The following is a 254,897-nucleotide window of genomic DNA, read 5'->3' as shown; positions in this document are numbered from 1 at the left end:
TTTATATGAAATATGTTTCATGTAAAAAAGGGATAGTTCACCCAAAGATTTTTTTGGGGGGGTAAACTGTCCCTTAAGTAGGATACACATAATTAGGTTAATCAGCTGTGCCATATCCCACTCTGAAATGTTTAACCCATAATTAGGGATAACAGTGTAAATTTAGTGCAGCATCTGTGTGCTCCTCATTTCTCATTATGGCTTTGATTATAAAAGGCATCCACAAAGTGCGATAAAGAACGCGAACGCGATCTCTTCCATTGCCGACGTTTGCAGTCCAACGACACAACGAGATTCAGGAAGTGTCCGGCTTGCCTGCACTTTTTTCACTCCTCCCCTCACTGCAGCCGCCTACTCTCGACTAAATTACAGGCGAGGCAAGGTGCATCTCAAACAAGCCTATTGTTACGAGTCTGTCTGTCCTTCCCCCTCTCCTATCACAATACACACCCTCACCTGGAATCTCCTGTGTATTAATTCAAGCCACCTGCACCTCATCAGCACCTAATCAGCCCAGCACTACTTAAGCGCACACACCCCACTCCAGTCAGTGGTTGGATCTCACTTATATGAAGTAGACTCTCCTAACTCGTCACTGCTTCTTACCAAAGACTTACCTGAAAGACTACTTACCTCCTACTCCTCTCCATCGTTGGTTCTCTGTGTCTCCAATGTCTGTCTTCCTCCATCCGTCATCGTCCTTAATCTCCACCATCATCCTGGGGTGTGTGCTTCTTCCACAAGTTCCTGGCAAGATACAACATCTCTCAGTATATCCTTTCTTCATCTCATTCAAGATTCAAGTCTCAACTCACCTTCATCTGCCTTTACTCTGCTAATTCAATAAACATCCTGCATTTTTCACTAATCCTGTGTCCCGACTACTAACATAACATCTATTAGTTAATGGGGAATTTATGAACCCATGAATGTTTTTAGCTTTGTGGCGTTAACGCTTTTATTTTGAAGTAAAAAGAAAATTAGACACTTATGGTAAGATAACCCCCAAGAATTGTCACAGATACTGTAGCATGAGAGTCACATCTCTTTGCACTGGTTAGCTATTGCGGCTTGCATCAAGTTCAATACACTGATGCCTGCTTGCTTATAGATGCACAATTTCCTCTTGCTCTTATCTGTCCACATCCTCTCCAGAAGCCTGAGATCGGTAAGTGAGCAACATCTCGTGGTATCATCACAGAGGCACAAAATCACTTTCCAGAACATTTGCGTTCACTGTTCCTTGCTGGTGGAATGATCTTTCTAACTGCATCCAGAATGCTGAATCCCTGCATAACATTTGAGACAGCTGTGAGCACTAACTGCGTTCTACTAAGAAAAAAAGTTCACTTTTCCTTAATCCTTCCCTGTTCTGGTTTGTTGTATTGCTCATTTGTAAGTCATGTAAGGTCCACCCATTTGGCCCAAAGAAGGTATCCAAATAGTGGATGAAGGGTTCCTGCGTGTTCGGTCTTTTCAATGTGCAAAGTTCTTCAATTTAAGTTAAACTCTAACAGTGTCCATTTTATTATTTAATCTGACTCCATTTTATTATGACCTCGTATTTAGCTTGAAATACAAATTGATTGCTTGTCTATTTCTAATTAGTATTCTTCTGATATTTGATTATTCTATTTAACTCTTGACTTTATATTTACTCGTTCAATCGGTTGCTCATGTCTTTAACAAGGATGCAACGTAATCTACTAGAGTCAATAATTACAGAGTAAAACAGAATGTCAAATGTAACAATTTATTATCAGTCAGGTAAATACTGTATGTATTATGTCAATTACACAGCAATTCAAAGAGATCAAATCCTATCAATACAAAACATCGAATTCTCAAAGATAAATCTACGAGTAAAGAATGCATACCTGACTTTATAGAAATACATAGTGTGAGTATTGAGACACCACACTACGGGCTTCTGGCTACAGAATTCGCGCCGATCCTTTTGCAACATTTCCTTAAGTACTCTGACCAAGATAAACATCTCCCGAAATGGAGACAGGAACTAACAATTGGAATTTGCTTTAATCAAGTCGAGTTAACACCTTTAGGGACAGAAGGTAATTTGCATGAAAGGTACTGGTAACTGACCCACCCTCTACAGTGTGCAATACATCTCTAAACTCTTAGGATCTGTATTATCTTTTAGTTTACTTGTAAGAATGAGACCATTGTACCAGACGCCCTGAGACAATTCAATTGATACCAAACATGACTGTAAATATCACTTGCATTAATGTAGAACATTACATTCTACTATTGACCATTCTGAGTGAGTTGAGTGAAGGGAAGGATGGGTGAGGGGAAGAGGAGATGGTAAGGAACTGATGCATATGTCAGAGAGGCGTTTCCCCGCATTTTCTCTCAGTGGGATGTGGAGACAGATGTCTGTATGTTAATGCACTGTGTGTGTGTGTGTTGTCCATTTCAGAAGTTCAAAGTGTCTGAGGTTCTGTAATTCTTACAGTCACTTTGGATAAAAGCGGTCTTGGGATTTCTATCTTGTGAATATAGCCAAAATGCCATGACGCACAGTAGGATTTTTTGTTTTAGAAATAAAGAGGGAAAAAATTATGGCATTGTCTTTGCCTTAAATTGTGTATGTATAGGCCTATATATAATTCTATATCAGTGCACAGACAGGGGCAGGGGAGAAATTGCAACAATCACCTTTTGATTTGTTGATATTTGTTCATTTCAACACTGAATCAACAGCAGTGACAGAATCAACATTACAGTGTATTGTTGATTCAATATTAATTTTTTTTTTTAATTCTGAAGTTGATTTACCCATGCAGAATCAACAGTGTACAGATGTACTTTTACCATAGTGTTTGTTGAAATTTCAAATTTGAACTTTAAGGATGCAAAAATGCTGTTGAATAAATCGCTTGAAGCTGCAAGCAGTGTTGTTAGTTAGCTCTAAAAGATTTTCGGCCTCAGCTGGAACAGCGGCATGTACTGATTCGCACCGACAACACGTCTGTGGTCTCGTACATAAATCACCAAGGAGGCGTATGGGCTTCTGTGTTTCTCATCACCCCGAACTGGCCGAACCAGCCTTGGTTCCCGGACCTGACAGAGCTTTTGGTGGCACCGCCCTGGCCAATCCCCATCAGGAAGGATCTGCTATCTCAGGTGAACGGCTCGGTGTGGCACCAAACCTGGAGTTGTGGAGCCTTCAGGTGTGGCTGCTTCGGGGATATAGGAGGAGCTGAGCGCTCTGCATTCTCGTGTGCTCGACACGCTTTCGGAGGCGTGGGCACCCTCTACGAGGCGTTTGTATGCTCTAAAATGGTGAGTGTTTGTGAAATGGTGCTGTGATGTTCATATCGACACGGCTACTGGCACCGTGTCGGATATTCTGCGTTTTCTACAGTACAGACTGGATAGTGGATCTCTACCATCAACACTGAAAGTCTATGTGGCAGCTATTGCATCGTTTCGTTTCCCGCTGAACGGGCAATCGATCGGTAGGCACGCACGCGCTGGTGGTGAGTTTTCTTAAGGAGGAGATTGCATCCCCCGCGTCCGCCTTCAGTCCCGCCCTGGGACCTAGAGGTGGTGTTAAGAGCTCTTTCACAGCCACCATTCGAACCTTTAACATTCGTTGATTTGAAGGACCTATCTCTCAAAACTTCACTTCTTCTTGCCCTCGCTTCAGAACACAAACTATTTCGTTGTCTACCCTGTCTTCTGAGTCATCGTCCTCGCGTGATGCGGACGCTCAGACTTCGGTGTGCCCCGTTAGGGCTTTGAGGACCGTTCGGCCAGCTTTCGGCAATCTGACCAGCTTTTCGTGTGCTATGGTGGTTGTGCGAAGGGCCGGGCCGTGTCAAAACAGAGACTTTCCCACTGGATTGTGGACGCTATCATGGCTGCTTAGATTGAGATTGTTGTTGTCTGCCCTGTACTCAGCGCAGCTTCTTGTTATTCATGTCTGACTCACTACGTGCTACCATTATCATGTTATGTTTTATGCTGCTTAAACACAGTTTTCTCTGTGCAGCCCCTTACAATACTGTTATTGCTTCTGTTCTGCCCTGCTCTCAGCTCAGCCCACGTTACTACTGACCAGATATGCAAATTTCATATATTATTCCCCTATGAAATTAGTTCCTCATGAAGCCAAAACTCAGGACCTCTCGCAACACATTCCATGCAACCAAACTATAAACTTTCTAATCTGATGGGAAGATCTAGAAGAAACAACTGTCCTTTCACCCACCCTTAAGCTCCCCTCCTTCCTTCCTGGGCAGATGGCACATAAATTTTGCATAGAAACCATCCTAAATTTAATCTTACGATCATATCTCGAATATGTGTAAGTTTGATTCACAGAATGAACGTACGAACAGAAAACGCTCATAAGTGTCTCTTTCAGGTGTGAAATCTGTGAATCACAAATGATCATGAACTTGCATGCAATTGAATGGTTTCAGCTCTCTGCTTGTAAACGACTCCTAATTAATGTCATTAACATATAAAATATCACCAATCATTATAATTTAGAATAGCGAGCTGCAAGAACAGCTTACATTTTAAAAATGCAGCGGTAGAGGCTATTTACACTGAGGGCAAATAGCAATGGATTCTATTTACACAGTGGAAATAGCAACATTTTTTTTTAATTTCAGTAATTTTAGTTCTTTTTATGGCCTGCGATCAAACTTAACACCTGTGTCCCAACCAGACGCGATACAATAGATATTTTACCTCAGATCTTGAAAATAAATTAAAGCAAACTTAGGTTTAGTCTCAGCCTCAGACTGAACGTTGGCTAAAGGTCTGGCTACGCAAGACTAACTTACATTAAAACTGAGCCTGGTTTCTCCCAAGGTTTTTTTCTCTATTTTGTCACAGAGGGAGTTTTGGTTCCTTGCCGCTGTCGCCTCTGGCTTGTTCAGTTGGGGACACTTAATTTCTAGCAATTATCGTCAATTTGATTTAGCAGATACTATTTAAACTAAACTGAGCTAGACAATGACATCTCTGAATTCAATAATGAAATGCCTTTAACTGAAAATTTAATGTTTAATCTTATTATTATACATTACTGACACTGTATCCTCCAATTTGATACTGTTAAGTGCTTTGACACAATCTGTATTGTTAAAAGCACTATATAAATAAAGGTGACTTGACTTAAAACTGTGAACTCACTGCGAACCAACATCCATAACAAAGATTGTATCACTCACTCAAAACTGTTCAGTCCATTCACATTTGAATCTGTTGTGTCCACTTTTCTTTACTTCACACTTGTCATGTTTATGCTGTCACACAGTATCTACACAGGACGCGACAAAGCATTTGAACTTTGTGTCAGTACGTTATAAATAGAACGAGCAAGCAAGTGGTGTAGATACTATGATGCTGCATTTGAATTTTCATGCCACATTATTTGAAATTAGTGCAGGCTAAACATTTTTTTTCTCTTGGGTGGCCTATTGAGGAACCCTGGCCCTCGGGCTTTAAGGAGGGGTCTCCATAACTGTAACATCTGCCAGTCCACCAGTCAAGACAGGCAGCAAAATACTAGCTTCATTGTTCAATTCGAATTGTCACTCACCTGAAATTAAACCAATTAATGTTGCAGTTTCAAAGCGAAGTGCATTTAAAATCCTTTAATGCGCAGCAAGCCATTGATGATCCTGTTTATTCCATGGTTATTATATCAATTAAAACTAGTAGGCCTATTGCTCTTTGCAGCGCAATATAATAAACTCCAAGAGGTGAGATCTTGCATGGAGCCCCAGTTCGAGGGAGATTGACAGTTATTTTGTGTTTCTTCCATTTGCGAATAATCGCACCAACTGTTGTCATCTTCTCACCAAGCTGTTTGCCGATGGTCTTGTAGCTCATTCCAGCCTTGTGTAGGTCTACAATCCTGTCCCTGACATCCTTGGACAGCTCTTTGGTCTTGGCCATGGTGGAGAGTTTGGAATCTGATTGATTGATTGCTTTTGTGGACAGGTTGTCTTTTATACAGGTAACAAGCTAAGATTAGGAGCACTCCCTTTAAGAGAGTGCTCCTAATCTCAGATCCTTACCTGTATAAAAGACACCTGGGATCCAGAAATCTTGCTGACTGAAAGGGAATCAAATACTTATTTCACAAATCAATTTGTAACTTTTTTGAGATGTTTTTCTGGATTTTTAGTTGTTGTTCTGTCTCTCACAGTTCAAATAAACCTACCATTAAAATTATAGACTGATCATTTCTTTGTCAGTGGGCAAACGTACAAAATCAGCAGGGGGATCAAATATTTTTTTCCTCACTGTATGTACGATACTTGCATTGCCTTGGCTGTTGAACATCTAGATGCAGTCTCAAATGAAAGTCTTAATGGTTCAGTAGTTTTTTAGTGGTGAAGTTACAACAGTTTCTTCCGGGTTGAAGACAGACAAACTTCAGACGATGTTAGCCTGACTCAGTTGTGGTAAGGAGAGCTCTTTCTCAAGTAGAAGTTGCAACATAGCTTGTTGTAACTTTGAGGTCCTTGGTCAAACTAGATATCTCCCATCTTCTGCACACAAACAGCAACCAGAAGAAGGGACCAGGAGCGCAAACGAGGGAGGTCACTGAGTAGTGGCCTTTTAACTTCTGGCAAGGTGACACCTCCTGAGTTTGGCTTGACCAGTGAAAAAGGTGTAATTTTTAGAGAAAGCTTCTTTGTTTGGAAGCTGGCTCATTTGCATGATTCGAGTGGGTTAGCAGATTGGGGTCCCTTTATTCTCTCATTAATATATATCAAGAGTCCCGTTGAAGCAACCTGTCCTCCAACCAATACGCCCATACAGGTCGTTTGTCCAAATCCCTGAAATATGACCCATCAGAGCGTATACTACAATTACGCCCCTATCGGCAACAGGACATTTTCATATTAATGCTTGTACTCTTTTATCTGCATTATTATTCTGATTCCGTATAGCTCAGTTGGTAGAGCATTGTTATTAGGGCTGGGTAAAAAATATCGATTCTCCGATTTTAATCGATCTTCAGTTTAACGCAACGATATCGATTCGGGAAATCCCCGAATCGATTCTTAATGCGCGTGCTTCACGTAAGAGGATATGAATATTCACCTCTTGTCCTGAAGGTGTCACCATCTTTAGATATACTTACCTGGCATGGGAGACACCATGATCAAGAAGGCGGTTCACCCAGAGCGAGGCTTGGCCATTGCACTCCGGTTGTGCTGAGCCACCGAACCCCCAACTGCTCCCCTGGCGCTGCAGCATAAAATGGCTGCCCACTGCTCCGTGTGTGTGTGTGTGTGTGTGTGTGTGTGTGTGTGTGTTCACTGCTGTGTGTGTGTGTTCACTGCTGTGTGTGTGTGTGTTCACTGCTGTGTGTGTGCACGTTGGATGGGTTAAATGCAGAGCACGAATTCCGAGTATGGGCCACCATACTTGGCTGAATGTCACTTCACTTATCTTTCGAATTGCTCCACTAAAAAAAACAACTGTGTGCACCCTATTATTAATGTAGGTGTATTTCAGTAATAAACTTAAGTAGGAGAGTTTCAGTTACCAGCATTTATATCATAATATGGATCCCATGTCTGCAAAACTAACATTTTAAATGAAATATTGATAGCTAATCGATATCGAATCGAAATCGAATTGAATCGAAACCATAAAAATAAGAATCGAATCGCAGAATTGGTCACAATACCCAGCCCTAATTGTTATACGATGATATGTAATCATGCGATCATGGGTTTGAACCTGGAGAACGCACGTGCTCATAAAATGTGCACTAAAAATCATGATTTTGCATGACCCCTGTAAGGGGTAGGTTAGGGGTAGGGTTGGATGTGGTCATTCGTACGAATTAGCCACCTAGTAAAATATGTACGAATTACTGTGAGATCGGTGTAAAAAGTCCACACATTGCTTTTAAATAAACACGCATTTTGATTGGTAATGACAGTCATACGTCATTTCATGAGGACAGAGGCAACACGACACTGTCATTATTTTTATGAGCGCTAGAGGGCACTTAACTTTAAAATGAAAATATAGGTCGTAATAAGACGCTTGCACAAACAACCTATAGGGTCTTTTTTTATGAGGCGCCTAGTAGGATTTAAATCAAACTTCGCTTATCAATACATACATAAAACGTGCATATACACCTATAAATTACTCGCATATGTATACTATTGGATGTTCAATATATATATATATATATATAGACACTCCCTTATACATATGAACACGATCCATGCATATACACCCACAATGTGTGGGTGTATAAAGATGATGTGTGCCAGGTCTTCAGGAAGAACAAAAGAAGGAAAGCACCTGGTCCAGATGGTGTGTCACCAGCCTGCCTAAAAATCTGTGCTGAGCAGCTGGCCCCCATCTTCACACAGATCTTCAATAGATCACTGGAGCTGTGTGAAGTCCCCTCATGCTTCAAACGCTCCACCATCATCCCCGTCCCAAAGAAACACAAAATTACTGGACTTAATGATTACAGACCTGTGGCCCTAACGTCTGTGGCCATGAAATCATTCGAAAGACTGGTTCTGGCTCATCTGAAGGACATCACTGGACCCTTACTGGACCCCCTGCAGTTTGCCTACAGAGCAAACAGGTCTGTGGATGATGCAGTCAACATGGGACTGCACTTCATCCTGCAGCATCTGGACAGACCAGGGACTTATGTGAGGATCCTGTTTGTGGACTTCAGCTCTGCTTTTAACACCATTACCCTGGAAACCCTTCAAAATAAACTAACTCAGCTCTCCGTCCCCACTTCCGTCTGCCAGTGGATCAACAGCTTCCTGACAGACAGACAGCAGTTAGTAAAGCTTGGCAAATTCACATCCAGCACTCGAACCATCAGCACTGGAGCTCCTCAGGGCTGCGTTCTCTCCCCACTGCTCTTCTCCCTCTACATCAACGACTGCACATCTAAAGACCCCTCTGTCAAGCTCCTGAAGTTCGCAGACGACACCACACTGATCGGCCTCATCCAGGACGGTGACGAGTCTGCTTACAGACAGGAGGTTAAGGAGCTGGCTGTCTGGTGCAGTCTCAACAACCTGGAACTTAACACGCTCAAAACTGTGGAGATGATCGTGAACTTCAGGAGAAACCCCCCTGCTCTCCCCCCACTCACCATCATGAACAGCACTGTGACTGCAATGGAGTCATTCAGATTCCTGGGCACCACCATCTCTCAGGACCTGAAGTGGGATATTCACATTAACTCCATTGTCAGGAAGGCCCAGCAGAGGCTGTACTTTCTTCGCCAGCTGAGGAAGTTCAACCTGCCACAGGACTTACTGAAACAGTTCTACTCTGCCATCATTGAATCCATCCTCTGCACCTCAATAACTGTCTGGTTCAGCTCAGCTACCAAATCTGACCTCAGAAGATTACGGAGGGTAGTCCGGACTGCTGAGCGAATCATTGGTACAACCCTCCCCACTCTCCAAGAACTGTACTTATGCAGAGTGAGCAAAAGGGCTGGCAAAATCACTCTGGACCCCTCACATCCAGCACACAACCTCTTTGAACTGTTACCGTCTGGTCGACGCTACAGAGCTCTGAGCACCAGAACGACCAGACACAGGAACAGTTTCTTCCCTCAGTCAATACATCTCATGAACACTCAATAAATAAACGTGGAACACACAACTAATTCATTATCCATTCACCACACTCACTTATTTTATTTTTATTTTTCTCATTTCTAATTTGCACATACTTGACCTGTACATACATAGTCGCCTATATTATATATTGTGTATTTTACATTTTTTTGCTGCTTTGTACATTGGTTATTGGCTATTTCTTGTTATTTTGTTTTATTACCTGTGTCCTGTCCTGTTACTGTCTTTCTGTTGCACTGTGGAGCTTCTGTCACTACAACAAATTCCTTGTATGTGTAAACATACTTGGCCAATAAAGCTCATTCTGATTCTGATTCTGATAAGTTAGCCCTTATCAGTGTCTGCATGAAATACCGCTTTTGATTAACGCTGTTGATACAGTAAGCGTTAATCATTCAACACGATCTTAAGCTGAATCACATAAGCATAAAATAATAGCCTATAAAATGTCTACATTCACTACTGAACTCGGATGAAAGTTAAACTGAAACTAGATAACTCAAATAAGATATGGCTTAATAATTGATCTCTGTAGATTTAATATACAGTGATTTACATTAAACTGTAAGCCCTCACACTACAAATAAAAGAAAATCATATATGGGGTGGTGATGGCGCAACCTGGATAAAGTGGATAAAACGCATGCCTTTGGTGTGAGAGACCCGGGTTCGAATCCACTGTGAGACACCAATGTGTCCCTGAGCAAGACACTTAACCCCTAGTTGCTCCAGAGGCGTGCGACCTCTGACATATATAGCAATTGTAAGTCGCTTTGGATAAAAGCGTCAGCTAAATGAATAAATGTAAATGTAAATGTAAATATGGAAATATTATCTGTGGCAGCTCTTTGATCCCAGGACACTTGTTTGTAAGGATTAAGTTTCATTCATTAATTTATTTGATCGTTTATCATTGTTCGGCCTCTCTAATAATAAGGAATCTTCAACTTGGTTCATTATTTGCACAGCATCCACAATAAACATTGATTCAAAGCAGCTTACAGTAAGTTCTGTTACCTCTATAATGGCTTAATTCTTTACACTGAGCAGATTTACTGGGCAATATTGTGATATATAACAATGCTTTTTTTTTTTTTTTTTTTTTTTGGCTCTCTGCGAAGGCGGACGCTTTTTCTCTCCTCTCCTCCCCTTATCTTCCCTGCTTGCTCTCTCGTCTTGTCTATTGTCTAACACTTGAGAGACTCTTTCTGCACTGCTCTCCAAACCGAAAAATCATGGATTTGATCAACTGGTCTCTCAATGCAATTGACACCATATTCTCTACAAGAGCCCTGGGCTCGGGGGAGCCCAATTGTCCGGACGGGACGTTCGCTACTGGCTACATGATGGACTCATGGGAGAGATGGCGGGTCGTGTGTCTGGCGGCTCTTTCCGTGGAGGACATTGAAGACATCTACCTATTCGGAACCATGATAACGGGTTTTCTGCTGATTGGATTAGGCTTTGTCCTGGGTTATCAGAGAATTCAGAAGACGGGAACAGCTGTCCAAAGCCTCACAAGGCTGCCCGTCATGATTGAAGCAGTGGGCAGAGTGGTCAGCATTGAGACTGAAACCATCAACCGCAATATGGATTCTATCATGGAGAAGCTCACAGCTGTGCTGAGAAAAATTTATGGACTTGGAGACCAGAATGGACAAAGAGAGCTGTGAAATTGGTATGCAGCCGCTCGCACCAAGACCAAACAATGTTATCTTTCGGCTTCCCAAAACAACAGAACTGCCTCGGACAAGGTCGTTCTGGAAACAACCCCCCCGGAAGGGCACTGCAGTGAGACGCTCTTGCTTCCTGACCCCTCCCACAGACACCTGGTGACTGTCGACTCCGTCTGGGTCCCGATCAAGGCCGTTTCCATGGCAATGCAATTGCTGTGTTGCTATCACAATCTGCGGACTGAGACAACTTGTTTTGGATACCAGCGCGGCGGATTTCCAGGCCTACAAATACACGAACTCACATCGCACACATACCCATATATACAGACATTCCATTCACCCCCCCACCCCCGATCCCTCGCCTTCGTCGCTTTGTTCCGCCAGCCCGACAGGCGGGTCTGCGATCGGCGCTGATAATAGCTGCTGGACCGGATGGCTGTTTGTAGGAGCTGGATTACCCCCCACCTGTTGCAAGTCGTGTGTCTATGGTGTATTGATTATGTGCTTTTGTTGCTGGGGTGTTTTTTCTGTTCTCACACTGTACTCCCATTGGAGCATAGTCTGGGGGTTATTTTTTTTCTCCTCTCCTTCCTCATGTTTAAGCTGTATTTCTTCCTCAATTCCCTGTCTTCCTGTCCTGTCCACCCCCTTGTCATATTGTATTGTATGTATGTTTGTGTATGTATGGACAGGTTGATGGCTAATTTCGCTGGTACTTGTGACTAGTGACAATAAAGGGCTACTACTACTACTACTACTACTACTACTACTACTAAACGATCCACTGTTTAAGCTCTAGCTATATATTATCCCCTTTAAAAAAATAGGCATGGTTTTGCTGCTCTAATCAAAGTGTTTTAGCAGTTAGCCTGTATCAGTACCACTGTAGTGAAGGAGACTGAATAATGAATATATGCAGCCTCTCAGACAAACCACAGAGCCATTTTTTTTTATTTAAAGAGATTTACTTATTAGTCCGTTTTATTCTAAGAGTATGTAAGATGGTTTTCAAAAAATAATAATAGTAAACGGTCGGCTTTTTTCTGTGGTGATTTGCATGTGTTTACACTGTGTGCTCCTGAGCGTTACATAAACATGGCGGAATCTGACGCAGCGTGACGTAGTTTGCCAAGCTCTATTGCACTTTGCTTATTCAGAGTCCATATAAATGAAACTCCATTCTGTGAAAAGGGGGAAGAATGATTTCAGCCAAAGGCGGACGCGCACTCGGGTCTCTCGTGTCAAAAACACTGTGGTACACGCTTTACACCTTACACTATTGGAATCGCATAGAAATAATCATTTTTTGTAATGTTGTGACGTTAATGGGCAGAGGTAAATAACCCATGCCAACAAGGAGGCCTGTTTGCACTTTGTGTAAATAGACAATCCGTTAATTACAATGCACCAGACTACAGAAAATATGCTCCAGTTATTTTTTTTCTGGGGGAGGACCCACCCACATTTATTTTGTTTCGAACGCCCATAAACTCATGCATTAAGCCAGGATAAGCATTTTCAAATGTACCGCCAGAAGTGCCGCTGCTTCCTTTTACACTGAAATGCCTTCCGTTTGCACTAAAAAGTTCACGCACATCCACATATGAAATCACTTGCATGTACACAACTAAAGCATGCGTCTCTCATCAGATTTGTATATGTTTGTGAATTTTATTTTGTATGTTTGCGCGAGTGTTTTATGGGTGTGTGCGCGCATCTAGTTTATATGTATGTGCGAGTGTTTCTAGGTGTATATGCATGGATCAAGTTTATATGTATATGCGAGTATGTATAGGTGTGCCTGCATGCAGCAAGTTTATATGTATGTGCGTGTCTTGTTGTGGGTGTATATGCATGGATTGTGTCTATATGTATATGCTAGTTATTCACAAGTGTATATGCATTCATTACTAACATAATATGTATTGGTATGGATTTCATATTAGTGTGCACGTGTATTTCATATATATATATATATATATATATATATATGAACATCCAATAGTATACATGTATATATGAGTATTTTATAGGTGCATATGCACGTGTTTTATGTATGTATTGATAAGCAAAGTTCGATTTAAATCCTATGTGGCGCCTCATAACCCTGAGGTAGTGAATGATAATGCTAGAAAGAGCTTTAAAAGTTGTCAATGGATTTTCTGACTGAAAGCAGATGTTGACAGGTAACCAGGGAAACTGGCAGAGTTTGGGTGTGATGTGCTGCAGACATTTCACTTAAAGTCAGTTAAGTTAAGAAAGATCCATGTTCAGCCCACAATAAGACACACCATCCACAGATGTTGGAAAAGTAGGCAGGAGGTCAAAACAGTTTAGAATAATGACAAATCGCAAGATGAATGCAATGCATCACAACTGATTATTTTACACTGTTATTATTTTATTGTACAGGCTTTTATACAAACAGCCCAGTGTAGTTGGGTAAGAACATACACTTATTTAACCTTTTTGTATTATTTATTAATGATGTTTTAATGCTACTTTGTATTTAATGCACATGTATGTTTATTTGCTCATTTAAAACAGTCTCGATGGCAAAGTTATTGCCGTGATGCCATGGTTAGCCCCAGTTGTATGGGAAGGAACTTTTGATTCATTCCTGATTGATTCAATCTACAAACAACAAAACATCACCATTGCAACAGTCTTCGTTCTTGGAAAGTGAATTGTTTTCTATCTCTTCCTCTGATCTTCATCGGCTTTGAATTTAATTTTAGCATTTATTTGTAAGAGTCAGACAATTAACAAACATGACTGACATAGAACACATTTTCTGTTTATTTTAGTGTTGTTTAATTTTCCGTGACATACAGTGAGAGAAAAATGAATCTATTTTTTTCTGGCCATCTCCTTGGTTTTACCAGTTTCTCCACTAAGCCTGCTTAAAATTTTAATTTAGAACAGTCTTAAGCCCTATTCGCACGGGATTAGTATTACCTGAGGTAATTTCTCCGGGCCTTTTTACAGAAGTTAAAAGTTGCCGTAATCTTTACTAACATTGTCTGTAATGATTACTGAGATGGCACATTCTGACAGGACTAAAATAACTGAGAAGCTCTGGTAATAATTACTTTACCCCACCTCTCCATGTAAAACGAATCCCGTCCGAATAGGGCTTTAGTGTTCTGAGAGTTTCTTAGTTTTGTTAGTCAGACTTCTAATTTGTGTATGTTATGTTTCCTGTTGTTCCCTCGTCTGGGTGCGGTTTCCTGTGTTGTTTCCTGTGTTGTTTTGACAGTATTGTTAATAAATAAATGCTTAGCTGCAATAGGATCCTAGGCTGGGGAGGTTTGGGGGTTTCCAGAAAGCAGGGTATGTTGCATAAGTAAACAAATACCCAGAAAGACTGAAGTAACTTTGAAGGTAATAGCCTTAGCGACTTACTCTCTGAACAAACCTACTTTTAAATATTTAGCATTAAAAAATTTTAATTATTGCTCACAATAATAAAAGCATTTTAAAGATTAAAAAAGATTGCACAACCCCCCAGTATGCCTGATATGATGATAATCATTAAAAAAAGTGGTGATGTTTTGGGAACTGATGACCATGAGCAAGAATTGATGATAACTAATGATAAGTTAACCTTGCTTTCATGAATATCCTGCTTTTCCTCATGTCTCATGTTCCCCATCCTGATATTACAAAAGGTAGGTGTGTTCGACTTAAACTCTGCAAGAAAGTGGCCCTTCAGGAGCAGAATTTGACACAGCTGATGTAATGGTCTCAAATGTACAGCATACTGAAGTTTGCCTTACAGCCTCCTTATGGTGAATACATTACCAAAAGGGGAAAAAAAGAATTTCCGTTTAATTCATTACTTTACATTTCAGCCCCTCTTTTTTCACCAGATACGCGCAGTTTCTTAAAGATTTCCTGGAGTCTGCAGAGAAGAATTACTTTGTTGGATTTTGACCGCATTATTTATTAAGAAAATTATCAAATCGCCGTTACACACAGTGCTCTAGCCAGAAAAGAAAATCTCTGCCAGCCAATATGTTTTTGTGTAATATGAAATTGACCTGCGATTCAATAATTTCACATATCATGGATTCAAAATGTTTGCAACCAGCGACGTGCATACATCTGTTACACACGTACACAGACAGAGAACCTCGTGAATTCCCATCTGATCCCTACGTTCAATCATCACATCCAGAATTTCTCTTGTAGTTACAGAGACAGGCTCTTTGCTGTAAATAAACATGCTAGACAAATCAGTCCATGGGTTATTTTTCAGGCTTGTTACAAAGTCAATTTCATTCTTGAGATTTTTTACACGCTTGGTTTCCCCCGTACAATCATGATTTGGATCGCAAGCATGCTCGATGACCATTTGCATCAGTTTGATCATCGGTCCTCGATAATGCGGTTTGAAAGTAGTGTCTATGAAGTCAATTACATGACATGTTTTCCCCGCGGGGCAGCCGCACTTCAGCTGATCATCCGTAGCTGCTCCAGAACTCCAGTCGCGCAGCATCAGCTTTTGCGCAGCGTCAGACATCCTTTTCAGAATTCAATTCTCTCCAAGAGATAAACTTTGTCCCCTAATCGATATAGAATGTTGTCGCCGTTTCCTAGAATCTGGACTGACTGTTTTAATCCACGACGGTCCAGGCCTTGTGCAATTTCAATTTCAGCTTCAATTTCCGGTTTATGGTTCAGATCCGTCGAAGCCTTATTAATTGAAAAATTGCAGAGTGCTTCAGGCTCGGACAAATTGGATTGTTGAAGCTGATTCTGTTGGTCCATATACTGCAGATAATGTTTTGATCAACAAGATGTTGCAGTAGCTCCGTTGACCGTGCTATCAAGATCTAGGAAAGCCTGCGATAACTGCAGAGTTTATGAGGACAGCCGCTCTTTGCTCACAGGGGATGTAGCATAGCTATAGTCACAAGGAAGTAGTGGCGGATCTTCTGTACATTCGAGCGAAATAAATTGTTGGGGGGAAAGGTCTTGTTTCTGCGTTTCGGATGTTGGTTGGTTGTTGAGATGTGGGTGTTGCACTCAATAGTGGAAGAAGGTGAAGGGGCCTGGTTAGGGATTTGCGTTGAGCGGCGAAGCCTCGCATGTCACCAAAGACAATTCTGTAATTTTCGCTGAAAGATATTTTGATTAAAGATTATGAGATTTTTGTTAAGACGCTGACAATTTGTTTCAAGTAACGGTAATGTATTGTGGCTTGGGAAAACTTAATCCAATAGCCAATTATTAAACAATTAAACATACAGCAAGGGACACATAGATGGGTGAGTAAACGCTCAGGTTTGTTATACCGAATATGCGATTATACTGAATACACATACTGATTATTTGGTTTAAAATAAATTTAATTTGACTGAAACAGGTCGTTATCATTGAAAAAATGGTGTTTAACACAGGTACATCGCTTTGCTCGAAATATAGATTCTTTTTACAGCATTCAAAAGGGTTGACCTCAGGAAGAGGCCAGTCTCGATCATACTCAGAGTCAGACTCATCGCTACTTTGAGACAAAAAGTTTGTTTCAGAGTCCTCCCAACGTTTATTTACCAGCATGAGATAATTTTGGTCATGAAGCGTTTTGTTCCAACAGGATGATATGGATATGTAGTCTGGTGGCTTGCTCACATTATACTTCATGCCAGGCATTGTACCATCCCACTGGAAATTGTACCAAATTTTTTCATCCATAATAAAGTTTCTCCAAATTTGATTGTAGAAGTATGTCCAGTCTATGGCAGACAAAAGCAGGTAGGAGCATTCGGGTGTATATTCATCGTTAGATTCCAAAACACAGAGTTTCACAATCTGCAACTCTGTCAAACACAAATCTCCCCACACGATCACAAAACACAGTGAAATCTTGTTTCACAATATCTTCATCTTCAATGAGAACCTTTCTTAGGCTCTTTCCTTGATTTTTCCTTGGTGCTAAAGTCAGCTCCTCTTTCATTTCAATAGAACTTCTTGGCGGTGTCACACACATCATTCTTCTAGATATTTCAGGACTGTTTGGAGCAGCAGCAGCCATTGTAACAGGAGACTGCAATGTCTTCTCCGGTTAACTATGTGGCCACTAAACCGTCTTTAAATACCAAATTTTGAATGTAGGTAGGGGCTGTAGGTGTGAAACAGCCAAGGATGTGGCGCCTTCAGTAGTCATAAACATCGGATGCTTTGATACATTCAGTGAGATTATTATCACTTAAACAATCTTGTGTTTTTCTTGCGAACAAGGCATTAAAAGTATCTTGCTGGTAAATGCACAGTGTTTAATAGAATTATTTTAATTTAATAATGTACAAATCAACCAAGAACTCACATTCACATCTCCTGTAAAATGTTAATGTGTTAATTTAATTATTGCTTCATGGATATTTCAAGATAAAATATTTTCAAAGATCCTTGTGCTGCATTCTATATTCACACAGATTACCCAAAAATGTTGTTAAATACTTCATTTAATCAAACAAATTTACATAAATATTGATGAATATGAACAAAGAGAAGCCAAGTACACAAAGAGCTCGCTAACGTTACAGCAGTACTGTTTGCAAAAAAAAAAAACCCAAAAAAACCAAACACTCACACACAACATTTACAATCACACGACAATACAATATGAATTGTGATGATAAAAATGAAACACAAACAAAACATAGAAAGATAAAAACACAACAATTTTCATACTGCTACAAGTCTCCAGCTAATTTTTTTTGGTCTGGTTTCAGATTCGGCCTACTACAGTGAAAAACTTTGATTTATACAGTATGTGTCTTCAAGTAATGAGGTGTTAAACATGCGGAACAGTAACAAACAATATTCAACATAAACTAGAATCCAAAACTCTAATGTAACTGTGAGCTTGTTTCACATTCTGTAGATTATCTCAGTAATGAAATCTCAGTTCACTTGCATTTTCAGGCTAACAGCTGAAATGTGGACTTATGCTAAACCTAATTTTCAGTCCTTTAGGTTTGGTGAAATACATGTTATAAAATTCAACAACAGGCATGACACCTTTGTAAACACTTAACAATATTTAAGCTAAATACATGTTTAGATATTTAGAAGGGAAAAAAAGATATAATACAATATTTCAAGGGACCGTGCTGTTGAATACAGTAACTTCATGCCGCATTGTTTTAATAAAAGTGGATAAATTCTGAATACAATCATGACAACACACAGCTGCTGTTGTTCGTGTTTCCCCAAGATCAAACCTTTTAGCCAGATGAATACCTAAAACCTGTGTCTGTGTGCCAGTGCAGACCATCTAAAATGGTCAAAAACATGCATCTTTCAATTAATTAACTACATGACATCTGTGATTTATTTATTAAAGTCATGTTTAGAGACGTGCGCAAAGAAAATAGTGTTTCCACACTATCTTCAACTTGTAATGTGCAACTTTATTGCTCTAAATGATATAGATGTACATGTAACAGAGAAACAGTACGGGGCTTGTGTCTCGTGGCCGCTTTGTAGACAGACCAGAAACAGCTCTACAGTGCATCACAATCTCAGTTTAAATAATCTCTTGTAGAAGGACTTTCCTTTTATTATCTTATAATGTTTTCCTGCAAACACTCGCGACGTGATTGACCAGATTCTGAGAATAGTCTTCATCTAAACAAAACAATGAAAAAGTATAGAGTGGTATCAGCTAGTGGGGGGGTAGGCCATCAATTAAATCTTGTGTACATATTTCTTTGATACATATTTCTGTTGTGCAAACATATTTTCTGTATAAACGACTATGTCTATAACCTTTTCAAAGGGAATGTAGTATAATGTTATGGTTTTCTGTATTCGTATGATAATTTTCTTAGTGACTTGGACTCTTGAGTTACATAGGGAGCACAAAAAAATTCCTTGATATTTTGTCTGTAGCCTTTTAAAGACTGTGTACAACCTCAAACTTTACTGAATGTGTAGCTTTGAGCACAATGGTTAGATGTGTTTCAGTTGTAAGTGTAAAACAGCACGCCTTAATTTTTGTGTCGATACTTAATGGGGGTCTCACATCAAACAGATGGTAATTGTCCTAAAAAAGAAATACAGACTTTGTCAAACAAATTTTTCTTAATTTTCATTTATTCCTATTATGATGATAGCTCACAAAGAGGTGTCTTCACCTAAAACATACACAGTCCAACAAACAAAATGTGAGCCACGTCATCCATAACCCTGATCGTCTGACTTAGTAAAATGTCAGTCACAATAGATCAAGAGGATGATTTCTGTATCCTGTATGCATTATAGCAATTTTTCTTAAATGATGTGTGCACTTTTGCATTTCGTAATTCAATGATTTTTAGCCAATTCGTTTTGTGCAAAGATAATTCCTATGTAAAGATTATTTTTGAATAACCTTTACAAAAGCGTGGGACATCATAGTTCTCAAAATATGTTTGCATTACATCAAATAAATATGACAGAAGTGGAGAAACAAGATGTTTAGCACATGCACACAATGTAGATGCTTACGTGCACCAGAGATGTTGCTTTGAGTCAAAGAAGATGGCGATAGTGACTGATGACATTCTTTAATGTCTAATGTTGTTGTGTTGAAAAAGATTCTGTGGACAAACACCTCAAAGGAAATAATTTGAAATGGAGGTTTGTCAAAATAATAAAAAGTTTAGTCAAGTGTTCAATAATTTTGAAAATAAATTTATAAGTATGTGCACGTCATGCTCTCTTCCCCATGCAAAGACTTGCATGAACTTGCGGAGGAATTTGAAAACAAATACAGCCAAACAAACTAAATGTGAATTGTGTCATCTGCTATCTGAGCAAGATGACTAAATGCAGTGGAGTAATAAAAATATAAATTTACAAAACTACGTTTAATAAACTCACAATTGTTTATGAAACATTTCTATAATTCTATATGCATTAAACATTTTCTTGTCTTGCTATACTCTCTTTCTTAGTGATTTGGTCTCTTGAATGTACGAAAGGTTATGGATTAAATTTATCAATGCTCTTTATATAATGGTTACGCTCCACAAAAGAATGCAGGAACCAGCAGGTAGGTCGAACGACAGAGCTTTAATTGCACAAAAGAATCATACTACAAGAAAACAAACTCTAAACGACGTATCCATAACTTTAAGACGAGACAAAGACATGAGGAGAACTGAGGACTTATAAAGGGACCAACCAAAACAAGGAAACAAGATAATTAATTACACACAGGTGAAAAGACTAAACGATGATTAACTAATAACAGGAAACAAGAACAGGAAGAACCAAATAAGGGCAAAAGAGGACTAAAGAGAAACTAAACCGTGACACTTTACATGAGTGTAGAAATTTTAACGTTCAAACTTAAATGAGTGTGCAGCTTTCAGTGCAATAGTTTGATTTGTTTCAGTTGTAATAGTTTTAAGGGTTAAACAGCAAGACTTAATTTTCATGTTGATGCTTCATGTGTTTGCACATTGTGGACAGACACAAAGTTGCACTAAAATAAATAATAAAATAAAAAACACTGTTACCTAATTTTACTTAATTTTGAAAAACGCAGGTCTGTCAAATGAGAAAAGTTCAGTCATACATAAAAAAAAAAAAAAAAAAGTTTTCTGAAGTAAAAAAAAATATGTGTTTGTCTCAAAAACATCCATAGAGTTTTCTACTCGTGAGAAAAGCACTTGGGTGCATTATCATCAGGCTATTTTAAAGATATTAAAGAATACAACTAAAGTTTAATTTAAAGACAACAGACAGCATGACTTGCTTTAGTGACACACAATGTGTATAAAAATTGTAAACGTTTAAAACTATAGCTGTAATTATTTTACTGAGAAGTTTAAAGTGAAATGTGTATTTGTTCTTTTACAGTACACATACTATCTACAGGCTAGATTAAAATTAAAACATTTCTTAAATATCAACAAAAAGTAAAAAACAACATATACGATTTTGCTCATATTTAAAATTTAGCATACTCGGATTTGTATGTGTGTGTGTGTGTGTGTGTGTGGCTCAGGTATACCCTACGTTATGGGGACAAAGATGGCAATATTCAAAATCCTTGTCCTTGTGGGGACATTTTTTTTTTGTCCCCATGAGGAAAACAAGCTTATAAATCATACAGAATGAAGTTTTTGAAAATCTTAAAATGCACAAAGTTTTCTGTAAGGGGTAGTTTATGTGTAAGGTTGGTGTAGGGTGATGGAAAATACAATTTGTACAGTATAAAAAAACATTATGTGTGTGTGTGTGTGTGTGTGCATGCTTATGTGGTTTATGAGGACACAAATTTGTATAATGACATGGGTATGACAGAGGTATTACAATATGAAAGTGGTTTATGAGGACACTGCCTATGTCCCCGTAATTCAAAAGGCTTAAAAACATACCAAATGGTGTTTTTTTGAAAATCTAAAAATGCACAAAGTCTCCTGTGAGGGCTAAGTTTAGGTGTAGGGTTGGTGTAGGGCAATAGCACACACAGTTTGTTCAGTATAAAAACCATTACGCCTATGGAGAGTCCCCATAAACCACAAAAACCAATGTGTGTGTGTGTGTGTGTGTGTGTGTGTGTGTGTGTGTGTGTGAGCCCAAATAATCAGCCAAAGTGTTGATTATTTGACTAAAGCAGGGCTTATTTAAAATATTTATTTGTTTGTCTTGTCATATCCTGTAATGTACTTTGATTTATTTTAAACGATATTGTTCAGCACAATGGTCAACCATTGTTGTTTTATTGTGCTTTATAAATAAATTGAACTGAACTGAACTAAAGCATGATTCTGTGCACATCTATATGAGGTGGATGCTGTAAATCCATTAACACAAGCACATAAAGGATATCCGCTGTCAGTTAGACACCTTCACTCTTAGAAGGAAATGGTTAGGTTGGGGTGGTCTGAGAAGTTGGTGGTTTGAATAATTTTTAACTTAAGATTGCTTCTCATAAGTTTATTTATTCAACCTACAGATTAGGTTGTTCTGATCCTACAGAGGTGTTAGCATACACACATAGAGATGATAAAGAAAAACATGCCCGGACATAGCATTTTTTTTCAGAGGTGGATGTAGTTGGGCCGGTAGGAACAAATTGGTGACTAGGCATTAACATATAAAATACAGATCAAACAAACATTGATCCTGTTAAAGTGTCAATATGCACCTCTTTGCTCAGCTATTTTTCCACAGTCAGGAAGAACCCCTGTCTAGACATTAACATATACCAATCAGATAAAAAACAACATTGATCCTCTTAAGGTGTCAATACGCACCCCTTTGCCCCCCACTATTTTACCACAATGAGGAAGAACCCGACACTTCCAGATGGGAAGCTAGCTATAGCTCAGGAAGGAACACCATAAAAATGCCATGGCACAGGTGAGAGATAAAAACATCATAAATCCACTCATAAATCCATCAAAAGTAAAATCTAACATCTGTTTTGATCTTTGATTTAAGCCGGGCTCACACTGTGCGATTTTTAATAGTCTTTTGCGATTGCTGCTTGTCACACTGTATGAACATGATCCCCATGTCAGACTGTAGGATCTCAGTTGTCTTAAATGTCAGACTGTACGACAGTCAAGACGCGACAAAAACGGACGTACTCAAGAAGACTTGTCCTGAGTTTTACGTCATCAATACGTGACCCGCGTTCTCTCGCTATAATGGTAGCTAGCAAACAACAGCAACATGTAGCGTTAGTTTTATTAATTACATGCCTTGATGTTAAAAAAAAAAAAGAAAAGAAAAATACGACGTGTGTGGAGCAAGTCATGGCTGGGCAAAAGAGGACTTTATGGACCAGTTCTACAGAGCGAACTTGAGGTAATTTTGTTATTCGAGTTTAAACATCCTGCCCCTTAATAAATAAACTTTAAGTAAACTTTACTTTGTACATATATTGTTTTTACAAATAACGAAGTTGAAGTTTGAAGTTGTCGCACTAATTGCGTCATCAAGTTCAGTGCTCCTATTGGTTCTTGGCTTGACGGTCGTCGTAGGAGATGTCACACTGCAGGAAAGTGTCTGAAATCTTCTGACACTGCCAGAATTTAATCGGAGGAAAAAATTGATCGCAACGGCCATTAATCGGCTGTCGGTGAACATGTCAAACCAGCGATCTAGACAACCGATTTTAGCCTAGGATTATAGGAATCTTTTAGGATTTTAGGATTTTCAAAATTTGTCTCAGACGACCAAATCGTGGCCAAAATCGCACAGTATGAGCCGAGCTTTACACACCCTACTCTCACGTCAGTCAGGGGTGACAGGACCCTGTGACGTGACAGTCAGGGTGACAGAGAGGGTCACATAGCTATAAATCAAGTCATAAAATCTACCCATGTACACATCTGACATATGATAACCTGTCAATCAACGCTGATAGGGGTCATAACCAAAATGACACAAAGTATAGGATAGAACTACTCCCAGCGTTAGGAATATGTGGCTAAAACTGATTTTTAACAATGTGCTGTGATCAATGATTGTTATGTAACTGTTGTGGAGTGAAGGGTTGCACAGTGTATTTTATGTAGATGTGTATGCATGATCACTTAATTGCGGTGTTTTCTTTTGTGTGAGTTGCTGTGTTTTTTTGCAGGCAGTATTCCTATAGCCACACCTCTATTTTTAATAATTCAATGAACTAATCAGTGATGGATTTTGGGGTGGAGCGGTGAATATGTTCCCCTATAAAAACGTAACTGTGATTGAGACCGGTGGTGGCAGTATTGTACATCCGTTACTGAAGTCAACCCAGTGAGAGAAGGAGAAACCACGTTGTGCTTTGCATCCGAGAGTGAGTGTTCACTTGCATTGAGACGGCTTATGGCTGTTCGAGATTGCAGCATATTGTAGACGAGCGATCATAAAGTCGATGATTTGCGGAGCACTGTTGGAGTAGTAGCGCCTGAGACGGGTTGATGATCGTACGCGAGAGACTACCGCGAGTGCTGAGGAGACGAGTGAATGACTGACGCGGTTCTTCTGCCGTGAATACATTGGACTGGATAGCAGGCTTGCTGTCCAGTCATATTGTGAGTACATTCTGACTTCTACTTGCGGTGTACCTATGGAAATCCAGACTATTGCCTTGTAACGGACGAGGACGAGCCCTTTGCATAATTTTACTTGAGTGACTTTTGAATCGGCCGATATTTTAAGGAAGTTATATTGTCATTTAATAACCTCATAAATTGTATAGATATGAAGTGATGTGAGTTGGGCGTCGTATGCTGGCAGTTTTTTTCTCTTTTATGTTCCAGCATCGGGCTGATACTGGCCTCTATGAGGGTCTGAGCATAAATGGACGTCAGCTGTAATACAGAGGTCTAGTAAAGACTGAGTTGAACTTTGACGGTCCCCTGGGCTGGAGGTCTGGACTTGGGTTGGAGATCTGGATTTGGACTTACTGCCCTCTTTTGATTTATTTAACTCATCTTTCTTGCAGACAATTTTATTGTAATAAAATAGTTTTCTACCGCCAATTCTGGGTGTTGTTTTCCACTGTTCCTTTCTCCGTTAAAGAACCTGTTTTTGATATTGAGTTCCTGGGGTCCCAGTTTTAACTCTAGGTGGCGTAGTCGGCTACAAAGTTAAAATATATATATATATATATATTAGCGTTATTTGGCCACTGACATAATTTGGCGTAGTCGGCAGGGTCGGACACGGGAACGGTGGAACAGCACTTGATAGAATATTTTCAAAAGCTTAAAAAATGATGATGCCAGTGTTTCCTGGTGCCCCTTGGGTGCCTAAGTTTATGGGTACTGATTGTGATTTGAAGTATGGAGATTGGAAAGAACAAATGCAAGGGCTTTTAGAAGCCCAAGAAGTACCTGAAGCGAAGAAAGTTAAGATTGTAATGGGTGCCCTGGGTGGTGATGCAAAGCGGGAAATAAGTGTTTTGGCTGATGGAGATAGGGATAAGGCCAATAAGATTGAGCATTTAGACACCTTGTATGCTGGAGAAGGACCCCTTCCTGTCCTTCGGTCACATTTTTTCAGTTGTAGACAGAGGCAAGATGAATCTTTTAAGACATTTGTGTTGCGATTACGAGAGCTTTATTGCAGGTTGCGGCGACGTAGTCCAGAAGGGGCCGTTGTTGAAGATCAACTGAAGGAGCAGTTGTTGCTGGGGTTGGAGGATGGACCTTTTCTGAGAGCCTTGAGAACATATGCACGGCGAAACCCAGAAGGAACATTTGCAGATCTGCATCAAGAGGCTTTACTGCTGGAAGCAGAATACAGTTTACCAAGGTATGAACTGGCTTGTGCTGTTGTTAGTGGGCCTGGTAGGATTGATTCTCGCTCGCAAGGGACTGACTGGAAAGCTGAATTAAAGCGGGAAATTCTGGAGGAAGTTAAAGGACAGATGCGAGAACTGACACAGGAGGTGATGAAGGAGCTGAAGTCGTCTGGCCCAGTGGCACAATTAAATCATGCTCAACCTAATTATGTACATTTTCAGCCACAAAATGTTTCTTCTGGGCGACGAAGGGGGCAGTCTTCCTCGAATATGTGGGATGCAGAGGGGAGGCCGATCTGCCGGCGCTGTCAACAGTCAGGACATATAGCAAGGTATTGCAAGGAAAGTGTGCTGCCTAATGGAGATTTAAACTAATTTGCCCTGCTGCAGAGGTCCAGGCGGTGGGGCCAGTAAGACCATTAGAAAATTCAAGGACCATTTCTTCTTTTATTGGTGGCTGTCCAATGGTGAGTGTCAGGATTCAGGACATTGAGTGTACAGGACTGTTGGACACTGGCTCTCAAGTCACTCTGATGCAACGGAGTATGTTTGAGGAGAAGTTCCCTCAGTATAAGTTGGGTCAAGCCCTGTTTTGACGTTAAGAGCTGCAAATGGCCTCGAAATCCCTTATATTGGATATGCTGTGTTTGATTTTAATGTTGCTGGAGTTCAAGTTCCAGAGCGGGGTGTTGTCATTGTAAAAGATGAATTTTCTATGAACCCTCTAATAATTGGTATGAACGTGATTTCACAATGTTGGAGTGCTCTCTTTCAGAATGAGGGGCATTCTTCATCGTTGTTTCAGAGTACCAGAGAGCGACAAGCATGGCAGCAAGCTACGGCGGTTTGTCAACATGTTGCGGCACGCATTCATGAAGATGGCTCACTGGGAAATGTGTGGCTGGCTAACAGACGAGGTGTACGTGTTCCACCAAGGAGTGAAATCATAGTCTGGGGACGTGCTCGAATGGGTCTGCGACAGCGTGATTACTGTGGACTTGTGGAGCCTGTGTCTGAACAACCTGTGGCTGCTGCACGAACAATTGCCCTGGTAAGAGGTGGTAAAATGCCTGTGAGACTCTGTAATATACATCCATACAGTGTTTTCGTAGGAAAGTATCAGAAACTTGGACGGCTGTATGAAGTCAATAGTCCTGATATTTATGGATGCAGAGACCTTGGATTAACGTTGGATACTGAAGGCATTGTGGAGGTGAGTCTTACTGAAGCTAGCCCCCTTGCAGAAGATGCATTTTCCCCTGGTATATGCCAATTTTCTCAAAGGTCTGATTTGACCACACAGCAGTGCCAAGACCTTGATGCACTCTTGAGAAAATGGTCTAAGGTCTTTTCTGAGGGTGAGGAGGATGTGGGGTACACAGATGTGGTACAGCATAGAATTCACACTGGAAATGTGCCTCCCATTCGGGAGAGGTTTCGACCATTGCCTCCTATGATGTATCAAGAAATGAAGGCCTTGTTGGCGGACATGTTGAATAAGGGGGTCATCTCGGAGAGTGCTAGTCCATGGGCAGCCCCAGTGGTGATGGTGAAGAAAAAGGATGGGAGTTGGCGATTCTGTGTGGACTATAGGAAATTGAACGCCGTCACCCATAAAGATGCTTTTCCTCTTCCCAGAATTGAGGAGACTCTGACCACTTTGAAGAGGGCTGAGTGGTTCAGCACTCTGGATTTGGCAAGTGGGTACTGGCAGGTGGGTGTAGACCCAGAGGATCGTCCCAAGACTGCCTTCGCCACCCCTTTGGGGCTATACGAGTTTCAGCGTATGCCTTTTGGTCTGTGCAATGGACCTGCCACATTTCAGCGGTTAATGTAGCGTTGCCTAAGTGGCTATTTAATAGACTTTTCCTTGGTGTACCTGGATGATATTATCGTGTACTCATTTGATTTTCCTACCCATCTTAGCCACCTTGAACAGATATTTCAGCGGCTGTCCCATTATGGGTTAAAATTAAGACCTGACAAGTGCCGGCTCTTCCAACAGCAGGTGAAGTTTCTTGGCCATGTGGTGGACAAGGCTGGCGTACACCCTGACCCTGAAAAGACCGCAGCAGTTCAAGGTTGGCCAACTCCTACAACAGTCCGGGAGGTAAGGGCCTTTTTGGGCCTTGCAGGCTATTACAGGCGCTTTATTGCTAATTTTTCCAAAATCGCTCAACCTCTAAATACTCTCTTGGTTGGCATCCCTGTAGATAAAAGGTCTGGGACACGTCAGATTGAGTGGACTACTATATACCAGGCTGCATTTGAGACCTTGAAGTCTTGCCTAATAAAAGCCCCTGTATTAGCTTATGCAGATTTCGCTTTACCGTTTGTCTTGTATACAGTAGTGATGGGAAGTTCGGATCATTTTACCGACTCGGACCTTTGAGTCTCGTTCAGCAAAATGAACGAATCTTTTTTCGAGTCATTTCGTTCATTTCGTTCATTTTAGCAAAATATAATTCAAATGTTATGTGTTACTTTCCAAACACATCTACTACTTATGCAAACGTTTATCACACTACAAACAATACAAAACTATGCTATAAGAAACAGAAAATATTACTTAATTGTTTACCTGGGTCTTTAGTCTATGATTAGCGCACCACCTCTTATCTGAAAAGTGTTCGGGTTTGAGTCGTTCGTTCATCACGTGACAGCCCCATACGCTTAACCAATGCAGCGTGAGCCGGAAAGAGAATTGATTAGTTCTTGATCGAGTCTCGGGTTTGAGTCGTTCGTTCATCACGTGACAGCCCCATACGCTTAACCAATGCAGCCTGAGCCGGAAAGAGAATTGATTAGTTCTTCTATATCGAGTCTCGGGTTTGAGTCGTTCGTTCTTTTGTCACGTGACCACTTGCCGGATCAGTACATATCAAATAGGCTACCATAAAGTAAAACTGTATTTTTTGTATGTTGGATCATATTTAAGAATTATCATAAAATTATCAAAATATGTGTAATAAGCATTTTCCTAGAAATAAAAATGGTCTGTTCATTTTATTTATTTTAAAGCTTATTTATTTTATTATAAAAAAAAGCCTAGCTTGTTGTGCAGTATTTTGTTTTAGTTTTTTAAGGCTCTGTGTCTTTAGTATATTTTAATTTTCTTGTATTTTTTATTTAAATAGTTTAAATTCATTTTGGAATAGTTATCCTCTTTGCTATAGCTTTTTCTGGCACAAAAATAAACAATATTCAGGAGTGTGTACAGAGTGTTAATGTCTAAAGTGTCATATGTTACAAAAGTATAGTAAGTAACACTATAGTCCAATCTAAAGGGTTAACTCAAAAGACATAAATACAACAAGGTATTGTATTTTATGAAGATTAGACTAAAAAAAATAAATAAAAACAAAGCATAACAAGTCAAGTCTGCTTTATTGTCAATTCTTCCACATGTACAGTACATACATACAGAGAACTGAAATTGCGTTACTCTCAGACCCTTGGTGCATACAGTTAACATTTAAGACACTGACAGTAGACGTTCAAATACAGATAAATACAGTTTAAACATATGTACATACAACTATACAGATATACAAATGAGGACGTTTGTAGAAAAATAAAAAAGAGATAAAGTGGCATAAGGCACATGGCAGAATAGATAAGAGTGCAAACCAGTTAAAAAAACAAAACTGTGCAGATATGTGTGTAGTGCAAGAAGAGCTTAACCAACTCGTTATTATCTTTTTTTACCACATGGTGTTATGGAAAAGAACCATGTGACAGAAATTAAAAGCAATAATTTGAGACCAGAAAAGCATCACATAACTGTAAGAGTAAATGATAATACTAATAATTTTAATAATAATAATACTAATAATAATGACTATGCACCAGTTTGTAAGGAAGGTTGTAAATTAACTAATTTCTCTGTCCAAAACTGTCACGTCACGTGACAAAAGAACGAACGACTCAAACCCGAGACTCAATATAGAAGACCTAATCAATTCTCTTTCCGGCTCACGCTGCATTGGTTAAGCGTATGGGGCTGTCACGTGATGAACGAACGACTCAAACCCGAGACTCGATCAAGAACTAATCAATTCTCTTTCCGGCTCAGGCTGCATTGGTTAAGCGTATGGGGCTGTCACGTGATGAACGAACGACTCAAACCCGAGACTCGATATAGAAGAACTAATCAATTCTCTTTCCGGCTCAGGCTGCATTGGTTAAGCGTATGGGGCTGTCACGTGATGAACGAACGACTCAAACCCGAGACTCGATAGAAGACCTAATCAATTCTCTTTCCGGCTCACGCTGCATTGGTTAAGCGTATGGGGCTGTCACGTGATGAACGAACGACTCAAACCCGAGAATGCTGTATAATGCGCATGCGCGACTGAACGAATCACTCCCCGAGACGACTCGTTCTTCCCGAGTCACATTAAAGATTCGTTCAAAATGAACGAATCGTTCAAGAACGACCCATCACTAGTATACAGATGCTAGCCATCAAGGGTTGGGTGCTGTCTTGTCACAAGTGCATGATGGAAGGGAGCATGTGATTGCTTATGCTAGCCGAAGTCTTCACCCTGCAGAGAGAAATGATGCAAATTATAGTTCCTTTAAACTAGAGTTATTAGCATTGAAGTGGGCTGTAACAGAAAAATGTAAAGATTATCTGACTGGATCCAAGTTTACAGTGGTTACAGATAACAACCCTGTGGCCCACTTACAAACAGCTAAGCTCGGGGCTGTGGAACAACGCTGGGTGGCCCAACTAGCCAGTTATGACTTTATAGTGAAATATCGGGCGGGGAGGGAAAATGACAATGCAGACAGCTTGTCCCGATTACCTGTGCCCCCAACAGAGCAGAATCAGGTTGCAGAGGTTCAGCAGATTGATGCCAGGGGAGGTGCCACCGCTCTTGGTGCTTTGGGGATGGATGAGTGGCGAGAGGCACAACGAGGGGATGAGGATCTTCAAGTGGTTATGCGGTATGTAAGGTCTGCCAGTGTACCAACCACCCTTGAGAGAAGAGCATTACCCCTGATTGCACAACAGTTGCTTCGCCATGTGTCACGACTTGTAATCCATGATGGAGTGTTGTACAAAAAGATGATTGATCCAAAGACCCATGAGTGTCAATTGCAGATCGTTTGTCCAGCTGCCCAATAAGAGGAGGTGTGGAGGCGATATCATGAAGCATTAGCCCATGCAGGTGTTGAACGTACGCTGACCAGAGTGCGGTTCCACTTCTATTGGTCCAAGATGGAGGAGATGATGCGAGGGTTCCATTCTGGGTGCGTCGCCTGCAGCCTGCAGAAGGGGAGGGACAGTCATAAAGCGCCCCTTAATCCCATCTCAGTGTCTTGTCCATTAGAAGTGGTGGCTTTAGACTTTTTGTCTTTAGGACGGCCTAATGATAGCTACCAAAACATATTAGTTATGGTAGATATGTTTACACGCTATGCCTGGGCAGTTCCAACAAAAGATCAGACTGCTCAGACCACAGTGAGGGCCCTTTGGACTCATGTGGTGCAGACCTTTGGTTGCCCCTTGCGTTTCCATTCGGATAGAGGACCAAATTTCGAGTCAGAGTTGGTTCAGGAGTTTTGCCTGTTATATGGAGCAGTCAAAAGTCGAACTACTTCCTACCACCCTGCAGGAAATGGTAGGGAAGAACGAGTTAACCAGACTTTGTTAAATATGCTCCGTACATTGGAACAAGAGAAGCAGGATAGGTGGCCTGACTTTCTCCCTGAGCTGATGCAAGCCTACAACAACACTGTACACAGTGCCACAGGTTTTTCTCCATCGTATCTGATGTTTGGGCGTACAGTGAGGATCCCTGTAGATTTGGGGCTGGGTGTAGTGGTTGATCAGCCAAAGTGGGACCATAGAGGGTGGGTCCAAGATCATTACAAAAAGTTAAAGTGGGCCTACGCTGCTGCTAAGAGTAAGATGGATCATGTTGCAGAGAAAATGAAACAGACTTATGATCGTGGGGCTAAGGATGTACCCTTGTTAGATGGTCAGCGAGTCTGGGTTAGGGACCGAAACAGGCAAGGTCGTGGAAAGCTGTGTGGCTGGTGGGGTCCAGTGCCCCATGTTGTAATAGGAACATTGGGAGAGACGGGGTTGGTGTATCGGGTAAGAGCTGAAAAAGGAGGAAAGGAAAGGGTTCTGCACCGTAATGCGCTTAAATTGTGTGCTGCCTCTGAAGTGGAAGTTTTAGCACCCCCTAGTACTTCGAATACCGCGCCTAGAGTTATGGCTCGGGACCCTGTACCATATAGTGTTTGGGTTGCTCCGGCTTCTGAACCTGTAAATATGGGAAATGAGACTGTTAGACGATCTACACGTATAAATGTTGGACAGCGACCCATGAGATATAGAGAGTGAATTGAAGAACTTCTGGCAGGGACTGCTTATATTTTACTGTAGGGGGGTGTTGTGGAGTGAAGGGTTGCACAGTGTATTTTATGTAGATGTGTATGCATGATCACTTAATTGCGGTGTTTTCTTTTGTGTGAGTTGCTGTGTTTTTTTGCAGGCAGTATTTCTATAGCCACACCTCTATTTTTAATAATTCAATGAACTAATCAGTGATGGATTTTGGGGTGGAGCGGTGAATATGTTCCCCTATAAAAACGTAACTGTGATTGAGACCGGTGGTGGCAGTATCGTACATCCGTTACTGAAGTCAACCCAGTGAGAGAAGGCGAAACCACGTTGTGCTTTGCATTCGAGAGTGAGTGTTCACTTGCATTGAGACGGCTTATGGCTGTTCGAGATTGCAGCATATTGTAGATGAGCGATCATAAAGTCGACGATTTGCGGAGCACTGTTGGAGTAGTAGCACCTGAGATGGGTTGATGATCGTACGCGAGAGACTACCGCGAGTACTGAGGAGACGAGTGAATGACTGACGCGGTTCTTCTGCCGTGAATACATTGGACTGGATAGCAGGCTTGCTGTCCAGTCATATTGTGAGTACATTCTGACTTCTACTTGCGGTGTACCTATGGAAATCCAGACTATTGCCTCGTAACGGACGAGGACGAGCCCTTTGCATAATTTTACTTGAGTGACTTTTGAATCGGCCGATATTTTAAGGAAGTTATATTGTCATTTAATAACCTCATAAATTGTATAGATATGAAGTGATGTGAGTTGGGCGTCGTATGCTGGCAGTTTTTTTTCTCTTTTATGTTCCAGCATCGGGCTGATACTGGCCTCTATGAGGGTCTGAGCATAAATGGACGTCAGCTGTAACACAGAGGTCTAGTAAAGACTGAGTTGAACTTTGACGGTCCCCTGGGCTGGAGGTCTGGACTTGGGTTGGAGATCTGGATTTGGACTTACTGCCCTCTTTTGATTTATTTAACTCATCTTTCTTGCAGACAATTTTATTGTAATAAAATAGTTTTCTACCGCCAATTCTGGGTGTTGTTTTCCACTGTTCCTTTCTCCTTTAAAGAACCTGTTTTTGATATTGAGTTCCTGGGGTCCCAGTTTTAACTCTAGGTGGCGTAGTCGGCTACAAAGTTAAAATATATATATATATATATATATATATATTAGCGTTATTTGGCCACTGACATAACCTACAAGGATGCATATACATTAACATCCATTCTTTGTCGCCAGACAGTGACTGAATGGTGATCTTTACAAATACACCTTTTACTCAAAGTATAATTAAATAACTCCACACACAAAATCGACTTAAAACGTGCTCAAAGAAAATGAAATTGTGACTTACATGGGATTGTTTTTTTAGCAACAGATACAACTCACCTAGTCATGCTTGGCTGTAGGAAGTTATCTAAAATTATTGCAAACTGAACAATCTTTATCATCTGCTACTAGTAATAAAGCTCATTTCATGAAGTACACTTTTGCTGATATTCACAGTTTACTGAGATCTCCAGTATTTTTAGAATTAATTAGATTTTCATTGATGTTGACATGTTTGTGACTGAACATGAAGGTGGGTTCGTCAAACAAGGTGTTTCAAAACAGAATGATATGTCAGCACCTGCTCCATACTCCTCTTAAAGCCGGTTAGACTTGTGTGCTGAAAGATACAGATCTGTCATTGGCTGTTGGTTTGTTGTGGTTGTAACGGTTGTGTCAAGCTTCACCCTTGCCAGGATGTGTTTGACTTTAAAATCTCTTCCACAGCATGATACACTGTTTCCTGCCAAACATTTTCACTTTCTTTTTCCAGTTCAGTCTACCGGACACAAGTGAGTACAGACACAAGACCAAGTTTATATGACAATAATGAGACTCCGTCATATTTTTAATTTCTTCCTTGGAATGTTTGTTGGCTTTTCACTGAGTGGGTATGTATACACTTTTTAAAAATATGTAGCTGATTTACTCACATTAGAATATCAGTTGTGAGTCTGATTTTGTAGGCCTATGCTGCCAAGGTCACTTTATGTAAACACCTAATCACATGGTAGCGACTTTATGTAGGTATGTAAACAGGGTTAGGAAGGTTACATATTGTAACACATCTCATTAAATTACTCAAGTAGGTTAATCTAAGTCAGGGGTGTCCAATCCTGCTGTTCAGCTCCAACTCTCATGGCCAAGTCTGAGATTTTCCTTGTGTCCCTCGATCATCCCCAAGATACTTAATTTTTGTGATTATTTTTTATTTTAATTATATTTTTGTGATTAATAATGTTTTTTGATTTATTATTTATTAAACTGACCAGAAATGCATAGCCTAGTCTAGTGCATCTGTATTTTTCTTGCACGCCCTACATCTCCTCTTCACACTGACAGAATTTCATTTGAAAGAATCACGCGATGTTACCTAATTTTACATTCAGACTTGTAAAAACCATTCACATCCTCGTGCTTTTTATGAGCCGTTTTCCGAAGCTTCCTCGCTTCTCAAAATGGCCACCGAAATTCACATAAGCACAGCTCTTTAATTGTGCTCTAGTCTCTGTTCAAACGCGTTCAAACCACTGTAGCTTCATGTAATTTATTAACTACGCACATCATAACGTTTTCGGCAAGTAGGCTATCCATATAACAAAATATTTTAATAAGACTGAATTTGTATTTATCCTGATCATGTTTAATAAAACAAAATATTTTGTTTAATTATAACGCTGCATGTCCACTATTATTCAAATAACGAACAAGTTATACAGTGAGCAAAGAACATTTACATTATCAAAGAATATAACTGAATTCAGTCTAGCGTGAATGTAAGAAAAATTATAAGCTAATCAGTGTTGTCGGAAGTGTACGATTAATTGATCTCTTACATCGCATGTACTGCACTTTGCTGTTTCTGATGAGAGAATTTGAGAGTGCACTGACCAAAACATGTATCAGAGATGTTAATATTTAGTAAAATCCCCTTAAATAATAGAAATATTAAGGAAAACATTATTGAACTAAAATCACAAAAGAACAAATATATATATTGGTTCGCATATAACTCTGTATTCATTTGTATGATAATCTATAAGAGTTTGGGCTGTTTAATATTAGGATTTCTGCCCGCTTGCAGTCAGGGGTGGAGTTGAAAACGGATATGTCAAGCCAGACACTTTCTGCTCCCGTTAGTGACACTCACGCGGTGTTTGCATACTCTATCATAGATGAAGTGAATAAAATGCAATATTTGTCAAATACACAGACGTTTCAGAAACGTTCTCATGAGCAGAAACGCTTTTTACGACTTTGCGTGTTGCCAGTCTCAAAGTGAATGTCCCAAATGTGTCTTAAAGTACTTGTATCTGGAAAGGTAGTCAGAATAAAACTCCACAGTCCAGAATGGGTGGTCACCGGTGCGTTTGTAAATGAGAGAGATTGTTCACTTGCCATGCTGCCTCCTTTATGGGGTCCATTTCCTGTATCCTGTCATGTGATGTCATAATATATAGGTTAAAACTGTTCTGTGTGACAGTCTCACAACTGTATGGAATGGAAGGATGCCAGATTGAAGGGTAGTTTGATATCTATGCTGTAAGCATCACAGCTGTAAAATTTAGTTTGTCATCTTTATTTCCTACAAATACAAAAGCAACAGTTATACTTTTTCCTGTTGGATTTCAATATTCTTCCAATACTTGGTATTATGCCCATCCTCTTCATCTGTTCTTCATTATTTTGCAAGCCTTCTTGCTGCAGGCTGAGTAGAACTCAAATGTTAATTTCATTACTCTAATTAAGAAATGCAACTGTTTACATTAGAGAACATTTAATTATGTAAAAAGAGCATTAGACTAGCTGCTGCACATTGAAATAGACAATGATGATATGAATTATGTTTTCTAATATGTCAAATGTAAAGTCGTGTAGCCTACACTCATGAACCTTTTATGCTTAAAGCTTTACCTGACTGAATTTTTATAGTTCATGTTTAGCTGCTTTTTCTTGCCTGTGGGATACGATGAAATTTGAAATATTACGATACGATGACAATTAATATTAGTTCAATATTAGTTTCCATTCTTACATAACTTCTTGTTTCTGAACTGTATAAAATCAACGTCAAATTTACAATCTGATATTTGGAAAAACAGCGCTCTTCTTCCTCTGATACTGCTTGAGCCTCTTAGCAGCTCAAAAAACAAAACCTTTATTCAAATTCTGAATGGATTATATTTAGACTAAAGTGCACAAAGACAGAGATTGAATTTCTGTGCAATAATATGTTGATGGTAGCCAAGATTTATATACAAAAATGTAGATTTGTTAAAGTTTCTCCTTGTTTTGAGGCATTTAAAAATGATTTTAGAATTTTATTTCAATCCATAAAACAATAAAAAACAAAGAGTGCTTTAAAACTCTCTAAACTTCAGGTAACACACTTGTAATTTAATTTGCCTTATAATAGGGCTGCAACTAACGATTCTTTCGATTAATCGGATTAAAAAAATATTGACCAAAAAAAACACTTCCACATTCTGCCCAATGTCCTTCAAACAAACGTGACAACTGAATGCTATGAAAACATACAGTGCTTAATTTATTAGACCACTTAGCATAATAAAGAGAAAACATATTTTAGAAATTTGTCAAAAATTTGTTTAAATTTAAAAATGTTATTGTCATTTATTAGACATAATAATAAAAAATGGCCTCATAACAGCTTGCATTCTTGCTGGTATTGTTTATGTACTTTTTGACTGCAATTGGGTATCGCGAAAAAAAAAATACTCAAATAAAAAATACAAGAAAAAATAAGTGCTCTGGTTTTCTTTCATAGATAACAGCAATAATGATATTATAGCATTAAAAATAGCCTACTACTGTTACTAAAGAGCTTACACATATTGGAGTACTAACCAGTACAGAAAGCCGAAAAATGATTTTGGTTATCACCAATACTGTTACTTTAGAGCAGCAGTGGCACAAACCTTACATAAACACATTGTTAAAAAACTTACATAAATTTGTTAAGCATTGTAAAAATTGAATATAGTTTAAACCTCTATTAAAAATTAAAATAATAAAGATAATAATAAAGACGAATAAAAACACAAACTCAGTGTTAACCAACAGGTAAGAGTAATGTTCTGCAGGAACTACTTTGATCACAGTCACCTCGTCATTTCTTTATCCTGTAAAAGGCCGTTAAAGCGTCTCATGTTTATATTCAGACAGACAATTACACGCTGTTATCCCTTTAAAGTTCCTACTCTCATAAAATATTTTAATTTATTTTAAACCTTAAATTAACTTTCAACAACAGATAATTCAGCACAATGGATAGGTTTGCGCTGAAAAGCCAATTAATTGTCTCCCTCTCTACTGTGTTCTGTCCGTCTGACGCGCCGGCGCTCATTCGGTATTTTAAACTTAACACAGACTGTCAGGACGGACCTTTATGCAAAAATGGATATGCTCGCGTGAATTTGTGGCATTTATAGATAAGGATATGACCGTAAACTGAACGTTTTTGCGCTGAGGACGCACACGCATCTGTCAAAGCGCCTGACAGGGCAAGCCATTACTCTTATGCATTAACTTAAAGCTTAAAATAAAGAATTATCATGTTTTGGGCAGCTTGGATCACGTGCTTCTCCGGCAGAAGCTCATTCTGTTTCCTCCACTATTTTTAGATGCATTTTGTCCATAGAAATGCATTATTCAGTGCCGTAATTTGACTAACCAGGGGTGCTTCTCAATTCTTATTTGTGCATCCTCGTTTCCTTTCCTTGCGTCCTTTCCTCGCATCTTAGCTCCACCCCTTCAGGATACGAGGGAAGGATGCACATAAAAGACGCGAGGATGGAGGAATTGAATCAAGTGAAATGATATATCCTCGCTCCCTTTAGCATCACTTTAGAGCGTCATCAGCTGCGCAAAATGGATCTGCCCTTATGTTGTTAAAGCTTTTTTTTTAAGACTTTCAAAATAAACATTAATAAAGCAAGATGCCCTGTTGAAATATATGACATGTATGGTTTATTTAAATTGCAAAGGTAAAGTATAAATTCAAAATTATTACAACAGATGAGAAGGGGGAGGAGAATTTACACGTGCGTCAGGTTTTTCGATGAAAAAGACTTCCGCATAGGATACACCTGTGTATCCTCGCTCATAGCTCCTTTGGAAGGCTCCTCACTCCTCGTTCCTCGCCTCCTCACGGTGCAATTAGAGAATTGAGATGTCCTTCAAGATGGCTAAGCTCGATCGGTTTCCGGGTCATAGGATGGAGGACGGAGGAGTGAGGAAGCGAGGAGGGATATTGAGAAGCACCCCAGCTGAAGTTGGACGTGCACTGTGGGCAGACCCGATTAATCGATAATGAGAATCGTTGTCGATGATTTTCATAATCGATAATAATCGATTTTATCGATTAGTTGTTGCAGCCCTACCTTATAATTTGGTTTACATGTTTTTGGTATTATTTTAATTTTTTTATTTATTATTTTATTATTATTATTATTATTATTGTATTTATGATTTGCTGTTTGGATTTATTGTTATTGTGTTTAACAGTGGAATGATGACAATGCCTGTTTGTTATTTGAAGGTTTAATAAAGTTACAAAAAAGAAAAGTGGGAAAATGGACGTGTGTGTTCTGGACATTATGAATTCATTAAGTTTACTTTTAAATAAAATATGTAGACCGGAGGCCTAAATACAGATGTTTGTGAAGGATCCTCCTGCTATTGCGCAAATAACTATCAAATCAAAGCAGCGGCACTTTTACCTCCACGTTCATAGACTAAATATTTATTTGTGCAGGGATTTCAGTCTGCCTAAAATAAAATCAAAATCAATAAGCACATTATATAGCCTATAGTATTTCCCAATCATAACATCAGTTGCATCAGTGCAATAATAATTCACCACATTTATTACTGTTACATCAGTTATGGAGGAGACAGGCTCAGTATGTAGCAGCAGACGCACAATACATTTTAATCCATGACTTCACTGCTCGTTCCTTTCACAGATGTGTGCTATGCCACTGCTACCATCTAAAAACATTAATAAATGTATTAAATGAATATGATAATAAAAGAACATAACTTTTGAAGTTTATTTTGTCAACAGTACAATGAGATATGGTCAGCTTTACATTATCATTTACAACCTGTTATTCTATTTCTTCACAGACTTGTTTATCTGGGCTTTATATCCCGCTGGAGCAAGTGAGTGTAACTAAACACATCCATCAAAACACACAGTGTGAATGTCGATCAAAAGAATATTCAGTTGAATTAATGACAGTTTACTGAGATGTACTTAATCCATGACATGTAATGCAAAGTAACATTTAATTTTATGAAAGCAGTAACAGGACTACTGAAAAATAAACGGCAATCTATCCTTACTATCAAGTATTCTGATTATAGACCGTTACACCCAACACCAAGTATGGAGCGATTCTGCATTATAACCTTCAGGTATTTTTCAGATATAAAGAGCAAAGAAGGTGCTTCATGTAAATAAAGTTAAAAATAAACACAAATATGGGCTATATACACAAAATATTTAGCAGTAGTCTGCTATTAAAAAAAAACGTATGTAAAAATATGTCTTTTATTAGGAGTACAAGGGAACCTCTAGTATGACTATCAAGACCTTGATTAGCTGGTTCAGGTGGGTTTTTCAGGGGCGTAGCCATCATTTCAGAAGTGAGGGGGGCAGAAATGTTATATATATATATATGCGTTGTTTTTTAAATAAGTCTCCTCTGCTAACCAAGCCTGCGTTTATTTAATCCAAAATACAGTTTTACTATGTACAACTTCTTTCTATTTTAATATATTGGAAAATGTCATTTATTTCTGTGATCAAAGCTGAATTTAACACAAATATGGGCTATATAAACATATAAACACAACTATGGGCTATATACACAAAATATTTATCAGTAGTCTGCTATTAAAAAAACATATGTAAAAATATGTCTTATTAGGAGTACAAGGGAGCGCGCAACTTGCCTCAACATGCCTGCCTGGAAGTTTCTAGTATGACTATCAAGACCTTGATTAGCTGGTTCAGGTGGGTTTTCAGGGGCGTAGCCATCATTTCAGAAGTGAGGGGGACAGACATGTATATATATATATATATATATAACACCAAGATGGCACCGCTGATGGCAGCTATTGTGCCTTGCTCTACAGTGTTTGTACTGTTTTTGTTTGTTTTTCCTGTTTTTTGTTTTTCAAATACGATCAGTTTTACCAGGGATGACCTGCTGAACATTCGGCAGAACACACCACAAAATCTTTTACCGAATTTAGATTTTTCGGACGTTTTTCTGGACATTGTAGTTGGCAGAGCCGTAGCTCTGGTCAAAAGCTACAGGAGGCGCAGGTGGGGGGGGAGCGAGCCGGTGCGCTCGTCAAACTTCGTCAGTGCGGATTTAGAACGGCGTTGCTGCTCTCTACCCAACAAAACGGACGAACTCCTGCTCTCCCGGACAAACAAGGATTTTTCTAACTCTGCTGCTCTGTGTTTTATGGAAACCTGGCTAAATGGCGATATACCGGACAGTGTGATTCATCTGCCTAATTTCCAGCTGATCAGAGCAGATCGGGACGCAGAATCAACGGGGAAATCGCGCGGCGGCGGGACATGCTTTTACATCAATGAGAGGTGGTGTACAGATGTAACTGTGTTAAAGAAGATGTGCTGTTCAGATCTAGAAACGCTCTTCATTAACTGCAAGCCGTTCTACTCTGTTTTAATCATTCTCGGGGACTTTAATAAAGCAAATCTCTTCCCGCGAACTGCCAAAATACAGACAGCACATCACATGTCCCACCAGAGATAGTAATATACTGGATCACTGTTACACAACAATAAAGGAGACATATCATTCTGTTCCACGAGCAGCTTTAGGACTCTCTGATCACTGTTTGGTTCATCTTATTCCGTCCTACAGGCAGAAACTTAAGTCTGCAAAGCCTGTATTAAGATCTGTTAAAAGATGGACTAATGAAACAGAGCAGGACTTACAAGCCTGTTTTGACCTTACTGATTGGACTGTTTTTGAAGCTGCTGCAAATGATCTGGACGAGCTCACAGAGACTGTAAGATTCATATCAGTTTCTGTGAGGATATGTGCATTCCTAACAGGACTCGTCTAATCTACAACAATGACAAACCATGGTTCACTGCAAAACTCAGACAGCTCCGTCAGGCCAAAGAAGATGCTTACAGAAAAGGGGATAAAGTCTTGTACAAACAGGCCAAATACACACTGGAAAAGGAGATCAGAGTGGCAAAGAGGAATTATTCTGACAAGCTAAGGAACAAATTCTCTTCCAGTGATCCTGCTTCAGTGTGGAGAGGATTGAAGGATATCACCAGTTACAAGACACCACCCCCCAGCACTCTGGAGAATCAACACCTGGCAGACGACTTAAACGAGTTCTTTTGTCGTTTTGAACGATCACCCCACACCCGTCCTGAACACCTCTTCACACAACCATTAACACCTCCAGCAACCCTCCTCTCCCCCACACCCGCAATTCAAATCAGCGAAGAACATGTGTGCCAGGTCTTCAGGAAGAACAAAAGAAGGAAAGCACCAGGCCCAGATGGTGTGTCACCAGCCTGTCTGAAATCCTGTGCTGATCAGCTGGCCCCCATCTTCACACAGATCTTCAACAGATCACTTGAGCTGTGTGAAGTCCCCTCATGCTTCAAATGCTCCACCATCATCCCCGTCCCAAAGAAACCCAAAATTACTGGACTTAATGACTACAGACCTGTGGCTCTAATGTCTGTAGCCATGAAATCATTTGAAAGACTGGTTTTGGCTTATCTGAAGGACATCACTGCACCCTCACTGGACCCCCTGCAGTTTGCCTACAGAGCAAACAGGTCTGTGGATGATGCAGTCAACATGGGACTGCACTTCATCCTGCAGCATCTGGACAGACCAGGGACTTATGTGAGGATCCTGTTTGTGGACTTCAGCTCCGCTTTTAACACCATCCCAGACACCCTTCAGAATAAACTAACCCAGCTCTCCGTCCCCACCTCCGTCTGTCAGTGGATCAACAGCTTCCTGAACAGACAGACAGCAGTTAGTAAAGCTTCGTAAATTCACATCCAGCACTCAAACTATCAGCACTGGAGCTCCTCAGGGCTGCGTACTCTCCCCACTGCTCTTCTCCCTCTACATCAACGACTGCACATCTAAAGACCCCTCTGTCAAGCTCCTGAAGTTTGCAGACGACACCACACTGATCGGCTTCATCCAGGATGGTGACGAGTCTGCTTACAGACAGGAGGTTAAGGAGCTGGCTGTATGGTGCAGTCTTAACAACCTGGAGCTTAACACGCTCAAAACTGTGGAGCTGATTGTTGACTTCAGGAAAAACCCCCCTGCTCTCTCCCCACTGACCATTATGAACAGCACTATGACTGCAGTGGAGTCATTCAGATTCCTGGGCACCACCATCTCCCAGGACCTGAAAGTGGGATATTCACATAGACACATAGACGTTGTCAGAAAGGCCCAGCAGAGGTTGTATTTCTTCGCCAGCTGAGGAAGTTCAACCTGCCACAGGACTTACTGAAACAGTTCTACTCCGCCATCATTGAATCCATCCTCTGCACCTCAATAACTGTCTGGTTCAGCTCAGCTACCAAATCTGACCTCAGAAGACTACGGAGGGTAGTCCGGACTGCGGAGCGAATCATTGGTACAACCCTCCCCTCTCTCCAAGAACTGTACTCATCCAGAGTGAGCAAAAGGGCTGGTAAAATCACTCTGGACCCCTCACATCCAGCACACTCCCTCTTTGAACTGTCACCGTCTGGTCGACGTTACAGAGCTCTGAGCATATATATATATATATATATATATATATATATATATATATGTGTGTGTGTGTGTGTGTGTGTGTGTGTGTGTGTGTGTGTGTGTGTGTGTATAGGAGCAAATTCAATTTTGAAATGTGCAGCGCTCATATTTATTCAATGGCATCATTGCCTTTTGAAATTTAATCCAGCTGTATCGCAATTCTTGTCTTTCCATCACCAACTGTAAGAACTCTTGAAATTGGAATTAAGACTTTTCTTATACCATTTAACGTATTTAAAGTTTTTTAATTTGAGTAATTTTAGTTATTTTTATGGCCTGCGATCAAACTTAACACCTGTGTCCCTACCAGATGCGATACAATAGATATTTTACCTCAGATCTTGAAAATAAATTAAAGCAAACTTACGTTTAGTCTCAGCCTCAGACTAACTTGCATTAAAACTGAGCCTGGTTTCTCCCAAGGTTACTGTCACGAGTCCGGGTCCGGCACTTCTCCCTGTCGCCACAGGAGGCCGCCATCTCCCGTCCTCCCGGACTCATTTCCCATAACCAAATACACCTGCCACATCATTCACACCTGCCGCATCATTATTACACTCACGACACCCACAGCTGTTCCCCATTGCCACAGACTATTTAGTCTCCCCTCTCCCACCACTCTGCCTGGTTGCGTTATTTGAGATTTGGGATTTGGTAGTTGATGTGTTTTTGGTTTCTAGTGTCTGTTCAGGTCTGGGATACATGCACTGTGTTGCCGTTTTGTATCCCAGTCCTTTTCTGTTTTGTTTTTTTTGTGCCATGTTGGCCTTCTTGTTTGTATTAAAAGCACCTTACCTGCACTTGGACCCTGACCTCGTCTTTTCGCGGCGCTTCCTTCGACGTTGCGTGGCAGAACGCAACCAGCAATCATGGGTCCAGCAGGGAGGTTGCTCAAAATCCGCCAGGGAGACCGGAGCGTCCTGGGCTGATGCGCAGCGTGCGGGAACCCCCGCTGATGTCGGTGCGAGCGGCGTTGACCGCTCCCGTTCCTCCCGAGAGAGCGGTGTTCACTCACGAAGCTCCCAAGACAGCGGTGCCCGCCCACGTTCCTCCCGAGACAGCTGTGCTCGCTCACGAAGCTCCCGAGACAGCTGTGCTCGCTCACGTTCCTCCCGAGACAGCGGTGCCTTCTCACGAAGCTCCCGAGAGTGCGGTGTTCGCTCACATTTCTCCCGAGAGCGTGGTGTTCACTCACGAAGCTCCCGAGACAGCGGTGCCCACTCACGTTCCTCCCGAGAGAGCGATGTTCGCTCACGAAGCTCCCGAGACAGCGGTGCCTGCCCACGAAGCTCCCGAGAGAGCGGTGTTTGCTCACATTCCTCCCGAGACAGCGGTGCTCGCCCACGTTCCTCCCGAGAGAGCGGTGACCGCTCACGAAGCTCCCGAGACAGCTGTGCTCGCTCACGAAGCTCCCGAGGCGATGGTGACCGCTCACGTTCCTCCCGAGACAGCTGTGCTCGCTCATGAAGCTCCCGAGGCGATGGTGACCGCTCACGTTCCTCCCGAGACAGCTGTGCTCGCTCACATTCCTCCCGAGACAGCTGTGCTCGCTCACGAAGCTCCCGAGGCGATGGTGACCGCTCACGTTCCTCCCGAGACAGCTGTGCTCGCTCACGAAGCTCCCGAGACAGCTGTGCTCGCTCACGTTCCTCCCGAGACAGCTGTGCTTGCTCACGAAGTTCCCGAGATGGCGGTGCCCGCCCACGTTCCTCTCAAGAAAGCTGTGCTCGCTCACGAAGCTCCCGAGACAGCTGTGCTCGCTCACGTTCCTCCCGAAACAGCGGTGCCTGCTCACGAAGCTCCCGAGAGTGCGGTGTTCACTCACATTTCTCCCGAGAGCGTGGTGTTCGCTCACGAAGCTCCCGAGACAGCGGTGCCCACTCACGTTCCTCCCGAGAGAGCGATGTTCGCTCACGAAGCTCCCGAGACAGCGGTGCCTGCCCACGAAGTTCCAGAGAGAGCGGTGTTTGCTCACATTCCTCCCGAGACAGCGGTGCTCGCCCACGTTCCTCCCGAGAGAGCGGTGACGGCTCACGAAGCTCCCGAGACAGCTGTGCTCGCTCACGAAGCTCCCGAGGCGATGGTGACCGCTCACGTTCCTCCCGAGACAGCTGTGCTCGCTCATGAATCTCCCGAGGCGATGGTGACTGCTCACGTTCCTCCCGAGACAGCTGTGCTCGCTCACGTTCCTCCCGAGACAGCTGTGCTCGCTCACGAAGCGATGGTGACCGCTCACGTTCCTCCCGAGACAGCTGTGCTCGCTCACGTTCCTCCCGAGACAGCTGTGCTCGCTCACGAAGCTCCCGAGGCGATGGGGACCGCTCACGTTCCTCCCGAGACAGCTGTGCTCGCTCACGTTCCTCCCGAGACAGCTGTGCTCGCTCACGTTCCTCCCGAGACAGCTGTGCTCGCTCACGAAGCTCCCGAGACAGCTGTGCTCGCTCACGTTCCTCCCGAGACAGCTGTGTTCGCTCACGTTCCTCCCGAGACAGCTGTGCTTGCTCACGAAGCTCCCGAGACAGCGGTGCCCGCCCACGTTCCTCCCGAGACAGCGGTGCCCGCCCACGTTCCTCCCGAGACAGCTGTGCTCGCTCACGAAGCTCCCGAGACAGCTGTGCTCGCTCACGTTCCTCCCGAGACAGCGGTGCCTGCTCACGAAGCTCCCGAGAGTGCGGTGTTCGCTCACATTTCTCCCGAGAGCGTGGTGTTCACTCACGAAGCTCCCGAGACAGCGGTGCCCACTCACGTTCCTCCCGAGAGAGCGATGTTCGCTCACGAAGCTCCCGAGACAGCGGTGCCTGCCCACGAAGCTCCCGAGAGAGCGGTGTTTGCTCACATTCCTCCCGAGACAGCGGTGCTCGCCCACGTTCCTCCCGAGAGAGCGGTGACCGCTCACGAAGCTCCCGAGACAGCTGTGCTCGCTCACGAAGCTCCCGAGGCGATGGTGACCGCTCACGTTCCTCCCGAGACAGCTGTGCTCGCTCATGAAGCTCCCGAGGCGATGGTGACCGCTCACGTTCCTCCCGAGACAGCTGTGCTCGCTCACGTTCCTCCCGAGACAGCTGTGCTCGCTCACGAAGCTCCCGAGGCGATGGTGACCGCTCACGTTCCTCCCGAGACAGCTGTGCTCGCTCACGAAGCTCCCGAGACAGCTGTGCTCGCTCACGTTCCTCCCGAGACAGCTGTGTTCGCTCACGAAGTTCCCGAGATGGCGGTGCCCGCCCACGTTCCTCTCAAGAAAGCTGTGCTCGCTCACGAAGCTCCCGAGACAGCTGTGCTCGCTCACGTTCCTCCCGAAACAGCGGTGCCTGCTCACGAAGCTCCCGAGAGTGTGGTGTTCACTCACATTTCTCCCGAGAGCGTGGTGTTCGCTCACGAAGCTCCCGAGACAGCGGTGCCCACTCAAGTTCCTCCCGAGAGAGCGATGTTCGCTCACGAAGCTCCCGAGACAGCGGTGCCCGCCCACGAAGTTCCAGAGAGAGCGGTGTTTGCTCACATTCCTCCCAAGACAGCGGTGCTCGCCCACGTTCCTCCCGAGAGAGCGGTGACGGCTCACGAAGCTCCCGAGACAGCTGTGCTCGCTCACGAAGCTCCCGAGGCGATGGTGACCGCTCACGTTCCTCCCGAGACAGCTGTGCTCGCTCATGAAGCTCCCGAGGCGATGGTGACTGCTCACGTTCCTCCCGAGACAGCTGTGCTCGCTCACGTTCCTCCCGAGACAGCTGTGCTCGCTCACGAAGCGATGGTGACCGCTCACGTTCCTCCCGAGACAGCTGTGCTCGCTCACGTTCCTCCCGAGACAGCTGTGCTCGCTCACGAAGCTCCCGAGGCGATGGGGACCGCTCCCGTTCCTCCCGAGACAGCTGTGCTCGCTCACGTTCCTCCCGAGACAGCTGTGCTCGCTCACGAAGCTCCCGAGACAGCTGTGCTCGCTCACGTTCCTCCCGAGACAGCTGTGTTCGCTCACGTTCCTCCCGAGACAGCTGTGCTCGCTCACGAAGTTCCCGAGATGGCGGTGCCCGCCCACGTTCCTCTCAAGAAAGCTGTGCTCACTCACGAAGTTCCAGAGAGAGCGGTGTTTGCTCACATTCCTCACGAGACAGCGGTGCTCGCCCACGTTCCTCCCGAGAGAGCGGTGACGGCTCACGAAGCTCCCGAGACAGCTGTGCTCGCTCACGAAGCTCCCGAGGCGATGGTGACCGCTCACGTTCCTCCCGAGACAGCTGTGCTCGCTCATGAAGCTCCCGAGGCGATGGTGACTGCTCACGTTCCTCCCGAGACAGCTGTGCTCGCTCACGTTCCTCCCGAGACAGCTGTGCTCGCTCACGAAGCGATGGTGACCGCTCACGTTCCTCCCGAGACAGCTGTGCTCGCTCACGTTCCTCCCGAGACAGCTGTGCTCGCTCACGAAGCTCCCGAGGCGATGGGGACCGCTCACGTTCCTCCCGAGACAGCTGTGCTCGCTCACGTTCCTCCCGAGACAGCTGTGCTCGCTCACGAAGCTCCCGAGACAGCTGTGCTCGCTCACGAAGCTCCCGAGACAGCTGTGTTCGCTCACGTTCCTCCCGAGACAGCTGTGCTCGCTCACGAAGCTCCCGAGACAGCTGTGCTCGCTCACGTTCCTCCCGAGACAGCTGTGCTCGCTCACGTTCCTCCCGAGACAGCGGTGCCTGCTCACGAAGCTCCCGAGAGTGCGGTGTTCGCTCACAATTCTCCCGAGAACGCGGTGTTCGCTCACGAAGCTCCCGAGACAGCGGTGCCCACTCACGTTCCTCCCGAGAAAGCAATGTTCGCTCACGAAGCTCCCGAGACAGCGGTGCCCGCCCACGAAGCTCCCGAGAGAGCGGTGACCGCTCACGAAGCTCCCGAGACAGCTGTGCTCGCTCACGAAGCTCCCGAGGCGATGGTGACCGCTCAAGTTCCTCCCGAGACAGCTGTGCTCGCTCACTTTCCTCCCGAGACAGCCGTGCTCACTCACGAAGCTCCCGAGGCGATGGTGACCGCTCACGTTCCTCCCGAGACAGCTGTGCTCGCTCACGAAGCTCCCGAGACAGCTGTGTTTGTTCACATTCCTCCCGAGACAGCGGTGCCCGCCCACGTTCCTCCCGAGAGAGCGGTGACCGCTCACGAAGCTCCCGAGACAGCTGTGCTCGCTCACGAAGCTCCCGAGGCGATGGTGACCGCTCAAGTTCCTCCCGAGACAGCTGTGCTCGCTCACTTTCCTCCCGAGACAGCCGTGCTCGCTCACGAAGCTCCCGAGGCGATGGTGACCGCTCACGTTCCTCCCGAGACAGCTGTGCTCGCTCACGAAGCTCCCGAGACAGCTGTGTTCGCTCACGTTCCTCCCGAGACAGCTGTGCTCGCTCACGAAGCTCCCGAGACAGCTGTGCTCGCTCACGTTCCTCCCGAGACAGCTGTGCTCGCTCACGAAGTTCCCGAGATGGCGGCGGTGTCCGCGGATGTTCACCACCCTGATGTGCCCCCCGAAGCAGTGGAGCCCACCATTGCCCGCTGCAGGGTGGCAGCTCCACACACACCGCTGTGGTGGCCGCTGGTTCTGCCCTGGGTCTCCATCCCGCCGGCGCTGCCTCAGGCCCCAGGTCCCCCTCCGCTACACGGGCCTGGCCCGCCATCCCTCCCCCTGTTCCACCTCCCTCCGGACTTTTGGGGTTTTTGGTGGAACGTCTGTAAGCCGTTCCTTAAGGGAGGGGTCATGTCATGAGTCCGGGTCCGGCACTTCTCCCTGTCGCCACAGGAGGCCGCCATCTCCCGTCCTCATTTCCCATAACCAAATACACCTGCCACATCACTCACACCTGCCGCATCATTATTACACTCACGACACCCGCAGCTTTTCCCCATTGCCACAGACTATTTAGGCTACGTCCACACGAAGACGGATTTCTCCGTATCCGGTCTTTTTTTTTGCCACAAATTCCGTAAACACGGAGTCGTCTCAGGAAATATCTGCGTCCACACGGAATCACTGAAAACGACTGAAAACGACGTAGTACACATGCCAGACCAATATGTGGCGCTGTAATTCTGCCACAGAAATACACAAAAAAACAGAGAAGAAGACTTGGACCATGTGCGTAAACCTTGCGCGCTGAATATAAACTAACACACAAAGCAGAAGATTTTGCTTTAATAAAACTAATGAGCTCTGCAGCACGAACACAGGCACGTAGTCTGACATTGTTGTTGTTGTTGTCGCTGTTATGTGACGTAGCGGTGTCTGATTAGGGGCGAGACGTGGGCTGATGACGTCATCGTTTCAGAAAATATACGGATTCGCCGTCCACACGAAAACATGAAACCGGCTTTTTCAAATTTATCCACCCTTCGAAAACGCCGGTTTCGTGTGGACGAAACGCCTATACGGTAAAAAATGTATGCGTATACAGAGAAACCCGTCTTCGTGTGGCCACTCCTGCCACTCGTCTGCCACCACTCTGCCTGGTTGACCATTTGAGATTTGGGATTTGGTAGTTGATGTGTTTTTGGTTTCTAGTGTCTGCTCGGGTCTGGGATACATGCACTGTGTTGGCGTTTTGTATCCCAGTCCTTTTCTGTTTTGTTTGTTTTTGCCGTGTTGGCCTTTTTGTTTGTATTAAAAGCACCTTACCTGCACCTGGACCCTGACCTCGTCTTTTCGCGGCGCTTCCTTCGCCGTTGCGTGACAGTTACACCTCGCCGCTCTGGTCCGGTGTAGATACTATGATGCTGCGTTTGAATTTTCATGCCACATTATTTGAAATTAGTGTAGGCTAAACATTTTTTTCTCTTGGGTGGCCTATTGAGGAACCCTGGCCCTCGGGCTTTAAGGAGGGGTCTCCATAACCGTAACATCTGCCAGTCCACCAGTCAAGACAGGCAGCAAAATACTAGCTTCATTGTTCAATTCGAATTGTCACTCACCTGAAATTAAACCAATTAATGTTGCAGTTTCAAAGTGAAGTGCATTTAAAATCCTTTAATGCCATTGATTATCCTGTTTATTCCATGGTTATTATATCAGTTAAAACTAGTAGGCCTATTGCTCTTTGCAGCGCAATATAATAAATTCCACAAGGTGAGATCTTGCATGGAGCCCCAGTTCGAGGGAGATTGACAGTTATTTTGTGTTTCTTCCATTTGAGAATAATCGCACCAACTGTTGTCATCTTCTCACCAAGCTGTTTGGCGATGGTCTTGTAGCTCATTCCAGCCTTGTATAGGTCTACAATCCTGTCCCTGACATCCTTGGACAGCTCTTTGGTCTTGGCCATGGTGGAGAGTTTGGAATCTGATTGATTGCTTTTGTGGACAGGTTGTCTTTTATACAGGTAACAAGCTAAGATTAGGAGCACTCCCTTTAAGAGAGTGCTCCTAATCTCAGATCCTTACCTGTATAAAAGACACCTGTGATCCAGAAATCTTGCTTACTGATAGGGAATCAAATACTTATTTCACAAATCAATTTGTAACTTTTTTGAGATGTGTTTTTCTGGATTTTTTGTTGTTGTTATTCTGTCTCTCACAGTTCAAATAAACCTACCATTAAAATTATAGACTGATAATTTCTTTGTCAGTGGGCAAACGTACAAAATCAGCAGGGGATCAAATATTTTTTTCCCCACTGTATGTACGATACTTGCATTGCCTTGGCTGTTGAACGAACATCTAGATGCAGTCTCAAATGAAAGTCTTAATGGTTCAGTAGTTTTTTGGTGGTGAAGTTACAACAGTTTCTTCCGGGTTGAAGACAGACAAACTTCAGACGATGTTAGCCTGACTCAGTTGTGGTAAGGAGAGCTCTTTCTCAAGTAGAAGTAGCAACATAGCTTGTTGTAACTTTGAGGTCCTTGGTCAAACTAGATATCTCCCATCTTCTGCACACAAACAGCAACCAGAAGAAGGGACCAGGAGCGCAAACGAGGGAGGTCACTGAGTAGTGGCCTTTTAACTTCTAGCAAGGTGACACCTCCTGAGTTTGGCTTGACCAGTGAAAAAGGTGTAATTTTTAGAGAAAGTTTCTTTGTTTGGAAGCTGGCTCATTTTCATGATTTGAGTGGGTTAGCAGATTGGGGTCCCTTTATTCTCTCATTAATATATATCAAGAGTCCCGTTGAAGCAACCTGTCCTCCAGCCAATACGCCCATACAGGTCATTTGTCCAAATCCCTGAAATATGACCCATCAGAGCGTATACTTCAATTGCGCCCCTACCCCTATCGGCAACAGGACATTTTCATATTAAAGCTTGTACTCTTTTATCTGCATTATTATTCTGATTCCGTGTAGCTCAGTTGATAGAGTATTGCGTTATACGATGATATGTAATCATGCGATCATGGGTTTGATCCCGGAGAACGCACGTGCTCATAAAATGTGCACTAAAAATCATGATTTTGCATGACCCCTCTAAGGGGTAGGTTAGGGGTAGGGTTAGATGTGGTCATTCGTACAAATTAGCCACCTAGTAAAATATGTACGAATTACCGTGAGATTGGTGTAAAAAGTCCACACATTGCTTTTAAATAAACACGCATTTTGATTGGTAATGACAGTCATACGTCATTTCATGAGGACAGAGGCAACACGACACTGTCATTATTTTTATGAGCGCTAGAGGGCACTTAACTTTAAAACGAAAATATAGGTCGTAATAAGACGCTTGCACAAACAACCTATAGGTTCGTTTTTTGTTGGAGGACAGGTTCCCAGCAATGTTACATATTATGAGCTAATGATCTGATCATAAAGCATGCATAAAAGATGTTCATGTTCATATGCATGTTCATGCATGTTCTGCCTTTTTGGGGTTGTTTGCAGTTCAGGGAACTTGCTTGTTGGATGTGGAGTGATGTGTATTATTTGTTAAATATAGAATACTAACAAGATGGTAGTATGCTATTTCAGATTGATCAATCATCTAACAAAAGCAGGTGGAGGATTAAAAATCTAGAGTACTGAGGAATAACAAGCTTCTTTGTTTATTGCACAGGCTTTTATACACACCACCCAATGTGTTTGAGTAAGTACAAACAACTTCAAGTATGCTAATAATGCTTAAAATATCGGTTTTCAGTGCATTTGGATGTGCGTTTCCTGCAACTGTTTGTGATTTTTATTTTATTTTTTTCAGCTCAGAAGGCAACTTTCTTCTCGTGGCACCATGGTTAGCCCCAATTGTACGGGAAGGAACTTTTGATCCCACACTGATTGATGCAATTTATAAGAAGCAAAACATCACCATAGCAACTGCAATTTTCGCTCTTGGAAAGTGAGTTCCTTTTTTCAGCAATCTTTATTTGCAATGTATAGTATATTTAAAACATAGTTCACCCAAAATGCTATGGTCACAGTTATGTACCTGCTTTATTTATTTTTTCAATATTTGTTTTGCTCATGCCTATGATTTTATGCTCTAGTTGTCTGCACCTAAAATAAAATACCTGTTTTATCTCTAGATATTGTTAAATTTTGTTATTTGTTAAAAATTGGAGTTTGCTATAGGTTTGGGTTTTTTCAGATAATAAATTAAACTTTCTTTATGGCACTTTGACTGGGCTATCATCCCACCGACACCTTTCTATTTTTTATGGGGAAAAATTTAATTGGCATTTAATATATTATTATTCTAGCTCTCTCCTTCTCTGTTTTTCAGGTACACACAGTTTCTTAAAGATTTCCTGGAATCCGCAGAGCAAAATTATTTTGTTGGATTTCGTGTGCATTATTACCTGTTCACCGATCTTCCGGAACAGGTTCCTGCAGTGAAACTTGGTGAAGACCATCATCTGACGGTGTTGACCGTGGCTAGTTCTAACAGATGGCAGGAGATCAGTTTGCGCAGGATGGAAAGGCTGGAGAAACTGATTGAGAGTCGACTGTTGAATGAAGCCGACTACGTTTTCAGCCTTGATGTGGATTCAAAGTTCTATGGGCGATGGGGGGCAGAGACTTTGGGTCGTCTTGTAGGTGCCATACATCCATGGTATTATAAAACCCATCATGAATGGTTCCCATATGAGCGCAGGCCCGAGTCTCAAGCGTACATTCCTTATTCTGAGGGTGATTATTATTATGGAGGAGCTGTGATCGGTGGCATAGCGAAAGATGTATATCAGCTTGCTAAAACTTGTAGGGAACATCTGGACATTGATGCCGCTAAATCCATTGAGGCGGCATGGCAGGAGGAGTCCCATTTGAACAAATACTTGCTGTATAACAAACCCAGTAAACTGCTTGCACCCGAGTATCTGTGGGATGACAGAAAATATAAGCCACAAGAGATAAAAATAATCCGTTTCTCTCAAGTTGATAAAAACTACAATGAAATTCGTCCAAACCCATAGCAGCTGTTAAAGGGATAGTTCACCCCAAAATGAAAAAGACCCCATGATTTACTCACCCTCAAGCCATCCTACAGTATGTGTGTATATGACTTTCTTCTTTCAGACAAATACAATCAGAGTTATGATGAATGGCGTTCCAGCAGATGATGTAGGACATAGGCGTAGAGTAAGCTCCGGTCTTGTGAGAAGCAAGTTTTGTTTACAGCAAAAGGACAATAAATCTTCAGACATTTTTCTTTACAAATCCTTGTTTTCTACCTCTAATTTGTGAACGTTGTTTTGTTTTGCTCAACTGAGGCAGTATTTAAAGGAAATGTTCCCCCCAAAAAAGTCTGGCTACGCGAGACTACTTTGAGAGCCAAAAAAAGAAAAACAAACCAGATACAAAAACAAAAAATGAATCCCTGCGACTCCTGACAATATATTGAGGTATTATGAAGTGAAATGATCATTCTGTGTAAGAAACTGAACATTATTTCATTTGTACCTGTAATCCATAACCTCAGACAAATGGTCCTGCGCACTCATGGCCGTAACATTAACGTGGCCGTTTACAACATAAAGGGAGGACATTTGTGCATTCTTATAGTTAAGAAGTGTGTGGGAATTATTTTAGTGACTGTTTAAAGTTGTTTGCAAAATAATCCCTGACCCAGTTACATACATATCGGATCTCACTTATATGAAGTAGACTCTCCTAACTCGTCACTGCTTCTTACCAAAGACTTACCTGAAAGGCTACTTACCTCCTACTCCTCTCCATCATTGGTTCTCCGTGTCTCCGATGTCTGTCTTCCTCCATCCACCATCGTCCTTCATCTCCACCATCATCCTGGGGTGTGTGCTGCTTCCACAAGTTCCTGGCAAGATACAACATCTCTCAGTATATCCTTTCTGCATCTCATTCAAGATTCAAGTCTCAACTCGCCTTCATCTGCCTTTACTCTGCTAATTCAATAAACATCCTGCATTTTTCACTAATCCTGTGTCCCGTCTACTACGTAACACCTATTTGTTAATGGGGAATTTATGGACCCATGAATGTTTTTAGATTTGTGGCGTTAACGCTTTTATTTTGAAGTAAAAAGAAAATTAGACACTTGTGGTAGGATAACCCCCAAGAATTGTCACAGATGCTGTAGCGTGAGAGTCACATCTCTTTGCACTGGCTAGCTGTTGCGGCTTGCATCAAGTTCAATACACTGCTTGCTTATAGTTTTATAGCACATTTTACACTTGCTCTTACCTGTCCACATCCTCTCCAGAAGCCTGAGATCGGTAAGTGAGAAACATCTCGTGGTACCATCACAGAGGCACAAAATCACTTTCCAGAACATTTGCGTTCACTGTTCCTTGCTGGTGGAATGATCTTTCTAACTGCATCCAGAATGCTGAATCCCTGCATAACATTCAAGAGACAGCTGTGAGCACTAACTGCGTTCTAGAAAAAAAGTTCACTTTCCTTAATCCTTCCCTGTTCTGTTTTGTTGTATTGCTCATCTGTAAGTCACTTTGGATAAAAGCGGTCATGGTCTTGGGATTTCTATATTGGGAATATAGCCAAAATGCCATGACGCACAGTAGGATTTTTTTTGTTTTAGAAATAAAAATGTAAAAGGAAAAAAAGAATTATGGCATTGTCTTTGTCACGGATCTGCCTGCTTTTCACCAGTCACGTCACTCACGCACCTGTTTCTACCTGCCACTGATCACGCTCACCTGCTCCTCATCATGTCCCTCGTTACCTCCTCCTATAAAGACACACACCGCCAAGCACTTGATGTCCGGCATCGTTAATCCGAAGAGGACTGCTAGCGCTACCCCAAGCCTAGTTCTACTACCATTCTGACTAACTTACCTGATAACTCCTGTTAACTTAGGAGTGTCAAGATTTACCAATTCGAGGAAATTGTTTTCGTGACAGAAGCTTCCACAGTGCAACAGAATGACAGTGACAGAACAAAAGACACGGGTAATAAAAAGAGGAATTAAAAATAGAACAAGTAAAAAAGGAATAACAATATACAAATTGACAATTGTATGTACAGGTATATAACAACAGACGGTTTTGTATGTACAGGTATATTATGTGCAAATTGAAATGTATATGTGTGTTAGATAAATAAGTGTATAAGTGTATAAATAGTGTGTGTTCCACAAATATTGTCAAGTGTTCATGAGATGGATTGCCTGAGGGAAGAAACTGTTCCTGAGGATGGATTCAATGATGGCGGAGTAGAACTGTTTTAGCAGCTTCTGTGGCAGGTTGAACTGCTGGCGAAGGAAGTACAGCCTCTGATGGACCTTTTTGACAATGGAGTCTATGTGAATGTCCCACTTCAGCTCCTGAGAGATGGTGGTGTCCAGGAACCTGAATGACTCCACAGTCGTTACAGTGTGGTTCATGAGGGTGAGTGGGGGGAGAGCAGGGGGTTTCTCCTGAAGTCCACGTCATCTCCACTGTTTTGAGCATGTTGTGCTCCAGGTTGTTAAGACATACCAGACAGCCAGCTCCTTAACCTTATTTATATAGCCTAAACTTACTTATATCATGCTTTTATTGTATCTTCAGAATTCATAATCATAACTCTTTCATGTTTGGTATCGTTCTAAATGTCTCTGTGCGATTGGTAAACTGGTCTCAATTTCACAGTAGTCACTTATATTATGCAAAAGATTGAAAACTTTTGTAGAATTGTGTTCTGCTGCTGAGGGGTGTGTCCCGCTTTAGGGGTCTGTGAGAATGTTTATCTATCTCCAGCCAGGAGCATGAGAACCTAAAAAACCAAAAGGTTTATTTTTTACAACTGATTTGTTGTTTGGTCTGAGTATAAAGGAATTTGATGGAGATGGCTTCCTGTCATGGAGATTGCCTCCTGTTCCTGACTATTGTGCTACTGTTTGTAGCTCTGTGTAGCATTTTTTTTATCTGAGGAAATCTCTATCTTACTCTAGCTGTTGTTTAAATCGCTAAAGTATAATTTAATTCTTACCATGTTTCTGATTTAAGACTAATTTGACATCATCCACCTTTAATCTCTTCATCTGAACCGCAAGTGCTTCGTGTAGCAGCGCGTTAGCATTCCGATAGCCTATTAGCTTGTCAATTGCATCTCCATTCACGTTTTCTACCGCTTCTAATCTCTTTCCCTTTTTTTTTTTTTTTGAGTCCATCAAACAACTGTGGTAAGTCGGAATCTACAATCACGGTGAAAATACTTCTGGCATCGTCACCTGCACCGCTTGCCACATGTACAGTTTATTTGTCTCTGTCAGCAGCAAGGGATTCACATGTGATAAATGCAGGGAAATAGTTAAACTGACAGACAAAGATTTCAGAATTAGAGACACGCATCCAAACTTTAGTTGAGGACAGAATGTGAAGGCTGTACTGCTTTGGATGCAACTAGCGCAGGGATTCTTGTACATTGTTCGGTTTCAGTGCCTCTGCAGCAGGGCAACTGGGTAACTGTGAGGCGGCATAGTCACGGGTCAAAACACCGCTCTTCTGTTCCGATCAAAACATCAAACAGGTTCTCCCCACTCAGTGACGCACCCACTCAGAAACCTGATGAAAGTGCTCTAGTTATTGGTGACTCTATTGTACGGAACATGAAAATAGAGACACCAGCCACTATAATCCAATGTTTACCGGGAGCCAGAGCCCCTGACATCTTGGCAAATTTAAAAGTGCTGGCTAATGCTAGACATAAATTCAGTAAGCTTATTATCCACGTAAGCGCTAATGATGTTTGACTTCGCCAGTCGGAGATCACTAAAAATAATGTTAAAGAGGTGTGTGAACTTGCAAATACGATGTCAGACACTGTAATATGCTCTGGTCCACTCCCTGCTTACTGGGGTGATGAGATTCATAGCAGACTGTCGTCACTCAATGGCTAACGGGTGCCTGCAGAATAACATGGGTTACTCATTGTCGAAATTGTACTCTAGATTTAATAATTGATGTCAGTGGCATTGAACTTTTGCAGCAGAGCGATGATATCTCAGATCATTATCTAGTTTTGTGTATATTCCATATAGCTAAAGCTGTACAGCCAACTGCTTGTTACAAATATGTTAGAACCATCACCTCGACCACAAAAGTCTGCTTTATAAATAATCTTCCTGACTTATCTCAGTTCCTCAGCATATCCAATAGCTCAGAATAACTTGATGTAACAGAAACTATGGACTCTCTCTTTTCTTTTGGTTGCTCCTTTACGCTTAAGGAAAAGAGTACAACACTGTGGTATAATGAGCACACTCGTGCCCTAAAGAGAGCAGCCCGGAAAAAGGAGCGCAGCTGGAGATAAACAAAATTAGAGGTATTTCGTATTGCTTGGGGGGGGGGGGGGAGATACTCTCTCCTACAAGAAAGTCTTAAAAACTGCTAGATCTGCTTACTTTTAGTGCTGTCAAATGATTAATCGCATCCAAAATAAAGGTTTTTGTTCGCATAATATGTGTTCTGTGTATATTTATTATGTATATATAAATACACACAATACAGTATATATTTTTGAAAATATTTACATATTTATATTATAAATAAATGTATTTAATATCTAACAAAAACACATTTTTCTGAAATATATTTTTGGGGAATTACAGTTAAAACCCAAGGACCAGGTATGATTTTGCTGGACTTTTTTCTGAGTTTTGCGGCCTAAAATGACTGCTGTGGCTCTTCTCAAAATTTTGCGGTGATATTTGCGGCTTTTCTTATTGTTTTGTTGTTGTTAACAACTCTTTGAGTTTTATTTTTTGGAACCGCAGTACAAAACAAAAAGCAACTGTACAAATTTAAAACCCACCCCAACCAATCACACCCCTTGGTAGACTTAGAAAATAAATAACATAAAATAAATAATAATAATAACACATTAATTAATATTAATAGCTAAACAAATAATACAATTTTTACAAAGATTTTAGAAAAGACACAACATTAAAAGCCGAATGCCATGAATTTACAGTTTTCAAGTTAGATCCATGTATACGAGAAGTAGGGAGTTCCATTGAGATAATGTCCAACAAATACACAAACCAGGTTCTTCTGTCCATTGTGTGAGGAGGATTCAAACGGTTGACTAGCAATTTGTTTTGCTGCTGTGAGAGCAGCTAACAGTAAAGGTCTTTGTTGGGCGAACAAGGTGAAGTCTCAAAAGTCATTCATGAAAAAATGGCGTGGAGTCAAACATATCTCAGTATCCAACAAATATGATAGGTCCTGTGAGAGAGAGGGGCACTCCCAAAATAAATGCAAAAATGTGCCTAAAACTCCTTGGGAACAGAGATTACACTTAGGAGAAGACGACAGATTCATATAAAAACGTTTCATTGGAGTCCAGTAAACCCTATGCAGAGCTTTTCTTATTGTTTTGCAGTGAAAATGTAACATGGACAACATTCTTCTAACATTGTTATAACTTTTCTGACTTCGAGAACCATCGTAGGGCTCCAGAATAACATTTGAGGACACCAGTGCCATTAAGTTCTACAGAAGGTGGCACCAGCACCTGACAGTAAAGCACTCACCCTAATCGCACATGTACATCTCAGAGATGTCTATTTGATATCTGCATTTACATATGCAAGACGTATTTGTTAGGGTGTTTGCTCATCTGCAATACGTCTCTAAGACTTTTCCTGTCAGATGTCAAATAGACACTTATTAGAATGCATGTAAAACTGCTTCTGAGATGTTTATCAGATTACAAGGCAGATGTTTCCCAGATCTTTAGCAGACGTCTTACAGATTTACTTGTGCTATCTGGGTAGTTGAGATGCAGATCAAATTTACTTTTATTACTGTCATTCATAATGTCTAAATATAATTTGATAAAGTCATTTTTATTTTTAAATAAGTGTTTGCTTTCCTACATTATGAAAAGCAGACATTAAGCAGCCAGTCTACTAATACTACTCCAATGACTGCTAGTCAACATGTAGTTGCAAAGTTACTTACTGTTAGTAGAATGTCTAAAATGGACTATCAAAAAAAAAAGTGTTACCCTGTGCGCTAACATTATTGTTACGATTTTTTTCTCTCTCCATATCATATATTGAAAGACTGTGGAAAATGTTTACTTTCTATGTTTATTCATATATCTGTCTTTGGTTTTGCTGTATTCCTTTTTGTTGGTTTTGGTGTTTGTTCATGTTTTGTACTTTGTCTACTGTCATTTTTCTTTTCATTTTTTTTTTCCAAATAAAAATAGCTTGCACATTTCAAACTTCCCCATGAAGAAACAAACCCATCTACATCACTATATCTACTTTGTCAAGCTAATTATGACCGTTTAAAATCATTCATGTTTAATTCAAGTTCTTATTTATTCTCATAGATTGCATTTAATTTATTTTATAGCTAAATGTTAATAAATGCATTAGTATGTAGTTAAGGTGAGTGTTATTCATAAATCCATATGACTCCAGTCATAGTTCTTCAATGGTTCATGATTAGTTCCTATAGGCCTACCTTCACAAATCAAGTATTAATTCAAATATTAGTACATAATTACTCATCTTCTTCATCTTAGCGTGTATCCAGCATTTGCGCAGGGTCCGCTTGTTTGCACGCATTTTATCACTTCGCTCAGTCCAGGGCATCATCCGGGGTGATATTAACTAAGTGCATGTCCTCCGCCAGACGATCGACCCACCGCTTTTTTGGCCGACCACGTGGTCGTCGTCCAGATGGTGATAGGTTGTAGGCTGTTTTCGCCACTGTATCATCACCGCTTCTGATGATGTGGCCATACCAGTGTAGTTGGGCTTCACGCATCTTGTCGACTATGGGTGCCACGCCCTTCGGACATCTTCATTCCTGACACGGTCCAATCACGTGAGGCCAAGAGACCAACGGAGCATCTTCATCTACATACCGTGGAGGGTCTGCTCATGTTTTGTGGTGGCTGGCCAACACTCGGAACCATATAGCGCGACTGGGTGTATGACGGTTTTGTAAATGTTGCCCTTGAGTTGTATGGGCATGCCGTGTTGACCCGTGCACGGGCATCGGGGAGGGAATCGCCATCACTCCTGATGAGAAAACAGAGATATTTAAATTTGGTAAACTTGTTCAGTGGCTGCCCTGTAACTCTACTTTGTCCCGTCAATCTGTGGCCCGCACTCCATGTACTCAGTCTTCTTGATATTGCTCCAATCTTGCACTTGACGTTCAAGCCCACAACGTGTTTTGTCAGCTTGGAAGATATCGTCAGCAAATAGAAGTGACCAGAGGTGAGGCACCTGAATATCCGCTGTGGCCATGTCCATGCAAAGGATGAACAGGAACGGAGAGAGGGCAGATCCTTGGTGCACGCCGACGATGATCGGGAATGATTTGGACAGGCCGGCGGGGCATAGGACACCGCTATTGGTGTTGGCATAGAGGAGCTGGATCCACCGTACCTACTCTTCGGAGCGCCGTGCGAGCAGAGAGAATTCCAGATAATGTCCTGGGGCATGCGATCAAATGCCTTCTTGAGATAGAGGAAGGCCATGTGTACTGGCAGGTTCTTCTCTCGGTGCCTCTCCAGCAACAGCCTGACAGCGTAGATTGCAACAGTAGTCCCGCCGCCTCTAACAAATACACACTGATTGGGGCTAATGGAGATGATCTTCCGGAGATGGGTATAGATTACACGCTCTAATATCTTCATGGAGTGGCAGAGCAGGCGAATTAGGCAGTAAGTGGTGCATTCGCCAACATCACCTTTGCCTTTCCAGATCGGGACTGTAACACTGGCAGTCCACGCTGAAGGAGTGACACCCTTTTCGATGATCTTGTTGAACAGTCGAGTGAGGACTTCAGCACCTCGGAGTCCAAGTAGCTTCCACGCCTCAGTTGGAATGTCATCGGGCCCAGGGGCCTTTCTGTTTTTCATCTTATTGATGGCAAGCTCGACCTCAGCAGAGTTGGTCGGCAGTACCGGCCCAGAGACGAGTGCAGCACTTATGATTGGTGGATGAGGGTATTCCTCGTTGCATGAGTCAAAGTACTCTTTCCAGCACTGCAAAATGGCGGGGGGATCGCGGAGGACTCTGTGGTCGGCGTCTTTGATATTCATTACTTGACCGATGTCCAGGGTCGAGCGATGGCGGGCGTTCGCAAGTTTGTATATTTGGTTGGCTCTTTCAGGGGTATCGAGCTGGGTGTAGAGGTCCGTATAGTGCCGGGCTTTTGCAGTAGCCACTGCCTTCTTCATTATGACTTCAGTCGTTTTTACTCTTGCCAGTCATCGGCCGTCTGCGAAACACGCCACCACTTAAATGCGGCCTTCCTTGCCTTCGTGGCTTTTTGAACTTCGTCGGTCCACCACCAAACCTGTTTGTCGATGAATCGTTGTCCTGGCTTAGTCACACTTAGGCACTCTCCTGCCGCGTCACGAATCGTCTTGGTCACATTTGCCCAGAGTGTTTCAACAGGCTAGTCATTGTCGATGGCAGCGATGTAAGTGTGGAGTGTGGCAGCCAGTTATGTTCTCTTGGCAGGCAGGTGCCACCATTTGATTTTCTCAGGGTTTGTAAGTCGGGCATGGGGTCGAAGACCGAGGTTCAGCCGGAGATTGAGGGTTAGTAGCCGGTGTTGGGAGGCGATAGTCAATCTGGGTCGAATGTCCGCCACTGGTGTAAGTGACGAGATGGGAGTCACGTTTCTTAAAAAAAACGTGTTGGCGATGACCAGATCGTGGGCCTCTGCACAATCGAGAATTTGGCCGCCCTCTTTATTTTGGGTCCCGTAGCCTTGTCCACCATGTACCTGCTCATACACATCTCGTGAAGCCCCGACATGTCCGTTGAGGTCGCCGCCGACCAGGAGATCCTCATTAATGGTTATTGATCGAAGGTGATGATCGAACTGGTGCCTGAATTCCTCCTGCTCAGCGTCAGTACACCCGATCTGGGGGGCATAGCAGGAGACCACCCTCAAGATCACTGACCCAATATCGATCTTAATTGACATGAGGCGATTACTCATGTACCTTTATTATAAAATATTACTAGAAAAGGATAATATTCTATAGTAACCAGATTTAAACTGAGTTTTAAACCTAAAACCTCATTTTCATGAACTTTTCCTGCCCAGTCACAGCAAGGTAAATGTATTGACGCATCTGAAGAATAACAACACAGATACCTCATCTTATTGCTGATTTATTGCTGATGATCTGCTGTTGCTGCTACTCTATGTAATCATAAAATCAATTGAATATGGTACACAGAGTGTAAATTTGTATATTTACTATCCACCTTATTTTTCCGTGTTTCCATTTGTAAATTTAATGTGTCGGGCTTCCGATGTCACTGTTGTTGGGCAGCATGGCAGGAGGAGTCTCATTTGAACAAGTACTTCCTCTATAACAAACCCAGTAAAACCGCTTTTTACCTGTGGGATGACAGACAATATAAACCACAAGAGATTAAAAAAAATCATCTGCTCCTCAAGTTTATAACTACCCTGAAGTGTGTCTAAACCCATAGCAGCTGTTAACTGAAACGTACATGGCACGTGTACCAGATGTTCCTGGTTCACAAACAAACCATAAGGCCAAATGTTTCATTATTTATGTATCAACATTTGTATTGACCAGATGGTTACTTGGAATAAATTTAGACAATAGTTTGTCATGGTTACAAATATAATCTACATGTTATAGATGACAAATTCTGAATGTGTATATATTGTTTATGGGTTTTGTTGTACAGTAAGTCAGTACTGCCATATAGCCCATGCTTTTGAGCTATGCTCAAACTTTAATATTACTTTCTAATATTTATATGCTACAAATTAAAGTTGTTTTAAAATGTACAACTTCCATGTGTAAATCATTGACATAAAAATAATGCTGTTAACACTGCAGTTGTAACAGTAGGTGGGGTGGTTGTATCACTAATAGAAAAAATATTTTTTTACATAAAATAATTCTAATTAAATGTACTTGCCTTTTTTTTCTTTTTCTTTTTTTACAAATGAATAACATTTGTAATTTTAAAAATGTAACTAGATTTATTTAATTTTGATAATCATTTTATAATAGTCATTTTATATTAACCACAGCACACAAATGAGAAAAGAATATTAAAACACACACACAAACAACAACAGTGTATGCATGTTAAATTTTCCATTAATCACTTTCAATTTATGACTTAAATTTATGCACACTTTTGTAGACTTGTTTTCAATTTAAGATATTGTTAATACTGCATATTAGAGTTTTACCTCTGCTGTGAGAATGAGAACCGACAGGTGTCATCATTTTACATAAAGTTTCATTTGTTTGAATTCTATTATTTTCTAGTAATTACAGCTTACAAGTGGAATTGTTGGTTAAACTGAAAACATTTTATTTCTATAAAAGTAAAATTATGACATTTTTCTTCTTCTACTAGTGAAATTACCTCAAAGTAACCGAAAACTGCAATATGGTTTAAAAAGTTCTCCAAACAAGATCATTTTAAAAAACAGAATCAGTTATTTAATTATTTGATTGTTGTTTTACAGCAGGAGTGTCCAATTCTACTTTTGGAAGGCCACTTTTCAGCTTAGCTCCAGCTAATCAAGATTTTAAGGATCACAAGAAACTTCCAGGCAGGTGAACTGGAGTTAAACTCTACAGGAAGGTGGCCCTCCAGGAGCAGGACTGGTGTGTATAGCAAACATTTGAGGTACACTCCCCTCCAAAAGTATTGGGACAGTGAGGCCAATTCCTTTATTTTTGCTGTAGACTGAAAACATTTGGGTTTGACATCAAAATATGAATATCAGAAAAGAGATTTACATGCCGGCCTTTATTTCCAGGTATTTACATCTGGATCTGACACACAACTTAGAACACATCACTTTTTGTTTGAACCCACCCATTTTTCATGTGGAAGTGAAGAGATTGGACTGAGGCAGAGCTGGTAGGTCAGAGGACCAAGGCAGAGATGAAAACCAGAGTGAAACCGACAGAGCTGGGAGCCAGTGTGGAGCCAGAGGCCAGAGAAGGGGCCCACCAGGGCGGAGCAGACGGAACAGGAGCCCACCAGGGCAGAGCAGACGAGACTGGAGCCCACCGGGGCGGAGCTGAAGACCACCAGACTGGAGTAGACGGACCTGATGACCACGGCAGGGACTGGGGCCTAGGGGACACTGAGACACACGAGACAGGCAGAGCATTTATGGCCCCAAGGGACGAGGCAGAGAACACTACAAGCTCATCGACAGTCTCCCTGATGACCACTGAACGGGTCAATAGTTCATAATCAGGCTCATTGACTGTAGCTAGACCAACAGACCGTTCATAATCAAATGCATTGGCTGGAACAGGATTGACAGATAGCTCCAAATCTGGGGCATAGACAGAGACTGAAGCAGACAGTTCATTGACAGAAACTGGCAAGACAGACAGTTCAAAAACAGACTCATTGAGGGAAACTGGACTGACAGACATATCAGTGACTGGAACTGGACAAACAGACAATTCAAAATTAGGCTCTTTGGTCGAAACGGGACAGACAGATAATTCTAAATCAAGAGTATTAGTGACGACTGAAAAGGCAAACTCAGACTCATATGTTGAAACTGGACAGACAGATAGCTCAGGATTAAACTCATTGACTGGAAGGGTACAGACAGACTGTTCACTAATGGTCTCTTTGGCAATCACATGGTTAACAGGGCATACAGAAGGTTCATTTAAGGCTTCCATGGCAGTGATAGGGTTAACAGGACAGATATGGGGTGCATTTATAGTTTCTGAGTTCATGACAGGCAGGGTTAAGAGTTCACGAATGGTCCCTAGAGGCACAACGCAACTGTCAGGAAATTCACCCATAGCCTCCTCAGTTGTGACTGACGGGACTGGTAGTTCAAAAGGCAGCCTCTTCGGCTGGGTCAGAACAGGACAATGGTTCACAACCAACCTCCTCGGCTGACTCAGGGCAGGACAACAGTTCATAGGCCGTGACACGAGCAAAGGAAGGTTCATTATTGGCCTCCGTGGCCAGTTCAAAGCAAGGCAAGTGTTCACAGATAGCCTCTATAGCCGCAACAGGGCAGGATAAGGATTCGCAGATGGCCTCCATAGCCGTGACAGGGCAGGACGAGGATTCATAGACGGCCTCCATAGCCGTGACATGGCAGGATGAGGATTCATAGATGGTTACCACTGACACCTCTGAAGGTTTTACAGCAGACACCGCCACTTCTGGAGGTTCTACAGTGGTAGCATCAGGAAACAGGTAGAGTTCATTGACAGGACAGATACAGTGCTCATCTACGGTTCCGTCGACTGTGATATGATGGGCTTGACATGTATTGCTGGGCTCCACCACCATACAAGGAGCTGAAGCGAGCACCGTTTCGGGAGGTTCTGCAGCATGTGCTGCCACCTCTGGAGAAGCTGCAGCGGGTGCCATCGCCTGGGGCAGTTCTGAAGTGGTGTACGCAGCCCAAACGCAACATAATGCGATTAGTTCAGGAACAGGAGGGTTCAAGTGAGCTGGTTTGGGGATACCAGCTGCACATGCAGACACCAGTGGTGCAGCCCTCACACTGGATACCAGACTAGGATACTGAAGGACTGACCTTTAATATCTGAATATTGGGTGTGGCAGACTGGACGTGATGAGACTCTGGAAGGTCAGCGGAGACGAGATGTGACTTGCCTCGTGACAATCAGTTGAGACATGACTTGACTCGTAAAGATCAAGGGTGACTTGACTGGATTCGCGAAGATCAGTGGTGACTTGGCTTGACTCATGACGACCAACGGTAGCTTGACTGAACTCACGAAGATCAACTGAATCTTGACTGGACACATACAGATCAGACGATACATAGCTAGGTTCTGGCAGATCATACGAGACATACACAGGCTCTGATGCAGCAGCCATGATGTTAATGGGTTCTGAGGTGAATGGAGTCCGAAATAACCACGACATGTTTAGGATCAGGAACGAAGGTAGTGTCAATGCAGTACTTTGTTGCCGCCGCCATTTTGTGAGTTCAATGAGTTTCAAGTGTTTTCCCCTTTTCACTTAATGATTTCTTGACATTTTTTGGCAGATTTCTGGTTTTGTATTGCTCTATGAACATTGTCTTATGATAAGTGAATGGAGAATTTTCTCTGCGATTCCACACCATTGTTGCACAACAAAAAAATATTTTGGGATTGAAGCCCATTCATTTCAGTGCTTCTCAAGCACATTCGCCAGACATTTGAGGAAATTACAGCATTTTTTGCCATTTTAACGCATTAGTTTACCTCTGGGAAATCTGACCAGTAGTTGTATTTTATGAAACGCGTTATAGTTCATGTTTATTTTTAGATAATAGGCAATATATGCTATATTTGCAGTTAGATAACGTGGATATATTATGTAATAAAATATTTTGATGATTACAGTTGGTTGCCAAAATACAAGTGCTGTGACAAGTCTCAGTTAGTCTAGCACAGTTCACAGAGCAATGATTTTTTTTTTATAAATATAAATAAATAGAATAGAATAGGTAAGTGCTAGTATTAATTGGTCAGATGGTGGCGAAAAATATGTCTTTAGTTTTTTTTTTAAATGGCTAAAACCATTTCTAGCATTTTTCTAGCATTCATTGATATTCACTTGTGTATGCATATTGTATCATAATATTGTATTAAAATGTGAATAATAGATGACCATAGATGAATAAATATATATTAATACAATAACACATTTTACATACTAATTAGATTTATTATACTCTTTAAATAAGCATAATTTATTTCATCATTGGTCTGCACATCCACAGGAATAAGTGTAACACAAAAACACACAAAGTCATACCTCAAGTCTCCAATCTTTATTAAGCAGTTTACATTATACTTTGCAAACAAAGAAATGTAACCGCCTTATCCTGTGTTGCATTGTACTATGTTTGTACTCCTCCATAGTTAAACAAGAAAAACCCATTAATATTATTTCCATTAAACTCCACAGACAAAATGCTACTATCAGTTAGGGATGCAGCGATTAACCGGTTCCGCGATTAGCCGCGCTTTAAAACGTCACGGTTAATTAATCGTAAAGGTTCCACAAAACCGAGTGTTTCTGTTGCACGGAGCTGACCTGTTGCAGCTTGTGCAAAATGAAAACAGTCACACTAGTGGTGCACCAGCTTCAAATTACGTGCTTATCAGAGACACGAAGGCTACAACACGCATTAGATTAATGACAGAGGGACTAAACAGCGAAGCTTTATTTCCACCAAAGAAATGCCTGTCGATAGTAGTGTGCAGGGCTCGACAGTGCGAGCATTTCACTCGCATTTGCGACTAAAAATAGATGTGTGCGAACTGGAAAATGTATTTAGGAGCACAAGTGCGAATACAAAACAAAATACAAAACAGCCTAACTTATACAGTAGCCTATAACAAACGTATTAATTTATTCTGTTTATTTATGGAAAAATTGTGATGCAGCCTCATATGATTACTTTAGAACTTTAAAAAGGCTACGGTTTAATTTAAATGAGCACAGATGAGAAGAAAAGCGGAGCGAGTTAAAGTGAAAACGCGCTGAATGACGCACATTCGCCACTAGAGGGCGCTGCCGTTACCCCGGTAACCCAGTAAACAAATCAGCTGCGCTACTTTCCTAAAACTGTGTAAATAATGTTTCACACTCGCAGTCATTTAGATATTTATATTCGCTTTAGTCTTCACAATAGCATCAAATAACTCTTACTTAAAGACTTAATGAGCTATTTATTTTCAAACATTTTTTCTAAGCTAAAACATGGCCCATCCACTGATCTATAATAGAGAATTTAGATTTATTAATAATGCTATCTTAATTTAAACTTTTAATAATACATCATAAAATCAAAAGTTGTCTTAATATAATTCAATGGAGCTAACATTAACTAACATTTTTTATTAATCAACATTAACAAAGAATATTAACTACTGCAACAATTATCTATTGCACATTTTTAGTTAATGTTAACCTGCTTTAACTAATGGTAACAAATGGGACCTACCTATTGTTCTTTCGTTCATTATTTTCAAAAGATAAATACTGTCATGGATGTTTACAGAGCAGCGGTCACCTTTTTTAATTCTAATGGGAGAGATGGACTTTTGTTTGTTTGTCGTTTATTATTATTTTGTGCTGTATTGTTGGTTACTGTGTTATTTCTGTTTCAAAATCCAGCAATAAATAACACTTTAACATCTAAAGAGTGTTCATGTGATTTTATACATTATTAATGTTGGGAAATGAATAAATGCCTAATAATCGTCATAATCGTAAAACCGTGATTATTCATCAGACAATAATCGTACCAGCAAAATCTATAATCGTTGCATCCCTACTATCAGTGTATTAAACAAATTAATCAATGGACGTTTTGTGTTAATATTTGCCGGAAAATGCTGCAAGTATACCCGCTGTTGTTGTCTGACCCGATTAATCCCATTCAAACCTATGGACAGCCGGAGTTTTTTGGAACTATTGAGAGCTCCATGAACCACGTGACCGCGCGGCGGCAAGATCAAAGTGTGTCGCAACTCTGTTTCTCAACGGCTCTGTGACAAACCAACTAAAAAAAATTCATAAGATATGCATATAGGTGTTGACGTATCAAGATGTCCTGTGACGTAAAAAAAAAAAAAAACTAACATTTAAGATAAACCACTCTCATGCCATTTGTAACTCATGAAGATACATTTTTCTCCTGTTATTTGTATGTTAAGTTTCTTTCTACATTTTTGCTATGTCACCATAGGACACAGTCCAATTTTTATTTGTCAACTACCCATATACTATAAAAATAAAAAAACTTTTATTCTGGAACACATTTTAACATTGTGTTTCTCACACTAAAAGTGTTACATTTGGAAGTGGTTATTGAGGTGTACGCAATTCTGTAGCCACTCTCACTCAAATGATGCAAAAACTACCTTTAATATTCTTGAACCAAGCACTACTACACACTCACATCATGTCATAATATAATTTCTGTCTTTTTTCTACCCAACTAAGGTTTCAAATATAGCTAACTCTGAGATAGATTCCATTTCATCCAATACACACACATACCCAAAACAATAGTGATCCCTGCTATTATTCATAGTTGCATGCTTTTATTTAGCACATTTAAGAACAGAAAACGTTTGTTTTGTTTTTTTACCAAATTTGATAGTCGTAATATTAGACGTAGGCTCTCTTGAGGGATGGACAAAGTGCCTTACAACCGTCTGTAGCTGCTTTGAGATGTAAAATCGGGTGTAGAACGTCACATCTCCAGTTTCACCCGCGCAGCCTCTGCCATTGGCTTGTACTACCACCCAGCGGTATGACATTACATTTATAATTAAATATTTCACTTTCTAAACAGAAATGTTCATCAATAACAACATCCATAACATCTATGACACTGCTTAACTACTATATTAACTTTATAATGTGGTTTTATTACTTAATGGTCTATTTTCTTTTAATGGTCTTAATTTAAAGACATTAGGAAAAATGTTAGGAATTAAGAGCTGCAGTCATTGCATAACTTTTTTTTTAAGTGTAAAGAAGTGGTGACAGGTTGTTTGTTGTTCTGCCAAATCTTTTGAGCTGCATAAATGAAGACAGTCAATGCAATGCCATGCGGTTTTGTTGTCAAGGAGGCACGCCTGTCTTTGTAGGGTGTGTCGAATGTTATCAGCTAATTTGATCATTGGATATTTGTCATTGCTAATTGCTACACTCTCATGTGAGTGACAGGTTGCTGGAGGGGAAGAATAGTGATATAATTGCGATATTTGATTAAAGATTTTGTATCATTAATTTTTTACTGAAGTTTTTCTTAATTTAATTGCTAACACAATTCATGCCACAGTTCACCATTTTCTCACAACTATAAACACAATCTCACACCAGCTTATAAAAACCTCAAACTTCCATGTCAAAATCAAATATTTTAGTCAAAAATATATCCTTTTATGTCATAACCAAACTTCAGGCCTCAGATGACACACAGGACCAACAAATACACAGACTACTTACTGCTTAGAGAACACTATAGTGAGATCAATTCAAAACACTCTTATTGGCAATCAGGAATAATTTTGCAAGTCAATGTCTATTACAGTATACAACATAAATAGAGCAGTGCAGATACATACAAATTAAATAATAAGATTTAAGAAAACTTTACTTTTATTACACTACTGTAAACGCGATCTTGCAGTACATGAGTAGCACTAATCAAATGCCAAAGAATTGAATATGAACTCGGTACATATAACACAGTACAGCAGAGTAAATTTTTTTTTTATTAAATAAAGCATCCTCTGCCAAACATAAAAAAGCTGTGCGAGGTGAGATTAGTTCAACAAAGTTGACGGAGTTCTTTGTGAGGCCCAGAAAATCTGAGGATGCTGTGAATTCAGCAGAGGGTGCATTGTCATTTCATACAGTGAAACGCCACAACAGCTACAGGTCCATGGATTGCACTAGTGCATTGCTAAAAAAGGCATTCCCAGATTCTGACACCGCCAAAAAGTTTAATAGTGCCCGCACTAAGACCGACGCCATTGTGAATGGTGTTTTAGCGCCCCACTCTTTTGAAGTCACACGTGAAGCACTGAAAGAAATCCAGTATTGTGGTATTTGTATGTAGCGCCCCCTAGGCCTATCTCCTGGTACTAAAGGGCGTTCCTGGGTTCTTAAATGAATCCTAGTTAACTGTATTTAACTGTATCCTGTTTAAATGTCTGTTTGTATAACTTTACATGTGCTTTGAATAACTAATAAACTTTTAAACCACAACCCTGTGTACTTGCTTTTGTGTAACTGACTTAAACCCTTTTCACATGAAATATAATTTATACATATTCAATCTATTACTCAACAATATCTTACACTAAATGAATACTCAGGACTCAAGTTATCAAAATGTAAAATAAAAATAGGGTTTACTGAATAAATAAAATATTAAATTCACCAAAAGAATGAATTCTCACTATAAACAAAAAATAAAATAAAATACAAAATGTATCAATGAAGAAAAGTATTCAACAAATACTCACTTAGCTTATTGAATAAAATTAAATCACCTCAAACCTCAAGTTTGAATTATCCTCAAAATGTAAAAGAGCTCAAAAGGTTACACGTACCTCAATAGCCTCACTTTAGCTAACATTCAACAGTAGGCTAAAATACAGTACATATCGCATCAGCATGAAACACACACGCGGGCCCACGCGCTCGCGCACACACACACACACACACACTCGCACGTGATTCACCCACCCCAGTCCTAGCCGGCAAAAGAGCTAAAACACAACAGTTAACCGTTGCAGGCCTGGAGCGTCGCTTGTGTTCGGCGTGGCCAATAAACAAAATGACCCCTTCACTCCCTTTGGAGCAAGAAAAAAAACAATTAAAGATACCTTAATCCCAAATGATAGTTCTTCCGTCGATTACCACACCGTCACAGATAGGCAGTCTCTCACACGCGATGTCCATGGACTGGAAATCACTCACTCGACAGTCATCCTCTCGGCGGCGAAATGTTAGCTTTGGCAAAACGTCAATAACTACACAGTCTTCAGTTTCCAAGTTCACAATTCAGTCCGATTGTGTGCACGTTCTATTTTACGGTTTAAACACTAAAGCACGGAGCGAGTCCTCGACGCAACTCCTACTCAGCTATTCAGTCTCTCTCCTCTCCCGCGGTTGTCGACCTTTCACCTCACGTGTCATTCCATGCATACAAAAGTCATAATAAAAAAAAATGTTGTTTTTGCTTACCACCAAACATCAAAATAATTACATGTTACATTATACATTTCACTTTACCAATGAAATTCTTTAAACAAAACCCTTAGAATAAATTTAAACACATACTTGAAACAAACAATTGTATAACAAACTACAACTCCCATAATCCCTTTCACTTAGCCAAAATGAATAGTATGGAGATGAACTACAATAAATTTGTTTCTCGAGCTTACTTCTAAATTCTAATTTTTGTATATCTTTAAGATAATTTATTTAGTTTTAACGTATAATTATGAACCTTAATTAATCTAAATTATTTAGCACTTAGATAACTTAAATGCTTTTTAGCACTGGGCTACACCCTCCCCCTTCTGAAGGCTAGCATGTCCTCATGCGCTATCATTTAGACATGAATAAGTCCTCTTCTTTCAGGGCAAAGATTAGCAAGAGAGCATCTAAAACATTGGGCCATGGGATGACACCAAAGTGTTTTGCACTTCCTCTTCTCAGGCTCTTGACTTATGGGAACCACAGTAAGGGGCTTATAAACTGGCTTCCCAGGCTCATCATACGTAAAGCGTGTCACAGGTTTTACCTGTCTTTTAGGACGTTTTTCACAGGTAAGTTCTTCCACAGGCACTTCATCTTCAACCACTTCCCACTCAGCAGGATGTTCTCCCCCTTCAAACTCTGAGGCATCCACAAGGTCTGGTTGTGGTTGTAGACTACTTCCTGCTTTATCATCCACAAGGGGTTCTCCAGCTTCTTCAACTTCTTGAGCATGGCTTTGCTCTAAGTCATCAGACACTGGGGTACTCTCAGGTAAGATTTCTCTCTCAGGAACAACAGAAGATATCGATCTGAACAGTTCGCTCACATCATCTCTCAGAGGGAAATACGACACATCATGTTCCTCATCAGATGAGGACTCTTCAAATCCATCTTCAGCATTCATTTCTCTGACTTCCTTCTTCCTTGTTTCCTTTCTTACCCGCTTCTGATCTGTTTGGGTTCTGGTCACAGGGCGATGAGGGGTCTGTTTGCTCTCTTCGGGGGTCGGCAACCTCACAAACTCTCCTATGGGTAACAGGTGGTCTCTATGAAGTGTCCGTATACCTCCCATTCCTCTTTCAGGTTTCAATCTGTAAACAGGTAAGTTTGGCAATTTCTTCTCGACAATGTATGGCAATGAATTCCACTTATCCTGTAACTTGTGTTTGCCTGTCAATCCCAGATTCTTTATCAACACTCTGTCTCCTTGCTCCAGAGTATGATGTCTCACTCTTCTGTCAAAGTTTTTCTTGTTTCTATCATGGTTCTTTTGTGAAGCATCGGATGCAAGCTTGTACACATTCTGCAGTTCTTTTTTCATTACCTCCACATACTGCTGGTACTTCACTGCATCCTTCCCGTCAGCAGAAGTGTTAAAGCATACATCAATGGGCAAGCGGGCTTCTCTTCCAAACATGAGTAAGTACGGTGAATAGCCAGTAGCCTCATTCTTCGTACAGTTGTACGCGTGGACTAGTTGACTGATGCTCTGACTCCATTGTGACCTTTTAGCAGGATCCAAAGTTCCTAGCATTGACAGTAGTGTCCTGTTGAACCTTTCTGGTTGTGCATCACCTTGCGGATGGTAAGGTGAGGTTTGAGACTTACGGATACCCAACATCACACAAAGGTCTTTGATAAGGCGACTTTCGAAGTCTCGTCCCTGATCGGAATGGATTCGTGAAGGTAATCCATAATGCACAAAGAATTTCTCAAACCGGGTCTTGGCTACAGTCATAGCTTTTTGATCTTTGCACGGGAAAGCTTGGGCGTAGCGGGTGAAATGATCTGTTACGACCAACACATTTGCGATCCCTCGGGAGTCTGGCTCAATAGACAAGAAGTCTATACAAACTAGGTCAAGTGGACCTGTACTTGTGATTTGACTCAATGGAGCAGCTCGTTGTGGAATTGACTTCCTTGCGATGCATCTCCCACAGTTCTTGACGTAACTCTCAATTTCAGTGGTCATTCTCGGCCAGTAAAATCGTTCCTTCAGGAGTTCAGTCGTCCGTTCAACTCCAAGGTGTCTAGTGTCATCGTGTAGGGAGCGCAGGACCATCCGACGATATTTCTCAGGTAAGACTAACTGTTGTCTTTTGTCTCCAGACTGTTTGTTCACCACTCTGAAGAGAAGGTGATTCTTCACAATCAGCTTGGGACTTTGTCTTTGCAGGAGTACTATGCTTGGATCTTGATTCTTGGCCATAGACTGAAGCTGGCCAGTCTCGACTGCTTTCTTTACTGCACCTATGACTGAATCTTTTTCTTGAGCTCTTCTCAAATCATGGTGGCTCAATTGTTCCAAGTTGCTTATCTCCAACTGTGTCGGACAGGCATAGACGCTAGGAACACTCTTGGAATTGGCTCCTAATTGATCTATAAGTCTGTTAGACTCAGTTTCCTGGTATGGAGTGGCTATTTGGCAGATGGCTTTAACCCCAGGGGAAGATATCTCATCCCAGTCAGGTGACACTCCAGTGGATGGTAACTGACGGGAGAGCAGATCAGCATCAATGTTGTGTCGACCTGGTCTGTATTGGACTTTGAAATCGTAGGTGGCAAGAGCTGACAACCACCTATGTCCAGTTGCATTGAGCTTGGCCGTTGTTAGGACGTATGTGAGTGGGTTATTATCTGTTCTCACTGTGAACTTAGCCCCATAAAGATAATCATGAAACTTGTCCACAATCGCCCATTTCAATGCGAGAAATTCCAATTGATGAATGGGATAGCGCTGCTCAGGGGCACTGAGTTTGCGGCTTGCAAAAGCAACAGGCCTCAGACCATCAGGATATTCTTGATTGAGGACGGCGCCTAAACCATTCAGACTTGCATCTACATGGAGTACATATGGTTTTGATGGGTCAGCAAATGCTAGCACTGGGGCATGAGTGAGGCAGTGAATGATGTTATGAAATGCCTCGGTGCACTCTTCGTCCCAGCGCTCCCCAAAAGGCTCTCCCTCTTTGAAATAATGTGTCTTCTCTTGGGCAGCCTTGTGCCTGTTCTTAGGAGGGTAGCCCTTTGTGAGCTCAGTGAGTGGTCGAACTATGGCTGAGTAGTTCTTAACAAACCGTCGGTAGTATCTGCAGAATCCGAGAAACGATCTTAAAGATCTCAGATCTGTAGGCAACTTCCAGTTCTTGACAGCACTCACTTTCTCAGGATCGGTGGCTATTCCTAGTGCAGAAACTATGTGTCCAACATACTTTACTTGAGGCTGACAAAACTGGCACTTGTCAAGTGATATTTTCAGACCACACTCTTCAAGTCTGTCAAGCACTTTCAGTAGTCGTTCTTCATGCTCCTCTAAGGTTCGTCCGAATACTATGATGTCATCTAAATAGACAATCACCTGAAGCAGATGCATGTCACCCACAGCTCTCTCCATCAACCGCTGAAAGGTTGCCGGGGCTCCAGTTATGCCTTGGGGCATCCGTTGAAATTCGTAGAACCCTAGGGGACATAACCCTGTTTTTCCCTGTCTTCTTCAGACATGGGTATCTGGTAGTACCCACTCCGGATGTCTAGCACAGAAAACCAACGACTGCCGGACAGGCAATCCAAGGCATCGTCAATCCGCGGAGTGGTGTACTGGTCAGGGATTGTTCTGTTGTTCAACGTGCGATAGTCAATGCACATGCGAACACTTCCGTTCTTCTTTCGGACAATTACTATTGGCGACGCATATGGACTTCTGGATTCTTTGATGATGCCTGCTGCCAGCAGGTCTTTCAGGTGGCGGCGTATGTCATCTATATCCGCTGGGGCTATGCGTCTGGATCTTTCTCTAAATGGTCGGGGGTCACTGAGTCTTATGTGGTGCTCCACACCCTTGGCGAGACCCACATCCCACTCCTCAAGAGAGAATGCACTACCTCTTTTAGACAGCTTCTGACGCAGCCTTTTTCTCCAGACCTCTGGAATCGGAGATTCACCAAAATTAAACAACGTCTCATCAAGAACCTTGGATGTAGATTTAGGTCTCTGGGCCATCATAACTGTGTCAGTGGGATACACATGAGCAAGAACGGTTCCAGGCAACATAGTGACTTCTCTCAAGGTCTCATTTCTCAACAGTACTTCGAAACTGTTGACATTTAGCTCAGATGACGTTAGCACCACCGGCTGAATGAGCACTCCAGCAGGTAGTGTCACAGAAAGAGGGGTTTCAACCATGACAATGTCTTTTTCTAAGGGTTCCTTGCATCCAACTTTGCAGACGACATATCGTTCACCTCTGGCAGGAACAGATAGAGGACCGGGACCCATCCATTTTACTTCCCCCTTCGGCTCTTCCACATCCATCTCCTGGCTATGGGAGAGTTTTACTTGTTTTGTCTGTGGCAAAATTCTGAAAGCGTGAGCATGTGAGTCTGGAATGTCAGCATCTTTGCTCAGAGCGGCTAAACGATGGAATAAGTTGGCATTCGTCCCAATGATGACAGGAATATGGTCTGGGCCACTTGGCTCGGGACAAACTAATGCTAACACGGAGATAGACTCACTCACTCCTGTAAGTGTGGCTGGAAACTCCACATCTATTACTATGTAGCCTTGATATGGGTAGCTGGAGGAGCTCAAACCCCATATCGAAAGACCAGTGATGGGGTGGATGGGAACATTGGGCAAGTATTTCTTTTGCCACTTGTCGAATATTATTGTGACTTGAGATCCACTGTCCAATAAGGCATTACATGAATGGCCATTGATCTTAACGCAAATAGTGGAGGCAGGACCTACCAAACCACTAGGAAGGTTGCTTTGAGCCGGTTTGCGAACATGGCTCTTCTTGCAGTGGGCATCTCTGCTCACCGTCGGATGTGGAATCGGCTCACTCTTCCCACCCTTGGCTCTCTTTAGTGCACGGAGCAGCTTTCTGATCACTTCCGGGGGGTTTTCTGATTCTTGGCACTGGCTGGCAATGTGCCCATCGCCACCACATCGGTAACAAAAGAAATCATCACGGCTGACTGAGGGCCTGTTTCTCTCATAAGAGCTCACAGCTTGCCGCTGAAATGTCGTTCTTCTTGGGGTTGCACTGCCCTCTACTTTCATTAGTAAGCTGTTTTTGCAGTTGCTGGACTTGAGTCTTCAAGCTCTGTACTTCAGGGTCTATTCGTGCTTCAGCACTCTCAGAAGTCATCTTTGCTTTCTGTTCTGGGGCTTCAGGTGATTCCAGGGCCTTGCGTGACTCTTCCAGCTTGGCACACAGCTCCTTGACCTCAGCTTTCAATGCTTGAATCTCAGTGGGTTTTGGTGGTGGCGACGCTTTAGGGAGCACAGGTTTCACCGTTGCCTCAAGCTTACACCGGGCAACTTCATTTTCCTCCTCCTCCCGAATCTCGTTCAGTAGTTTCAAGAAAGTAGGCGGGGACTCTTTTCTCTCTCTCAGCCGTAACTTCAGCAACATCAAGTCGGACTCTACAGCACCACGAAGAAGTTGCTCAATTCTCACCCGGTCAACTTGTGCAGGTAGTAGTCCACCTCTCTGAACTACTTTGGTCAATGACTTCTCCATTCGACGGAGAAACTCGGACAGTGCTTCACCGGAGTTCTGGCGAAGAAGTCTGAACGCAAAATACAAATCTTCACCGGACTCTGAAGTCCCAAACACGCTTTCAAGTGCAACAAGGTACTCAGTTGCACTAGCATCACCATTAGACAATCTAACTGCCTTAATGATCTCAAGGGCAGGACCCTTTAAGCTTTCCACAATGCGCTTACGCTTCTCTTTTTCAGCGCAATCACTTTCTGCTATCATCAACTTAGCTTGCTCTATCCAATTCTCCATGGTTTCTTCTCCCGCCGGGGTAGGCACCACACCTGAGAAAACACGCAGTCGCTTGTAAGCAGTGGAATCACCAGAACGCTTTGTTGTCTTTTCCAAGAGCTCACCAACTGCACGAATTACTGCTTCAGGGGAACTAGTAGGAAGAGGGGAAAACAAAGCTTGAACATCAGTCATAGATTTGCCTTCATCTTGTAGAAGTTTTCTGAGTTTTGCTGAAAAATCATCAGGGTCAGGCTCTTTGTCTCTGACAACCAGAAAGCAGAACTGTTTCCTAACTCCATTTTTTTTTTCTTCACACTCCAGATCAAATAAATCAATGTAAATTCAACTTAGCGCTCTTGGGAGCATCATCAACGTTAACAGGAAGGAAATTACAGCAAAAAGGATCCCAGCGGTGCCTCCAATTTGTGTAGCGCCCCCTAGGCCTATCTCCTGGTACTAAAGGGCGTTCCTGGGTTCTTAAATGAATCCTAGTTAACTGTATAATATATGGAATTCTTGCTGACCTCCTGTTTAAATGTCTGTTTGTATAACTTTACATGTGCTTTGAATAACTAATAAACTTTTAAACCACAACCCTGTGTACTTGCTTTTGTGTAACTGACTTAAACCATTTTCACATGAAATATAATTTATACATATTCAATCTATTACTCAACAATATCTTACACTAAATGAATACTCAGGACTCAAGTTATCAAAATGTAAAATAAAAATAGGGTTTACTGAATAAATAAAATATTAAATTCACCAAAAGAATGAATTCTCACTATAAACAAAAAATAAAATACAAAATGTATCAATTAAGAAAAGTATTCAACAAATACTCACTTAGTTTATTGAATAAAATTAAATCACCTCAAACCTCAAGTTTGAATTATCCTCAAAATGTAAAAGAGCTCAAAAGGTTACACGTACCTCAATAGCCTCACTTTAGCTAACATTCAACAGTAGGCTAAAATACAGTACATATCGCATCAGCATGAAACACACACGCGGGCCCACGCGCGCGCACACACACACTCGCACGTGATTCACCCACCCCAGTCCTAGCCGGCAAAAGAGCTAAAACACAACAGTTAACCGTTGCAGGCCTGGAGCGTCGCTTGTGTTCGGCGTGGCCAATAAACAAAATGACCCCTTCACTCCCTTTGGAGCAAGAAAAAAAACAATTAAAGATACCTTAATCCCAAATGATAGTTCTTCCGTCAATTACCACACCGTCACAGATAGGCAGTCTCTCACACGCGATGTCCATGGACTGGAAATCACTCACTCGACAGTCATCCTCTCGGCGGCGAAATGTTAGCTTTGGCAAAACGTCAATAACTACACAGTCTTCGGTTTCCAAGTTCATAATTCAGTCCGATTGTTTGCACAAAACATAAACAAAGTCCAACTGGCAAATATACAACGTTTGTCACTTTCTATTTTACGGTTTAAACACTAAAGCACGGAGCGAGTCCTCGAAGCAACTCCTACTCAGCTATTCAGTCTCTCTCCTCTCCCGCGGTTGTCCACCTTTCACCTCACGTGTCATTCTATGCATACAAAAGTCATATAATAAAAAAATGTTGTTTTTGTTTACCACCAAACATCAAAATATTACATGTTACATTATACATTTCACTTTACCAATGAAATTCTTTAAACAAAACCCTTAGAATAAATTTAAACACATACTTGAAACAAACTTAATTAATCTAAATTATTTAGCACTTAGATAACTTAAATGCTTTTTAGCACTGGGCTACACCCTCCCCCTTCTGAAGGCTAGCATGTCCTCATGCGCTATCATTTAGACATGAATAAGTCCTCTTCTTTCAGGGCAAGGATTAGCAAGAGAGCATCTAAAACATTGGGCCATGGGATGACACCAAAGTGTTTTGCACTTCCTCTTCTCAGGCTCTTGACTTATGGGAACTACAGTAAGGGGCTTATAAACTGGCTTCCCAGGCTCATCATACGTAAAGCGTGTCACAGGTTTTACCTGTCTTTTAGGACGTTTACAGGTTACATGTACAGACGGGAGTAGCACGGAGCAGTGAAAATATTCCCGATCATAATCCATTATTTTGTTTGGAAGAAGAGCGGTTTGCAAACAAAATTAAGAAAAATAAAGTGCAATTTTAAAGTGCAAAAACTATTGGTTGTAATGCCATTGCACAAGGTATCTAAATACAGAAAATTCACTACTGTTAATGTTCACGTACCTCAAGAGAAGTTAAATAACTGCTAGGCTACAATGGCTTAGAATGCCTTACAATGCCCTGTGCAAAATCAACAAGATTTGAACATAACAGATTAGTGCAATTCTCAAATGTAGAATAAAAGATGTATTGGCTGTAATGCCATTGCACACACTACCAAAGAAATACTCCTTAATGTTCAAGTAAATAAAAAAAACCCTGCTCTCTTAGCATTGGAAATACAGGTAAATATCACATTAAACTAAAAAGCACACAACTCTATAAGCATCATCTTCTTCATCTATTACTATGTGCATTGTGCGCAAAATCAAGGAGATTTGAAAAGAAAAACAAAACATATGTAAAAGAAAATATGCATTGGTTGTAATGTCATTGCACACAACATGAAATATTCTTCTGTTAATAATTAAAAGTAGTATCAATGAGCTATTATCAATGAGCTCAACTCAAGACAAGTCAATTACATGCTAAGCTGTAATGCGATTATTGCATGGAAAAAAACAAAACAAATACCAGATCAGTAACTTTCAAGTTGTGCATATACTACTACAGGAAATGCTGTAAATAGAAACATATAGAACTGTTGTATTTACTGCTGTTCATTTTAAGGAAAGCACTTCGCTCCAATTTGACCCTTCCTCTGTTACGCCGTCTTCTTGTGAGGTCACCTGTGATGCTGAATACCCTCTCTGCAAAAGCTTGAGAAGCTGGCATAGCCAACAAGTCTAATGCAAAAGGTTTTAAACTGTGATAAAAACTGTCACTCTTTTCCAGCCAGAAGTCTGTCCCTGTGTCCTCAGTGATGGGATGTGAAAGTTCTTCCTTGTACTTGATGATCTGCTGCCTGATGCTGGTTGTGGAGGTTTTCTGTTTAGGCCTTGTGGTGCGGCATTTTGAGAGGAACCTAAACACCGGCTGCTTTGAGGATGGCGCTGCTTCTGGTTCCTCGATAACCTCTTCTTCTGCATCATCTTCAGACTGGTCCTCCTGTCTTGTGTGTGGGAAAGTGCATTTGACCACATGGTCTTCTGCCTGTTTCAGCAGTTCCTGGATATTTCCATCAGCCATATCAACATTAACAAGGATTTCACAGACAGCTGGGTTGACAAAGCAGGCAGCTGCTGCAAGTGCTGAGAACTTTTCATCGGTTGAATCCAAGAGGCAAGCAAAACGCTGGTTCAGATTTGATCTCATTTTCTCTGCAAGAGTGACGAGGTCTCTGTACCGAGTGTTCTTTGCAAAGTCAGTTAGGTGGCTCAGCAGATCAAAGAGGGCAGAAACCACTAGAGACATAGATGTGGTGTCACTCTGGAGGGTTTTAGTGTGTTCTGCAAAAGGCAGCAGTAAGTCATGCAATGATGAAAGCTTTTGCCACTCACTAGTAAGCAAACTGTCCCATCCCACGTCATTTGTGATTTGACAGACTGCATCTTTGACTGTGAGGAGTCATGTGACCATGTTGAATTTGCTTGACCAGCGTGTGGGGCAGTCATTTACAACAATAACACCACACTGGTCCAATAACCTCTGTGTTGCAACTGAGGACTTGCAATAGAGCTTCACCACAGACCTTGCTTTATCGAGGACTCTTTTGACAGTTGTCTCTTTCTGCAACATGTGGACCACAAGTTGTATTGTATGCACCACGCACGGTGTCCGGTCCATTTTCATGTCAACATGATGGTACCTAATAACAAGAAAAGACAACCAAATAAGTCTAAACCTAAAAACGTAGCTGGTGTGTCTCTGTATCTACTGTACATATGTAGTGTGTGGCAGGGGGAAAATCATTCATTTGATAATTGACTGTCATGTAAAAGAATAAACTAAACATGGCTCACCGCTGGTCATCAATTTCAGAGTCACTTTCCATCGTGGACCCAGGGGAGTCGTCCTCCGAGCTGGTTTCTTCTGCTGTGGTGTTTTTAAAGGCTGCCACCATGTTACTCCCATTGTCCAGTATTACCGTCAGGATCTTCTCCTTTGGTATGGCCCACTCTTGCATACTTTTGTCCACACATGCCTTAATAGACTGTGCAGTGTGTGGGTGAGCTACTTGTTCAAGGGCCAACAATATGTGTACAGGTTTGCTTTGTTCAACACAAAAGTAGCATGCGCTTATAGCAAGGAATGAGGCTGTCAGTCCTTTTTTTTGTCCACAAGTCAAGGCCAATGGATACTCTCCGGGCAGCAGCCAGTCTCCCTTTGAATTTTTGTCTTTCATGTTCATACTGTGTTTCAATCAAATTGCTGATTTTAGTTTTCTTTGGAACTGTTAATCTCCTATCTACTATCTCCATCATTAGCACAAAGTCCTCATCTTCAATTGTTGTGAGTGGTAAACCTGTGCGTCCAATCCATCTAGCTATGGCCTGCTCCTTGGTCTGTTGTTCCTTCGATTCAGTTTTGTACTTTGAAGAACTTAGGAAAGCTGAAGAGATGGCCTGCTGCTGGGTTGTACTAGCTTTATTTTCTGATAAGATCAGTGTTAGACTATGGAAGTATTGTTTATTGTTTACCCTTAAAAGTATTATATTTTTATTTATTATTAATTATTTATTTATTATTATTGTTTATGGTTCGGCAGCAAAAACTTTGTTGAAGAAGTTGGATGTGATACAGGCTCAAGCTTTGAGACTTTGTTGTGGTGCTTTTAAAACGACTCCTGTATCTGCTCTTCAGGTTGAAGTGGGTGAAATGCCATTACAAATCAGACGAAAGCAGTTAATGGTGAACTACTGGGTAAATCTTCAAGGCCATTCAGAAGACCGCCATCCAACAGTAAAGGTACTCCTTCCATGCTGGGCAAAAGAAAGGTCTAAACAGAGGTGTTTTGCATGGAATAGTGACAAAGAAGCTAGAGAAATTATTTTAAGTCAGAAAAGATACATTCCTACAGTACCGTTATCAATAACTCCACCTTGGTTGTTTCCTGCAGTAATCATAGATTTTGATATGCTAGAGTTAATGAAAGAATCTGGAAACATTGTAACTGTGGTTGAAGATAGACTACAAACTGTATATCAAGCATTTGTCCCAGTATATACTGATGGCTCTAAAGATCCTAATACAGGGAGAACAGGTTTTGCTTTCAGTATTCCACCATTAAACATTTCTGTTAATAGGAGAACATCAGATCATTTATCAGTATACACAGTAGATATGATGGTAATAGCAACAGCACTACAGTGGATAGAAGACACACAAATCAAAAAGGTTATACTTTGTACAGATTCATGTTCGGCATTGAAATCATTCACATCTCACAGTCGACAGGATATAGTAAATGAGATATATGAAAATCTCTACAGATTTAAGAATATGAACATCATGATAATATTTATGTGGATACCGGCTCATAGGGGGATAAAAGGTAATGAAAAGGTTGATAGTTTAGCAAAACAGGCTTTGGAAAATGAGGAGGTCATGAATATTTCACTTAGTAAATATGAAGCAAAAGCAGTAATTAAAGCATATATCACGAAGGAGTGGCAACATAAATGGGACACAGGAAATACAGGACGTCATCTTTATGAAATACAACGAGAAGTAGGAGTAGTGAGGATAACTAAAAGAAGCACCAAAGAGGAAAATATTCTAACAAGATTAAGGGTTGGATATACTATGCTGAATAAAACCTTAAAAATAATAAATAAACATCCAACAGGATTATGTGAGCACTGTGGAACAGAGGAATCAGTAGAACATGTTATTTGTGTTTGTCAAAAGTATACTAATGAACGAGAAGTAATGGAAAATGAACTTAGAAAGATGGGAATAGATGAATTAAAGCTTAAAAATATAGTTACTTATGGTTTAGAAAGTTTATTTCTTTCCTCAAGGGAACAGAGTTGATTAAGAGAATTTAGTATTTTTTTTTATTTTTTTTTTATTACATAAAAAGGGTAAACTCTGGTTCACACTCCAATACAGTAGGTGGCGATAATGCACCTCAATGTTGGTGCTACCCGCCATAAAATCGAAGAAGAAGAAGGATCACTTCTCCATTCGTCCCTCCCTAATATTTTCCTCTAATTTTTATTCGTTGACTAAAGTGTCAGTTATATTTCGTCACATTCTTCATCATCATATCTGACTTTTTATTTAGTTTTTATTTAGTTTTCTCACTGTTGACGAATATTTTTCGTCATAGTCTTCGTCAACGAAATTAACACTGCACCACACACTCCCTCCCCCTTTTAGCAAAGGACTATTCTCCTCCATTATCTTATAATCCAGGGCTGTCCAAACTCGGTCCTGGAGGGCCGGTGTCCTGCAGAGTTTAGCTCCAACCCTAATTAAACACACCTGAAGCAGCTAATCAAGCTCTTATAGGCATACTAGAAGCTTCCATGCAGGTGTGTTGAGGCAAGTTGGAGCTAAACTCTGCAGGACACCGGCCCTCCAGGACTGAGTTTGGACAGCCCTGTTATAATCCATTCCACTTCTCAAATTGAATGAGGATCCAACTGTTAAAACAATGCGGGTAAATCCCTTTCTTCTGGTGTTGCTTGGCATCTTACTAAGTGGGTATGTAATTCCTTTTTGAAATATATAGGTTTTATTCTTGTCTGTGGGGATCGAGACTGAAATTAATGGCTCAGTTGAGAGGTAATTTGGAGTCCCTTGTGTGTGTGTGTGTGTGTGTGTGTGAAAAATTATTATTTTTTGTGATCTACATTTTTGCCCTGTCATCTCCCGAATTATCCTGTAAAACATCTCTCTCTCCCTCTCATTTAACTGTGCGTTAAAAAATAAACGCAGATCATATGGTGTCAAGTTGAGCTCATGCACATCAACAATGAGATGTCTGGTATACTGGAACATTATACTGAAGGTTTTGTTGTGAAGAAAAAAACTTGTTTCAGTACAGCCCTGATCCTATTGCGACAGGCGCCAAACTGTTTCTCTTATTTACAGAGGTCTTGCAATTACTTGGATGTGAAAGCAAGAATGTCAAATGTAAAATTAAACTTCTTACATTACTAACATGACAGATATACTGTATCCGTCTATCCATTTTTCACATTTTATCACTTTGAGTTTGTCCATTAGTTGACTGAATACAACCCACAGGGTCATTTTCACAACTCACAACTTTCAAAGCTGTTTCATCAACTGAACATTCAGGCCCGGTTTCACAGACAGGGTTTAGACTAAACCAGGATTAGGCCATAGTTCAATTAGGACATTTAAGTAATTTTTATAAACATGCCTTAGAAAAAAACATTACTAGGGTGCATTTTGAGACAAAACAAAGGCACTGATATATTTTAAGATCAGTCAGTGCAAGTTTATTTCAGTTGAAACAGCTCAGACTTATATTTTAGTCTAGGACTAGGTTTAAGCCTTATCTGTGAAACCAGGGGTCAGTATGTTGTTTTGTAGTAACAATACTACAATACTTCTATCCCTATAATAGCCTCATTTTCATTCTTGTCAATAATTAAATATGATGCTACACGATTAAAGCAGTTAAATTAAAATTCATATGAAAATGAATTTATAGGAATAGATTTAAATATATTTACCCTTAAAAGTATTATATTTTTATTTATTATTAAAAGTTTTTCTAAACATGTGTGTTTGCTGCAGTATTTGGGTGTGTAAGATCACTGTCACACTTCAAATACTGTAACAGGATTTTGCATTTAATTTGATAACTAAATTCCCTCAGAAAAAAACTAATGTGATCAGCTTCACTTTAGCATTCATGTTCTGTTATTGATTTTCCTTACAGACTAATTTTTTGGGTCTAGAACTCTACCTCATTCGGGTAATTTTTTTTCTTTCTTTTTCAAATGTAACTACACCCATCAAAACAGTCTTTAGTAAATATCTATAAAACATAACCCATTAATAATTGCTTATTACTGTTCCTGGAAATAAATGGAATAATCCTCTCTAGGATTAATAAGTAATGTAATTATTGTGCAGACAAATTATTTTTTTTATTTCACACATTTCAGTTCATAACATGAGAATAAAAGACACTGTACATGACTGAAACTGTAAATGGATCAGTAACCATGTTGGCATGTTTGATTTGTTTGTTCTGTTCGAGTACATTCAGAGTCAAAGTTATACATACAGCCTTTTTAAACTTTAAGCGCACTTTCACTAATACTTTGTAAAGGCAGCATGCATGCTTTAAAGACATCATAAAAAAAGGATAACCAAATAAGGGATGCAGTGTTTCTGCATTGTACCTTTATCTCTGTTTCAGATATAAAGACATAAGAATATGTATCAAGTAAGTACTGTCGCTGCTCATGTACTCACTCAAAACATACACCCATAGACAGACATACTCTACCAAATCCATCTTTCGGATGAGACGTTAAAACGAGGTCCTGACTCTCTGTGTTCATTAAAAATCCCAGGATGTCCTTCGAAAAAGATTAGGGGTGTAACCCCGGCATCCTGGCCAAATTCGCCCATTGGCTTCTGTCCATCATCATGGCCTCCTAATCAACCCCATGTTCTGATTGGCTTCATCACTTGGTCTCCTCTCCACCTGTAGCAGGTGTGTGGTGGGCGTTCTGGTGCCTGCCATCGCATCATCCAGGTGGATGCTGCACACTTGCGGTGGTTGCTTTGTCTGGTACAGGATGCTCTTGAACATGAATGGAGATAGTAAATAGCTATATACACTCACCTAAAGGATTATTAGGAACACCATACTAATACTGTGTTTGACCCCCTTTCGCCTTCAGAACTGCCTTAATTCTACGTGGCATTGATTCAACAAGGTGCTGAAAGCATTCTTTAGAAATGTTGGCCCATATTGATAGGATAGCATCTTGCAGTTGATGGAGATTTGTGGGATGCACATCCAGGGCACGAAGCTCCCGTTCCACCACATCCCAAAGATGCTCTATTGGGTTGAGATCTGGTGACTGTGGGGGCCATTTTAGTACAGTGAACTCATTGTCATGTTCAAGAAACCAATTTGAAATGATTCGATCTTTGTGACATGGTGCATTATCCTGCTGGAATTAGCCATCAGAGGATGGGTACATGGTGGTCATAAAGGGATGGACATGGTCAGAAACAATGCTCAGGTAGGCCGTGGCATTTAAACAATGCCCAATTGGCACTAAGGGGCCTAAAGTGTGCCAAGAAAACATCCCCCACACCATTACACCACCACCACCAGCCTGCACAGTGGTAACAAGGCATGATGGATCTATGTTCTCATTCTGTTTACGCCAAATTCTGACTCTACCATCTGAATGTCTCAACAGAAACCAGGCAACATTTTTCCAGTCTTCAACTGTCCAATTTTGGTGAGCTCATGCAAATTGTAGCCTCTTTTTCCTATTTGTAGTGGAGATAAGTGGTACCCGGTGGGGTCTTCTGCTGTTGTAGCCCATCCGCCTCAAGGTTGTGCGTGTTGTGGCTTCACAAATGCTTTGCTGCATACCTCGGTTGTAACGAGTGGTTATTTCAGTCAAAGTTGCTCTTCTATCAGCTTGAATCAGTCGGCCCATTCTCCTCTGACCTCTAGCGTCAACAAGGCATTTTCGCCCACAGGACTGCCGCATACTGGATGTTTTTCCCTTTTCACACCATTCCTTGTAAACCCTAGAAATGGTTGTGCGTGAAAATCCCAGTAACTGAGCAGATTGTGAAATACTCAGACCGGCCCGTCTGGCACCAACAACCATGCCACGCTCAAAATTGCTTAAATCACCTTTCTTTCCCATTCTGACATTCAGTTTGGAGTTCAGGAGATTGTCTTGACCAGGACCACACCCCTAAATGCATTGAAGCAACTGCCATGTGATTGGTTGATTAGATAATTGCATTAATGAGAAATTTAACAGGTGTTCCTAATAATCCTTTAGGTGAGTGTAGTATTGAAAATTGGTAATGTAACGGGGCGAACAAGACGTGAGACGTGCGGATCCAAGTTCAAGCTTTTATTTACAGGCATGGTCAATAACAGGCAGGATCGAACAAACCGCAAACAGGTATAGAGAGGGCAAGACAGAAGAGTACTCAAGTAAACAGGTGTGGTCGGCGATCGGTGTACAATATCCAAGGGACTTGACAGAAGGGGTAATCCAGGTACGAGAGCAATAATCCAATCGAGGTGCAAACAGAGTCCGAATGGCAAGGCAAAAGGGTAAATCCAGAAAACATGGGCAGGAGTCAAAACACGAGAGAACACACAAGGTAAGGCAAGACTATGACAACAAAGTGGGTTCTGTATCACAGCTAAAACTAGGAGAGTTATAAATGCAGAACAATACTGGAACTAAACAGAAAAACACAGAATGGCTCGGTAAGGCAGCTATACTAGGGGAGTGATAAACACAATACAATACTCGGCAGAGAGGAAGGGGAAGTCCATGGTTTATGTAGGGTGTGTGATCAGTGCAATCAGCTGTGTGTTGTCAGTGCAATGGATGATGGGAATTGTAGTCTGAGGTGGCGTGCAACAGTTAGTGTGGTGCAAGAGTCCATGTGGTGAGCAAGTGACCTCTGGTGGTGAGTTAACGGAAGTTCATAGACCAGATTCATGACAGGTAACCTGCTTTCCTGATTGAAGAACACACTAAATATATAGATTTTTTTTCTGTGTAAAGGTGTGAACATTATTTTAATAAAAGAGAATCATACTTTCGCATCTTAATAGCAAATTGACTTGTGGGCATTTAAAGAGTTAGAAATATATTGAGTTGTATTTGTATAAATTCCTTTTACATTCCACATACTTAAACCCCAGTAAAGCTTCTTTGTAATATATATTTTTTTAATTATAAAAAATGTAATCAAGTGAATGTAGTACTATATACTTTGTACACACATAAATACACTCACACACTTGCACACGTCTATAAATGATTTGGACCATAGAGGTTTACCATTGCCCACAATTAATAAAGTAGATTACATGTTAGTTGTTATGTGTTAGTAGCTCCGTCACACATACATGTTCTTTTTGTCTTGCAACTGCACACATTTTTTTTTAATTGCTAATAGTGCTTTACTGTGAAGTAAGAGTTCTGTGGACAAATATACATGTTAATAGAAATGTGCAAGCCAATAAACACAACAACATTTTTAATATTAGAGAACAGAGTTATTCACTGATTCTTTAACCCATTTCTTAGCCTAACAATAGAGCACCAGGAAAACTCGAAATTGCAGTCCCCACAAGGGTGAGTACAAACACATTCTTCAAAAGTTTTGCTCTAATTTATTGTGGCGTGTTGGTGGAGTTGTCACAATAAGCCACAGCTCGTCTGTATGGTGCCCTACCAAATATTCATCCACTAGAAAGACCTCAATATAAACTGAATGCTTCAGCTATGTGCGTTAGTCTATATCAGGTGCGTGTCTGTTCTTCCTTAAGGAGTAGCTTCACATTAGAGTACTACCCTCAATTATGCAAGGACACAGACTTCTGCTATGTGTTTCTGCATGTGTTCAGCGATTAGAATATAAAGTTTACAAACTGTTTATCCCAAATAAGTGCTAAGACCCGGAATCTGCCCTATACTTCTGCAGCAAGTGCATACAGGAAGAGGAAAAAGGATTTTATTCAGAAGCCAAAACAAAAAACCCCAACCAACCCCCCCACCCCTCCAGGGGATATGCCAAAGAGAGAGTGGGACAGGTTTAGTGATGACTCTTCAAGGAATGTTAAGCCCTATGAAGAGTGCAATAGTTGGGTTCCAGAAGTAAAACTCCCATTCAGTTTCTTCATATGGGAAATTATTTATAACAATAACTTTTAAACCATTAAAGACAGACCTACTGTGAGATACAAGGATGTTAATCAAAGTGTGAAAAAGCGTAAAATCCCTGTGAATGTAATAGTCATAATGATAATAATAACCTTGAATGTAATAGTCATAATGATCATCATGATAATGATAATCTCTCTACATTTTCAAATTTACTTAAACATTTATATGTCCTTATTTTGTATTAATCAATTAATCTATTGTTTCTATATACAGGTGCTGGTCATAAAATTAGAATATCATGAAAAAGTTTATTTCAGTAATACCATTCAAAAAGTGAAACTTGTATATTAGATTCATTCATTACACACAGACTGATATATTTCAAATGTTTATTTCCTTTCATTTTGATGATTATAACTGACAACTAATGAAAGTCCCAAATTCAGTATCTCAGAAAATTAGAATATTGTGAAAATGTTCAATATTGAAGACCCCTGGTGCCACACTCTAATCAGCTAATTAACTCAAAAAAGCTGCAAAAGCCTTTAAATGGTCTCTCAGTCTAGTTCTGTAGACTACACAATCATGGGGAAGACTGCTGACTTGACAGTTGTCCAAAAGACGACCATTGACACCTTGCACAAGGAGGGCAAGACACAAAAGGTCATTTCTAAAGAGGCTGGCTGTTCACAGAGCTCTGTGTCCAAGCACATTAATAGAGAGGCTAAGGGAAGGACAAGATGTGGTAGAAAAAACGTGTACAAGCAATAGGGATTAGGGATGCAACGATTATAGATTTTGCTGGTACGATTATTGTCTGATGAATAATCACGGTTTTACGATTATGACGATTATTAGGCATTTATTCATTTCCCAACATTAATAATGTATAAAATCACATGAACACTCTTTAGATGTTAAAGTGTTATTTATTGCTGGATTTTGAAACAGAAATAACACAGTAACCAACAATACAGCACAAAATAATAATAAACAACAAACAAACAAAAGTCCATCTCTCCCATTAGAATTAAAAAAGGTGACCGCTGCTCTGTAAACATCCATGACAGTATTTATCTTTTGAAAATAATGAACGAAAGAACAATAGGTAGGTCCCATTTGTTACCATTATTTAAAGCAGGTTAACATTAACTAAAAATGTGCAATAGATAATTGTTGCAGTAGTTAATATTCTTTGTTAATGTTGATTAATAAAAAATGTTAGTTAATGTTAGCTCCATTGAATTATATTAAGACAACTTTTGATTTTATGATGTATTATTAAAAGTTTAAATTAAGATAGCATTATTAATAAATCTAAATTCTCTATTATAGATCAGTGGATGGGCCATGTTTTAGCTTAGAAAAAATGTTTGAAAATAAATAGCTCATTAAGTCTTTAAGTAAGAGTTATTTGATGCTATTGTGAAGACTAAAGCGAATATAAATATCTAAATGACTGCGAGTGTGAAACATTATTTACACAGTTTTAGGAAAGTAGCGCAGCTGATTTGTTTACTGGGTTACCGGGGTAACGGCAGCGCCCTCTAGTGGCGAATGTGCGTCATTCAGCGCGTTTTCACTTTAACTCGCTCCGCTTTTCTTCTCATCTGTGCTCATTTAAATTAAACCGTAGCCTTTTTAAAGTTCTAAAGTAATCATATGAGGCTGCATCACAATTTTTCCATAAATAAACAGAATAAATTAATACGTTTGTTATAGGCTACTGTATAAGTTAGGCTGTTTTGTATTTTGTTTTGTATTCGCACTTGTGCTCCTAAATACATTTTCCAGTTCGCACACATCTATTTTTAGTCGCAAATGCGAGTGAAATGCTCGCACTGTCGAGCCCTGCACACTACTATCGACAGGCATTTCTTTGGTGGAAATAAAGCTTCGCTGTTTAGTCCCTCTGTCATTAATCTAATGCGTGTAGTAGCCTTCGTGTCTCTGATAAGCACGTAATTTGATGCTGGTGCACCACTAGTGTGACTGTTTTCATTTTGCACAAGCTGCAACAGGTCAGCTCCGTGCAACAGAAACACTCGGTTTTGTGGAACCTTTACGATTAATTAACCGTGACGTTTTAAAGCGCGGCTAATCGCGGAACCGGTTAATCGCTGCATCCCTAATAGGGATAACCGCACCCTGGAGAGGATTGTGAAACAAACCCCATTCAAAAATGTGGGGGAGATTCACAAAGAGTGGACTGCAGCTGGAGTCAGTGCTTCAAGAACCACCACGCACAGACGTATGCAAGACATGGGTTTCAGCTGTCGCATTCCTTGTGTCACCAGGAAGTTTTAGAGCACTTCATGCTTCCTGCTGCTGACCAACTTTATGGAGATGCAGATTCCATTTTCCAACAGGACTTGGCATCTGCACACACGGCCAAAGCTACCAGTACCTGGTTTAAGGACCATGGTCTCCCTGTTCTTGATTGGCCAGCAAACTCGCCTGACCTTAACCCCATAGAAAACATATGGGGTATTGTGAAGAGGAAGATGCAATACGCCAGATCCAACAATTCAGAAGAGCTGAAGGCCACTATCAGAGCAACATGGGCTCTCATAACACCTGACTGATCGACTCCATGCCACGCCGCATTGCTGCAGTAATCCAGGCCAAAGGAGCCTCAATTAAATATTGAGTGCTGTACATGCTCATACTTTTCATGTTCATACTTTTCAGTTGGCCAACATTTCTAAAAATCATTTTTTTTTTGCATTGGTCTTAATTGATATTCTAATTTTCTGGATTTGATACTGGATTTGGGACTTTCATTAGTTGTCAGTTATAATCGTAAAAATGAAAGGAAATAAACATTTGAAATATATCAGGCTGTGTGTAATGAATGAATCTAATATACAAGTTTCACTTTTTGAATGGTATTACTGAAATAAATCAACTTTTTCATGATATTCTAATTTTATAACCAGCACCTGTATGTAACTAGCATCTTTAAATATTTTTTATATTTCTTCAGGGTTTTTAATTTGCTTGGATTGTTTGTTTGCGCAACATTTATTTGGATTGTAGTAGTTCTTACCCTGATTAGCATCATAAAGTATGCAGTTGTGCACCTTTTGTCTTTTGTCTAGAGATTTTTTTTGCTTTCAATCAATGTTTGTAATGTGATTCAAATTGTTGCTGGCTGGTTTGGTTCATGACTTATAACTCTTTATAATGAATAGGAAAAAGTTATCTGAAACCCAGTCTTCTAAAAGAAGGGGAAGGGCACTATATAAAGATATAGAAGAAATGCAAATCCCATGGCTATTTTACATAGTCACTACAAGGTGTGTCTGGAATGAGTAACCCTGAGGTAGTGAATGATAATACTAGAAAGAGCTTTAAAAGTTGTCAATGGATTTTCTGACTGAAAGCAGATGTTGATAGGTAACCAGTGAAACTGGCAGAGTTTGGGTGTGATGTGCTGCAGACATTTCACTTAAAGTCAGTTAAGTTAAGAAAGATCCATGTTCAGCCCACAATAAGACACACCATCCACAGATGTTGGAAAAGTAGGCAGGAGGTCAAAACAGTTTAGAATAATGACAAATTGCAAGATGAATGCAATGCATCACAACTGATTATTTTACACTGTTATTATTTTATTGTACAGGCTTTCATACAAACAGCCCAGTGTAGTTGGGTAAGAACATACCCTTATTTAACCTTTTTATATTATTTATTAATTATGTTTTAATGCTACTTTGCATTTAATGCACATGTATGTTTATTTGCTCATTTAAAACAGCCTCGATGGCAAAGTTATTGCCGTGATGCCATGGTTAGCCCCAGTTGTATGGGAAGGAACTCTTGATTCATTCCTGATTGATTCAATCTACAAACAACAAAACATCACCATTGCAACAGTCTTCGTTCTTGGAAAGTGAGTTGTTTTCTATCTCTTCCTCTGATCTTCATCGGCTTTGAATTTAATTTTAGCATTTATTTGTAAGAGTCAGACAATTAACAAACATGACCGACATAGAACACATTTTCTGTTTATTTTACTGTTGTTTTGTTTCCCGTGACATACAGTGAGAGGAAAATTAGTCTATTTTTTTTCTGGCCATCTCCTTGGTTTTACCAGTTTCTCCACTAAGCCTGCATACCAACCTGTTTATCTAGTGTAGTGACAGCTTGGAGTTTAGCTCCACCTTGACACACCTGAACCAGCTCATCAAGATCATCAGGATCACAAGAAAGTCGGGGTGTATTCCGCTTTGCGAAAAAATAAAATTCATACAAAAAATAAATAAATAAGTCAGCACCATAGCAGATTCATAGGGTGATCAACGGCTCAGGGCGATCCATTAAAACTGATTAAAAAATATTACACAGTCTTAAGCCCTATTCGCACGGGATTAGTATTACCTGAGGTAATTTCTCAGGGCCTTTTTACAGAAGGTAAAAGTTGCCGTAATCTTTACTAACATTGTCTGTAATGATTACTGAGATGGCGCATTCGGACAGGACTAAAAGAACTGAGAAGCTCTGGTAATAATTACTTTACCCCACCTCTCCATGTAAAACTAATCCCGTCCAAATAGGGCTTTAGTGTTCTGAGTTTCTTAGTTTTGTTAGTCAGACTTCTAATTTGCGTATGTTATGTTTCTAGTTGTTCCCTCGTCTGGGTGCGGTTTCCTGTGATGTTTCCTGTGTTGTTTCCTTGTATTCTTTTGACAGTATTGTTAATAAATAAATGCTTTAGGATCCTAGGCTGGGGGGGTTTCCAGAAAGCAGAGTATGTTGCATAAGTAAACAAATACCCTCAACGACTGAAGTAACTTTGAAGGTAAGTAGCCTTAGCAACTTACTCTCTGAACAAACCTACTTTTAAATATTTAGCATTAAAAAATATTATTGCTCACAATAATAAAAGCATTTTAAAGATTAAAAAAGATTGCACAACCCCCCAGTACGCCTGATATGATAAGCATTAAAAAAAGTGGTGATGTTTTGGGAACTGATGACCATGAGCAAGAATTGATGATAACTAATGATAAGTTAACCTTGCTTTCATGAATATCCTGCTTTTCCTCATGTCTCATGTTCCCCATCCTGATATTACAAAAGGTAGGTGTGTTCGACCTAAACTCTGCAAGAAAGTGGCCCTTCAGGAGCAGAATTTGACACAGCTGATGTAATGTTTTGTATGGTCTCAAATGTACAGCATACTGAAGTTTGCCTTACAGCCTCCTTATGGTGAATACATTACCAAAAGGGGAAAAAAACTAAAGTTTTTTCCATTTAATTCATTACTTTACATTTCAGCCCCTCTTTTTTCACCAGATACACACAGTTTCTTAAAGATTTCCTGGAGTCTGCAGAGAAGAATTACTTTGTTGGATTTCGTGTGCATTATTGCATGTTCTTCCAGAACCGGTTCCTGAAGTGACACTGGGTGAAGGTCGTCAACTGACGGTGTTGAAAGTGGCTAGTTCTAACAGATGGCAGGAGATCACTTTGCGCAGGATGGAAAAGCTGGAGAAACTGATCAAAAGTCGATTGGTCAATGAAGCCGCCTATGTTTTCAGTCTTGATGTGGACACAAAGTTCTACGGGCAATGGGGGGCAGAGTCTTTGGGTCGTCTTATAGGTTTGATACATCCTGGTTACTATCAAACACCACGTGAACAGTTCCCATATGAGCGCAGGCCCGTTGCTGTTGCTGACGGTGATTATTATTATGGAGGAGCTGTGATCGGTGGCTTAGTGAAAGATGTACATGAGGTTGCTAAAACCTGCCAGAAGCAGCTGGACATTTTGCAGCTAAATCCATTGAGGCGGCATGGCAGGAGGAGTCTCATTTGAACAAGTACTTCCTGTATAACAAACCCAGCAAGGTGCTCTCACCAGAATACCTGTGGCAGGACTTCAAACCTCACACAAAGTCAAAATCATTCGCTTTTCTCAAGTTATTAAAAACTATGTGGCAGTTCGTCCAAACCCATAATAGCTGTTAACTGAAACATGCATATTTAAGCACTTTATATGTAATTGGTATGAAAGTAATACTATAATTAGTTGCTCAAGTCTATATTTACTTTTAATATTTAATATCCTCGCTCGAACTACATCAAGCAAGGCATCTATAATGCAGACAGACATAAAATTCAAATAAAACCATATGGCTCATGAGTCTCGCTGTGAGTTGGTGGTTTTTCAACACTGTGCATGTATGAAGATATTTGATTCCTTTTATTCAAAGTATGTGTTACAGAAGTAGGACACAGACTGAGTGATGTAATGTGAACGGGTTTTATTGACAGACTTGAGGTGGTGGAATGAATCAGGTAAGTGATGATACAAGGATTTTTCAGTGTTCAGGATGGATGGTAACTTGAATATCTTTTTCCAAACAGGAGACACAGAACAGGAGTAACTGCACACCTCACCAACACAGTGGATCAGGACGAGACTCGGGAGCTGACACACTTGGGATGGACCACAGCAGGTACGTAAACAAGACGGTAAGTATCACGCATAGCGATATGATAGCTATAGTAATCCTCTTCGTAGGAACGAGACCGGAGACTGGAGTGTTGTGAGGTGTGAGTATTTGTGGATGATTGCCATTGATGACGTGCAGGTGCAGGTGATTAGAATTCAGGTGAGGGATTGCACTGTGATTGACTGGTGATTGAGCCTGGCCAATCTGTGACAGTATGATAGCGTTGTAAATATAAAAAACAAGGTCACAGTATTTAACTTGTTTATTATCTAGTTGAACTTTAATTGAATTTACATGACATTTCCAAAAGATCAATAAAATGTTATTGCATTACATAAAATGTTTTTCAAATGACAAAAAAACGGATCAGCTGTTCTAGCATTGGGAAGGCCAGTATTTAATGAGAGAAATAGTGAGTTTAAACACATACCCCCGGTTTCACAGACGAGGCTTAAACCTAGTCCCAGACTAAAGTATAAATCTGAGCTGTTTTAACTGAAAGAAACTTGCACCGACTGCTCTTAAAATATATCAGTCCCTTTGTTTTGTCACGAGATGCACACCAGTAATGTTTTTTCTAAGGCATGTTAATAAAAATTACTTAAATTTCCTAATTGAACAATGGCCTAATCCTGGTTTAGTCTAAGCCCTGTCTGTGAAACCGGGCCATAAAGTTTAAACTATATTTGCTTAAAACATACCAGAACAAGTTATAAAACATTATTTTAGCTAATAATTCATTTAGTCGTGACTTTATACATTTAGTGCTTTAACTTATCTGGTCTTATTTGTTCCTTCCAGTGCTTCATATTTATTCCCAGACAGGGAGTGTTTCTATGTCAGTGTTGTTGTGTGTTGGCTCATGGGGGATTTACACCTGACACTCTCTAAAGGTGCTCTGAGACAATTTCCATAGCACTAAATGAAAAGCAAAGCAAATAAAGCATGTACACCAATTAATGAGACATGATGAAATTAAATTCTGCTATTTGGGTTTAGAGTAACGTTTGGCCATGAAATGCCACGTGATGGTGGTATTCCTCTCAATGATATCCCATCACTGATGGCCTGATTCTTTTACAAGTTGTGGTGATCCAATAGATGGTCATTTTGGGATTTTGTCATCTTAAAGGACATATCTCAAAAACTTAACTTTGAACTTACTATTTGTAATTTAGATTTGCACAATATTTAAATGCACCCAGAAAACACAAAGTTGGTTTCAAAGCATATAAACACAGAAAGAGAACATAAAATACTATATTTGTCACCTATTCATGGCACTGGTTGGAGATTAATGGTATCAACTGTCACTGACGTTGAGGTGTCTTGTTCAGATATGCTTTTACAGTTCAAGTGAATACTTTATCTGAGCAGGAATCTATCAGTTACCACATAGATGGTTTTCATGGAGTGGTTAGACTAGTCTTACGTCATAGTGGGGGGGGGGGGGGGGGGGTGCGTCTCCATGTAGGTTGGTCTTATCTGAATACAGAAACAGTAATTAGCCCTTGGCTAACTGCTAGCTGGTCAAAATAATCCTAGCTGGTTCAGACTAGTTGGCATGAAATAAATATTCTATGTAATAATCTATTTTTTAAATCCATGTTATAGATCTAATTGTGAGCAATTCATATGTGTATATGTCTGTTTTGTTCTTTCTCTTTCTTTCTTTCTTTTTTTTTTTGCGTAATCAAAAAAGCATAACCAGACATTCAGGTGAAAATGACAGACTACTCAATTCATTTGCTCCACTTGCAGCGTTAATCTGGCGGCCTTTATTTCCTCTTGTATGTATTATATTTTATGTATATATATACGTACGCGTTCTTGATGACTTGAATTGGCTGAGAGAGCTCAGTTTTTTTTGAAAATAGGCTCATTTCACAACTCCCCTAGAGTTAAACAGTTGAGTTTTACCGTTTTTGAATCCATTCAGGTGATCTCCGGGTCTGGCGGTAGCACTTAGCTTAGCATAGATCATTGAATTGGATTAGACCATTAGCATCTCGCTCAAAAATGACCAAAGAGTTTTGATAATTTTTCTATTTAAAGCTTGACTCTTAGTTACATCTTTTCATTTTCCATCGGTATACGAAGACCGATGGAAAATGAAAAGTTGCGATTTTCTAGGCCGATATGGCTAGGAACTATACTCTCATTCCGGCGTAATAATCAAGGAACTTTGCTGCTGTACCATGGGTGCAGCAGACGCAATGATATTACACAGCCCCTGAAAGTAGAACCTAGCTAGGTTAACTAGTTATGATATAGTTGGGTTCTACTTTCAGGCGCTGCGTGATATCATTGCGCCTGCTGCATGGCGGATGAGGGCGTTGGCTTTTAGCCAATCAGCGTACACTTACATCACAGTTCCTAGTTTCCGCGGTGCCAAAGGGCCTAAAGTTACTGTAAGTAAACATTCATTAAACGACCTACAGTAAAATCGAGCAATAAAAGCAATTCATCCGTACACCTTCATATCCTCCTGAGAACCCCCCCCCCCCCACAAAAAAGCTTTGTGAATTTAGCATTTTTTCATGTCATTACCAGTGTTGGGAGTAACGGCGTTTAAGTATAACGGCGTTACTAACGACGTTATTTTTTCATTAACGGAGTAATCTAATTAATTACTTTTCCCATCGTTGCAACGCCGTTATCGTTACTGAGAATGTAAAGTGGCGCGTTACTACAATTTGGTTGAATAAAGCGCGAGGAGGTGTCAGGCTTTGGCTACACATCAGCTGCCTGGAGAGAGCAGTGGTGGGGATGATGACGCCGTTGCAAATGCGATGATGATTGGCTAGGTGGGCGGATGCCCTGCTCACGCTCTCTCATTGCACGCTCTTACTACCACTAAACACACAAAGACCGCGACAATGGCGACAAGCCAGGGAAATTCAAAGGTAGCGTTTTCTAACTGGAAGTACCGGCACTACTTCTCACTCATGGAAATTAAAGGCAAGAATGTGTATGTAACATGCACGCTATGCCCAGGGAAAAAAACGTTATCCACGTCTGCATCAAGTAACTCAAATCTAATGAAGCACCTTACATCAACCCATGCGAATATGACACTTGTTGCTGCTGCAGCTGCTAACCCAAGTCCAAATGTAGAATATTATTATTATTAAATGTAGAATGTGGGAATATTATTTTATTTTCAATATTTGATTTTGTTACTTTACGGAATATTTAAGAGTAGGATAGTGTTCTGTTGTTTACATTTGTGTGTCTTAATTTTGCACTTGAATTTTATTTTCAATATTTATTTTCTATATGGTTTTATTTCTATGCATCATATGGCAGGCTGCAATCTGTTGAGTTCAAATAAATACCAAATGCTCTAAAATACTGTATATAGTGTTTTTATTCTTCAATCAGTTAATATAAACGTTAAAGATGTTATAGAACGTAACAGCGTTATAGAACATAAAAAATAACGCCACAGTTACTTTGCTGAGTAACTAATTACTTTTACAGTGTGGTAACTGAGTTACTAACTCAATTACTTTTTGGGACAGTGACACTAGAGAGGACACTAGGACTTTTTCTAAAAATAAAATAGAATGAATAGACATCAAAAAGGCTAAAACAATGGGATTTGTTTTTTTTAAATCACCAATACATTTTTAGGTTTCAGGATTCTTTTTCTTCTAAACTTTGTTTAAGGATGATTCTCAACTATGTTATAAAATATATAACAATTATTTGATATACCATTTTGTTTTATGCAATATGTCTGTACAAGTTTCCATAAACTGGTTTTCCCATTAAACACAGTGTATCTATACTATATCTAATTTGCATATTAATGGGTCGCTGTTGGGACAGCATGTTGAAAAAAGAATTGTCATAATGGGAGTAATAATTGGCCAGATTTTCATAATAATATCTAATATTTCATAACAAAATAGATATATAATTTATTTTCCTATTCAATTGTCATGTCTCCCAAAATGCATCATAAACATCATTTTAGTCCTGGTGTCCTCTACAGTGGACATGAATTAAATGATGTCCTGTTTCATAACAGGAAGTCATATTTGAATAATTTGAACCCATAACATTTTCCTGAGATGTTGCTTTATGACAAACAATTAGAAAATTATTCAGATTTAAATGACAATTACAAAATATAATCATATTTCCATAAGGATGTAAAATGTTTCACTAAATTAAATTTAGCCATTTTTAAAGACCTAGGAGAGGGTGTGGTCATGGTGAAACGTCCAGTCATTTAATATCTCTGTAAAGCCCTGAATGTGCTCTGTACAGGACATCCAGACTTACATCTGTGACATGTGAGGTCTCAGAGAAATTCACTGAAATAGAATGTCCACTACAGAGGCAAAAACTGCATAGCTGGGTCTCAGGAGGATATTTATCCATAAGGGTGCATATTAAAAACTTAAATGTATGTGCTAGTTTTGAAATGGTGCAGTTTAGTACCTTTTGTAGAAGGACGAGATTCTTCATCAACCTCTTTTACCTAGTAAAATTTTCTCAGGTTTGTCATGATTATTATTTTTCTGAGAATGTTCTTTAAACAGTATATCAAGAGTGTGTCAGAGTTGAAATAAGTTGTTCTCATATGTTAAAACTGGTGTAACTTGTTTTACTTCTTTTTCATTTCCTCTATTCTTTTAAGGTGTGGTTGGTCCTGTCTATTATTGGCAAACATTTTCTTCCCCTTGTTGATATTTGAGCTGAGGATGGTTTCACTGTCATAAGCCAGGTTCATCTCTGAGTCAATTCACACATTTTTATTTATTGCTTTTATTTTGTTTACTACATCTAATGAGTTCCAGATCTCAAACGAGTATTCATGAGTTTCACATTTCACATGCTCAAATACAGTGAACAGGAGTTCTAATAATTCTGTCCTTGTGAGTCCTTTGAAAGGTTTCAGGCTTATTATAATGTTCTCATCAATCTGGCTTTGGAAGTATTGTTATTTGTATTTTATTTTTTTGTATTTTGAGTTTAATTTGCTGTGCTCACCCGATACAGAGCCCTACCCTAATGTTTCTATTGGACATGGAAATGTGCCTCTCACCATGACAACATACTCCTCCTTCTTTGAAATAAATCGCTCTTGCTTTAATCCTTCCTTCAGCCTTTAACTTCACATCAATGTGGACACAAGTATTCCAGGAATAATGGTGTTTCGTCAGAGTTTCCTCATCATTATTGTGTTCTTTGGGATGGTATTGTGTGGGTATGTATTTACTCTTCAGCAATATTAGATAGTTTGTGAATTGATGTGATAATAATGCAGTATCATTGAAAAGTCTTAATTCTAGAAGCAGTCCTTTCTCAGAAGCTGGTAAAATTACCACTGCTTGGCATGGGGCCAGGATAAAGAATTGAGCATTTCTATGTGTATATAAATTGAACAAATGAATACATGCATACATTACCGAAATGCAAACATGATGCCCTTAAAAATGCAACTCCAAAATGTCTGAGCAACACAATTATTATTATTATTAAACATATTTTTAAATTATGTGATCGTAAATTGTATATATATATATATATATATATATATATATATATATATATGTATGTGTGTGTGTAATTTTTAAATAGTGAAATAACGGTTTAAATATTTACACCTAGGTTAAAAAAAGGAGAGTAAAAAGTAATAATTGTTTTTAATAAAGACAGTTGTTATTGGTGATTATACATAAATAGAAAGAATAAGAATTATATATAAGGACAATAAAACTTATGACATTCATATAAAAAAAATACGCTAACATGTAAGATAGGGTGCCAGTCTGCTGGTATGCAATTTTTTTTTTTAGCACATACCCCTATTTTGTTATTGCTAGTGGGTCTGCAGCAACCAACAGGGTAGTCATTTTTTCCATTCTGTTATGTTTGTTTTATTTACAGACTTTTACAGCAACATCCATCTGTGTGAAAATATCTATGCATTAGTAACACTGGCCTGAAATGTCAAAAAAGTCAACCCTATCAGCAGCAACGTGTAAACGTCTCTTAAAGAGACAGCTCGCGCAATGGGTCCAAGTGAAGTCCTTTGATTATGTGTCCGCTGCAGCTCGGTATGCGCAACAATTGAAGATATTAGAAGACAAGTTTGTCATAAGAGCACAATTATAGATCTGGAACTTCTTTAAGTCTGTCTAAATAGGCTATTTAGTAATTGCAATGTCTTCTGGTCCATATCCTTTCCTCATGCTAACACTGATTAATGTAACATAAAAATATTATACATATTTATATATTTTATTGTGGAGTGACACTTTCATAAAATTGTAAATGCTCCTCTGATTATATAATGGTAAATATTACAATATCATTAAAGTTATTTAGCTTTAACCAAAGGGAGGCGTTGGAGCCTCCAAATGTACTGTTATAGTCACCATTTTTTGATTTCTGAAAGCAGTAGGCATACCTGAACTTAAAAGAACACCCTACCCACATACTTTGGAATAAATTGATAAAAATGGTCTCATTTGACAGGAAACTCTCTGAATTTTAAAACATGGGTAAAATATTGCATATTTTGTATGTAATGGTTTTACAATATTGTTATAAACACAGACGAAAAGTCAGATTTGTATTATTTTTTAATTAAGCAAAATGAGGTTAACTTACCAGTTATGCCTTCTCATACGGTAACGTTTTTACACGGTTTTAAATATATAAGGATATTGCAAATGTTTACAAGCTAGCCGCGGTGCTTTACAACAACTTATACACATCTCACTGTGGCTCATTATTTAAATAATTATGTTCACTGATTTGGTAGTTAACAAATGTTAAAAAAAAAAACAATTTACGGTGCACGGTTGACATTTTCGTGGAGCTGCATCTCTGACGGATCCGTGAGCATCATGTCTCCCGCCGGCGGCCGAACACAAGCTGCCCGGGACCCGGTGAAGGTGCTGTGTACTAGGGATGCGCGGTATACCGGTACTGGAAAAATGCCGGTATATATTATATTTCAAACGGTACGATATCATAATTTTGCTCAATTCGGTATTTCATACGCTGCAGTTGCGAAATGCACCTGTAGGTGGCAGAGCTTTCGCTTCCCAAATTGCTGCGCAACCGGTAAAATGTGACAACAGAACAGAACTACGCGATGGATCAAACAGATGAAACTATCAACGCACCTGAGATTAATAAACAAAGAGAACAGTAGAAGTGAAATATGGCATTACTTTGGATACAAAACAGATGACAAAGGTGAACGAACTTACCTTACTGCACCTGTATGCAAGCTATAAATCATGCGTTTCCACAGAGACAACACATCAAACCTTTTTAAGCACTTGTCGCTTGCTCATCCTGATCTTTTCAGGTGAGTGCATCATTCATAAATTCAGATTTAATTTGAACTTTTATTTACAACTGATCAACGCACATACAGATGTGATACAGTAAGATCAAACGTGCATGTGAGACACGCTAGAACCAGTGAAGTTTTGGTTACGTAATATATGTACTTGCATTTCATACAATCAAATATTAATTGGATTTGAATTGAGCAATCATTTTGCTATATTAATTTTAGTATCAATGATATGAAGGGAATATTTCTGCCGCGCTGTCGACCGCTAATAAGAAGCAGCAGAGAGAGTGAGATTTATTTCATGCTTTTTCTTTGGCTGAGCCTGAAATCTGAAAACAATCTGAGAGAGAGAGAGAGAGAAATAATAATGTGATTTTGAATATTATTTTGACTGTTAGAATAACACTTTACAATAAAGCAATATTTATTGCCTTAATTGCACAACTTCAGTTGTATTTTTTTTCTTCAAACTCAGTCAAAATGTAACCTATGTTCCCGGTAGGCCAGACATTTTGTTTGCCTACCGGGAAGATAAGAAGATTTGAATATCTTTTCATTTTTCATATTTTCATATTTCACTTATTACTTCAGTTAGCCTATTTTTTTTTCTCCAACATCAAAATGTAACCTATGTTCCCTGTAGGTTTTTTGTTAGTTTGATACAAAGTTATTAAGATATGAATCTGTTTTTATTATTATTATTATATTTAATAAAACGGTTCTAAATTCACTTATCTTTTGAGGCTGGTTATTTGTCACCTATGGTATCGATTTAGTATCGATGCCGAGGTATTACATTCTGGTATCGTACCGAAGCCAAAATTATGGTATCGAGCCATCCCTACTGTGTACACCGAGTCTCGCTGAGTTCTTGCTTCAGCATCTCATGTGAAACTCATATCGCCTGGATGATAATCCTCCGGTGTAAAGTGATCGTTAAGTTACACACCACCGCGGTGTTTGAAGCAGATGCATTAGTGAAGTCCAGTCTCTACAGGCCCGGAAGATACCTTCCTATTTCTTGTTAGGAAACCTGTGGACTCGATGTCCTGACAGGCTGGAGTTTGTGCAACCTCCACAAACACAATAATTTACCATGACAATGATAAATTGAAATATAAATAACTACCGAAAACACACTGACTCGCGTGCGCTAAAAGCAGAGTCCGGCACACGACTCCCTTATGTGACGTAATATGACGCGATGTTGAAAAAAAGTTTTTGAAAACTCTGTCAAGGAAAGCTTCACTTTTCCATCTAAATGTGTGCCCAGGGCCGTCGCTAGTGTGGTGAAAGGTGGGGACAATTCTAGGGGCCCCCACCACCCAGGGGGGCCCACAAAATCCAGGAATTATACTATATAGGCCCATGTTCTGTGAATAATTCTAATATTTTAGTAGTTGTATAACTAAGATATTATGAAAACCACAAAAAAGCATGCAATTTGGTTAACGAAATTGTCTACCCTCTACCCTCCCGAAAAATGGTTTAGTCTGATACGAAGTATTCTAAGAAGTCCCACCCCAGATCGAGAACAAGACGTCCAATCAGAGTTGAGACCGGTGGGCCGCTGTACAATGTGGACCGGCCCTTTGCGTAATATTATATATATTAATAAAAAATTGGATTGTAGTAAATGTAGGTATATCCTTCCATCGGTCCAGACGAATGGCCCAGGGCATTCTAATTAATTCTAATTAATTTAGCATGCTCCAGCTCAGTGCAGCGGCTCAAAAGCGCTCGTCAATGTCAAAATGTTTGAAACAGCCAATCAAAGTGTAGAAGGCGGGATTTACTGTTCACAGATGCTGAGCTGCGCGCGACTTGAATGCCAGCTGAGGTAAGATGTAAGCGGCTAAACATGACAAGACAATTCAGCAATATTTGCCAACCGTTTAGTTAAATAACAGACATTAATTTTTAGGAATGCAAACTATCACTGGCCTTTTCAAATGTCTCATATTTTAATGCCATTATTCGAATTGTCACTATGTAGGCTATAATGCAGTTTTCAGTCGACACGAGATAAGAGTTCTTGTAAATCTGCTTTGTTCCGTGATTTTACGCGTCTAAGAAAATGTTTAAAAATCTATAAAAATCATTCTCAATCTTACTCTAGAACACTGTAAATCTGAAGACTTTTGCTTTCGAGTGCTGTGCATAGGAAAGTGATTTATATTATAGGCCTAATAAAAATATAATTTGCTTAATCACACACTATTAGCATATTTTATATACACACTGGTAGTTAAAAGTTTGAAATAAATAAGGCTTTTTATTTATTTGAAAGAATATTTCATTTATTTGATCAACAATACAGTAAAACAATAGCCAAATATAATGAATTATTACACTTAAAATAGTGGTTTTCTATTTAGGATATTTTAAATGTAATTTATTGTTGTGATCAAAGTTGAATTTTCAGCATCATCCAGTCTTCAGTGTCCCTTCAGAAATAATTCTAATGATGCCTAATTTGCGGTTTAATTATCAGTTATTAATAATGGTTTTATTATTGGTATAATGGTTCTCAGTTAAAGAACCGCATTTATTTGAAATATAAGTACTTTGTAATAAGTGTAAATATATTTACTGTCGCTTAAATCAATTTAAATCAAAGTCCCTTTTTGTATTCTATAATCTTTGTGTAGGAGCCAAAAATGTGTACCTATAATGACATGTTGTTCTTATCATGACCACTGAGTGGCGCTGTTGATTTAATTGTGATAAGAGTATATAGGTAGCCTTCCTACTGTGTTAGGTAGGTGTTTGACCCGGAAGGGCAAAAAGGTTTTTGACCGCTATAGCGCGAAGTTGATGTGCGGCCTAAATGTAAGCTGTGGGAAATAGAAGTGGATATTATGCACTAAGGTGTTTTTTGGAGCTAATAAACTGATGATGATAATACAATGGAATAATCGTCTCATTTGGAGCAAGGAGGCTGGAAGAGGAAGTAACATCAAGCAAGCAAGTAGCGCGTCAACCTACTAGTCCGGGATCAAACGACTCAGTAGCTTAAAATATTAGATTTAGCTCCTACAATTCAAGTCAAAAACCTTGCATTTAGAACTCGTGTGGAACTTTGTTTTGGAACTTCGGCACTTTTTGGATACATTAAAGCTGACGGAGGACGCTGTGTTAACGGGAGTCGTTGGATTTCGTCTGTGTCAAGGAGTGCCTCAACAGTTTACCCTCGGTGTATAGGACGTCGCGATGTTGGATTTATAACTTCTAAAGCCGGCTGAAGAACAACATACCAATCGGATCATCATATGGCGCCCAACGCATTGAGGTATGAGTAGCGCTATACTGTTTAATGGCCATTTAATTGTGTGCACACATTACTAAAAGGAATGTAATGGTCTGATCGCCGACACGGACGGATAAAAAGACTTTGGTATTGACCTTCGGTACTGACTTTTGGTATTGACTGTTGCAACGAACTATTTAAAAAAAGACTAACCCTCATGGAGACTCGCGACGTAACATCTGATAAAACTGCGGGGTCTGTTGTATCAGCTATTAGTAAATCAAACAGTGTGGTTAGCAATGTGGAAGTACAAACTGAAAAACGTGTGGTTAAACTTTCATTTAAAGCATTAGCTGATAAATTGGATAAGTTGCAAGCTGGCAGAAAAGCGAAACTGAATAAGGCAAACAATATAAAAAAACCCTTGCAAGGTTTTATTCAAAGGGGTGACAAATCACAGGTACAAAGTGCACTTGAAGAGCTCATTGAGGTATGTGATAATGCAAAAAGCATGCATGAGTCTTTATTGGGTTTATTGCCACCTGATGAAAAGGAAGAACATGAAACTTGGTTTAAGGCAAAAATGATGTTTATTGATGAGTGCATTGCTGATGCAAACCAATGGGTTGGGTGTAATGAAGGTAGTGCGCTTATAAGCCAATGTGATGTTGTTGTTGTTGATGATGGTATTAATCCAAATGACAGCGTGTCTAATGTTGAAAGTAAACGTTCAAATAAGGGTAGCATGAGCAGTAGCAGAATCAGCACCACATCCTCTGCAAGGGTAAAAGCAGAGGCAGATAGAGCTGCACTTGTTGCTCGTGTTGCAGCTTTAAAAGATAGACATGATCTTGAGGAGCAGGAGCAGCAGTTAAGGAGGAAAAGGGAGCAGCTTGATTTGGAGACTGAATTGGCTGCATCTACTGCTAAGTTGGCAGTGTTGGAGGCTTTTGAACAAAAAAGTTCTTCTCGTGGATCTGTGAGTGTCACGAATTCCCACTTTGAAAAGAAGAGGAAATCTGGAAATGTGTTAAACCCTATGGCAAAGGACTTTAAATCTGGACTAGGAACAGTGGTTCAACAAAGTGTCTGTTCATTACCACCTGACCAGACAGTTGATGTGCGGCCTAAAATAAGTGAGAGTCAGATTAACATTGCCACAAGTCATCAGCATGTGTTTGATAAACAACGGCCGGCGACAGTTCTACAGGTAACATCACAGCATACAACTTCTCAATTAAAGGACAAGCAATCTGTATGTTATTCAACTGGTCAAAATCCACCTGATGGGATACTTACCATTATGCAGAGGCAAAATGAGATTACAACTGCATTACTTCAACAGCAACGTTTAATGTCATTGCCACCAAGAGATATTCCCATATTTGATGGAGACTCACTTCAATTCAGAACCTTTATAAAAGCTTTTGAACAAGGTGTGGAAGGGAAGGCCAGTAAGGTGGATTGTTTGTACTATTTGGAGCAATTTACTCGTGGACAGCCACGAGAGCTGGTGCGTAGTTGTCAACATATGGCTCCTGAGCGTGGTTATACAGTAGCAAAGAATCTTTTACAGGAACATTTTGGTAATGAGTATAAAATTGCTACTGCTTATATTGAAAAGGCTCTTGCTTGGAAACCTGTAAAGTCTGAGGATGTGAAATCACTGCAAGCTTATGCTTTGTTCTTGCGGGGCTGTTGCAATGTAATGGAGGAGTTCCAGTACATGCAAGAAATGGATATGCCTGCAAACATGCGAAGTGTTATTTCTAAATTGCCATTCAAGCTAAGGGATCAGTGGAGAACAACAGCTTATGACATAATGGAAACATGCAACCGCCGAGCTTGTTTTATGGACTTGGTCAATTTCATAGAACGTTTTGTCCGAATTCTTTCAGACCCCTTGTTTGGTGATATTCAGGAGTCATCACTTGGTGTTACTGAAATGAAGACATTGACCAGATTCAAGTCACAGCTCAAGGAAAGAATGAAGGGAAACACTTTCGCTACTTCAGTAGCAAACATTGACTCCTTTTCAGGAGTCATGAGTTCAACATTGGATTCAGGGAAGGCTGACAAGGTCTATTGTATATGTTGTTCTAATAATCACTCATTGGAGGAGTGTGATCAGTTCAATTCAAAGAAGCATAAGGAAAAGATATACTTTCTTAGGGAAAAAGGAGTTTGCTTTGCATGCTTGTGTATTGGGCACATGAGCAAGGATTGCAAAGGGCGCTTGAATTGCAAAGTTTGTCATCAATCTCACCCTACTGTGCTTCACATCAAAAACCAATCAGCAGCAGTGAAACAGTCAACATCTGATAATAGGTTAGTTTCTTCCAAAATATGTGGGCATACAGGGGTCGGTAAGGACCGATGTGCATTGTCGATTCTCCCAGTACAAGTTAAATCCAGCAAGGGAAACAAGGTCATTAAAACATATGCATTCTTGGATCCAGGTAGTTCAGCTACATTCTGCTCAGAACAGCTTATGCAGAAGCTGAATATCTCAGGTAAACGGGTCACATTTCTGCTCAATACAATGGGGCAACAAGCCATTGTTCCAGCTTATTCCTTGACTGGTTTGGAGGTGTCCAGTCTTGATGACAGTAACTTCTATCAACTTCCTGAGGTGCTCACGCAGCAGAAAATGCCAGTAAGTACTGACAACATGATAACATCTAAAGAGTTGGCTATGTTTCCATACCTATCAAAGGTGCACATCCCAAACATAAAGGCAAATGTTGATTTGCTGATTGGTACCAATGCTCCCAAGATATTGGAACCTTGGGAGATCATTAACAGCTGTGGGACTGGCCCATATGCTGTTAGGTCAGTGTTGGGATGGGTTGTTAATGGTCCACTGAATGGAAACAGTGGTTCAAGGGGAATGGAGCGTCCTACTGTTACAGTGAATCAGATTGCTGTGTGCAGATTGGAGGAAATGTTAATCAGTCAGTACAATCATGACTTCAACGAAAGCACTGCGAAGAAGGAAATGTCAAGGGAGGACATCAGGTTCATGGAAATCATGGATCAGTCAGCGGTACTCCAAGATGGGAAATATTGTTTGAAGTTGCCTTTTAAAACCAAAGAAGTCTATCTGCCTAACAACTTTGCTGTAGCAAAGCAACGGGTCCTTGGTTTGAAGAAAAGGTTTCTGAACAACCATGATTTTCACAAGGAATATGCGGGATACATGAATGATGTCATCAGTAAGGGCTATGCAGAACAAGTACCTCAAGAACAGGTACACTGTGAAATTGGGAAAGTATGGTATATCCCTCATCATGGTGTACATCATCCAAGAAAAAGATCTATTCGTGTAGTGTTCGATTGTGGAGCCACATATCAAGGAACATCGTTGAACAACAAACTTCTGCAGGGACCTAACCTTACCAGCTCTTTGCTTGGAGTTCTCACTCGCTTCAGACAGGAACCTGTAGCTTTTATGGGTGACATTCAGGCTATGTTCCATCAAGTGAAGGTGGCTGAAGAAGATAGAAATTTTCTTCGCTTTCTTTGGTGGCCTGATGGAAACATCTCTGAGAGACTTATGGAGTATAGAATGACTGTACATTTATTTGGTGCAGTTTCCTCTCCGAGCTGTGCAAGTTATGCCCTGAGGAAAACTGCAGATGACAATCAGTTTCAGTTTCCACCTCATGTGATTCAATCTGTCAAACAGAATTTCTATGTGGATGATTGTTTACAGAGCTCGGCTACAGAAAGAAAAGCTATAAAAACGATGAAGGATCTCATTGCCCTGTGTCAGAAAGGAGGATTCATTTTGGAAAAATGGATCAGTAATAGTCGTGCACTGTTGCAATCTATCTCAGTGGAACAAAGAGCCAAAGACCTTAAGGAGTTGAATTTGGACCGAGATAAACTTCCAATTGAAAGAGCATTGGGCCTACAATGGTGTGTAGAAACGGACTCTTTTAAATTTAAATTGGAGGTAAAACAGCAGTCTCTTACAAGACGTGGCATGCTTTCGGTCACTAGCTCTGTGTACGATCCTTTAGGGTTCTTGGCTCCAGTCATGTTGTCTGCCAAGATGCTGCAACAAGAATTGTGCAGGAGAGGTTGTGGATGGGATGATGCCATACCACAGGACATTTTAAGTAAGTGGAAAAGATGGTTGGAGGATCTGAGGTCACTAACTGCATTCACTGTGGACAGGTGCATTGAGCCAAGGGATTTTGGAGATCTTAGGCATGTTCAATTACATCATTTTGCTGATGCCAGTAACAATGGGTACGGCACAGTAACTTACATCAGAATGTTAAGTCATGAGAACCGCATTCACATTGCCTTTCTACTTGGTAAAGCCAGAGTAACACCATTGAAGGCTGTTACCATCCCCCGTTTGGAGTTGACAGCAGCTGTGCTTGCTACTAAGGTGGACACAATGCTAAAGGAAGAGTTGACCATCCAGTTAGAAGATTCTGTCTTCTGGACTGACAGTACTGCTGTACTGAAGTACCTTAACAATGAAGATAAGCGTTTCCACACATTCGTAGCTAACAAAATTGCAACCATTAGAGAAAAAGTTGAACCTTCGCAATGGAGATATGTCAGTTCTAAGGATAATCCAGCTGATTACGCTTCAAGAGGAATGAAGGTTAGAGACTTTCTGAAGAACAGCAGGTGGCTTGAAGGTCCAGCCTTCTTGAAGTTGCATGAGGATTATTGGCCTATAGACACACCATATCTCTCGATAGATTTTGATGATGCAGAGGTTAAGCAAAAAACCACGGTAAATGTTATTAGTGTGAATGAAGTGTCCAACCCTGTTGACCAACTAATTGTTTACTTTTCTGAGTGGAGGAGGCTTAAAATAGCGGTGGCCTGGTTTCTCAAGTTGAAAATGATTTTGTTGGAAAGAATTCGCTTGGGAAAGATGCAGAAAGCTACTAATGCTGGTCATCAATCGAGCAATCAAGACAGCGGTGTACAGTTTGAGGGATCAAGAATCACAGTGATGCCTAAGAGTTTTGCTTTGACATTGGATGATCTTTTGGGGGCAGAGGAAGCCATTGTTCGTTATTCACAGCAAAGAAAATTCAGTGAAGAAATTTCTGCTCTAACATCTGGGAAAGTGACGGTGAATCGGCAAAGTCCTATTTATCGGTTGGATCCGTTTTTGGATGATGGACTTTTACGAGTTGGAGGAAGATTGAGTAAAGCAGCCATGCCTGAAGAGGTAAAGCATCCACTCATACTTGGTAAAGATCAGCATATTTCTATGCTTATTCTGAAGCATGTGCATGAAAGTCTGGGTCATGGTGGACGAAGCCATACGTTATCCACAGTTAGAAGGAAATTTTGGATTACTAACTCCTACTCGGCTGTTAGGAAGATAATTTCTAGATGTGGCTTTTGTAGACGCCATAATAGAAGAGCAGCTGAACAAAAGATGGCAGATCTTCCAACGGAGAGGATCCTTCCCGATCTACCACCATTTACCAACACTGGAGTAGACTACTTTGGGCCAGTGGAAGTGAAGAATAGAAGGGTAACCTGTAAAAGATATGGGGTAATATTCACCTGTATGGCAAGCAGAGCAATCCATCTTGAGGTAGCAAGTTCACTAGAAACGGATGCATGTATTAATGCATTACGTCGCTTCATTAGCAGGAGAGGACAAGTGATACATCTAAGATCCGATAATGGTACTAACTTTATTGGAGCACAAAGAGAATTAAAGGAAGCTCTTGCTTCACTGAATCATGAAAAGATTCAAGGAATGTTGTCACAAGTTGGAATTCGTTGGAGTTTTAATCCACCAGCAGGTTCACACCATGGTGGTGTTTGGGAGAGAATGATACGCTCTGTGAAAAGAGTTCTTAGCTCTGTTCTACGTCAACAAAGGTTAGATGATGATGGCCTTCATACGGTTTTCTGTGAAGTGGAATCCATTTTGAATGATCAACCAATTACTAAGCTGTCGGATGATCCTAATGATTTGGAGCCCCTCACGCCAAATCATCATCTTCTCTTGAAAGGGAAACCAGCTTTACCCCCTGGAGTGTTCGAGCCTCATGACCAATACGTGAGAAAACGATGGAGACAGGTGCAGTATCTGTCAGATCTTTTCTGGAAGAGGTGGCTACGGGAATATCTGCCTTTACTTCAAGAGAGGCAAAAGTGGAATCAGAAGAAAAGAAGTTTGATTGCTGGAGACATTGTAGTAATTATGGACTCTTCAGCTCCTCGTGGCTCCTGGGCTCTTGGCAAGGTTTTAGAGGTTTTTCCAGATAAGCATGGTCTAGTGCGTTCTGTGAGGCTGCAGACCAAAACTAGTATCATTGAAAGACCTATAACAAAACTTTGTTTATTACAAGAAGTGTAGAAAAGACAATTGGGTGTATGGTATTGTTTGGCTCCTTTGTTTTCATTGTGTTTGAATTGTTATGTTTGTCCACCATTAACAATTAGGGGTCGGTGTGTAGGAGCCAAAAATGTGTACCTATAATGACATGTTGTTCTTATCATGACCACTGAGTGGCGCTGTTGATTTAATTGTGATAAGAGTATATAGGTAGCCTTCCTACTGTGTTAGGTAGGTGTTTGACCCGGAAGGGCAAAAAGGTTTTTGACCGCTATAGCGCGAAGTTGATGTGCGGCCTAAATGTAAGCTGTGGGAAATAGAAGTGGATATTATGCACTAAGGTGTTTTTTGGAGCTAATAAACTGATGATGATAATACAATGGAATAATCGTCTCATTTGGAGCAAGGAGGCTGGAAGAGGAAGTAACATCAAGCAAGCAAGTAGCGCGTCAACCTACTAGTCCGGGATCAAACGACTCAGTAGCTTAAAATATTAGATTTAGCTCCTACACTTTGATTTAATGCAACATTGTTGAAGAAAAATATTAATTTATATTTTTAATCTTACCCAAGACTGAATGGTATCACATTTTCCACAAAAATATGAATGTAGGGGTTTATTACATTTTATAATATTAATACGTAATATAGTTTAATTTAGCTCAAAGGGAATCATTTATGATTTTATAGGGATTTGAACAGAATCAGTAGCTGTATCCGAAATCGCCCCCTATACCCTCATTCACTATTCCCTACATTAGTCCACTCATATAGTTCACTTGAAGGAGTGAATGAAAACGAGTGAGTGAATTCGGACACTGAACCCAGCTAACCATAATACGTGTTTGTTACGTAACTGCAACGTAATTTGACGACCGAACTTTCGTTGTGACAACGTAACTAGTTACGTTGTGACAACCGGAAAAGTGAAATTCCCGGATACGTTGCTACAACGTAACTTCGTGACGTTGCCAGTTCGTAACTGCGACGTCGTGGCAACGTTGCGGATCAATAGTTGTGTGCTGGTAATCAGTTGGTAATTTTTTTGTAATTATTTATTTTCAATGGGCGGACATGCAGTAGTTTAACCTAATTTATGTCCTCATATGCCCAAACTAATTTAAAGGCTGTTTCAACAGCTGTGAATGATGAATACAGACTCAAAATGAATTTAATTTATTTATTTTGAAAAACACACACATATGAACAGTAAAATACACCCAAATTATTAATAAAAACATAGGATATACAGCGAAATATGAATGAAAGCATTCAGGAGGTTCCGTGCTCAGCATCATTATAAACAGATATGCTATAGCATAATATTTGCTAGCAGACAATTCAGATAATTAAGGAAAGATACCATAATCACAGATGTATAAATATTAACAAAAGTACTTAAAGTAGACTGTATAAACATAATTTTTCGAAATAATATCTTTAAAATATTGAAAATGTTTGTAAAACAGAACAATGACCAATTATAACCACATGTGAACATATTTCACACAAAAATGTAAATTCTGTTACTTACCCTCATGTCGCTCCAAACCCATAAGACCCTTTTGTGCAGAACACAAATGAAGATATTTTTAACAGATGCCTTGTGTACGCAAAAAACAGCAACAACAAAAATATTATGTTTTTATTCACAAATTATGTATATCCAATGCATTTTCACAAAAGCAGCATGAGATGAACAGTTCTCACGCCAACACAACACTTATGCATCATGGTTAACTTACATTTTGCACATGTTACAGTTGTTAATAAAAGTATTTTAAAAGTATAAAAAATGTTGTGCTTCCTAACTCAAGCTCAGTGCTTTACTGTCACATGTGTATTACCAAGAAGTAAATGTGTAATATTACCAGTAACTACACTTATTAATGCAAAACTATAATCATTTTATGATTTAATTATCTTTATTTTAGTTAGTCTGGAGCCCTGCTATATATGCATTGCAAATGTGGTACAATTAAAATTACTATGCAAGTACTAAAAAAAAAGTCAGCTGCTGAAATGTTAAAAGGAGAGTACATAAGAACTGCACCAAAACAGTGACTCTAAAATGGTTATAAAAACCAAACCAAATATAAATACTGAGAATGTGTTTGACATTCAAAGAAAAAAAGAACTTGCACAGCAAAAGATGCAGTGACCTGTGGCTAAATGGCCTTTGGTTTTATGTAGCTGTGATTGACACACAAACAAAAGGGGAAAAAAGATAATAGCGTCGCTGAATATGAGTCAAATATTGCATATCTCTGTACAAATTAAAGTCTACTCATTCTTAATGAGTGATTATTATCTAATCAGTATGTCAGGGGTTCTCAACTCTGGCCCTCAAGGTCCACTGTCATACAGAAGTTGCGTCTCAATCAGCTTCATAGTTCGCTAGGTTGTACATTAATATATTATGCACACAAATTCAGGCACTGGTAAGGACAGCTACACACTGGTGACTATTTTCGTCCTCATTGTACAACATCACTACTGACATTTATGCACAACAGTAAAACTGATATATTTTTTTTATGCTATTTTCAGCACATTATGATAAATACTTTGTTATATGTATGCGCACGATTTCAGTCATAAATAAATATTTGCTAGATTAGACATTACCTGTCTAGTGATGTATGCTTATGCTGAAATATAATATTGGTTTGTGTTTTAAAATCTATCACGTGTCATTTTGTAGCGAATTATCTCTTAAGTTTTGAGCTTCAGAACTTCCTATAAGGGAACATAGTGAGCATCGATGCTTTCTGGTTTTCACAGCTTTTTTAGGGAGCAAACTAAATTTTGTGATTGAGACAGCCCTTAAACACTGACTACTAAGCAAGGGACCCAAGTGATTCACACCCAGAGTTTAGGTCCACACCTGATCACGCTCACCTGTTTGTGACTTTATATTTAGTAAAACTGAAGAACTTGATTAGTTTGTTCATGTGCACTGCACTAGGTTGGAACAAAACTCTGCATGTAAGTGGACCTTGAGAGACAATGTTGAGATCTCCTAACATGACGATTCAGAGAGGCAGGATGACTTCTAGATTGATGACTTACAACACTGGTGTCCAGTCCTGGGCATGGAGGACCAACATACTGCAGAGTTTCTGGTGATCCTTGATCAACTGCTCAGGTCTGCTTTATTGGGGTTGGAGCTAAACCAAACTAAAAAAAAAGAGAAAGACAAAATAAAGTTAAAAATTATGATTCATAAATATGCACAACATCTGAAAATGCGCAAAGATGAGAAGAAAGCAATGTGTTTAATGAGAACTTTCAACCCACTGAAAAATAAGAAATATTAAGTCACAGATGCATTTTTTATTCTTGTTATTCTTATTATTATTCTTCAAATAAATTATAATTACCTTTTGGTTTATTGATGATTTTCAGTCTCTGAAATAGAAACATTCTATCAATTATGGATGGCATCATACATCATATGTAACGATATTTATTAGGAGATCTAACACCATGTCTACACCGAATGGCCCAACAAAATACAATAGAACCTATAATTATATGATGATGTCTACACTGGATGCAACACAACAAATCCCTGACCGTAAACTGATGCCTCGTTCTATTTATGACGTACTGACACAAAGTTCAAATGATTTTCAATGGTCCCTTTGTCGCGTCCAGTGTAGACACGGTTTGAGAGTGTCTAGCTTGGGTATAGAGAATGGGAATCTACGTCATTGTGCATTGCATTCTGGGTATAAAATACAAATCACCAGAGGAAAAGATGACTATTTATGTTAATATTTTTAAGAGCTTCTGGCATTTTATTAGAATAAACGAATTAATATTCGAATCCCTTGTGGTATTAAAGATTGTCGTCAGTTATTTATTTTTTTGAAATAAGTCTCTTTATGTTCACCAAGAAAACGGCATTTATTTGATCATAAATAAAAACTAATGTTGTGAAATATTATTATTATTTAAAATAACTGTTTTCTATGTGAATATATTGTAAAATGTAATTTATTCTTGTTTTCGCAAAGAGTGATTTCTTAAGGATCATGTGACACTGAAGACAGGCATAATGATGCTGAAAATACAGCTTTGATCACTTTTTAAAACATACTGAAATAGAAAATAGTTATAAAAAAATGGTAATTTCACAATATTACTGTTTTACTGTATTTTAATCAAATAAATGCAGCAGTAGTGAGCATAAAAGTCTTCTTCAAATACATGACAAATCTGACCCTTAAACTTTAGGCAGTGTATGTTTGAGGTATTACTTACTAGTCATATGGTTCATAATGTCTAGAGATGTTCTTCGACAGGAGATACGCTCCACCTCTAGCGCTTGGCCATCAGCGTGGAAGAACATAGGAACATAAACAATCTGTCACAGAGCCAACAATATTTATTATACAATGCCAGATTTATTTGAACTATAGCAGAGGTGAAATGCAGAAAACAAAAATAATAATTTACAGAATATACTATTTAATAACAATGTACATTATAGGTTTACTTTAGTAATGCTCTTACAGTGTTACTTATGTTTGGACATCAAAGCCCTTTTAAAGTAACTAACAGGCAAACACACACAATTTTGCAAAAGAAAATTACAGATGCATGGTGATAAAGGCAAAATATTTTGTGCAAGATGCATATAAAGTTATTTAAGCTTTCTCAGATCACCTGTGTTTTCTATTTCTCTGTCAGCAGCTCCCTTCAGAAATTGTTTAAATCAGGAACTTCTCCTGTGTCATAGAGGGTTTTTTCTGACACTTCTGAAATCACAGAACAAGTATCAATATGTGTTTAAAGATCAAAACCTGTTTTAAGTTTCAGCCCATTTTCACGCTCTGTGTAAGTGATGTATCAGATTAACTGTACAGTAACATTACATACTTTTAGGTTAAATTAGTTTACTTCCATTCATCCTTTGACAACTTGCCAGCAAAACCTTTATATAAAAAACGCTCATCTACACATAAGATGCCATTAAAAGCCCAAACTTTCAGAAACAAGAGCTCAAGTCTATAGCTAGCTCTTATAGTTAACTTAGCCTCACGGTTGAGATGCTAACGGACTTTTTCCGAAGACACTAAACCATTTCTATAAAGTAAATATTCAACAGAAGCGTGTCATTTACATGAAAAAAAAGTGTCAGGAAAACTTGTATGTACTATTTGTGTAATTTTAGAGACTAAACTTACCTGAAATTAGTGAAAACAGCAGTGAGAGATGGCGTTTAGCTGTTTGACAGTTGAGCTGCGCCCCGTTTCCATGGTGACTTCCTCCGCTCCAGCTCAGCGCGCGCACATTAAAGCACGTAGAAGTCACTCAGAATTTACGTAAATATAATAATAATATAATATAATAGCTTTAGAAATGGTAAACGTGGTGTAGAAATAACAATGAAAAAACATTGATTAAAAACTAAGGCGTATAAATAGGGATATATTTTTTCGTATACATGCATCATGAACAATTTTTAAACTTTGTTTTATGTATTTTTTAAATATATTTTCAAAATATATTTCAATATATTTAACAGTTCTACATTCCTATGGGTGTAATTAATGTGAATTTATTAATAGGGCTATATAAAGATAGTTTATTATGGTGTTTGAACTACTGAGATGTTTAATATGTTTTTAAGGATGCATTATAGGCATATTAATATTATATAAATGATTGTTAACAGGTGTACTACACAGCGCAAGCGTTTTCAACCAGATAACCCACTGGGGGCAATTTCTGCCATGCCAAATATACAGAATATTTGCATATAGTTTGCGAATATTAATAACAAATATAACCTATGGGATGTGCAGGTTGTGCGGTGACACATAACCTGAAACTATTTCTACATCTATTTCTTCACTTCCTATATTAAAAGCAGTCGTCCATATTTGACTTGGTGAAAAGAAACACATTTTATCTTTAAGGAACGTTCAATCTTGTGTCTGAAGTTTAATTAAGCGGCATTATGGTAATCAGAGAGCATATAAAGAATGTACACAGATACATTACGTGCATACGACGTCGTGGTTACGTTGTCAGTAAGTCATTAAATTACCAACATATTACGATTAGAGTATCTATCTGGGACGTTCTTGGTTATCTTGTTACGTTAGGAGGACGTACTGACGACGTTGTGAGTTGGTAATGGGATGGTAATGGAATTACATGCATACGACGTCGTGGTTACGTTGCCTATTGGTAAGTCATAAAATTACCAATACGTTACGTAACGGTTACGTCTTGTGTTAGCTGGGAATGCACCGGAAGAACTGCCGCTTTTGCATAGTTTGCTTCCTGTTAAATAATCATTCGAAACGGCATCTCCAAAATTAAGATTGAAGGATTTATCTTGAACTCTGTCAGGGAAATTATGTATAAACCCTAATAGTCAATTTACAATTAATTTTGTACCTTTGTTGTATTCCGCTGTATTACGCCGTGGACGAGCGCTTCTAAAATCAATGAATGGATATGATTCAGCTGCGGGCGCCATCTTCTGGCGAGACGCGGGAATTCATTCGGCGCGCGACTCTCACAGTGCATTCTGGGGATTCTCTAGCCGTTGAGTGTACATCGGTTGTACACTCGTTTTTGCGGTGCATTGTGGGATTGAATGAGTGCACTCGAGAACATCCACTAAGGTTTCGAACACCACTTAAAATGGCCGTCCCCTCAAATAGTGCACTATTTGAGGGTATAGGGGGCGATTTCGGATACAGCCAGTAGTGTTACGGCGATTCACTGAACGAGCCGTATGACAAACTCTGTACTGGATATTAAAATCCAAAATATAGTGAAAACACTATTAAATAGCACAGTAACGAAATCGACAGATTAAGGCATTAACTTGTGAGCAGAAAACACAAAATACTTCTCTTTTAAAATATAAATCAGATTTTATTTATATAAACTTAAGACATAAACTAATCTAACACATGAACACAAGCATTCACACATTCACACGTTGCAGAAAGAGAGAGAGTGAGGAAAGGATGAGTTTAAGAGAATGGAAATGTGAAATCCCAAGTTTACAGCAATATGTTCTATTGCATAGACCTGAACAACCATCAATCACTTATTTAACCCTCGCTTTGAGTTTCTCAATGAGGCTAAAATTTACATTAAAGTCACCAATTCAGAACTTGGAGGCGTTGCTTGCTTGCCTGTCTTACGGGGTTTCCTTTGTGTCGTCGTTGCAGACGGGGTTCCCCGAAGTGTCTGATTGGCTGGAAGTTCAGTAGCCTTTGAAGTGACGTCTTTGGGCGTTGGCTTGCTGGACGTTTGAAGAAGTGCAGTCGAAGCTGGACTTTGTATCAAACTTACATTAACACACGAAACTCCACGGAAAGAAAAGAAACTAACGTAAAATAATAAAATAAAATGATGTAACGAGACTAAGGTGTTTTCCTTCTCATTATGGCACATGAGGCCAGAGCACGCGGTGAGAGGGACCAGAGACGAGAGAGAGAGAGTAAGAGAGAGAGAATGGAGGAGGGACAATATGGCGTTCCGATCGGCTCTTTAATATGACTTTGCTACATGCACTCGTCTCAATGAACGTCTCACTCAACGTCTTATTTTTTTCTTTCTTTCTGCTATTTATTCCATTCATTTTAAGACGCAGACGTGACGCAGACGTCACGTAAATCACGCGTGGCAGTGAAGTGTCGAGTCAGACGTCACGCGTCATTCACGTGTGGCAGTGAAGTTATTAATTATTTTTTTCTCTAACACGTATTTAACACTCTACTCAACATGGCTCAGTGCAGTGTGCCAGCGGTTGCGATCGGTTCTTTAATATGACTTTGCAACATGCACTCGTCTCAATGAACGTGACACTTGCGTCTGTCTTATAACGTGATGTCTGCGTCTGTGATTTATATATAGGATATTGTGTGTGTGCTGTTTAACCCACATTTTGAGGGCCAAATGCCCCCACAAAGATAGAAATATGAAGAAACAAACTTGATATAGGCTATTGCATTTTTATAGCTTATTGTTGGGGTTGTTATTGTTTTTTTATATAGTTTTAAAAGGCCTAGGTTACAGCACTTTGGTAGACTAGAAAACAGACAACTCGATTGCGTTTTCTGTAGATCCTTTAAATAGAAGAATAGAATTGAAAAATAGGCTACTATTTTTTATATATAAGTCACCTGTGGTGAAAAAAAAAACGACTGTAAACTTTTTTTAAAATAGTTTGTAAACTATTATTTGACTTTTGTTTATGACGTTTTGCCCCTTTATTAAACATTTAGTTAAATGTTAGTTAAATCAGCCCAAATGTTTACAACTACTCTTTTGTGTTGGTCAAGAGACTCCTAGTGGTGAATAGTAGCCTAGGCTACATGATTTCTTGATAAGTAGGCTATCTGTGCATAAGTTGACAAGAAACAATGGCAAACAAATATTTTAACATGAACATTTGTGTAAATTCATTACTATTTGGAATAAAAGCTATACAGGTAAAATCACTTAATTAAATACAACTGAAGATCAGTGGGAAAAAATAATAAAGAATGAGTGAGTGGAATGTGCTGGAAACCGCCCTTGCAGCAGACTATGGCAGACGCAGACGTCACGTTCGGCAGACGCAGACGTCACGTTCGGCACACGAACGAGTGATGTGGCAGACGCAGACGAGACGTTCGGCAGACGCAGATGTCACGTTCATTGAGACGAGTGCATGTAGCAAAGTCATATTAAAGAGCCGATCGGAACGCCATAGGACAACAGTCTTAAACTCGCTTCTGGACACATCCCCTCTGGACGTCTTGACCAATTAGATAGGCTATTATCTTAGCTAGGGTGTGTTCTTTACATCATAAATCAGCTTGTTATCAGTCACATGGTCCAAATTTTACAGGCTTTGGCAAAGTATACCTTTTTGAACATGATTTCATAATAAGACTATGATGCCTTTGACAAAGAATTGACCGGAAGAAACATTTCAAGCATGAATTCTCAAACTCATAGATACTAAACATGCAATAGGTCTCTTTAAGGCTCGAGCCATTCAATACTTATTAAAAAGACATACATATTATTTGATTAAAACATGATATGTGGGTACAACATAAAAATGTCCTTTTAGGTTGATTTTATGTGCATATGGAGAAGAAAGTTTTTGTATAGTTCTAAGGAGAACGAATGCATGTTCTTTAGACGAAGGAATGTTGGTTTGGACGGTCTTTTATGTGTGGAGACGCGTCCGAAAGAGTCTGTAGCTAATGATTTTCTATCACAGGTTTACGTGTGAACATCAGTCTTGATTACTTGCAACAAATTTGACAGTCTCCTTCTTGAATTGGAATTATCAATAAGTGTTTCTTTTTTCTCAGTGTTGCAAGTTGTTTGGTGAAAGAGAGCTTGCTAGTTGGGATTGCTTGCTTCCAACTAGATTTATGACGTGCTGTTCCTTAAGACCTCTCTGCATTCCAGCTCCTCAGGTTTCAATGTTCTGATGCATCTTAAAATTGTCTGATTCAGTCTCTGATATCCTACATGAAGCAGCACAATAGTTTTTAACATTGATAATAATCAGAAATGTTTGTTGAGCAGTAAATCAGTATATTATAATGATTTCTGAAGATCATGTGACACTGAAGACTGGAGAAATGATGCTGAAAATTCAGCTGCACATCACAACAGTCAACTATATTTTACTATGTATTCGCATAGAAGACAGCTGTTTTAAATTGTAACATTATATATTTCACAGTACTGTTTAGTGTATTTTCATCATCAAAATAATTAGTATACTCTTCTCCACAATTGGAGCTCTATTACTTATAATGATAGATGTCAAGCTCCTGCAAAAGGACAAATACTGTATATGACCAATAGAAAGGCCTATTAAAACAGTCCACATTCTGCACTATTTAAGTCTTCTGGACGATACCAGAGCATTGTGTCATTTGGACTGATAATATTGGTATTTAACTTTAGTGATATTAAACTGTCCCTTGTAAAAATTATTTAAAATTATTTACTATTTGCCATATACACCAGAAAAGACAAATTATAATGTCAAGATTATGCCACTCATTTATGGTGTGGTGTGGTGTGTTGTGGACAGGGTTTGGTGGGTCGCTCTGTGCCAAAAAGTCCAGGGCCACTTTTTGGCCCCAGTCCGCCCCTGTATACATCTATATGTATTGATGTGGGGGCCAACATCAATATTTTTTCAGGGGGCCCCCAATCCTCTAGCTACGGCCCTGTGTGTCCCCTCGCGTCTTGTAAAACATTTTCAAATCCTGCATTAACGGTTCATATGGTATTTTTATACAAGGTTATATATTCATTTGATATTTTTTTTTTTACCTGCAATATGCACTTTAAAGCTCCAGTTGACAAACATTACATCTGTAATACAACTGCAAAATTCAGTTTAAACTTTGTTTAATGAACCAAGAAAAAACTAAACAAGCTAAAAAAAAAAGCAAACAAACAAGCAAACATTTACAAATATTATTACTTTTCACAATTACATCTTTAAAATGAGGGAGAAGTCAAATAAAATGAACCAGGTGTTACAGTATATAAAATCAAATCAAGTCACCTTTATTTACATAGCACTTTATATAATACTGAATGTGTCAAAGCAGCTTTACAGAGTCAAACAGGAAAGTAGTTTGTCAATAATGCAAGAGGACATTAACAAGTCATTTTTTTCAGTTAAAGTCAGTTCATTGGTGATTCAGTGAAGTCATCATGCAGTTCAGCTCTCTTCCAATAGTGTCTGTGCAATCAGCCAAGCGTCCCCAAATAAGAAAGCCAAAGGTGACAGCCGCAAGCACCCAAAACTCCATCGACGTCAGAGATTGAGTAGAAAACCTTGGGAGAAACCAGACACAGTCAGGGGGCAGTTCTCCTCTGGCCAGACGAAACCAGCATGGTGTGGTTTAGGCTGCAACACACGTCAGATTGAGCAGAGGATTGTCTGGTTCTCGTGGTCTTGTCCCGATGGCCAACGAGGTCTTCGGATGGGATCTGTCTCTAGAGCTCATCTAGTTGTCCTGGTCTCCACTGACACTCAGGGCAGTCAAGGTCATCTCTAGGTCCTGATCCACCATCTGACCTGGATACGGACTGGATCTGGGTGACTGCAGTGACCATCTGGTCTGGATACGGTCTGGGTGGCTATATTCACCTCGGAATAAGAATGAAACAGACTAACATTAGCGCAGATGCCACTGAGAACAGTAAAGCTTCATTATAATTGTAGTAAAAACTCTAAACATTTACACATACACTATATTGCCAAAAGTATTGGGTCACCCCCTTCTAATGAACAGGTTTGACTACTTTAGTAATTTCCGTGAGTACAATGTTTAATGTTTAAACATATAATGATATTCTAGGGAAGTGCATGCTTCTAATTTTATAGCAACAGTTTGGACAGGATCCTTTTCTATTCTAACCTGACAATGCCTCTGTGTATAAGGCAAGGTTCAAAAAGACATGATTGACTGAGTCAGTGTGGAACAACTTGACTGGTCTGCAGAAAGCCAAGTCCTGAACTCCTCTGGTGTGACTTTAAATACAGACCTTGAGCCAAAAACTCGTCACCAAACACCAATGACTTGTACATACACTATATGGGCAAAAGTATTGTGACACCCCCTTCTTTAGAACAGAAAAAGGCACTTCCAAAACTGTGGCAACAAAGATGAAAACATAGTTCATGTACACTATGATTAAATGCAGACCTTGAGCCGAAAACTGCACATTCAAATTGTAAACACTGACTCTGTACTTCCACCTACATCAAGAGTGACCTTTTCAACGTCATAACATATTACGTAAAGTCTGGGACGCGCATCGCAGAACAGGCGAGCATTTGTGTTTATAAAGCATATAATTTATTTATTTTTTAAATGACCGAGCGTTTCGCTAGATAAGACGCTTACTCATTGTCAGGTATCGTTTATAGCCTTTTGAAGCTGCACTGAAACTGTAATTTTGACCTTCAACCGTTATTGAAACTAACTATATGGATACAAATCCTGGAATGTTTTCATCAAAAACCTTAATTTCTTTTTGACTGAAGAAAGAAATACATAAACATCTTGGATGACATGGGGGTGAGTCAATTATAAGGAAATTTTAATTTGAAAGTGAACTCATCTTTTCAAGCCCATTCATTTCAGTGCTTGGCTGCACTGAAATGAATGCAGATATGGCTGCATTTTTTTTTTACATTTTAACACATTTGTGAACACTATACTGCTCAATGTTACAAAAACATGTTGTAAATAGAAACCTTTGACACCTTCCAAAGCACAAACACAAATACACACTGGAGTCTTTACCAAATATGTTTTGCCAATATCCTATATCTGAGGGTGCTTTTGATTATGTGAGAAAATGGATGTGTGGCATGAGAGAGCAGTGTCAGACACACGAGTCTCATGCATATTATATAAATTTGGGTTATATAATATAATACACACACACACGTATATGTTGTTTCACTTAATTTTGATGGTCCATTTAACACATTCTGTTGACGTTGCACCTACATCAAGTTCAAGTTCAAGTTGAGCTTTATTGTCATTCCGCTACATTGTGGGGACATGCAGTGGAACGAAATGTCGTGTCTCGCAGGACCACGGTGCTACATAAATACAGACATTACAACAATGAAGTAAAAAAACACTATAAACCTATACACTACTAACAGATTTAACTATAAGTATACTATATATAAGTATTTACCCTATACAAACTAAAAGGATAAAAAATACAACTATACGAATGCTTCACATAAATATTACCCTATACAAACTAAAAAATAGAAGATAAAAAATACAAACTATACGAATGCTTCACAAATACTGTACATGTGCAAAGAGAGACATTGGAGTCAGCAGCTGGTTGGGGAACAGTGCAGGATGATTTGTAGTGCATGAGCATGTAAACATACATATATTGCTGAGTTTTTTGTGAGATTGTGCACACGCAGCAGTGTGTGTAAGTGTCCATAGTGCACATAGTGTAGAGTGTGAGTGTCCATAGTGTAAAGTGTCCATAGTGCACATAGAGGAGAGTGTCCATAGTGTAAAGAAAAATAAGAATAAAAAAAATAATTAAAGTTCCATACAGTTTTTCTTTGGTGTGGTAAGGTTTGGGGTGGGGGGTGGTCCATGTTCAGGAGGTAGGGGTTTGCATGGGGTTTCAGAGGGGGGCGGGGTGGTTTGAGTTCAGGGCTCTCACAGCCTGGGGGAAAAAGCTGTTGAGCAGTCTGGCGGAGCGGGCTCTGATGCTCCGGTACCGTCTTCCTGATGGTAGGAGCTGGAAGAGACTGTGGGAGGGATGGGTGGAGTCCTTCACGATGCTGTTGGTTTTGCTGGAGCATCGTGTAAGGAAGATGTCCAGGATGGAGGGGAGAGGGGCACCGATGATCTTTGCAGCTGTGTTCACTGTCCGCTGGAGGGTCTTGCGGTCAGCAGCACTGCAGTTCCCGTACCAGACAGTGATGCAGCTGGTCAGCACACTCTCAATGGTGCCTCTGTAGAATGTGGTGAGGATGGGTGGAGGGAGACTTGCTCTTTTCAGCCGGCGGAGAAAGTGTAGGCGCTGTTGTGCCTTTTTGGAGAGTGACATGGTGTTGGTGGTCCAGGTGAGATCCTCTGTGATGTGCACCCCCAGGAATTTAGTGTTGCTGACTCTCTCCACAGTCGAGCTGTCGATGGTCAGTGGGGGGTGGTCAACGGAGTTTCTCCTGAAGTCCATCACAACCTCCTTTGTCTTCTCCACATTGAGGGACAGATTGTTTGTGCCACACCATTCAGCCAGCTGTGCCACTTCCTCTCTGTAGTGTGTTTCATCGTTGTTGCTGATGAGACCTACCACTGTTGTGTCATCAGCAAACTTGATGATGTGGTTGGAGCTGAACTTGGCAGTGCAGTCGTGGGTCAGCAGTGTGAAGAGCAGCGGGCTGAGCACACAGCCTTGTGGGGCACCTGTGCTCAGTGTTGTAGTGCTCGAGGTGTTGTTGCCGACACGGACTGACTGAGGTCTTCCAGTTAGAAAGTCCAGGATCCAGTTACAGAGGGAATTGTTAAGGCCCAGCAGGTTTAGCTTATTTATGAGCTGTTGTGGGATTATTGTGTTGAATGCCGAGCTGAAGTCAATGAACAGCATTCTAACATAGGAGTCTTTATTTTCTAGGTGGGTAAGAGCCAGGTGGAGGGTGGAGGAAATTGCATCGTCCGTAGAGCGGTTTGGACGGTATGCAAACTGGAGCGGGTCGAGTGTGTTGGGGAGGCTGGTTTTGATGTTATGCATGACTAGCCTCTCAAAGCACTTCATCATGATTGGAGTCAGTGCTATGGGACGGTAGTCATTGAGACAGGACACAGGTGATTTCTTTGGTACCGGTATGATTGTTGTGGATTTGAAACACCTGGGGACGACTGCCTGGCTCAGCGAGGTGTTGAAGATATCTGTTAGGACATCTGTCAGCTGTGCAGCACAGTCTCTCAGAACACGGCCAGGTATGTTGTCAGGACCCGCAGCCTTGCGTGGGTTAATCCTAGATAGGGTCTTCCTTACGTCGGCTGGAGACAGACAGAGCGCCCGGTCGTTGGGAGGTGTGGGCAGTTTTTGTGCAGGTGTGTCATTCTGCATTTCAAACCGTGAATAAAAGTGGTTGAGTGCATCGGGGAGGGATGTGTCCTCATCACAGGCCTGTGGCGGGGGCTTGTAGTCTGTGATGGTCTGAATGGCTTGCCACAGGCTCCATGTGTCTCTGCTGTCTGTGAAGTGGTTGTTGATTTTTTTGGGCATATGACCGTTTTGCTTTTTTGATGCCACAGGACAGATTGGCTCTTGCTGTTTTGAGGGCTGCTTTATCTCCTGATCTGAATGCTTCATCTCTGGTCTTTAGCAGCCCACGAACCTCTGCTGTCATCCATGGCTTCTGGTTTGCACGTGTGGTGATGGTCTTGGTGACTGTCACATCATCAGTGCACTTTTTGATGTAAGCAGTCACAGTTTCAGTGTACTCATTCAGGTCTGTGTGGTTGTTGTAGGTGGCTGCCTCTTTAAACATATTCCAGTCTGTGTCCTGGAAGCAGTCCTGCAGTGCTGAGGTGGCATTGTCTGGCCATACTGTGATCTGCTTTTCAACCGGTTTGGTGAGTTTGAGAAGTGGTCTATATGCTGGGATTAGCATAACAGTGATGTGGTCGGAGTACCCGAGGTGGGGGCGGGGTTCAGCCTTGTAAGAGTTCTATTGATAGTAGATAGTACATATCTATTGACTCTCATTAGACAGTATACAGTATATAGTGAATAAATGATAGTTTGTTGACACACAGGTGCAAAGTTACTTATTGTAGACCGAATGTTTAAAAGGGACCATCAAAATAAAGTGTTACCATATATAAATATACTGTATATGTCTGTGTATAGATAGATAGATAGATAGATAGATAGATAGATGCTTTGTTCCTGGTGTCCACTGTGGACAGGAAAACGTTAGTCAATCACAGCACTGAGCATTTTGAAATTGAGTATGCTTCACAGAGTGTGGAAATTAGATGGAAATTATATATATTTTTTCATATATTGGCCTTTTTTTGGTGCAAAATGCTTTATAAACTAACCTTGAGAAATATAATATAAAAATCTAAAACTGCATTTTTATGGCCCCTTTTAAAAATGTGTACATTTTAATTTTACTGTCAATATGTACAACATGTGTAATCAGGCAATTCATTATGCTGTATTTTCTTTGTACATGACAAACATAAAATGAATAAAAACTTAAATGTGATCTCTGAGAGAACCAAACAGTCACACATATTTACAAATATCACTCCTTATGAAGTTATATGTCTTTCTTCACAGGCTCATTTACCTGAACACCATCCAGAGCAGGTGAGTTTAGTGCAGTTAGACAAACATTGTTCAGATGTTGTGTGTGTTATTCTCTTGATTTGGGAAGTTTGCACTGCTGACATTTTTTTTTTTTTCTGTTTTAAGTTGCACACCGCAGATAATAAAAACAGTCATGACCAAGTAAGTAATGATGTTATACGTATACATAAACACCTCACTTTAACACACGCGCACACACAAAAAAAGCTCAGGTAACATGGTACAATTTTTGCATTATATCTGAGAATGTACATACAGTATATGCTTATACACATCAACTTGAAACACACTCACACCATATGATTAAATTCAGATGAGTAAAAGTTTGACTTTGTTTTTATCAGGTCAAACTGGAAGCTTAAGAACTTTGGATTGCGCTCAGCGCCGGGGTGTGTAAAACTTCATCTTCTTAAAACAGACTTTTTGAAGTTGATCCTTAGTTAATGACATAAGACAAAAACATTTTTATTGTTCTTATCAGATGACTAGTGAGAGATGGAAATAGATAAAATGGGAAACTAAATGAACCGATAAAATGTCTGTTGTTCTTTCTGCTTATTCATTTTTGGATTATTGCAGGCTTTTGTACAACCAGCCCAGTGCGCTGGTAAGGTGAGTATTATGTTTTTAGCATCAACCTGTTATAGCCCATTTGCACTCATGAGTAGAATAATTACAGTGCTGTTTGTGTGTTTTAATGAAGCCGGACAGATGTTGCTTCTGTAACGTCATGGTTAGCCCCAATAATTTGGGAGGGAACCTTTGACCCCACAGTGATCGACTTTATCTACAAACAACAGAATCTCACCATAGCGACCACAGTCTTCGCTTTGGGAAAGTGAGCTCCTCATGATACCTCTCACCTTGTATCAGTATTTCTCATTTGTTTTTCTTTGTTTCTGGAAACAGTAAAGATTAAATGATAAATAAATTAATTATAACATAGCTCCCTGTATTTGTTTTCTCTGTTTGTTAGATATACACGTTTTCTCAAAGATTTTCTGGAGTCAGCAGAGCAGCATTACTTTGTTGGATTTCGAGTGAATTACTACTTGTTTACGGATCTGCCAGAAGAAGTTCCTGAAGTTAAGATGGGTGAAAACCATAGTTTGACAGTTCGAAAGGTTCCAAGTATGAACAGATGGCAGGATATCAGTATGGGCAGGATGGAAATACTGGAGAAACTAATAGAGACTGAACTGGCCAGTGAGGCCGACTATATTTTCTGCCTTGATGTAGATACAAAGTTCCATGGCCGTTGGGGTGTGGAGACTTTGGGTCGTCTGGTAGGTGTGATACATCCTTGGTTCTTTGATGCTCCAAGGAATCAGTTCACATATGAGCATAGACCAGAGTCTCAAGCATACATTCCAGATGGAGAAGGTGATTATTATTTTACTGGCGCTGCATTTGGCGGCTCACTGGAGGATGTACATCATCTCACCAAAACCTGCCGGAAGCAGATGAACACTGATGTAGCAAACTCCATTGAGGCGATATGGCACGAGGAGTCTCATTTGAACAAGTATTTCCTTTATAACAAACCCAGTAAACTGCTTTCACCTGAATATCTGTGGCGGGACATCAATGCCGGGATGAATCAAATAAAAGTGGTTCGCTTCACTCATGTAGCTAAAAACAATGCAGAAGTTCGTCCAAACGCATAGCAACTGTTGTCAGTACTGAGCTATACTGGCATGGTGTGTTCTCGCAGGCCTCCCACACTGTGAATCTGTAAACAGGTCATATTGACAACAGGGAAGTCAACAGCTGCCGCCAAAAAATGGATAATCAGATAAATTTACAGATATGTGACCCTGGACCACAAAACCAGTCTTAAGTCGCTGGGGTATATTTGTAGCAATAGCCAAAAATACATTGTATGGATCAAAATGATTGATTTTTCCTTAGTCATTAGGATATTAAATAAAGATCATGTTCCATGAAGATATTTAGTAAATTTCTTACCGTAAATATTAAAGTTTGTACCTGCCTTTTTGTATGTTGGGGTATACACCGAAACAATATATAACATGTGACATTATTGCCACCATAAGAATATGTATCTATGCACAGCTTTTATAACATCAGAATCTTTACAAATATGCTATACGTTTATATATTATTTATATAAATATATTGAAAGGAGTGAAATTATTTCCTCATGAGGGCAAAACTCAGGAACTCTTACACAACAGATGCCATGCAATAATACTTATCTGTATTCAAAGAGAGCTATCTTCTTACGAGTCCTCTCCTCTCCTCTCCTCTCCTCTCTCACTCTTCTCCCCCAAAAGCAAGAATATCCGCATGCCCCATGTGTTATACTGTAGCTTGTGAATATATTGTTTTTCCCCTTCATGTTTGGTATCGTTCTAAAGGTCTCTGTGCGATTGGTAAATGGTCTCAATTTCACAGTAGTCACTTATATTATGAGAAATATTGAAAACTTAAGTTAATTATGTAATTCTGTTGTTTGCGGTCTCCTTTCAAAAGACCATTTGTGACCATTTGAGCACGAGAGCAGCTTCTACAGAGGCTTCTCATCCCCCATACACAGATGTAATCTGTTTGAGGCCAATAATAAAATGTTTATTGCCCTTTTATTTAAGGGAAAGTTGCAAATCAGTCATTGCGATTCTGTAGCCAGATCAGCCCGTAGTGAGGAGTGTATTTCATATGCTCCATACTTTGTATCTTCCTGAAATCAAGTATACATTTTTACTCTTAGATTCATCTTTGAGCATCTGAATTGGCTTCTTATTGTTTAATTATATAATTGGCATGACACATTTTTGTTAAATTTTGATTTATTCTGAACTCTCCTGAAATCATTGGGCCTCGTAAATGAACGTACGACTGAAATTTGGGCGTATGGTTGTTTCTACGCAAAACTTGGAATTTATTAATATGGACGTGAGCGGTGGCTATGATCAAATCTCACGTCAGGTCTGAGCTCGTGCACGCAAGTTTTTGAGTTAGCCTGAAGTTGCGTGCAGCATAGAGAATTTCGGAGAATTGTATAATGACAGCATTTTGTTCCCAAGATTATTTTCCCAAATCGACAAACAGAGCTTTTTTTTGGGGGGGGGGGGGCTTTAGCTTTAATGCGCAAATAGCAGCATAAACAACAGACCCTGAGGAATCACACATCGTCGTATCACACACCTGCAGCGCTTCTGTGAATGGAGAAAAACATAAAATGAATAAAATAAATAGGGCTACACGAAAATATTTATCTTAATTAACAGATTAACAAAAGAAAATTAAAAAAAACAGTGCGACAAGTATAGGCCACTTTCGTTTTTGTGACACTCTTAATGCATTTTATTTGTTTTCTATAACTTTATTTTTTTATTTTATTTAACTGATTGGTGATCACGCAGGTGCCTCACGTGCACACGCACAACATTTCAGCGTTGCTAACTTGACAGTTCAGCCACTAGTCAAACTAAAATGCAGTCAACCAAACATAAATGTAACATTGCACAATTTACAAGGCGATATCGTCGACCTGATTGCAATTTTTTTTTTATTTTTGGATATTGTGCAGTTGCTTTGACGCAATTTACATTGTTAAAAGCGCTATATAAATAAAGGTGACTTGACTTGACTTGACTTGACAAGGTCCACTGTAAAATCAGCGCTGAAACAAACATTTATTGCGCATGTGAAGGGTGATATTTTACGTGGATATGGGAACTCAAGTGAAGTATAAAGCCTTGTTTACATATCATAGATAATAGTTTAGCAACCAAATGTTACATGACAAAAATAGAAACATTGGATGTTGAATAGAGAGGCTTGTGAGCCCAGTGCCATTTAGTTTCGCTTTAATTCATTCATTTTAGCTTGACGTTGTATTCTGTTTATAATGAATGCCACTATAGCCTAATTTCTGTTTTACTTCATAGTTTAATATAAAATTTTATAGCTACTCATTTTTTTCATTCTTGTTTTGTAATACCGTTAAATTTAAAGGGTTTGTTGTGGATTAAGGAGAACTAAATAATCTATATAGTGTTTATAATGTTTATAATTTTTTCATTATATTTACTGACATTTAATATACATATAAATTAATGCCATTGTTTGCAATTATAAGGTTAACGGGGGTTTCTTGAGTAAAATCAATTTCTTTTTCGTTAAATTACTTCCTCTTTTTGGCCGGGTTATGTTTCTCCGTGTAGTAAACTCTAGGGGAGAGGCTTCTAAACCGGGGTGTTTTTAGGGGCCTAATATTCAAATGACGATTGTTTTCAGCCACCACGTGCGATCTTTCGTATGATGGGATTAGCGGCACAAGAATGTTTCATAAATCACACTGATGTGTGCGTACGTATCTGCGCTCGTTTCTACGTTAGATGAGGCCCATTATGACTAGTAAACTGTGAGGAGCAGGCGTGTAAATGGATTTGGATTCATTTACGCGCCTCATTCATTTACACCCCCCCCCCTCAGATTCATAGTGACCGGATCCGTCCCCCTCACTCTCTCTACGAAAGGCAACATCAGTATACGAAGGATAAGTCAGGGTTTCCGCTATGTACATTAGCCCAAGTAGTGGCGGCCAGGCCACATGCACTAAGCCATTTTTGAAAAACGCTTTTGACCGCAGTGTCTGACCGAGTCCCAAACACGTGTAGCTGTAAGGGGGCGTGTCTTGTACTGATAGAGAGAAGAGAGCGCTCTATTTGAGTGCACAGGAGTCAGGATGTATATTAGCAGATCGACTATAGATAGAGAGAGATGGCAGTTCCCCCATCTGCGCCCCTGGTGAGGAGGCTTTTGTTAACTAAATTAATCTGAATTTGGCCGAAGAAATCCCCATTTCAGCTTTAAATGTGTGTAAATGTGAACAAATCTCAGATTAGTGACACAAATTAATCTGCGTGGCGAAGCAATCCCACTTGCAGTGATATTAAAACTGGGCAACGGAAGAAACCTTGCTACAGTATATTTAGTTAAATGGTGATTTGAGCGATGTTCCTCATCTCCCAGAGTTAAGGCCTTTTTGTAACCTTCACGTATCATTGTAGTCACTGAAGTGATGCAATTGAATAGCGAATTAATGGTGTAATTCTATTTTAGCTCACTAGTAATTGCCATTGTCTGTGAAGTGAATGTGCTGTTTTGATTTGTGAATGAAGTTGTATGTGATATCATACAACTGACTGCGCGTGAGTTCCCATGCGTGTTTACACTGCTGCTCCACTTGCAGGTGTTGTAAACTGGAATCGGTCTCTTAGCAACGTCTGACCCCAGGAGTTGAGATCAGCCTCTTCCGGTTCAATCTGATAACAGCACGCACGTCACAGACCCTTGTGTAAACAAACAACTGAGTGTAGCCAAAGCTAACTCTTTAGCAGCCGAGCAGGCATATAAGATAACTAAGCCATTTACCTCAACTGTTAGCTGTTAGCCTCCGACTGACACTGTGTGAAGTGGTCTGAACCACTCCTCTCTCTCTCCCCGCACTCTTGGTTTCATTTCCTGTTTGTGCTATCACCTTCTGTTAAGATTCAGGTTCGCCCCTCCTCACATATGTTGGTTCTATTTGTGTTATTTTTTATTTTGATTTTATTCTACCTCTCTTTGATTTTGTTTTCATTCATTTACCTTTTAGCTTGAATGTACAATTAAATCTGAGATTTAACTAAATCAATTTGTTTATTTGTAATTTTTTTAGTTTCCTAAAGCTCCCTTACAAAAATTACCTGTGGTATTACATGTGGTAAAACATTAAAAGCACTACACAAAAATTGTGTGGTAATTATGTGGTATTGTGTTGTTTTTTTGGGACGCTTTCCCACATTTTTGTTGTACTGTATGTAATATATCTGTGATATTCCTGTGGTACTGTCATATTTCTGCAGTAATACCTGGCTTTCCTGTAATAGTCCTGTGGTTCTTTTGTTATATTTTTGTGGTATTCCTGTAATAATTTTGCAGGGTTTTTTATGGTAACACTTAATTTGCTATGATATTCCTGCAAGAAAACCATAGTTTTTCTGTCATAGACCTGTGGTATTACTAGCATACTTAAAGTAGTCTTAATCTTAAAAATGTTACAAATACAAAAATATGACACACCATACTACATCTGCCATATTAAATTTCAACCTTTATTCAGCATGTGTAACAACATCATCTGTGTACACTACAAACTAGGGTATATGCCACAATAAAACACTATAAGGCACAATTAAACAAAGCATGAAAATGCTAATTCACAGTATTCAAACATTAACATCTCACAGTATTCAAACATTAACATTTGATAATTTGTTGTGAGCAGCCTCTCTCAGGGATCTTGTGTCCACTTCAGGGAAAGCATTGTCTCGCGTAGCCAGAGCTTCAGACTGACGGCTGATGGTCTGGAATCCATGGCAGCTTTTATTGGCCAAGGCCCGCCCATGAGGCCTCTTGACTGACATGTCAAACAACTACAGTTCATTTTGTTCAGCCTCAAGTTCGGGGCGTGGAAATGTCACAATAATAGACCGGTGTGTAAAACTCTCGGGACGTATTTTACAGATTCTATGCCAGGAACTTTAAATATTTCACATACTTTTAAAAATCCAGCGGTTAGTTGATTCTTTTGTGAGGAGTTTGGCGTCACGGCATCTTTGATTCCAGGTGGAACGTTAAAGAACGCGACACACACGTCTCCCAGAAATCCGATATAATTCAACCAATCCGATGACGACTTCGAAACTCCTTAAGTGTTTCCACTTTTGTGTGCCATATGTATCAGACTTTTAGCCAGCGGTCCGTGGGCGTGATGTCTGAGTCTGAGAGTAGGGAAAGCACATCTCACTTTTTCTGCAAAATAAAAAAAATTGTTCCTATTGTTTCTGTTTGTTTACCTTGAAGTGGTTGATGTGTCCCTGCTAGCGTAGCCAACAGTCTCCCTAGGTTTTATGACCCTGCTACATTCCTTTGAACAAGTGACACTTGCACTTGCCTTCTGCCTCTCACTCTCTGGTGTTCCCCACAAGTGTGCCAGTGTGTCTCAGACATTCCACAGACCTCCAGCCCTGCCAGCTCACCAGGACCACCTGAAAGCCCAGCAGAGCACTGTGATGGACATCCTTCTGCCCAAAGTAGTCACTGACCTGCAATGGCAGAGAAAGGAACAGCGAGACTGCGACACAAATGGACACCTGACACCCAGCCTGAACCACCAGGAGCTGACTAGCATCATCATCTCCTTGGCCCACACCCTCAAGGGCCTCAGATAGGAGGTAAATGAACAGAACCTGCAAGTCACAGAGTTCTACAGGGAACTGAGACCCGCTCAGCAAGAGAAGGCACAGAACGGATGCAAAGAACCTTACAGAATGGCACAACAGAAGGGAATCATCAGTCTTCAGGAGGCTCTAACAGTGCTGCACACCAAGTGCAGTGTGAAAAAGCCACCAGACAGGACCTGGAAAGAGAATTGTTTCACACAAAGACACTGTTAAAAACAGCGTATGTGGAACTTAATGAGAGGGACACCAGAACTAAGGCCTTAGAAGGCCATCTGCATGCAGCCAGAGCTGAAGTCCAAACTTTGACTTAGCAATTCTGCAACATTAAAGTCTGTGTAAAGAGAATTTTGAGAATTGTTTCTAAACACATTACAAATGTTAGAAATGTATTGCTTAAACACATTACAACGACTCTGAACTATGTAGTACTGAATTGTGGAGTTAAACCGTTAAACAGTTTTTCACCAATTCTGTGTTCAGGATTTTTTGGGCGGGGCTAAAACGGTGGTTGTGATGTTAGATGGATACGTGGTTCTTAGCCCAGAGACATCAATATGTGGCAGAATACATACAATTTAAAAACATGGAGCGTTTACAATTCGCATCTAGAAACACGAGCTTTACCACTTTCTCTTATTTCAAAGCGCTCTCTGGTGTTTGCCGTTGCTAAGCAACCATGAGCCACGCTGGCCTATCGGTATATCTATGGCCTTGACTACGAGGAGGTTTTCAACTCACTGCAGCGCTGACGCGTGTCTACAATTAAATAACGAACTTGCACGCTCAAACATGTATGGCTGTATAAATCCAATTAAGCTACTAGAGGTAGTATCAGTAGCATCCATTCAGGTTGTAGCGTATTTGACAGTTGAGAGAGACGGACGCTTTCCCGCGAGTGGGCGTGGGTTCAGCACCGACAGCGGACACGCCCCCAGCGTTTGAGAGCAGAGAGTCCTGCTTATTTTTCAAAGATTTTGATAAATTAATTTAGTTAATTGGCAGGTTTTTTTATCATTCAAATTTGGCTGGGTGGTTAATAACACATTTTTCTGTTATGTGACAAACTCAGAATACATATATCACTTTACACGGACTTTAACGAGGAGCTTGACATGGTTCAGAGAGAACTGAAACAGTCCTACCGACTGTGCATGGACTCAAGTCAAAGGTACCCTGCTGCACGTCACACAGCCAGCAATGCAAATCCCCTCACTCCTGTACACAGATACGAAGGGGGGAGCCAAAGCCTTCTGCTTGACATTTCACAAGTCAGCTTCCTGAAAACCTGTGCAGCTGCAGAAGGAAAGGGATTTATTCAGGCGAGCCCTGAAACAGCACATGGAGTGACACTCAAAGACCTCCCAACGAATGGCCAGAAACATCCCTGCATTCACACCAGAACTTGCAGGAGAATATGATGTCCACGCTTACTTAAGAGTGATTGACTTTTATCTGTAGTTGTGGACCAGTGTGAACCACTAAGATAGACTCTATCTACTCTGGATCACCTGTAGCCCAGAAGTGGGACGCTTCCTGGCTCGACAGATGGGACACATCCAACCGGACCACCAGCAGCTTAAACAAGCTATCATAAAGGAATTCTCAGACCCAGAGTCTGAACACGGACTGATCGCTGCCCTAACCATCGAACAGGACCGTCATGAAACTCCCCATGCTTACTACCACAGACTTCGAAGAGTTTACTTTGGAGCTCGCCATGAACCTGGGATGGAGAAGGACACCAGCTTCAAGAGCCTTTTCCTCCGGAACCTCCACCCCATTGTAAGTCACCATTTAGGCATTATGGCCTGCCCCACAATGCCTATTCAATGACTGCATGACCTGACACAAAAGGTCTTTGACAAGCACAAGGCCTCTACCAAAGGTGTTTGTAAGACCCCACTGATTCTGAACTGCATAATCCAGAATCCAAATCAGCATTGCCTCAATGCAAGGCCCCTCTACAGAAAGCCACTAGCCAGCGGAGGACAGAGCCGTCACCATGGCAACAGACCCAGGTCCCAGACCAACCACTGGCAGAAACCATGGAAAAGGCCATCCTCATCCTGCGAACACCACGGTATATCCAACGACAGTCCCCCACAACATCCTCCTCCACACCCTTCACACAGGTGCCAAACGGATGTTGCACAAGGACAGCTGGACACGCCTACTTCTGAGTTACAGGAGCTGCTGACGCTAGCAAAAGAGCTCCTTGAACAAAACTCAACTGAGGAATACTGCAAAGGACAAACTTCTGACTCCTTGCCAGACGCAACACAGCATCAGACCCCTCCAAGGGAGGAGCATCCCTTAAAACCAGTCGACACCCCAGAAGTAGCCAGACAATTTTGGATCGAGCATTCGGCCCACATGCCCAACAGCCAAACCTCTACCAACACAACTCAGTCAAGCTCAAATCAGAGCCACCACAAAAGCAAAGCGACACCACAAACATCAGACTTCTGGTGACATTCCAGCAGAACAGAGGGCTAACAACCACCTGCTACCCTCCTGCCATCATCACTAGGTCAGTCTGAAACTCTCTTCACACTACAAAATCTCCATAACAATTCCCTTCGACCCCTGGAACCACCTGCACTCTCACCAGTGAGAGTCTAACCCAGCTGTTCCACACCACGGGTACCACAGATAGCCTACTGGCTAACAACATCAACAACCATCTGACCCGGACCAACTCACTTCAGAATGACAGGTGACACTGCCTCGACACCTGCTGCACAAGCTTGAGGACCCGCACATTGCTACATCCTACATCCCCACAGCATATCACCTGACAGCATCCGCCACGGCACCACAACCACTCCTGGAGACAACCAACAGCCAGAGAGCTGTTGGTTAAAAAAACAATGGTTAAATAAATATTAAGTAACACGAATGAAGCATGTTGAATTTTGATGAATAAAAGTTATGGCACTGGACATATTTCATGTCAATGATTAAATACAAAAAATAATTCCATATATTGATTGAACTATTTAAATATTCCTTGAACCTATAAAACGATTCATAGGGATTTGTACATCTCTAAAGCTATGGTAATAATTCATTCAAATATACAGTCAATGCAAATGTACAAAAATGTATGTGTTCTTAGACCACATTTTGTGTATAATACTAATGGAGTCAAATTGCATGTTGATGGGTTTTTAGATATTACTGTCAAATTCTGAATGTATGTATACTGTTTTTTTTATTTGTTTTTTTATTTGCCTGGTTTTTGCCATTTGCATTTTTTTTTTTTCTACTATTAACCCCTTTGGTTGTGTTCGGGTCAAATTGACCCGGAGATGATTTTCTTTTCCCCGAAAATACTAGTTAATGTTATCGCATTGGAATCAAACTTACTGACTTTGTTCACACAGGTGAAGTATAAGTAATTCTCAGAATTATTTGTTTTTAGAATTTTCCAAATTTTTTGTGGGTTTTATTTTGCCTAGTCACACTTGTGATGTTCCCGGTCAAAAATGACCGGACTCCAAACAATTGCTTATAAATCTCGCATTTTGCTATATTATCACCAAATATTGGATTCAATCTTTTTGTCAACTTGTTTTCTTTCATTTAGGACTGATTTTGTGTTTCTATGTGCATCTGATTAATCGTAGGCCTCATTTATCTGAGAGTAGGCACCTCATTTTTTGAGTGCATTTTTTATGAATAATTTTTACAATATGAGATTTAAAAAATTATGAATCTTTGCAGTTTATCACACTAGTGTGATTTAATGTTTAATCAGGAATGTTGCTATTAAATGCTTTTAAATTCTTTTATTTTGTAAAAAATTGCACAAAGTCACATGGCCGGCCAATGAAAGTGAATGGGGAAGATAACAAAAAACAGCAGCAGTACTCTATGGGAACAACAGCCTCAAAACCTATTGTCATAAAGTTTTTCTAGAATATTTGATGAAAGAAAAGATTCTTTTGAAGTCAATGCAGTCTAAAGACAAGGCAGTTTGAGCGCTCGTGTGTGTGTGTGAAAGAGATAAAAGCATATTGCATATAAGCATATTGTTATCATAAAAGCATATTGTTTGCAGTTCAGGGTAGGATGAAATGGGTGTAACACTCACAATAGTTTGTATGTATGTATGGATGTGTGTATGTGTGTGTGCGAGAGCGATAGTGTGAGTATACATGCATCCACACACGCACTGGTCAAAGGCCTTTATGTTTGCAAGCACAACATGCTCCTGAACACTAATTGTTTCTCTTACTTTCATTCTTCCCCTTTCACATTCAGTGGCCAGCCATTTTTGACAAGTGTGACTTTGTGCAATTTTATAAAAAAATAAAATCATTTAAAAGTAAATTTCCTGATTAAACATTAAAGCACACTAGTGTGAGAAACACTGCCAATTTCCATCATTTTTTTTATCGCATATTGTGAAAATTATTCATAAAAAACGCTATTTTCACTCAAAAAATTAGGTACCTTCTTTCAGATAAATGAGGCCTGGGATTAATCAGATCCAAATAGAAACACAAAACCAGTCCTAAAAGAAAGAAAATAAGTTGACAAAAAGAATGAATCCATTATTTGGTGTTAATATAGCATAATGAGAGATTTATGAGCAGTGATTGAATACTAAGAACTTTTCACTGATGCAAACACTCATACACATTTTTTTCTCTTTGTAAATTTCTTAAGACAGAACAAAGTTTTTGGAAGAAGGGAAAACGAGGGGGAAAAAATAGTCAAATAGGAAATCTTAGGACAAAGGCTCATATCAAATATATAAACTAACAGCAAATGTCGCACAAAAACATTTTTCAAAGGGCCCATAAAATGGGCAATAACATTTAACATTTTTGATATTTTGACTGTCATTGTAGGCCTATTATATTAAGTTTCAGAACTTCCCAGTCCAAAAAAGAGCACGCACTTACTACCACTGCAAGAACATCTCGTTATAAAATCAGCCCTATCTTGAAATAACAACGTTCTGATTTGCATGGTTCCGCAAACGTCATCTCCATGCACGGATCGGTTCAGGACAGGTGGCCACCATATGGATGTACAAACGCGCCACACAAAAAGATTAAGATAACGCGTGAGTTCCTCATACTTTGATGTAGGAAAAGCTGCATCAAATTAAAGTCTTCGACAGATCCCAGCGTTAGGAATGCATGGCTAAAACTGATTTTTAACGATGTGCTGTGATCAATGATTGTTATGTAACCTACAAGGATGCATGTACATTAACATCCATTCTTTGTTTGTCGCCGGACAGTGACTGAACGGTGAACTTTACAAATACACTTTTTACTCAAAGTAGGCTATAATTAAATAACTCCATACACAAAATCGACTTAAAACGTGCTCAAAGGATATTAAATTGTGACTTACATGGGATTGTTTTTTTTTAGCAACAGATACAACTCACCTAGTCATGCTTGGCTGTAGGAAGTTATCTAAGATCTCCAGTATTTTTAGAATTAATTAGATTTTCATTGATGTTGACATGTTTGTGACTGGTGGGTTCCTCACCGGTTAGACTTGTGTGCTGAAGGATACAGATCTGTCATTGGCTGTTGGTTTGTTGTGGTTGTAATAGTTGTGTCTAAATGTAAAGCTTCACCCTTACCAGGATGCAACTTCTTTCTATTTGAATATACTGGAAAATGTTATTTATTTCTGTGATCAAATCTGAATTTTCAGCATCATTACTCCAGGCTTCAGAGTCACATGATCCTTCAGGAATCATTCTAATATGCTGATGTGCTGCTCAATATGTGTTGCTTTTTTAATTATTATTATTATTTAAAACAGTTGAGTAAATTTTTTCAGGATTCTTTGATGAATAGAAAGATCCAAAGATCAGCATTTATCTGAAAGTTCAAGTTCAAGTTGAACTTTATTGTCATTCCGCTACATGTGGGGACATACAGTGGAATGAAATGTCGTGCCTCGCAGGACCACGGTGCTACATAAATACAGACATACAACAATGAAGTAAAAAAACACTATAAACCTATACACAACTAACCTACTGACAGATTTAACTATAAGTACTATATATAAGTACTTACCCTATACAAACAAAAAAATAGAAGATAAAAAATACAAACTATACGAATGCTTCACATAAATATTTACCCTATACAAACAAAAAAATAGAAGATAAAAAATACAAACTATAGGAATGCTTCACAAATACTGTACATGTGCAAGGAGACACATTTTGAGTTAAGCAGCTGGTTGGGGAACAGAGCAGGATGATTTGTAGTGCATGAGCATGTAAACATACATATATTGCTGAGTCTTTTGTGGGATTGTGTACACGCAGCAGTGTGTGTAAAGTGTCTAGTGCACATAGAGGAGAGTGTGTTACAGGTGGTTTGTACAGGCCCACTCACCTGTGTGTAGCACACTTCGAATTGCACAAAAAAAAAAGTTCCATACAGTTTTTTCTTTGGTGTGGTAAGGTTGGGGGGGGGGGGTATTTGGGGTGGGGCGTGGTCCATGTTTCAGCAGGTAGGGGTTTGCATGGGGTTTCAGAGGGGAGCGGGGTGGTTTGAGTTAAAAAAAAATCAAACCCTTCGAGCCGGATTCTAACCAGCGACCTAAGGATGTCAGTGTTGAGCCTCTACAGTCCTCCGCTCTACCAACTCCGCTATCGAAGGCCCTATTCAAAAGTGTGGAGTCAGTATTATTATTTTATTTTATTTATTTTGGAATATAAATTATAGAAATTAATCGTTTTTAGCAAGGATGGTTTAAATTGATCAAAAGTGATGATAAAGACATTTATAATGTTACAAAAGATTTCTATTTCAGATAAATGTTGTTCTTCTGAACTTTCTATTCATCAAAGAAACCTGGAAAAAAATTCTACTCCGCTGTCTTCAACATCATAATAATAAATGTTTTTTTGGTTTTTTTAGCAGCAAATCAGAATATTAGAATGATTTCTGAAAGATCGTGTGACTGGAGTAATTTACATTTTAAAATATATTCAAATAGAAAACAGTTATTTTAAATAGTGAAAATATTTCAAAATTGTACTGTTTTGCTGTAGGCCTACTTTGGATCAAATAAATCCAGGCTTTCTGAGCAGAAGAGACTTATTTAAAAAAACATTAAAAATCTTAATGTTCAAAAACTTGACTGGGCAACTTTAATTTTTTTCTCTTATTTCTAGCTTTTAATTGGCTTAGAAATCAGATACACTCCTGGACAATAACCAATAATAATGATTTGTTTATATACTACAAACAGGGCCGTTGCTAGTGGGGTGAAAGGTGGGGACAATTCTAGGGGCCCCCACCACCCAGGGGGCCCCACAAAATCCAGGAATTATACTATAAAGGCCCATGTTCTGTGAATAATTCTAATATTTTAGTAGTTGTATAACTAAGATACTATGAAAACCACAAAAAAGCATGCAATTTGGTTAAAGAAATTGTCTACCCTCTACCCTCCCGAAAAATGGTTTAGTCTGATACGAAGTATTCTCAGAAGTCCCACCCCAGATCGAGAACAAGACGACCAATCAGAGTTGAGACCGGTGGGCCGCTGTACAATGTGGACCGGCCCTTTGTAAAGTAAAGTAAAGTCGTGACGTATTGTCAAGTATGGTGACCCATACTCGAAATTGGTGCTCTGCGTTTAACCCATCCAAGTGCACACACACACAGCAGTGAGTAGTGAACAAATGCACACACACACACCGTGAACACACACCCGGAGCAGTGGGCAGCCATGCTGCGGCGCCCGGGGAGCAATTGGGGGTTCGGTGGCTTGCTCAAGGGCACCTCAGTCGTGGTATTGAGGGTGGAGAGAGCGCTGTACATTCACTCCCCCCACCTACAATACCTGCCGGCCGGGGACTCGAACCCGCAACCTTTCGATTACGAGTCCGACTCTCTAACCATTAGGCCACGATGCGTAATATATATAAAAAATTGGATTGTAGTAAATGTAGGTATATCCTTCCATCGGTCCAGACGAATGGCCCAGGGCATTCTAATTAATTCTAATTAATTTAGCATGCTCCAGCTCAGTGCAGCGGCTCAAAAGCGCTCGTCAATGTCAAAATGTTTGAAACAGCCAATCAAAGTGTAGAAGGCGGGATTTACTGTTCACAGATGCTGAGCTGCGCGCGACTTGAATGCCAGCTGAGGTAAGATGTAAGCGGCTAAACATGACAAGACAATTCAGCAATATTTGCCAACCGTTTAGTTAAATAACAGACATTAATTTTTAGGAATGCAAACTATTACTGGCCTTTTCAAATGTCTCATATTTTAATGCCATTATTCGAATTGTCACTATGTAGGCTATAATGCAGTCGACACGAGATAAGAGTTCTTGCAAATCTGCTTTGTTCCGTGATTTTACGCGTCTAAGAAAATGTTTAAATATCTATAAAAATCATTCTCAATCTTACTCTAGAACACTGTAAATCTGAAGACTTTTGCTTTCGAGTGATTTATATTATAGGCCTAATAAAAATATAATTTGCTTAATAATTCACACCCATTAGCACACTGGTAGTTAAAAGTTTGAAATAATTAAGGTTTTTTATTTATTTATTTAGTTATTTGAAAGAATATTGAATTTATTTGATCAACAATACAGTAAAACAATAGCCAAATATAATGAATTATTACACTTAAAATAGTGGTTTTCTATTTAGGATGTTTTAAATGTAATTTATTGTTGTGATCAAAGTTGAATTTTCAGCATCATCCAGTCTTCAGTGTCCCTTCAGAAATAATTCTAATGATGCCTAATTTGCGGTTTAATTATCAGTTATTAATAATGGTTTTATTATTGGTATAATGGTTCTCAGTTAAAGAACCGCATTTATTTGAAATATAAGTACTTTGTAATAAGTGTAAATATATTTACTGTCGCTTAAATCAATTTAAATCAAAGTCCCTTTTTGTATTCTATAATCTTTGATTTAATACAACATTGTTGAAGAAAAATATTAATTTATATTTTTAATCTTACCCAAGACTGAATGGTATCACATTTTCCACAAAAATATGAAGCAGCACAATAGTTTTCAACATTGATAATAATCAGAAATGTTTCTTGAGCAGTAAATCAGTATATTATAATGATTTCTGAAGATCATGTGACACTGAAGACTGGAGAAATGATGCTGAAAATTCAGCTGCACATCACAACAGTCAACTATATTTTACTACGTATTCGCATAGAAGACAGCCGTTTTAAATTGTAACATTATATATTTCACAGTACTGTTTAGTGTATTTTTCATCATCAAAATAATTTGTATACTCTTCTCCACAATTGGAGCTCTATTACTTATAATGATAGATGTCAAGCTCCTGCAAAAGGACAAATACTGTATATGACCAATAGAAAGGCCTATTAAAACAGTCCACATTCTGCACTATTTAAGTCTTCTGGACGATACCAGAGCATTGTGTCATTTGGACTGATAATATTGGTATTTAACTTTAGTGATATTAAACTGTCCCTTGTAAAAATTCTTTAAAATTATTTACTATTTGCCATATACACCAGAAAAGACAAATTATAATGTCAAGATTATGCCACTCATTTATGGTGTGGTGTGGACGGGGTTTGGTGGGTCGCTCTGTGCCAAAAAGTCCAGGGCCACTTTTTGGCCCCAGTCCGTCCCTGTATACATCTATATGTATTGATGTGGGGGTCAACATCAATATTTTTTCAGGGGGCCCCCAATCCTCTAGCTACGGCCCTGACTACAAACACTGTTTTTGTCCCATGAGGCAGAATAGTTTCAATACTGTAATGAATGCTATCAATTCAATCACTGCATTGTTCATTATGGGACAATGGGATCTCCCTTATTTATTATGGGAGATGACTTGAAAAACACAAATAAACCATATATCGTCGCAATCGCAAATCCAAACTCTTCGTTTTTTTTCTGTTTTCATCCATATCATATATTAGGAAATTCATGGTGCAACTTTCTGCGCGAGAGCGCCCTCCTCGAATCTGAATGAACACACTAACTATGTGAATTTACAGATAAAATGATATGCAAGTTCATGAAAGGCTTTTATTTTGTTATTTCTCATCAGACATTTATTTTCATATTATTTGGAAATTCTACATTCAGTATTACTGAACATTTGAAGTCATTTTCATTTTATCAGACCGTTTTTTAAACATTTGTATTATTTAAAATGTATTTATTTATTCGTTCGTTCGTTTATTTATTCATTATTGACAAAGAAACTGGCTTAATAAATGAATGCCACAGATCGCTTTTCCTTTGATCTCAGTTTTTACACGCTATTACCGCGACGCTTAGTATATGCGCGCACCACAAAATAACGCGGCGGCTAGAATGACCGTGTTTTTTAAAGTGGAGGCTGGCCTGACTGCAGTGAATAACGCACCGTTTCCATCCAACGAGTCAAAGAAAACAAAATCGTCATTTCCTGGTAATAATGCATTCCTATTGGTCAGTGAGCTCAGTTTTGCCTGACAGTTTGCCTGCACTGAACCAGGGGCCTGTACCATGATGGTAGATGAACAAATTCAGAGTTATAGGATAAGTTTTGAGTTGACAAATCCAAACCACTCCAATCTGGCTTTGTCGGTACCATGAAGCTGATCATCAACTTTCTCTGTCAACTCAGGCTTAATCCTGAGTTAATGGAGCGCGTGCACATGAATGTGACATCAGCTGCGAACAGCCAATCACACCACAGCGCAAGTGTGATTTACTTCTCGCGAGAGCCAGCGAGATTCAGAACTATTTTGTTAAAGGTTAAGAGATTAAAGAATATGAGGAATTTAAACGCATTTCCACTGAAGTACTTGTCCATGAAAGAGGACAAATAAAGGAAATTATCTTGCTCTATAAGTGCAGTCACAAGTTAAACTTGTGAAGTTAGTTTATATAGTTGATAATATATAGTGATAGAGACTCAAACATGTAAGGTCACATTTTAAAGCATTATCTATTGATTCTACCACTTATTTATATTACATATGATCTGTATATATTAATATTTATTTAAAATGAATGCTTTATAATAATTGTTAAACTAAAGGTGCTTGTGTGTAATGGAGTAATAATAATATAAATCTTATAATAATTATATAAATCATACGTAAATTGTAATTATCAGTGAAGCCAGACAATTTTGTTTCTTTTTTTTACGGTACTTCATAGTGACCTTTAATTTGTAGAAAGAGAAACTGGGGGAGTGACTTTTTTTGTGTCATACATGTGTCACTTTGCTCACATCTGATTGGTCCAATTTCAGTTTGCAATCTCTAACTCAGAACATAACCTGCCCCAGAGCAGGTTAGCCGTGGAGTGTAAGTTACTATGGCAATGAACTCAGCTAAAAGCCAAGCCACTTTCATGGTATCTAAAACCCAGGATTGGTGCAAACTAAACTGAAACTTACCTGGCTAGCCAGCTAATCCGGCTTCATGGTACAGGCCCCAGGTTAGCTTTCCAGCATAAGAAGCCACAGTGACTGAGATTGATCTTTGTTAAATTTGCTTTATGGAACCAAATCATTTGACAGTGAGTCAGACTAACTGAAATAAGCCTGGCGTATTTGGTAAACTTGTTTTATGAAACAGGCCTCGAGGTGTTAGAATTCTGAAGACACATAAGTTAATTTATGATTTGCTGTCTGTCTGAACCAAAGAAATAAAAGCGATCATATATTGTATAGTCTTCTCGTTTTCTTGATTTACTGTGAGTACCATGTTTTTATCAGTGCTTTAGAGAAAATACTATTTTGACAAGTGTCTAACAGCATAATCAGATGTAGTTTTATTTTTAGTAACAGTAATAAAGCATCATACATTATATTTTACAATTAATTGCATGCCATTTAGCAACCAGCATCCAGCATTTATCAATATGATATTCCCATATCGATGTAGCCAAGCGAGAGTAGCATTATAACAGAACTTTTTTAACTGTATCTAATGTGACAAAAAAATAAAATAAATAAACAGTGTTGATACTTGTCTTTCGTTAGCAGTTGTTCCAGTGGCCTCATTCCACTTCCATGGCTTTCAGACCCACCCTGCTTCATACTATATGTTAATAAATCGACCTTAATAAATCTTTAACATTAGCTCATCCCTGAACATGACTTCTGTCGAGTCCCATCGGATGAAGAAGACAGTAACTCCCATGATTCCACACTCAATCACTGCATCATCTTTGCTTCTTTGTTGTTAATGTAATTGACTTTTGGCCCCATGCATCCGCCTTCCATAATGACTACACAAGGTGGACAATTTGACATATTTCTGTCACACAATGAATCTTTTTTACATTTATATTTTAGTGATGTTACATTTGAATTATAGTGATGTGTCTATTTTTATCAGTCATTTGGGTGAGTGAGAGACCTGGCAAACCACATGATTTCTGTCAAAGAGTGTGGCTCGAGAGCTATAGGTTTCTAACCCCTAGGTTATAAGAAAAATAGGCTACAACATACACTATAGTGATCCATAAGAAATGCCAAAAGTGGCAAACTTTAAAGTGGAAACCATGATTAGAACATTCAGATTAAACATTCTAATATAAATTCTGATATGAATTTGATTTTGACATTCAAATTACTGGCACAATAGTAAACGGCTTGAAACTTTTACTGGGAAGAGCCAGAAATGTGATACAAGTGAGAACAATGAACACTGTAGTCAGAACTGAGGTGAAGGTGGTGATCAGGTGGAACTGCAGGCAAACCCAAAACACCTGCCTTGTAGGCTATTTCTATCCTGCATTTCCTGGATTTACGCCTTTGCGCATTGCTTTTATTATTAAGCTTGTTGGCCTGAATCTCAGCCTTTTAAAAGGCTGGCTACTGAATTTTTCCCACAATTGACACCACATTGTTTTTTGTATTTTTAAAGGTATAACTATAGCATATACCTAATCTTGATTTGTTGTTTGTATTTGGAATACTATTAATTGTATGCCTGATACTAAGAAAAAATGTTAAAAACTATTTAAAAATAAAAAGAATGTTAAAATATTTCTAATTAATAAATTATCTCTAGTTTGTTTCTAGACTAAAATGAAGTGGGAAGAGTAGCATCATGTCGAGAGCAGTCAACAAGGCTGATATTTCCCAAAGTCTAGCAGGAGAGGACGTCTTTCAGCTAAAATACTGCGGAGTTAAATAAAATATAGCCTAAGTAAGATTACTGTTTCAACACATCTCTCGGTAACTACATAGCCTAGCTTCATTCAAAGCGGAAAAAAGCATAAAGAAAATTAGAATGGTTACATTTAATTTCACATATGAAATATTGTTTGATGGTAATTTGTTTATTTTAAAATAAATGACCTTTGATTTTTAGATAGTCCATCTATAATCCGATTGTTTAGGTAATTGCATGAGAATGTTTCTATTGCAAACAGTAATAATTTCTATTTATGTAAAGGACAATTGTTATAATACTGTGACTGGCACAGTCATTAGCTAGTTAGCAGATAATTAACTAAGTCATTTATCTAATTATCTGTCCATTTACTACTGGCAAACATTAGCCTTTTCAGGCAAAATAATGATAAAACTTACTTTAGAATTTTTCACAAAGTCCTCCTGAGTTCTATCCAACTGGCAAATTTTGCACCAGATTTATTATTCTTTAAAGAGATTTTTGACAGTTTATGTATAAGTTAATGTATTATTTGTCTATATTGACATTTCAAAAAGCAAAATCTTTAGCCTATAGGAAACCACTTAACACTTCAGTCATGCTCACAGAAGTTTAAGTATCCTTTTACTTAGTCAATCAATGAAATTTACTCTAAATACTGATATGGTAACTTTTACTTTAATTAGAAAGTTGACCAAAAAATATAATTTTATCATTTTTATAACCATAATTTTCCCGCCACCGCTGTAATTCCAAACCATTTAATTGATTACAAAAGGGGAAGTTCTGAAGCATTATAAAAGTATAGTCCATACAAGTTATGTACTGCATTCCAAGTTTTTAAAGTTCGGCTATATGAATTCACCTACCTTTACAATCTAGCTTGACACCCATGGTATCTATTCACTTTTATTAAATACACAAGTTTGAATATTAATAATAAATAATTATAATTATTTACAGTTATATAGTGCTTTTCTAGGCACTCAAAGCGCTCTACATTGTGAGGGGGGATCTCCTCAACTACCACCAGTGTGCAGCATCCTGGATGAAACGACGGCGGCCATAGTGCGCCAGAATGCCCACTACACACCAGCTTACTGGTGGAGAGGAGACAGAGTGATGAAGCCTATCAGTAGATATGGGGATGATTAGGAGGCCATGATGGTCAGAGGCCGATGGGCAAATTTTGGCCAGGATGCCAAGTTCACACCTATACTCTTTTCGAAGGACATCCTGGGATTTTTAATGACTACAGAATGTCAGGACCTCAGTTTACAGTTTACTGTTCTACAGTAATGTGTTTTTACAATAACCATCGCAATAAATGGATAAATTTAAATCAACATGATTCTTAATCTTGGTTCGTAGTCTTGATTATAGTCTAAAAATCATTATATTTAAGTTAACAACTTTATTAATCCCACAAGGGGCAATTCAAGTAGGGTAGCAGCATCACACAGCAAACACAAGACATCACATAGAAGATACAAAAAAATAAATAGAAAAAAAAACAAAAAAACGACATGCTTCATAATTCAATTCTTCTTGAAAAAAATAATAATAATAATAATACAAATAAAAACAAAAAACACCTTAAGACTTTGAATTACAAAAACGAATAGCCTCTGGAACAAAGGTAAATTTATATCTATTAGATAAACATTTAATGCTTCTAAATCTTCTTCCAGAGGGCAGTACTTCAAAGTAAACCTTCAAGGGATGAGAGTCATCTCCCGTGATACTACGAGTTTTCCTTAACATTTGTTGCTCGTAGAATTCTGCTAGACTCCGCAGAGGTACACCAATAATTTTTGAGCAAGTCCTAACTAAGGTCTGCAAACGATTCTTGTTCCTAAGAGAGAGTGATGAATACCAGCATAAAAAAGAAAAGCTCAAGATATACTCTCAATAATATTCAGCTGCAAAACCAGTCTTGTTTTCAAAAGTAGGTTTAAGCATTTACTTTTTACTTTCAAATACATTTTACTTTCAAGAAGTTGGATTAGAGTAGTAACATTTTTGACGTACTTTAACTTAAAAATGTTAAATTCTGTACTTTTACATGCATTATGGTTTTTTCAACTGCTTACACACATTTTCAGAACTTTGCTTCCTTTTTTTAAAGCTTTACACACAAATCCAAGAACTGCACACACAAAATGCAAATTCCTTCACAGAGAACTGTTTGTTATATTTTGCAAAAAATAGGTAACACTTTACAATAAGGTGTCATTTGTTACCATTAGGTAATGTATTAACTAACATGAACAAACAATGAACAATGCATTTATTATGATGTTATTTAATGAAAATACAGTTGTTCGTTGCTTATTCGTGTTAGTTCACAGTGCATTAACTATAATGTTAACAAGCACAACTTGTGATTTTAATAATGCATTAATAAGTACTGAAATTAACATTAGCTAAGATTAATAAATGCTGTAGAAGTGTTGTTCATTCTTAGTTCATGTTAACTAATGAACCGTATTGTACCTATAAGAGTCAAAGGCCTAAAATTAGTGTATGGTTTTGCAGATTTGGTGTGTAGTTCTCGAGTGTCAGGTTTCAGAAATTGTGTGACAAGTAAAGATTTTGTGTGTAGGCAGATGAAAAAAAATGTAATAAACCATATAATTCAGTCACTTGGCAAGAGCACGGGTGAAGCGAGAAAAACAGCGTGTGTTGCTTTAAGAGAGGGGTGGGCGTGGCTTCGGGCGCAGTGACCTCACTCAGCGAGGTAGAGTTTCTGTTCAGTTGCGTTACTAAAACACCTGTAGGCGCTCAGTGGGGAGCAATCGATTACGTGAGTTTGCGGAACCACTTTTGGGTCAATTTAATAACCACATTTATTTGAAGTTTGAACTGAACTGAGGAGAGCAGCGGTAGGGCTGGTGTACCGAACATGGGGCTTCTTGCGAGTCGGGATGTGTTTTCGTGGCTGCTGGTGGCCTCTGTTTTCCAGGTGTCGAGTGTGCGTTTGGCGCAGGCCAGTTACCTGTGCACTGCATACCTGAACATTTCCTACACAATCCCTGAAACAAACCAAACCACTTGGTTTCGAGAGGAGATGGGGCTGTATGGGCAAGACTCACCCAAAACTTCTGTAGTGGGGAACGTGTATTTAGCCGATCCGATCTATGGCTGTGAAGACGACACCTTTTACCGGCGACCGAACGACTCCAGGGGCTGGATCGCCTTAATCGAGCGCGGCAACGGATGCACTTTCACCGATAAAATTAATGTCGCGGCCATGAACGGAGCTGCAGCTGCTATTATTTTCAACGACAATGGAGCAGAAAATCGGGTCATTCAGATGTCCCACCGAGGTAAGTGACCCAACGGGCTTGTATATGTATGCGTGTATATGGCTGTATCTCATTATTCTGATCAGTTCTGGACTCAATTAGTTGTCAGTTGTACTCTAACCCGGGCGTTGTGTGTTATGTAAGTTGTGTAAACTTGACGGCTGATAGGACCTCTTCTACGCGGAGGAGCGCAAACTGCTCACTGTCCAGGATTTAATAAGAACTGGACTAGAATCGCATTTTAGAGCTGATTTTTAACGCAAAAACCCACTTACTGAGCCTTAGAAGGAGAAATTCGCTGACTCAATTTCCTGAAGACGTCTCTGATGATCTGTAATAAACGTGTTTTATCACGTCATGTCATAAAACTAAAGGGTGTGTGTATATGTAGACTGATGTGTGGTGATGTTTTAGTATATAAGCTTATAAAAATATAATATTTTTAATTATTTTGTCATTTTAGTACATACATTTAAACTAAATGACGAGAGAACTGTTGCCTTGTCAGCTAGCTATTTCAGTTTATGTAAAGTAACGAAATGTGTTTTTATTGTTTTAATCATTTAGATGGTAGACTGCGATATTATTCGTCATGCTCATCCAAATAAGTTATTTTCCTATCATTTGGACTTTAAAAAGTAAGAATTCAGAGCTCACGTCTCGTTAAGCAAACTCACTGTGTCTCGTGCACGACACAGGTTTTCTTAATTTCCCCTCACTTAATTTAAAACGTTTTTTTTTTAGGTACGTGTTAGTAAACACGTTTGATGATCCTGTCTTTCCTTCTCAACCAGCAGGTTGCCAAGCGCTACGGTGCGTTTTGCTTTGCGCAGGCGCGCTGCTCGTGTTTTCAGTATTCTCTCATCTCTGTGTGTTTCTAGGCACGAGCATCGTTGCAATCATGATTGGAAACTTCCGTGGGATGGAGCTGGTCCAGCTGCTAGAGAAGGGCGTGCCCGTTTCCATAGCAATAGAGCTTGGGAAGCAGCACGGTCCCTGGATGAGTCACTATTCGGTGTTTTTCGTCTCTGTCGCCTTCTTCGTCGTTACTGCTGCGACTGTTGGATACTTCATCGTTTACTCCGCGCGGAGACTGACCGGCCTCAGACAGCAGAACCGCAAACAGGTACAGCACACGATTTAGCAGCTGATTACAACAGTCCTGTTAATGTACTGTGGTATCCACAGATTCAAGTAAAATCATGTTATGGCGGTAATTACGATGCAATACAACTCTATAACTTCATTAGACAGTAGACTACATCCTTATAGACAGAAATAATAAAACTAGTGAGTCAATAAGAATGACTAGCAAAACAAGGAGATTTTATTGTTTTACATTACAAGTGTTAATTGAAGTAACAACTTTTGCATAAACTATGGTTACCTTTGTAAATTATTGTAGGTCCTCAGACTTACACTGCCATTCAAAGGTTTGTGATCAGCAAGACTTTTTAAAATAATTTAAAGGGATAGTTCACCCCAAAATGAAAATTCTGTAATTAATTACTCACCCTTGTGTAATTCCAAACCCGTAAGACATTTCGATATTAAAATATTTTTGATGAAATCCGAGAGCTCTCTGACTCTCATTAGACAGCAAGGGTCCTACCACAGGAGAAGAATCGTTTAATAAAGTTATTTTAGCTTTTTTTGCACACACAAAGTATTCTTGTAGCTTCATAATATTACAGTTGAACCATTGATGTCACGTGGTATTTTTGGTACCTTTCTGGACCTTGAACATGGTAGGAACCTTGCTGTCTAAGGAGGGTCAGGGAGCTCTCGGATTTAATCAAAAATATCTTAATTTGTGTTCTGAAGACGAATAAAGGTCTTATGGGTTTGGAATGACATGAGGGTGAGCAATTAATGACAGAATTTTCATTTTTGGGTGAACTATGCCTTTAATACACTTTTTAAGCAAAGATGCATTCATTTTATCAAAATTACAGCACAGCATTGTAATGTTACAAATATTTTTATTTCACTGTTCTTTTGAACTTTCTATTCATTAAGAATCTCAACAAAAAAAAAAAAAGTGTCACGGTTTCCACAAAAATCTTAAGCAGCAACACTCTCTTCAACATTTACAATACTAAGAATTATTTTTGAGCACCAAATCAGCATATTACAATGATTTCTTAAGGATCATCTGAAGCCTAGGGGAATGATGCTGAAAAATCAGCTTTGCCATCACAGGAATAAATTACATTTTAAAATATATTCAAATGGAAAGCAGTTATTACAAATTGTAGTAATATCTTACAGAATTACTGTTTTTATATTGTATTTTTTTATCAAATAAATATAGCCTTGGTAAACATAAGAGACTTATTTTAAAACATTTAAAAAACCCAAACAAACAGTAGTTTACTGGTTTTATTGTAGTATATAAGGTTTTGGAGTTGAAAGTGTGGTAACCAAAGAGTGACAACCACTTCAAATACAATATGAAGGAAACATAGCTTCAACAGTTTTAGTGTATTTACAGCATAGGAGGATGTGAAATGGTCTCACAATTGGCATGGCTGATGAGAAAACTCTGGAAGGTCTATAGAATGTGGGGTTGTAACTCATAGAGACATTGCTATATGTTGTTTATAAGCCGAAGCATTTAAAGCCAGTCTTTCCATGAGATTTGCTTCTTACAATTTTGTGGTCTAAGGTTAATTAAGATTTGAATGATGTACTTGCACCTCAGCTGGACATGTTTATTAGGAACACTCCACTTTTTTTGAAAATAGGCTCATTTTCCAACTCCCCAAGAGTTAAACAGAAGAGTTTTACCATTTTCGAATCCATTCAGCCAATCTCCGGGTCTGGCGGTAGCACTTTTAGCTTATCTAATCTAGGGCTGCAACAACGAATCGATTAAATCGATAAAAATCGATTACTAAAAGAGTTGGCAACGAATTTCATAATCGATTCGTTGTGTCGCGCGACGCGGAGACGTTTGATTATTAAAAAAAAAAAACTTTAGTTGAGCGCGGAGCGAACACACTCGGTCTCTCTCGCGCACGGGTGCTAGCAGAGTTCGGCGCCTCATAGACAGGGCGGAGCTAAAATAAAAAACGAGCGGAGGTAGAGGAAAGATACATGGGAGGCAGAGAAATCCGTGCGACCCAAGTCATCCAAGGTGTGGAAGCATTTCACACTAAATAAACATAAAAAGTGTGTTAACTGCAATGCAAAGTGTCTGAACAAAGTAAGTGTGTGTGTGTGTGTGTGTGTGTGCATCTGCGAGTGTGTGCGCCTGCAGTGTAGTGTAGAGAACAAGTTCTGACATTCAAACAAATCCTGTTAAATTTTCTGATTTGTATTGTTCTTTATTTTTTATAAATTATTTATTGTTCTGCAGGTGCGTGTCTACGTCGTTAGGTGCCCCCCCCCTACCAGATGTCTTGCGATAGGCTTGTTTTTAGTAAATTTCTAACTGCATCTGGCGTATCTTGGCATGTGTAGTCAGCTACCTAGGGCCGCTTACTTCTCTTCTTTATTAATTTTAGGCATTTTAGGGTGATCTAAATGACAAATGTCGAGAGCGCATAATGTTACGCGATCATGTAATGCGCGAGCACGCATCTATCCACTCGCAAGCGGATTTCCTTCACTCGCACAAAACTGGACGTGTGCTTTTAAATCTACATTGTTCTTTTATGAATTGGCTCGGGTCTCACTCAGATATTGTGTGTATGCTCAAACGTTATCCTCGCATCACTGAAGACCAGAAAAGCTTTTTTTTTCTAATTCAAGTGAAGAGTAGGCTTTTCTCACTTCTCTAGTTATTAATTTTATTAATACTTATTTTAGTTAAGTGCTTAAATTGTAAATATGCATTTATAAAATTATTTTATGTAGTGCATTTGTATTTTGTTGTTTTTGTATATAGTTATAGAAGCATATCAACCAGGTTCCAGAAATAATCACTAAGGCTGCTTCTGAAATAAGTGGGGGTGCTCTCTTAATGCACATTTTCACATATTTTGTCCCTTCTATTGCTATCAATATGCTGATACTTCAAGAGCGAATCCTGCATAAATATGCAGATGTCATTCCGAAAACTTTGTAACACGTGTGTGTGTGGGCAAAAAACAAAGTTCTACATTTTAAATGGATTGCCTAGAAAGCTTGCAAAGAGCGCTCATAACCAATAAAGCTGTCACTCTTTGTTCATCGCGATCTCACAAAGTTCTGTGAGGACCAATGAATCTCACACTGTGCAATTAATAGCCTATATAATATAGGCCTATTAACAATCATGTATCCAACCCCTCCCCCCGGCCACCCTCTTTTGAGGCAGTGCCCCAGACTGGCCCCCCCATTTAAAATGCTCTAGACACGCACCCTGTTGTTCTGGCAGCTCAGGTGGCACTTTATTAAAAAAAAAAAAAGTCTATATATTTGGCAGATATAAAGCATACATGTGTATGTTTTTTGTGTTAGTCCATTTTATTTTTATTTTATTTTATTATTATTATAACAGCTCTGGGATGTTCAAGGAGCAATGTGTTTGTGCACTTTCTAAATATTTTAGTTCTGTTTTTGAATAAAGGGTTGGAAATGAATGCCTTGTTTTTGGGTTTTTTATCCGATTCATCGATTAATCGAAAATATAATCGACAGATTAATCGATTATTAAAATAATCGTTAGTTGCAGCCCTAATCTAATCAGATTCCATGATCTATGCTAAGCTGCGCTAAAAGTGCTTCCGCCAGTCCCGGAGATCGGCTGAATGGATTCGAAAATGGTAAAACTCTTCTGTTTAACTCTTGGGGAGTTGGAAAATGAGCCTATTTTCAAAAAAATTGGAGCGTTCCTTTAAATAACATTGTTGTGACAGTTGTGATCAGACTTTACCATTTATCAAAGTTGCCGTCTTTGATATTTATAGTCAGTGTCATTATTATTACAGGTGTCATTCGTAGCTGTAACAAGAATAGAAAGGCCATTGACTTTGGTTACTCATTTAGGCAGACGGTAGTTGATCTGCTTTGCAAGCGATTGTATAAACAGGAGAGTTACTAAATATGAATTTCAAAACCCAAATACTGACTGTGTGAACAAGTGGTGATTTTACAAGACCTTGTTTACCACAAAAGCATAGTTTCACACTCCATGCTTGCTTGTTCATTATTCCGGTATAACTAGTTTATTTATTTTATTTATTTAGTCATTTAGCAGACGCTTTTATCCAAAGCGACTTACAAATGAGGACATAAGAAGCAATCAAAACCAACAAAAGAGCAACAACGTGCAAGTGCTATTACAAGTCTTGGTTAGCCTAACGCAGTACAGATAATTATTATTATTATTGTTATTTTTTAATAAAAAGACATAGATAAAATACAATTAGAATAGATAGTGCTAGAGTTAGAGGGTCAAGTAAAGATGGAACAGATGAGTTTTTAGCCGTTTCTTGAAGATGGGTAAGGATTCGGCTGCTCGGATCGAGTTGGGCAGGTCATTTCAGCAGATGGGAACAGTTAATGAAAAAGTCCTTAAGTGTTTTTCTGTGTCTTTGGGATGGTACAATAATTCGTTGTTCACTTGAAGAACGCAAGCTTCTAGAGGGCACATAAGTCTGAAGTAAAGAATTTGGTTAAAGGGGTGCAGAGCCAGTGGTGGTTCTGTAGGCAAACATTAATGCCTTGAATTTAATGCGAGCAGCTATTGGTAGCCAGTGCAAATTGATGAACAGAGGCGTGACGTGCGTTCTTTTCGGCTGATTAGTTGATCTGGTTTCACATTACTGGGTTCTGAGGTCATTCTTTTTTGTAGCCCCATCACTGTATTTGTATGAGTTTGGTTCTAAAGTGGTATTAGGTCCGAGTTTAGTATCAAGGAAATGTTTGATTTTGGATAAAGTTTAACTAAAATCGCAATCTGTTTCTCTTTCCATTGTCAGAGATTATGCACACATGGAGAAAGACTGGATTTTTTTTAAGTGGCAACAGATGAAATTATACTGGGAATGTTTCTGAAAATCTCGTTTCTCAAAGGAAAGTACCATGGAATATTTAATTATACGAAAGCCAAAAGACATTATTGTGCTCAATCATTCGGAAAATCAGACCTTTGTTTCTGAATATGTTGCTCAGCTTCTCATCTGAGCTCTTGTCATTGCAATACTGCTGTAACACACTATTGGCCGGACCTCCATCTAACACAACAAATGTCGCCTATACACACGCATTTCAAAGTTCACCAATGTCATTTCCAGTCAAAACGCATTTCTCACTACAGAACTTGGATTGCTGACTGATCTAGAAATTTTAATTAGAAATTGCTAAATATCTCTTGGGCATCAGTGATGCATCAACGCTTCTCTAAGAACACATCTTTTTTTAATTTCTTTTTTTTTTTGCCTTTATTATGATAGGACAGTGAGTAGGGAAGCGAAGGGGGGGAGACAGTGGGATGGGATCAGGAAAGGTCTGAGAGCTGGCACTCATACTCGGCACGTCCCAAAGTGCATCGTCACTATGTCAGCACACTGCCCATGAGGGTGTCAGTGCCAACATAAAAGATCTTTGATCATTGATACATTCAAACATGGTGGTGTTGTTTTTTAATTGATTTTTGTCTGTAATCACTAGCTGTCGCAGAGCTGCTAAAATTGTACAGAATGCGGGCAGCACAGACCTCTGCAGGTGACCCATAACAAAACGGTCAACCACAGAGGGTCCATGTCACATTCCTCTTTGTGGCTACCTGTAGCCACCTGCAGAAATTAAGGCTTTGATGTTGGCCATCAGTACTGCCATTGGAAGTGAACACTAGAAGTCTTTGCTCCCTCCCAGCATTTACAGCTAGCAAATGTGACCGTTGTGCTTCCTTCACAATGAGGTACAAAGTCATTTTCTAGAACCTTCACCCTCTATTTTCCTATCCGAGCTGCCTACCTCCTCCCTGATCTGCTGAGGCTTTTACAACTTTTAAGAAACAGCTGAAGACACGCCTCTTCTGCGAATGCCTAACTAATTTACAGCTGTGAAGGTAATTCCTGTAACTCGTAATATAAATCAGAAAGTGAAATCATATTGTTTTTCTTTTCTGCATTATAATTCTGCTTTAGCTTGTGTACTAACCATTGTATACTTTAAACTTCAAATATTGATATAAGTTGCTTACAGTGTTGCTTGTCTACATCTGCTAAATAATAGATTTATGTAAGTGAACATGAGTTGTAGATGTATATAGTTGCATGTATAAAAGTATTTATTAAAAATCTAATTCTTTAGTTAGAGGTTTGTGTGAGGAATAAAAATGACTACCTTCTCCTAGACAGAGGGTGAACTAACTCCAGGGTAAGGCTAAAAGCAGCCAAATGTGTTAAACATCATAAACCCATCTTTTTAGGCAAGAACCATACATGGGTGTCATGTAGGCTAATACAATATGTTTAATGGGACTGAATTTGTATTTAACGTAATTACAATTTAATAAAAACATTAGAAATTGATAATTATATAACATTTCCTTTCCACGGTTATTCAACAGCGAATAAATTATAGAAAGTGACATTATCATTAACTTTGATCTATGGCGAGTTTAAGCACTCTCAAAAAAACTGTCGTTATAATCACTGAAGCTGTATACACTCTGAAATGAATCTCTTACTTGCATTGTACGTAAATCTGCGCTTTATGATGAGAAAATTTGAAGGAGTCTGGAATTCAGTCAGAGAACGCACGCGCACTCAACAAAACTGATAAGTTTCAGTGATTACTCATCTGAACACCTCTCATTGGCCATTGCATTCCTAAGCTCAACAGAATTGTGTGATTGGTTAAAATGAGCAACACTGTAAAAACGCCTAAAATGAAATATGGTGCAACATGAGCAGATCTTAATTTAATGACACAATTGACACTATTCATTTTCACTTTGTTAGCAACAGACACAATAGATTTAGTTTGTTTGTGCAGGGGCATTTTTGCCCCAAGTTCCCATGGCTATGGTCTTACACACGCTCTGCCTATGTTTAAACTTGCTTAGAATTGACTGTCACAAAAGAATGTTGTGATTTATATTCATGGAATTTCATATTCACTGTGTGACTCATACTGTATGTTTTCAGATAACACTGGTTGAATGGAAAAATCTGAAAGAGCTCCAAGAAATACAGTTTTAAAGGCCTGTAAGGTGTGCAAAGAAGGTGGACTGTCACGATTTTTAGATTTACTTTTTGCTGCAGGCGAACAGTCAGATGTCAATCTATTCAACATGTTGGCAGACCAAACAAATAGCTTGAGACAGTTTATTAGAGTGAGTTTGTTATTGTGTCTCATCTGATGGGCATTATTATGATTTTTATTTCCTCACTAAGACCTTCATGTGGTCTTGCGTGAATGCATGAATACTGTTTGGTATCAGTCGACCTTAGTCAAAATAGCGCCAGTTTTCTTTTTTTTCTTTTTTTAGTAAAGAGTGAAAACAAGGTTGTGAGGGATAGAAGTACAGTCTGTTCAGAAGATTGTTGGTCAACATACCACTTGTTCAGCTGAGGAAATATCTTTCTGAAAACTCATTCATAAAACATTTATGAAGGTTCAGTGTTGTGAAAATTACCTGATCTATGACCTTTATGAAGACTGTAAATGTATCTCACAGCATCGTTTTCTTCCATATGTGTATATATGTGTGTGTATATATATATATATATATATATATATATATATATATATGTATATGTGTATGTGCGTTATTGTTCTATTATATAAATTATATATATTAATTTCAAATATTGTAAAAAAATCAGTTGTACTAAAATAATCTTTGGAGCCATTTACTCAGAATGTTTTTGCTTTAAAAAACGCAGACAGGGGAATGAAGGACAAATAAGGTCTTGAAACCCTTTTTTTTCTTTTTTTAGTTTAGCTTCTTTTAACTGGAGTGCTTGGAACACCATGTCGTGCGAGATGCATAAAACGCAAGATGCAACCACAATGACCAAAGATGAACCTTTAGCATGTGTTTACATAGAAAAGTAGCACAGTGGAATGGAAAAATGCATTCTGTGTAACTGGCCCCTAAAGCAGCACCTGAGCAGACTTTGCTTTTCAGCATACCAGCTTTGATTATTAACTCCTTCAGATTTAAATTTTGAAATTGTTTTATGAAGGGATTTTTAAAAATAATTGAAAATCCAGATGCTTTGAAATTTTTACTACAAGGTGAATGTTAATTTTTATTTATTCCATATTAATTTGTTAATTTGGATCCTTTCAAATGTGTTTCTTCACTTGTATCTTAAGCTACAACTTTTATCAAATGTGATGTCAGTCACCACAGTGACTGGTGGACGAGACACATTACTTCCCACTGTGCTCTGATTGGTTTTCATTTCTCACCCCTTTTGAGCAGTGGGTCGAGGAAGTTTAACATGTAATACATTTTGGATTTGGTTTCAGTCTGATAGAGGATACATATTGCTTTGTGCCAGTACACACTTTACTGTCTGCCTGTGAAAAACACACACAAGGTTGAGAAGGCCTGCTGTTTAGTCCATGAACACATACTGGTGGATACACACACACACTCACCCCAGAGATCACTCACATTAAACTCTTAGTGGTGTGTGTGTGTGTGTGTGTTACTCGAGCCCGGCAGGGATGTTTTGTGAGGTCAAATACAACAATGTCTATTTAAACTCTGTATCTGCTGCCCTATGTTAATATACACAATCCTTTTTTGGAATGTCAGAAAATAGAGATGGACTATTTTTGGATGAAATATTTTTGACTTCTTAAAGAAGAGAAGAGTGTTTTTTTTTTTTTTTCTTCTTGCGTAAGAGGAAAGTCTCACCCCAGTTTCATAAGCATTCATAAAGTGGGGGGGGGGTTAACTAATGTATTGACATTCATACATTTTTAAGTGTGTCTCTAGTGTCTGCATTCTTGTTGCGGCCACTGTATGTGTGAATCAACTGAGTGAACAAGTCAGCAATAGTTCTGTGACTGTGGGATAAGTTTTTTTTGTAAAAGATAAATGTAGATGTCCCTTTATATTTACTTAATAATCCTGATCTTAAATGTTCTTTTGTTTTAGGTGTTTGTACAGCAGAGTAAACACATCTGAATATACTTTCTGTTGATACTCATGTTACAGTTCTACAATATTCATACACTTCTTGAAAAACCAGTTAGACCAGACCAAAAACACCAAGACGAGCACACATCCTGAGCTCTGTTTGTCTGTTCTCTTTTTTTTTTTTTTTTTTTTTTTTTTTTTTTTTTTTTTTTTAGAAAAAGCTGAAATCTGAAGCAAAGAAGGCGATTGGCCGGCTGCAGGTCCGCACACTGAGACAAGGGGATCAGGTACATCACAACATTTTGTGTATGCACATGTAAATGCAGACAAGTGAGCTTCTATTTAGATTTGTTTTTTTTGTTTTATTTGTGTTTTTATTTTATTTTTAGGTTTTATATATTTTATACGTTATGTTTATATTTTTATTTGTGGATTTGAATATACAAATAACTTGAACCGTCAGTTTGAGCAATGTTTTGATGATTTGTGCATGTGTGTGTGTGTGTGTGTTTTAAAGGAGACTGGCCCTGATGCTGATGCCTGTGCAGTGTGTATTGAGTTGTATAAACCAGGAGATGTATTATCAGTTCTCACATGCAAGTATGTCTGTCTTTCGTTCCATTCTGTTCTCTCTCAGTCACTGTTTTCACTATAAATCGGAATTTTTCCAGTCTTTCTGGTCTTAATGTTGCTGTACGGTGTGTTTGTTTGCAGTCATTTCTTCCATAAATCTTGCATAGAGCCATGGCTACTGGAGCACAGAACCTGCCCAATGTGCAAGTGTGACATTCTTAAAGCCCTTGGAGTTGAGGTGAGTTTTCACACGAAGAATGAAGTCCAGCGTTGCACTTCATAAATCTAGCAAATTAATCTGTAATCTTTTTCACATCCCTACAAGTTTATCTGAGACACAGAATCAAGTTAAAATAAAGTAAAAGAAAAAAAAAGACATTTATGAATTCATTTACTTATTTCAGCCATTCTTATCATTATCCAAGGAAGCAGGTAGCAAAGGAAAAATGCTGCCTTGAAAGAGGGACCAGATGGAGGCAGGATGTTATGTGTAAAAAAACTGTCTTAATGGATACTGCCTGATAAGATGTCAATTTTCAGGTTTTGGACACAGTCTTAATGCAGTAAAACAATAAGAAGATAAAAGCTGAACAGTTGAAATGCAAACAAACAGTTACTACTTCCTCTTCCCTCTGTTTCAGTTTAAAGTGTTAGCATGGCAATACAAATTCTGGAGAAACTGCAAAATGAAGAACATAATGTTACTAAGCATTGTGCATTATTTATTAAAAAGGATAAGGAGACAGTCAAATTATCTCTGTTCGTCATGTGGTAGGCAAAGAGGAGCAGATGTTCATAAGCTTTTTGGGTGAAATCCTGGTACCATGTGAGACAAGTCATGTGTATAGAGCGTTTGAGTTCTGACTCATGCGGAGTGTGACGGGGAGCAGAAGGTCATTAATGTTTATGCTGACTAATGTTGGGTGCTGTTGGAAGAGATATGGTGTTCTTTGGTCTTTGGTCACCTACATAAATGAAGTCTTTTATTGTGGCTGTGAGTGAAGGTAGATAGAGCAGTGACACGCCTCAGCTCAAAGTTTGTCACATGTTCAGCAGAGGCAATAAAATGCTTTTTCTGGAAAATACATATGCGTTATGAAAAAATGACAAGACAGAATTTACACTGCTGTTCAGTTGTTTGGCCTTTTTATTTGTTTTGTTAAAATACTTTTATTTAGCAAGGATGCAATAAAGTGATTAAAAGTGACGGTGAAGACACTGTCATGTTACATTTTTTACAAGATTTCTACTTCATATAAATGTGGTTCTTTTGACTTTCCTATTCATCAAATAATCCTGAAAAAAAAAAAGATCACGCTTTCCACAAAATCTTAGGCAGTACCACGGTTTTAGTTCAACATTATAGAATTAGTTCATTCCAGAATAAAAAATTCCTGGTAATTTACTCACCCCCACGTCACCCAAGATGTTCATGTCTTTCATTCTTCAGTCGAAAAGAAATTAGAGTTTTTAAGGAAAACATTCCAGGATTTTTCTCCATATAGTGGACTTCAACAGGGACCAACGGGTTGAACGTTCAAAGTGCAGCTTCAAAGGACTACATGATCCCACTCGAAGAATAAGGGTCTTATCTAGCAAAACAATTGGTCATTTAAAAAAAAAAAAGTACTGTATATACTTTTTAATCACATATGCTTGTCTTGCACTAGCTCAGCGTTGGAAAGGTGCTTTTTTCCTAGCGGAAGAAATCTTTAAACTATTTTAAGTTGTAGTAGTTTTTACTGTATTTTTGATCAAATTAATGCAGCATTTCGAAAAAAATTCTTCCTGACCCCAAACTTTTTAACAGTAATGTATATTATTGTCAACAATATACATTTACACATTTTATACAGCTGTGTGATTGAATATACAGATATGTGATTTAAAATTAAATTTAAAATAAAAAAAATTAAAGAGATACTCCACCCCAAAATGAAAATTTTGTCATTAATCACTTCAGATATATCAGATATATTCAGATATATCAGTTCCAAACCCGTAAAAGCTTAGTTCGTCTTCGGAACACAATTTAAGATATTTTGGATGAAAATCGGGAGGCTTGTGACTGTCCCATTGACTGCATAGTAAATTGCACTGCAAACAACGACATGGGAGTAAGTAATTAATGACAATTTTCATTTTGGGGTGGAGTATCCCTTAAATATAATTGTATAGTATTGACTGAAAAATTGCTACTTTTAATGTCTCTAGGCTATGATGGTGTTTGCCTTTCTGCTACAGTGAGACTTAACTGCTCACCTTGGTGAAAATATCTGACAGATTGGGCAGCGCACCTGTGGTGTTACAGTCTGTTGCCTGTACTATCCTTTATAAGTCTCTTTGATCCTGCTCCCATTCCAGCCGGAAGTTCAGCCTGACAGGCAGCATTCGACAGGGTTCGACCTGTGGGCCCATCCTTAACTTCCACAAGCAGAGATGTGAAAAAGATTCCAGTGTTTTGTCTCTTAAATGCATGTTTTCTTTGTTGTGTATTGCAGTGTTCTTGTTGTCACACTAGCTAGTGTTAACCATAAAACACATATTTAGATTATCATTAGATTAGGTGCATCCTCTGTCACGTATAAAGATTGCTCTCACAGAAACTGGACTGCTGCTTAGTCACCATGCCCTGCATATACAGGAAGCAGGAGAATTAGCTCAGTTTGCTCTTCCTCCTTTGCCAGTGTGTATTATTCATTCACCCTTCAAGTCCAAGTCTGTAATTGGAGGAAATGTCTAGGTTTTAGTTTTGAACATTTGTGCGCACACAAATTTGGCCCGATGTTTGCTGACATGTTCTTTTCTGAATTTCTCTCTTGCAGATGGATGTTGAGGAGCAGCCACAGATTTCAGTGACTGATTTCAGATCTTTTTCTACCTCTGAGGACCTGCAGAGTGAGACTGTGTCAAACACGCACAGTGAGACGGCATCCTCTGGATATGCATCCATGCATGGAAACGAACACCTCGGTGCTGCTGAAGCCTCACAAAATGGTATTAAAAAATTGCACACAATCACATTTCTCCCAATATTTAGGAACACTCCCAACTTGCTGTGATTTATATTAACCAAATTTACAGGAAGGCAGAGTATCTGTGCTGAATGTCACACATTAATGTTAACAGAGTCATAGAAACATTCATTTACATATACATGTTAGTTGTGAGTGTGAATAACAGAACACACTGGTGGAATTCTTTTTTTTTTTTTGTAGCTCAAAATTTAAGTACCTGTAGCCTTTCTTTAAAAAATGGTGATATTTGCAAGATTAGTGTGTTGTTTTGCAGTGATAACCACCAATCATGATGTACTCAAGTAATTAGTGTTAGGAACACTGTAAGTAAGTTACTGAAATTGTGGTCCTGGTCCCTCATGCACAAGGCAAACGTGACACCATCATAGAAATATACAGGTCTACATTGCTGAAAATGCAGAAATACTGCATGTTAAACACAACAGCTTGTTCACTATCACTGAATCAGTACAGTTGCATATTTAGTGGTGCTGTCTATTTTAAATTGAAATTATTTCATGTTATTACAGGTTGTTTTTGTATTTCTAAAAGTATAATCAGTGATTGCATTCACTCGAATTTAAAAAGTCCATATCCAGTAAATAATGTACTTATTTAAATGTAATCTACTGGTGAAATATACATAATATGTGACCCTGGACCACAAAACCAGTCTTAAGTCGCTGGGGTATATTTGTAGCAATAGCCAAAAATACACTGCATGGGACAAAATGATACATTTTTCTTTTATGCCAAAAATCATTAGGACATTAAGTAAAGATCATGTTCCATGAAGATATTTAGTAAATTTCCTACTGTAAATATATCAAAACTTAATTTTTGTGTAGTAATATGCATTAAGAGCTTCATTTGAACAACTTTAAAGGTGATTTTCTCAATATTTAGATTTTTTTTGCACACTCAGATTCCAGATATTGAAATAGTTGTATCTCGGACAAATATTGTCAGATCCTAACAAACCATACATCAATGGAAATCTTATTTATTCAGATTATGTATAAATCTCAATTTTGAAAAATGGACCCTTGTGACTGGTTTTGTGGTCCAGGGTCACATTATTTATTAAAATACATTTTATTGTAAATTCAGTTTACTGTGAAATTCACTACAATAAAGAGGCAAGACATTAATTTGTTTTGGCTCAAATTTTCATTAGCAATGCTGCTTTTCCCCCTCTCAGGAAGAAGTTTTTTTGTGTGTGTGTAAATGAGACAAAAATGCAATGAGTTGGCTTTGTTTTGCATTAAAATCTGTGATCCCAAAATCATGGGATCCTGGAAGGGAACGTTATATTGTTTTAATGCTGTATAATTCACTATTTAGACACTAATCGGCGTGTATACTAGTTTAATGCTTCCCTGGCATTTTTGGTTGGATGAAGTTGTTCACAGTGTACCTTCAATATGAAGATTGTACTGATGTGAAAATATACTTCTGGACCCAAAGTCTGTTGATCTGAATGGAGTGATTTTTGGTCTTTGTTTTGTCTGATTGGTTTTCAGGTGTGCAAGAGGAGCAGTTGGATGTGTCGCCTCACTATGACAATCTTGCCTTCGAGGGTGACATTCACGGCAAGAGTGAAGTCAGGACCTGAGCAGCACAGACAAATGCTGATAAAATGCACTGCACCGATGAATGAGGGGTTTTGATTTGAGGACTTGTATCAGAGCACTGCTGAGCCCTTTTCTGATTTTAGTTTTCAATTTCTGACTAAGTGCCTATAAATTCTCTCTCTCTCTCTCTCTGTGTCTGTCTCTGTGGATGATCACAATGATTTCTGGGTCAATCAGAGGTCATGTTTTAATTGTCTGTGGTTAATTTAAGGTATTATGATTTCTGATTCAGGGTTTGATTCCCACTGTGGTTGTCTTCAGGTTTTGAAACTCCCAGCCTTCCATAAGCATCATGATGAGCAGCTGTGGAGACAGAGAGAGACAGAGTGCTCCACCTGCTGTAAATCAGTGGATTTAATGCATACTATACCTTTCCCCTGTTTTATGGCTTATTAAATTATATTGTTCCAGTTTTGATGGAAATTAGATTTCAGAAGTACTGTGCCTTACACACACTTATGTATGTGTGCAAACGTATATCACTCACTGCATAGGCCTAGACATAATATGGGAGGTTCTAAAGGAATGAGTTCTCTTGATTTTATTATTTAAATAAGGGATGCAAAATATTTCTTTACTTTCAAACGAATAGTACAGACATTAATACTGTAAATAAAATATTTTATGAAATAGCCTGTGTGTGCGTGTGTTGTGATTACTCTTCAGTTATTAAATTATTTTTATAAAGTTAATTTCCCTTAACTAGTAGCTATCATATGTGTGTTATTCTGCAGATGATAAAATCAAACAAACCAAAAACGAATGAATCTACAACGCAACCCAGTATAGTCTGCTACTTGAAATCTCTATTATTGATCAAAAACACTTTACATAAATAGGAGCTGCTATTAATTTAATCTGAATCACTGAACTGCAATTTATAACTTTTGACAATGAACCAAGATCTACTGTTCTTCGAAATTTTTGCTATTGATGAAGCAGTTTGTTGAAGATACACAAGATGGATTGTAATCAATGGCGTTTCATAAAATGTAAAATTTAGTTTCTTTAGAATTTTAAAAATATATATTAAGAACATAATATAGAAATATTAACATTTTAAAAATGGAGAACGACCGGACTCTTTTTTTATAAATTTTTTTTTAAGATTCTCATCCCTATTTCTGAGGATATCTGAAGGCTTTAGCATGGTAGAAACTCTGAGCTCCAGGCCCCGGTTTTTCAAAAGTAATCCACTAGGATTTTGGATAACGGATTGGATCAAATCTTGAAAATGGGTTTTTCAAAAGAAAAAACGGATTACATAATCGGATTAGATCACGTAATCCAATCTTGGTTTTGATCCGGATCAAACCTTTAGTTTGGGTTTTTCAGAACTTTTTTGTAGGATTTGGATCACTTTGATCCAAAAAATCTGGATTAAACTGATCCCATCAGAAGGGTGGATTCGGCGTCGATTTCATGCCCAAAATGTAATGAAAACTTTAAAAATGTATCAAATAATACTATATTTGGATCATGCAGTATTTTACAAGATATCCTATTTATTCATAAGGTTTTAATTTTATTTGTTCATCCGTCAGGCTACAGTGATTAGGTAGGCTTTAACGTATTCAGCCTTTCAGTATAGGCCTACAGCAAAGTAGAAAGAGTTTGGCCTCATAAAATAATCCCCCAAAACAGCTGTCAAAATTGACCAAAAACAATACATTTTATTCTGTCACTAATTGATATATATATTCATTACAATCGAAAATATTTTTGTTTTTAGAATATTTATTAGTGATGCATGCAATGATGACAGAATAACCAAAAAAATGCAAAGAATGGCAATCACTGATTTTTGAAATCCAAAACAAATCCAAATCAGAAATAGTGTCTAACTATTGCGTCCCTTGTTGCACGTCCTGTTTGCTCGTTCTGGCAGAAGTCCTAGTTTTCTGGGGTTTTTCTTGTTTTTAGTTTTTTTTTTTTTAAATGTGTGTGTTTTCATTTCAAATAAAAATAAACTTATATTGACCCCACACTGGCTATTCTACTTGTTGCTCTTTACATATCTATAGTTCTACATTGTGATTTCCTATCCTGTTTGAGCACTGGTTATCCAGATTTGGTGATCCTGAAAAGTTCCTATCCGGATCAGATTGATCCAATCCGATGTTGCTTTGAAAAACTGGCTCAAAAGTAAAATGGATTACGTGATCACGGATCGCAAAAAAAAGGATTACTAAATCCGGATTAAACCTTTTGAAAAACCGGGCCCAGGTGACAACGCGTCGTAAACATATGTTGCTGTCCCTTTAAATAATTTGAAACAAAGTCACGAGGTGGCGCGGGGATTATGGGAAGTGTAGTGGCTAATCTTCAAGACGGCGCTTTCCTCTGCTCAGAGGGGCAGATGTGGAAGACTACAATCCCAGCGGCGCCGGTGTTGCTGTCTTTGGCTCAGTTTCTGTCGACGTGGGAAAAGCGGCGCAAGAGCAAACAACACCTAATCCATGGGTGTATGCGCTTGAGATGATACGTGTGTCATGCAAGAGGACGCGTGTCTCTGAAAACAGATTCCAGCATGTGGCTCAAACCCGAAGAGGTGCTTCTCAAAAACGCGCTGAAATTATGGGTCACGGAGAAATCCAACGATTACTTCGTGCTGCAGCGCAGACGCGGATACGGAGAGGACAGCGGCGGATTGACAGGTAATGTTACCTGGAGCGCGCGGATATCCGTGTTCAAGCGCTAAGCATGGAAAAGCCTCTGACGCCTCAGCTGATGTGTTAATATGTATCCACCTGTCACCTATACACTTCAATTAATTCCTCAAACTATTGATTTTTAGTTTTAACGCCAAGTGCTTTTGCAGCAGGTCATGGGTTAATGCAGTCTTGCAGACTGGATGTTTTTTGTAAGTTTGACTGCAGGTGCTCTTTTTAGTGCTGACGTCACCACTGCGGTAAACTGGCCGTGTGCATAAAGGTGCTCAAAAATGCAACCTTCCTCCAGATATATGATATGTGTAGAAGCTGAAGCCCAAACGGTTTTAATGCTGGGCTGCTGCTTCTGTTTGCGTCCCGTGCTTTCTCTCCAGTGGCACTCTGAATGAAGACTTGAGAATGTCTTGTCAGCAAAGACAGCATGATAACTGCAAGTCTGATGTCAATGTAAACTGATACATTCGTGTTTACTATTTGAACATTGAATGTTACATAGAAACAACTGAATTGTTTTAAAGTTTTGAGAAATAGTGATGTACATTTGCATTAGAACTAGGGTTACACTTTATTTTGTTCTGGTGTAATTGTGCATTTAAGTACTGAGTCATATTAATTGATTACATGTACTTACTTTATGGTTAGGGTTAAGATTAGGGTTTGGGCGTAGACTTGTGTTTAATTATGCATAATTTATTGTTATTATAATAGTAGGTACATGTAACGTGTAACAAGGACACCTTAAAATAAAGTGTTACCTAACTCAGTATAACATCAGTAATTCCACTGTAAGAATATTTACAAGTTACTAAAATTACTTCTCATAATTGTTTCATTTATTTTTAGCTTTCATTCAGAGATTTATTTTTTATATATATATATATATATATATATATATATATATATATATATATATATATATGTATATATATGTGACCCTGGACCACAAAACCTTAAAGTCGTAAGTCGCACGCTGTATTTTGTAGCTATAGCCAATAATACATTGTTTGGGTCAAAATTATCGATTTTTCTTTTATGCCAAAAAATCATTAGGATATTAAGTAAAGATCTTGTTGCATGAAGATATTGTGTAAAAATTTAAAACCTAATTTTTGATTAGTAATATGCATTGCTAAGAACTTAATTTGGACAACTTTAAATGCATTTTTCTCAATATTTAGATTTTTTTTTTTTGCACCCTCAGATTCCAGATTTTGAAATAGTTGTATCTCAACCAAATATTGTCCTATCCTAACAAACCATGCATCAATGGAAAGCTTATTCAGTTTTCAGATTATGTATAAGTCTCAGTTTTAAGAAAAATTTACCCTTATGACTGGTTTTGTGGTCCAGGGTCACATATATACAATTGATCCACCGTTACAAATTGACCGAGAATGGAAAAATGTCGATAGTTGTAAGTTTGTGGCAGGACCACAGCTATATCATGTGAAGTGTTGCTCAATTTTAAATCCAATCCTGCAATTAAATGCAGATTGGAAGCATGGCTCTATATATTAGAGAGTTGAAAGCCAACTGAGCTGCTGCGTTTTAATGCATTAGAGATTTATAGGCGTTGTTCTGCTGGGAATTTTCTGCAGTGGTAGATGTTTGGTCAATGATGACAACAACTTATTAATAAACTGAACTGAGCTGCATAATGACACTAGTTTTGCAACATCGACAGTGTTATTGAACTGTTATTGAAACAATACTGGACTAAATTGAGATGAATAATGACTTCTGTAGAGCTGCTTTACAGCTGAAATTGAATTAGTTTTCTAACTGAGGAATTTTACACCGTTAATTTTTCTGTTGATAATGTAAAGCTGCTTTGAAACAATCTGTATTGAATAAATTGGACTTGACTTAATAAATAAAATAACAGTATGTCAAATAAATTATTAGTAATAAGCATCATAGCATCACAGAGTCGCCTGCACAGAAGAATGGCCACAATTGTTGTTGAGCTGATTATAGGTTTTACTCTAATTAGTGACTATTTTTTTCTTTCGGAGTTCATCACCATGGAAACCTTTGCTTCATGGCTAAGGGCCGTAATACTCCAGCTTCTATCTGAAGCAGTGCAGAGAGGACAGATTTTCAGTGACTAACATTAAATTCCCTGCTAACATCCTGATGTGCATCAGAGACATTGAAAGAAGTAAATCAAGTGCTAGTCCAACCGTGTATTATTCTATATCGTTTTATCATAGTAACGTTTAATGTTTTTGAAAGGAGTCTCTTATGCATACATAGGTTGTATTTATTTAGTCATAAAAACAGGAAAAACAATATTGTGAATTACTATTACAAATTAAAATCAGCAGACATTTCACCAGTCTTCGGTGTCACATGATCCTTCAGATATTATTCTAATATGCTGATCTCATGCTCAAGAAACATGATCAGTGTTAAAAAAAATGAATGAAAACGGCTGCTATTTGTATGAATGTAATGACTACTCCATTAATGTTTCATATTTTCTAGCTCTTGTCTTTTTATATTATCAAATTCAATTGTAATTCCAACTGCAGGTTTAAAGAAATATAAAAATAGTTTTTTAAATGTTATGTTTATTGTTTTATGTCATTGTTTTAGGCCTGCTGGTTGGAACTTTGGACACAGTTCTTGACTCCACAGCCAAAGTTGCCCCGTTTCGTATTTTACACCAGACGCCCGACTCTCAGGTGTACTGGAGCATTGCCTGTGGTGAGAGAGATGCTGCACACAGTGTTAATGTGTATGTGAAGGCTCAGACTCTCTTCATTTAGATCCTTATATAATATGTGTGTGTGTGTGTGTGCAGGAGCATCTTTAGAAGAGATCTCACAGCACTGGGACTGGCTGCAGCAGAACATCTTCAGAATTCTCTCAGTGTTTGATTCTGGCGAAGACATCACCAGTTTTGTCCAGGGAAAGATAAGGGTGAGAGGGTTTAGAATGCTGTTTTGTGGTATTTTAGATGTAAGTACCAGTCTTGCATTGTTGACTTCAGTGGTGATATGTTGTGTTTGTATAGGGTCTGATAGCAGAGGAGGGCACATCAGCCGGTGACGAGGAGGATCCCGAACGCTTCCGGGAGGCTGTGCTGCGTTTTGAGCGTCTGTTCGGTTTGCCTCAGAGAGAGAAGCTTGTGACGTACTTTTCTTGCAGCTACTGGAGAGGACGAGTGCCAAACCAGGGCTGGATCTACCTCAGCACCAACTTCCTGTGTTTCTACTCCTACATGCTGGGAAATGAGGGTTAGAAACCTGATCACCTGTTTACACATAATACCACAAGCTGGCTCTTTTATGATGGTCATGATGTCTGAACAATGCGTTTATTAGCAAAGGGGTTTTATAATTGTTTTCTACCAAGGCCCCACATATATTATTATACTTGTGGTCCCCTGGGATTTGGGATCAGTAAGATTTTTTATGTTTTTTTTTTTAATGAGTCTCTTATACTCATCAAGGCTGCATTTATTTGTTCAAAAATGCAGGAAAGAAAACAGTAATATTATGGAAAATTATTGCAATTTCTAATATTGGTTTCCTATTTTAATTTTAGTGCTGTCAAACAATTAATCATGATTAATGGCACCCAAAATAAAAGTGTTTTTGTTTGCATAATATATGTGTGTGTGTTCTGTGTATATTTATTATGTACATATAAATACACACATACAGTATATATTTTTAAATATTTACATGTATTTATTTATATTTATTTACTTTATATTCATATAATTTATATTATAAATAAATACATTTAAAATATAAAAACATATTTCTCTGAAATATGTGCGTGTGTGTGTGTGTGTATTTATATATACATAATAAATATACACAATACACATACATATATTATGTAAACAAAAACTTTTATTTTGGATGCGATTAATCTTTTGACTGCACTAGTTAATATACTTATTATACATTTATTTATGTGATGCAGTGCTGAATTTATCAACGATTACTCCAGGCTTCAGTGTCACATGATCCTTCAGTAATCGTTAATTGTTTTTTTGTTTTTTTTATCAGTGTTGAAACTGGTGAGCTGCCTAATTATTTTTTTTTTTTTTTTTTTTTGGAACCTGTGATATTTTTTTTCAGAATTCTTTGAATACAAAATTCAAAAAGAACAAATAGATTTTTATTTTTTTTCTAACAATATAAATATAAAGTCATTACTCTAATTTTTTTATCCATTTAACACATCCTTGCTGAATAAAAGTATTAATTCCTTAAAAAAAAGAAAAGAAAAAAATTACTGACCCCAAACTTTTGAATGGTAGTGTATATTGTTACACACAATTTCTATTTTGAAAAAACACTGTTCTTTTTAACTTTTTATTCATCAAAGTATCCTAAAAATAAAGTATCACATGTCCTAAAAAATATTAAGCTGCACGACTGTTGCAAACATTGTTTATAAATCAGCAAATTAGAATGATTTCTGAAGGATCACGTGACACTTTGCTTCACAGGAAAAAAATTCAAAACTTTTGAATGGCAGTGTATATTAAGTTTGCATATCAATGAATATTCATTATTTAGCAACTCCGACAACTCTATTTTTTCCACATGCAAAGAGGTTAACCAATTATAACAGAGGACATTCACATATCAAAGTCCTAAAGAGATAGCTTATCCAAAAATGAAAATTCTGTCATCATTTACTCACCCTCTAAATCTGTATGGTTTTATTTCTTCTGTGGATTATACACTGTAAAAAAAGTTTAATCTTAAACTTAAAATTTTAAGGCAACCAGCTTTTTGAAGATTTTTGACTTATTTTTGTAGGAGATTCTCATCTTTTTGTTTAGAAACTTAAAGCAACAATTTGAGAAAACTAAAAAATCTGCTGAAGTTTGTTGCCTTAATTTTAAGTTGGCTCAACTTTTTTATTTTACAGTGTAAGAGAGATGCCATATATAACAACTTATGTGCTTCATATATAATGTTTTTTTCTTTATAAGTGTTATAGTTGGCATCTGCCAAAATCTATTATTCATGGTTTGTGCATTTCTTGCTTAGTGAAACTGGTGTATCCCTGGGATGAGGTGAGCCGCCTGGAACGTACGTCGAGTGTGCTGTTGACAGAGAGCATCCGTGTGTGTGTGCATGGAGTGGATCATTTCTTCTCAATGCTCCTGAGGCTCCAGCAGACATACCTGATAATGCAGCAGCTGGCCGACTACGCCATTGTGCGGTTCTTCGACAAAGAAACATTTAATGCTGAACATCCACTAGCCAACCCTCTTCACATCACACAGAGGTACATTAGTTTTATTCCCCTGTTACCTATTTATTCTTTTACTGGATGATGTCTGACTCTACTGTAATCGTTGCAGGGCTCTGGAAACCCATGCACGGAATCAGTCATTTCGAGCATTTTTCCGGTTGCCGCAGGAAGAGAATCTTTGTGAAGTGCATGAGAGTTTCCTCTGGGTTCCATTCAGCCATGTCAATACGCTTGGAAAAATCTGTGTCTCTGAGAACTATCTGTGCTTTGCAAGCCAGGATGGGTCTCAGTGCCATCTCATAATCCCTCTATGGGAGGTGCGTATACTGCTAATTAATCTGCAAACTGCAAAGAATGTCTTGGTGAAGACTGCCCTTGAGAAAAAGTGTTGGCCCCCTTCCTGATTTTTTATTTTTTTGCATGTTTGTCACACTTTAATCTTTCAGATCATCAAACAAATTTAAATATTAATCAAAGATAACACAAGTAAACACAACATGCAGTTTTTAAATGAAGGGTTTTTTTATGAAGAGAAAACAAAATCCAAACTCACAATTTGGCTGAATTACAACAATTCTGCCAAGATGAGTGGGCCAAAATTCCTCCACAGCGCTGTAATAGAGAAGTTATCGCAAACGCTTGATTGCAATTGTTGCATATTTTATTTAATATACATAATATATATAATAGTAATTTTATTTATTTTAGTTTACCATAAATGCTTGTCAGAACATTTTTGGAGAGTTCATAAGTTTTTGTTGTTTTGTTATCACTGTGTTTGTATTTCATTAATGCTGATTTATGTGTGTTTTGGCATTAATGTATTCCTGTAGGTGTTTAGTGTGGAGCTGCCAGATCGTGGTAGTCGTGCCCTGACTATGTGCCTTCGTGGCAAGAGAGCTTTGCGTTTTTCTGAGGTTCGGGATTTTGAGCGACTTGCTGCCACCGTCCGCAGAAAGTGTGGGACAGCAGGAAGCCCCCAGCACTACATCAGCAATCCGGTAATTCCTCTACACTCCATCCACTAATATTATAAATGATGTTTTTTGAGTATGCAAACACTTGTCATGATAATATATTTCATTTCATTTAAAAATATCCTGCATTTCATGATATGATTTTGTGGTAACTGTAAAAATGCCAGAGGGAGACGCTAGATTGTATGTGTGTGTTTTTCTCTCTGAGGATGAGGAGGGTGTTATGGTGGGGCAAAGTCAAGCCGTCAGCACTGAAGCTCTTATGAATGTCTTTCATCCACATGATGCAGAAAACCTTGACCCCAAAATGGTACAGATAACCTTATTACAATATTGGTGCAATGTTAGTTTAGTAAAGATGATTAATGTAATCAAAACATGTGGTATACACTACCGTTTAAAGGATGGTTGTCAATAATAATAATATATTCATTCAGCAAGGACACATTAAATTGAGAGTAGAAGTGAGAGTAAATGCATTTATGATGTTACATAGGATTGCCATTTTAAATAAATTCAATTTTTTCTATACATCGAAGAATCCTGGAAAACTATTAAGCAGCACAACTGTTTTCAACACTGATACTAATAAGTGAGGTGGTATTGAGCACTAAATCACCAAATTATACTGTTTTCTGAAGGATCATGTGACACTGAAGACTAGAGTATTGGTTGCTGAAAATTCTGCTCTGCCTTCACAGAAATAAATTACATTTTTAAAATATATTCAAATAGAAAACGGTTATTTTAATGTTGTGATTGACAGCTGAAGGAGCGAATGAAGGAGCAATCGTGGCAGATCCATTTTGCTGAATATGGCCGTGGAACTGGAATGTTTTGCACCAAAAAAACACGCGATCTCATTGTACGAGGAGTTCCAGAGACTCTCAGAGGAGAACTGTGGATGCTCTTCTCAGGTGTGTGTTGTTCCGGTTGTGTGTGGGTGTATATGTGCCACAGTTTTGTACATGTATGTTTGCTTGTGTTATAGGTGCAGTACATGACATGACCTCTCATCCCGGATACTATGGACGGCTATTGGAGGAGTGTATGGGCAGCAGCTCGCTTGCTTGTGATGAGATTGAGAGAGATCTGCATCGCTCACTCCCAGAACACCCAGCATTCCAGAGCGACACAGGAATCTCGGCTCTTCGCCGCGTCTTGACTGCCTACGCTCATCGCAACCCCAAAATCGGCTACTGCCAGGTAAAAACACACACATTTTCATCTAGTCTAACACATGGTCTCAGAATCAAAGTGTACAGTTCATAAAACATCTGATTCATCTCGCTCACAAAAATGTTAAAAAGCTTTCTCAAAACTATCACTTTGCACTCTGATTGAATATCTACACCGTTTCAGGCTGCTCAGGTTTGTATTGGTGTTTATGAGGTTCAAGGCAAAAAATCTTTGATAAATTCTCGCTTAGCAAGTGTTTACATGTCAATCAGATGATCCTAGCATGTATAAAGGCCCATTGTTTTGGCCTGATTTTGTTTAAAATGACATCTTGCTTAAAGTATAACGAGGCCTTAAGTGACTGGTTGTAGCTTCAAAGTGAATCAGACTTTATGTTAGTGTACAATATGTGTGTATGCAACATCCTCCTCATGCACAGCATACAGTATTATCTGCAAGACTAGCGTAAACACAATTATTCATTACACACACACACACAAACAAGATACTGTTGTTGCTCACTGCATCAATATTTGACATTTAAATATTTAATAAAACAAGGAAAATGAAAACCAGCTGAATCTATGGTAATAAAGAACATAATACTCATTTAAAAATATTTCTGTGTGCAAAACAGAAAGGAAATGAAATTTGAATAATTTTTTGGCAATCAAAACTTGGTGTATAAGCATGGAAAATATGCAAAGCAAAGTATTCAAGGAATATGGTGAATGCATAAAATAAAAAAATTTTTTGCTATGGAAGCCAAATTATTTTTGTTTATATTCAATTTGCATATACAGCTATGTCACAAACTCTTGAAGAGGGACTAAAAAAAATATAATTTAAATGCAATTTTTTCACCTTATTCACTGAAAACTCTACTCCACTTGCACTCATTCTAATAATAATTTAGTTTTCATATATTATAACTGTATTATGTTGTTTTGTCGGTCTGTCCAGGCGATGAATATCCTGACGTCTGTGTTGCTGCTGTATGCTAAAGAAGAGGAGGCTTTCTGGCTGCTGGTTGCTGTGTGTGAACGAATGCTCCCAGACTACTTCAACCGTAGAATTATTGGTATGTGTGTGTGTGTGTGTGTGAGAGACCTGGTGATTGAATCATCTCAATAAACATGCAGGCTGCCATTATAACACAATGCCAAAGGCGTCATAATTGGATTTTTATTACTGAGCTTTGTTGGTACTCCACAATTTTTTTTCATGTTAAGTACTTCCTCATATTCTGTCTGTAATTATTTGTGCCTGTAGTTATCTGTGCCATTCTGTTTGTTGTTGCTCGGGGCAGTTTACTCAATCTATTTATTTTTGAATACAGTATCATTCATGTTTCAGTGTGTGTGTGTATTCCAGGAGCCCTGGTGGATCAGGCTGTGTTCGAGGAACTGATCCGTGCGCATCTAACCCAGCTGACCGAACACATGACGGACCTGTCGTTCTTCTCGTCAGTGTCGTTGTCATGGTTCCTGACTCTCTTCATCAGCGTACTGCCAATAGAGAGCGCTGTGAATGTTGTCGACTGCTTCTTTTACGATGGTATCAAAGCCATCCTGCAGCTTGGCCTTGCTGTCCTCGACTACAATATGGACAATCTGCTTTGTTGCCATGACGATGCAGAAGCAGTCACAGTCCTCAACAGGTGATTGGAACGTTGCCCTTTTAACATGGCCAAAGCATGATTGTAGCAAGCTGTGTTGTCATTGTTATGTCCAATATAAATTAAAAGGGGAAATTTTAAACAGAAAAGGTGTCACAAAAATGTATTTACATATTATATTATTGAAAGGAAAATTTTTCTGTGTGACTCATGCAACAAATATCAGGAATGATCGAACTCAAGAGTGCTGTTTAATTGTAATCAACCTTCATTCGTCATTTTTGCAGTGTTTTTTTTTTTATTATTTACAAACTTAACCTGTATTTAAATCTGATTTTATCCTTCAGGTTTTTTGACAGTGTCACAAATAAAGACAGTCCCCTGCCAGCTACCGTGCAGCAAGCATCTGCAACAGCCAATGACAAATCAATACAAAAGGTTGACATCAGTGATCTCATCAAAGAGGCATATGAGGTAAAGCTACACACTTTAATATACTGCAGTGAGCATTAAAATCTGTGTTCTTTTTCATGTCTTTAGCTCTGGAAGCTCTGTCAAAACGTAGTAAGCGCAGAATTTTGATTATTTTTAAGGTAGTGAATTTATAACAAACACTCTCTGTAAAAGTGCCTAATAAAATGAATCTGATGTCTTTGTTAATGCTTTGGTAATTCACACCTGTTAGTGTACTCATTTTATAGGAATGTAAAATCTAAATGTGCAATGAAAAGGTGTAAATTGTTCAGCACTTTCAAACTGGTCAGTTGCATGGAATGATGCAAACCCCCCTCTGACAGGAGTTCTGTGGTCAGCAAACCGAAGGTCTAAAATAGACGGTTGCTCAGACTAATGAAACTTTTTTTTATTTCAGAAATATGGAGACATTCGAACAGAGGAAGTGGAAAACATGCGTAAGAGGAACAAGCTTTATGTCATTCAAACACTAGAAGACACAACAAAACAAAATGTAGTAAGTACAAAAGCCATGCTGTATACACCATAATTTCATAATATAATATAATAAACTAAGCATTAAAATTTCCACACAAAAAAGAAGATCCAGCATATGCATTTGTAGGTTTTAGATTTTGATGTTGATTCTCTAATTCATAATGGAGAAAAAAGAAACTACAAAAATAGAAGCAGTATTATAAAGCCTCATGCTTAGAGTTATGTGGTTTCATCCCAAATTTGATTTTGAAGATTATACATTACCGTTCAAAAGTTTAGGATCAGTAAATTATTTTTGAAGAAATTAATTTTATTCAGCAAGGATGCATTAAATTAATCAAAAGAGTCAGTAAAGACATGTTACAAAAGATTTCAAATAAAATAAAAGCTGTTCTTTGATTTCTGAATACAATATTGTAAAATATTTTAAATTGTAACCGTATTTCACAATATTAATGTTTTACTGTATTTGTTATCAAATAAATGCAGCCTCGCTGAGCAAATGAGACTTCTTTGAAAAACATAAAAAATTCTTACTCACCCAGAACCTTTGAAGGGCAGTGTAATTTGCACAATTTTTTTTCTTTACACATTGTTTGCACATACAGTGGCAGTAAAGATTATTGATGTTTGAGTGTCTGTCATTTTTGTGTCTTATTGCTGCAGCTGCGTGTTGTTGCTCAAGATGTGAAATTCAGTGCTGCTCAGCTGGATGAGCTCTACATGCTTTTTAAGGTGGGTTACGCTAACAAATTTGTGCACTTCAGTGCCTGAAGGCCTCAAAATGCTGTCGCTGCCACACAAACTGTTCAAGCTTGTGTCTTTTGACTGTTTGTGTGTTATAGAAGCAGCACTTTGTGAGCTGTTACTGGTCATTATGTAGTCCTGCCCTGCAGAACCATGACCCCAGCCTGCCATATCTGGACCAGTATCAGCTGGATCAGTCCCAGTTTAGCAGCCTGTTTAACCTCCTGCAGCCGTGGACCACACACACACATGTGCGCTCGCTGGCACGATCAGCCTTCCGGCTTCTGGACGAGAACGGAGACGGACTTGTGAACTTCAAAGAGTTCATATGCGGTCTGGGTAAGAGGAGCCAGCCCTGAAGTAAATTGACTGTCCTTTGACCTTTCACCTCCGTATGTAGCAGCTTTCCTTAAACCTGCCAGATTCATTCAAGAGTGTGTGTGTGTGTGTGTGTGTGTGTATTGCAGATATCCTATACAATAGATCATTCACAGAAAAACTAAAATTTCTCTTCAAACTGCACCTTCAACCAGGTAAATGAATTTTATTATCTCTGCAACTGTGCTATAATAAAAGTTTAGTTTGAACATAAGATATGGTTACACATGTATATGATTAATCTTTGTATATTTGTCCCATTTACAACCCTAAGCACTCTGTTTAGCTCAGTAACTCTTAATATATATATATATATCTGACCGATGTATAACCATGCATAATCTATATGTCTAACCTATCTATAGCACTGTATATTATTTAAATCTAACCCCTCCGTAACGCTTAATCATCTATACAGGGTAATATTTGGGTCAAATATCTATAAACCTCTGTCCCTATTTAATCTACATATCTGCCCCCTCTATGAACCTGTATAATATCTAACCTCTCCTCATTATTTGCTTTACTTATAAGTTTTACATTTTGTTAGTTAGTTATTAGATGCTTTTTTATCCAAAGGAAATTAAAGTACATTTAGTATTTTGAGATATGAATTTTGGATTACTAGCCTGGATCATTAACTGCTAAGATACCAGTGCTTTATCTAAATCCCCATCACTCCTGATGATGGTGATAAGTTCATGTAGCATGTTTGTGCCTTTCAGAACAATAGGCAATTTTGACAAGTGCAGATTTATCCGTAACTTGTGATCATGGCTGACACTTTTTTTACAGATTCGAATAAAAGTGGAATGTGTGCATATATGCATATTTTGTGTGTTTCTTCAGGGACCCAGGAGTGTAAGATTTTACCGTCGTCTAGATTTTTTCCTCCGGCTGAAGATCACTCTTTCTCTACTCGTCTTTCTGGTCAGCTTCTACTGCTTTCTGTGGCTCCTTATGCCTCTTTTCTTTTCATTTCATTCATTCATTTCTTTCTTTATTCATTTATTCACATTTCTTTTCCCGTACTTTTGAGCATTTTTCACCCTTTCGTCTGGGTGTGTTATAATGTCACTGATTTATTTGATTTTTAAATGTTTGTGTGTTGTGTGTAGTAGCATTTATATTTGTGTTTAAGAGGGACTTGTCTCACCTAACTGCCAAAAACACAGCTCATTTTGGTGTTTTACAAGAAGCAGAAGCTCAAAACCCTGCCCATCCCGAAAACTATATAGACTATGTGTATGCATGTATATCTGTTCATGCATGTGAGTGTCTCTGTGTTCGTGGCTGTACATTTTTTCCTCTCTTCCATGTAGACTCTGCTGAGGATGGAGTGATCAGAAAATGTCCAGAGAGAGGTGAAGTATTCATCCCTGTCCTCTAATCATGTTCTCTTTATTATATCAAACAATATCACAAATAAACCATGACAGGGTGGTCAGGGTCACTGTGCAATGACCAAATGACTGCGTTTTTTGCTTGGCTACTCGACAAATAAATGGACATAAAATATTTGAGTTGAAAGAGATTAATTGCTAGTAGACACTTAAGTCAAATATAGAGTTTATTATGGGTTCACAGAATGCTGTGATTGATGAATCAGAATAAAGTAGTCTAGGGTGGCGTTTAAAAATCAGTTGTATTTTGCCCCTCAGGTCGTGCTAAAGTAGATCTGCAGGAATATCTGAAACAGTGGCAGGAAGACTCTCAGCGGAGAGAGGAGAATATTAAAGATCTGCCCAGAATTAATCAGGTACGCACACACATTGACGATGTGGTCAGAACTAAACGGGTACATAAATCTGAAATGTCTGTTTCATTTCTTAATGGTGTTAAATGGCTTTGTCCAACCATTTAATGATGACTGAACAATGGCTTTGCATGTCTTTATGGCTGAGATTTTTCCAGTTCATGGATAGCTGATCTGTGTACATTAAAGGGATAGTTCACCCAAAAATGAAAATTCTGTCATTAATTACTCCCCCTCATGTCGTTCCAAACCTGTAAGAGCTCTCTGACCCGCCCATTAGACAGCAAGGATCCTTTCACGATCAAGGCTCAGAAACATAGCAAGGAGATCGTTCAAATAATCCATGTGACATCAGGGGTTCAACCGTAATTTTACGAAGCTACAAGAATACTTTGTGCGCAAAGAAAACAAAAATAATGACTCCTCCGCGTAACCCTATAGCGCCATTTTGGAGAGTATCGCATACGTAAACAACGTATGCACATGGATACGTTTTTTACGCTTTGATCTGAATGTAAACAATGTATCCGCGTACATGCGTTGCTCATTCTTATTTAAGTACAGCACCTGGTTGGCTTTGTCCTGGTCAGTGATGATTCCACAAGTACTTTGAGGTGTTTGACAACAGTGTCATCAGCTTTCATTCTCTGCTCACTGACCTTATTCAGAGCAATTCTATTCCTGTTCTCTGCCATAGTCTGTCTGCTCTCACTGTCTTGAACACATACAAACTCAAGTGGAGTCTTAATGAAGTGTAATAGGAATGTCTACAGTGATTTGCTGCCATTTCTGACCACGTTTAAGCCATATACATACAGCTCAGTTTAATTAAAGAGACTGTATCGACTGTGTTCCAGGTGCAGTTTATTGGTTTGACGAAGACTCTGTACAGCGTGTTCCGTGGCAACGAGGAGGAGGAGAGTCTGTACCGCGCCGTGGCGCGAGTGACCAGTCTTCTGCTGCGCATGGAGGAGGTAGGGCGGAAGCTACAGGAGAGCAGCCCGCAGAAAACGCCCCAAAGTACACCCACCAGCGCAGCTCAGCCGGAGTCCTCCCCAACATTACCCACCAGCCCTGAGACCACCGAAGCCCTCACTGAGGGTGAAGGCAACCAACCCGAGTCTCCGGCCAGTCAACAAGAAACTGCCCCGTCCCGCTCTGACATTACCCCGACCTCAACCTCGCGTCCTTCCACGCCCACCAGCAGTCCGACCGGAACCAGCAGCCCTGTGTTGGACACGCCAGCAGACACCCCCAGCTCGCCCTCTGCGGTCAGAGACGGGGACTGGAGTTTCTCCTTCGAGCAGATTCTTGCATCTCTCCTGAATGAACCGTCTGTCGTTCGCTTCTTCGAACGGGCCATTAACACAGATTCTCTGATCGCACATGCACGCAAAAACCAGCTTAAAGACGCACACTAACGCACTATATCAGAGCAATCACAGCAAAACACTGCCCTAAAAGCCATAAACCCTCCTCTCCCTTCCTCTTTCTCTTTTTCTGTGCAACTTGTACAGGTCAGTGTTTGTGAAACACTTATGTCCGTTACAGATGAGGAAGTCATTTTATTTATATACAGACGCACATATGCAGGACAAGTACAAATCAAAGGGACCCCAAAAAAAAAAGAATTGCGGTATAAAATGATTCAGATTGCACAGAATGAAGAAAAACAGGTATTTTGATGTAGTATAAAAGATTAGTGTTCTATGTTATTTGTGTAATATAAATGATTGGTGTGAGATATTGTGAAAATGTAGATGAAGGTATTATGATGTAATATAGATAAGGTATTATATTATAAATAATAGTATAAATGGCACGTGTGATTTGGGATGACGGCATGAAAAGGCTTTGCCTGCTTTATCCATTAATTAACCTCCAAACGGCTCACACGCACATGCACTACGTCTGTCATTCCCAGCCTGACCTAACGCACGTAAGCACATGTAGGACCACAAAAAGAAGGATGATTCTAAGGGAAATCAAAACACTATGCTGTTGAACTGCTAATGGCCGAAAAAATTCTATTGTTTGAGAATTAATTCAAAATATCTTGTTCCATAACACATACGTCGCCTTACATTACGTACCTTGCTCGACTGAGCTATGAAATTCTTTCGTTCTTTCTGTAGAGGCTTGATTAGGAATGCCCAGAATGGTTATGCTAATGAGGAGGCGGAGTTTAGTCCACATCATATCACATTCCACTGCACTGAAGGTCTGCATTATTCCAGATTATTGTTGTGTAATTCTGATTCACTGAATGTGTTTGTGTCTACAAACCGAAATCTGTGGTTTATGCCTTATTAGTTTTTGATTCAGGACTTCAGTACGATCACAAGTGCTTCCATTTAATGAAACCTATTTCATCTTTAAACATTTTTCGCAATCATTTTGGAAATGAGTTTCAAAATAGATTAGAATTTTGTCATAAACCAAGAACTATATTTTCTGTCATTATTTTACAGATTAAAAAATATCATAGAGAACATATTGAAATGCGTTAGCAAGAAAAATATTTAGAACTGTTGCGCTGTAAATGATATGCAAAGTGTATAAGTCATTTTTCTGTCAGTTCATGTAGTCGAAGCTGTAAGAAACATTAAGTGATGAATCACTTCACCTATCATAAGAGTTATTGTACGATGCTTAAAATGGGCAAATGAATATGCAGAACTGTTCTTGATTTTTAATTTTGTGTAAATGTTGAGAGCTTGTGGTGATGAGTGCAAGAAAGGGAAGTTGGTGTTTTGTGATTATTCTGTTTGAGGTTGTGTCAGGTCTACACCAGCTAAACAAAGTTTTTCGTTCAGTGTGTAATAAAGTAATTATGTTCTTCTAAAGCTAAAAGGCAGAGTAGGAAGCCGTAGTGCGTATTTTCCGTTCGATTTGTTGTTCATCTAAGGAAGATGTTATTTTGGTTTTGTATTCTGGCACACGAACCACAAAGTCCATAGAAATACTTGCAGAAGCAGTTGCATTGAAAGATAAATTATCAGTATTGCATCTCAGAGTCGCACTTGTACTGTTCTTGCTGAACATTTGATGTTCGCTTCATGTACTTCAGGGTAATAGTGTGGTCGTTTTGATTTAATTTTTTTTTTTGTCATAAATATATAACTTTGTTACAATCTGTTTGTGCCTCATAAACTGTCATATGAAAATTTAATGATAAAATAAAATGTATGAAGAAAGGATCTTCCCTGTCTTTTTCTCACGTTCTTTAATGTTGTTCTAGGAACATGGGAATATCAAGCTAAGCCTTCTGGTACTCTGAGAACAATATAAGCAGGATGCCTACAGTGCTGTCAATAGTGTGATCAATCCCAACTGCAGGCATGCAGACAGGTCCCTGCTGGGGTCTGCTTCAGCCTTTGATAAGTCACATGAGGAAGGTTACATAGGCTATTTTATGACGGTCATGTTGGCACTGACCCTTGCCACAATGGCAGCACCTGTTGTGAGACATGCACACACTTTTTCTTTAAAGGGGGCGATTGTAACCTGGGTCTTGACTGACAGTACATAACCCTTAACAACCATTGAAAGTGCTGATCGTGAATCCCACTTTTCGCTTTGATTTTGTTGTAAGCATGTTCTAGATCTCTTCAAAAGGAAAATGTAATGGCAAACATTGAAGATGAGCAACAAAGCTGTAGATTTATTATGCAACACATGGATTCCACAAAAGAAATTAATTTAGCTCAATAATTTGTGTAACTCTTTTCCATTGACTTCCATTCAGATAGAACAGCCTTTGATCTCCTAATTGGGATGCATCTAGTCACAAGGAAATGGAAGTACTGCCAGATATTTACTTGTGACAGACAGATTACTGGAAAAGAAAAAAACTTTGTTGTTGTTTGGCATTTGAGAGGTGTAAATTGGGGAGAGACAGTCACAGGTTTAAGGAGATTAAATTATTGGAGAAGTCCAGCATACAACAGAGAGTCAGCAAATCGGAGTTAGGATATTTTAATTAAGGATTATGAGATAAATAATAATAATAATAATAAAACGAATGCATGAATTGTTCACTCACAAAACATACATGTAGAAAATAGGATGCATTTTCGTCTTATGGAAGCTGAAAGAAGAGGTTGTAGTCTCCCTTTGGGAGAAGGTCTCTGGTCATGCAGCATTTCAAAATGTAAAAGTTACTATGTTTCCAAATTTTGGATATCACCTTATTTTTGCCATAAGAGTGGGTGCGGCCATTTGTAAATTAATCCACTTCCAGCTATTTTTAGCTGTACAAAACAGCTAATTTTGCTGCTTGATATTGCAAACCGGTGTGTCTTAATTTAATATTATATATTATTTTAAGCAATGTATTAATTATGAAAACATTGGTTTGTAATGCAAACAGTTTTACCGTTAACTGCACTTTATTATTCTTGTCGTTGTTTCTTGGTTGTAGCTAGAGGGGGATGCAGCAAAAACCGGAAGCTAACAATACATTTAATTTTCAACCTATTAGATTCTGTTTTATTAACATGTACACCTACCCCAACCCTAAACCTACCCCTTACAATATTACAAAAACAGTAAGTATTGTTGTGCATTGTGAAAAAATGATGCTATATTGATGTGTGCATGCCCAGTAGTTTTTGCTGTATCCCTTCTAGCCTTAACCTTCCCTGCGTCCCAGTGTGCATACTATCCACCCTATCTGCCCTAAATACTATTGAAAATTACTAATATCAAATAGAATTTAGGATGGATAGTATGCACATTGGGACGCAGGCCTTGTTTTATTCCCTACAGAGGCCAATGAACCGGAAGTCTCTAACATTCTCTCACAGGAGTCTCTAACATGAGCTTCCCAATAAAAGTAAACACTTCACATTTTATTATTCAAAAGTAGCCTTTTGAAAGTATCTAATATTTCATCTGTCTTCTGACTGTTTGAAAATGTATACATGTTAATTTCACAAGATAAGTGTATGTAGGTATTTATTTATTGTGCTTATTGCCTGTTAGTAGGTAATTAAGTTATTAGCTTAGCAATACGTTAACATTTTGAAGGACAGTTGACAGCAAGAGAGCTCACAGGGTTTTGGAGCGGAGCTCGAGAGGCAATAACAGCCCATAACCCATCAGCGAAACTTTTTGGATCTGCTGAAATGCTTTTGGCAACATCTTGAGTCAATCTGTACTCTTGCCCAATGTAACAGATTTAGCCAATCAGTGCTCCTTCCCGTCCGTCTGCCAGACCTGTCTCAGGTTTCAAACCGGACACACACACACATACAAAGTGTCTCTGGGCACCCATTTCAGTTCTCTAAGAATAGTCTCCAGTGTTTATTTAAGAAGTGAACACACACATAGCAACTTTGCTTTATATCATTCATGTTTACATCAGAATGTGTGGATGGTACATTCATACAGTGCTGGTTCTCTGGTTAAAAAAATTAAACAGGCCATAGACACACTGTAAACACCTGGTGAAGACAGTCAACCAAGTCTAGATGATGTAACTGTTGTAAACTGTTGACTTGTAAAATGTGATTAGTGTTGCCACTGAAAAAAATATAAATAAATTTGTTTTCCTCCACAGTCAGTTCCACCTAAAAAATTCACAATATTCAAATGTTCACATTTGACCCGTAAGTCTCCTAAGTATTTTATTGTTGGTAATTGAAAAGCATTTTTAATTCATTTTAAGTGATCATCATCCCTATGAAAGCCCTTTTCCACCATGTAAGACATTATTTTTTTTTGGTAAATCATGATTATTACATATAATGTTGAAAGTCAAAAATATGAGATCAGTTCATATTTATGACGTGGAAATCAAAATGATGACAAAATGTCAAAATTATAAGAAAAGTGTATAATTATGACAAAATATGTCATAATGGCTCATAATTGACATTTTTTTTAGTCTCTTAGGCTATGCCATGACTTGTATTTCATAATACCCTTGATGCCATAATTCTGACTTTTTATGTTACAATTATGACTTAATGTATCATAATCTTTACTTTTTGACTTACCAATTATGATTTATCAAAGCAAAGCTTCCATATGGTTTTAGTTTATGATTTAATCATTAATCTTTTCTATTAATGATCAAGTTATTGCAATGTTCCCACAATATGAATTCAAGTAAAGCCTCACGCCAGTTTACATTCAGACTCCCTGATTCTGATGTCACTCTAGATGACACTTTTATTCTCGTCATGCGCTCAGAGCCTGTGAGCGAAAGAGGGAATCTCTTGTGTTCAGGAATCAGCTATGGAGTCTTGTTTGCATCTGGTCAGATTTTGAGGTCATCCATCCTGGTCTTGTTGTTGCTGTAACGACTTGAGTGGCTGGGCCTGCGCTGCTGGCTTGGCGATCCGGGCACAGAATTTGCTGTTTTGCTGATCTTGAGATCTGCAGCGTCTGGTTTCCCGTTGCGCTCTACAGCCATGTTTTCGCGGTTCTGCTTATAAACAGAGCGGCTGCCGTGTGGTGGGAAGGTTCCATCGGGTTCTGAGAGGTTGAAGTGTGGCTCTGTGGGAAAGGGAGCCGGAGGTGGTGCGTGAGGTGGAAAATACGGGTAATTTGGCACAAACGGAACCACCGCATCCTCACTGGGCACTTTAGATTCAGTGTCGCAGACAGAATGAGAGCGCCTGTATCGGAGACCTTGACGGCATTTGGTGAAACCCAGGTGGTACATCTCCACCAGGTTGAGCAGCAGAGAGACACAGGCCACAGCCAACATAAATATGATGAAGATGGTTTTTTCTGTAGGTCGTGAGATGTAGCAGTTGACGGTGTTGGGACAGGGCCATCTGTTGCAGGTGTACAGTGGCTTGAGCTCGAATCCATACAGGAAGTACTGTGCCACAATGAAGCCCACCTCAAACAGTGTTTTGAAGATGATGTTGAAGACATACGTGCGCAGCAAGACTCCCTGCAGACGGATCTTCCCCTGTTCGTCACGTATGGGACCTTTTCCAGATTTGGTGCTCAAAAGTGCCTGTTTGTCCATCCCGCCTGCTTCGTTGTGTTTTTGTTTCTGCTCCATGCGCACCAGGTGCAGGATGTGGCCCAGGTAGATCAGTGTCGGAGTGGAGACGAAGATGATCTGAAGCACCCAGAATCGGATATGAGAGATCGGGAAGGTTATATCATAGCATACGTTCTGGCAACCAGGTTGTTTGGTGTCGCAGGTGAAACCGGACTGCTCATCGCCCCAAACCTTCTCTGCTGCAGCACCGAGCACCAATATGCGGAAGATGAAGAGTACGGTGAGCCAGACTTTGCCCACCACTGTGGAGTGTTCCTGGGCGCTTTCCAAAAGCTTCCCAAGAGAGTTCCAGTCTCCCATTACTGTTGCGTGCCCACCTGCAAATACACACAAAAATATATGGATACACCAATTTTAATTAAGCTAATAACCAGTAATGGCCAATAGTCACTAAATGGTAGATGTGAAAATTCTACATTAATTAGTCTGAATAATAATTGGCAAAGGTTATCTAAATAAAAAAATAAGGAAAATTAATAAGCACAATCCAGTCAGTGTTTACATGGTACAATATATCCCCACAAAAAGTATACTCTTACTTATGTGTTAACTTTTTCTTAAATTTAGGTCCAAAAAGAAAAGAAATGAAAAAAGAAAAGGTCCAGCATGTATCGACACACGCGTTTACTAAATGTGGACATTCTGTAGACTTCTATTGAATATGCATAGTATACATATAGCCTAGTTAAAAATACCATAACCTAACCATACCAGAAAACTATTGAAAATTTTCAAGGTTTTTGTCAGAATTAGATTAATCCCGAGTACAAATTTATCCCCAAAATATGGTTAAGTATTTACATAGGCATACAGATACGCGCTAACACACACATATATTATTAGAGGGGTGGGTTGATGGTTCTTTGGCATGTTTGTGGCCCTGAGGTTTGACTGACATGTCTTCATGCCTGAGCATGACCTGAAACAGGTGGACATACTCAACCCCTACACACACGCACATGAGGATCTTCCAACACACTTCATACTTTCTGTACTGCATACTGTCTGTTAACAGATCATCTTAAAGTAACCATTAAAGCGTCTTCACTTTTCAAACTTTTTAATGCTGTTGACCCCAAAAATGATGCTGCCCTTGTGAAGGGGCAGCTATATTATTTATGTATAGAGTCAAAAAATTATTTTATAAACATATCTCAAATATTACCTGTAGATATCTACTTTCCAGATAATATCTAATACAAAATATCTATTTTATTTTATAAATTCATTTATTTTGTGCTGCATATTTATTTGAACAATTCTGTAACTTGTCCCTGGACCTTAGCTTGAAAACCTTGGCCTTTAGGTACATAGATTCCAATAATAAAATTCTAAAAGTATATTACCATTATATATGAATCTAAAAGCCTCTCAGTTGAGCTACTGTTTTTATTTAGCTTAGCAGTTTCACACTGAAACAAAGAACATCAAACAAGTATTTGTAAACTAAAACACACTGTGATTCACAAATAAATACACACACAGTCATATATGAATTATCGCATTAGTCATAATACTAAATATAGGATCCTTTTTGCTTCCCAAAATCTGATGGATCTGACAATATTTTCTACCATTATTAAGCCATATCTTTACATATAAATCCATAGATTGATTCATGCTGGCAAATGAAAGGATTCAAAAACTGTTAAGAGTCTGAAAGAATATTAAATTGATTTAATTCTAACAGATGCTATTCCTGTACTGTCTTCACTCAGTTTGTGTATCGGTCTGTGTGTGTGTATATATGGGAGTGTATGAGAGTCAGTTAATTCTATAGCTTGAGACTCACCTTTCTTGAAAGTCCAGAGTTAGAATGAATGCTCTTATACATAAATAGTAATAAGTCTACAAGTCTGGATGCAGTGCTTTGCTTCTTCTGTCATACATGCACTTTCTTCTGTACTCCAACACTGGCTCAAACAGAAAGAGAGAACTGACCCATACAAATACACTGTATAGATGTGTGTGTGCATGTATGTGTGTGTGTTGGGGTTAATTTTGGCAGGGAACACAATCCCTAGGGACAATTTTGGAGAGTGTACCACCTGCCTTGTTTCTCAGAGCCTCCCGGATGAGTGACAGCTGTCAGGACCAATGGCAGAGCTCACAGGACACAAGCATTCCTCCATTTGAAGGAAAGCGGCTGAAACACAGTCTCTTTTTGTCTTTCTATTTATGATTTTCCTTTTTTAAAGTGTGTTTAGCACCAGATGGAGAACAAACAGAAGTTAAAGAGCAAGAAGTAGATAGGAGGCAAGACTGTGTCCCTTTGCTTGTATTTGATATGCTATAATGGTCTGACAGAGGACAGGGAATTTTTTATACTCTCTAAGCCCAGGTAAACTGGACTGGCTGTTGACAGAAGACCCATGACTCAAAGCAGGTGCGTAAAATATTTAATTATTTTTTTCTGATTCGCTAATAAGTGGGATGGTATGTATATAGGCTATTATATTATTATATATCATTGAAATACTTGGAATAAAATACTTGGTCACATGGGATCCATCTAAAAGAACTGCATTGGTTATTTTGTTTGTGTGTGTGTGTGCATGTTTATGTGGTTTATGAGGACACAAATTTGTATAATGACATGGGTATGACAGAGGTATTACAATATGAAGGTGGTTTATGAGGACACTGCCTATGTCCCCGTAATTCAAAAGCTTAAAAAACATACTAAATGGTGTTTTTTTGAAAATCTAAAAATGCACATAGTCTCCTGTGAGGGCTAAGTTTAGGTGTAGGGTTGGTGTAGGGCAATAGCACACACATTTTGTTCAGTATAAAAACCATTACGCCTATGGAGAGTCCCCATAAACCACAAAAACCAACGTGTGTGTGTGTGTGTGTGTGTGTGTTTGTGTTTAATAATGTAATAAATATTCAATAATTATACCACTGAACCTGGTGACCACTGTGGTAAATGTAGATCAGTCCAAATTCTACTAAATAAATAGACTACTAGAAGTCATTTTAACAGCAGATTAAAACAGATGTCCTTGTAACATAAAAAGTACTTTATCAAAAAGGTATCATCATTATGTCCAGAACATTACAAATGCTGGTTCAGAAAGACTACAATAGTGTATAAAATCTTTACAGTCAGTCACTTTGGTTTATGAAGAGTTGGTCTTTTGGAGCTCTAGCGCCCCCAAGAGTTATTGTCCTTTACAGACCTGCAGGTAAAACAAAAATAAATCTGGAAATTTTAAGAGTATAGGCTACTTGTGCAATCAAGAGACTACACTGTAAAAATAAAATAAAAAGTTGAGCTAACTTAAAATTTTAAGGCAACCAACAGCAGATTCAGCAGATTTTTGAGTTCTCTCAACTTATTTTTGTAGGAGATTCTCAACTTTTTGTTGTATAAACTTAAAACAAGTTGAGAAAACTACAAAATCTGCTGAAGCTGGTTGCCTTAAATTTTTAAGTTGGCTCAACTTTTTTTAATCAGTGTAATTACTTAAAAAAAATAGTTTGACACAAGAGTTTTGAAATAATACAAAAACAATGTTTGAATTCATAACCAATCAGAATTTTGATGTACTTGGCAACACAAGTACTGGAGATGTTTGTGGAGATATAGATATGATAAACCTGTTAGTGCTGGCAATTTCTGGAAGCTGTTATGTAAGTTAAATTGTGTTTTATCCTACATGAGCTATCTACTGCAGTGGTTCTCAACAGTATTGACTCCAAGGACACTTTTGTCAGAGACGATATTTGATGGCCTTCCTGTGTAAGCTTATGTTGTAGTAAAAAAGAGGTCAGTTTAATGTTGTACATTTTTATTTTTTAATGTTTTAGCATTTTCAATTAAGATTATGTTCATAGAAGTAAACTGAAATAATTTTAAGACTTTTGGAAACCAGTTTGCCAAGGCCCCTTGATCTACAAGATAATGTTAAGAACATTTGGAACATCTTTCTTACAAACTCGTTTTTGTTGACATTTGCAAAACAATATGTGCAAAAAGTGTTAAATCTAATCTGTCATCAAGAGATTCTACCACAAGTATTACGTTTTTAGAGACAATATGAGTATACAATTTCATACAGCAGTGTGAATTTATTTCAATATTGCTCTAAAATTGTGTGGAGTAATACTATGTACACTTTTTAAAAAGTATTCTGAGTTATAAAATTTAAAAAACATCATCAATGACATTAGCCCTCGTTAACATTAGTGTTAGAGTGAAATGTTTAGAGAAAACCAGCCCTCCTAAAAGGAGAACAGTTTCTGAGAGATCCAGGCCCCCACTGGGGAATCCTTGGAGTTATTGAGATGACGACTTGTAGCCCTTGCAACAAGAAAGATGATTTCTGCGATGTTGAGCAGGATGCAGACGCCGGACACAGCAAGCATGAATATAGTGAACACTGTTTTCTCTGTTGGTCGGGACACAAAGCAGTCGACTATGTTTGGGCACGGGTACGAGTCACACTTTACCAGCCGGAACATCTTGTATCCTGGGTAAATCATGTAGAACAGATACATAAAGGCGGATTCGAATAACACACGGAACAGGAGACTGATCATGTATGTCCACCAAAGGGCGCCAGTAATCTTCATCTTTTGGTTTTTTATCTGCTCTAAGTCTTTCGGACTGGTCCGGCCAGCTTGACGATACAACTTTTTGTCGATATGCCGACGATGTGCAATGTGCATGGTAACCAGCAGGGCAGGGGTAGAGACCATGATGAGCTGCAGCGCCCACAGTCGGATGTGAGAGATGGGGAAGAAATGGTCGTAGCATACGCTATTGCAGCCGGGCTGCTGGGTGTTGCAGATGAAGTGCGCTTTCTCATCGCCCCACACACTCTCCGCCGCCACCACCAGAACCAGGATCCGGAAAATGAAGAGGACAGACAGCCAAATCCGCCCAATGCCGGTGGAATGCCGGTTCACGCCGCTGATCACGGCATAAAAAGACGCCCAGTTCATTTTTGGTTCCAGATCTGAGAGAAAAAGGCGAAAAAGTCCACTGTTATTAGGAAGCACACACACACAACTCTGTATAGCTAACATTGTGAGGACGTACATTGACACAGTGCAATCTCTAGCTCCTTACCCTAAACCAGGGGTCACCACACTCGGTCCTGAAGGGCCGGTGTCCTGCAGAGTCTAGCTCCAACTTGCTTCAACACACCTGCCTTGAAGTTTCAAGTATACCAAGCAAGACCTTGATTAGCTGCTTCAGGTGTGTTTGATTAGGGTTGAAGCTAAACTCTGCAGGACATCAGCCCTCCAGGAACAAGTTTGGTGACCCCTGCCCTAAACCTACCCATCAGAACTAAATGCCTCACCCAAACCCTTACCCTAAACCTAACCTTTACCCAGTTTTAACCTGATCCCTAAAACCAAGTCTTGACCCTCAAACAGGCCTTTAAAGGGGTCTCAGAAAGTGAGGAGTGGCCAAAATGTCCTTCATCACTTTACAAGAATGCCCTCACTTTGATGGTCTGAAACTCAAACCGGACTTCCCAAAAATCTGTACAAGTGCGCGCACGCACACACACACACACACACACACACACACAAGATTAGAACCACTCTCGACCTAATGGAGGAGGCATCATACAGCGATCAGCTTGTTATCTGGCATATTTTAATATTATTTTATATATACACACATTACTGTACAAAAATTGGGATCAGGACGATTAAAAAAATAATAATCAAAATATTGTTATTCAGCAGGACACATTATCAAAAGTGACGGGTTACATTTAAAATGTTACAGAAGATTTTTATTTTAAATAAATGCAGGCCTTTTGAACTTTATTTTCTTCAAAAAATCCTAAAAAAAAGCATCAGTTTCCACATAAAAATTAAGCAGCACAACAGTTTTCAACATTGATCATTCTAATAATTGTGCACCAAATCAGCGAATTGATTTCTGAAAGATCAAACTGAAAGCTGCAATAATGGCTGCTGTAAATTCACCACCACATTAATAAATATTTTTTTATATATATTAAAATAGAGACAGTTATTTTAAATTGTAGTAATGATTCACAATATCACTGTTTTTACTGTATTTATAATCAAACAAATGCATTTTTGGTAAACATAAGAGATGCCTTTAAAAACAGTACAAACAGCAAGCAAAATGTGCACCAGAATGAGACATGCATAAACCCATATATTACATCAAAGTCTTGATTTAAGCCCTCTTATTACTGCTCAATAACCATGAGATGTCATAATAAGAAACACATAATGACCACGACTGATGCAACACACAAATATAGATCTTTAAAACAACACACGATACAAGAATATGAACTTAGAATATATCTTGACAATGTACTTAAATGTCCTGTACAGGCTAATACTTGCACAAAGTTATTTTTCAAGACTCTATATGCTACCTGAATGTACCTCATTATCTGAAAATCATTTACATTTTACAAGAAAAGCAAGTGCAAAGACAAAATACAACCACATCTACAGCAGAAATCATCAGCAAGCCACTCATGTTCTGACAGACAGAGAAAGTGAGAGAAAGAGATTTATGCAGTATTCAGCATTACCAGGCTCCGCAGGTGGTGTTAGTGGCATGGGCAGAGCCCGTGTAGAGGGGTTCTGAGACCCGCCGTGTCTCCGGTGTGTGTGTGTGTATGTGTGTGTGTGTGTGTATGTGTGTACTTCTGTCAGATGGAGTGTCTCCAGCTTGCAGCAACCATTTATGAAGGCACAGCCACCCATGTGACCGGCAAACTCACAGCCAATGTCATTCTCCCATCACACAATGAAAGCGTGGGTTCCATCACAGAACAAGAGTGTGCGCTTGGATGTGTGCATTTGTGTGATACGGGTCACAGAGTATCTTCCATCTTTCTGCCTCAGATTTGTGTAATATTAAATGTTCTGACCTCACAGTTGCACCCATTTTCTTTTATACAAGCACATTCATTATGAAATCAGATTTTCTAGGTTTAGAATTAAATGTTTAGAAGTTTAGAACTGGTCATAAGTGGGTTTGGTTGTTACAAATGTGTCAACAAATACCCTGAATATACAACCATTTGAAAATTCATTAAAATGATGATGTAGTCTTATGTTATTTTGTTTTACATTATTGGTGAATATTGCAATTCACCAATAATGTATAAAATATAATATAATTTTACCATTTAACATAGATTATACTTTTAGTGTACATTAGATAGATAGATAGCTAGATAGATAGATAGATAGATAGATAGATAGCTAGATAGATAGATAGATAGATAGATAGATAGATAGATAGATAGATAGATAGATAGATAGATAGATAGATAGATAGATAGATAGATAGATAGATAGATAGATAGATTACCATTTGCATTGAGTCTTCTACATCTCAATCAGTGCAAAGTGTTTTTATGTTTTATAACTTTTGTAGTTTTTTTGCCCTCTGCTACTAGTAAATTGTGGATTGTGTTTTATTATTGTTTTAATGAAATACAGTGATAGATGTCGTCATATTTATATGACGTTTATTATAAGTTTTTCACAATTTAGAAGAACCATTTTTGATTCCCTAAAGAACCTTTCAGAGAACAGTTCTTAAAAGAACCTTTTTCCCCTCTAAAGAGCAATTAATTATTATTATTTTTTATTTCTTGTACTATAAAAAAACCTTTTGTGCAATAGAAAGGTTCCATAGGTGTTAAAAGGTCTTCATGGAACTATCAATCCCAATAAGGAATCATTATTTTTAACAGTGTAGAGAAAAGCAACATCCTGAACATACAAGTACATAAGAAATCAACTTAAAGAGCCTCATGTCCCAAGACAGAACATCTTCACTTCAAATACAGATTTTTAGTGTCCCAGAGTAGTTTATAAAATAATATATTTTCTGATGTATTACAATAGTAGTATATTCAATAAGTGGTTGTAAACTTTCTAAATTAGAATCAAACCAGGGAGATGGGTGTTTCATGCAGACTTTACTGGTTTGGTAGTTGGTTGATTATTGAGTTGCTGGATTGAACATGGTTGGTAGTTGATTATGACAGGGTTTAATTGGTAGGTTTAGTACTATTTGATAGGGTTGGTATCTGGCTGATGTTTACCTGCGGTTGGTGAGGTCCCTGAGCAGAAGAAGAGGTTGAAGGAAAGGAACAGGAAAGGGTTGATGTTTCCCTAGTGAAGATTATGGTGCAGTACCGGAGCTTTGCATTGCTAATCACTCGTGTCACGCTGTTACTCACCCCACTACAAACATCTCCACACAAAAGATGCTTGTGCTGCCCGTCCTTAACCATTCAGATCAGATCCAAGGCACACACCCACCAGCAGACACTGTGACGCAAATTATGTACAAACGCATTTGCACATGAACATACACCAACTCACATACACAAGTTTGCTTTCACACACATTCAAAACCATGTACATACAGGAATGTTTACACATGCACACTGTAGGCTACATTGATCCAGTCTCTGTATCTGTATGCACAAATCTGTATACAACAAAACTGTTTTTAGATAGATGTATTATAATAAAGCACTGAAATTACATCCATAACAGCAGCTTCAAAAGAAAAGATCATATTCACCCAAATGGTTATCCTTATTATCAATGAAAACATAGAATTTATTAATTGCTCTTTCCTTTTGAGACAGTATGGCACATACAAGAATGTACTGTAGATTGCTTTGATATTCTATATTATAACAAACTTCAGCTGACTTTAAGATTTTACTTGTCAAAAAAAAATACTAATTGCCTCTTTACTTCATTTTGTCTGTTTGCTGCTGTCTTGTCCAGAATGTTACATTGTACACTCGCTTATCTTTCTTCATTTTTCAGTAATCAGTTAACTCTGTTAAAGTTAATTTTGTCAGTGTTATATCTATCTAGAATTTTAAATTTTGTATTAATATCAAGCTTTTAAAAAATAATATTTAGTCAATAAAGGGCATTTCATTCATTCATTCATTTTTATTAACCCCAATCCCAATATTTTTTTTATATATATTATTTAAGCATTGTTTAGTTCGTTTTTGTTTTATTTAATTTAAAATAAATACAGTTTGTTGTTTTAATACATGGACATTCTTTTAACTTTCTTGGTTGTTGTTGTTTATAAAATGCATATAGTTACATTGTGCTCATTCTGGGGTTTGTGTCTCACATTGTTTAATCTAGTTTTAATCTGGTGGAAGAAAAGTCCCCACCAGGTGATCAACAAACAAACACGCGCTCACTGCCTCAAACGCCCGACGCGTGAGCGCGCACTGCCAGCCCCACCGAGAGGAATTCTGGGAAGACATGGCAGCTTCCGCTGTTTGTGTTCGCTGAGTTTCCGCACTGAACAGTCACTAAATTAACAGTTCAGTTGATAACTTTATCAGTGGCTCGGTTCGGGATGGAGGAGAGCGGCAGTGTGGACAGTGTGGAGTCTCTGTGCAGGTAACGTTATCAAGAGAAAACACAGACACACTCTCTCACTGAGTGGATGTTTACAATAGCTACTTGATTATGAAAACCGTTCCAGGTCGTTTAGATAATATTTTTGAAGCTTTCTGTGAGGAGTGCAGTAGCTAAGTAGGATTATTTGTTTGTCGGAAGGGACAGTTCACCCAGAAATTAAAATTATGTCAGTGTTTACTCAACATTATTTCTGTATGACTGACTGTCTTTCATTAATCTGTAGTACAGTAAAGGAGATGTTACTACTGTTTACTGTACAGTAAAGCAGATGTAATGATAGTGAATGATGGCTGACGCTGTCACTGACTATAATTAAAGACATACAGGTTTGGAGCAACATGATCGGTATCAGTAATTGATGACCGAATGCTTCAATGTGTAAAGCTCATAGGTGTGCTTTAATCCGTTTTTGTCCTCTAATGTCCTTTCAGCTCCACCACGACACGCTCAGACCGCTCCAGTGGCACCAGAGTTTCAGACACAGAGCTGCGGGTCAGTCAAGTCCAGCCCAGCACTTCTTATTCTGTTCTTAAAACTGTTGCATGTTCTGAACTGTTACTATAACTAAACCTCATCTGTTTTTTATCCTTGCAGACTAAAGGAAAGGCAATTGAAACGGTATGACAGTGTAAATGTGAGCCTAAAGTTTGGATTAAGTCTCAGTTCCTTTCCATTGATCTCATGTTCTTCTGTTTGCAGGTCTACAAAGACCCCAGTAAAGTCGAACTTCCTCTTCTGCCAGAGGAACTGGTTCAGGATTCCGGTATTTGTGGTACATTATACTGACTTCTGTACATCATCCATTCAGATGGCTTAAATGTATCTGTTTGTTGTGTGTGTGTCCACAGCTAAAGACGTGACTTACATTTGTCCGTTCATTGGGCCTGTTAGAGGATCTCTGACCGTCACTAACTACAGACTTTTCTTCAGGAGCACTGACAGGGTAAGATGCTGTTTCTGTATGACTGCTGGAGAGAATTTCTAAACTAAAGACTTCCATCACTTTATTTGTTGTCTAGGAGCCGATGTTTGGGCTAGATCTACCACTGGGAGTTTTGAGCAAAATAGAGAAGATTGGAGCAGCAACTAGCAGAGGAGATGTCTCGTACGGCCTTGTCTGCAAGGTTTTAAGTGATTTAAAAAAACTAAAATTGTATATACACTGCCCTCCAAAAGTTTGGAAACACCCCTGGCAAAGTGTGGTTTTGGATATCAGCATAAATCCTTATAATTTTTTGGTGCAAATACATTAAAGTAACTTGACATTATCATCGAAGAACAGCAATAAAACATAATAATGGAAATATGCACATATGTCAAAGTCAGAAATGCCCCTTTGCCAGCTGTGATGCCTGGTTACTGATTTAAACTTGGCCCAGGTTTTTAAAAGATTTTTGGGTCAGCACACCTTAATAGCTTCAACAATTGATTGCCAATTCAAAGTCAATGTTTGAATAAACTGACATCTTGGATGCCCAGATTATGCAGAGCTGTAATAGCTGCTAATGGTGGATATTTTGATGAATCGAAAATTTATTTTTTTTCTATGTATAAAATATGTTTTCGTAGTTTGTGGTGTTCCTTATCAGTGCAAAATTATCACAAATTAAAAAGGATTCATGCCAATATTGTCCAAAACCTGCACTTTTCTAGTGCGTTTCCAAACTTTTGGAGGGCAGTGTGTTTATTATTAAATAATATAAATTGTAGTATTTTATACTTTCACTTCACTTTTTATTTTTAATTGTAATTTAAGTTAGTAATTTTGTTATGTATGTGAATGTGGTCGTCTGGCACATATGAAAATACACTGCTAAAAATAAAATATAATAGTTTTTTGGTGGGGCCATTGAAAATATTGGCAGGACATTAAACTGGCTGCAGAATAAACCCTTACTATTGTACTATAATCCTGATACATCCTTTTTTTTTTCTTTCATATTTGCATATTTACTTAATGGGTACGTCTTGTAGGATGTGAGGAATCTACGTTTTGTGCACAAGGAGCCTGAGGACTCACTAAAGAAGTCAGTGTTCGAGGTTCTGATGAAGTTTGCTTTTCCGGTGTCAAACAACATGGTGAGAAACATAAATAAACAGAGAGTGTATATTAATACAGCATATAATATAATTTATTTACCAAATTTAACTGATTCAGCACCAGCCTAAATGTAATTAGTATCTCTGTCTGTCTCCTTCCTTTCTCTTTGTCTAGTCCCTCTTTGCATTTGAGTATAAGCAGGTGTTTCCTGAGAATGGATGGAAGGTGTATGATCCACTGGCTGAATGCAAGAGACAGGTACAGTCTGTGTTTATTCAAGGTGGTAATATATAGTCATCCAATATTTATTGCAAAATAAATCCCTTTAGAGTGATTAGGACTCTAATAAACCACAGGTGGCTTGTATCACCCTGAAGGGGTTTGTTTTGCAATAATGATGACAGTGTACATTATCCCATGTATCACAGGTACTTACTACATTAATACATGAAAATAAATAAATAAAATCTGAAATAATTATTCAGTATATCAATATGAATATTTATTGTATTATGTAGTATCATTATAAAGATATTATTCATATTATGTAAAAATTAATACAAATAATATAATAATTTACCATATTTACCAATATTTAATTATTTGAATATAATGAGAATGACATTGGAGTGAAGAGACTTCTTGGATATTGGATATTGTTTGCCTGGGACAACAATCAGTTATATAGTTTTAACATCATTATGCAAAAATATTTGCTGCATAATACTGTGGTTAACCTATGGAGTATTTATGAGTTGTGTTTTAAATACAAGTGTGTGTGTGTGTGTGTGTAGGGTCTTCCAAATGAGAGCTGGAGGATCTCCAAAGTAAATGATCACTACGAGCTGTGTGATTCATACCCAGCAGCACTATTTGTCCCAGTAACCATTACTGATGAGGAGCTGCGACGCGTCTCCAGCTTTAGGGCCAAAGGACGCATTCCGGTCAGTGTCATGAGACATTTCTGAATCATCCCATGTCAATCTCTGTGTGCACAATTATTTGACCTCAGGCCTCACCAATGAAGCTATCGGCTCGCCATGGTTTAGGTGCTGTCATGGATCCACCCAGAGAGTCATGCCACAGTAGTTCGTACCAGTCAACCGATGGTGGGCCAGAACGGTCGCCGCTGCAAAGAAGATGAGAAGCTCCTTCAGGCTATTATGGACGCAAACGCTCAATCACACAAACTGTTCATATTCGATGCCAGACCAAGTGTGAATGCTGCAGCTAACAAGGTAAACACTTTCTTTTCAAGTGTGCGTTTTGAATGAAAGGGAAATTTTGAAAGCCTGTGCACATGTGTATTTTAGATGAAAGGAGGTGGGTATGAGAGTGAAGATGCATATCAGAATGCTGAACTGGTATTTCTGGATATCCACAACATTCATGTAATGCGTGAGTCGCTACGGAAACTGAAGGAAGTCGTCTATCCCAACATTGAGGAATCTCACTGGCTTTCCAATCTAGAGTCCACCCACTGGCTGGAGCATATTAAGGTGAGACGAGATTGATCACGTTAATCACCTTTCTCAAATGTTAAGAAACATGATGATAATGTGTGACACTGACTGTGTGGTGTGTGTATGTGTGATAGTTGATTCTGGCTGGAGCTTTAAGGATAGCCGATAAGGTGGAGTCTGGGAAAACCTCAGTGGTGGTTCACTGCAGTGACGGCTGGGACAGAACTCCTCAGCTGACCTCACTGGCCTTGATAATGCTGGATTCTCACTACAGAACCATACGAGGCTTTCAGATACTGCTGGAGAAAGAGTGGCTCAGCTTTGGTCACCGCTTCCAACAGGTCAGTCATCCAGTTGTAGTTTACATGATACAGTAACAAGCAAGACTGTGATGGAATAAAACGCTTCCTGTATCCAATTACTCACTTGTTAACTTATTCACTATTTCCGATATAATGACTGCTTCATAGTGCCCTATATAAGTGCACTGTTATCTACACTTGGCACACACCATTATATTGACATATGGCCAATTTCTTTGTTTTATGTGTTGCACAGCTTCTCCAGAAACTTAATTTAACCTTTTTATGAAAATTTTCATTGTAATATTTTGTGAATTATTATTTTTTAGTTCTATGGAATATATAATATACTTAACTTTTGACCATTTAAAAAATGACAAAAACATATGTACGCTACCATTCAGTAATGTAGTGTCAGTAAGTTTTTTTTTTTTTTTTTTTTTTTTTTTTCTGTAAAGAAAGTAATACTTTTATTTAGGAGGAATGCATTAAATTGATCAAAAGTGACAGTGTAGGCATTTATAAAGTTACTGATTTCTGTTTCAAATGAATGCTGTTCTTTTCAACTTTATATTCATGAAACAATCCTAAAAAATGTACACATTTCCTCAGAAATATTAAGTACAATTGTTTTCAACATTGCTAATCATTAGAAATGTTACTTGTCCCTCAAATCAACATATTAGAATGATTTCTGAAGGATCATGTGGCACTGAAGACTGGAGTAATGGCTGCTAAAAATTGCCATCACAGGAATAAATTATATTTCAACATATTAAAATATAAAATGGTTATTATAAATTGTAATGATATTTCACAGTATTTCTTTTTTTACTGTATGTATGATCAAAAAAAAAAAGTAGCCTTGATGAACAGAAGAGACATCTTTCAAATTGTAAAAAAAAAAAAAACTTACGGACATTATTCTTTTGAACATTATTATATTTTGTGTATACAGCGAGTGGGTCATGGTGATAAGAATCACACAGACGCCGATCGTTCACCAATCTTCCTGCAGTTCATTGACTGTGTTTGGCAGATGACAAGACAGGTGAGTGCGAAACACCCAAGAGTTTCCAGAGCACCACCTGCCCACCTGCTTATTTCTTCAGTGTATGTTCTGTGGTCTGTGTCTGTATAAATAATAAGCATTTATGTTTGTAGTTTCCTGCAGCGTTTGAGTTCAATGAGTATTTCCTCATAACAATACTGGATCACCTGTACAGCTGCCTCTTTGGCACATTTCTTTGTAACAGTGAGCAGCAAAGACTTAAAGAGGTAAGAGTGAGAATGGCCTTGGGAATAAATGTTTGCACTTTATATGCATCTCATTTACAGAGTAGGAATTTGACAGTTAGCCTCTTTAATGGATCATGATGTAATTTGGCAGATGCTTTTATCCAACACAGCTTACAGTAAATTCTGTCGTCACTGTTGGTGTGACACTTGTTTAATTATAAGCTGCATATATGAGTGTGTGTGGGTCTAAGCGGGGTCTAAGTCTGTGGGGTGGTGATGGCGCAGTGGACAAAACACATGCCTTTGGTGTGAGAGACCCAGGTTCGAATCCACTGTGAGACACCAATGTGTCCCTGAGCAAGACACTTAACCCCTAGTTGCTCCAGAGGCGTGCGACCTCTGACATATATAGCAATTGTAAGTCGCTTTGGATAAAAGCGTCAGCTAAATGAATAAATGTAAATGTAAGCGACTGTCTGTTTTGTGTTTAGGAAGTCCCGAAGCACTCTGTGTCTCTATGGTCTTTTGTGAACAGTCAGCTCGAAGAGTTTGTGAATCCGCTGTATGTACATTATCCCTCCCATGTGCTCTTCCCCACTGTTGGTATACGACACCTCCAGCTCTGGGTCACCTACTACATACGCTGGAATCCTCGCATGCGACCACAGGTATACACTCCAGGTTTTAATAGATGTGTAGGTACTGAAATTATTAGGTTTGTTATCTGACTTTGCTACCTAAGGTTTGCTCACATCTGTCTGATATTTGAATAACAATTCATTCAGGCTTTTCACACTGCACTTAAACCCCAGCCTATCATTTTCTAAACCCTGCATTTAACCCCACTTTTTGAAACACCTTTTGGACATTCATGGAAGTGCAGTGCATAAATTTAAGAATAAAGAAAAACTTGACCGTATTGGACTGCATTTGTCCAATCAATGCCATTGACACAACAAAAAGGATGTTAACCTGGGGTTTATGAATATGAATATTCAGGATTATTTGTTAACCCCATGTGAAATATGAGCAATGTGAATCAAGGTATCCCAGAATTATGTTTACCTGGGGTTATCCATCAACTAAACGTCTGACACTTTAGTTGTCATTTTAAGGACTTATAATGGGTTTTTAAATGCCTTGTGCTGTCCATGTTTGGTTTGAAAGTCTCAGTTTGATGAAAAATGTATTTTAGGAGCCTGTCCATCAGCGCTACAAAGAGCTGCTAGCAAAACGGGCAGAGCTTCAGAAGAGGGTGGAAGAGCTGCAGCGCGAGGCGGCCAATCGTACGGCCTCATCATCCTCCGAGAGGGCAGGGTCTCCCACGCGCTCCATCACACCTGTGCAGACCTTTGTTTAGGCTTTAAGGAATGTAGATGCCCACACACACACACACACACACCGTGTGAGCATGTTACTTGCAGTGATGCACAACTGATGAAAATTCACACACTAACATTCACCTCGCTGCTACCAGCTGGCTGGATGGATGGGAGAAGCTTTTAATCACTAAAACTGTTTCATACTAGTATTATATTAATACATTTATTAAGACTATTAAAGCACTAATACATATTGAAAAGCATATTAGGGTTTGTACAGTATGAGCTGTATGTAGTAGAACTCTGCGCCTGAGCATCGCATGACCAAAGTATTGTGATGTCACTGGGATTCTGCCTGCATCATCTTGAAGTTGAGGCCAGTTTTTCAGCCTCAGGGTTTTGCGTACAGGCTTCTGCCTTTACTTGAAATTCCGAACTTTCTTGGGCTTGTTTAAAATGACACTATGTAATCAAGTTATAGATATGCTCTATATCTAACTTTTGCTTATACATTAACAATATTGACAAATAAAATGTGTTGACACTGATTCAATTGGGAGTCGTCTACAGCAATAAAACATCTGCAGTATATGGCTCTAGACAATAGATGGTGTTTCGGTCATGCGGGATGTTTACGTGGACGGACAGAATCGAGCTAGAGCTGGTTTTTGTGTAGTCAAGCTGCAGTCCAAGTATCCATGACACAATGTGGAACTGAATATTTCAAAGATTAAATACATGTAATGCATCACATATTTCAGATAATGTGCAAAGCAATCCTATATCTTTTCATCTTTAGTGACTGAGAAAACATGTTAATAATCCCAAACAGTACAAACAGACTGTTTATTTACACATCACATTCAGTTACATTTTTGAGGTGGCTCGATTATTTTTAGACTTGTTTTAAGACTTAGCTTTATATAAAAACCATAAAAGTACATAAATACAAGACCATTTACAGTATTTATGTTGGTTTTAATTCCTGTCTGTATCTGTGAGCTAGCGGCCCTCCTTTGCACCTCACCACTTGCCCCTCTTGCTCCAGTCTTTAGGAGTGAAATGTAAGCATTTGGGATCAATGCGGAGGTGGCGTTTCTGCATGGCACGCTCGTGACCTTCCACTATGTCCTCAGACAAGGTGAGGATATATTGACCCTGCAGTGGAGAAGAGCATATCTGAATTAGCAAATAATGACTAATTTCTGATTTTTCTACCCCAAAATAATTCAGATTGAGAACTTAAATTGAGAAGTGTTCACTGAAGTGTTATTTTTACCTTGTAATAATTGATGAGGTTTAGGTATTGAAGAGTTGAGATCACATCCTCTTTCTTGACACTTGTGATCTCGCTAATTTCACTAAGAACATCAAAAGGAAGAACATTGCTAGAAAACTGTGCCTTAAAGTATTTCCTTAGTACAATACATACAGTGGACACATACTTGATGGTGATCTGTGGTCGCTCTCCATTCTCTGATTTGAGGTCCATGAGTATCTCCAGAATGGTCTGGGACCAGTACGAACGGTATGAGAGCAGGCCCAAATCAGACAGAGGTTTCTCTGGGGTGCCAGTCTTTCCTTCCACCTTTGAGAGCTCATAACCTTGGAGACAATATGTTTTTTTTTTTTTTTTAAGCAAGGCCCATAACCTTCAGGGCTAATTGTATTAAATAACATTGAGGCATAAATTAAGCAAAACTGTTGACTAATGCAATTCAATTAGTCATGAAAACTGTAACATTACTCACTGAACTCAATGAGTAGTTTGCCATAGCCTCTTCTCTGATAAGGTGGCAAGGTCAGGATACAGGCCACATTATAGTCTTCTGTTGATTCCTTCTCCTTTAACGAACGAGGGGAAAAGACGATTAATACAGTGGCCTCAAAGAACCCAAGAGGTTCATTTTAAATACAGCACAAGCAAATGTTTGAAGGATTAAAAAACATCAAAACAGATGCTAGCAGAGATAAAAAATATACCTTTGAGAAGTAGCCAACTATATGGAAACCCTTTGAGTCATACTCCGTCATAACGTAAAAGAGGAAAGGATCCGTGTCGTAGTACAGGGTCTTATGGTCCAGGAAGCATTTGGCCAATAAACACAAATTTTGGGAGTATGCCTGAGCAGTGAAAGAGAAGATGGATTTAAAAGACCTTTAGAGACCACAAAAGATGTATAATACATGCAGTACAACACTTATTTTCCTATTAAAGGAAAAGTATCCAAACATTTAAATACTCTCGATTACGTTTAGCCACTTTAACAACATCATTCACTGATCCAAACTCTTAATTTTTTCACCTGCCTCTCATTACACACCTTATTTTTTCTGCCATCTATTTCAAAAAAGGAGATGGTTCCTTTGCGGTAGATCTCATTTCCTGGTGGATGCCGCAGGTTGCATTTTGTCTGTAAAAGTTAAAGGAGGAGTAATAGTTGTATTAAATGTAATACAATTATATACAAAATAATGTGTGTAATTATAACAGCTATTTAAAATGTGGTCACATCTACCACTGCGAAATTTCAATGAAAATCTGTGCAACAAAGAATTTTACATGAGGGTTAAAATGTGCCAGACTTCGCTGGTGTTCAAGTTAGTCGTTGACCAACAGAAAGCTGCTAGGTTTAAATGTGACTTCAGTGTGTGGTGTACTTTATGCATGGTGCACTATTGACAACGAAAAATGTCTGCAAAATTTCACTAATGTGACCGCACCTTAAGCCTACAGTTGTCTAACTACTCTTACCAAGTGTCTTTGGAGACATTTGAGGCTCTTGAGGTATTTGAGACAGAATTCACAGAGGTAGAGAATGGGCAGAGAGGTGAGCTCCTGTGGGTATGGAGAGAAGTACCAAGGCTTCAGTCTGTGCCGGCCCAGCTCAATACAGTCTATGTTCTTCATTCGCGTCACAATGTCATCATGACTGCGGTCGGACACCAAGCTACCAGTCATGCGCGGGGCAGATGGGATTCCATCTGAACTGTCCTGAGAGTCCTGAGACCAGAGAATAGAGTTGAGGAGAAGAGTGAATAGAAAGTGAATGTGCTTCATGTTTAAAAAATGTTTGTGGGTTTCATGTAAACTTTTTTCCATGTCAGGTTTACCTGATTTCTTTACAAAAATATACAGTGGCATGCGAAAGTTTGGGAACCCCTTGCAGAATCTGTGAAAATGTGGATAATTTTACCAAAATGAGAGAGATCATACAAAATGCATGTTATTTTTTATTTAGTACTGTCCTGAGTAAGATATTTTCCATAAAAGATGTTTACATATAGTCCACAAGACAAAAAAATAGCTGCAATTATTAAAATAACCACATTCAAAAGTTTGGGAACCCTTGGTTCTTAATACTGTGTGTGGTTACCTGGATGATCTACGACTGTTTTTTTGCTTTGTGATGGTTGTTCATGAGTACCTTGTTTGTTCTGAACCGTTAAACTGAGCACTGTTCTTCAGAAAAATCCTCCAGGTCCTGCAGAATCTTCAGTTTTCCAGCATCTTTTGCATATTTGAACCCTGTCCAGCAGTAACTGTATGATTTTGAGATCCACCTTTTCACACTGAGGACGATTGAGGGACTCAAACACAACAATTAAAAAAGGTTCAAACATCCACTGATGCTCCAGAAGGAAACACGATGCATTAAGAGCCGGGGGGTGAAAACTTTTGAACAGGGTGAAGATGTCCAAATTTTTCTTATTTTGTTGAAATATCATATTTTTCCATTTAGTACTGCCCTTCGGAAGCAACAGAAGCTACTTGCATGTTTCCTGGAAGACAAATTAAGTACAATTTACCTTGATCTTCAAATTCAAAAAGTTTTCACCCCCCGGCTCTTAATGCATCGTGTTTCCTTCTGGAGCATCAGTGGATGTTTGAACCTTTTTTAATTGTTGTGTTTGAGTCCCTCAATCGTCCTCAGCGTGAAAAGGTGGATCTCAAAATCATACAGTCACTGCTGGACAGGGTTCAAATATGCAAAAGATGTTGGAAAACTGAAGATTCTGCAGGACCTGGAGGATTTTTCTGAAGAACAGTGCTCAGTTTAACTGTTCAGAACAAACAAGGTACTCATGAACAACCATCACAAAACAAAAAAACAGTCGTAGATCATCCAGGTAACCACACACAGTATTAAGAACCAAGGGTTCCCAAACTTTTGAATGTGGTTATTTTAATAATTGCGGCTATTTTTTTGTCTTGTGGACTATATGTAAACATCTTTTAAGGAAAATATCTTACTCAGGACAGTACTAAATAAAAAATAACATGCATTTTGTATGATCTCTCTTATTTTGGTAAAATTATCCACATTTTCACAGATTCTGCAAGGGGTTCCCAAACTTTCGCATGCCACTGTATATTTATGCATTCAGTGCAATGGATTCTATTATTTCATTTACAGAATCCATTCTGTTTAGAATCTGATTCTTTAACAGCCCTAAGCCTCCATTCTGACAAGACACTCAAACCAAAGCAAAAGCAATGGGAAGTAAAGGAGCCGGACCTCTCCTGGCAGCAAATAGACGGTGGAGCAGCGAGGACTGTTATTCTGGAACATCTTTACCATCTAGAAAAACACAAGGGGTTGCAAAGCTTTGGGAAATTTTAATGGAGAAAGGTACGCCACAGAAGAGCAGAAAGCAAACTCTCAGTGGAAAACATTTTAATGATTTGGTTTTGGTTGGAACCCAGTTCTCACTCAGCTCTCACTAGTAGTCAGTATTGGTTATAATATAACTGTACAGAATTTTTATAACACAGTATTTCACCTATGGCAATGGTACTATTGTTAAATTAAGGTATGTTCATAAGATATACAGAAAAGTGCCCTAAAACACAGCAATCCTAATTTTAACAGATGCTTAATATCTCACAGCCCCAACTTAATGTTAAATAATGTAAAAAATATATTCTTTTTATTTTGAGAATCATCTTTTTTAGTAGCAGGACATACCTCATCTGTCCCTCCACAACTTTTTCTTTTTCTCCCAGGCTGAGGAGGAATGAGATGACGCTGGATGGATGATGTGCCATTCTTCCAGTAGGAAGAAGCAGAGGACATAAAGAAAAGTTTGATTTTTTAAAACAATACTTTAAAAGCTTATACCTAACAACTGTTAAAATGTAAATTAATTTTTTATTAAATATTACGTAAGAAGAGGCAAACTATTCTTGAATTGTTTCAAATACAGTCATTTCTTACCGTGGTGAGAGAGGTGAGTGGTTCATGCTCGTCTCTGGATTTAATGCTGAAAGAGGAATCTCTCGTTGCTGGATAGACAGAGGCCTGACTCGCTTCTGCAGAACCGGGAAGTGAAGGCACTGGAGTCGCTGCAGTCACTTGTGTGGCCAAAGAGACCGACTCCACTTTCCTTTTCTGTAAGATCAAACAGAAACAACAGCTACTTTTTTCTCTGCGTAGAAAGGTACTAAAATCCATCATACCATGAGTGAACTTCTGCCACTTACCTCATGAGAAAATAAATAAAGGATAATGAGTAATGAGAATGTTCTGATTGATGGGGTCTAGCTGAGCTTTTACATACATTAAATGGAATAGATTTGCTTTAGGAGTAACAAAACATCTTTTTTTCAGTTCCCCGTGTAATAAATACTAAAAATGTATGTAGTATTTTAGATATACGTTATAACTTGGCATCTTTCAAATATTTAATCTTATGTCATTCCTTTTATACAACGCTAACATTATTGTGCAATAAATAATAGCTTTAATTTACACGTCGCATAATAGGTTCTAACTGCTATCTGCAGTTTAAAACGAGATGAGGCAAAAACTGCATCCCTCACACTTTGAAAAGTGTATAATGAGCTTATTCAAATAAGTCTAATTCAGCTCATTCATCATAAACTCTTGCTGTACAGATTGATTGATTGATTGATAAAAAAGAACGGGCAGGGATCTTCTGTACCGGTGTGGGGAGGGTTTTGCCTCTTGAAGTAGCTGAAGCAGACTGAACATGGAGATCTAGACTCTTCTTCTAAATTTGAAGGAAAGTGAGAGATGATAAACAGACGGAACAGCATGCAAATTTGAAAACAGCTGTGTATGATTTACTGTACATCTTTACCACTGAAGTGGGGCAGTGTTATTTCTACATCTAGAGCCACAGGGTACACAGTAGATTCTCTTACCACGTCTCTCTCTGGGGAGCTCGGGCGAGACCCAGGCAGCCCATTCTTCATAGGAGTCTTTGCCTCCTTCTTGGGAAACTGGAGCTTCTTAATATCCAGTCGGTCTGGAGTAACCCATTCATCCAGGCGCTTATTGACTTATAAAACAAAAACAAGTTTAGCAAAGTTTTTGCTTTGAAATTAAAAGCTCAATTTGGAATCATTCACACTCTGAAAGCAAAAAATGAGGTAAGTGACCAAAGCTAATAACTAATACTCACAATCAATGTAGTGGACATAGTAGAGCTTTTTTCCAGAGATGTCTTTAACGCTGAGAATTTCAGCCAAAGCTATGAAGGGACAAACAAACAGTTAAATCCGTAAATATCTACATATACATAAAAATATAGATATATATATTATTATACTGCTATATTCGCATGTAGCCGTTTTTAAATGTAAGGCAGAGGAGCTGCTAGTGTTATTGTTTACATTATATTAGGCTAATACTTACGCCATTCGTTTTCATTTTCTTGATTTTTTCGCAGCACGGGAAGTCGACAGCCCTCAGTAATCTCAACCTATGAGGACAAAACGCAATTATAAATGACATTGACCAACACAAACAGAACAAATTTCATTAAAATCGCCACCAAGACTACATAGAAACAATACTCACCGAGTGTTCCGCCATCTTTTTTTATCCGGCGAACAGAAGAGTGCGCTACTAACTATAACTGATCAAATTATTTTAGCAATAAGGCTATCATTTTTGTCGTTCTTACTGTATTTATAGTAATTTAAATCCTTGTTTGTGTCATTTACAAAAACAAACAAACAAAAAATAACTGCGATCAAAATGGTTTTATGTTTATTTACTGTCAAATGTCCAATTTGAAATACTGAGTAAATTAAAATAATAAAATAACAGATATGCTATGTTTAGTTTAAGTATTCCATAAGGGGCACTTCTTACAAATTGTTTGGATATATCAGGTTTATGTAAGTGAATACTAAATGCACAATGAGCAGAGTACCTTTAACTAGGCGTAACAGAAAATAGATATAATTATTTATTTTTTATGAAAAATAGTGTTATCTAACTATTTTTTGTATTGGAATCTGACATAAGCCTGCTGAAATTATTTTATTATTATTTTTCTTGTTTATCTTCAGTGCTATCTACAGTAACTTAAAGGATTATGCTGCTGGAAATCACTAGTAATCATATTAAATATTCCGTAAATATCTCCACTGTAATTCGAATTAATTATACAATTACTCAGATTATTTCTAGGTTACAACCAGATTCTCTTCTGTTCTGTCGCCTTTTATGTTTAGTTTTGCTCTAGAGAGTCTACAGAGGAAATTCTGATTTCCTGTTTGAGCCATAATGGAGTCGTACTGTTGCCAGTTTCACTAGAACGCACAAGAAAGGGTGAGAGCTTTACATCACAAACACGTCACAGAAAACAATACGTAGTTTTTTAATGAGGCGGGACGAGTTCTTTGATTGGTGCTGATTTTTCAAATACGTTCTTCCCGCCCATCGGCGATGGCATCTGATTGGCTGTTGAGTCTTTCCTTTGTAGTCACAGGTCGCATCCGGTTCGTGCGTCGACTAACATACAAAAAGGAGAACGGAAAAAAATATTCATCAGGAGCCGAAAAGAAATGAAATCAGGTTTTTAGTTATTCTTTTCACGTATAGCGATATATCAGTTTACATGTAGTTTTTAATCATGAGTTTAAGTCACTGATGTTTTTTATAATAGTATTCACAGAGCAGTTTTAGATGGTTGGATCCATTTTATTTATCGGGATTAAGTGCAGTTTTAATTAGGATTGAATCTGCTCAGGTCTCACCTTAACGCATGCGTTAAAGGTCGTCTGCGCGTTAAGTGTATTTATATTTTATCAGTAGCGGTAAGTGTGTGTTTGTGGGGTTGGTGATGGCCACATCGGCCCTGTACGCCTGCACCAAGTGTAACCAGCGGTTCCCGTTCGAGGAGTTGTCTCAGGGCCAGCAGCTCTGCAAGGTGAGAGCGCACACGCACCTACTGTTTACATGAGGCTGGGGTAAAAGTGTGTGTCCTGATTAAGGTCAGACAGCTGTGTGAACGTCACTTGTGAACAGCAGAAGCATTTAGACATTGTTTAAGATGAAACACCACTGCTGTCTTTACCATACAGCCCACCAGTCATACATGAAACTGTACTAAGCTGCACTGCACTGTTTATATACATCTACATACAGTGATGGCCTAGTATCAGTATTTTCAGTTAGTCAGTGATTTCAATCTTTTGCTGTAGTGTCAGTATATATTCCAAACATTCATTTTACCATTAATTGTAATAATCCAATGATATTTTTGTCTGACAACAGCCAGTGCTCCACACAGAGATCTGATCTCATCACCATCCAGTCTGTCTGGAATAACAAGAAGAAACAGAACAAACTGAGACAATGAAGAACTGTGGCAATGTCTTCTAATTTCTCAGGGAGCTTTGCAGGTAGGTTTCTTGAAGCATCTTGAAGACATTGCCACAGTTCTTCATTGTCTCAGTTTGTTCTGTTTCTTCTTGTCATTCCAGACAGACTGGATGATGATGAGATCAGATCTCTGTGTGGAGCACTGGCTGTTTTTCAGACAAAAATCTCACTGGATTATTACAATTAATGGCAAAATGAATGTTTGGAAATGTAAACTGATATTTCCTACTGACACGCTACAGCGAAAGATAGAAAAAACTGACTTAATAATTTTTTAGCTGGTGAAAATACTAGTGTATAATTTTGGTCACCGCTGTACATGGAACACATCTAAACACCGGGCGTGAGGAATCTTTGATTGTTTTTTCCTTGCAGGAATGTCGGATCGCACACCCTATAGTGAAATGCACCTACTGCAGGTCAGAGTTTCAGCAGGAGAGGTAAGACAGTCACACAACCAGGGTGGGGAAAATAATTATTTCTCCATTTCTGTGCTAATGGAAAAACGTTCCTTTTTTCAGCAAAACCAACACTATCTGTAAGAAATGCGCACAGAATGTCAAGCAGTTTGGGACGGTAAGTTCAATTGAGAGTCTATAAATGTTTAAATAACTGGAAATTCCGCAGATGTGTGCGCTAACACATCTTTTTCTCTTTTTTTTCCCCAGCCGAAGCCATGTCAGTACTGTAACATTATTGCTGCATTCATTGGGACCAAATGTCAGCGCTGCACCAACTCTGAGAAGAAGTACGGCCCTCCACAGACCTGCGAACAGTGCAAGCAGCAGTGTGCCTTCGACAGGAAGGATGAGGGGAGGAGAAAGGTGACCAATCGCACATGCACATTCTTATTACTCATCCACACACACTGGCTGTGTTCTCTCACGCTGCATGTGTGAGATGTGATTCACTCCGCTCTGACAGATTGGACAGTCATTGTTTCCAGATTTCAGCACATTGAAAGCAGGAGCTTATAGAGATCTGTTCAGCATTAAGCACTCAATCATGTGTGTCATTAATTACTGGACAACTTGCACAAAACTGCTGTTGGTTTAGGCACAACACAGAGCTGAATCATTAAATATATACTGGGGAAGTCGTGGCCTAATGGTTAGAGAGTCGGACTCGTAATCGAAAGGTTGCGGGTTCGAGTCCCCGGCCGGCAGGGATTGTAGGTGGGGGGGAGTGAATGTACAGCGCTCTCTCCACCCTCAATACCACGACTGAGGTGCCCTTGAGCAAGGCACCGAACCCCGGGCGCCGCAGCATGGCTCCGGGTGTGCGTGCGTGCGTGCGTGTGTGTGTGTGCATTTGTTCACTACTCACTTGTGTGCACTTGGATGGGTTAAACACAGAGCACCAATTTCGAGTATGGGTCACCATACTTGACAATACGTCACGACTTAAAACTTAAAGCCCACTCCTCCCACTAATAACTGATCAGCCAGATTTACAGATGTATGGTCAATGTGTTGCGTATTTTGTGATGCATAGATATGGTGGTTTTGGTGTAATTTTTTTTTTAAGGTGAACGTGTTTGAGAACATCATTCATTCATTTTGCAAATCCATTTGGTGATGCTAGTGGTTCAGAAATTCAAAGACCTTTCAAAGATCCATGTGGATATTACACTCATATATTTAATTTGACTGCAGCCCACATCTGCAGTTTTGACTTTATGCAAGAAACCAAGATAGCACTGTATTTTTTTTTTATTCAGCACTATTCTTTGTTTTGATGTAGATGCAATAGGAGGTATGAAAATGACAGTGCTGAAAATCTAAAATAAACACAGGGATAAAAATGAAATTGTCATTTACACAACTGCAAGTTGTTCCAAACAAAACAGAAGATATTTTGAAGAATGTTGGTAACCAAACAATTGTTGGTAGCAATTGTTATTTTTTTCCACACTATGGAAGACAATGAATACCAGTAACTGTTTGGTTACCAGCATTCTCAAAAATATATTCTATTGTGTTCAACAGAAGAAAGAAACTCCTACAGGTTTGGAAAAACTTGAGGGGGAGTAAATGATGACAGAGTTTTTGGGTGAACTATTCGTTTAAATACTGTTAACAAATATTCATTCTCTAAGGTTGGAGATGTTTATGCATCACAAAATGCAAACCAAGTGTACAGTGTTATTGTTAACTAACACAATTACAGATCTTTCCATTTTTGGTTATTGAAATAAAGCTAAAATATGCATGTTAAATAAAAAAATAAAACTGAGAATTGTTGCCTTGGAAATGTTGAAGTACATTACTAAAACTAAAATAAACATAAATTAAAGCTAAATATAAAAGCACTGCAAAATTACAAAAAAAAAAAACCTTTAAACTAAAATTAATGTAAATAATGAATTATATGAAATAAGAGAACATTTTCAAAATATGAAATAATGTAATATATAAACTACTAAAATAAGACTGAGCACACATAATGCAGATATTAATTGTTTTTTTCTCCAGGTGGATGGGAAGCTCTTGTGTTGGCTGTGCACACTGTCATATCGTCGTGTTCTACAGAAAACGAAAGAGCAGCGGAAAGGCCTTGGCTCTTCCCACTCTAACTCCTCTTCCCTTAGTGAGAAGGAACATCAGAGACACCATCATCATCATCAGCACCACAGACATGGAAGTTCGCATCACAAGTAAGCATGAACAATATAATACGCATACAAACAAGCATCACCGTGCATCAACGTCCAGTCACAAGAATACAAACTTGTTTATGGAAAATCCTGTCCTGTGTATGTGTGTTACAGAATAAGTGGTACTTTAAGTCCAGAGCAGGATCAGGGGCTGTGGAAGCAGAGGTGAGATGTGTCTTTTTTACATATATACTCGAGGCATGCAGTTTGTATTCGACTACAGTTTAATATTTAGGATGATCAGTGTGTTATTGTGCATGCTGTGAGATGTATTGACTCTAATTTGTTTTTCTTGTGCAGCATTCAGAAGGAAACGCCAAAGAAAAAACCCAAACTAGAGACAAAGCCATCCAATGGAGACAGGTAATTACTTCTTACTGTAATCGTCTCTATCTGTCTGTCTCTGGCCTTCCAGGCAGGCTGTCACATTCTCTCCTTAAATGTTAAACATGTTTCTTTTTCTCTCCAGTAGTTCAATCACTCAGTCAATGGATTCTGGAGGCACGGATAACTTTATCTTGATTAGTCAGCTGAAAGAGGAAGTGATGTCATTGAAGCGCATGCTCCAGCAGAGAGACCAGACCATCCTTGAGAAAGACAGGAAGGTAACTTCTGGTGTTACTTCCTGGCTTTGGTGCAGCATGCACATGAACCGTTCCCATTTTGTAGCTGCAGCTCTTTCAGGCTACATGTATGACTCACTGAATCAGAATCATTTGACTTAAACGGTCCTCATTTTTATACAAGACAAACTCTGAAATCAGATTCCAGAAAACAGTACATAGAGAGTTATGAATGCATAAGTGTTCATTAACATATTCAAATAGACTTGTATCTCTGGGAACCATCCTGTTGTCTGATCAGCTGCCCACATCACAGTCCATTTGCTGCTGAGGTGATAATTATACTCTAATGTTTGAGCTGTTACTAGAAGTATCCATAAGTAAAGATGTGAATTTGCATTTGTTGTGCAAATGTGGTGTGTTCCAGTTGAGCTTTCTATGCAGTGTGGCCATTTCAGTACATATTCCAACTCATGAAGCGAAAGATGTCTTCATTTTTAAATAAAATAGAGAAAAATTCTCTAGAGGCTTTTTATACTTGTTCATTTGTTTAGAGATGTTTCTGTGTTGGTTTAACACAATGGAAACTGGTTCATTGCCATAGATGATGTCACAGCACAAAACTTTGGAAAAATGACTTCTGTTCTTGAATATTTTGAAAAGATCATTTCGTAAGTTTGTTTATTGTTCCAGCTGACGGAGCTGAAGGCAGACTTTCAGTATCAGGAGTCAAATATGCGGGTGAAGATGAACAACATGGATAAAGCGCACAAAGAGTCCATGGAGCAACAACAGGTTACTCACACAGTACACTCTTCATCACACATCATTATATTTAATTATTTTAAGTGGTAACAAGAACAAACAAGCAATATTTTTATTACTTTAATACTGTGGAAAATGTGTCTGTTAGTGTTTTGATGAGCACTTTGAGAAATTACTGTTTTTAAAGGGATCGTTCGCGCACACATGAAAATTCTGTCATTTTAATTACTTTCCCTCAAGTCGTTCAAACCCATAAGACCTCTGTTCATCTTTGGAACACAAATTAAGATATTTTTGATGAAATCATAGCGCTTTCTGACTGAACTGAAATGTTCCCAGACCCAGAAACGTAGCAAGGACATCAGTGGTTCACCTATAATTTTATGAAGCTACGAGAATACTTTTCTGTGTGCAGAGGGACAGAAAGCTCTCGGATTTCATTAAAAATATCTTAATTTGTGTTTCAAAGATGAATGAAGGTCTTACAGGTTTGGAACAACATGAGGGTGTGTAGGCCTAATTAATGACAGAATTTACATTTTTGTGTGAACTATCCCTTTAAGTTTGGGGTTGTTAAGATTAGATTTGGGTGTTTTTGAAGGAAGTCTCCTATGCTCACTAAGGCTGCATTAATCAAAAATACAGTACAATTACTAATAGTGTGAAATGATATTACTATTTTAAATAACGACTTTCTATTTGAATATATTTTAACGTGATTTCCTGTGATGGCAGAGCTAAATTTTCAGCATCACTACTTTAGCCTTCAGTATTCACCTCCTCCTTCAGAAATCATTGATATACAGATTTGCTGTTTAAGAAACATTTTATAAATGCCTGTGCTGCTTAATATGTTTGTGGAAGCCATAATACTTTTTGGGTTTTTGATGAATATAAAGTTAGCATCTGTTTGAGATGTATCAATTCAACCATGATCAATTTCATGCATCCTTGCAGTAGTTAGTAGGTATTTCTTTTTAAAACAATTCTTACTGTGTGCAAACTTCTAAACTGTGGTGTACATATTTTTCACCAGCTGTGCTTTTGTTTGTGTTTGTCTCTCAGACAAAGAACAGAGAATTGATGAAACAAGTTGCTGCACTCTCGAAAGGCAAGAAGTTTGACCGCAGCAGTAGTTCACTGCTGTTACCATAACAATGACCCCATGCCCAGATGTGTCATTACTTTGAGGAAGCTTCACCCTGCATTGCTCACAGATTATCTGTGTGTTGTTTTATTATTCTGATGATGTCACATATGCAAAAATCTCAATTTATTATTATAATGGTTTTATTTTCTTTGGCTGTTCTCAGCGGTTTTAGTAATCACATGTATTTACAAAACAGACATAAATGTATAGAGCCATTACAGGAGCCCTGGCTGAACCCAGCCTCAGATCTCATATGCAAAACGTTTCAGAACTTCTGAAAACTGATTTAATGGAAGCAGAAGAGCTGTCAACAAATGTACAGAAATGTTATGAATTGAACGTGTCAGATATGCTGAACACTTTTTATAGATGCTAAATTCATCTCTCTCTCTTTCTTTCTCGCGCTCGCTTCTCTTTTGCCCTCTCTTTCTCTCTCACTCATGGAAAGACTGTATTGCTGCATGTCTTACTGCCTGGTCAACTGTGTGGTTTTGTATATTATCTTATTACTCTGTTTTGTTTGGCTTTGTATTAGTGATATTTCAGAGATGAGTTTTGCAGGCCTGTATGAGACACTGCTGTTTTAGTGAGTGAGGGCTCTATGTCAACCTGCCCATGCATTCTCATATTTTTACTGTCAGACACTTTTGTACTTTTTTTTTTTTTTCTGCAACACGGACGTTTCAGGAATATTAAAGCTAGTAAAACCTCAGTCTGTGTGTCTGTCCTTCTTATTGATGTGGGAAGTGTGTAAGGTTATTATAGCATTGCATTTTCATTTGCTTTTTAAATGCCATTTCAAATGTACTCTTGCTTTTAGTTTATATTAATTTTCAATTTCATTCATTTTATGTGTTATTGGAATTCTAAGAACCAATTTGGTCAACTTTTTAAATTTTTTTTGTTTATTTTAATATTTGCACTGATTCATTACCGCAGTGGAGGGAGAGGCGGGCAGGTTTGGGCAAAGATAAAAATATTTAAAGTATAAAGATGCTGATAAAAGGCTATGCTGACCATTCGTGGTTTCTTTTTTTAATGTAAACATAAAGCGGGTCGCCTCATGGGGACCGACATCATACATGAGATCACATGACCAACGATAGTTTATAATCATGACCAATTAGTTTATTATATGGCAGGATTCCTGTTATTCACTAGGAATAAATTGACAATGGCTGACTTGAGGAGCGCATTTCTACAATGGCATCGGTAACAGGACACTTTTGCGTCCAAGGTGTCAGTGTATGTTAGGTCTGCGCAACATGAATGTAAAAATCATTGGTCTTTGATTTTGCATTTTCAATTTTGTACTTTATATTTATTTTTGTGGTGATTAAGGCGCTGTTATTTAGATAATATAACTGACACTGCATTGTATCATGTCAAAGGTATTTTATAGACCGCGGCGTATTTGCTTTCGAGTCAATGTTTGTCCCGCTGCAGCCACCGTAAACACCACGTGACTGTATGTGCGAGGCGCGGTGGTTGATGGGATACCAGTGAGGAGCAACAACGGTGGGTCTGATAGCTAAAAATTTATAAAAACTAGCTTCATTGATTTCGTTTTTCGGTATTATTGCTTTGAATTCGTGTGGTCTCGTTGATAAGTTAGAGTTGGGTTTATATCGTCCTGCTGCAGGTGAGTTTAAATAAGTAACGCAAAGCAAGCATGTTTTTATTGAAAACGTAACAATACAAACAGACAATATTACAAGCATTAAAAGTCATCAGACCTTTCCAATATTCCCACCTTCCTTGTTTTTAGGGAATTTGTTATAACCAAATAATTAAAAGGCAATTGACTTTTAAATCACTCGACGACTTAACACTTATAACACTTACCACTGAGAGAAAAATGGATAATCTACATTTGTCCTTTTTAAAATAGCATATCAATGCATTGTCACACTTGATAAACTGAGGACTACACACATTATAGTTTCCACGTAAACCTTCTAATGCCAAAAGGAAGATGAATAAAGACATTAAATAACCAAACAGATAAAAGTCTCTCTTTTTGTTGTTACAACAATAATCTGTGTCTAAATAGAATTGTTGAGTATTACAGCTGTAATTGAAACATATCTCATGTATATGTATGTGAAATCACCATAACAGGTGAATCTTCCCAAAACCTTTGCTATATCAGGCATTTGTGTTATTCTTCGTTTCAGGTAACCGAAGATGACCACAGCAGCAAGGCCAACGTTTGAGCCCGCAAGAGGAGGACGAGGCAAAGGAGAGGGTGATCTGAGTGCTTTGTCTAAACAGTACTCCAGCAGAGACCTGCCAGGACACACCAAGATCAAATACAGGTTGATATTGATACAACAAAAACTTGCTGTTCTTTACTAAATATCTTTGGCAAAACTATCAATTATTAGGACAGATTTTGTATAATATCCCAAGCCTTTTATGGGGCCCTAAGCAGAATTTTATTTGGGGGCCCCTCGGTGCCGCCAATATGACTGTTTATTGTCAAAGCTTGATTATTCACACACTATAAATCTAACACACCTATTATCAGTTTTTTGGTGTAGCTGTGTTGCTTACATCATACCATTGTCTGCCTGCATGTTTTTATTCTTCTGTGATTTTTAATTGTAACAGTTGCAAACGTACAAGAGTGGTCAGGTGTTTATTTTCACTTTCACATTCAAAGTCTTAGGCCTGGTTTCACAGACAGGGTTTAGATTAAGCCGTAGTTCAAGTAGGACATTTAAGTGATTTTTAAGTGAAAAAAGCATTACTGGTGTTCATCTTAAGACAAAACAAAGACACTGACATGTTTTAAGTTTCTTTCAGTTTACATTTTAGTCTAGGACTAGGCTCAAGCCTTGTCTGTGAAACAAGAAACCGGGGTTAAAGTATTAAGTAGCATACTTAATGTGCTGAAAATTAGCTAAATAAACCAGCAGACAATGCATTTACAGAACAGAGTGTTATTTTAACAACATAAATATTAATCGAAGTTGTACTTTTATTACAAGTCATACTTTTTTATAATAAATATTAAACAGAGAGCATCTGTACATATAAAACAACAATTCTTAATTTATATCTAGCTAATTGAGGCATAATGATATTGGAATATAATAGCAAAGACGCAAAATGTAGGCTGAGGTAAATAATGTTAAGTTGTTATCAGTTTATGAAACGGAAGCTTATTTTTATGACAAAAATATATACCCGGGAAAGTTAGTTTTACTGATCTGACCAGGGGTGCATTTCCCAAAAGTCGTTACAAGTAGAGTTAACTGGAAATAACGACCATAGCTAACAATGGTTTTGAGAAACGCACCTGATTTGTGCCACAAAACCCTCATGTTGAATTTGTCCCCCCTCCACCCCCAAAACGCGATCAATTTTAACCCTTTGACGCGCCACGCTTTGGCTGGCGCTGAGCCTGAGAAAGACGAGCTCAGAAAAAAAATAAAAAGAAAGCCGCGCTCTGTGCTTTTCATATTTCATAACTGTTCAGTGTGTTCAACCAAATACTTTATTTTAGGTTTCAGACATTTAAATACACTTCAGTTAAGTAAAAAAGACATTTAGTTTGTTAAATAGGCTACATATTATCAACATGGTCATTATTGTGCCTGCATGACACGTCACTATGGAAATAATAAAATATGTATATAATATTTTAATTAATTAATATTGCACTTTTGTATAATTACCACTGTCCATTGACATATATCACGAATATAAAATAAACGGTCATTTCATGTAGACTACTCTTGGGGGCCTTCTGGTGGGCGCGGGGCCCTAAGTAGCCGCTTAGTTCGCTTATGCCTTTGGCCGGCTCTGATAATATCTATGCATTTAAAGGAGTAGCCTAGTTCACCCAAAAATTTGGGTGACGAGTTTGCTCACTCTCAGGGCATCAGTTTGTTATTGGAACAAATTTGGAGAAATGTATTATTACATCACTTGCTCACCAATAGATCCTCTGCAGTGGATGGGTGCCGTCAGAATAAGAGTCCAAACAGCTGATAAAAACATCACAATAATCCACACCACTCCAGTCCATCAGTTAACATCCTGTGAAGTGAAAAGCTTTGTTTGCAAGAAACAAATCCATCATCAAGACATTTTTAACTTCAAACTGTTGCTTCCAGCTGAAATACGAGTCCTCTATTCTCAATAGCACATCTTATAGTGAAAATGTCCATTCCTGACTTTTCCTGCATTCCCTGCCTAGCTGTTCGCTTCATAATGTTTATTGATTGACTGTGGATTATTGTGATGTTTTTATCAGCTGTTTGAACTCTCCTTCTGACGACACCCATTCACTGCAGATGATCCATTGGTGGGAAACGGATGTAATACTAAATTTCTCCAAATGTGTTCTGATGATTAAAAAAAACAAACTAATCTACATTCTGGATGGCTTAAGAGTGACCAAATTTCCTGTTTGTTTTTAATTTTTGGATGAACCTTTTCTTTTAAGTGTGAAGGTCTGATTGTGTTCTAAAGTCTTAAGATAAAACTCATCCTGATACTTGTGTGTCCCTGCAGGCAGCCCACTCAGGATGCTCCAGAAGACGTGAGAGCTCGTGATTTCAGACGTGAGCTGGAGGAGAGAGAGAGAGTTGCTGTTAAAGGCAGAGACAGAGGAGCAAGAGGTGAAGAAGCATGTTTTATGTGAATGTTTTTTGACTTGATATCGAGATGTTTATTGACAGTGACTTTGTTTGTTTTAGAACACACAACTTCCTCATCATCTTCGTCCTCCTCCAAGCGGCCACGTCTGGATCAGATTCCTGCTGCCAATCTGGATGCTGATGATCCCCTGACTGATGTACATACACATTCTTATAGATGCTTAGGCATGCAGGTTGATTTTGATGGTAGTGTGAAGAACGTGTCTGTGTATGTTTTAGGATGAAGATGACTCTGACTCTGGCTCTGACAGTGACGATGACACTGCCGCCCTGCTGGCTGAACTGGAGAAGATCAAAAAGGAGCGAGCTGAGGAGCAAGAGAGGAAGGTAAACCTCACTGACCATTTACTACCTTTGTCACCTTGAATCTTGATCATTATCGCAAAATAAAGCCCTTCAGGATGATCCTGATTACCATTTCAGGGTTTATTTTGTGATTATGACCAGCCTGACTGCATTTATTCCTTGCTTAGGCTTGATATCTTATTGACGTAAGTCATCGCTGTGTTTTGTTTTTTGGGTGTATGTGTAATTAAGGAAAGGGAACAGAAAGCAGAGGAGGAGAGGATACGCATGGAGAACATTCTGAGCGGGAATCCACTGCTCAATCTGGCTGGCCAGCAGCAGCAGCAGCAGCAACAACAACAACAAAAAACACAGAGCCAGAATGCATTCAGTGTGAAGAGAAGGTAATTTAATGGTAGTAAAAATAAGTAACACAATTATTTGGTTTTCTGTCATCTTACTTTTAGCTGCATAGTTCACCCAAAAATTAAAATTACCCCATGATTTACTCAACCTCAAGCCATCCTAGGAGAATAAGACTTTCTTCTTTCAGAAGAATACAATCGGAGTTATATTAAAAAACATCCTGGCTCTTCCGACCTTTATAATGGCAGTGAATGGGGTTTTGATTTTGAAGGCCATACATCATAAAAAGTGCTCCACACTGCTCCAGGGGGTTAACAGAGGCCTTCTGAAAGATATGTGTTTGTGTAAGAAAATATCCATATTTAATCTTTATAAACCATAATCTCTAGCTTCCACTAACTGTTGTATGCACACGAATGAAGCGTTACAGCGGGTAAATCATAGGGTAATTTTCATTTTTGGGTACATTATCCCTTTGAAGAATTAAAGCAATGCAAGAAACACTCAGTTTAAATTAAAGAATGGCCCATCTGATGATAAACATTTCACTCACATTAATGTTAAACTGTTATAATTATCATAATATATTGACATTAATAGACGTGCTGTTAGAAAGAATAGTACATGTTCTTGGTAGTTATAGTATATAATGTATATCTTTTTGCTTTGTTTGCTATTTCTATAGCTTTTATATGTTATTTACTCTGAGATCAACAGCTCTAAATGGCATTTTGGTCCCAAAGATCGATTCTTCTTATTCAATAATAGTAATAATAAAAATAATATTGGCTGGTGTGTTTTTTGTTTTGTTTTTTTTTCTCCCTGATTGAAGGTGGGAAAATGGCTTTGTCTTTAAAATTGCAAATACGTTAAAACAGAGAGAGCTCAATGATATGCTATTGACAACATTCAAACCCAATTTCACATTCTGTTTTTGGCAGGTGGGACGATGATGTCGTGTTTAAAAACTGCGCTAAAGGAGTGGATGAATCACGTAAAGAGAAACGCTTCATTAATGACACCCTGCGCTCTGAATTCCATAAGAAATTCATGGAGAAATATGTTAAATAATTGTCTTATAGAACTGCATTTCAGCAGTTTGTTTAAAAGATTTTTTCTTTTTAGCAAATATCATATGTGCTCATTTTGTTGTTTTAATCTTTGTGCTGCCCTTCAGTAGTGGGTCTGTAAAAGAAGTGTACCAATAAAAAGAAAAGAAAAATAGAATGCTTATTCTTTTCTCTTTCTACTGTACGTCTTAAGTCAAGCTTTATGACATTCACTTATCCTGCGAGTTTGTGTCTGTTATCTTTATCATCTTATTTATATTCTTAGTCAGAATTGCCCTGTTTGTCCTGATTACTTTCATAAAATAAATAATCATTTAGATGTTCAGACGTTTCCCTACTTTCAGGTCAGGTCAGACCTTTTTTTTTTTTTTTTCTCTCTCTTGAGTTTCTGAATCAGTAGAGCAGATCTGGAGTCCAACCTGACCTGCGTCCTTTCACAAGGGCTTTCTATTCTGCTCCCTTCTGTAATTCGATTTTTTTTATTCTTAACATGCATTATTCTCTCCATTCAACTTAGATTTATTTATTTAGGACTTTTAACAATAGTGTTTGTCTCAAAGCAACCGTACAAAGTAACACACCTAAACCCCCTAGCGAGCAAGAAAACGGCAATGGTTTCATAGAAAAACTCACTTAATGTAACAAATATACCTTGTGAGAAACCAAGGCTGAAAGAGAAACCCATCCTCTTCTGTTTGGCCTGAATTTCTTTGAAAGGCTATATAGAATCAGTACTGTGGATCTCTAGTTTGCTCGGAAAGAAAACCAGCTGTCAGGATGCGTTTAGATGTCCTGATAGCAAATAAACGGTCCTTTACCAAGCTAAAGCTTGTGGTAGGCATGGAGAGAACTACGTTAGCAGACCACATGAAGCTACATCAGTCAGTGATGTATTTACGTGGTCAAAGTGAATGAACCGCTACACCTAAGGCACATTTCCAGGTCAGACCTGTTCTGATTTGGCAACTCTGTGATTCATGGCCAATGACCCACAGCTAGCCTTAAGTGATTGTTCACATGTTCTTGGAATGCCTTTCCCTCAACAGTAAATGTGCATCAGCCGAGTGGGTGTTTGACTAATAGAATGATGACGTGACTGATTGTGTAAGTGAGGTAAAGGAACAACTGTTTGTCAAGACTATGCGTAATAAAGGAAACACCTCCTAAAATTCCCTCTTAAAAACTCATACGTAACCTCAGAACTTCCTCCTCAGAACTGTCTTCTGATTGGTTGAGGCCAGCGGGTGGGCTCTAAATGAGGTTCACTAGAACTATGACCGTGCAAAAGACATCCAATCAGCCAAGAGAGACAGAGAGAGAGAGAAAAGGGAAGACCAAACCTCCTGTTGCAGTTGGCCGTCTGTCTGAGAAAGGAAAAGAAGAACTGCTGTGCACAGTGTTTATTTGAAGGTAAGATTTCAGCTTCCTTTATACTTTAAAATTCTTTGGCCTCCGGTTCAAGTTTGACTAAATGATGCTGGCTTTCTTTTTCAGTTGCTTTACAGTAATGTTATACTGTTAGTCTGCAGATGATGTTTAAGGAAGTAGATATGAGGTGTTTAGACTCATGTAAACAATTATAGAAATTAATGTACATAAAGACTTTCAGGGTGTGAGAATTTATCTGAATATGTAGATCAGTGTGTTTATACTTTAGTTTTTAAGAGTTTGATGGAAGATTTTTTTAGTTTTTTCAGATTGGACTAAATGGTCAAGAGTATATTAAAATATTTTTTTTAAATTTTAACCCTTTTTAATCAGTAATAAAAAATATTATATTTAATAGTAATGTTTTATTAAAAAATGCTATTTACTTTTTATTTATAAAGCCTAATAGTTCCCTATAGTATGTGTAACGTGAACTGCATTACTGCATTTGTTACAATTTGTTAATGTTGAAAATACTTCTCCTCTTCATGATAGTTCACAGTGCAATAATGTAAACTGAAGCAACATTTGATTTTAAAGCTGTATAAATGTTAAAGTAAACATTCAGATAAATAGTTGCAATAGATGTGTAATGTTTATTGTTAGTTCATGTTAACTAATTAATGCTAATGAGTGAAACCCTATTGTTTTACCATTATTTATATATGAAAAATTAAAAAGAAATGCATGTATTTATAAAACAATATACACTACAGTAATCTGCCTGTTTTCTACTTCACTATATTTTAAAATGTAATTAATTCCTGTGAATTGTCACCAGCCATTACTCATAAATCATTCTAATATAGGCTACTGATTTGGTGCTCTAAAACATCTTATTTTAAATATACAAAATTGTTGTTGCTCAATATGTGTTTTTGGAAACTGTTCTTTTTTCAAGATAAATAGAAAGTTCAAATGAACCGCATTTATTTGAAATATGCATTTGTAACAGTGTTGCAAGTCTTTACTTTCCCTTTCAAACCATTTATTGCATGATATACATGAGGGCTACAGATATCATGCCAGATAAAAGTGATATCACGATATACAGGATGTGTGTTTGTTTGATAGCTGAACAGTTTTTCCAGATGTTTAAGTGGGTCATCTGATTTCCTGAACACGCCGTTCAAATCCCTCCAAACTATGATGAAACGGCAGCCTTCCTGGATAGTGCTGCTGTAAATTAAACTGGAGCAGCATGTGTGTCAGTGTATGTTGATAAGATCTGTTCTTTTGCAGCCAGCAGATCATGCAAGTGATGCTTCTGAAACTGGTTTTGGTGGGTTTTTTTGTGCTATTAGTGCAGATTAAAGTCTTTTTTTAATATAACACAAAAGAAAAGCCTTGGTAATTGTGCCAGGGAAACAGCCTACACATCCACTTGAGTTTGATCTTATGTCTTTGCATGTGGGTGTGCGTGTGTTGCACAGAATAAATATTTAGTCTGTTGGTTCACTGCTTTGGTTGACCACAAACAAGGATGTTTCTTCAGGGTTTCTTGAACATTAGTGGTAGGTTTGTGTTGAAGTAGTTCCTTAATCAGCTATTCAATCACACGCACATCTTACTTACTCTTCTTCTTTCTTCCTTCTGCTCTATCCACATTTAATAACCACATATTACTGGATGACTGTATTTCTGTGTCTTGATCTGAGTGTCCCAGAGGGGTTTCAGTCTAGTTCTGGGTGCACAATACAAAGAGAGGATTGAAGTTTTTGATCGTGTTGTTGCAATTTCAGCACTCTTGTAAGTTGATTCATATGGAAATATGTTGGTTTGTGTGCAGGTCATGTTGCCGCAGTGTGAGAGAGCACAGAGTATAAGTGGACGTCCAGAAGGGCCGTATCGGGCGGTAGAAAGCGCAGATGCTCTCGTTACACAGGACTTTGAAGGCGTGGACACGCTGGACAAACTTTTTGCTCATGCTGTGAAGAGATTTAGTAAGGCACCCTGTCTGGGCACCAGAGAAGTCCTTAGTGAAGAAGAAGAAAAACAACCCAATGGGAAGATCTTTAAGAAGGTAAATTCATTCACTGATTTGATTCGGTAATCCGTTCAATCAGCTGAAAACAGTCAAAAATATTAGTGACAGTTGATATAGAAACGTATGTGTTTTTGTTTGTAGTTGGTCCTGGGGGACTACAGCTGGATGACCTATGAAGAGGTCAGTCAAGCAGTGGAATCTTTTGGCAGTGGTCTGGCAGCTTTGGGCCAGCAACCACGTAATACCATTGCCATCTTTTGTGAGACACGGGCAGAATGGATGATCACCGCACAGGCCTGCTTTAGACGCAACTTCCCATGTAATGCAAACACACTACTTTTTACAATCTTAAAATCATAACATTTTTATTTACTTTTTTGTTTGGCTCAGTTGTTATTTCAAAGCTGAGTTTATGTAACATTTGGTTTACATAGCATATTTCCAGTCAATTTAGCAGTACATAAAGAGTTTTGTTATTAGTTATTCACCTATAGAGGATAATTGGAATCAGAACTCTTGTACATTCACAGGAAATAGCTTACTTCTGCATTGGAAAATAAGGTGGATATTAGTAGTGGGGATTTTTCAGTTTCTCAAACTTTCTGCCAGTTACATCGCCAAAAACAGTAGGTGACTTTATTCAGTCACTAACTCATTTTCTTATTCATCACATCTACCACTTATGGAATAACCATGTCAGGCTGAAGTATTCATTATACAATTTTAACAATACCAACTCTGATACTTGTTGCTTATATATGATATATGCTGCTTATCCTATATATCCTATAACACCCACCTCTTATCCTATAACACCCAACTCTATATACTCTTATACAATAATTGTAAAAGGCTTCTTCAACACTAAACAGAAAGCATACATGAGCAACAAGGTAAAAACACATAGTCACTTGAATGACAAATGAAAATTAAAATAAAGACATAAACAAACACTGTAATTATAGGAGGCATGAGCCCTGAAGCCTATGTTCATAATGTCCTCTAAGTCTTCTCATAGATGTTACCTTATTTGTTTCCAGATCTTAATAAGATAGATAATTTATCCTTTAATATAAATCCCAGTTCTCCTAAATGCAGCGTATTTCTCAGTTCTCTGGCCCACATCTCAAAGGTGGAGACAGAGTCCAACTTCTGTCTCTAAACAAGTCTTTTTGTAAGAACCATTCAGAACAAGATGGCCTGTGTTTGATATTCTCAGTTCCTAAAAGTCCTACACAAGAATCAGGTCCCAAATTAATATAATGTGCTTAGGAAAAAAAATTAAATACATGTTTCTGGAATGGCTTTATTTTATTGCATGACAACAATTAATTTTGCTTTGGCTTTGTTGGGAACTATTTCTGTTACTGGTACAAAAACATGCAAAGCAGCTGCTAAAATAAATGTTACATAGTAATAACTTGTATAACTCTTGTATATCCATGCCCGGCCAGCCCTGAATGTATATACTACCTGTATGTACTTTTTAAAAATATTTTGTCAATATTACATACTAAACCTTTAATTTAGTTCTTTTTATATTTAAACTATATATGCAAACCTCGCAGGTCCTGCAAAGATTATCTGAACTTATGAGCACAATTGTATGTGTATGTGTGTGTGTGTGTAGTGGTAACGCTGTATGCAACTCTGGGTGAAGATGCTGTAGCTTATGGGTTGAATCAGTGTGGAGCCACTCATCTCATTACCAGCACAGAACTGTTGCGGGCCAAACTGAAGGTATACAAAGCCACAGGCATGACTGTGCTTATCGGTGTAGTCTGGCTAAACGTTTGCGTTATATTACTCTTTCTCTCTTTCTCAGAACATTTTGAGTGCAGTTTCAGAGTTGCAGCATGTTATCTATGCAGACAGTGGGGAAGTATGTCATGCTGATTACCCACAGTCTCTCGCCATGCACAGCATGCAGGAAGTAATGGAGCTCGGGGCAAAGCCAGAGAACTGTGAGTAACATGCAAAACAATTATTTCTACAACCAAACTGAATTGATTCATAAGCTGATAGACATGCTCTCTCTCTTTCAGTAAGTATAGAGTATGAGAAGCCGACTGCATCTGATCTCGCAGTGGTGATGTACACCAGCGGGTCTACAGGGAAGCCTAAAGGAGTGAAGATGCAACACAGTAATCTGATTGCAGGAATGGCTGGGCAGTGCCAGCGGATCCCAGGCCTGGGGTGAGCAACAGTAACACCAACACCAGTTCAATAATTTGCATGTTTTTCCATACACTACGGACAAACAAATTACTTCCAGCTTAAATCATGTCACGTCTGGTAAAGACATAATGCATCAGTAGGGTAAAACTGGAGTAAGAATGTGTGGTGAAGCAAATACAGGGAACAACAGAGACATGTAGGTGTAAAATTACACAAATTATGGAAAACTAGCAACTGATGAATAAATGCATGTAAAAATGAATATACTGTAAGTCTAATCTTTCAAACTAATCTTAAATCTTTATTTTTGTGTGAGGGTTATTTATATATGATGATGGTATTCATTCATTCATTCATTTTTTGAATTAGCTTTCATTTTTATATTTTCAGTTTTAATTTTAATTTAATTGTTTTTTGTCACATTTATATTTTTTCTTTAAAGGTGCCATAGAATGCATTGATACAGTATTTTAAATTGTTCTCTGATATCTACACAGAAGGTATGTGGCTTAGGTAAGGGCAAAAAATCTCCAGAAACGATTTTACATGTCCATTTACAACCCTAGGATTTCTCCCTAGAATGAAACGGTCTGTTATTGGCTTATTTGGCAGGGTCATGAATAATAATGAGCTCTGCTCTGATTGGCTGTTTCACAGTGCTGCTCAATGTTGAGCTCTGCTCTGATTGGCTGTTTCACAGTACGGCTCATCAGCAAGAAGGAAGCACAGGGAGGAAAATATATATTTAAATACTTTCTCTCGCAGTTATATCGTCGGGTAATTATACTGTATATAAAACGCGGGCATCAGGGAGCCGTTATTAATATGCGAGGCATTGAAACTGCTTTTGAACGATCCATCGATCGCGTTATAGTTTCACTTTCAAGAGACACGATCACACAAACTATGTTTACATTATGGAGCAAGAGTACTTACCACACATTTCACAAGATCAGATGCTTGTCAGTGGTGCTCAGGATCTGTAAGTCATTCGCCATCATCCTCATCTCTCCTTACTGAGAGTGAAATCTTATGTACTGTAACAGGCTACCGCTAGCAAGGAGCTAACCAGGTCCCTTTAGTGGCTCGCGTTATTTGCTTTCTGTGCCTTTCTGAATACAGACACCAACCCATCCCTGCACTTCACACCCCCTGCACGGCCTGGAACATAACATTTATTTTGTTATTTTCGCTGTTGTCCGCGCTTGTTTATTTACAATACCTGCAGAGCTTCTGATGGTTCGGCTGGCTTAGAACAAGGGCGGGTTTATGCAAATGTTGGGGGCGTAGTGATCCCAACTGTTGCGTCACAGTCGGTGTTATGTTCTGATTCGCCTGTTTTTCAGTGGTCTTTTTTAATCACGAGATTTACATATGAAGGAGGAAACTATGGTGTTTGAGGCTCACTGTATGTCATTTCCATGTACAGAACTGTTATTATTTAAATATGCCAGGGTAAAGACAGTTTTTCATTCTATGGCACCTTTAAACTTTTCTAGTTAGCTTTTATTCATTTTTATATCTGGTTTAATTTTAGTACCTCAACTTATTTCAGCTGTTTCCAAAGCATCACTTCAAAAAAATAAAAAAAAATCTAAATTTATTTTTTAATGTTTTTTTTTTTTTTTTTTTTTTTTTTTTTTTTTTTTTTAAGTTTATCAACTAATATTTATATTTAATTTCAGTCTCATTTCAGTTAACAAAAATAAGTTTTAGTTAACAATAACAACATCACTGTGTATGTACAGGTCCCAGGACACTTATATAGCTTATCTCCCTCTGGCTCATGTGCTGGAGCTGACCGCAGAAATATCCTGTGTGTCATATGGCTGCAGGCTCGGATACTCCTCCCCACACACACTCACGGACCAGGTAACACACACACACACACACACACACACACTCTTTTCCTCTGTTATATCATCTTCTCTGTGCTTGACCTGTGCACTTGTCTATGCAGTCCAGTAAAATAAAGATCGGTGGTAAGGGAGATTGCTCTGTTCTTAAACCCACCCTGATAGCAGCAGTACCGGTGAGTAATTAAAAACTTTGAGTTTTCTTTTTGTTCCCCTCTTTTTACTCAATATTTGTGTGTATGTATCTGTTGGTGTGTGTAGGAGATCATGGATCGTATCTGCAAGAACGTTAATGGGAAGTTGAGGGAGATGTCAGTGGTTCAGAGGACTCTGTTTAAAGTGGGATACAACTATAAGCTGCAGAAGGTGTCACAAGGAGCCGATTCTCCGGTGTGTAACATGTGAGTCATCTATCTATGAAACATGATGGGTATCTATCTGTCTGTCTGTCTGTCTGTCTGTCTTGTCTTTTTGCATTATTGGCAAGACAAATAGCTGTAAAATTATATAGCCAAAAGGATTGCTGTTTAGCTGTGTACAGTGAAAACTATGCAAAATAAATATGCTTTGCATATTAACTGTCACAACTCACTAAAGTCACGCAATTCTTATGCTTTTGAAACAAAAGTATTTGACTCATAATATACATATTTTATTTCTATATATATATATATATATATATATATATATATATATATATATATATATTATATGTGTGTGAGTGTGTATATGTGTGAGTGTGTATATATGTATATATATATATATATATATATATATATATATATATACACACACACACACACACACACACACACACACACACACACTCTGGCCAAAAAAAAAAAGTAGGCATCTGGATTTAAATAAGCAATTACTTACGATTTTAGGATTGGATCATTATTGCATTTATATGTAATCTTGTATGTTAGGCAACAATTCATTTAGCCTTAACTGAAGCAGTGTGTAACCATGTCGGAAAACATACCCAGGGTGACAATGACAAGATTCATCGGACTCAAATTGTGAAAGGAAAAAAAAGGTTGCACAATCTAATATTTAATTTGACCACTTTTCGCACTGATAAAATTGTGCTTTCATTGTGGAATTATTTTGACAACATTTTGCAACACCACAACATTTATTAATGCCATCAAGAGTTGCATTAATTTTTGACCAAGATCATGTATTGACAAAGGGAGAGTCGAGCTACTCTGTAAAGTTAACTCGCATGAACCAAAGACTATAAGACGTTTAGGATTCTGGGTTGACCAGTTCATACCTGAAAATGATTCCTCATGCTCACTAAACCAGTATTTCACAATTTGGGTCCAGTGAATCTTGTCATTTTCATCCTGGAATATGTACGTGGCGTGGGTACGTTTTACAGCATGGTTGTTAAAGAAATTAAAAGCTGCATCAGTTAGGATTAAAAGAATTATTTGAAATCATGTAGCATACCATAAACATATCAATTACTGCAATACTGATCCAAGTCTAGACTCATCATTATTTGCTTATTTGAATCCAAATGGTGACTTTTTTGGCCAGGTATATATATTGTTCCATTATTATATGGAAAAAAATACTTTGATACAAACATGTATTACAGTATTTTAAAAGGTTGAATGGTTAGTTAGTAAGAGTGGTAGAATGTTGCCTATATGCAGTGCTGCAATTACAAATGTTGCCTATACAAAATGGTCTCTGTCTTTAAGATCTTGTTTGAGATGGTGATATGATTGTGTGTTTCAGGTTGTTTTTCAAGCGTGTGAATTTGCTGCTGGGAGGGTGTGTACGTCTGATGTTGAGTGGAGGGGCTCCACTGTCTGCTTCCACACAGAGATTTATGAACGTGTGTTTCTGCCCTGTCGCTGTGGGTTACGGCCTTACAGAGACGTGTGGAGCGGGAACCATCTCAGAATGTTAGTGCACACACATTTTCCTGCATGTTAAAATGACTACATTCCTGTGCCGACACGTTCAAACTTGTGTTTGTGTGTGGTTACAGTTTCTGATTACAGTACAGGACGAGTTGGAGCTCCTCTCATTTGCTCTGAAATAAAACTGCGAGACTGGCCTGAGGGTAAGATATACACACACACACATATACACATGTGCAAACAACAACAGCCATTGAGGGTTCTCGGGTTCACTTTACATTCCTAACTTTCAGCCGACCTCTCTCTTTCATCATCAGGTGGATACACCAGTCAGGATGAGCCACACCCACGAGGAGAGATTTTGATTGGTGGACCGAATGTTGCCATAGGATACTTTGGGAGTGAGGGGGAGGTAGAAAATGACAACTTCTGGGTGGACGAGGCAGGGCAGCGCTGGTTTTGTACTGGAGATGTCGGGGAAGTTCATCCAGATGGTTGTTTGCAGATTGTGGGTGAGTAGGTTCTGAATCATCTAACAGAGAAGAGTTACGTCAGAGAAACGTCTGCTGTTCTGTCAAATATAACATGCCAATCCTCCACTTCCTGTTCTCAGATCGTAAGAAGGACCTTGTAAAGCTGCAGGCAGGTGAATATGTGTCTTTGGGGAAGGTCGAATCTACCCTGAAAAACAGCCCCCTCATTGATAACATCTGCGTCTATGCCAGCAGGTACACCACAACTTTATATCCCACAATATTGTGTATCTAGAGATTAACCTGGATAAAGTGTAAATTTACATGTGGCTGGAATTTTAGCACTGAAAATCGCCATGTCACAGTTTTGTTGGACATAGGTGTTCAAAATTTGATCACAATTTCCACAAAGATATTAAGCAGCACAACTGCTTTCAGCGTTGGAAATAATAAGAACCGTTTCTAACCGAATCAGTATATTAGAATGATTTCCGAAGGAAGTGTGAGACTGAAAACTCAGCATTTCCATCACAGGAATAAATTACTGTTTTAAACATATTAAAATAGAAAACAATTAGTGTTAATTGTAATTGTACAATATTATTGTTTTGGCAGTGTTTTTGATCATACATGCAACTGAAAAAAACAAAGTACTAGAACTAAGAATTACTCTAGCAGCCCGATCTTTTACAGAAGTGTATTGATAAAAACTTTTACAATTGCTTATGTGTGGCTTTAAAGCAAACAGATAAAGCCACAAAACATGTCCTTAATCTCATGTGTTTTTAGCAAACCACTAGGCTACATTAACACGTATATTGATACAACTTGTCATGCAGGCTCCAAGACACCATAATGCAGAATAAACACATGCCGCTAGTTCAATACTAATATGTCCTTGTACTATTTCTGATCAGTGATCAGAACTTCTTGATCAGCTTTGTGGTGCCCAATCAAAAGCAAATGACTGAGCTGGCAAATAAGAACGGGATCGAGGGCGAGTGGGAGGAGCTTTGTAACCACACCAAGATGGAGGAGGAAGTACTAAAAGTCATCAAAGAGATTGCAGTCACAAGTAAGCACATTTTTAATGTTATACTAACTTCTCAATAATGTTTAAGTATGCGGCAGAAAGTGGAAGTGTCTAATGCTTTCAGTGGGTTTTTTTTCCCCACTTTTTTTGGGGGGACTGGACTGTCTGTTTGGTGACCAAGTTTTTTGTCTACCGTGTGTCTATTATTGTAACTACAGAGATTTGTGTGTTTTATACTGAGAGAAAGTAGCAAAGGCATTTATTTTTTGTGTGTGTCTGTGTATAAACTGTATATAAATTATATGTGTGTGTGTGTGTGGTACCGTAGGTAAACTGGAAAGGTTTGAGGTTCCACAGAAGATCTGTTTAAGTTCTGAGGCTTGGACTCCAGAAACAGGGCTGGTGACGGATGCCTTCAAACTAAAGAGAAAAGAGCTGAAAAATCATTATATAAAGGACATTGAGAGGTTATATGGGGCTAAATGATGGACATGCAACACTCATCTAGGCTGATTCCCAATTGGTGTACTTCTTAGATTACTATCCCCCCCAAATCATAGTAATGTGTGTCTTCCCCCTGCTGGATGTATGTGATCATTACTTCCTCTGTGAGTAATTACTGTGAGGAATAGATTTATTTAATGGCAGTAAAAGATATATGCATTGCTGTTATATATCATTTTAGTTTTTTTACTTCTAGAGATGCCTTGAAGCATTTCTGTGTCAATTTCTTTTTTTATAAATGTTCAAAAATTGCCACCTTTACTTGAAAGCATTTTTGGGATGCAATTGGTAAATGTCAAATTTTTAGTTGCTTGGTGTTTTTGTGTGTTTGCTTGCTTAATTGTTTGTTAGAGTCCATTAAACAAAAGTTAAAGTAGTGTTGTTTAGTGTGAGTCACCCAGCTTATTTCTGATAGCAAGAGTGGTACGACCAGCAGAAATAAAGCTGGGAACTGTGTAAACTACAGAATATAATGTGGGATGAGTTTATGTTTACATATGTATGGGAAATTATTTTTATGTATACCATTGACATGAAAGGGAAGAATTTTTTTATGATGTTTGTACATTTTTATCTTTGGTTGCTCAGGTGCGCATACACGGGTGAATTGGTTAAAGGCCATTCATAATGTGTAAAGTGTATTGGAGATGAAACTGGGCAGTCATATTTTTCCTGTTATGCTATATATTTTACAGCATAGTTTTATTTTTTATAACTATATCACCATTCCTCAGCATAAACTCTTCATGATACATTTATTATTTGCATAAACCAAACATCCTGTTATTGTATTTGTTTGCTTCAATTTAGTTGTTTGAGACATTTCAAATGTTTTATAAGTTTTTTTTTTTTTTTACTTATATTTAAGCCGTGAACAGTTTTTTTTTTTCTGACTGAGCTATATTTCTGATATCACTCATTTTCTATATAAACACAGATCTTTTTTTCTTCTGTCCACCATTTCACTGAGTTTTGACACTTATTGCATTATCTTGCTTGTTTGCACATTTCAGGTGTATTAAAATAAAATGTCCATTTACAATTATTGTTAAACACTCATTTAAAAGCTAAATTTTCCAAATTAGGCACACAGAGTCAGGCTATTTCTCTCCTTCTTTGTGTCAAACCATGTGAATCAGCATCTGTAATAAGGAGACCTGAACGTTTAACCCTTTTCTGTTGGAGCTGTTCATTTGTCCAAGTGTGATCTACTCTTGAAGTCTTTCGTTTCATTTGAAATGTCTGACAAAATAAAACCGTTTTGTTTTATCCTCAAATCTGGCTGACATGAATTCATCCTTCTCATTTAAATTCTCTGTAAATAAATTGTGATTTTCAATTCCATATACAACCATTGTAAACAAAACAATTGTTCAGAAATTAGCAGTGGTGGTCCCATGATGTGTGTGTTTGTGTGTGGATGCAAGTGTATGTGGGTGTGTGTGTGTGTGGACACGTAATAAGTACGTTTTGGGTTTCTCGAGGGTGTATTTGTTACTCCTGTCCGCCCACAGCAGCAAACTGTCTCTTCCAGCTCCGAGACACAAACAGAACTGAGCCAGTTCTACTTGGAACATGTTTTAATGTCTTAACCACGGAGCTCCGGTCCGGTTCGGTACCGTTCGGCGGCGGCAGCAGCGGTTCTGGGCGGGTTTGATGCTGCTGCACTCACGCTGAGGGAGGTGAGGAAGGAAATGGCGGCCGATCTTCATAAATAACCGTGATTTTAGAAAAAAATAAGATAAATAAAAGACATTTTCCAGTGAGTTCGTTCGGGAGAGAGTCGTTCATATGTCAAAACAGTTTGAGCCATTAGTTTGAATAGTGAGAATTAATGAAACACTATAATGTGGGTCGTATGAAGAAATGTAAAGTTTAAATGGGGTTTTGCAGTTAGTTTAACGTTGTTTTGGTGGGTTTGGGGCGGTTTTAATGACTGTTTGAGGAGCTGGAGGCCCGTTAGCATGTTAGCATGTTAGCCCGTGTTTACGGAAATCAAACTCAATATTAAAAACACAATTAATACAATTTCACACTTTACACGAACACATAGAGACTTTGTGTGATTAATGGAGTTTATACGGTGTTTTTGCGTACAGTAAGTTAGTGTTTTTGACAGCGGATGTTTGATATGTATTATTAAAGTCATACAAATGTACACACGTCCTTCACACAGTGCCGCATTCAGTACGTTAACTGCATCATTAATCGTTATGGTGGTTGTTTTTATTTGCAAATATGTTTAGTTTGTTATGCTGCAGCGTGTGTTTTTCAGCTGTGTGGGTCTGTCTGTCTACTGCAGTGTGGGGACACTTGTAAACTCCAGAAGAAACAGAAGATGTTGACAAAATGATAGCAGCTCAGGACCTTCAAACAGACTTCCACCAGTAAGTACCAGGCAGACACAAACTAACTTACTCCTCCTCCAGCCAGACACTGTCTGTCTCCAAACCTAACTGTTCAGCATTTATGGGCATCATAGGCACATTCAACAAGAAGTCCAGCATCTGCTACATGACAACTTGCTTACTGTGTGCTTGTGCTTGCCTACCTAAAACAACACTGTGTTCATGTTTGTAGGAAAACAGCTCATTAAACTATATCTTGGGAGTTTCAGCCCTGTATGCACACAAAACACATCTGACCTCTTGTTAGAGCTCCGTAAACACCAACACTAAATGAAAGCACCTGTATAATACATACACCTGAAATACTCCACATACGCTGCTCTAATCACTGGTGCATTTTGTTTGTTTAGGGAAGGATTCTCTCGGCTCTCGGACACTGCTCTTGAAGATCTTGACGGTCGGAATGGCAAATCTGGGAAAGGAAAGGTACTTATCAGACAGTGACCTTGCAGATTCGGATCTTCTGTATCACACAATCAGCTTTCAAATACACTGTTAAACAGATATGAGTAAGGCTGTGCTATTAATCACATAAAAACGAAACTGCGAAATGGTTTAGTGCGATTTAAATAAATGTGGTGTGTTTCAGAGTCAAGTGCAGCATTATTTTATTTACAAATCTGCAGCTCATGAGTGGTTTGCAGAAAATACTGCTCCACACAAAATCATCTCTGCATGAGCTTTCAGTTTGGGTAGTTTATAATGTACGTTTGGGAATGCAATATGCACCAACTGTCTTTAAACCAGCTGTTGTTAACAAAAGATTTTAGGGCTCCCTGCGGTTTTCCACTGAAATTTGAGAAAGAAGAAACTAAAACCGTTGTACTGTAAAGTAATAATAATTCTTCTTTTCTTATGTTTTTGTTCTTAAATTTATTTTACTGTGAAATGTTACAATAATAATATTCCTTATTTTGTCTTTATAATAATTTGAATCTCATATTTTAAAATCACAATTCGAGCCATGCAGCCTTAGGAGCTTGTTTAATTTAAATTTTCTTGCTTTTTGCCATTTGTGTGTAGAAGGGGAAAAAGACCCTTGGAGAGAAGTTGAAGGGGTCGGAAGTGAGAGGTCGGGTAAATGGCCACCATCAGGAGAACGACATGGAGAATCTCAGTTTGTTTGAGATTGTCAAATTGGGCAAGAGTGCCACACAGGTACCAGCATGCACACAAACAACTTCAGATACATTCTGATCTGTGAGACTGTATTCATTCACAGACATACATGCTCTCTGTGTCAAAGTGCTCGGATGTATCATCAGAGTAAATCGGCGGTTTGTGTGGTTAGTTATTATATCCAGGTCTAAATGCAGTTCATGCTTTCTGTGTAGGCTGTGTGTGTAGGAAAGAAGGTTTAACTGAGCGAGTGTGTGTGTGTTTGCTTTGTCTCTCTCTCTCTGTAGTCAGTGGTTGATGACTGGATTGAGTCCTATAAGATGGACAGAGACTCTGCCCTGCTGGAGCTCATCAACTTCTTTATCCACTGCTCTGGCTGTAAAGGTGTGTGTGTGTGTGTGTGTGTGTGTGTGTTCTCTCTAGGTGTAAATAAGTTTACATAATTCAAGTGTATATTTTGTCTTGTTGAATGCGTATGCTTATTATAGGTGCGGTGAGCTCAGAGATGTTTCGGCACATGCAGAATTCTGAGATCATCAGGAAAATGACGGAAGAGTTTGATGAGGTTTGTTAACATGTTTATACCACAGACTTTTCTATGGGTAGCATCTATGATGGGATGGAGGAGATTAGATACTGTGAATGTATATGGAAAAAGAGTGTGTGTGTGTGTGTGTGTGTGTGTGTGTTCAGGACAGTGGTGATTATCCACTGGCAATGGCAGGTCCGGTATGGAAGAAGTTTAAATTAAGCTTGTGCGAGTTCATCGCGGTCCTGGTCCGACAGTGCCAGTACAGCATCATCTATGATGAGTACATGATGGACACGGTCATCTCTCTTCTCACCGGCCTGTCAGACTCACAGGTCAGAGCGTTCAGACACACCAGTACCCTGGCAGGTGGGTGACTTTGGGCTAGGTACTGTGCAGTGTTCAGAATAACATACTACCACATAGGGGTGGGTGATATCAATAAAATTATTTTATTTCAGGTAACAATATATATCATGATATAGTTAGTTTTGTTTTAAACAAGGTCTTTATGATATCAACATTTTTGATACCATAGAAATTTCATAATTCTTGTCATCAGGATAATACTAGCCTAAATTATAAATAAATAAGAAATAAGCTACATTCATTGTATAAAGTAATCAAATGTAAAAAAACAACACTGCATATTCTTCACAGTGTAAATTAAATATATATTTCTTATTATTAAAGTTACAAAAGTGATTTAGTCAAGAGCAGTGAGAGATTTTGTCTCGTTGTTTGACAGCAGCTCTCGGATCAGACAGGAGGAATTTTAGACTTCTGTCACTTTAAGAGCTGCCCATATCAAATATACTGTTACACGTTTTCTTTCTCAGCTGTTTGCTGTCACTTAAGACTTAAACTATTGTGTTTACAAGGACACTTGCAAAAATGGGCATTTTGACCTCTAACTTAATTTTGTGAGCACTGTCTTTACGTGCGTGCGCCTCTCTGACCGTGCTCAGACAGCACGCACATACACCTAAATGAGCTCTCTTTCGCTGCTGATTGCGCTTCAGCAACTTAAAATCACTTGTTTTAAACTGCAATGCTTAAAAACACATGCAAACAATACGTTTTCATGACCACGTAGCACAGCAATGCCACGTGAGTGTGTAACTGCGATTTAAGACAATATTTGAAAAACTTGATATTTGAAAATGTAGTTTATGCTACTTCTGCTGCATAAACATTGTCATAAATTTTGTCATACAGTTTTCCGTCAGTGTGTTCTTATTGATAAAGGAATGAATTATACACTCTGACCTTTTTTTCTCTGTATTTCAGCCATGAAACTGATGACTGCTTTGGTGAATGTTGCTCTGAATTTGAGCATTAATTTGGACAACACGCAAAGACAGTATGAGACAGAACGCAACAAGAGCATTGGGAAACGAGCCAATGAACGCCTGGAGCTCCTGCTGCAAAAACGCAAGGAGGTGATACTCACAAATCCGCACACATAAACATATATATATATATATATATACTCAAAAACTTAATTCAAACATGTTCTTTTGTAATTATCAGCTCCAGGAAAACCAGGATGAGATTGAGAACATGATGAATGCCATTTTTAAAGGAGTATTCATCCACAGATACAGGTAAGCAAACATCCCAATAACTGACTGACTGATTCAATAAATTCATATTTTAAAATGATCCAAGAGCTTATTTTTCTCTTGTATTTGTGTGGAGGGATGTGATTGCTGAGATCAGGGTTGTCTGCATTGAAGAGATTGGTATGTGGATGAAGATGTACAGTGAGGCTTTTCTTAATGACAGTTACCTGAAGTACGTGGGCTGGACAATGTATGATAAGGTATCACAAACACATTCACACAGAGTGGTTGTTCTGTACAGGTCAAACCTAAACATCTAACATCTCATCCGTTTACTTTATTTCTCATTCCCTAGCAAGGTGAGGTTCGTCTGAAGTGTCTTACTGCTCTTCAGGGTTTGTATTATAGCAGAGAACTCAATGCCAGACTGGAACTCTTCACTAGCCGATTCAAGGTGAGCCTTTCACCAGGACTCTTGCTATGGCAACACCGTCTCTAAACGTGGATTCCTATTTATCACTGAAAAATGTATTTTCTTACTGACAGTTCTCTCGCTTTTTGTCTCTGTAGGATCGAATTGTGTCCATGACTCTGGATAAGGAATATGATGTTGCTGTTCAGGCCATTAAGCTGCTGACGCTGGTCCTGCAGTGAGTTCAGCATTCAGAGTCTTAATTTTCTTTTAGAGGTGTCCTTTTGCTATGTGATTGTGTTTGTTTGTGCACACAGGAGTAGTGATGAGGTTTTGACGGCAGAAGACTGTGAGAGCGTCTATCACTTGGTTTACTCCGCCCACCGACCAGTTGCCGTGGCAGCAGGGGAGTTTCTCTACAAAAAGTAAATGTCACGCTTTTTATTATAGCAAGTCTGTGCCTCATTAAATACCAGTGTAATTAAACACATATGCCACATTAGATCTTATCCATAATGCATCTGATGCTCACCATGACTGACTGATTCCCCTTAAGATTGTGCATGTATGCTGGTGCTGTGTTCCCAGGTTATTCAGTCATCATGGTCCAGAGGATGAGGGGCGGCCCAGGAGAGGCAGACAGTGTTTGAATGCTAACCTCATCAGAACAACTGTCTTGTTCTTTCTTGAGAGTGAGGTGTGCTTGATGTGCTCAGCGTCCTTCTTAAGTCACTTCTTAATGTCTCGTTATAGAAATATTTTGACTGAGCAGGTCGTAGTATTTCACGTGTCTCTTTTCCTTCTCTGAGATGCCAGCACATTGTATGAGAACAAATTGTGACAAAGGCAGTTAGATTATTTTTAAAAAGTAGGGAAAATAATAATTTAGCCTAATTTATTCCTCTGAATAGAATAGTAACTGAACAGACTGTGAGACAGTAGGTTGGCTTTTTAAGATATCATGAAAGTTTGTGTGTTTTAGCTGCATGAGCACGGTGCCTACCTGGTGGACAGCTTGTGGGATTGTGCGTCAGAGCTGCTGAAGGACTGGGAGAGTATGATCAGCCTGCTGCTGGATGAGCCTTACCCTGGAGAGGAGGGTACTTGGCTATCAGATCCACTCACTTGCATCTCTCACTTAGTTTTTTGTGTCTGGATCAGAATTTGGCTAAAAATCATTCTTGCCTAAACACCATGATGTGTGTGTTTCAGCTCTCACTGATGCTCAGGAAGCTGCTCTGATTGAGATCATGCTCTGTGCTGTCAGACAGACTTGTGAGTGTCACCCACCCATCGGACGAGGCCCTGGCAAAAGGGTGAGACACACACACACACACACACACACACACACACGCAAACAACATTTTGGTTTCGCCATATTACAGAGGATGTCCCATAGTTGCAAACATTTTTACACGGAGGTGATATTTTTTTTGGCCCTGAACCTAATTTTGGCATGAAATAAAAATTCACCCTATCTATTTTCTAAATTTGTTATTGATCTTATTGTTAATGACTTGTCCGTGCATGTGGTTCATTTAAATCTTTTTTTTTTTTTTTCTTGCGTTTCTCTGGTAACGGATGCTGGACTTCTCTAATCATTTAGTCCACTTAAACCCTGCATGTTTTGTACACTTGGCTAAATGCTCACATTCAGATCTCCCTCCATCCAGTCAACAACCTGATGGATAGAATCAAGACCCTGTTCTATATTGTTTTTGCTTTTTTTCCAATAATCTGTTCCGATCACTCTGATGTACATCATAATATGGAAGAAACCTGTTGCTATTTCTTTCGTTACAACTCTGAAGCAAACACATTTGGCCAATTGTTCTTTTCAAATAGAGAGGACCACTTATATTCTCACATTCTTTTTTTTGGGGCATTTTTACTGTATTTGTGAGGACATTTTCAAAACTTTGGATATCATAAAATATTAGCCGAACCTGTAAACACATGCACACACAAATATTTTCAGTCCAGAAAATCATGTAAATCATGCTAATGGAAATAGATCAAATCATTTTCAAAACCACCCATAAATCTAAATTGTCATTATTTCCTCATTTTCATGTTCATTTTCATGCTTCAGACGTGTATGCTGTTTCTTATTCTGGCACAGGTTCTAACAGCTAAAGAAAAGAAAACCCAGCTGGATGATCGAACAAAGATCACAGAAACATTTGCTGTGGCTCTGCCTCTGTTACTGGCTAAAGTGAGTGATTCTATGCCTTGCCAGATGTGTGTAATGCATCAGTTGAATAACAAACAACTGTAAATTATGTAAATGTAAATATCACTTTAATTGCGGTCATTAATGCTCAACATTTTGTGTGTGTTTTTGGGATTGGGATATTCCAAACAAGTGATTGCAATCTGAATAAGGATGGAAACCAAGTGATTTCTTAAAACTCTCAAACTTCTCTCTCTCTCTCTCTCTCTGTCTCTCTCAGTATTCGGTGGACCCAGAGAAGGTCACTAATCTGTTGCAGTTTCCTCAGTATTTTGATCTAGAGATCTATACAGCTGGTCGGCTGGAGAAGGTAATTATTTGCATACAAAAAAAATTGTACCACATAGTACACTAAATATTGTGCTTATAAAATAAGTCACTTTTAACACGAAGAAAGTTTACAATAGTAGTAACATTTTTGAATCAATACATGAAGTCAAGTAATGATTGATAGTTAATGTTTTATTATAGTAGTTCTATAAGTAATTCTCGGGCTGATGTTCTGCAGCATCTGGATGCTTTGCTGCGCCAGGTCCGTGATGTGGTGGTGAAGCACACAGACTCAGATGTATTAGAGGCATGTTCCATGACATTCCATGCACTGTGCAATGAGGAATTCACCATCTATAACCGTGTAGATATTGTCCGCAGCCAGATGCTTGACGAACAGATTGATAAGTTCCACCGTCTGTTGGAGGACGTCCTGCAGGAGGTGTGTGTGGTAATTTTCTCTGTCTAACTGTTCTTAATTTCACCAGTTCGAAATATAACGGTTTTGTCTCTTTAAGGGAGAGGAGCCTGATGAAGATGATGCCTATCAAGTTTTGTCAACACTCAAAAGAATCACACCCTTCCACAAGTAAGAACACACTTTGTCACTAAAACTGAGAAATTCCAAAGGTCCTAAAACAGATCTTCATTTTTTTAGAAAAATAAACATTTTGTGAGGTTCACATTCATATACCAGTGGACTTTCGTCATCATAACTGTGTGTGTGTCTGTGTTTATTGTCCTTGCAGTGCCCATGACCTCACAAAATGGGACCTTTTCACCAGCAACTACAAACTTTTGAACTCTGGCCTGCAAAACGGAGATATGCCTGAGCAGGTACTGACTACTGATCCAAGGGCTTAACTCGTTTTAGTTCACTGGCCAGGCCATGCCTTATACATTCTCTTCTGCAGTGAAATGTTATTCTGAACAAACTTAATGTTCCTTTAATGAATGTTTTTTGTTCCCCAGATGCATTTAGATGACATTTACTTGCATAAATTCATAATTAAGGAATATTAATCAAGCAACAATGTTTTTAAGAAAAAGAAAAAACTGTTCAATAAACTTGACTGGATAAGAGAACATTAACACAAAGTTAGACCTACAAAATAATGTAACAGACAGCATCAAAGTCAGTCTGTGGGCCAAATGTGTTTGATTATATTGTTTTGCTTTGCCTTTATAGATCGTGGCTCATGCACTCCAGTGCACTCACTATGTCATACTCTGGCACTTGGCTAAGGTCTCGGAGGGCAGTGCCAGTAAGGTACAACACACACATACATGCCAAAATCTGTGTTGAGACTGTCATTTGTGAGCGTGTAGTCACACTCTCATCCCATTTCAGGATGATATGGTGCTACTGCGGAGGCAGGTGAGAGCCTTCTGCATGATGTGCCAGAGATACCTGAATAGTATCAGCACTGTTGTCAAAGAACAGGTGAGCCTGACCTGCCACACCAAGCCCCTACGTCCTTTCATTTATAGGGGATTCTGGGAGAATTAACTATGTTTTTGTGTGTTGCAGGCCTTCACCATTCTTTGCGATGCACTCTTGATCTTCAGTTATCAGATTGTGGCATCGGGGCGGGAAGCTTTAGAGCCCTTGGTGTTCAGTCCCGATGCATCCTTACAGAGCGAACTACTCAACTTCATCCTTGATCACGTGTTTGTTGACCAGGACGAGGACAGCAGCACAGGTAAATGACAAATAGGACAGGAGACTGCTTTGATCCACTTCAAGGTGGTAGTGAGGAGCACTGCTGTGCGAATTTGAGTGTATAAGAGTAAGTATGCATTCTATGCTCCAAAGACAAGATCAGCTGTTGACTTATAATGTGTAGTTGTGCAATTTGTACACAACAAATAGCACAAAATAAAATTTTCAGCAGCCTGACATAGCTATATGGCTCATCAAATGGTTTGAGTTGGGAGAGGGACTGCTGTTTTATCAAACACTGTTTGAATTTGATACATATGGATTTGTTTTATGATGCCTTTTGTTACCTTTTTAGATATTCTAAATTTTGGTTACCTGGACTTTAAGTGGAGGGACAGAAACTGCTCAGGTTTCATTAAAAATATTTTATTTTGTGTTTTGAAAATTAACCAAAATCTTAGGGGTTTGAAATGACATGAAGGTGAGAAAAGTCTGACATAATTTTCATATTTGGGTGAACTATCCCTCTTACACTTATTTAAGAGAAACCTCTTAGGAAACGAAGCTGCTTTTGGAACCGAAATGCGATGCTGCACCTTTTATGATGAGAAATAATCTCAATAATTCATTTAGAAACAATAAAATTGAGAAAAACTTTACACACTACCAATCAAAAGTTTGGTTGTACACTCTGACTTTTTTTTAACAGTCTATTTTTATTATAATTATTATTATTCTGCACTATTTTTGGCTGCTTTTTTAACTATCCAGCAGTCAAATTTATTGTGGTTTTGTCTTGCAGATGATGAGGCTGGTAAGATTGAGGCGCTCCACAGACGCAGGAATTTACTGGCTGCCTTCTGCAAATTAATAATCTACAATGTGATCGAGATGAAGACAGGAGCAGATATCTTCAAACAATACATGAGAGTGAGTCTCATTTATGTTGTAACATTCCTCTATGTTTGTTACTTGATGCTTACATTGACTCCCTGTCTCTGTCTGTGTGTAGTACTATAATGATTATGGTGATATCATTAAGGAGACAATGAGTAAAGCACGTCAGATCGACAAGATTCAGTGTGCCAAGACTCTGATCCTCAGTTTGCAGCAGGTGAGGCAGTGCTTCCCTCCTTACTCAGACCAGCGCTCCCAGCAAAACTGAATAACACAAGTGTGATGTTTGTGTTTCAGCTATTTAATGAGATGCTGAATGATCTGGGCTGTAATTTTGATCGGTCTGCATCTGCATTCTGTGGGATTAAAGAACTGGCCCGACGCTTCTCACTCACGTTTGGACTCGATCAAGTCAAAACCAGGGAGGCCATTGCAATGCTCCACAAGTAAGAAAATTTTAAACACACTTGCTGTAAATTCCTTGCTGTGTTCTGGTTCTTGATCTCGAATTGTTGGATGGGAGCTCCAGCCACTTTCTTTATCCTGTGTACATAAAACTATATTTTATATATTTAAAACATATCAGAATTGACTTCTGGCACCAGCATTAAATTAGAACCATTTCAGTGGAAGAGGGGCAACAATATGTCTTTGTGACATAGTCACAGAGTGTGTGTTTTCTGTTTAGGGATGGAATAGAATTTGCCTTCAAAGAGCCCAGTCCACAGGGGGAGGGTGGCCCTCCTCTCAACCTCGCATTCCTTGATATCCTCAGTGAATTTTCCTCCAAACTACTGAGGCAGGACAAGAAGACTGTGTAAGACACTCACATTGAGAATCACTGCTGTCTCAGATTCCTCAGACACCCAAGTATTTATATTCATGATGCAGTATTTTTAGAAAGCCTTTAATTGTAAAAACCATTTCATTTAGGCACTATTTTGATTGTAATATGGATAAAGGTTGCAACACACTGGCCATTTTGCTAACCCCCCCCCCTTTTGTTTTTTACTAAAGTGAAAATCAGCACACAAATGTATTTGACAAAAAAAACTTAAATTTGACTTAAATACTGTATTTAATTAAAATTTTTAAAATGTTCCATGATATTTTGTAAATTTCCTACTGTAAATATATCAACTTAATTTTTGATTAGTAATATGCATTACTAAGAACTTCATTTAGACAATTTAAAGGCAATTTTCTCAATATTTAAATTTTTTTTTGCACCTTCAGATTACAGATTTTCAAATAGTTGTTTCGGCTAAATATTGTCCTTTCCTAACAAACCATACATCAATGGAAAGCTTATTTATTCAGCTTTCAGGTGATGTATAAATCTTAATTTCATAAAAATTGACCCTTATGACTTGGTTTTGTGGTCCAGGGTCACATACGTTTTTCTTGTCAATGAGAAATAATTTTTAAAATGATTTTTTTGTACCATTCATTAAATAGGTTTCATTGTGTAAAAACAGTAGACAAAAGTTTGACACCTAATGCCAGCATTGCCTTTTTGCTTTGAACAATGTTTTTAGATTTATGTACGTTTAAATTTTCAGGGCATGTAAGCTTTTTTCCCATCACTAGACACATAAGTAAAAATATGAACTTTCTGCATAGATAAATAGGCTTGAAAAGTGTTAACTGTGTCAGCATTTTGGTGGCATTTTTTTGTGACTGGCAAATAATACGCATTTTTTCCCCAACAAAGCTGTTGTGATAAATTTCAGTGTCAGCTGCTGTTATATGTAGTTTTTACCCGTATTTGTTAAATATACAAATGTTGAAATTCTGTTACACTGGGTCTCTGAAGGTACTGTCTTTTAAATTAGTATCTCTGTTGAAGTATATGTATGTTTTTTTTGTTTGACCTCTGATCTCTCCCATCAGGCACTTGTATCTAGAGAGGTTTATGACCTTTCAGATGGCCCTGCAGAGGGACGACTGCTGGTTACCACTCATCTCCTACCGTAACTCTCTGCAGGCGGGTGCTGATGATGACACTCTGTCCGTCATCAGCGGTATGAGCAGCAGGAGCTCCTCCCGCAGTCGCAGGAGCAAACCACCTGCCGCCAGCAAGAGAAAATTACCCGAGGGTACATATGCATCGAATCATAATTAGGATGAATTATAATCTTTATAGATTAATCTTTAGGATAAAACTGACTTTTCTCTTTGTCTGTCTCAGAGGAGAGCAGCTGTAGCAGCAGTGATGTGACCATGTGGGTAAATCAACAGAGTGGCCCGCACACTCCTGTAATGATGTCATCACCCCACATCGTCTCTACTGTCCTGCGGGATGCAAAGAAGCTCCGCCCTGAGCAGGGGTACATGGGAGTTTACAGCATGAGCAACAAAACACCACACACACCCCTGCAGCAGCACCAGCACATGGACTACAAGTAAGCACACAAACACTAATATTTTACCATATACTAACACACACACACTCATTAGTAAAAAGTTGATTGAGAGCTGTTTTGTTTTCAGTTCTCAGGTTGCGTGGATGATGGCCCAGAAACAGCAGCAAGAAAGAGCAAGCCTTCAGTACGGCAAGATGAGAGGCCACATTCAACACACCATGTGAGTACAGATTTACATACATGTATTGGGATCGGTATGATTTGTTTTCCAATATTAGGAGCCTTAAAAATGGCATAATAGGGGCACTTTAATACTTTTTTCAGCAATGATGCAGTAAATTGATCAAACGTGATAGTGAAGACATTTATAATGTTACAGAGGATTTCTATTTCAAATAAATGTTGTTGTTCTTTTGAACATTCTATTCATCAAAGAACACTTCAAAATGTGTTTACTGTTTACACCAAAATATTAGGCTGCTTTCAACATTTATAATAACAAAAAAGTTTCTTGAGTGTCAAATGAGCATATTAGAAGTATCATGTGACATTGAATGAAAAAATGGCTGCTAAAAATGAATAATTTAAAATGTATTCAAATAGAAAAATAGTTTACTATATTTTTAATAGTACTGTTTTATTGTATTTTTGATCAAGTGAATGCTGACTTGCTGAGTGTAAAGGTCATACACTGAGTCCGAAATTTTCATATGCGTTTTTTCATATTCGTCATCCTTTCCTATCAAAAATGGTTTTTACAGATGCGAAAACGCAGAAGATCGAACCTGATCCGATATTTTTTATTTTTTTTTAATGACAGATGAAAGTTTCGGAGGCAGTGTGTAAACATGATTGACACAATGTGAGGTCGTATTTATTTTTTAACGTTCAGAAATGTTGGACTCCGTGTGCAATGATCTTAAGAGGTTTATTTCAATAACATTAAAACAAAATCTTACCGACATAGGATTTATCACCTTTATGGGTTTTCTGGCCCGATGATCAATTACTTGTGATTTGATATAATTTCAGATTTTGCATTTTAATGCTATGTTGTTGACAAACTAGCATTCTTCCATTTTATGATTTTTGAATAGGGCTGCCACAGTAACGAGATTTGAACATTTTTGATTGTGGTCACCAGGCCTCAAAATCTCACATTGTCGTTTGCATTCTTGCACTCATATTTAATTTTTTGAAAATCTTCTTTGTTTACCAGTCGGCGTGGCAGTGGGCTGATGGAGGATGATGAGGAACCGATTGTAGAGGATGTCATGATGTCATCAGAGGAACGACTGGACGACCTTAACGAGGGCATGGACTTTGACACCATGGACATTGATCTGGTAAGAATCTGAATTCAAGAAAGCATAATATCAACCAGTGAAAACCCTTTCTAATGTAAAGATTCGCTGTCACTCAATCAGGTGCAGAGTCACAATGATAGCGTTGCTCAGATCTTCACATAATCCATCTAATCCAGTTTCCTTCGACTGCGGGGTTGAGAGAAAACACATTTTGTGTGTCATTGTATTTTACCTTTTTTTTTTGTTTTTCTGAAGCCGCCATCCAAAAACCGCAGGGAGAGATCTGAGCTGAAACCAGACTACTTTGACCCTGCCTCCATCATGGATGACTCTGTAAGCCTTCTTTCATCTGCCTGTTTATTCATTAATTTATTAATCTACTTTATAATTCATTAGATGTGCTTGTTAGAAATCCCTTAGATTTACATTAAAGGAGGGACCAGAGGATTATGTGCTTTTTTTTTTCTTGTCCCAGTAAGCAGCTGCACAGCATTGTGGCAGTAAATTTACATTAAAAAATTTTTCACAAAACTTCAAAAATCAAATTTATTTGTTTGTTCTCTGTCCATTTACTCATCACTGTGAAGTGACAGATGAGTGCTAAAGACTCATCCCAAAAACAATATATAACAAATCAAAAACCTATGAAGTTTAAAGCATCATTCTAAAGTTGGCCACATTTCATGGACAAAATGGTGCCTATAGTCAATAGTATAGTGATGTGTGAAGTACACAACTCAGCCAGAAGTAACTTTCAAACAAAGCACTTTCTGTTTCTGCAATCCATGTAACCAACTTAAACCTATTGAATATATAACCATTATTAGAACCGACTTGAATATAGTTGTGATTATAGTTTATTGCTTTTGGTGTGAACGTCCTGAACCCTTTGCACCTGCAGTACTGGGGGTTATAAAGTGACTGTGTGTGTTTTGTTTAACAGGTCCTTAATGTCTCCATGTTCTGAGATGGGTACATGAGAGCGGTGACATGTTTTCCTCGTCTGATTTCACTCCATGGACTAAATGCACATGATGGTGCTGCGTATCTTTCCCTCCTGAAAACACACCATAACTTTCCATCTGTACATATAACAGCCCACAGGACTACAGGCAAACATTTTCAGCATGAGATCAGACTTATCTATTCATGCTCTTTTGTAATGGAGGTTTAAAAATAGCTGTTTTTTTTAAACTCCTGGAGGAGTTTTGATTTTTAGGTAATTTTGTAAAGACAATCAATTGTAAATGACTTTATAAAGGGTGATTTAAATCTAAAATTTATAACTCAACTTTCCTTAAAGGGTTTAGACTTGCAGTGTTTGTTTTTTTTCACAATACCTCTCGCTCTCTCTCTTTTAATTCGTAAATCACAATGTTTTCACTTCTCAGAAGTAGATTAAGCCTCATATTGTGAAGATGTTCCTCAATACTTACTTGACTGAGTGGCTGATTTCGTTTTTGTAGGTCCTCTGAGAGCTCTAAGCACTTGTACTGATTGGCTAAAGCTTAGAAAGCACACCCCTCCCTCAGAGTTAAATTCATTTCTAGAAATTTTTTAATTGGTCAGCTTAAAATTTCAAAGGTATTTCTGCATTAAGGGCATTGCTATTTTCAAAGAAAAGCTCTTTCTGTAGAATATATCTAATTTCTTTTTAAATATTAGAAATAGGTATTATAATATATTGTTATATCTCTCAAAGAAAATATATATAATTTTATATATATATATATATATATATATATATATATATATATAATGTATTATTTTGTTTTACACAAATGTGTAATGTAATGTGAATCATTGCTGATTTATATTTAACTTAATGTTTTTATGTTTGGTATCCAACCTACTGTTTCATTCACATTGCATCTGTCCTGAGAGAATCACTGATGTTTTATTAACTTTAATTCTGGAAAAGCTCCACTGTGAAAAACTCTATAATCTTTCCCCTTTATGTAGTTCATTGAGGTTGTGGGTTGTTTTTGAGATTAGGCTTGTTAATCAGAGTGAATTATGATGATTGTCTTTGTGGTGAGAAATCTTAGTAAATGTAACCATGGTGATTTTATGCCAGGTAAATACATTACTGCATGGAGCTTTTGGTCAGGATTGGAAAGGAAGTTTTTTTTTTTTTTTTTTTCTTTTCCTTTTTCTTTTCTTTTTTATGTGTTTCACACATAGTTGGTCATTTGTCCCACTTTGATTTTAATTTCCGGTCCTGCAATGTCGTCTTATTTCCAAAAGTGTGTGAGTGTATGTATTTTAATGTGTTGGACTGTACATAAAAACCCAGATGTTTTTATTCTATTTACAAGATATCAGTTGTTTCATTTACTACGTTGATTG

At 38.9% G+C, this 254,897-nt stretch overlaps 11 protein-coding genes and 1 pseudogene across 26 annotated transcripts; 9 read left to right on the top strand and 3 right to left on the bottom strand.

The window, feature by feature from the left end:
• The first annotated feature begins 93,478 nt into the window (after positions 1-93,478).
• On the top strand, positions 93,479-95,658 carry LOC306870760 (globoside alpha-1,3-N-acetylgalactosaminyltransferase 1-like; annotated as a pseudogene). Its single transcript has 2 exons — positions 93,479-93,588; positions 94,995-95,658. The product of its transcript is annotated as a globoside alpha-1,3-N-acetylgalactosaminyltransferase 1-like (transcript).
• A 5,582-nt stretch (positions 95,659-101,240) lies between these two features.
• On the top strand, positions 101,241-132,218 carry LOC306870698 (globoside alpha-1,3-N-acetylgalactosaminyltransferase 1-like). Of its 3 annotated transcripts, XM_079418123.1 has the most exons (8): positions 101,274-101,377; positions 128,115-128,219; positions 128,935-128,964; positions 129,070-129,105; positions 129,309-129,353; positions 129,544-129,576; positions 129,668-129,802; positions 129,941-132,212. In XM_079418123.1, the coding sequence occupies exons 4-8, from the start codon at positions 129,098-129,100 to the stop codon at positions 130,629-130,631; spliced, it is 912 nt and encodes a 303-aa protein (XP_079274249.1). In that variant the 5' UTR covers positions 101,274-101,377; positions 128,115-128,219; positions 128,935-128,964; positions 129,070-129,097; the 3' UTR covers positions 130,632-132,212. The 3 variants fall into 3 exon arrangements, with proteins under 3 accessions (XP_079274247.1, XP_079274249.1, XP_079274248.1); XM_079418121.1 differs by lacking the exon at positions 128,115-128,219 and having other exon boundaries at positions 101,241-101,377; positions 129,941-132,218; XM_079418122.1 differs by lacking the exons at positions 101,274-101,377; positions 128,115-128,219 and adding an exon at positions 106,241-106,778.
• Positions 132,219-152,087: 19,869 nt separating this feature from the next.
• On the top strand, positions 152,088-168,571 carry LOC306871492 (E3 ubiquitin-protein ligase RNF128-like). The gene is made up of 7 exons (XM_079419465.1): positions 152,088-152,695; positions 153,556-153,800; positions 162,926-162,997; positions 163,228-163,310; positions 163,425-163,521; positions 166,109-166,280; positions 167,824-168,571. Exons 1-7 carry the CDS (start codon positions 152,272-152,274, stop codon positions 167,913-167,915), a joined length of 1,185 nt encoding a protein of 394 aa, XP_079275591.1. The 5' UTR covers positions 152,088-152,271; the 3' UTR covers positions 167,916-168,571.
• A 1,751-nt stretch (positions 168,572-170,322) lies between these two features.
• LOC306871367 (TBC1 domain family member 8B) lies at positions 170,323-186,640 on the top strand. 5 transcript variants are annotated; one of them, XM_079419224.1, is made up of 21 exons: positions 170,338-170,591; positions 173,205-173,315; positions 173,413-173,531; positions 173,626-173,848; positions 175,628-175,868; positions 175,945-176,152; positions 176,669-176,836; positions 177,021-177,122; positions 177,579-177,729; positions 177,804-178,018; positions 178,955-179,072; positions 179,366-179,651; positions 179,957-180,083; positions 180,481-180,579; positions 181,227-181,295; positions 181,406-181,646; positions 181,775-181,840; positions 182,535-182,615; positions 183,008-183,049; positions 183,347-183,444; positions 184,299-186,640. In XM_079419224.1, the coding sequence occupies exons 1-21, from the start codon at positions 170,465-170,467 to the stop codon at positions 184,860-184,862; spliced, it is 3,456 nt and encodes a 1,151-aa protein (XP_079275350.1). In that variant the 5' UTR covers positions 170,338-170,464; the 3' UTR covers positions 184,863-186,640. The 5 variants fall into 5 exon arrangements, with proteins under 5 accessions (XP_079275353.1, XP_079275350.1, XP_079275351.1 ...); XM_079419225.1 differs by having other exon boundaries at positions 170,353-170,591; positions 179,348-179,651; positions 182,535-182,546; XM_079419223.1 differs by having other exon boundaries at positions 170,353-170,591; positions 179,348-179,651.
• A 3,066-nt stretch (positions 186,641-189,706) lies between these two features.
• LOC306872003 (gap junction alpha-3 protein-like) lies at positions 189,707-190,768 on the bottom strand (the record flags this gene model as incomplete). The annotated part of the gene is made up of 1 exon (XM_079420314.1): positions 189,707-190,768. One exon carries the CDS (start codon positions 190,766-190,768, stop codon positions 189,707-189,709), a length of 1,062 nt encoding a protein of 353 aa, XP_079276440.1.
• Positions 190,769-194,287: 3,519 nt separating this feature from the next.
• LOC306872007 (gap junction beta-1 protein-like) lies at positions 194,288-198,676 on the bottom strand (the record flags this gene model as incomplete). Of its 2 annotated transcripts, none has more annotated exons than XM_079420319.1 (2): positions 198,541-198,676; positions 194,288-195,432 (listed from the first exon to the last, which is right to left on the bottom strand). In XM_079420319.1, the coding sequence occupies exon 2, from the start codon at positions 195,416-195,418 to the stop codon at positions 194,696-194,698; it is 723 nt and encodes a 240-aa protein (XP_079276445.1). In that variant the 5' UTR covers positions 195,419-195,432; positions 198,541-198,676. The 2 variants fall into 2 exon arrangements, with proteins under 2 accessions (XP_079276445.1, XP_079276446.1); XM_079420320.1 differs by lacking the exon at positions 198,541-198,676 and adding an exon at positions 197,011-197,147 and having other exon boundaries at positions 194,696-195,432.
• A 1,042-nt stretch (positions 198,677-199,718) lies between these two features.
• On the top strand, positions 199,719-207,217 carry LOC306871891 (phosphatidylinositol-3,5-bisphosphate 3-phosphatase MTMR2). Its single transcript, XM_079420128.1, has 16 exons — positions 199,719-199,885; positions 200,338-200,398; positions 200,501-200,524; positions 200,606-200,669; positions 200,755-200,849; positions 200,926-201,030; positions 201,881-201,985; positions 202,122-202,205; positions 202,742-202,891; positions 202,997-203,185; positions 203,261-203,446; positions 203,545-203,751; positions 204,671-204,763; positions 204,877-204,990; positions 205,443-205,619; positions 206,147-207,217. The coding sequence occupies exons 1-16, from the start codon at positions 199,842-199,844 to the stop codon at positions 206,309-206,311; spliced, it is 1,863 nt and encodes a 620-aa protein (XP_079276254.1). The 5' UTR covers positions 199,719-199,841; the 3' UTR covers positions 206,312-207,217.
• On the bottom strand, positions 207,091-213,842 carry LOC306871893 (histone acetyltransferase KAT5-like). Of its 2 annotated transcripts, XM_079420130.1 has the most exons (15): positions 213,101-213,842; positions 212,936-213,002; positions 212,703-212,771; positions 212,443-212,579; positions 212,220-212,288; positions 211,493-211,666; positions 211,244-211,324; positions 210,794-210,856; positions 209,029-209,277; positions 208,598-208,687; positions 208,257-208,397; positions 208,025-208,118; positions 207,719-207,878; positions 207,553-207,634; positions 207,091-207,431 (listed from the first exon to the last, which is right to left on the bottom strand). In XM_079420130.1, exons 1-15 carry the CDS (start codon positions 213,113-213,115, stop codon positions 207,297-207,299), a joined length of 1,626 nt encoding a protein of 541 aa, XP_079276256.1. In that variant the 5' UTR covers positions 213,116-213,842; the 3' UTR covers positions 207,091-207,296. The 2 variants fall into 2 exon arrangements, with proteins under 2 accessions (XP_079276256.1, XP_079276257.1); XM_079420131.1 differs by lacking the exon at positions 212,220-212,288 and having other exon boundaries at positions 213,101-213,786.
• LOC306871901 (protein FAM76B-like) lies at positions 212,456-220,761 on the top strand. Of its 3 annotated transcripts, none has more exons than XM_079420143.1 (11): positions 212,456-212,670; positions 212,970-214,460; positions 215,291-215,355; positions 215,437-215,491; positions 215,584-215,739; positions 217,390-217,571; positions 217,686-217,736; positions 217,872-217,934; positions 218,041-218,176; positions 218,828-218,929; positions 219,965-220,761. In XM_079420143.1, the coding sequence occupies exons 2-11, from the start codon at positions 214,374-214,376 to the stop codon at positions 220,052-220,054; spliced, it is 987 nt and encodes a 328-aa protein (XP_079276269.1). In that variant the 5' UTR covers positions 212,456-212,670; positions 212,970-214,373; the 3' UTR covers positions 220,055-220,761. The 3 variants fall into 3 exon arrangements, with proteins under 3 accessions (XP_079276269.1, XP_079276270.1, XP_079276271.1); XM_079420144.1 differs by lacking the exon at positions 212,456-212,670 and having other exon boundaries at positions 213,763-214,105; positions 214,343-214,460; XM_079420145.1 differs by lacking the exon at positions 212,456-212,670 and having other exon boundaries at positions 214,012-214,460; positions 218,044-218,176.
• A 738-nt stretch (positions 220,762-221,499) lies between these two features.
• Positions 221,500-226,764, top strand: LOC306871026 (protein CWC15 homolog). 2 transcript variants are annotated; one of them, XM_079418682.1, is made up of 7 exons: positions 221,500-221,567; positions 222,227-222,367; positions 224,574-224,680; positions 224,759-224,856; positions 224,939-225,046; positions 225,257-225,408; positions 226,312-226,764. In XM_079418682.1, the coding sequence occupies exons 2-7, from the start codon at positions 222,237-222,239 to the stop codon at positions 226,439-226,441; spliced, it is 726 nt and encodes a 241-aa protein (XP_079274808.1). In that variant the 5' UTR covers positions 221,500-221,567; positions 222,227-222,236; the 3' UTR covers positions 226,442-226,764. The 2 variants fall into 2 exon arrangements, with proteins under 2 accessions (XP_079274808.1, XP_079274807.1); XM_079418681.1 differs by having other exon boundaries at positions 221,518-221,691.
• Positions 226,765-227,654: 890 nt separating this feature from the next.
• LOC306871025 (long-chain-fatty-acid--CoA ligase 4-like) lies at positions 227,655-239,053 on the top strand. The gene is made up of 15 exons (XM_079418680.1): positions 227,655-227,850; positions 229,658-229,891; positions 229,997-230,174; positions 231,486-231,595; positions 231,681-231,819; positions 231,901-232,051; positions 233,782-233,905; positions 233,994-234,065; positions 234,151-234,290; positions 235,642-235,811; positions 235,898-235,972; positions 236,087-236,281; positions 236,383-236,497; positions 237,160-237,317; positions 237,604-239,053. Exons 2-15 carry the CDS (start codon positions 229,661-229,663, stop codon positions 237,759-237,761), a joined length of 2,016 nt encoding a protein of 671 aa, XP_079274806.1. The 5' UTR covers positions 227,655-227,850; positions 229,658-229,660; the 3' UTR covers positions 237,762-239,053.
• A 114-nt stretch (positions 239,054-239,167) lies between these two features.
• LOC306870905 (cohesin subunit SA-2-like) lies at positions 239,168-254,213 on the top strand. Of its 4 annotated transcripts, none has more exons than XM_079418479.1 (34): positions 239,168-239,461; positions 240,082-240,166; positions 240,538-240,613; positions 241,211-241,345; positions 241,594-241,690; positions 241,795-241,871; positions 242,000-242,204; positions 243,126-243,277; positions 243,369-243,442; positions 243,537-243,660; positions 243,756-243,854; positions 243,971-244,050; positions 244,130-244,237; positions 244,401-244,509; positions 244,795-244,912; positions 245,025-245,128; positions 245,935-246,027; positions 246,266-246,355; positions 246,554-246,757; positions 246,834-246,904; positions 247,065-247,152; positions 247,505-247,585; positions 247,667-247,759; positions 247,847-248,018; positions 248,781-248,908; positions 248,991-249,092; positions 249,173-249,321; positions 249,564-249,692; positions 250,769-250,974; positions 251,067-251,280; positions 251,369-251,461; positions 252,461-252,587; positions 252,804-252,881; positions 253,492-254,213. In XM_079418479.1, exons 2-34 carry the CDS (start codon positions 240,129-240,131, stop codon positions 253,513-253,515), a joined length of 3,738 nt encoding a protein of 1,245 aa, XP_079274605.1. In that variant the 5' UTR covers positions 239,168-239,461; positions 240,082-240,128; the 3' UTR covers positions 253,516-254,213. The 4 variants fall into 4 exon arrangements, with proteins under 4 accessions (XP_079274605.1, XP_079274606.1, XP_079274607.1 ...); XM_079418480.1 differs by having other exon boundaries at positions 239,417-239,461; positions 240,055-240,166; positions 253,492-254,163; XM_079418481.1 differs by having other exon boundaries at positions 239,437-239,461; positions 240,041-240,166; positions 253,492-254,163.
• Positions 254,214-254,897: the final 684 nt, after the last annotated feature.

Source organism: Barbus barbus (genome assembly GCF_936440315.1).
Source record: "Barbus barbus genome assembly, chromosome: 6".
NCBI classification, from domain to species: Eukaryota; Metazoa; Chordata; class Actinopteri; order Cypriniformes; family Cyprinidae; genus Barbus; species Barbus barbus.
The sequence above is the reverse complement of the archived record's forward strand: the minus strand, read 5'-3'. Positions and strand labels throughout refer to the sequence as shown.

Coding starts and splice junctions, on each gene's coding strand:
- LOC306870698 (XM_079418121.1), top strand. CDS start 101,319: ATGGTGTTTCGTCAGAGTTTCCTCATCATTATTGTGTTCTTTGGGATG. Junction 129,354..129,543: donor GGATTGCGCTCAGCGCCGGG/GTGTGTAAAACT, acceptor GGATTATTGCAG/GCTTTTGTACAACCAGCCCA. Junction 129,803..129,940: donor ACAGTCTTCGCTTTGGGAAA/GTGAGCTCCTCA, acceptor TCTGTTTGTTAG/ATATACACGTTTTCTCAAAG.
- LOC306871492 (XM_079419465.1), top strand. CDS start 152,272: ATGGGGCTTCTTGCGAGTCGGGATGTGTTTTCGTGGCTGCTGGTGGCC. Junction 153,801..162,925: donor GACAGCAGAACCGCAAACAG/GTACAGCACACG, acceptor TTTTTTTTTTAG/AAAAAGCTGAAATCTGAAGC. Junction 163,522..166,108: donor TTAAAGCCCTTGGAGTTGAG/GTGAGTTTTCAC, acceptor TCTCTCTTGCAG/ATGGATGTTGAGGAGCAGCC.
- LOC306871367 (XM_079419223.1), top strand. CDS start 170,465: ATGTGGCTCAAACCCGAAGAGGTGCTTCTCAAAAACGCGCTGAAATTA. Junction 179,073..179,347: donor CTTCAACCGTAGAATTATTG/GTATGTGTGTGT, acceptor TTCATGTTTCAG/TGTGTGTGTGTATTCCAGGA. Junction 180,580..181,226: donor ACACAACAAAACAAAATGTA/GTAAGTACAAAA, acceptor TTATTGCTGCAG/CTGCGTGTTGTTGCTCAAGA.
- LOC306871891 (XM_079420128.1), top strand. CDS start 199,842: ATGGAGGAGAGCGGCAGTGTGGACAGTGTGGAGTCTCTGTGCAG. Junction 202,892..202,996: donor GGGCCAAAGGACGCATTCCG/GTCAGTGTCATG, acceptor GCCATGGTTTAG/GTGCTGTCATGGATCCACCC. Junction 203,447..203,544: donor ACTGGCTGGAGCATATTAAG/GTGAGACGAGAT, acceptor TATGTGTGATAG/TTGATTCTGGCTGGAGCTTT.
- LOC306871893 (XM_079420130.1), bottom strand. Junction 211,667..212,219: donor GCAAAACCCTCCCCACACCG/GTACAGAAGATC, acceptor TTGATCTTACAG/AAAAGGAAAGTGGAGTCGGT. Junction 210,857..211,243: donor GTTGTGGAGGGACAGATGAG/GTATGTCCTGCT, acceptor GTGTTTTTCTAG/ATGGTAAAGATGTTCCAGAA.
- LOC306871901 (XM_079420143.1), top strand. CDS start 214,374: ATGGCCACATCGGCCCTGTACGCCTGCACCAAGTGTAACCAGCGGTTC. Junction 215,740..217,389: donor AGGATGAGGGGAGGAGAAAG/GTGACCAATCGC, acceptor TTTTTTCTCCAG/GTGGATGGGAAGCTCTTGTG. Junction 218,177..218,827: donor TCCTTGAGAAAGACAGGAAG/GTAACTTCTGGT, acceptor TTATTGTTCCAG/CTGACGGAGCTGAAGGCAGA.
- LOC306871026 (XM_079418682.1), top strand. CDS start 222,237: ATGACCACAGCAGCAAGGCCAACGTTTGAGCCCGCAAGAGGAGGACGA. Junction 222,368..224,573: donor CACACCAAGATCAAATACAG/GTTGATATTGAT, acceptor GTGTCCCTGCAG/GCAGCCCACTCAGGATGCTC. Junction 224,681..224,758: donor CAGAGACAGAGGAGCAAGAG/GTGAAGAAGCAT, acceptor TGTTTGTTTTAG/AACACACAACTTCCTCATCA.
- LOC306871025 (XM_079418680.1), top strand. CDS start 229,661: ATGTTGCCGCAGTGTGAGAGAGCACAGAGTATAAGTGGACGTCCAGAA. Junction 229,892..229,996: donor ATGGGAAGATCTTTAAGAAG/GTAAATTCATTC, acceptor TTTTGTTTGTAG/TTGGTCCTGGGGGACTACAG. Junction 234,291..235,641: donor GATTCTCCGGTGTGTAACAT/GTGAGTCATCTA, acceptor TGTGTGTTTCAG/GTTGTTTTTCAAGCGTGTGA.
- LOC306870905 (XM_079418479.1), top strand. CDS start 240,129: ATGATAGCAGCTCAGGACCTTCAAACAGACTTCCACCA. Junction 244,510..244,794: donor TGTTCTTTCTTGAGAGTGAG/GTGTGCTTGATG, acceptor TGTGTGTTTTAG/CTGCATGAGCACGGTGCCTA. Junction 251,462..252,460: donor GGCCACATTCAACACACCAT/GTGAGTACAGAT, acceptor TTTGTTTACCAG/TCGGCGTGGCAGTGGGCTGA.